Genomic DNA, 286,427 nt, shown 5'->3' on the forward strand with positions numbered 1-286,427 from the left:
GAGAACAGGGTCCCTGTTCCACAGGGTGTGCGGGGCAAGTATTTCGAGATGAGGTTGCCGTCGCCGCGTTCTGGCCCCTGGGTCGGATCCGGTCGGCGTCCGGGTTAGGGCTCCCAGGGCCTCCCGTGCGCCCCTCCCCCATTACGCTGTCCAGCCCTCGGGAGTCTCCGGCCCTCCCTGGACTCAGACCTCCCCTCGGCCCCGCCCAGTCCCAGGGCCCCGCCCCCACGAGGGTCCGCCCCCACGGCCCGCCCCGTTGCTCGCCCATTCAGATGTGGGTCAGGGGTGAGCGGGTGGAGCTGACGTCACAAGCTTCCAAGATGGCGCGGGGCGGGCGTCTGTGAGCGGCGCTCTGGGCGCGCTGGGCGGGGAGCCGAGCGGGGCCGGCGGCGGGCGGACAGGGCGGGCGCGTGCGGCGCAGGCCGGGCGCCGAAGACCAGGGGCCAGAACGCGGCGACGGCAGGCGCGTGAGGTAAGCGGCGTCCTCGAGTGAGGGGGGCGCGGGCCGGGCGCGCTCCCGGAGAGGGGGGCGTGGGCGCGCGTGGGACGAGGCGCGCGCACGGCCCCTAGTCCCGAACCGAGGCGCACGCGGGACCCCGGACGGCCGGGGCTTTGTGGCCCAGGTGCCCGGCGGGTTGCGGCCAGCATGGGACTCCGGGCACAAAGCCCCCAGGGCCGCGCCAGTCTTGGGGCGCGAGTCTGTGGTGCGGGGTCGACGGGGTAGCGGGCGCCGGCTCTTTGTGCCTTTTCATTAGCAATCTAATCCGAGCGGCGTCGGGCGAGCTGTGCTGCCTGACAGGCGGGCGGACTCCCATTATGCAAACGGCTGTGCGCCTGCGGCTGCCCCTGGCTGGAACGTTTGACGATTTCCAGAACTGCGCTTGTGTATGGTCTGCTGTCCTTTCCCTCTGAGTCCCCTTCCTGGCTTGGAGACTGGCCGTGGCAGGGACACGGACGGGCTTGGAGGGCCCGGCTCCGTGGCTGGGTGGGCTTTCTGCCCTGCCCCCAGACCTTTGCTGTAGGCAGCCGCCTGGCAGGAAGAGAGATGGGCTTGGGGGAGGGGGTCGGGTGGCAAGAGGAAGGGACTGGCCGTCTCAGGGAGTGAGCTGAGGGGCCCTAGCTTGTCATTCTCTGTTTATCTTCCAGAATGGTTCGTATGCACACAGGTCTGGGTGTGTGTGCTGGGAGAAATGCCTCTCCCAGGGGGGCACTGACTTAACGTACTTGGAGGATTGAGGCCAGATAATACTCCCAACAGCCCCACCCAGCACAGTTTTGGACTGCCTCGAGACGAGAGTCCAGTGCTGATCTCGGCTGGCCGGAGAGATTTAGAAGTTATTTACTTACGTCTTCTGCCTCCCTCTTCACAGTGTCTTTTCTAGTTATAATTGTCAGGCGCATTTGGAAAGCTGTGTTACAGGCCCCTCAACTCCCAAACAGCAGGAGGGGTGTAACACGGAGAGGCCACCCCCACTGACATATGTGGTAGTGGGGGAGGGGCGGTTCCTTGCCTATAGGAATCCTGTGGCTGTGGATTGTTTCTGGGGCTTGTTAGCTATGTCTTTTGCTCCTAGGGCAGGGAGATCGGGCAGGTAGTGGAGGGGTTCACCTTCTAGGCTGAGCTTGGGATTTCCCGTCTGGGACACAGGATGGAGAGGTGGAGCCAAATCCTAGAGGGATGCCGAATTTATTATTGCTTCTGATTCTTCCTGGCCTTGCCTCTCCCCTGTTCTTATCTGCCTGTATCTGGAATCCGTGGCTTTCAAACAGACATTTTTAGGATTGTAGGCTCTGTGACCACTTTGTAGTTCTGGTTCAAGGAGAAAAAGTGTGCTGGGTGGAGCAGAGCTTCTGGAGTGGTCTGAAATAAAGCAGATGGGCCAGCCTGGTCTCTAGAGACAAATGTGTGGCAGCAGAGTCCTTCAGACTAGGGTTTTTGCAGGAAGTCATGTTGCCTGCAGGTGATCTTTCTGCCCTGTGCAGCTAAGGTTCTAATGAAAACCTACAAGCTTTTTCCGGAAAAGCTGAGAAGAGTCTTTGCATTTGCCTACCTGCTTGCAGTGAGTGGGGTCAGTGCTATTTGCTCAGCTTTCTGCTTGGCTCCTGGCTTTCTACAGGGTAGGTGTAAGGTGTTGGAGAGTGCTTGTTGACCAGCTTCTGGATGTTTGAAGCTGCTGTGTGCCCAGAATCCCTTCCTGCTGTGTTTTCCTGCCAGTTGTTGGGACTTGTATATTAGTCACTGAGCTTTTATGAGCAATTCCTGAAAAGAAAAATCTTCTCTGATTGACGGCTTCACATAGAGGAAAAAGCAGCTCGAGGGAGCCCTGCCTTGACTTAAAGGAGAGCCAAAGTGATTTGCTGTAATTGCTGGAAGGAGGAGATGAGGTGCAGGCGGACAGAGGTGATGTATTCCATTCTGCTACGGAGTGCCTGCTCTGAGGACAGGTAGGCAGGATGCCTTCCTCACTTCCTGGTCTTGGCCAATAGCCTAGCCTCTTCCACAAGCTGCAATCCTAGATTAATCCTCACATAGTGTTTTCTTTCCACAGATCAGATTTCTCATTTTGTTAATAAGCACAGCCTCTGATCCACTTGAAGTCAGCTGTTGTGGACAGAGAGCAACAGGGTTTTGCATTATTGAGCTGCAGGGAATGCTGTACAATCTTCCTATGAGTCTTTATTGCCTATCAAGGTCAGGCTTGAGGGGGTGGGGTTAGGACATGAAATACCCTTTTCCTTTTAACTGGAGTTGGAGTTTGTTAAGAGATGTTATTATTTTATTCATTTCCCCCGTATGTATACTCTTACTCCACCATATGGGTCCTGGGGATCAAAGTTAAGTCAGAAGGCTAGTCAGCAAGCACTTTAACCCACTGAGCCATCTCTCTGACCCAAGAAATTATTGTTTTGAGAGAGAGAGAGTCTCACTATGTAGACCAAGCTTGCCTAGAACCCAGAGATTTACCTGCCTCTGCCTCCAGAGTGCTGGGATTAATGACATGTGCCACTATGACCATTTTTTTTAAATAAAAAACAAAGGGTTGAAAAGCTGGGCAGTGGTGGCACACCTGAAGAGGCAGAGGTGGGCAGATCTTTGTGGGTTCAAGGCCAGCCTGGTCTACAAAGTGAGTTCCAGGACAGCCAGGGATGCAGAAAGTAACCATGTCTCGAAAAACAAACAAAAAAAACCCCCCAAAACCAACAAACAAGCCCAATAAACCCAAAGGATTGGAGAGATGAGTGCTGCTCTTTCAGAGGACCCAGGTGGCTCACAACCACCTATATAACCTCAGTTTCAGGGAACGTGGCATGGGCCTCCAAAGACACTAAACACTAATGAGTTCCTTGCACATAAAGTTAAAGCAACAACAAAAACATGGAAACAAGGTCTTTATAGCACAAACTGGCCTGGAAGTCACAGATATCCATCTGCTTCTCCTGTAAATTTTTTCTTTCCCGAAACTCACTAGGTAGATCAGGAATTCAGAGATTCACCTGCCTCCAAATCCTGAGTGCTGGGATTAAAAGTTTGTGACAGTGAACTGAACTTCTGAGAAATTTTAATGCAGAATTAAACCCTAGGATTAAGAGAAAGACAGACACCGGGTGGTGGTGTCGCATGCCTTTAATCCCAGCACAAGAGGGCAGAGCCAGGCATATCTCTGAGTTCAAGGCCAGCCTGGTCTACAGAGCGAGATCCAGGACAGGCACCAAAACTACACAGAGAAACCCTGTCTCGAAAAAGACATTCAGGAAGAAAGTAAGACACTCGTGAATGTGAGCTTCTTCGAGCCAAAAGATGATACCCTTTTGATCAGAAGCTCCTGAAAAGGGCCTGTTTTTGGAAACTTAGAGGAGTGAGAAGGAATAAAGTTCAGTTTACCTAGGGGATTCATGTCTCTGCTCTTTTTAGTTGGTCTGTTGACCTTGAGGTGTCAGTTTCGCCCATCCCTGCTCTTGTGCACTGGGATTGAAGGCTGCTGCCTCCTGAGCCTGATCACTAGGAGGGCGTGGGCTAGAAGGAAGTGCTGCTTCTTTGAAGAGGCTCCTTGGAGCCTGGCTAAGCAGGGCATCTGCAGGTCAGTTTGGGGGTGGTGGTGACTGGACTTGCTTAGAAGGTCTCAGTGTGCCTGGTTCTGCAGTTCACGCTGCTGCATGCAACCTTGGGTAGTGATGACTCTCCTCTTACCACCCCATGTCTAAGATAGAGACAGCTTGAATGTCCACTTGTGATTATAAGAGGGTTGGCCCCAGGCACAGTGTGGCGTGGCAGACATAGTGGGAGGAGCCATTTGTAGACTGAAGGAGGGCTCTGGATGCCATGCTAGGGTTTTGTTTTGTTTTGTGTTTTCATGACAGGGTCTCTCAGTGTAATAACCTTGGCTATCTTGGAACTCACAGAGATCCACCTACCGCTTCCTCCCGAGTGCTGGGATTAAAGTGTGGGCTACCACAGCCTACATCATGCTAGGTTCTTATTGGCAGAGCCCAGGGATTTTATTTTTTCTTTTGCATTTGTTGTGTGTGTTTGCCACTGTGGGAGCTGTTGATGCTATCCTTCCACTTTGTGCGTCCCAGAGATTGAACTTAAATTGTCAGGCTGGGCAGCGGGCTCCTTTACCTGTCTTGCTAGCCCTGTTTTTGTTTGAGATAAGGTCTTACTGTGTACTCAGACTGGCCTCAGACTTGTGCTCCTGCCTCAGCCTTCCAGAGTGTTGCAGTTATAGTGTGCCTCTTCTTAGGTAGCTGAGATGAGGGTGTTTTTCTTTTTTCTTTTATTTTTCTTTCTTTTTTGTTTTTAGAGAGAGGGTTTCTCTGTGTATCTTTGGTGCCTTTCCTGGAACCCACTCTGTAGCCCAGGCTGGCCTGGAACTCACAGAGATCCGCCTATCTCTGCCCCCTGAGTGCTGGGATTAAAGTTGTGTGCTACCACCACCTGGCTGGGGTTTTTTTTGTTTGTTTGTTTTTTTGTTCTGTTTTGTTTTTTCTTTTAAAAGCAGTGGTGCTGTGAAGGGTGGGCTAGGGTAATGGTCAGGAGACCCTGGAAAATATGATCTTGTAGGTGCTTGTTGAAGCTTAGGAGCACCACTGCCCACCAGATGTGTGAGACTCTTGCAGACTTTGTATTTACTCAGCCACATTTTCTAAACATTATTAGTCCTTAGCCCACAATGTCTAAATTGTGCTGGCTTTTCTGTCCTCTGGTGCTCACAGACTTGTGTACCACCACTCTGCTTTTTTTTTTTTTTTTTTTGGTTTTTCGAGACAGGGTTTCTCTGTGTAGCTTTGCGCCTTTCCTGGGACTCACTTGGTAGCCCAGGCTGGCCTCGAACTCACAGAGATCCGCCTGGCTCTGCCTCCCGAGTGCTGGGATTAAAGGCGTGCGCCCGGCGGTGGTGGCGCACGCCTTTAATACTTGTGTACCACCACTCTGCTTTTAAGGCCTCGTGATAGGGGCATCATTCCAGTTCAGTGGGAGTCTCCTGAGACTGAGGTTGATAACTTTCTTGGGTTGGAGTTGAGAGCCTGAGAGCATTTATTACATGATGTCTGTAGATACTTGAGTTCAGACCAGGGAGGGATGGTAGAGAGCCTTTTTTCCCAGAAAGACTGGATTTCTGTTAGAAGCTTTCAAACAAGCCTGTCCAATTTGTGTGTGTATGAACTGGTGGTGGTGGGGAGGGGGGGCGTCAAGCAAACTTGTAAGGGTTAGGGAACTGAATTAGGGAAGGGCCCTGAGGAACAGCTGCTTTCTTGAGCCTGCTGGGAGATGGGTGTGGGGACCCCTAGTCAGCTTCATTCCTTGAAGGCCAGACACCACCACAGCCCAGGAGGCTAAGGAAAGGCAGGCCCTTGGACAGGCATGATTGAGTGAGTGGGAAGAAGGATCCCATGACACAATCTGGGACCTTCAGGAAGGCCACCATAACTGATGAAACAGAAGCATGGTTTGGGGCTTGAAGTAGGGGGATTGAGGATCTTCTAACCTTTAAGGTGAGAAAGGATGAGTCAGCCACTTGCATCTAGGCCAAAAGTCCCTCCTGTTTCTTGTGAGGTGGAAATAGTGTAGGCCCTTGTTTCCTGATTGACTGGGAGCTACCTCAGGAGAACATTGTGGGTAAAGAGGGAGCTATGGGGTATGGAAAGGCAGGCTGTTCTATGGGAATTCCCAGAGTGACAAGGATGAAGGGTCCAGGTGAGAGTGAGCCCACTGTGTGGGCAGAAGGGCTGTTGGCTCTGTGTGAGTACAGCTGCTAGGCGAGTTGCTCTGTGTGGGTCTGGGGCCTCAGACCTCGTTCCTAGCAGCACCTATGGGTGGGCAGGTGCTTTGGCTGGTAGGAGGGGCCACTGCCCTTTCCATATAGGGGTCTGAGCCCCATTGGAGTTTTCATCAACCCAGTGTAGACTCTTCCAGGTGAAGGACCCCATGATTTGAACCTTGTTCATGGTCTTTGCAGCTCCGCTATCCTGCTGCTTGGAAGCAGGTGACTTCTTGGTGAGTTCTCGTGCAAAAAGTAAATGAAAAGGGAGAGTGGGACCTGAGATGTCAGGGTCCTATCCTTATGTGGACAAGGTGTCCATACTGTGTGGGATGGTGGACTTCGGCTGCATATGAGACTGGCACTGTTGCCTGTGTTATGCTTGACTTCAAGTTAGGGGAGCTCAGTTTATCCCTAGGTAGGTCCTGTGTTTCCTACAGTGAAGCTGGTCTGGTCAAGTTTGGGAACCACTGCCTCATCAAGTGGTGTATCTTTGTTTTTTTTTTTTTTTTGAGATAAGGTTTCTCTATGTAGGTTTGGAGTCTGTCATGGATGTCATGGAACCACTCTGTAGGCCAGGCTAGCCAAGAACTCAGATCCACCTGCCTCTGCCTCCCGAGTGCTGGGATTAAAGGCATGAGCCACCACCACCCAGCAAGTGGTGTACCTTTGTTTATAACAGAATCAGGCAGAAGATTAAGTAGTAAGGTTGAGTAGGCTATGCTGCTGCTGCTTTGGGAGGGCACAGCAGGGTTAGCAGTTACCCAGTGATTGAGTGGAACTAGCAGATTCTCAGGAGGAACACTGAACGAAGGGTGAACAGCAGGGCCTGAGCATGCCCTGAGGGGCCTCATAGAATGTTCTCTGTGGAGCCACCTCCTTCCCTGTGCCCTAAGACTCAGTCTCACCAGCCCTGTAGCCTGTGCTTCCATAGTTGTTTGGCCTTGGCTTGGTTGCATTCTTGGGTTCCCATTGGCCTCCTTTGTAACCTGGCTTTGCCTGACATGATGGCTTTCTGACAAGCCCACCTTGGCCCCAGCTGAGATAGAACTCTAGATAGATAGGCGCCCCTGGGAGAGACATTGGTCCTGGAGGTTTTTTCTGGGCTGCATTATATAGGCAAGGTGTGTGAAACTGCTACTAAGGGATTGGAAAGAAGGGTGTGGGTGCTGTGAAAGGATGTCAGAAGCAGGGTTTCAGGCTCTGCCTCTGTGTAGGAACAACAGTGGGAAGTCCTTGCGTCGTTTGTTTACTGAGGTTAGTGCAGTAATCGTGTGGCAGGAGTGTTAGGGAAGACCCCTGGGTAGGAAGTGTGGTCCTTCAGAGGAGGCAGCCTAGGTAGAGGCGGTGAAGGAATGGGCTAGTGGCTGAAGAGGAAGATGGTGGTAGGGACACACACACACAGGCAGCGACATTTCTGCTTTGTGCTTCTTGGTAGACTAGCCTGAACAAACTGTTTTGCAAGTAGAACCTGCTAATTTTGGGGGTGGTTTACACACAAGGTGCACACACACACATCCTTTGTATGCTTGTGCGGCACATGCCTGAGTTTTTTCTAGGCTAGGAATCAGGACTTTCATGCTTGCTAGACAGACATTCTGTTCCCTGAACTACAGTCCCAACCCCACCTTTTTTTTCTGCAGGTGCTCTGGGAGCTTTACAGAGTTCTTGATAGAATATCAGGAAGGAAGAAGGGTGGCCACTTATTTTGGGCCCTTACCCTTGCTCGGACTTGTTTAATTAGGCCTGAGTTTAATCCTTAGAACATACCTGTGCGGTCCTAATCATTTTATTAGTTCGTTGTACAAACGATAGAGAGAGGGTACAGTCACACAGATAGGAAATGGGCAGGGAAGTTCTAACAGTGAGCTCTGTGTGGGAGCTTTGCACACAGTCTGAGGGCACCTTTTTCTGCGGGGTGCTTGGGCTGGAATGCCTCTTTTTCTTTTTTGAGATAGGATCCTACTGTGTAGCTCTGGCAGTTCTGGAATTCCTTATGTAGACCAGGCTGGCCTCAAACTCACAGAGATGTCAGAAGTCTACCACAAGTCTGAGCAAGGGTAAGGGCCCAAAATAAGTGGCCACACCTCTGCCTCCTGAGAGCTAGGACTAAAGGCATGCACCACCTCTGCCTGGCTCTTTAATTTTTAAAATTAAAATATTTTGCTCTTCCCCTTCCTCCCTCCAATACGGTCCATGTATACCCCCTCCCCCTTGTTCTCTCTTAAATTCATGGTCTCATTTTCTTTGTGACTGTTGCATATATGTATGTGTGTAAATATATAAATACTAAGTCCATTTAGTGCTTTTACATATATGAGTTCAGGGCTCACTACTTGGAATTAGATAATCAACTGATGGGGCTGGAGGTGGTTAAGAGCACCGGCTGCTCTTCCAGAGGTCCTGAGTCCAATTCCCAGCAGCCACATGGTGGCTCACAATTATCTATAGTGGAATCTAATGCCCTCTTCCGGCATAAAGTTTTCCATGCAGATAGAGCACTCATGTACATAAAATAAACACATCTTTATTAAATCATCAGCTGGGGGAGTGGCTTATCTCCAGGGACTAGTTCTCTCACCAGCCCTAAGTTGCCTGTAGCTTTTGGCTGTCAGTGGACCCCCTGTGATTTCTCCCTTCCACAACATCATGTCTGGTGGTGGTGTTATTCAGGTCCTGTTTAGCAGTCATATTGTTGAGGCATCTTGGAGACACTATCTCAAATAGCAGATTTCCTGGTCCTCTGGCTCTTAACAGTTTTTGCACAATATTCCCTGAGCCTCAGATGCAGGAGTTGTTATAGATGTGTGTATCTGTTGTGTCTGGGTGTCTCTGCATTTGACCACTTGGTTGTGATCTTCCCTTTTTTGGGGGGTGGGTGGGCAGGGTCTCACCTGGAACTCAGAGATGTGTCTGCTTCTGCCTCCTGGAGTGCTGGGCTACCACACATGGCTCTGAGGCTTTCTTTGGTATTTTTGTTTTGTTTTAAATTTTATTTTGTGCTGGGTGGAGGTGGTGACTTATGCCTTTAATCCCAGCACCTTGGAGGCAGAAGCAGGTGAATCTCTGTGAGTTCAAGGCTATCCTGGTCTACAAAGTGAGTTCTAGGACAGCCAGGACTGTTTCATAGAGAAACCCTGTTTCAAAAAAAATAAAATAAAATAAAAATTTATCTTTACCCAGTGGTGGTGGCGCACACCTTTAATCTTAACATTTGGGAAACAGAGGCAGGTGGATCTCTGAGTTCAGGGCCAGCCTGGTCTACTGGGGGAGGAGTTCCAGGACAGCCAAAGCTACACAGAGAAACACTGTCTCAAAAAAAAAAGAAAACAAAACAAAAAATTGTTTTTTGTATTGGGGCGGGGCAAGTGGAAGTCAGAAGGCAACTTACAGAAGCAAGGTCTCCCCAGGGTTGCACTCAGGTTGTCAGGCTGCCTGGTCCTGCCAGCCTCTTCTTTTTCTCTTAAATTAGTTTGTGTGTGCTAATGTATGATGTGTGTGTCTAAAAGTCAGGACCACCTATAGGAGTCAGCTCTCTACTTCTTCCCTGTGGATTCTGGGAATCAAACTCAGGTTTGGTACAAGCATGTGCCTTTACCTGGTGAGTGAGTCAGCCATCTTGCTGGCCCACAAATGAGGTTCTCTTTTTCCGCTGGGCAGTGGTGGTGCATGCCTTTTTTTTTTTTTTTTGGTTTTTGTTTTGGTTTTTCGAGACAGGGTTTCTCTGTGTAGCTTTGCGCCTTTCCTGGAACTCACTTGGTAGCCCAGGCTGGCCTTGAACTCACAGAGATCCTCCTGGCTCTGCCTCCCGAGTGCTGGGATTAAAGGCGTGCGCCACCACCACCCGGCTCCTTTTTTTTTTTTTTTAAGAGGAAAGGTGCTGCACATGTAGAGGTCAGAGCAATTTGAGGGAGTAGGCTCTCTCCCTATATGGGCTTCAGGATCTAACTAACTCAGGTATCTAGGTTTGGCAACAAGCACCTTTATCGCAAGTACTATCTTACTGGCCCTGGCTAAGTTTTTCAGTTCAAGTGTAATGGATGATGGCTCTCAAAGCTGAATGGTTCCCCCACCCCAGGGACTAGAAGGCAGAGAAGGGCTCCCTGGACCATCTTTAACTTTAGTAACAGCCCCTTCTGGGATTTCTAGTCTCTGTGGCATGGTGCCTTTGCTGAACAACTCTAAGAAAGGGCTCTAGCGACAGCCTGGGTATTGTACCTCAGACCCGACAGCTTTCCCGTCTAGTATTTGTTTCAGTGTGGGCAAATGAGAGGTGCTCGGTCACTACCTTTGGTGTTGGGAGCAGGGGCTGGAGCAAGCATGGGGGAAACTGAGCTACACAGCCTTCTGAAAATGCCTCCAGGTAATCCGGCGCTGGGCTTGGACTGCTGTGATAAGTGAACCTAAACTCCAGAAGGCCAGGTGTGAGCCTAAGGCAGCCCCGTACTGGCTGAGGGGAAAGAATTGTTTCCAAAGTCCCACATTCCATGCATGTATGGACGCTGATAAGAGTGCACTGCTTGCTTAGCCTTCTTTGGGTAGAAGGGGACTTTGACTTCATGCCCCCAGCAGGCAGCATGCTCATCCACATCCTGCTTCCTGGTAGCACCCTTCCCCCACTGATCTCTGTTCCTTGTACCCACAGCCCCAGAGCCTGAGATGCCATTTCAAACAGCCCTTTCATTCATTTATTTAAAATTGTTACTCTATCTCAGTAGTTCTTAACCCTCCTAATGCTGTGACCCTTTAATACAGTTCCTCATGTTGTGGTGACCACAACCATAAAATTATTTTGTTATAATTATGTCATAATTGTTATTTTTCTACTATTATTAATTGTAATGAATATCTGATATGCAGGATATCTGATATTTGACCCCTAAAGGGGTTGTGACCCATAGGTTGAAAACTACTGCTCTAGCTGGATGCTTGCCTTGATCCTAGCACTTGGGAGACAGAGTTAGGTAGAGCTCTGAGTTCAGGCTATCCAAGGCTACAATAGTCTCAAAGTAAAAAAAAAAAAGTTGTTACACTTTAAAGTTTGCTAGGAAGCCCCTTTACCTAGGATTTTGGCATTTTCATGGAAAAAAAATGTTGCAATGTCAACCTGGAGGTGGTAGTGCACACCTTTAATCCCAGCACTTTGGAGGCAGGCAGGCAGATCTCTGAGTTTGATGCCAGCCTTGTCTAGACTGAGTTCCAGGACAGCCAGGGCTACAGAGAGGAACCAAACCCTGACTTGAAAAACCACCACCATCACCAACAAAAAAGGCAAGAGCTGGGCATGGCACATTCCTGTAATCCCAGTACTCAGGAGGTGGAGGCAGGAGGATCAGGAATTTGTGGCTAGCCTGGGCTATGTGAGACTATGTCTCAAAAAAAACAAAACAACATCCCAAAGGAAATGGTGACAGGGTTTTTAACCTCAAGTGCTGGTCAATGGGGCTAGCTAGGGTGGGCAGGAGGGGAGGTATACAAGAGGATGTGCTTCAGCTAATGCTGATATTAGATGAGCAGAAAGAGAGGAAGAGGAAGGAAGGGACTTAGGGGGAAGGGCCATCCATTGGAGGGCATGGCCTGTGGGCTTCTCAAGACATTTTGGAAGGATGAGGTAGGCTCAGCACCCCTCAGGTAAGAGCTGAATCTAAGGTAATGGGGAAGTGACGATGTATATTTGAAAAAGATAACAGGATGAATTGTACTCAACCAGAGGGAAAGGGATTCAATACTCTATGTGGACATTTGGAGAGGGCGTTTCTGGATAGACATAGGTTAATTTTATTCTTTTTGAAATGAAAAATAGAATTATTATTTATGTGTGTGAGCATGTGTGTGCTCTCTGGCTGGAAGTCAGAGGACAACTTGTGGAGTTGGTTCTTTCCTACCGCTCTGTTCCATTGAAGTCAGCAAGCACCTTTAGCTGCTGACGTAATTTTGCTGTCCCCTTTGCTTGCTGTACTTGGGATGAAACCTTGCATCTTGTACGTGCTGGGCAGAGCCCTCAGACTGTCTCTGACTCTGCCTTTCCTCCCCATCTGGTCCTTAGGAAGAGAATACCTGTAAAGTTAGGCGTGCTTGCTCTTCTGCACACGACAGCCTGTCTGGCTTCACATTAGGACTGGGGGGTGCTTTATGTGTGGTCTCCTGGGACCTGAGTCTTCCAAAGCCCTGTCCCCAACTCTGCATTGTTAATAGAGTTGTGCGATATTGGGATCCCTGGACTGGGGTCTTTGAATCAGGTGACTCTTCGGGATTCCTCCTTCCCCCATACAGGGTCTCTCTGTGTAGCCCTGGCTGTCCTGGAACTCACTTTGTAAACCAGGCTGGCCTCAAACTCAGAAAGATCCTCTTGCCTCTGCCTCCTGAGTGCTGGGATTAAAGGTGTGTGTCACCACTGCCTGGCTTGCTTTGGAAGTTTTATACAGAGCAGACTCAGTTTCCCTAGTAGGTTTTGAGGTTAACTGTAGGAAATCAGAATATTATTACAACCATTGTGACCAGATGGTCTGAGTTGTGTATTACATATAAGTATATATACATCTTAAAGAATGTAGAGAGTAATGGTGTAAAGCCTACTGTGATTGAAGTCAGTATCCTACTGATCACAGTCTTAGCTCTTCCAGTGTCATGTAAAAAGCAACTCTTCCCCTAACTTCTGGACACCCCTCATTCCTGTGTGGCTCATTTCTGTCCTGTAGGAGTCGAGCAGCCTCTCATCTGAGTTGTGGGTTGACCTTTGCTGCATCTGTTTGTACCCTGAAACACAGAGTGGCTTGTTTGAGTTGGGTCTGTATTCTACATACACAGAGCTGGCAGTGCCGGTCGAAATCTAGAGACTGGAGTTCTGTGGCGTTGCAATTTCGCACATCGTTATGTGTCTTGTCTTCCTAGTAGCCCATCTTTCACCCTTGAGCTGTGTTGCTCCAGGAAGAGAAAGTCCTTATTCATTTCATCTTCTGTCCCTAAATCCTCTTCCTCAAAGCTAAAGAACCTTTTAAAAATGTATGTGTGTGTGTGTGTGTGTGTGTGTGTGTGTGTGTGTACTGGGAATTGCAACCTAAGTAAGTATTCTATCACAGACCCACAGCCTCAGCCCTCTTTGTATTTTCTTCTAAGGCTTGTGTTACCAAGCCCAGTCCCCTTTTTTATTTATGTATTTTATTATGTGTATTTTTATTTATGTATATATATCATATATCTATTACATATTATGTGATTTATATATACATATACATATATACATACACACACACACACACACACACACACACACACACACACACACACACACACATAAAATAGATGGGTTTTTCCAGACAGGGTTTCTCTGTGTAACAACCCCGGCTGTCCTGGAACTCGCTCTGTAGACCAGGCTGGCCTCAAACTCGCAGAGATCTGCCTTCCTCTGCTTGCCTCCTGAGTGCTGGGATCAAATGCGTGTGCCACCACTGCCAGGCTATTTCTTTTATTTTTAATGGGTGTTTTTCCTTCGTGTATGTGTGCACACTGTGTTGTACCTGTGCCTGTAGAGGTCAGAAAGGAGGTATTGGATTGCCTGCAGCTGGGAATGGTTGTTAGTCTGTTGACATGGGTTCTGAGAGTCGAAACTGGGTTCTTATAAGAGCGAGTGCTCTTGACCCCTGCGTCATCTCTCCAGCCCCTAGATTAACTTATTTTTATCTTTTATTTTACGTTTGTGTGTATGTGCGAATGAACACAGGTGCCTTCAGGGAACAGAGCTGTTGGGGCTCCATGGTTGGGAGTTTGGGCATTTGTGAGCTGCCTGAAATGGGTGCTGGGAATAGAACCTAGGGATCTTCAGGAAGAGCAACAGCAACTCTTAACTGCTGAGGCATCTCTCTAGGCGCCCCCCCCTTTTTTTTTTTTTTTTGTTTGGAGACAAAGTCTTTCACTGAGTTCCTAGGCAGGCCTTAAACTTGTGATCCTCTTGCCTCAATTTCCTGAGTGGCTTGGATCTCTGCGTTCAAGGCCAGCCTGGCCTTCGGAGTGAGTTCCAGGACAGTCAGGGCTACACAGAGAAACCCTGTCTCAGAAACCAAAAATAAATAAATATTAAATGAACAAACTGCCTACTTACCATCCATCCATCCACCCACCCACCCATCTATCTGAAACAAGGACTCCCTTATTATCCCTGAGTGTCCTGGAACTCACTATTTTGACCAGACTGGCCTTGAAATCACAGGGACACACCTCCCTCTGTTGGTATAAAGGGGTGTGCCACCATGCCCAGCTAAAATGATTTTAAAAGTGCATCATTACAGCGGACAGTGGTGGCTCATGCCTTTAATCCCAGCACTCAGGAGGCAGAGCCAGGCAGATCTCTGTGAGTTCGAGGCCAGCTTGGTCTACAGAGCGAGATCCAGGACAGACACCAAAACTACACAGAGAACCCTGTCTTGAAAACAAAACAAAACAAAAAAATTCATCATTACTTCCTGACATGGAATTTTTAGGCTTACGTTTTTGCTAATTCTCATGAAGCATACCATCTTAAAGTTTGTCCCATTCAGAGGTCATACTATCATGGGCAGAGTGGGTTTTGGGTGCCTGTTTGCTTTGGTGTCTTTGAGACAGGCTCTTACTCTGTAGTATATATAGGCTTACCTCAGATTTGTGGTGATCTTTATAGGCCTCAGACACTCAGTGCTAGAGCTGTAGGCATGCTTGATCTTACCTCAGCTTTTACAAGTGAGTGAAGGAGCTCTTTCTTGGGAAGATGACTACATTGATTTTGTTTTATGAAGTGCAAGAGACCTCATAGGTTTTTTTGTTTTACTTGTGTAGAGTTCCTACTTGATTTAATACTTGGTTGGCTGCTAGAGTTGGTTTTAGGGAAGTTGGAGTCTTGTCTCCCACAGCCTTGGGCTAGGTGGCTGCCTAGTGACTCAGCTGTGACATACACCTCCCTCTGGGGTTCAGTTATCTCATTTGAAGGATGTCCCCAGGCAGAGGAGATGGTTGTGATAGTCCTTCCAGCTGGGTGGCCCAGGCTTCCTGGTGCCCTTTCAACTCCTTGCCTGTGGAATTCTACCTACTTGCCTCTGCTGTCACTGCTCTCCTTCCTTGCACATTTACTTTAGCTTTTTTTTCTTTTTTAGTGTTGGAGTTTGAACCCACAGCTTCTTTTATGCTAGGAATGTCCTGTACCAGACCTTCCTCTCTTTCTCTTTTTAAAAATATGTATTTATTGCTGGGCAGTAGTGGCCCATCCCTTTAATCCCAACACTTGAAGGCAGAGACAGGCAGATCTCTGAGTTCGAGGCCAGTCTGGTCTACAGAGGTAAGCCAGGGCTGTTAGAGAAACCCTATCCAAAAAAAAAAAAAAAAGTATTTAACCAATGGTGGTGGTGGTGACATTAATCTCAGCACTTGGGAATCAGAAGCAGGCGGAAGTTTGAGGCCAGCCAGGTTTCTGTAGTTCCAGGACAGCAGGGCCACACCGTGAGACATGGTGTGCACATGTGCGTAAGTGCACACAGTGCCTTTGGAGACGAGAGCACAGTTTCTATAGGAGTCGTTCTGGTTGACCGCCATGTGGGTCCCTGGTGTTAAATTTAGCTTGTTGAGCTTGGTGGCAATGTGCTGAACCATCCCACCAGCCCAGAGCCTCTTCTCTCTCCCCTCTCTCCCTCTCTCCCTCTCTCCCTCTCTCCCTCTCTCCCCCTCTCTCTCCCTCTCTCCCTCTCTCCCTCTCTCCCCCTCTCTCTCCCCCCCCCCTCTCTCCCCCTCTCTCCCCCCTCTCTCTCCCTCTCTCTCCCTCTCCCCCCCCCCCCATCAGTCCTGGGCCTCAACTATCTCTAGTTGTAGGTATACCATTTATAGTCACCATCTGTTGGACTTGTTGGCTTAGGAAATGTTTTTTCCTTTGGGGACTTCGTTTACTTGACATTACTGTTGTGTCCTTAGTTAGTGTGAATGTAGTTCCTTGGGCTTTTCTGGATGTGGCAAGCTCATGCCCCTGACAGTGTATGTCTCATACCTAAATGTGTTACATCTCCAGGGGTTAAGATGTAGGCTCTTGGGTTGGCGATAGGATTCACTGGTGAAGGTGCTTGTCAACAAGCCTCATGACTTAAGTTTGATCCCAGGTAAGCACGTGTTTGAAGGAGAGAACCAGCTTCCACAAGTTGCCACAAGTTTTACATCCATACATATGCTGTGTTCTGTTCACGCACCCCCTCCTTAATAATGAGTGAATGAATCTAAGAAAATGACGCAGATTCTTACTGGAGTCTAGCGTGGGGCCTGAGACAAACAGTGCTTCTACTGCTCCTCCTTGAGCTATATCCACTAGTAAGAAGAGGGGGGCTAAGACTGGAGAGGCCTGGGGGGGAACCCTCACCTTGTCCTGTCTTGCCTCCTGAATTCTCACACATTCATACATACATACATGTAGTTTGGTTTTTTTTTTTTGAGATAAGGTTTCTCTTTTTAGCCCTGGTTGTCCTAGAACTCTCTGTAGCCCAGGCTGGCCTCAAACTCCACCTGCCCCTGCCTCCCAAGTGCTGGGATTAAAGGTGTGCACCACCACCGCCCAGCCTTTTCTTTAAACAAGGTCTCACCCTGTAGCCCTGATTGTCCTGGACTTTACAAGAGATCTGCTTGCTTTTGCTTTCCAAATGCTGATATTAAAGCTGTGCACCTCCACATCTGGCTTGAATTTTCACTTTCCCATTGCCTAGGAGGGTGTTTTTGTTTTGTTTTTTACTTGCTTTTTAAAGATTTATTTATTTATGCATATGAGTGGTCTGTTTGTATGTGTGCCTGTATGACAGGAGATCCTAGTACAGATGGTTGGGAGCACCATGTGGGTGCTGGGATTTGAACTCAAGGACCTCTGGAAGAGCAGGCAGTGCTCTTAACTGCTAAGCCCCTGTTTTGTTTTTTTGTTTTATTTATTAAGTACATTGGGGTTTTGTCTACATGTATGTCTGTGAGGATGGCATATTCCCTGGGATTGGAGTTACAGACCATTAGCTGCCATGTGGGTGCTGGGAATTGAACCGGGGTCCTCTGGAAGAGCAGCCAGTGCTCTTAACCTCTGAGCCATCTCTCCAGCTCCGCCCCTGTTTGTTTTTAAGCTCCTGTTGTGTTGCAAGTAATCTGGTTTTTGTAATAATTCATTACAATCTCAAATTATTATTCCACTTTGTCAGTGAGGACTCAACTGCTCTCCTCAACTAGAGTGGCCTAGAGCTGGGGCTCACCAGGGCAGATGTAGCAGGCAGATGTACCCTTGCCCTAGCCCTTGTTGGCTCTAAAGTTAAGCAGGCTAGGAGGATGAACAGATGAGGCTGTGCCTTTGAGGGCACAGGGCCTGGTGTGATGTGGCGCTGCATAGTGCCTCTCTTCAGGCCTTCCTTGTAGCACCAGCCTGCTCTGGGCTTTCTTAATAGTGAGGGTTTCGCCGGGCGGTGGTGGCGCACGCCTTTAATCCCAGCACTCGGGAGGCAGAGCCAGGCGGATCTCTGTGAGTTCGAGGCCAGCCTGGGCTACCAAGTGAGTTCCAGGAAAGGCGCAAAGCTACACAGGGAAACCCTGTCTCGAAAAAAAAAAAAAAAAAAAATAGTGAGGGTTTCTGGGAGCAGCATGCTTGGTAAGATTGTCAGGGTCCATGCAGATCTTAGCTTTGAGTAGGCAGCATTCTCTAATAGGGTTCTGGAACATTTCAGGATAGACTTGGAAAAGGGCATAGGCTGCAGTGGGTGTCCTTCTCCCTTCTGCAACAGAGCTGGTCTTAGTGTTGGAGTAGGAGGCCAGTCCAGTCCTGGTGTCTGATACCATATCACCTCTGTTCTTAGAACCCGATAGTTACATTTCATAGAAGCTGTGGCAAGAGGAGGGCTGAGCTCTTGGCATTTGAAGTGCCTATTGCTTTCCAGGAGGATGGCTTGGGAGAGAGCCAGGAGTGGCTGGCTAGTATCCAGGTCTGGGCCAAATTATTTGGCTGCGCTTGCCCAGAAAATGAGCCCCGCTCACTACCAAGCCCAAACCTAAAGGGCAGGAGGTTACCACACCTGGCTGGGGTATTGTAAGAGAGGCAGCAAGCCCCATAGCCCTAGTTCATACTGGATGGTAGCTTCACTTTGTTTCTTCTGGTAGAGGAGCTAGACCTATGCCCTCGACGTGAGTTAGTTCATGAGACAAGGCCGAGGGGTGGGGGGGTTGTTTATTTTTTGTGACGCTGGATTTGAACCGAAGGCCAATGAGCTAGGCTTCCAGGCCTCCAGAGGTGGGAGGGGAAGGAGCCTGAGTTCCCCCAAGCAGCTCTGTAGTTAGAGGCCCTTCCTGGGAGTGTAGAAAATTGACCACAGCTCCCTTCTAAGTCAGGTTTTAGATCCTTACTCTGCTCCCTATGTACTCTTTCTGTGGGCAAATTGCTTAACCCCCATGAACTTTATCTGCAGCCTGGAGGTAGAGATAATGGTCCTCCACTGAGACCAGACCTGCTCAGACCTGTCCAGTCACTGCACAGCCCCCCACCCCTAGAAAACCTATCTCACTTGGGCAGAAGTGGTGGAAGACCAGGATGAATAGAGTTTCATGGAGGAGTCCAGCACAGGGACAGGGTTAAATGGAATCTTCAGTTTGACTGTGCCCATAGTTAGGTTCTGGCCTAGGCTTTGGGAATCTTCTAGATTCTCAGTTGCTTAGTCTCTTTCAGACAGCCCAGGCTTGGGGTGAGCCACATGTGGAATATGAGATTACCGTAATGGTAATGGAGAGTGAACCGACTGCTCTCACATTGAGGTTATGGATGGTGGTAACATGTCTGGGGCCCTCTTTGAAGCTAGTCAGATGTGCTTAGATCTCTGGGGTATAGAAGCTGCCTATTGGCCATGCTTTGTTCATCCGTGCTCCTGGTCTCATAGCTTATCCCCGCCTGGTAGTGGCACTCAGGAAGATTGATGGTGGAAGAAACTCCTTGGGATACATCAGGCAGGAGCATCCCCCAGGACTTCATCAGAAACACACTTCTGGGGAAGTATAGCTGCCAGGGAAAAAGTAGGATGAGAAGGTTCTCTAGAGGGCTGAGTGGGATGGCCCCCTTTCCTTGCCTTTTCCCTTTTCACCAGGCCTCCTGGCTGGGTGTGAAGCAGAGGAATTCCAGTCCAGGTGCCCTCGGATGCCTCCAGGAGGGTTCATTCCTGCCTGAGGGGATCAGGCATTGAGTAGAAGGGTGAGGAGTGTCATGTGGCTTGAAACCACACCCTGAGTCTGGGCCTCACCGTGGGCCTGCAGTCCTCTTGTCCTAGAAGCTGAGCTACCAGCCTGGTGTCCAGAGGGAGTTACAGGAGGCACAGAACACCACTGAGTGTTCGGCCTCTTGAGACTAGGCAAGGTGGGTGTTTAGGCTGATTCGGGGCAGCACTTTTTGGAAGGGATAGAGTGGAGTCTTTCTCCAAGAATCACTTTCGTCTTAAAATCTTTCTCAAGTCTTTAAAGTCTGGGCCATAGCAATGCTTTCCTGTCCCGTTGTTGGGTACAGGGCAGAGGAAACCTCCTTCACTAGTCCTTAAGATAAGCTGAATGGACACTGTAACTGTTTCCTCAGGGTGGGTCATTCCCCCAATGGAGTTCCACTCTGAGGGGCAGGAGGCAGCAGGTGAGGGCGGGAAACCCAGGCTCTGTCGTCGTTTTCATTGGCTCTTTAAATGCTGTGTTCATTTGGGCAAGTGGGGTGAATGAACACTGAGATAGTGGGTGTGTCGGGAAGAGAGGGAAGCAGAGTTGTGCTGGGCTGGGACTTTCACTGATTGGAGACACCAATAGTGCCCGAGTCAGAGGAGCCAGGAGTGACAGGGACCTATACTGCTCTGGCTACTCTGCCCGTGCAAGCCTGCACTAAATTTGTGTCAGTTTTGCCTTTTGTAGAGCTTGATGTAAATGGAATTTATCTGTCCGTGCTTTCATTGTATGTTATGTGTGTGTGGTGGTCAGAGGACAACCAGTCAGTTCTTTTTACATAGCCCTGGCTGTCCTGGAACTCACTGTGTGTAGATTAGGCTGGCTTTGAACTCTGGGATTAAAGGAGTGTGCCACCGCACCAGGCTGGCCCTTGTTTTTAAGACAGGTCTTACTCTGAAGTCCATGATGGTTTAGAACATGTGCTTCAGCCTTCCAAGTATTGAGATTACAGGTCTGAGCCATTACACCTGGTTTAAAATGTAAAGAATAATGTAGTTTGACTTGTTTTTCCTAAAATGGTATGGCACAAAATCAGTAAGCTAGTAGAAATTGTTCAAGTGTCAAATATTGAGGCGATTTTGTGTTGCTTGTAATCCCAGCTCTTGGGAGATAGAGGTGAGTGAAGGTCATCTTGGTGCCTGTAGCAAGTTGGAAGCCAGCCTGGGATATACGCAACCCTGTCAGAAAGACAGCAAAATATTAGAATTTTGATCCCATGGGTCAGTGATTATTTGGTCCTGAGACTAAAGGGTAAAATTACTAGTGTCCTATAGTGTGGAGTATTACTAGGCTGTGGTATCCTGGATTGAATGCATTTTAAACAAATCTTGGAGGGAGTTGTGTGGTATTTGCTGTGCTGTGGTATATGTGTACTATGCTAGCCCCCTTTTGGACTCACAGGCTACCCTCAGGGAGGGGCACATGCTTCTGACTTTTCTGTGATGAGAAGGAGTGAAAAAGGATAAATGGGTGCATACTATTCCATCCAGGCCATATGCTGATATCTAATGTGGGGGCCAGGGAGGTCACACAGAATTGCATTATTTCTTCTATTCGTGTTTACAGTAGAGCTAGCTGGACCTTGTCTTCAGAGGTCAGGCTTGCTGCTCCCCCCCCCCCCCCCCCAAATCGGGGAGGCCTGGAGCTGGAGGTTCCTCGACAATAGGAGGTTTCTGTGCTGACTTTCTCTTCCCTTCCCTTGTCCTCTGAGATCAGTGGTCAGCCCCATTGTCCCAGGTGGCTATAGGTGCCATTGTTACAGGTTGGCAGTCCTGGGCCAGGCTTGTTACCCTTAGTTAATAGGCACTGCTATTTGTTAGAAGCTGTTGGATGTTAGCCCGCATGTGCACCCTATTTTAGTTAAGTCTGTATCTGGCTTTTCATGGGCTGGTGTATCTAGCCATGTTCTCAGTCTTCAGTCTCCCAGGCACTGGCCTCTCCAAGGAAAGTAGGTGGGATCGATAGTCATCATCATTCAGGTTGGGAAGAAAAGAGCAATGATTTGTAGGCTACAGGGCCCTCCCATGGAAGGACCTGAGTGGGGACAGACTGCCAGCTCCCAGTAGGGCTGGCATCACCCACCCACCCCACCCCCGGCGGCGGCGGCGGCGGCGGCGGCGGCGGCGGCGGGCACCAAAAGGATCATGCAGGCGCTCCCTGCATGCTGTCGGCTGGTAGCTGTCCTGGTCTCTACCGAGGGCCCCATAATTTCTGAATTTGGAAAGTGCTGTGGCAGAAGGCTAACAGGGCCAGGTTTAGGCTGCTTGGTAGGAGTCTGTCTGGCTAAGATGGGTTTCCTGGATCTGTGGCTGTTCACCCATCTCGCCAGTTTTGTCGGCTTCTCTTCTGTCCCTTGTCCTCTTGGGTGACCAGCTCATTAAACTCCAGAGCTGGTTCTTTGTTTTGTGGCCTTTGGGATAATGAGCCCACTCTGAAATGGGAGCTGCTAGGAGGGCAGGAGAGACAGCTGACAGCCTGAAGCCAATGACTGAGGCCCCAGCCTAAGGCCTGCACCCCAGGTCTGGTCACATTCCTGAGGGACCTGCCCTCATGGTCCAAGGGATGGTGTGGGGGAAGGGCTGGCAGAGATGGGTTCCTGGCTGCTGCAGGCTCCTTCTACTGACTTCCAGGGGAGACCAGGCTGTTCTGTATGGAGAACAGGGACCCAGAATCTCAAGATTCCTCATCCCGTAGGACCCAGAGTGGTGGTGGTGGGAACACCCCTCACCTGGGGCTGCTGTTGACTGTTTTGTAGGGGTGAGCCACTAGACAGATGAACTGAGTTGCCAAGAGGAGAAGGAAAAGGCGGCAGATTGGTTCTTAGAAATAGCCCTTCCACTAGGTTCCAGTTTGACCTTTTGTTATGTAAATATGGCCAACCTTGCTTTAGCCTCCCAGGATGGCCTCCAGGGTTTTCTTTTCTTTTTTTTTTCTGTCTCTGTCTGTCTGTCTGTCTCTCTGAGACAGGGTCTCTCCATGGCTGCCCTGGAACCTTCTTATGTAGAGTAGACTGACCTGGAACTTACTTGCAGATACCTGCCTGCCTCTGGGAGTACTAGTATTACTAGTCCTAGTACTAGGATTAGAGGCTCTGGGATTAAAGGCATGGGGCGTCTACAGTGTACTTTAGGGGTTAGGTAGTACCCCCCAGCTGCTCATACCTGGTACTAAGTCCCCCATTCTTTTTTTTTCTCCTCTTGCTTTGTTGCCCCAGGTGCTCGTGGGAGTAGAATATGTGACCCTTCCTTCATGCTCCTCTCCTTTCCTCCCTCACTGATGCCTGCCTTCTTCTTCCCAGGTAACCAGGCTTTGATGCTCCCTCAGGAAGTCTGCGTACTCAAGGAGGCCACCCCCCGCCGGCTGCTGCTCACATGGTTTCTGGGCCCCTGGCACTCCGGTAGGCCTGGGAGAGGAAGACTCACCATGGTTTCTAGTCCTTGGGGCTTTCTGGGTTTCTCAGACAGCCTTGGAGTATAGATTCTGTGCTGGTCTACATTCCGTTACATGTGCACAGTGCAGGCAGGCAGTGGGTGGGGTGTCTGAGACTGGTGGCCCAGGCCTTAGGCACACAGCCTTTCTTTTGTCTCTCCTGCTAGGCCTGAAGCACCAGGTACTTTTGCTAGCAGAACTGGCACAGCCATTGCCCTGGGGCTGATATCTAGGGCCTGCTGGGTAACTGTACCTGAGGCTCTTTGTTTCTACCCAGCTGTAGAGAGGTTTGGTTCTCATTGCCTCAGCCACTAATTCAGCTGACTTGCTTTAGCTGCTATACGCAAGGAGCAGGCCGAGCCCTCTGTCAAGTGCTTTCTGTAAGGCTGAGCGGTAGCATTTTTGTACATCGGTGTTCTCTGGAACTTTGGGGTAAGTGGGATTTCCTTCTCTGAACAAGGGCAGGTGTTGGACTGAAGAGAACCTTTTGTCAGGTGTTGAGGGACATAACAGGCCCACCCCAGTGGCGGACAGGACTGAGAGCCTTTCGAGGAAAGGGCAGACAGACATGGGTGGTAGAGAGCTTCAGAGGAATTCAGATTGGACCCAGAAGCCAGGCATGGTGGTGTACAGCACATTCCTTTAGTACTGGTGCTCCAAGAGGCAGAGAAGGGTTAATTTGTTTGTTTGTTTGTTTTTGTTTTTTTTGGAGACAGGATTTCTCTGTGTAGTTTTGATTCCTGTCCTGGATCTCGCTTTGTAGATCAGTTTGGCCTTGAACTCACAGAGATCCACCTGGCTCTGCCTCCCGAGTGCTGGGATCAAAGGCGTGCACCACCACCATCTGGTGAGAGGGGTCAATTTTTGTGAGTCCAGGCCAGCCTGCTCTGCATAACAAGTTCCAGGCCTGGTGGGGGGAGACCCTGTCTTGAAAAAAGAAAGAATTTGCTCCCTGAGTGGGAGATGTAGAACTATCTGTGTAAGCTGTTGGAGCCCCAGACTCTTCTTGCTGTGGTTCTGGATGCTGCATTGCTGGCAGCTGCGTCTCCATGGCTGTGGTCTCAGGGAGCTTTGAGGTGGGCTCAGGCAGCCACTTGGGCACTGGAGTCCCCATTGTGTAGAAGACAAGGCTGGCCATGTGGAGTTGAGTGCAGCTGAGATCTACCTGGAGTACTTCTGACCTCCTGGGGCCTTTGGTACACTTTGCCACCTGTGCTCTCCTGGAGCATTCTCCGTGGAGTGTCCTGCTTGGCTGAGGCACTTCTCTCTGCACAGGTAGACAGTATGCCTGAACCCCACCTGCACACACTGCTGCTCTGCTAACAGGTTCCTTTGGAGACACACTTGTGTGTTTATTATTATTTGTGACTACAACGAGAGTTTATACAGCCTGTCTGGAAAGGCCAGCTTGCTGCCTTTCCCAGGCCCCAGATGGCAAACTACCTTTCCTAGAAAGGGCGTAGAGTCTGTGAGGTTCACAGGCTCAGACAGTGTCCAGTGTCTCCTGACTCCCGCATCGTAGAGAGCTTTGTAAGGACCAGCAGTTATGGGAGAGAGGATGCAGAATCTGAGTCAGGAGCCAGCAGATGAGGACCACTTGGCTGCCTGGAGGGGTGTTTGAGAGTTATCCCAGGATAGAACAAAGTTTGCAGGCCAAGGCACTTGGTTTGGTTCATAGGATTTTTTGTTTATTTGCCTTTTTATCTTTTAAAATTTAACCTTTCAACATAAGGAAATTACCACCACCAACAAAAATCTGTAAATCTGGGAAGACCAGTCCTGTGGGTTTGCATGCCTAGGCAGGACTAGCCAGTGTACTCTGTGGCCCCTAGAAGGGTATTTGTTGTGGTTTCTGTAGCCACCTGCTGGCCACTTTGTAGGTTCTCTGCATGTCCCTCAGCCTGTGACTGACCTCTAGAATTGAAGTGGTGACAAAGTACAATTCAAATTGACATTTGTTTTAGCATCATTACTTATGTGTGTGAATGTTTTGCCTGCATGATTATGTGTGCACCACTTGAGTGTGTGCTCCTGTGGAGGTCATAAGGGATTAGATCTCCGGGAACAGGAATTATGGATGGCTGTGAAGAGCAGCAAGTGCTCTTAACCAATAAGCCATCTCTCCAGTCTAAACCCAGTTTGCTTGGCACCTTTACTTTTCATAACCTCTTTTTTTTCATGTGAGTGAATGGCAGGGGATGGGCAGACACACTCTCCTTTCTCATGGGTTGAGACCCATCCTCCCTGTGCCTGAGGAGGGTGGAATTGGGTGGGCTCAGTGCATAATCTGTACCAGGCCATCATGCAGGTTGCAGGTTAACTATCCTGCCTGTTCTTGCCCACAGGTGGTGCCCGTGGGCAGGGCGCAGGGACATGGGGCCAGACATGGAACTGCCCAGCCATTCAAAACAGCTCCTGCTGCAGCTGAACCAGCAGAGGACCAAGGGCTTCCTGTGTGATGTCATCATCATGGTGGAGAATTCTATCTTCCGGGCCCATAAGAACGTCCTGGCTGCTAGCAGCATCTACTTCAAGTCCCTGGTCCTGCATGATAACCTCATCAACCTAGATACAGACATGGTCAGTTCCACCGTGTTCCAGCAGATACTGGACTTCATCTACACGGGCAAGCTGCTGCCCAGTGACCAGCCATCTGAGCCCAACTTCAGCACTCTCCTCACTGCCGCCAGCTACCTCCAGCTGCCTGAGTTGGCAGCCCTCTGCCGCCGCAAACTGAAGCGAGCTGGCAAGCCCTTTGGCCCTGGACGAGTAGGTGCTGCTGGCGTGGGGCGACCAACCCGTAGTCAGCGGCTGTCCACAGCCTCTGTCATCCAGGCTCGGTATCCAGGACTTGTAGATGGGCGCAAAGGACACCCCGTTCCCCAAGAGCTCCCTCAGGCCAAAGGATCAGATGATGAGCTTTTTCTGGGCAGCTCCACCCAGGAAAGCACACATGGCCTGGGCCTGGGGGGCTGCCCAGCTGGTGGGGAGGTGGGCCTGGGGGGTTGTAGCAACAGCACCAACGGGAGCAGTGGGGGCTGTGAGCAGGAGCTGGGTCTGGACCTGTCCAAGAAGAGCCCTCCCCTGCCTCCTACAGCCCCTGGCCCCCACCTCACTCCTGAAGACCCAGCCCAGCTGAGCGACAGCCAGCGCGACTCACCTGCACCCACTTCAACCTCCGCCCTGCCTGTTGGCAACAGTGCCTCATACGCTGAGCTGGGGCCCACTCCTGAGGAGCCCATGGATCTGGAAGGGGCCGAGGACAACCATGTGAGTCTGCTGGAAGGGCAGGGCGGGCAGCCTCGCAAGAGCCTCCGGCATTCAGCCCGCAAAAAGGATTGGAACAAAAAGGAACCTGTGGCTGGGTCCCCCTTTGATCGGAGAGAAACGGCGGCGACTAAGGGTCCCAACCCAGGGGAAGAAGGGGAGGGGCTTGGGGACAGGGTTCCCAATGGCATTCTGGCCAGCAGTGTTGGTGGGAGTGGCCCCAGTGGGTCATATGGGGAGCCGCCGTACCCCTGCAAGGAGGAGGAGGAGAACGGCAAGGATGGGAGCGAGGACAGTGGGCAGAGTGGGAGCGAGGGGGGCAGTGGGCACGCTGGTGCCCAGTACGTGTACCGGCAGGAAGGCTATGAGACGGTGTCCTACGGTGACAACCTCTACGTGTGCATCCCTTGTGCCAAGGGCTTCCCCAGCTCTGAGCAGCTCAATGCTCATGTGGAGACACACACAGAGGAGGAGTTATTCATCAAGGAAGAGGGGGCTTATGAGACCGGCAGTGGGGGTGCAGAGGAGGAGGCTGAGGACCTGTCAACACCTAGTGCCGCCTATGCAGCCGAGCCTCGTCCTTTCAAGTGCTCAGTCTGTGAGAAGACCTACAAGGACCCGGCCACACTTCGGCAACACGAGAAGACACACTGGTTGACCCGGCCCTTCCCCTGCAACATTTGTGGCAAGATGTTCACACAGCGAGGCACTATGACGCGCCACATGCGGAGCCACCTGGGCCTGAAGCCCTTTGCCTGCGACGAGTGTGGCATGCGCTTCACCCGCCAGTACCGCCTCACAGAGCACATGCGTGTACACTCAGGTGAGAAGCCCTATGAGTGCCAGCTCTGTGGGGGCAAGTTCACCCAGCAGCGCAACCTCATCAGCCACCTGCGCATGCACACTTCCCCTTCCTAGAAGCCAAAGACCCGAGGGAGCCCTCTGCAGACTTGCCACTTGGGAGCCCACGGAAGGAGGATGAGGAAGTACGGAAGGAGGATGAGGAAGTACGGTGGGAGGGCTGAGCCCCGAAGTCTGCACGAGGCTCCCGGCAGCTCCTCTGGCCCCGCCTCCCCATACCCAGAGCTTTAATCAACAGTGTACCAAGGGAAGCCAGGAGAAGAGCTGCCCGGGCCAGCCCTGCGCGTGTGGTGCTGGTGACTATTCTACCTCCCGTCCCAGTTGGCTCCCAGCTCCCTGAAGGGGCTGCTGAAGAGCCGGTGGGAGTCCATCATGTGGGTGTCAGTGGGACTTGGTCCCTTACCTGCAGTCTGGGCTAGAGGAGGCACAGGGCTTCCCCTCCCTGGCCAAGAGTGGTGCCTGGAGCAGGCCCTCGGCTGTCAGGGCCTCGACTGTGTGTGTGCGCGCGCGTGTGTCTTTGCGGTGCAGTGTGACTCTACTGTTGGGAAGCTGGTGTTGGGTGGCAGTTCCTTTCTCTCTGAGCTCGCACTGGGACAGTCAGGGTGACCCCACTGCCTACCTCTCTACAACTAAAGAGCCCTCTGGGCCTGTGTTACTGTTATTCCTACTGAGCTGTTCCTATTTCTTTTTTACAGTTTAAAAAAATTTTTTTAAAACCAAAATGAACAATATTTTCCTCCTGCCTCTTTGGGGATGAGCCTGGGTTTGCAGACTGAATGTAACTGGGGCAGCTGCTCCTCCCTGTCATTTCCCCTGGTCCTGGTGCTGTGGGCATAGTTGAACTTGCCTCTCCAAGGCCCCAGAAGCCCTTCTTGCCCAAAGGCTTCCCTGATCCCGAGCCCTGCCTGCCTGGGCTTCCTCAGGAGAACATGCTTTTCCCATAATTTCCAAGGAATGTCACTAGTTAGAGGTACTTACTTTTATTGGGAACCCCCACACACACCATACGTTTTTTGAGATGTTGGAACTTAAAGATCGGAAGTTTCAGAGGGGGAGGGGGAGGCTAGACTTGGTGCCAGGGCCATTGGCACTCTTGTTCGTGTGTGTGTGTGTGTGTGTGTGTGTGTGTGTGTGTGTGTGTGTGAGAGAGAGAGAGAGAGAGAGAGAGAGAGAGAGAGAGAGAGTGTATGTGTGTTGCTTATGCACAGATGCTTTGCTTCCTTGCTCACGGAACAAGGTGGAGAGCCTTCTGACCTTTTGCTACCTCTTGAATTCAATACCACAGTACAGTTGAGGCTATAGTTGTTTCCTATAGTGGGAGTATGCTGGGTTGGGCTGGCCCGAGCCCTTTGTGGGCCTCAGTGTTCTCTGAAGGGATGATTGCTGCTCAGGGGATGCTGTTTGTGGGGCAGGTGCTGGGCACCTGAGTAACAGAAGCCATGAGGAGGGAGCAGCTCCCTGCATGGGCCAGGGTGAGGTGGAAGTGAGCCCATCCGGTCTCCTCCTGAGCTCTTGTGTGTCTAAGAACCTACTGAAGAGCCAGAGGTACAGGTTGGCCTCCACCTCCATCCAGACTTAGCAAATATAGGGGTGGGTGTGTCAGCCAGCTTCAGATGCTTCCATGGGCTCCAGGAAGGGGCAAAGCCAGACCAAGATTGTCTGTGCTCTGCCCCAGATGAGCCACAGATCTGGGCCCGTAGGCCTTATCATGTTGCTTGATAGCTTTTCATGTTCCTTTTGATTTTTTACTAAAGACCAAAAAATTCCAGAGTCATCCCCTGCTCCCACCTCTCCATAGACCCTCTAGCCTGAGTTCAGGGACCCTGTGAGTGGCAGGTGGGAGTGAGGGCACCTGGCCAGGCTCCCGTGGTGCCCTTGCTCTGAGCCAGTACTTTACCCTTTGCCTGTAATCTCTTTTCAGTTCTTGCAAGTCAGACTGAGCAGCTGAGTGAAGACCCATTCCACCCAGGGAAGAAGCAGGGCGTGCTAGCCTCTGCTCTCCACCCCACCCCACCCCACCTCACCCCACCCCACCCCACCCCACCCCACCAGCACTTAAGCCACAGGACACAAAGTCTGTACAGCGTGGGGACCCCGTGTGGCCTCCCAGGCTGTGGGCAGCCTCATCTGTTGTGCAGAAATTCAGGGACTGGGAGCAGAGCCCCTCAGCACGTCTTGTGCGACAGAGTATTGTAGCCACCTTAGTATTGTACCAAGCTTTTCTGTATTTTAATGAGAAAGCAAAACACTAGTTTCCTATTTAAGATTTTAAGGGTCGTTGGGCTGGGCGGGATCGACACTTGGTTTGTTTTCTTTTTTCTTTGTTTTCATTGGTGCATGCTTACGACTGTCCGTGTGCGCGTCTGTGTGTGTGTGTGTGTGTGTGATGTCAAGAGCCTCAAGGAAATCAGGCCATAGGAGGCCAAGGTGGCTGACAGTTCTCTTTTAGTCATTTAATTCCTGAATGTTTTGGAGGAACAGGAAACAGAAAATAGCAGATGTCATGTAGGAAAAAAAGATAAAAAAAAAATCAAAAGAAAAAAAAAAAGCTCATACCCAAATTCACAAAACCTATTTTTTAAACCAAAGCACATTTTGAATGAGTATGGAACCTCAGTGGGCTCAGAAAAAAAGATACTAATATATTTATCTCATTGTTTACATAAACTTTTACAGTTTCAGACCTCAGCAGCTATAAGGCCAGTCCCAGGGAACTCTCCCCTCCCTCCTGGGTCTTTCTAAGCTTCTAAGTCGACCCTTGAGCAGCTTAAGGGCAGAGGCAGCCCTGGGTGCTGGGTGAGAACTAGAAGCCCTCCCTTTAGCTTCACCTGAGCCCTAGTCCCCACTTTTGGGGCCTCTTCAAGCTCAGCTGCCACCAAAGAGCATGCACCAAGCTGACCAGCCCCCAGGCCTCCTGGCTGGACCCAAGGGGTGGATGTCAGCCCTGCCCGTGAGCCTTGTGTTACTGTGAGAGTCACTCAAGCCAAAAAGCAGGGAGCTTTAGGAAGCTCAGCCGACTCCATCATGTGCACACCCCACCCCGGGCAGCAGAAGGGTCTGGCTTGAGTCTGGTCCTCACCAACAGATGGTGCGAACACTCTCAACAGTGTTGTTTTGTATCAATGTTTGTGCAGTGATGAATGTATTTATTTCTCAGACTTAGGGCAAGCTGGTGGAAGCAGGCCCGGCTCTGCCAGTGCCCACTCCCACTGGACCGAGCTACTGCAAGGGCTCTTCCAAGATTGCAAAAAGGAAAAGATGAACTTGTGAACACTTAAGAATCTCAGACTTGCAGTATAGCCATACACCTCAGCCTGTGACCCCTGACCTCACATGGCCCAGGAAGTGTGTTTCCGTCCATCAGCACTGAGGGGACCCAGATCCCCACATGCTTCCCACACTGTCAGTATTCACTGGACCTAAGGGTCCTTGTGCAGGAGTACGATCTGCTGAGCTGTCAGCAGGCAGAGCCTTCCTGAGGAGGGGGAATCCTGGGCAGCCAGGAGGGCAGGGCTCAGGGGGTAAGTGCTAGGAACAGAGGCAGAAGCCAAGCGGCTGGGCCTGAAAGAATGGACAGGCCCCAAGCCTTGCTGTGCTTCACCAAAGGGACCAAGGTCTTCCTTTCCCCAGTCACTATGGGGCCAATGTTACTGAACCTATGAAATGGATGCCAGGAATGAGGGATAGAGAGGGACCCGACCTCAGTCTGACATTCCAACCCGGGAAGGGTGGAAGCTGTGGAAACGTGCTGCCCTGGACCCCCTTCCTAGGATGCCTGCAGCTTCAGTCACCTTACTTTAACTTTCTACCAGGGACCCCTCCCCCTACCTCACCTTGCTATTTATTGCTGTAATTTATTGACCTCAAAAATGCTGCATAACAGACCTCACTTGGGTCAGGGAGAGTTCCCAGGGTCCTCCCCTCCATTTGGTGGGGCCCCATGGGGCCAGGTGCTTAAGGAACCTCCCTGTACCTAACCCATCACTTGTTTCCTCCAGGGGCCCCAGTCTGGGCTCCATCCATCCCATTTGCAAATACCTCAGGAGGGATGGGGTATATCTGTTTCGTTTAATTGGAACTGGAAGAGGGATCACATCCTCTGTACCCTTCCCGGAGCAGGGGAGGGGTGCGGGGGTCGTACTCCTGTACTGGTCACCGCTGTTGCCACTCATCACATTGAGTTTACTTCCCTAGAGTCTGGATGGATGCATTCAGGTCAGAGCTGCAGCTGTGCAGCCCTCCAATGTCAGAGTGATTTATCCATGACTGATCTCTCCATTCAAAAGTGTGCAGTCTTAATGTACAGTGATGAGAAACTGTTATTTTATGATCTTTTCATTAAAAGCTTGATTGAAAACTGTGGTGTCTGTCTTGTGGCTGTACCCTCCAGCAGAGTGACAAGGTCTTAGGAGAGAGCAGGATCTGGGGTGAGAAGATGGCGGGGGATTGCCTTTAGATGTGAGCATGGTCAGAACAACAATGGCTCAAGTTAATTGAGGCTGTCCAGAAAGCAGATCTGGTGGAGTGGCTGGGATGAGGTGTGACCAGTACCCTGGAGCACAGTTTGTAACTAAGGGCTGGGACAAGATGAGAGCCCTCTTAGTGGGTAGTCTCCAGAATGAGGGCTGCCGCCTTGAGTCTTGGTAGGCTAAAGACTTGATTCTAAGGGCTGGGGTTGTAGCAGGGCAGTTTTCCCAGCATGTGCCAGGACACTAGATTCAAACTCCCCTATGTGCACTTGCAAGATAGGGTGACTCAAAAAATAGGTTCATGAACATTTAAAAAGCCCGACTCGGCCAGGCGGTGGTGTTGCATGCCTTTAATCCCAGCACAAGAGGCAGAGGCAGGTGGATCTCTGAGTTTGAGGCCTGCCTGGTTTACAGAATGAGTTCCAGGACTACACAGAAACTTTTTTAATTACGGGGCTGGAGAGATGGCTCAGCAGTTAAGAGCACTGGCTGCTCTTCCAAGGACAAGGTTCAATTCCCAGTACCCACCTGACAGCTAAAAACTGTAATTGCAGTTCCAGGGGATGCAACACCTTCACACAGACATATATGCAGACAAAACACCAATGCACATAAAATAAGAATAAATCATTTAAAAATTTTAAAAAAAGAAAAGAAAAAGTCTTAATTTCTTCTGTGTGTTTTCCTGGTGCTTCTGTGAGTGCCACGGTGTGTGTAGAGTCTGGGGCTTTGTGTATGATAGTTAAGCACTCTGCTGGATGAATTATATCCTAATCCTCCCCCCCCCCCTCCGAGACAGGGTTTCTCTGTGTAGTTGTGGTGCCTGTCCTGGATCTTGCTCTGTAGACCAGGCTGACCTCAAACTCACAGAGATCTGCCTGGCTTTGCCTCCGGAGTGCTGATATTAAAGGCGTGTGCTGCCACCACCCGCCTGGCATATCCTAATTTCTAACTGATCCTTCATCTCCCAAGCACTGGTGCCTATATCTGGTTTATTTTAAATTCCCGTGGAAGTGTTCTCTCCTCTCTCCTATCCCCCTCTGTTCTTGAGGTACCATCTCACCATGTAGCCATCTCTCCTGTGTAGTGATATTGTGTTCCCCAATATATTGTGCACCCTAATTTATCTGGGGTCAGAGAACAGAACAGCCACTAGATATAGAGGTCAGAAAATGGTGGCACTCACACCTTTAATCCTAGCATTCCAGAGGCAGAGATCCGCTTGGATCTCTGTGAGTTCAAAGCCACACTGGAAACAGCCAGGCATGGTGACTCTTGCCTTTAATCCCAGGAAGTGATGTCAGGAAGCAGAAAGGTATTTAAGGCGTGAGGATGAGGTACTAGGCTGGTTAAGCTTTTAGGTTTTTTTTTTTTTTTTTTTTTGGGTTTTTCAAGACAGGGTTTCTCCGTGTTGTTTTGGTGCCTGTCCTGGAACTCGCTTTGGAGACCAGGCTGGCCTCGAACTCACAGAGATCCGCCTGGCTCTGCCTCCCGAGTGCTGGGATTAAAGGCGTGCGCCACCACCGCCCGGCACTTTTAGGTTTTGGAGCAGCACAGTTCAGCTGAGATTCATTCTAGATGAGGACTCAGAGGCTTCCAGTCTGAGGAAACAGGACCAGCTGAGGAATTGTCGAGGTGAGGAAGCGGTGGCTTGTTCTGCTTCTCTGATCTTCCAGCATTCACCCCAATACCTGGCATCAGGTTTGATTTTATTAATAAGAACTTTTAAGATTCTTGCTACACTCCTGCCTCTTGCTCCCCATTGTGATTAAATGACCAGTCCCAATGTCTATATTTAAAGATTTATTTGTGTATTTTATGTATATGAGTGCTCCGTTCTGTCATATACATATACTCCTGCATGCCAGAAGAAGGAGTCAAAGCCCATTACAGGTAGTTGTGAGCCACCATGTGGTTGCTGGGAATTGAACTCAGAACCTCCGGAAGAACAGCCATCGCTCAAACCAAAAAATTAAAATTTGATGACCAGCTCAACTATCTTGCATGGCTTAAAGGCATTACCACCACCCAAGCCCCTGGTCTTAGCTGGTTTCTTTCTAGGTTCCCTTTACAATTTCCTTTGGCAGTGCTGGGGATGAATGTACAGCATGGTACTGTGCACAGTCCCCAGGCTCTGAGTTTAAGGCACCTCTTTCCCAGAGCTGTTTGAAGAGGCTTTTGACAGGTCTGGCTCCGGCACCCCTAAGGGGACTATTGAGTGGTGAGGATGGTTCAAGTCTTCAGGACAGGCTGGTTTCCATTTACAGTGTCAGTACCCACAGGGTCCGCACCTAATCTGCAGTAAAGGACCTGCCATGGTATCACCTGGTAACAGGAAGTTCCTCCTGGGTCGGACTGCACTGGTGTCGGAGAATCCCTTTTTTTTTTTTTTTTTGGTTTTTCGAGACAGAGTTTCTCTGTGTAGCTTTGCGCCTTTCCTGGATCTCACTCTCTAGACCAGGCTGGCCTTGAACTCACAAAGTTCTGCCTGCCTCTGCCTCCCGAGTGCTGGGATTAAAGGCGTGCGCCACCACCGCCCGGCACCTTTTTTTTTTTTTTTTTTTAATTGAGACTCACTGTATAACCTGGCTGTCCTCGAAGAGAACTGACTGCTCCTGTCTCCTGAGTGCTGGGATTAAAGGTTTGTGCCAACATACCTGGCGAGGATCACTCTACTTCTCAGGATCCCATATCACTCAGGCTAGTCTCTTACTCCAGAGTTTAGGACAGCAGAATTCTGATCCTAACTCCTCTCCACCTCCTGAGTGCTGGTGTGTGTGTGTGTGTGTGTGTGTGTGTGTGTGTGTGTGTGTGTGTGTGTGTGTGTGTGTGTGTGTGTACCACACCTGGCTTAGAGCATCGCCTTAGCTCCCTCCACTCTGGAAAGGAGGAATAGTCAGGGTCTTCTGCAGGAGCAGCAAGTGTTCTGAACCACTGAGTCATTTCTCCAGCCCCTGAAACTTGATTTATTTTATTTTTTTTTTTTATTTCTTTGTTTAGTTTGGTTTGGTTTTTCAAGACAGGGTTTCTCTGTGTAGCCCTGGCTGTCCTGGAACTCGCTTTGTAGACCAGTTCCATGAACTCAGAAATTTGCCTGCCTCTGCCTCCTGAGCACTGAGATTAAAGGTGTGCGCCACTACGTCCAGCTTTGAAGCTTGCTTTTAATTGTGTGTGTGTGCCACCATATGTGTGTGTGTGACTGTGGAGGTCAGAGGACAGCCTTGGGTGTTAGCCCTCACCTTCCATGTTGTTTGAGACTTGGTGTGTGTGTGTGTCTGTCTGCTGTGTACACTAGACTGGCTTCTATTCTATTCCTCCTGATTTCCCATAGAAATCCTGGGACTTGAGACAAATGCTACAATGTCTGGCTTTATGTGGGTTCTGGGGATTTGGACTTGAATCCTCACACTTCTGTACTTCCTATTTCCCTAACCCCGAAAGGGAACTTTTGATGTCTTGTTCCCAGTGTCCAGTGGAAACCAGGTGGTGTTGCCACCATCTTGGACTGTTAAAATTGACAGTAATGGTTGCTTCCTCTTCACAGGCTGTTAGGTCATGTGTGGTGGTCTGTACTGATTATTTTCCAGACTCTGAGTAGGAATGTGTGGGCACTTGTGAGACTTTAACTCCTGGCCTGGGCAACTGCAGGTCTTTGAACCTCTTTCCAACTGTGGCCTGAGGGAGGCAGGAGCCCCTGGAGCCAGGGGGTGGAGCTTGGGTGTGTGGTCAGGCTGAGTGAGGGCAGATGTACGCAAGGACAGCATTCAGGCTCAGGACAGATGAATGATGACCTATGGAAACCAAACGAGTTGGGTGTAGGGGAGGGAGCCTGGTTCTTCTGGATAGGGTAGGAATCCAGAAGGCACTGTTCTGTGCATGAACCTGGCCTGGTCCCTGAAAATACAGAAAGGCTTGTGAGGAAACCCTGAGTGATACTGAGAGTTCTACCCTGGCAATGGCTCAGCGCCTGGCCAGCAAATTGAGAACAATAGCATTCAGGCCAGCACCAAGGAGCCGTCATTGCTGGCTTCCGTCAGGAAATAGTACATGTATGTAAGCTAGCCCAGAGGAGCCCAGGACACTTGCTCCTTCTCTGCTTGGGCTTCGCTTCTGGACGGGCAGCCCAGCAGAGAGATCAAAGCAGCTCTGGAGTACACAAGCTGCCACCCACCTCCTGTACTGAGGCTCTGTGTATACTCTTCACAGTGAATTCACTACCTTAGCCAGTGCTATTGAGTCAGCAAGTATCTCAGAGACACTATGACCCCAGCAACTCTTAGAAAGGAAAACAGTTATTTGGGTCTGGCTTACGGTTCAGAGGTTAGTCTGTCATCATTATGGCAGAAGCATGGGGGTGCTGGAGAGGTACCTGAGAGTTCTACATCTTGATCCACAGGCGTAGTGAACTCTTCCTTCGTGGGCATAGCTAGAGGATAGGATTCCTCAAAGCCCTCCCTTCAAGGACACACTTCCTCCAACAAGGCCACACCTACTCCAACAAAGCCACACCTCCAAATAGTGTCACTCCCTATAGGCCAAGCACTCAAACACATGTGTCTGTGTTTTAAAACCACCACAGCAAGCAGTGTGGGGCTGCAGTGTTTTGAGCTCTCTTAGACTGCACTTGGCAGCCTGGACGATTTTCCTGCATGTAGAATGTACACATATCTCTGAACAATGCACCTAGCAAGCTGGTAGCGACCTAGCACCCTCCAATGATGGGTTTCTCCTTATAAGGCTATGAAACGTAGATTCTGTGCAGTCATACTCAAGGTGTTTTGTTGTTGAGACAGGCTGGCCTGGAACTCACTGTGTAGTCCTGCCTACTTGCAGGGTTCAAGGCATGCCTGGCCCATACTCCAGTTACATTCAGGCACAAAAGTAGTAGGGAGGTCACTTGGCCTGAGCCAGTTTTGAGTTCATGTACAATATGGCAAATTGTGTCCTTAAAGTGAACTTTTAGAGGAAAGTACCTTATTTAACATCTTAGGCCTAAGTACAGTTGTGTATTTGTGATTAAAATTAAAATAAGATGCATTATGGGAAGGTACATGTACAACAAAGAAATGATTATATAACTTAACCTGTCAGTCAAAATAGAGAACCCCCCAAACTGTACCCCTTAGCAACTAGCCCCACTATGCAGACCCCATAAGCATCCCAGGTTCTTGTCCTTGAAACTTTCCCCTCATCTAGCTGACCGTGAACCTCACATTCCTCTCCACTCTGCCACTTCACTGTGAATGGTGTTTGTGTCATTTTCTTAAATTCATTCTGAGTAGGACGCTAAGACTCTGACCACCCATAACAGGGTGGAGTCTCACGTGTCACTCTGCAGCCCAGGCTGGCCTTGAACTCACGACATCAGCCTGGCTCCGCCTCCCGAGTGCTGGGATTAAAGGCGTGCGCTGCCACCACCACCGCCCGGCTCTTTTTTTCTGGTGTCACTATAGTATTAAGGTTTCTCAGCGTTCCCCTTAGACTGACGTAGGAACAGTTGGGTTGGTGACCTGGGGAAAGGACATTGTGTGCAGAGTGGGGGTAGTTATCTGGCACTTGCTAGAATTTAGGGTGGTGTATGGGGCAGTGACCAGGCGCCAGCTGGCTCATGAAGAAACTTAAAAGCCAAATCACAGACTGGTGAGATGGCTCAGTGCATGTAGGGGCTTGTCACAACCTTAGCTTGATCATTGGGCCTGATGGAAGGAGAGAACTGATTTCCTGCAAGTTCTTTGATCGTGCATATCACACACACTGAAACACACGAATGATGTCAGGCTTGACTTTGGTAATCAAAGTGCCAAGTGTACCCCCCTGCCATCATCATGATGTCCTCAAATACCCTGCCCACAGATGATGGCAAATGAGGCCACCACATGGCTGAAGTGGCCACTATAGGGCAGGTCTGGGATTCAGTGTGAACAGATGTGACCCAGGATCCAGTGCACAAGAACATGCATCCAGGCATACGGCAGGCACCAAGTGCTGGCCTCCTGGCCTACAGTGGGATTCTTTAGGTGCGGTGTGGGTGCTGAAGAAGCAGGTCAGAGGAGTCCAGACCCCTCCCTCTCTCTCTTCAACAATCCCTGTCTCAGCTCCATGGGGTGAGGGCCAGGCCATGTCAGTCAGCCCCAGGGGGAAGGCTGTAACCGGCCTCTGGCCCCCTTGGCAGGAATGGGAGGGTGTGCAGTGGAGAAGAGCCACAACGGCTTGAGGGACCTCACCTGCCTTTTAGCAGTGGCCTTACAGATGCCAGGATAGATCAGTTGGGGCAGCAAAAGGAGTCGAGGAACACCAGTGAATTGGTAGAGTTGGCTCTGGAACCCTGAGGCCGCATCTGCCTGGCTTTGGAATACCAGCTTCTCCCTACAGGAGCCTGTGTCCTCCTTGGTCACCATGCCAGGTTTCTGTAGCAGAAGCTTTCTGTACAAACAATGCCTTCTTATGTCCTGGACACAGTTCTAAGTGCCAGTAGATGCCTAGGGCTGAGCCCCAAGGACACGGTGAACACATTGGGCAGGATGGGTTGTATTTGGGGTGCCGGGAGAGGGAGGAGCAGGTGCCTCTGGCAGGTAATGTCTGAGGAGCAACAGGTGGCAGCTTTGTGTGCTTTGCAGCCAGCGAGGACTGATTTGAACTTGTGTTTTGTGAAGTCAGCCATGGAGGGTTTAAGGACGTTTAGTAGGGAGATGGGCAGGGGAAGTGGACCTTGGGGAGTTTGGAGTGATCCAGTCTGAAGCTGTGGCAGTGAAGGTGGTAAGAGTGGGTGGCACAAGGCAGCCTTTCCCCCCAGTGTACAGTGGGTGGCACTGTCTTCAAGACCATGTCCCTCAAACTTCTCCTTGTTCATGGGGGCAAGTGGATCTCTCAGTGTTGGGCAAACAGTAGCCAAGTCACACTGGGCTGAGGCAGGGCACTTCCCAGTCATAATTGACAAGTCCGGGAGATAGGTCTATAGTTTGGAATTGGAATTGGGGACAGGCTAGTGTAAAGGCTGTGCATGAAGCTTGGAGGCATCAGAACAGGACCAGCAAAGGGAGGCCTGGGGGCTGTGTAGGATCTGCAGAAGCTGTCCCGGGGCATCCTCGTGGAACTGAACAGTGAGATGGACAGGTCAAAATGTTTGTCATGGTGGAGAGAGAATTTTGGACCTTTGGTGAGGGGTAGAGAAGGCATGAGAGAGCCCCGAGGAAATGTCCAGAGAGCAAATAGGTGAGTGTCCCGTTAGGATGGTAAACATTGACTATTTCCCTGGCAACTATAGCCTCGTACATAGTACTCACTGGGGCACTGACCCCACCCCCCTCCCAGGCAGGAGATGGTCCCCAGGTAGCATGGAGAAACCCTTAGATCATCATAACTGCCGAGCCATCTCCCCAGCCCCCAAAATGTTTAGTAAAACTTCAAGTCCGCTTTACACTGAGCTTGGTTGGATTCCCAGCACTCACAGCTCAAAACAATCTGTAACTCATTTTAGGAGATCTGATGCCCTTTTCTGGCCATCCTTCACCCTCTCCAGGTGAGCCTAGGACCAGGAGCTCTGGCCAGCAAAGAGCAGTATTTTACAACCCGTTTCTGTCCCTGTGTATAAAGTGTCTGTGTCCTGAGTCTGCAGCCAGGGAGAAGCCAAGATTTCCTAAGTTGTGGGCAAAGGTCAGCCAGCCAAGCCCTTAGGTAGCTGCTGTCATTTTGTATAGCTTTTGTCAAGGGAGGTGAGGACGAGGACCGCTTCTCTCTGTCACAGCAGTCTCAGGAGTCACCATTCAGCTTTTAGGGACCTCAGGCCATAGACTCTGGACTTTGACACAGAAAAGTATTGCAAGATTGCTCAGTGTAAAGCCGACTTGAGGTTTCACTAAACATTTTGGGGGCTGGGGAGATGGCTCAGCAGTTATGAGCCCTTTCCCAGAGGAGTTGGTTGGATTCCCAGCACCCACAGCTCAAAACAGTATGTAACTCATTTTAAGAGATCTGATGCCCTCTTCTGGCCTCCACAGGTACTGCATAGACATGGTGCATGGACTTGCTGGTAAAACACCCAGACACATTAAAATGAAACTATTTTTGTGTGTGTGATGTTGAGAGTAGCACACTTGTGCCATGACCTCCCTGTGTAGAGGTCAGAGGACAACTCCAGCACTCTTTCCTTTCACTGGGGGTCTGTAGATTGAACTCAGTTTACTGGGCTTGTCTGATGATGAGCATGTCACCAGCCTAAGATAATTCAGACTTGAAACATGAGGGGTAAGAGATGACGAGATGCTGAGAAGAAGTGGCTCACCCCAGAGCGTGGATGTGGACTCCTCGAAGGAGCAAGACATAACCAAGTGTGGATGTGGGCGTCTCTGGTGGGACTTGTTCCTTCGGAGATGAGAACAAACAAAGTCTTCTGACCCCAGATAGGAAAACTGATGACCAACTAAAGTATGGATACACACCACCAAGGCCCAGGGCGCTGAAGCAGTTGTTGAACCAGTGCTTTTATTTGGGTTCCCTGCCCTCAGGGAGCTGAAAACCTGCGCACAGCCTGCAGGCAGCTTGGCAGGGGAGGGGGTCTAGGAAGCCCAGTTAGTCAGAACCTCTCCAGGTAGCTGGCTGGTCTCTGTCTCCCAGGAAGAAGGGTCTCGAGCATCTGATAGTCAGCCTCGGGGACTTCCTGAGGCTTTTGTTGGTTTGTTTTTCGAGCCCGGGTTTCTCTGTGTAGCTTTGGAGCCTGTTCTGGAACTCGCTCTGTAGACCAAGCTGGCCTCAAACTCACAGAGATCCGCATTTCTCTGCCTCCTGAGCGCTGGGATTAAAGGCGTGCGCCACCACTGCCTTGGCTCTTTAAAGTGGAGTTCTTCAAAGGCTGGCCCAGGAACCTGAGACTGGAGATCCCAGGGAGGTCTCAGAGGGGACCCATTCGGATTACTGCTAAAACAGGGGTGCAAAGTTAATAGTCACGTTTGAGTTTCAGAAGTGCATGCACGCCTCTCTCTCTCTCTCTCTCTCTCTCTCTCTCTCTCTCTCTCTCTCTCTCTCTGTGTGTGTGTGTATGTGTGTTAATACCCTATGCAAGGTCACATACATTCAGGCCTTAAGCCTATTCATTGCCATGTTAGCATCCAGTGTCTGTAAACAACATCCTCCACAGCAAATGTTGACGCTGGTATGAGACTCCAGGATGGGGGTGGAGGCTCCTCTCCTTTCCCATGTCCTAATTTTGTTTCTCTATCTTGCCTCGACTTTCACCTTTTTAACATAGTACAGTGCTTTTCTTCTGCCAATTTTTAGCCAGGGATGGTGGTACAAGTCTTTGGATACAAAAACAAGGTTGCCACAGTTTGGAGGTCAACTAGGGCTACAGATGAGCCAAGGTTACTTAGCAAGAAATTATTATTATTATAAAAGCAACAAATACTGACCACAAGAAAAGGCCAGGCACAGGGGTTCAGTCTGTGGTCTCAGCACTTGGGCAGTGAGATGGGGGAGGGTAAGGAGGCCCGGCTCACGCTTGGCTACAGCTGAGTTTCCGGTCAGTCTGAACTGTATGGCACCCTGTCTCAGAGAATAAGAGAGAACAAAATCGAACACAAGAGCTAGTCCGAGATTAGTAAAACCGAGCAGCTGCCGAAGCTGCAGGTGTGCCTGCTGAGTGACTGATGATCAGGGGCTGGTCAAAGGCTAAGAGGAAGGAGAGGCCTTGCGGAGTGGGCGATGGCTGAGGAGGAGTCTCACGGGAGCACTGAAGACCTAGGGTCTCAGAGGGAGAAGGCACATCACAGTCTGCCAGGCTCTGTCTCCATCCCCAACACAGCAAATACAAAAACCAAGTGTTCAAACACTCTCTCCCAAATGCCTAGGGCCATGGGTTTCAGAGACTTGGAGTTTTGAACTATTTGTATAGACATGACACACAGCACCCTATCCTGGAAATCTGAAATGTGCTGATGGTACCTGAAGGTTTTGGGTTTCTAGGCCAGGCACATTGCAGACAGCAAGGGAGTTTCAGGTTAGCCAGAGCTATCAAATAGCACAGCCCTTCCTTTAAATAAATAATTGATTTGTGTGTGTGTGTGTGTGTGTGTGTGTGTGTGTGTGTGTGTGTGTATGTGTGTGTATGATACTGGGGATTGAACCTAACACCTTGTGTATGCAAAGATTCTACCAACCAAGCAGTATCCCCAGCCCACTTTAAAAAAAGAGAAAGAAAAAGAAAGAAAGAAATCTATTCATTGTTATGTTTTGTTTGAGCCTTTGTAGTCGAAGTCCAGGTGGCTTCGAATTTTCAGCAAAATCCCTCCCTCAGCCTCCCTAATGAGGCTATGATGCTTCATTAAATATTCATTACAGCATCGGGAATGTCTACCTCCAAATTATTAAAGAAATTAGCTTCTTAAAATCTCTGTAGAGAACTAGATCACTGTAGAATGTGAAAAGCCACAGTGTTCAGTTAAGAGCACTTTGCTGCTCTTCCAGAGGCCCTAAATTTAGTTCCTAGCACCCAACTGGGCTCACAACTACCTCAAACTCTAGCTCCAAAGGATCAGAGGTCCTTCTGAGGCACCTGCACACGTGGCACATAACAACACACAACATCAACATAAGGAAAAACAAATTGTAGGAAAAATTTATTGAACTGAGTGTAAACCAGTACCAGGGAGATGGAGGCAGGGGGATAGGCTTGAGTTCAAGACCAGGCTGGCTACAGTGTGAGACCCAGTACTCTCAGAACCTCCCAGATCACAAAACTCGATCATCTTCTTCTACCCAGACCACTCAACAAGCCCGATCAATAAGGGTTTTCTAGAGCTAAAAACATGGAGAAAAGAGAATGCCTTGGCATTCTAGCATCTCAGACCTGTCCTGTCACCCCTCACTCGGCAAGGTGCCGTGCTAACCAAAGTCCAATCACTGAGACCACATCAAAGTCATCATTGTTCCAACACAGGGGGCAGAAAATGAAAGGAACTTAATTTTAAACGTTTTTCTCAAAATTCTAGTATTCCCTTGCGTGGTCACTCAGAATCTAAGGGGAGGTATACCTGATTTATCCCGTAGTTACAGTTACTGTGGTGGTTCAGTTTCATTTTTCTTCAGTCAGGATCTTCTTGCTATGTAGCTATGCTGTCCTTCAACTCTAGGTGATGATCCTGTTGCCTCAGCCTCTGGACTTCAGGGATTACAGGCATGAACTGTCAAGTCTGGTCTTACCTTAGAATTTTATTAACTTGTTATCAATCCGATCGTGATTTGATACTTTTGTGTGTATTTTGAGACAGGTCCACATGTAGCCTTCTGATCTCTATGTCTCCCACACCCCAGGAGATAGGATGATAGACGTGGGCCACTAAGTCCCGCATTGATAAAATGTATATACCTGAATTGATTGGGCGTGACCCCTTTCGGGTCGGGCTCTGGCGCCCCCTGCTGCCCATTGTGACGCGGGCCACCGGATCGCCCCGGCGGCGGAGGTCCGGCAGAGTGCTGGAGCTATGGCTGAGCCGCAGGAGCAGCTGCTGCAGCTGCAGAAGGACAACCGCGATGGCCGATTGCGGAAGCAGGAGCTGGAGGAGCTGGTGCGTGGGCTGGAAGCCGAGAGCGAGAGCCTCACCGGGCGCCTGGACGAGCTGCGCGAGCGTGAGCGCAGGTACGAGGGCACCGAGGCCCCAGGGCAGGCTTGTTGGCAGTCTCGGCTCGGGCGGTGGGAGCTCAGCCTGGAACTCTCAGGCTGGCGGTGGGCCTTCCCAGAGGATCCTGCGCCCTAGTTTCATCATTGGCCAATTTGCCCCGCCCGGCAGCCTGCAGCGGAGACGAAGCCAAGCGTCGCGGGCTATGCGAGGGGAGGCGCGCGAGGCGGCGCGGGAGCGCGCGGAGCGGGCTCGTGGGCTGCTGGAGGCCGCGGAGCAGCACCGGCTGGACCTGGTGCGGGCAAGAGCAGGAGGCGGGACCCGGGGTGGCGAGGCGGGCGGAGAGGCATAGACAGCCTGGACCCTGTCCGCAGGAGCAACACAATCGGAAGCTGCAGGAACAGTGGGAGGAGCTGTCCAGCCAGGTACGTACAGAGGGGCTCAGGTCACGTCCTCGCCCCCAAGTCCCATAAGCCAGGCACTCACAAGCTCGGTTCCCAGCTTTTCTACTATGGAGGAGAACAGCTGAGTCAACAGCGAGCGGATCAGCAACTGGGGACTCAGCTTATGGCACTGCAGGTACTTGGGCGGGGCTGTGGGCGGGGTCTGACTGTGGGCGGGGCCGCGCGCTTGCGTGGGTGGAGCATCGGACCGAAGGCTAGGGACCAAGCCTCCGGGCACAGCGGTGTGCGAGGCTTGCAGGTTCTTGACTTCACTTGGATCCTCCCGAAGAAACACCTGGAGCTGGCAGAGGCCAAATTCACCATGCAGGCCGAGGGCCTGCGACAGGTGCGAACGGCGCTGGCCTCTGAGGGGAGGGCTCGGGGGAGGGCATGTCCCGGTGATGCTTATCCAAGGTGTCCCCCCCGTCCCGTCCCCCCCCCCCCCCCCCCCCCCCCGGCTTCTAGAGCGCGCAGCGTACGGAAGAGGCCTGGGCCAGTTTCCAGGAGCAGAGTGGAGTCCTGCAGGTGCGGCCCCCGCGGTTCTGAAAGCCGGTCACTTCCGAATGCCCCGCGGCCTCATCCACGGCCGACCGGCCGACCGTATCCTCCGCCCTGAGTCCCTGTTGCCACCCTCCAGGAGCTGCAGGGAAAGGTGATGGAGGCAGCGGCTGCGCTGGATGCCACGCGAGGTGGCTCGGAACCGTAAGGGCTGAGAGATTAGGGAGGACGGCAGGGCAGCGCTGAGCCGGGCCTGGTGGCCCATCTCCGTGCCTGTCCTGCAGGTGGAACTTGCAGCCTCGTCGGGTGCAGGACTGCGCGGGCTCACTCATGGAGGAGGTGGCCAGGGCTGACAGTGTGAGCACGGGCCGGGGCGCGGGCTGGAGCTGGGACCCTCCCGCTACGGGGGACCCGCTCTCTTGCGGAGAGACTAGACTTGGCTAGAGCCTGGCCGCTGCCCTGGCGCAGAGCTGGATGCGGCCCTTTCTCTGCAGGAAAAGCGGCTGTTCCGCGGTGCGGGCGCGGGGAGCATCAGGTGAGTGGCTAGCAGGGGTCCGGCGGTCCGGGTTCGGGGTCTGGGAGCCACCACCCATGCGTTCGTTGGTGGTTCCTAGGCTATGGGCGCTGAGTGCACTGCAGACGCTGTTGCTGCTCCCGCTGGGCTTCCTGGCGCTGCCGCTGCTCTACGTGGCGCTGGCAAAGCCCGACCCCGTCGGCCCGGGGCTCTCGAGTAGTCTTGGCTCGGACGCGGTCTTCCGGCGGCTGCGCTACACGCTGTCGCCTTTGCTTGAATTGCGCCCGCGCGGACTGCTGCCAGCCTAGATCAAGCATCACGCCGGCTTCGGCCGCCTACACCTCTGTCTCCTTTGTGGTTTCTGGGGTGCCTGCCTGTGTGAATAGGGCGGGGGTGGAGCTCGTGTGTTCCTATGGGCCCAGCGACCCCTTGTCACCTGTCCGCAGTGGGGCTGCTCCGGTGCCCAGGCTGTCCTTTCTACAGCCCTCGCTGCCGAGCGCCAGCCTGATCCCCTAGGGAGTCGTTTGCTATTGTGAGCCTGAACTTTGGGCAGGATGGATGGTGGCCTGTCAGGTCCCCTCCGTGGTGTGTGGATTATTTTCCCGGGATGCGCAGTTATCCCAAATCTCCCGCAACATTGGTGTTCCCTCTGGGCAGGTTCGAGTTCGCCAAACCCAAACTTCCTCACGGCATCTAAGCTCACTGATAGTGCTAGTAGTATACGAGGGATGTCCTGCTTAGTGGAAATGAATCTGGGTTGAATTTTGACCCTACGCATATAAGCTTCAAACTACTTATTTGGAGGTGGGGTCTCACAGTAGGCCGTCCCGGCTTTGAACTCAATATAGCTGAGTGACCTTGAACCGCTCATCTTCCTGCCTCCCCCTCGTGAGTGTTTGGATTGCAGGCATGAGCCATCCACCAGGTGTCGTTTATTCCGTCCTGGGGACTGGACTAAACATTTGTGAGTGCTGAGCTATCACCACGGCGTTTAAATAAACAGCTTTTCTGATACGTTTTTTGGTGACTCGCTTAATGGCCGACAAAATAGTCTATAAAGATGAACACAGAGAAAGCACCTGCTGTAGTTAAGGTTAATCGCGTCCAGCAGCCTATTAGTTCTATCCATTGGAGTCTTCAGCTCCTTGGCTGGGGCAACGGCTGTCTTGATCCCAAGAACCCACGTAAAAAAAAGCTGGATGTGGTGGTGGTGTCAGTGACCTCAGTGCTGGGGAGGTAGAGATGGGCATGTTAGTGAGCTCCGGAAAATGGGAGACTGTCTCAGGAAACTAAACGGGGTGGCTGGAGAGATGGTTAATGGTTAAGGGCATTTTGCTGCTCTTTTTTTCTTTAAATTTTTATTTATTTTATGTGCATTGGTGTTCTGCCTGCATGTGTGTCTGTGTGAGGGTGTCAGATCTTGTATATAAGACTGCCATATGGGTGATGGGAATTGAACCCAGGTCCTCTGGAAGAACAGTCAGTGCTCTAACCACTGAGCCATCTCTCCAGCCCCCATTTGCTGCACTTAAAGAGGACCTGGGTTCAGTTTCCAGTATTCAGGAAAAAAAACAGTTGTTTGACAACATCCTGTAACTGTCCCGGGGATCTGATGCCTTCTTCTGGCCCCCTCACCGAGCACCAGGTGTGGTCAGGGTGCACAAACTACATGCAGATACTCATACACATAAATAATCTTACAAAAAAACAAAACCAGCAGGTGGTGGCGCACGCCTTTAATCCCAGCGCTCAGGAGGCAGAGCCAGGCAGATCTCTGTGAGTTCGAGGCCAGCCTGGGCTACAGAGTGAGTTCTATGAACACAGAGAAACTTTGTCTAGAAAAACAACAAAACCAAAACCAAACCAAAAGCAGGGCTGGGAGTAGCGCGAGGTCACAGGTCTGGGCTACTCCTCTTCATTTTGAAGATTGATTTATTGTGTACAGGCTTCTGTCTGCATGTCTGCCTGCAGGCCAGAAGAGGGCGCCAGCTCTCATTACAGATGGTTGTGAGCCTCCATGTGGTTGCTGGGAATTGAACTCAGGACCTCTGCAAGAACAGCCAGTGCTCTTAACCTCTGAGCATCTCTCCAGCCCTGGGCTACTACTCTTAGACTCACTCCCCCCCCACCCCCCCCAGAGCTGAGGACCGAACCCAGGGCCTTGCGCTTGCTAGGCAAGTGCTCTACCACTGAGCGAAATCCCCAACCCCTAGGCTCACTTTTATTTCTGTTTCATTCTTGCCCTACAAAGTCCGTTCCCATCTACTGATTGACACTTTCATGTTGGGAGCTGTTGGAGATGGGCCTTGTGCATGCCAGGCAAGAACTTTAACCACCAAACTACAGAGATGTGGAGACACAGGCCAGCCTGGTTGAGTCTCCCCTTGGAGATGCCTGAGGCATTAATCCTGGTGGTCACAGCCTGGGGCTGCACAGCAAGGGTGGGTGTTGCCTATGCACAGGCCCTGGGGTTGATCCCCAGCACCAAAACCAGACTCCTTAAGCTAGGTGTGACTTGAAGGATCAGGAATTCAAGAGCAGCTTCAACCACAGGCCAGACTTGAGGCTAGCTAACAAAGCAAATGCAGCACATTTTGGGATTTTTATTTTTTCCAAGTTTACACAAGAAAATACTTCATGTACCTACGTAGTAAGACAGGTGAACAAGTAGGGAATGTGTCCAGTGCAAACAGACTCACACCTGTGCACACAGCACCACCACACGCTTGTCAGTCCCTGGAACCCAAGTTGCAGGTGGCTGTCCCAGCTCCATGCCCAGGCTATGCTAACAGTATGAGCTGCTCGGGGGCAGCCGAGGCGTCAGCTGCCTGCCCATCAGTAGGGGATGTCGTTCTGGTAGTACTGGATCATGTCATAGGTCCGGCTCCTGAAAGGCCAAGTGAGGGAGTGAAGACCACCTCCTGGGAGCCCTCCCACATGCTCGCCCTTGGGAAGGTTCAGGAATGGCGGGTGACTTGCCTGTTGCTGAGGAAACAGCTCTGGATGACCTTCATGATAAAGTTTGCCGCTTCTCGCTCTGTCATGTTAGGGCTGAACCTGTGTCTGGGAGAGATGAAAGGGCATTTGTGGCAATCTGTTCCAGCCAGGTCCCTTTTGGTGTGGCCTAGTGTGGCCCCTGACCCTTTCTAGAAACTGCTAGGCCACTCAGGGAGCTCAAGGCCATCTTGCTATTCCAGGAACCCTGTCTGCTTTGTGGTTCTAAGGGTACATAAAAGGTTTCTAGGTGGAGCCCCTTCCCCAAAAGGCACCTACTTCAAAAGCTTGATTGTCTGGCCTCGGAAACAGGGCAAGCCTGTATCCAACATGAGTGTGACTAGGGAGACGACTGCATCCATGTAAGGCCTGTGGAGACAGCAAGGGTGGGGATAAGGCCAGCTTGAACAGGCACTGGCTCAGCCTTGTGACCCATCTGCCACTTTCCCACGGTCTGCCCGCCTCCCTCAGCCGAGCTCATGTAATCCTTCCCTGTCCCCAGCACGCCAGGCTTCCAGCTGTGGTTTCGAGGATGCCCTGTTTGGTGTTAACCACAGTAGCATGTGGGATGTGGCAAAGTAATACTCCATGTGACATCGAGTTGATGCGGATCTCTGCCGTGTAGCTTTGGAGGTGCTGGGGCTACGGTGAAGGGGTGGCCAGGAAGTCCAGAGGGGAGCCCAAGGCTGAAAGGTGCTGGTAGATGAGGATGTCAGCCATGGGAGACTACAGAATGGAGCTGGCAGGTCAGAGTTGGAAGTTGCTCACAAATGTAGGTGACTAGAAGGCACCTTTTAAAGATTTATCACCAGGCAGTGGTGGCGTGCGCCTTTAGTCCTAGCACTCAGGAGGCAAAGGCAGGTGGATTTCTGTGAGTTTGAGGCCAGCCTGGTCTACAAGTGAGTTCCAGGACAACCAGTGCTGTTACACAGAGAAACCCTGCCTTGAAAAACAAACAAAAAGTTTTGGGTTGTGAATCTTGTCTTATTAAAGAGATGGCTAAGCCATCTCTACAGCCAGAGCCACACAGTGAGACCATGTCTCCAAAGACAATTCATGTGTGTCCGCGTGTTTGAGTGTATGCATGGATGTGTGCAGGTGCCTCAAGAAGCCAGAGTGGGCAGCGGATCCCGGAGCTGGAGTTCCAGGTGTCTGTCAGTGATTCCCTCCAGGGGGCATGGATATTCTTTCCCACCTTGATAGCCCTTCTACATTGCCCACGGGCTCACCGCACAGCCAGATAACCTCGGACACACATCTCCATGAACCACTTGAAGGGTGTGGCCTCCATCTTGCCCCCCATAATCATCACCATCTCATCTGTCAGCTTGATGTCAGGTTCCCAGCCAAGGTTTCCGCCCGGTGAGCTTTCAAACATGAAGCCAAAGTCTGCAAAATCCCAAAAGGCTGCCTGGAACTGGGGCAGGAGTGAGGTCAGGGTGGCTTATTTCCTGCAGAGAAGGACTCGGCTACACATGGCCAGAAGTGGGGGAGGAAGCAGAGCCACCCCACCAGCTTCCCTGTCTACCAACAGTGTGGGCTGCCACTCTAGTTCCCGCTCCCGAGGGCTGGCCGCTCTACAGCAGTCTACCCGGGGCTTTGGGCACACTTGCTCTCTACAGAGGGAAAGGGGGAGTGGTGTGGCACAGCCTGGCTGACCGATGTGGATGATGTGGCCCTTCTTGTCCAGCATGATGTTGCCGTTGTGCCTGTCCTTGATCTGCAGCAGGAAGAGCAGGAGGCTGTAGGCGGCCATGCTTCGGATGAAGTTGTAGCGTGCCTGTGTGGAGAGGGCTGTGGTCTCACTCTGCGCCCCACCTCAGCGGCAGAGCTCCCAGCAGGGAGTGCAGCTGTGTGGAGTGCAGCAGCAGTCCTTTCTGCACCCTGTGGCTCCAGTTCTGTAACACTAAGAGAGAGCTGTGGGGCACTGACTGGGCTCCTAACAGGAAGACAGAGGTGGACAGCGAGCTGAGGCCCAGGGGCCAGCTACCTGCTGGAAGGCCAGGGTAGACTCGTCCCCATACTGACGTGTGAAGTAGTCATACATGCCGAAGTCAGTTTGGCGGCCCAGCTGGTCTCGGGAGGTACAGTCCGGTATGCACTCAATCACCCCACACTAGGAAGGGGAGGAGGGACAGTTAGGTGGGAACTGGGGTGTGGTTGGTGATTCCTTTGCCTGTCATGCTCCGGGAACTCACCCCAGGGGCGGTGGCTACCACCCGGTAGGGAAAAACAAAGAGGTCCAGGCCAACCAGCTGGAAGATGTTCTTGAAGAGGTCGATGATCTGCAGGGCTAACATGTCCTGGACCGGAGAAGGCACAGGATGCAGTCAGGGTCCTCCCCTCAGCCCCTGGACCACGCAGGAACTAGTGGCCTTGAGGCTCACACAGCAAGGGAAGGGGCAGGCTGCAGCCTCACTGCCCACCCAGGTTGGGGGTCACAGAACCGCCCAGAGGATGTGTGGGTGAGGCTGTCCTTCTTGAGCGCTAATGGCGCAGGTGGGGCTGGGAGGAGGGTTCTGGGTTTGCTCTAATGGCGCCACAGCACCTGAGTCAGAAAGTGAAGAAAAGGGTCACGTTTCCCAGCAAGAGGGGCTCTTGGTGTCACTCGGGGAGAGTGCCTTGCCCTGACAGCCTAAATAAGGCCAGTCTGTCACCTGTCGGCAGTCGTCCCCCACTTTGAAGATGGCTGCCTGCCAGCAGATCTTCTTGCCATCAGCCTCCTGCCCACGGCACTCGTCCTCAGCATCTGAGCGGCACTGCAGACCTGTGGTGGGGGAGGGGTGCTGTCTGTGAGCCTGAGGGCAAGGATACTAGGAGGATCTTGAGAATCGCTTCTGCAAAGCACCAAGGGGTTCCAAGAAACATGGTTGTCACATAGAATCACAGGGCCAGGAGTTTTCCTAAGAACATAAAGTTTACAAGAAACTGAAACAGAGCCCCCTGCAGGCCAAGCTGAGTACTCAGGGCTGAAACACAGGCAGGCCACTGAAGACATATCCACATTGGCCTGTGTCCCCAGAGTTCATACCCCAAATCACAACTGTGATCTTATTTGGAATAAGGTATCTGAAGATGCAATCATATTAAAAGAGTCATATTAGATGACAAGTGTCCCTTTTTTTGGTTTTTCGAGACAGGGTTTCTCTGTAGTTTTGGTGCCTGTCCTGGATCTGGCTCTGCCTCCCAAGTGCTGGGATTAAAGGCATGCGCCACCGCCGCCCGGCGACAAGTGTCCTTTTAAGACAGACTTGTAAGACCACATGAGACAGGCAGAGATTAAGTAGCATCACCCCCATGGATTGCTACAACCACAGGAGGGACGAGCCGGAGAACACCCCGCCCAGAACTTCCCTCACTGGAGCATGCCCTTTACATGCTGATGTCAGCCTCCGATCTGTGAGGCTGCACACTTCTGTGTGTGTCACTCAGAATATGCTCTTCTGTACGAGCCTGGAGCAACTAGTGGGCCCTACAAAGCTCAGTGACTGGGCTCAGGATGGGATTTCTGGGCTCCAGTGACGGGCAGCAGATTCTAGGGCCATTTCCAGAGGAGGGGTGAGCCCACAGGTAGGTGCATGGCAGACATCTTTTATAGGGTGTTTGCGACAAACCAGCACTAGTGAGGAGAGACACCCTATACTGCAAGGAGCTCCTTACTGACCTTCTTTTTCAAGCTCGCTCACTCCACATCGCTTCACCTTAAACTTGGCCAGATACGGTGCTTTCGCAGCACTGAAAGAGAATGCAGACATGCAGACATGCAGAGCCGGCGGCTGCGGCGGCGGCTTCCTAGTGAGGGTGGTTCAGAGTGTGGGGCGGGCACTCACCTCTGCATCGGTGTTCCCGACTTATAGTCAATGTCTAACACAATTGCTTCAGGGTTGCTGGGCAGGTAGCAGCCTGGGTAGGCACAGAAGAGAGGTACAGGGAGCTACATGTCACCACAGGGAGCCACAAACAGTCCCGACACAGGCTTCACATGCACAGCAGCCTTATGAGGACCCTGACGTGTCCTGTGCTCACTGCAGGTCTGTCAAGTCTCAATGGAGACTCCCAGAATGCTCTCAACACACTCCTCCTTCTTTGTGTTCCATGCCCAGTCAGGTACTCCCTTTTCTCGGTGTGGTGAATAGGAATGGCCCCCATAGACTCATATGTTTGAATGCTTGGTCACTGGGAGTGGCATGTTAGGAGGTGTGGCCTTGTTGGAGGAAGTGTGTCACTGTGGGGTGGGCTTTGAGGTCTCAGAAGCTCAAGCCAGGCCTAGCGGCTCACGGTTCTCTTTCTGCTGCCTGTGGATCAAGATATAGAATTCTCTGCTACCTCTCCAGCACCATGTCTGCCTGCATGCCGCCATGCTTCCCACTGTAAGGACAATGGACTGAACCTCTGAACTGTAAGCCAGCCCCAATTAAATGTTTTCTTTATAAGAGTTGCTGTGGTCATGGTCTCTCTTCACAGCACTCAGACACTCAGTAAATGTGTCCATTAAGCAGACAAGAGGAAGTTCATCCCTCCGGTGTCCGATGGTGGAGGCCCTAAGTGTGTGATGTGGCTGGCCAAGGCCTGTTTCCACACCAGCCCCACCCAGGGAGGACAGCAGCGCCCTCTTGCCTCACTGGCCCCCACTGCCAGCTTACCAGGCTGCACCTTCACCTCAGACAGAGCTGACAGACAAGCCTTTTTTCTTTCGTCGCCTTTAGGGTAGGGCCTGAGAAACAAGACAGACAGACTCTGGACATGGTGGCACATAGCTGTGACCCCAGGCACTCAGACGTGGGGCCAGAGAGCCAGGAGGACAAAGGTATCCTCTGCACAAACTGTCCCGACAGACACACACACGGGTCTGCTCTGTCTGCACAAACGGCCTCCAGGGACGGAGAGCTCAGGGTGTGCTGCTGCTTCTTCACGGACGCCCACCACATCTGGCTCCACCAGTAACCGTCCATAGCAACGCCTGCCCTGCATTCCTTGGAGAAGCCCCACGGCCCCGAGGGTGGTGGGGCTGGAGTGGAGCTGCTTCTTGACCTCTGCCCCCAGGTTTTGGGGGTGTGTGCTGCTGCTGCGGCACTGAGAGAACAGGTGGCCGTGGGCGCCCTACCCAGTACTGGGCTGAAATGCCATTTTTCTTCTTCTTCTTCTTTTTTTTTTTTTTTTTTTGGTTTTTCGAGACAGGGTTTCTCTGTGTAGCTTTGCGCCTTTCCTGGAACTTACTCTGTAGACCAGGCTGGCCTCGAACTCACAGAGATCCGCCTGGCTCTGCCTCCCGAGTGCTGGGATTAAAGGCGTGCGCCACCACCGCCCGGCTGAAAAGCCATTTCTATAACTTACTGTATGACCTTTGCTGGTAAGCCCCTGCAACCTGGCTCAGCTAGGGTGAGGTTGAGGGTAACTGCAACTTTGTTATCAGGTCATGACTGCCCTGGAAATGCACCTCTCTGCAGAGTTGAATCTGGGAGTGTCCCAAAGGCCCACATGCTAAGGACAGTTCCTCACCTTTAACTCCCCAGTGATGGCAGGCATGGTGGTGCACGCCCTTAGTCCCAGCACCCGGGAGGCAGAGGCAGGAGGATCTCTGTGAATTTGAGGCCAGCCTGGTCTACAGAGTGAGATCCAGGACAGTCAGGACTACATAGAAAGACCCTGTCTCACCGCCCACCCCAAGGGAAAAAAAAACTCTCCAGTGAGTTTTAGGTCCCTGGGGCTGTAGCCTTGCAGAGGCTTATGGGACACGGTTCTCTTTCTCTGCTACAGCTGTCACGTGTGCTTAGCACACTAAGAAGACATCACATTGTTCCCCACCTCCCCGTGTGTGTGTGTGTGTGTGTGTGTGTGTGTGTGTGTGTGTGTGTGTGTGTGTGTTGGTGTTTTGTTTTTTTGTTTTTATGTTGCTCTGGCTGTCTGGGAAATCACCACGTAGGTCAGGCTGGCCCCAAACTCACAGAGGTCCACCTGCCTATCTCCCAGGTGCTGGCATTAGAAGTGTGTACCACCCCCGCCCGGCTACATTGGTCCTCTTCAGCTGACCGTCTCAGGTGTTGTAAGTGACCTGCTTCCTCACCCTTCTGGGTGTGTGGTCAGGGACCTCAGGGAATGCAGCAGGAGCAGCCTGCACACACTGAGGGCAGGTGAGGGAGTGGAGGAAGCTGGGAAGAACTGTGCCCAGTGCTCTTTTCCCTAGGTCACCTTGGGCAAATGTCAAATGCCAATGATAGTCTGCCTGTTCATGCTAATAGGTAATGCCCTGAAAGCCCCAGAGTGGAGAACCTCGGCTAACACAGACTGGGGTAGGTGGGATGAAGACAGACATCTTAGAAGGCTGTCTCTCTTACTTGATGATAGCTGAGACGTTGGTGATCTTGTTGAAGAAATCAAATTCCCGTTGATAGAAATCTTTGGCTGGGCCTGAGAGGGACCCTGTGATCTCTTCTACTAACTGCTCCAGAAGGTCACCGATGTCAGCTGAGGAGACAGAGATGGTGAGTTTTATGGCTGCCACAGAGACCCTTAAAAGAAAACCCTCAGCCAGGTAGTGGTGGCACACAGTTTTAATCCCAGCACTCAGGTGGATATCTGAGTTCGAGGCCAGCCTGGTCTACAGAGTTCTAGGACAGAGAAACCCTGTCTTGAAAAACCAAACCAAATAAACAAAAGCCCTTAAGTATTAAAGATGTTTGCTAGACAGTCCGGCTGGGGCTCTCCAGCACCTGCCTGCATGTGGAATGGATTCTGTAGACTTGGTAAAGGCCACAACATGCCATCCTTTCCCCTCACCGTTGACACTGGTCATGCTAGCCCCTCGGCAAAGCTCAAGGTAGGGCCTGTGTGACTAGTTACCTAAGCCCCAGGTAAAACCATACCAATTGTTTGTTTTGAAACAGGGCTGGGCTGAAAGTAGGTTGGCCTTGTACTTGTGACCCGTGCCTCCACGTCTCAGGTGCTGTCTACAGACGTGTGCCGCACTCTTAACATGCTTGGTGCTGGGCTTTGTTCCTGCTGGGCAAGCATTCCATCAACCAGAACACACTCCCAGCCTGAATTACTTGTTCTTGTTTCCAGACAGGGTCTAGCTACAGCACTCAAGCTGCCCAGGAAGTCACGATCCTCTTGCCCTTGCACTGGGTGCTGGGATTACAGGCGTGCACCACATCTGGTTATAGTTATTGCTTTATTATACTCTACCTTGAAAACATGCCTTTTCAGTATTGTGTGTGAGCAAACAGAACGTTCATGCAGGGCCACCGGCACATGTGAAGACCCCACGGTTCTGAGAAGCACCTGGCCTTCTGTGAGATGATCCTTTGTATGTGGGTTATATATGCACGCACATGGAGGCAGAGGTCAGCCTTAGCCTTGTCTGTTTTGGTTTCTGAGTCTCACTTAAGGTTTGGAGAAGAATCTAGGCTGGATGGCTAGCAGCCCCAGGAACCTGAGTGTCTTAGCATTCTCAGCTCAGGGAATGTAAATCTCTGTACCACTCCTGGTGTTCATTGGCACACAGGGGTGGCACTTGTGTGGAGGTCAGAGGACAGTTTGCAGGTCTGCAGGAGCTGGCTTTCTCCTTCATCCTGGGAATCAAATTGAGGTCAGGTTTACTGACTTTACCCACTGGGTCATCTGGATGGACTGGTTAATTATTGATGTACTTGAGACACAGTCTCATTTTTCTAGGTTGGAGCTGAGGGTGACCTTGAACCCTTGATCTACCTGCTTCTACCTCCTGAGTGAGAATGCTGTGATTACATGTATGTCCCTCCATGTTTGGCTTCATGGCTCTCTATTTTGTACTTTATATTTTTCTTTCCTTTAAAAAAAAACGAACAAAGCCGGGCGGTGGTGGCGCATGCCTGTAATCCCAGCACTCGGGAGGCAGAGGCAGGTGGATCTCTGTGAGTTCGAGGCCAGCCTGGTCTACAGAGCTAGTCCAGGACAGGCTCCAAAGCTACAGAGAATCCCTGTCTCAAAAAAACAAAACAAAACAAAAAAACAAAAAAGTGAACAACAACAACTATGGAGCCCAGACTACACCACCTGCTACGCAGCTTGAGACTCCCGAATGTTAGGTGACAGGCACATCCACACCTGGCTTTTTGGAGGCAGGGTCTCAGCTATCCCAAGGTGACTTTGAAGCTCTGCTCCTTCAGTCTCTACCTCTTAAGTGCCAGGATTACAGATGCGCACCGCCACATCTGGCTTGGGTTAGGTGTTGAGTATTGACGCTCAGGCCTTGTGCATGTTAGGCAGACATTCTATCCTAAGTCCCTTCTTAAAAGGCAGGGTGTCATGTAGTTAAGGCTGGCCTAACTACTGATCTTCCTGCTTCTGCCTCTCAGATGCTGGGATTACAGGCATGTAATCAGCTTTTTTTTTTTTTTTTTCAAGACAGGGATTTACTATATAGTTCCTGCTGGCCTGGAACTCACTGGGATCAGTTTGCCTCTGGCTTCTGAATGCTGGTATTAAAGGCATGCACCACCACACCCAGCTTTCTTTCTTTTCTTTTTTCAAGACAGGCTTTAATCCCAGCACTTGGGAGGCAGAGGAATGCAGATCCCTGAGTTCAAGTCCACCCTGGTCTACAGAGCAAGTTCTAAGACAGCCAGGGCTACACAGAGGACCCTGCTGAGGAGGGTGGTGTCAGTCTCCTACTGTTCAGGCTGGCCTCGAACTTGCCTTAGTATTGGGATTAAAGGGCTGTGCCATAAGCTGGCTAGAGCGATAGGAATTCAAACAAACAAACAAAACAACTATAGGCCCAGACTGAACTTGAGCTGGAAGAGGCTAGTCTAGTCTCAAAATAGGTGTGGCTCTGGCCACTAGGAGGATGGACAGAGGCAGGCCATGATCCAAAGGAATTAGAGCCATTGAGGAAGCTGTTACCGGTAGCCTGAGCTTTGAACCCACAGATGACAGTTTAAGAGCATAACCTGAGAAATGACAGACTGTGTGGAATGAGAGACCTCAACAAAAAGCCCAGGGTTTTAGTTTAGAGACTTAAAAATAATCTTGTGTTGCAGAGGAGGATGTGGCAATGTGTGCTCACTACACCAGCTTGGTGGGTGTGCAATGGAGCCAAAGAAAGGTCTATCCAGAGAGGCCTGTAAAGCCTGGTGCCCACTTAACAGGGAACAAAGTGTTGTTGGTAGCCTTGAAGGAGACACAGAAGGACGTAATCTGAGAGGCTACTTTGAAAAGTGTGGCAATTCATTCATCAGAGGCAGGCAGATCTCTGAGTTCAAAGCCAGCCTGGTCTACACAGCGAGTTCTGGGACACAGAGAAAGCCTGTCTTGAAAAACAAACAAAAATAAAAGTTGTCAAGATGGAAACCACAGAAGTTATGGAAGACAGGCAGAGTGGAAAAACTTTTGATGATCACAATCCAGTTGATGAAATTGTTCAGAATACTTTACTATTAATGGGCATAATTGTGAAGTGCAGAAAGGCCCTTTCTAAACAAGAGATGCAGTCGTCTGTGGGATGCAGTCTGAGATCTGGTCATTTTATGTGTCACAGAGGGAACTCCGGGTATGCTGGAAATTTCGGTGGAAGAGGAGGGTGTGGTGGTGTCCTGGTTATGACAGCAGAGGAGGCTATGGTGGACCGGTGGACCTGGATATAGAAACTAAGGTGGAGGAGGAGGAGATGGTTACAGGAAAGAAAGGGGGACATTTTGGTGGCAGTAACTGTAGTGGTGATGGTAACCATTACAGTGACAGCAGCAATCGTTATGGTCCAATGAAAGGGGGCAGTGCTGGCCGATGATGCTCGGTGGCCCTGTGCTGGTGCTCACGGACCTGGTGCTCTAAGTGGTGGATGGAGAAGGTTTTGTTTTGAGACAGGGTCTGTGTGTAGCCTTAGCTGGCCTGAACTTGCTTCTTAGACAAGGCTGGCCTCGAACTCACCGAGATTCACCTGCCTCTGCCTCCTGAGTGCGGTGATTAAAGGCGTGCGCCAGCGTGTTCAGCTCTTTATTTATGTGTGTGTGTGGATAGACACACACTATGGCACACATGTGGAGGCCAGAGGACAACTTGCAGGAGTCTGTTATCTCCTTCCTCCAGGTGTGTTCCAGGAATTCAGTTCATTTTGCAGTTTTAATGGCAAGTGCCTTTATCTACTTAGCCAGGTCTGGGAGCAGAGGCAGGAGAATCAGAGTAAGTTCTAGGGCTACAGCAAAGTCCTGTCACAGATGAGCAAGTGCGTGAGCAAACCAAAGAGCAGACGTGTGAGGGGCTTACAGGTTCTTCTGTTTGAGCACGGCTGCCCCTGAGTTGGCCACTCTTTATTCAGTCCCAGCCTGAGACAGGACAGGTGCCTGGCCAGCAGGGAGTCCTCACACACCCCAGGAGCTTCAAATACCATCTTACTTGTAGCAAGGGCTCTACGAAGGAAGTCCCGCTCTGTATGTTAAGTGGGGAGAGGTGCCAGGACAGGACATGGGGTAGTCCCCAGGCTGGGGCAGCACACACACAGGGCCTAAGAAAGCCGGTGGTGATGGGGAGAGGCCAAAGTACTCACGGTCTTTCTGGTGCCCTTCTTCATCGAGGTAGATGTTAGTTTTCATATTCCAGATAAACTGGTGTGCCAGAAGCTGGGATTTGGCTGCTGCCCAAAGAATGTATTCACGCACATAGCCCATCTGTAGGAAGGCAAGACCACAGTCAGCCTTTGCTCCTGGAAGAAACTCTTCCTAGCCTAGTGCGAGAGGTAACTCCCACCACGTGGCTGTGTGCTGCTGGGTTATGTAGATGTACCCGTTAGGGTCAGAGCTAAGTCTAGCCGAGGGGCCAGGCCAGTAGCCAGGGGCTGGCCACTCATGGGCCAGGGCTCAAGGCATGAAGTCCACAATACAGGCCTGGGTCTCCTGTGTGGTTCCCTTGGTATTAAGAACAATGACTCTCAATTTCTACTGCTGTCAAATACAAGAAACACAGAGGCTAACTCTGAGATACCCCCTTACACCTGTCAGAATGGCTAAGATCAAAAACACTAATGACAGTCTATGTTGGAGAGGATGCGGAGCAAAGGGAACACTCCTCCACTGTTGGTGGGAGTGCAAACTTGTACAATCACTGTGGAAATCAGTATGGTGGTTTCTCAGAAAATTGGAAATCGATCTACCTCAAGACCCAGCCATACCACCCTTGGGCATATACCCAAGGAATGTTCAATCACACCACAAAGATATATGCTCAACTATGTTCACAGCAGCATTATTCTTAATAGCCAGACCCTGGAAACAACCTAGATGCCCGTCAACTGAAGAATGGATTAAGAAAATGTGGTACATATACACAATGGAGTACTACTCAGCAGAGAAAAACAATGACAACATGAAATTTGCAGGCAAATGGATGGAACTGGAAAATATCATCCTGAGTGAGGTAACCCAGACTCAGAAGAACAAACATGGTATGTACTCACTCATAAGTGGATGCTAGATATAAAGCAAAGGACAATCAAACTGCAACCCACAGTTCCAGGGAGGCTATCTAGCAGAGGGGACCCTAGGATAACTGTGGCTTATAATAAGTTTTGGTTTTAAAGCACGTGGTGGCCACCTGCCCAGGACAGGTGGTCTGCATGTGGCAGTCCTAGGAAGTCACAACATGGAGCTAAGCTGAGGGCACTTCTGGCTGGTGCTGAGGGCACTGGGAAAGCCAGGCCTCTGGTCCCCATGTCCTTTTTCCAAAGTGCCGGCTGTACAGGCCCGGACCCTCGGCTGTGTGGCCAAATAAATAACATACTAAAATATTAAAAAAAAAGTTTTGGTTTTACCCAATCACTGGGCAAGCTTTAGTGAAACATTTCACTGTTAGGATAAGAATTTATACTGTATCAAGCTGATGAAAGAAAAAGCTGACCGTGGGGCTGGTGAGGTGGCTCAGAGGTTAAGAGCACTAACTGCTCTTCCAGAGGACCTGAATTCAATTCCCAGCAACCACATGGTGGCTCCCAACCATTGATAATGAGATCTGGTGCCCTCTTCTGGCCTGCAGGCAACATGCAGGAGGAATATTGTATACATAATAAATAAATAAATTAAAAAAAAAAAAGAAAAGAAAAAGAAAAAGCTGACCGTACTTTCAGGAGGGTAGGCTAAAATCTTTTTAGATTATGGATTAGCCTATAGAAAAATGTCTGCTGTAAATCAATCAGTGAAGGGGAAGATGAATAGGAATCTCACCTACACAACTTAAGTAAAACATAGCTCTCTGAACAGATGAAGATAGGTCTCTTCTGTATCCCAGAATCTAATCAATATTTATATGCATAATTCAGCTATCACTTGGCTTAAAAGGGCTTATTAGAGCCGGGCGATGGTGGTGCACGCCTTTAATCCCAGCACTTGGGAGGCAGAGGCAGGTGGATCTCTGTGAGTTCGAGGCCAGCCTGGCCTCCAAAGCGAGTTCCAGGAAAGGCACAAAGCTACACAGAGAAACCCTGTCTCGAAAAACCAAAAAAAAAAAAAAAAAAAAAAAAGGGCTTATTGGGAAATGTTATCATTTATACCATTTTCTACAGAGAAAATATTTTACTATTTAAAAAAAAAGAAAGAAAAAAATTCCAAAACAACAACAACAAAAACACAGAGGCAGGCCGGGCGGTGGTGGCGCACGCCTTTAATCCCAGCACTCGGGAGGCAGAGCCAGGTGGATCTCTGTGAGTTCGAGGCCATCCTGGGCTACCAAGCGAGTCCCAGGAAAGGCGCAAAGCTGCACAGAGAAACCCTGTCTCGAAAAAAAAAAAACAAAAAAAAAAACACAGAGGCTAGGTTCCAAAAGCTGTCAGCATTTTATAAGGCTGTCAGCATTCCACAGTGACGGGATCCAGAAAGCTGAGGGGGCACAGAGTAGCATGTAGCCAGCATACTGATGGCTACTGTCTTATGGATCTCCTCTCTCTTTCCATGTCAGTGTTCCCTACCTCAATCCCCTCCACCTTAGTGTTGGAGATATGGTCTCTTAGCAACCAAAAGCTTGCTGATTTGGCTGGACTGGCTGGCTGGTCCCAGGAAGCCTCGCACTTCTGCCTCCCCAGCTCCAGGTCTACAGGGGATGCTATGCCTGGCTTTTACATGGATGCCAAGGTTTGAATTTGGGTCCTGTGCATCCATGGTCATTGTTTAACTCAGCCCTCCCCACATGCCTAGTAACTCTAGTTTTAATGACCATGTCTTAGGTTAAAGAGTGACCTGGGACTAGAGAGATGGCTCATCAGATAAGAACAGAGGTGCTCTTGGAGAGGACTGGAGTTCAGCCCTTAGCACCACAGCAGGCTGCTCATAACGCCTGCAACTCCAGGTCTAGGGGATCCAAGATCTCTGGACTCCACAAGTACCCGAACACATGCACATGATTGAAAAGAACAATAATAAAAATAAAACTTTAAAAATTGTAAACTGAAGTAGGCGTAGTAGCTCATATCTATAATCTCAGCACTTGTAAAGCAGGATGCACATTTGAAGCCACCCTGGGCTACAGAGTGAGAGATGATATCAAACAAAACCAGAAGGAAAGGCTGGAGAGAGGGCTTAGCAGGTAAAGGCGTTTGCTGCCATGCCTGGTGACCTGGCTACAATCCCAGGTACACACACACACACACACACACACACACACACAGAGAAAGAGAGAGAAAGAGAAAGAGAGAGAGAGAGAGAGAGAGAGAGAGAGAGAGAGAGAGAGAGAAATCTCCCAAACTTTAAAAAAAAAAGGAAAGGAAAAGAGAGCAATAACAGCATTAATATGAGAAATGGCAGAACTTTCTTCGGAACTACCCTGCCCTTTATAGCCATTCATCCTTCTCACTACCGTAGCTCTTTGCCCTAGCCTTCTACAGTAGCCTAGTTCTGGTTCAGCATCTTAAAAACCTCACAGTCTAAACTGTTAAGGCCCCTTACCTGGTGGTGAGTGGGCAGACATAAGCCTGTAGGTGTTACTGACCCTGGCTAATTAATGCGAGGGACAGTCTCCATGAACATCCTGCTTTGAAAGGACTTAAGAGAACCAGTCTGTTGTCTTGGGCCTGAAGACCCGGTCGAGGGAACAGAAAAGTGGAGAGCCAGAGTATATTAGGCCACTATACAGCCTAGCCTGGCTGTCTTAGAACTGTCTCTGTAGACTGTTGTAGAATATTATTTTAAGGTGTGTTACTTTTGTTTATGTTGCATTTGTTTAACTCTGTGAAGCTGTGTTACTGTGCTTGTCTAAAACACCTGATGCTCTAATAAAGAGCTGAATGGCCAATAGCCAGGCAGGAGAAAGGATAGGTGGGACTGGCAGGCAGAGAGAAGAAATAGAAGAAGTCTGGGGGAGAAGAGGAGAGATGGAGAGTTGAAAAGGAGAGGAGCCAGCCACCCAGCTACACAGCAAGCTGTAGAGTAAGAAACAAAGAAAGGTACACAGGAATAGAAAAGGAAAAGCCCAGAGGCTAAAGGTAGATGGGATAATCTAAAGTATGGAAAAGCTGGCTAGAAACAAAGCCAAGCTAAGGCCGTGCATTCATAATTAAGAAAAAGCCTCCATGTGTGGATTTATTTGGGAGCTGGGTGGTGGGCCTCCTAAAAGAGCAAAAATAACCAACAGCAGTAGACCAGACTGGCCTCTAACTCAGAGATTCACCTGCCTCTCTCCCAAGAACTGGGACTACAGGTGTACACCACCAGGCCCGGCTCTGTGAGAATCTTGGCTGTGGAGGTGGAAATGAGAGGTTCTACATTAGAGGCTCTCAAACTTCATAATACAACCTTTTAGTACAGTTCCTTATACTGTGGGGACCCCAACCACAAAATCATGTTTGTTGCTACTTCATAACTGTAATTTTGCTACTGTTATGAATTGTAATGTAAATATCTGTGTTTTCTGATGGTCTTAAGTGACCTCTCTGAAAGGGTCATTGAACCCCCAAAGGGGTCTCAATCCACAGGTTAAGAACAGCTGATCTAGGAATTTAAGTCCAGTCTTGGCTCACGGTTCAAGGCCAAGTTTGAGCTACAAAACACCTTGTCTCAATAAACAAAAACAAAAATGTAATAGAACAAATTAAGTTGTCCAAATTCACAAGTTTGTTGGTTTTTTTTTTTGAGACAGGGTTTCTCTGTGTGGCCCTGGCTGTCCTGGAACTCACTCTGTAGACCAGACTGGCTTCAAACTCAGAGATCCGCCTGCCTCTGCCTCCTGAGTGTTGGGATAAAAGGTGTACGCCACCACCGTCCAGCAGTAAACAGAATTGTAAAGCTGGGTATGGGTCACATTTATAATTCCAACACTTGGGAGGCAGGTAGACGGTCATGAGCTTGAGGCTAGTCTGGATTACATGGCGAGACTGTTTCAACAGTAACCCCTCCAAACACAAGACAACAACAGAACACACGCAGCCCACTTGTATGTCCTGGCGCTGACAGCGCCCCACTCACAGCTTACTGTAGCTGCCCGAGTCCCCACAGGCATAGGAAGTGTGGTTACTGTGCAGGTCACTACCCAGAACACACGGGTGCCTGGGCAGTGGCTCCTGCTCCCCTGCCCCCTTCCTTAGCTCAGGCCCTTCCTTCTGCTAGACCCACATGGAGTAGGAGTGCTAACCAGGCAGTAAAGGGGAAAGTAAACAAGCTTCTGGAGAAAGGAGTCCTCACAGTAGTTCCATAAACAACAGCATCAACGCTAAGTGCTGGCTTGCTGGCTGTGGCTAGAGCACGTAGACGTGCTACCGACGTGGTATCTATATGGTCCCACCACTCAAGAGTCGGGAGGTTGCGAGGTGTCTAGTTAGGACTCAGTTTTCAAGACAGGTTGGCCGCTGTTCCCGAAGCACCTATCTGAAGACTACAGATGTAGCATCCTGGCAGTCTGTGGGGAAGAAGGCACCCGGACATACAGCCACAGGGATAATGGGAGCACAGAGGCCGAGTCAGGACTCAGATCATCTAGAGTCCAGGATAACATGGGAATGTGTCATGTTGCACTCATTGTGGCTGTAAGTGGCTGAACTGTCTCCCAAATTCACGTATGGAAGCACCTCAGCATGTGATATAAAGAGGTCATCAGGGTAGGTCCTGATCTAGACTAAGGGAAGAATGGGCGAAGACAGGGCAGAGATACCGCATACCCACTGAGGGAGAAGGCTCAGTGCTGGAGTGCTAGCCTCCAGATTTAGTTACAACAACTATGCATACGGGTGTTTTGCCTACACGTATGTCTGTGCACCATGTGTATGCCTGGTGTCCACGGAGGTCAGAGGTGGGGGTTGACTCCCCTGGGGCTGGAGCTCCATATGGATAGTTGCCAGCCATCATGTGGGTGGTGGGAACTGAACCTGGTTCTCTGCAAGAGCAGCAACAGGTCTTAACCACTGAGCCATCTCTTCAGTCCCAGGATTTACTTATTTATTTTTTGTATTATTGAGATAGAATCTCTCTATGTAGTCCTGGTTCCTGGAACTTGTTTTGTAGACCAGGCTGGCCTCAAACTCAAAGGTCCACCTGCCTCTGCCTCCCAAGTACTGGGATTAAAGGCGTGTACCACCACAGCTGGTAAAATGTACTTTTTAAAATTTTTATTTATTATTTTGTGTTTGTGTGAGGGTGTGAGTGCCACAGTGTGCATGTGGAGACCAGAGGACAACTCTACAGTTGGTCCTCTCTTCCCATCATGGGATCCGGGATTGGACTCTGGGGTGAGGTTTCTGTGGCAAGCACTTTTATCCTGGGCACCATCTGGCCTCCCAAATTTATGTGAAAGTAAATGTCTTTTTTTTTTTTTTTTTTTTTTTTTTGAGATAGGGTTTGTCTGTGTAGCTTTGGAGCCTGTCCTGGATCTCGCTCTGTAGACCAGGCTGGACTCAAAATCACAGAGATCAGCCTGGCTCTGCCTCCCAAGTGCTGGGATTAAAGGTGTGCATCACCAATGCCTGGTGTAAATGTCTTGTTTAAGTCACCTGGTTGTTGCCACTTTTCTGGTCATGTGATTTCCTGCAACCTGATCCAAAAAAGAGGATCGTAGAACAGGCTGCCCACCCACAGGAAACAGCTGGATAATGCACCAAACCCGGCCTCTCTGCAGCACACGAGTGGTCAGTCTGAGGGAGCCCAGAGGGCGCCTGTTTGAACTGTGGACTAGGGGCTAAGGGCGGCAATACGTACAGCTCTTGGAGGAAGTGGAAAGCTGTGCCAATACGTACCTTGTCATATCTGAGGGCCTGCACAATCTGGGGGATGTAGAACAGAATGGCATCCTGTAGGAGGAGGAAGGACTGTGACTTCAGAGGTCTAACAGTTAAAACAGTAATGAGCGCTGGACCTGCACATAGGATGCTGCCTCCTGCTGGAGAACTGGGGAAGGTGCAGAGGATCACAAGGAAAGTATCCAAGGCTTTGTGACACACACTGGTGAAAATAAACAGGCAGAGGAGCCTGCCCGAGGTAAACAGGCTGAAGTTACTACAGACTTGCTGGTGCTGGTGCTGTAGCAAGCGGAGCCCTAGAATAGAACATTCTACAGACCCTCCATCATGGCTACAACATAGGATCTCCCCAAGAGTTTGCTGTTGGGGTAAGAGGCATGGGTACACTGCTCACCTCTCATAGGAGGGACCAAACTCAAGTAAACTTTCTTTTTAACCAAAAGATCCAATTAAAGCTTAAAAAAAAAAGCCTCAAACTAGGTAACACATATGAATTACAACTTTTTTTTTTTTTTTGAGAAAGGGTCTCACTGTGTAGCCCTAGCTGGCCTAGAGCTCAGAGATGTGCCTGCCTCTGCTTCCCTGGTGTTGCTATTAAAGGCGTAGGCATGAGCCTCCACAGCCCAAATTCATCCTCTGCAACTACTGGAAGCCAGTAAGACATATTCTAGACGAAGCCACACAGTTGGGTGCATCCCAGGTTGATCTGTCTTACATCTGCCCACTTAACCACACTGGGAAGCTACACCCTAGGCTGGCCCAGCAGGGCTCTGCACTCACCGGAGGGAAGGACCGCAGGACTTTCACTCCATACTGTGCAGTGAGAGGGTGTGGCGGGGTACATGCTGGAGAAGTAGGAGAGGCCTGTGGGTGGGTCCGTGGGTGCCCAGCACAGGACGTGGCTGAGCTCCGGGGCATCGGCATCAATGGTATGCCAGGTGACCAGGAACTAGGAGAGAGGTGGAGACAGGGTTGCAGTGGTCCTTTCAGCCACGGCCTGTTCAAGAACGGCCAGAGCAAAGGGCAATAGGCTGGGTGTGGTATGCATGTCTTTAATCCTAGCATGCAGGAGGCAGAGAGAGGCAGATCTGTGAGTTTGAGGCCAGCCTGGTCTACATGGCAAGGTCTAGGCCAGAAAAAGAAAAGAAAAAGAAAAAAGTGACAGTAAAAAACACCTTATGATAAAATGGAAAATGTTTCTGACATGTGATACAAAGTATCATCATCATCAGCATCATCATCATCATCATCATCATCATCATCATTTGGTTTTTCGAGACAGGGTTTCTCTGTAGCTTTGGAGCCTGTCCTGGATCTTGCTCTGTAGACCAGGCTGACCTCGAACTCACAGAGATCCACCTGCCTCTGCCTCCTCAGTGCTGGGATTAAAGGCTGCCGCCTGGCTGATATTTTATTTATTTTTATGTGTAGGAGTCACAGACAGGTGTGAGCTGCCGTGTGGGTGCTGGGAACTGAACCCCGGCCTTCTGAAGAACAGCCAGTGCTTAACCCCTGAGCCATCTCTCCAGCCCCACTTCTTCCTCCTTCTCTTTGAGACACAGTTCTACTCTGTAGACCAGGCAGGGCTGGAACTTTGATCTTCCTGCTTCAGTCTCCAAGTAGCCAGGATTACAGACCTGTACTGGTGACCAGGCTCAACAGTGATGGTTAAAAACCAACTTCATTGGTTTGAGAAATACCTAGGTTAATAAAGTACACCTTTGAGTATGTCTGTGAGGGTCCAAAGAGGACTGGATCCTGAGGGCTCTGACCTGATGAATAGAGGAATAGATTAATCTCTCTTTCTTTCTTTCTTTCAAGACAAGGTTTCTCTGTGTCCTGGAACTAGCTCTGTAGACCTCTGTAGCCTCTGCCCTCCAAGTGCTGGGATTACAGGAGTGCACCTGTGTGCTCCGCCAAGCTTAGATTAATTTTTTGATGAATTCATACTCTGATGGCATTATTTTGCGGTGGGGCCTAGTGGAGGAAATGCATCATTGGAACCACGTGTCTGGATCTGTATTCTCAGGATGGGAACAGCGTCCTGCACCTGGCCCTGCTGCCATGGTGCTCTGCTCAACCATATGAGGCCGATCCCTCTGAAACTGAGTCAGAATAACCCTTTCCTCTCCTGAGTGTTCTGTGAGGTGTTTGGCCATAGTCATGAGAGTAACCAGGCCTTTCTGGAAGACGTTCTAGATGTAGTTGAACTTGAACTGGTGTGTGGGGGCTGTACTACCTTGATGGCTTCAGGGACATCACTAACAGCTCCTGGGTCCAATCGAACGAGACGGGTCACTTCATTTCCAATGGCTTCTGTATTCTTGAACCTACAGTGCACAAAGGGTTTGGGTGGGGTAGGAGCATTCCTTCACTGCCACAGAAGCGGCAGCAGAAAACACTCAGTGGGAGGTATTTAGTTATCAGCACTATATGACAGATGTCTAAATGTTGTAGGCAAGTAATAATAAATACATTACAAAGTCTGAAAGGGACCCTTTGAAAAATCACATCCTTACAGCACTCATGAGGAGGTGACGGGTGAATGCCACAACCCTGGTTACACAGAAACCCTTTCTATGTAAGATGGCTTAGTGACAAAGGCTGATGCCAACCTTGATGATCTAAGCTCACTTCCTAGTGCCACACAGTGGAAAAGAGGACCGAGTGTGGCAAGCTGGCTTCCAATCACACACACAGACAGAGACAGACAGACAGAAACAGACACACAGACACACAGAGACAGACAGACACACACACACACACACAAAAATTCCTCCAAAACAAAAAAAAACCAACCAACCAAAACTCAAGGGAAGGACAAGAGAAAAACCATAGATTACTATGCTGTGAGGAAATGGCTGAACTCTCTTCAGAACTGCCCCTCTATAGCCATCCATCCTTCTCCCGTAGCTCTGAGCCTAGCCCTCTGCAGTGGCCTGTTTCTGGTTCAGCACCTTAGTCACAGTCTAAACCGTTAAGGCCCCTTACCTGGTGGTGAGTGGGCAGACAAGCCTGTAGGTGTTACTGACCCTGGCTAATGCAAGGGACAGTCTCCATGAACATCCTGCTTTGAAGGGACTTAAGAGCACCAGAATGTTGTCTTGGGCCTGAGGACCAGGTAGAGGGAACAGGAAAGTGGCCAAGCTTGGCTCGGAAGAAGGCTGAGGGGCCATGTCGGCCACGGGGGCTCTGCAGCTCACCTCACCCACTGCCGTCAGTCTGAGACTCACCTGGAGAGGCTGACGGTATGCTAGGCAGACAGCCACAGCGAGAATGTCTGCTCTTAGCTTGAGCTCAATGATGACATCATTCAAACAGAAACACAATCCAAACTCTCCCAAATTGTTTTTGTGGACTCCCTCCCAGGAAGGAAGCCTTTACAGATTACACTGTGACTGTCATTTTTTTTTAAAACAGTGCCAGGGATTGAACCAGGGTCTTGTGTAGTGCTAACTAAGAGTTCTGCCACTGGGCTACACTCCCTAGTCATACATGGTGATGCCGAATTCATCCAGACATTCCTTTCCTGGGCTCTGGGTGTTGTGGCACCTAGGTAGGAGCTGACACAGTCACAAGGGTCACTGTGTGACCTCTGCACAGACCAGGTGAGAATCCCGAGTGTCCCTACAGGACCCATGTTATAGTCTGGGGCTCTCATGGTCCAGTTGGCAGGTCACCACCCTGGGCCTCCGATGAAGGAAGCTGGGGTGACTAGAGGCCTACCTGGCTGGCAGCTGCACAGCAAGATAGGGAGAGATGCTCCAGGCAAGGTTCACGTTGTCCTTCCACTGCTTCTCACTCAGGCTGATGTATTTGGACCTCCAGTTAGCCACACTGTTCTCTCCTGCCTGGTCCAGCTCTAGTTCTGGGGCTGACAGCGGGTTATACCAAGTGATGAGACGCTCAATTTCAGTGGCCTGGTGAGACCGAACAATGTCCAGTGTATCTTCTGCAGGTGTCCACATGCGGCTCCCACCCTCCAGCGCCCCACTGTTACACCGGGGCATGGCGTGCCCTGAGTCTCACCAGCAGTGACAGCAGCAGCGTCCTGCGCTTCATGTAGTACTTGTGCAGCTGGGAACCCCGGTTGGTTTTCTTAGACATGCCTAGGGAGCAAAGACAAAACACGGTCACTGTCCTTTGAGGCCACTTATCTGCCCTGTCTGTTCCTTTGGTGGTGTGCTGGTGACTGAACCAAAAACCTGGGCCATGTTTTAGAACCTAGAAGCAGCTGCCTTCTGATGTTCTGTTCTGCCACTGAAGTGAGTGTCCATCACACCACCAGGAAGGGAACTCAAGACTGGACAGCAGATGTAGGAGCCACTCCCTGCCCTGACCAACCTGACTTTTTGGAGATAGTGGACATGCCGCTGGAGAGGGGGTAAGTGTTGATCCAGCCCTGTGTAGCCTGTTGCCGAGAGCCCACCGTTATATCCAGGTTGCTCCGGGTGTCTTGGTTATCTGCGGATAAACACATTGTAGACTCTGGCATGAGGTGGCTCAGGACATCCCAAGGAAGAGAGCTCGATAAGTCTTGCTTTGCAAGCACAGATACCTAAGGCTGACCTCCCTAGAACCTACATTAAATAACTTGGGTGTGGTGGCGCATCTTCCTAGTCCTGATGCTGGATAGTGGCCAGCAAACCCAGCTTACTTGGCAAGTTCCAGGCCAGTGAAAGACCTTGTCCAGAAAAAAAGAAAGACAATATAGACCTGGGTGTGGTGGTGCACACCTTTTAATCCCAACTCAGGAGGCAGACAGAGGCAGGTGGATCTCTGTGAGTTTGAGACCAGCCTGGTCTATAGAATGAGTTCCAGGACAGCCAGGGCTACACAGAGAAACCAAACCCTGTCTTGAAAAGCCAAAAAATAGAATAAAATAAATATCATCAGTTTTTAAAAAATATCTTAGGTGTAAGAGTGTTTTGCCTGTATGTGTGTACAGGTGCTTGTGGAGAACGGAGAACAGTGTTGCATCTCCTGTTACAGATGCTGGGAGCCACCATATGGATGCTAAGAACTAAACCCGGGTCCTCTGGAAGAACAGAGCGCTCTAACCACTGAACAGCTTCTCCAGCCTGTCACTGGTTTTTTTTTTTTTTTTTTTTTTTTTTTTTTTTTTTTTTTTTGGTTTTTCGAGACAGGGTTTCTCTGTGTAGCTTTGCGCCTTTCCTGGAACTCGCTTTGGAGACCAGGCTGGCCTCGAACTCACAAAGATCCGCCTGGCTCTGCCTCCCAAGTGCTGGGATTAAAGGCGTGCGCCACCACCGCCCGGCATGTCACTGGTTTTTTGATAAGCAAAGGCAGATACCTGCTTACTGGCCCTGTAGAGCAGGAACCTGAGCATCCAGGGGACAAACTACACAGTTTGTCGGCCCTGCTCTCTGTGGAAGCGGAAGGAAATCCAGCTTTAATGCTTCTTTCCTCTTCCTGGAGAGACTTTCTGCTACAGGACAAACCCTCACCTCTCATTGTGCATGTCTGCTGCTGCTGACACGTCTGTGTTCTCGTGGAGTATTCTCCTCTTTGCCTTGGAAAGCTATTGGTTCCAGCATACGATGGCCGGCTGCATGTATGTCTGCATGCATGTTATGTATATATATATGCACACCCACATGCATATATTCTCTGCTTCCTGGACTCAGCTCAGAGGTTTCCAGAAAACTTTCTTCAATGTCAATCTACCCTGGTTGGGCCATGTGCCAGTCCTGGAGGAATCCTTGAATCCCTCTATTGAAGTGATTTGACTGCCCTTATCAGATGACAATGGGTTATGATGAATTCATCTGGGTGTACTGGCCTTCCCCTACTCAGTGGGCATCTGGGAAGTGAGCCGGTCCAGGCAGAAGTTGTAAGGAAGAGTGCCCTGCGCTTGCCATATGCATCAGCGAGGTTGGAGGAGAGGCAGCAGGTAGGCAAGTACTGGGCTTTCAACACTGTAAGGCAGAGCCAAGGTCAGGGCTCACCTGGGCCCTAACTCTTCTTGTCCTGCCTTCCCAGAACCATTCACAAAGCACCCCCCACCCCCGTGTCTGCTCTCCACCCCTCCCTCCCGTGTGCGTCCGTTCGTCTGTCTGCTCCCCACCCCTCTCCTCCCCTCCGCTCCCCCTTCCCGTGTGCATCCATCCGTCTGCTCTCCACCCCTCCCCTCCTGTGTGCGTCTGTCCGTCTGCTCTCCACACCCAGCAGCTGCTGTGCTGCTGAGAGCAGTGCTTACCTGGGGGTACAAGCTGGCTGGCGGTCAAGTACTTCTTATCCGAGAACATGGCAGTCCAAAATTTAATCATTATGCTTATGTCTTCACGAAGTCTCTTTTCTCCTTGAGTAGGGAACTTTGGTGGACAACTACAAACGTTCACAAGACAGAAAGAGCTGAGTGTCTGCAGTCAGAGGCTAGGAAGCTTTCATAAGGCAGCAAGAGCAGACATAAAAGTTCACTTTCCTCTTTGGAGGTTAGCCTAATCAGCAGCAAGGATGACCCACTAACTCCCATGGGAAGTGTGGGTGTCCCGATAGCCTATGCACTCTGTTCAGCTTTACCACCGAGGTATCATTACATAGCTCAGACTGCCTGTAACTCCAGAAACACACACGCATATACATATATATCCCTATATATTGCAAGGTGGCCTTGATCATGATTTCCTAGATCCATCAGCCTGTAGGCATGTGCCACCATGCCTGGCTCATATTGACAGCCTCTGTTGAGTAGTGCGCTGTGGCAGATGGTAATTTAGCTATCTGCATACAAACACACAGCCTACATTTGCAAAGACTCATGCAGCTGATATTTGCAGGATTTTGTGTAGCAATCATTTATATTACAGAAAGAGTAAATATATGCAATTTAATCTTCCTCTCTTTTATTATTTTTTTTCTTCGGACAGGGTTTCTCTGTGTAACCCTGGCTGTCCCAGAACTTGATCTGTAGACCAGTCTGGCCTTGAACTCAGAGATCTGATTGCTTCTGCCTCCCGAGTGCTGGGATTAAAGGTGCGTGCCACTACCCCGGCTTAAGTGCATTTTTATAGACTTTTTATTCTTTGAAAACCCCAGACATGTATGCAGTGTGTCTTGATCACACGCACCTTTCCTCTCTCCAACCTGCTCCTTTAACACTTCTTCCTAGCATCCACTATGCCCCCTTTAGACAAGGTCTCTCTATGTAGGCTTGGAACATGCTACGCAGACCAGGCTGGTCTAGACCGCAGAGATCCTCCTGAGTGCTGGAGTAAAGGTGTGTGCCGCCACACCTAGCTCCTCTTCCCTTTTCTATTACCCACTGAGTTCAATTAGTGCTGTCCGCATATGCGTAGGTGTGGAGGGTCATTCATGGTTTTGTCTTTGATTCTCAAGTGCTCCTCTTGCATCCAGCTTCACAAATGGACTGTAGGTGTATGCCACTGTGCCTGGATGCTCTTAATTTAGACAAATAAAAATTAGACTAAAACCTAGAGTTAGAGATTGTTGTCACCTGAAATGGGTGGTGGGAACTAAACTCAGAACCTTTGGGAAAGTAGCAGGTGTTCTTAACTACCGAGCCAGGTTTGCTCCCAGATCCTGCTTTGTACTGTTAAATCTTTTCTTTTGACACAGTGAGTTTAGTTACAAACCACTAGAGAAAATATCTCGCCGGGCAGTGGTGGCGCACGCCTTTAATCCCAGCACTTGGGAGGCAGAGGCAGGTGGATCTCTGTGAGTTCGAGGCCAGCCTGGTCTACAGAGTTCCAGGACAGGCTCCAAAGCTACAGAGAAACCCTGTCTCGAAGAAACAAAACAACAACAACAACAAAAACAAAAAAAGAAAATATCTCTGTGTCTTCCAGAACTATTAACTACCTGTAGAGCCCAGGATCAGGCCCTGTGAGCCCCTGCCCCCAATCAAATTAACTGAACTTAAGGGATAATCTGCAAGTATTCCATTGGGCGCCTGGCTCTGAGCACACACGGCTGAGGAGACTCCAGTCTAGTCATGCAAGACTAATGAATGAGGCTGGTGAGCATGAACCAGGCAAAGTACGTCCTATGTAAGCTGCTTCCTGGGGAACAAGGGCGCTCTAGGCTGGACTGCAGCTATGTCCAGGCATGTGCACAACATGTTAGAAGTAATACCTGAAATAGTCAAAGGCCGTTGAGTAGATCTTCTCTCGAAGCACGTTTCGAATGGTTGCATTTGGAACCACATCCGCATGCAGAAGGGACAGCCCCAGGGTCAGCAGTCTGGGAGAAAGCCACAGGTTGAAATCCTAGCCAAGGGCTGAGCCCCAAGGGGTGTCTAAGCAAATAGACCAGAGCCTCTGAATATAGAGCCCAGAAACATTACCAGTAGGGGTTTCATCACTTAGTTGTGTGTTTTCTCTCTCTCTCTCTCTCTCTCTGACAAAGTCTCAGATCTTCCAAGCTGGCCTTCAGTTCCATTTTGGAGTGTGAAGATAAACCTGAATTTCTGATCTCCTTACCCACATCTTTTAGGTGCCAAGATTAGTGTTAAAAATTAAACAAATAAAAATGATGATGGCGCATGCCTTTAGTCCCAGCACTCAGGATCTCTTGAGTTCCAGGCCAGCTTAGTCTACAGAGCTAGTTCTAGGACAGCCAAGGCTACACAGAGAAGCCCTGTCTCAAAAAAAACCAAACAAAACTAAACAAAAATCTTTCCATGGATGGGTAAAGGTTAATACAGTAAGGCCCTACAGTTAAAATAATGAATTTAGTTGACTAAAGTAAAAGTTTTCCTCCACTAAGATACAGCTCATCAGTCTAACACTTGTGTAGCAGAGTGAGGCCTTGTACCACACAAAACCTGACACATTCCAGGTAAGAGACCTCCAGGTGAGTGGGTTGGGGATGTAGCTCAGCTTGCAGAGTGCATGCCTTATGCGGAGGTCCATCCCTAACACTGCATAAAGTGGGTATGGAAAGACTTTTTTTTTTCTTCCTGAGACAGGGTTTCTTTATATAGCCCTGGTTGTCCTGGAACTCACAGAAATTTGCCTGCCTCTGCCTCCCAAGTGCTAGGACTAAAGGTGTGTACCACTGCCACCACCACCTGGCTGAAAGACTAACAAAAATGAAAAACTTCTTCATTTTTGTTGAGGGAAAAGCAAATCATCTCTATGCTATTCTGACGGGGCTAAAAAAGTTCCAGTCTTATAAACAATCTGTAGCTTAGTCCTTGCTGGGACAGTGCTATGAAGGGGGACACTCAATTCAATCCAGAGGGGTGGAGGGTTTGTTTCCCTAGTGTGTGGTGTCTGCTGACCAAGCTCTGAGCGGGGTGCTGTGAGGCACAGGTGGGGCACTATTCTGCCTGTCTGCCGGGAGCTTAGAACCCTGGGGTGGGGAGCAGGAGTTAAGTTGGTGGGTAAGACACAAGATCTCTGCACAGCGAAAAGCCACAAAATCCCACAAGCTGGATCAGGTTGCAGTAGGGTTCTTCTCGAGGGATAGACCCCAGCTACAGCCTGACAGTGATATGGGCCCTTTGGAGCAAGCATCTTCACATGTAGCAACCAGGGGGACCTGGGTCCGGGGGTAAGAGGCTCTAGAGGCCCAGCTAGGGGGGCAGGGGCATTATGGACAGTTAGGCTGGGCCTAAGGGGTGCTGCAAGATGAGCAGAGTGTAGCACAGCCACCCCAGAGGCACGGACACTACCCTATGCTGCCAAGGAGCCCTAGGGGCTGGCCTTGGTGGGGAAGAGAGAAGCAGACAGGCCTTTATCTACTCCAAGGAGATAGAGAGGTCAGACCCACCATCCGAGGGAACCAGAGTCTCTGTATGTGGCTACGGGGATGGCAGAAGAAAGAAGGACAAACTGCCAGCGGCGACTTTTCTGAGTGCATCTATGAGGCCGGTGATCCTGTGGGTGAAGGCTGCTCCAGTGAGGTGCTGCAGACAGACAGGGCGTCTGCTCGTTTCTATGACAGCCACCCACCACTGGAAAGGCCCTGGGGACCACTTTCTAGTGTAGGCCAGTGGCAGACTGGACACTAGCAAGAGGACTGGCTCTTCATTGTATCTGGTTTGAGGAGTGAGTTCTAATGGGTGGTCAGTGGTGATGGGGTCATGGTCTGGAGTTCAGGGAAGAGGAAGACACAGAGCCTCTACCATGCCTGGGAAGACAAACAGATGGGTACTAGCCACAAGCCCCTCACAGCAGAGTCCATGTCCTAGTGAGAAAGACTGGACTAGGGGAACAGGGGTTAGAGAGGCTTTTAGCCAGCCAGAGGCTCATGGTCTCATGTCTTCTGCACGTTCTTCCTGATAACAGTACCATAGGATTTACTCTACATTGCACAGAAGCATCACAGGACACACTCACCCATACCACGATTCACATGTTACACACATGCCCCACATGTCAGTAACAGGACACCCAGATGCTCCCAGAGGGAGAGAGCCCTCACTTGAAACGTGGTCCGATGGCTGCCACATGCCTGTTCATGCTCCCCTTAGCTCCACCGATGTTCAGCGACATGGAGCGCTGCAGCAGACTTGAGAAGATCTCCACCTGGTCAGAGCTGCAGTACTTGGCGATCTCAAACCGCTGTACCAGGAACTGGGTAAGAAGGGAAGCAAGCTGTGTAAGTTGGGGTGGGCCAGTCTCATCCCAGTGCTGGTGAGCACAGCTCGTAAGAGTTGGTCTGGGTGACAGGAAGGCAGGGAGAACCAGAGAGGAGTCTATGGGGCACCCATTCTCTCAGGCCAGGGCCCCTAGGCTGGCTGGTATGCCAGCCCACCGCAGGTGCCCCGAGGCTGACCGTACAAAGCACAGCAGAGCTTGGTAGGCACGCACATCGATCCAGATGTAGTGGGGTGTCACTTCAGGAGGACAGGGTCTGGGCTGACTTGCTTCTGACGCTGCCAGGGGGTCTGCTTCCCTGGTTTCAGCAGAAAAGAGGCCGGACTTCTGCTCCACTGTCATGTGCCAGGCGCCCGCCATCTCCCGCATGAACTGCAGGCAGAAAGGAAGTGTCAGCACCTCCAGGAAGCACAAGGATGGCTCCGTGTGGTGGATCCTTTCCAGCACCGTTATTTACCATCTTGCAAAATGCAGTTCAGAGGATGCGGATACTGCAACAGAATGCTTGCCTCATATTTGCAAGGCCATGGATTCAAGCTCCAGTTCCAACACACACACACACACACACACACACACACACACACACACACACACACACACACAAACACGCGCGCACGCGCACACGCACGCGATGTGGTGCTCAGGATGGCCCAGCAGCTAGTCACTATTGTGGAATATTTGTTTACACTGAAAAGACATGTCTCTGCCTAAGGTGTCTTCTGATTGGTTTAATAAAGAGCTAAATAGCCAATAGCTAGGCAGGAAAGAATAGGTGGGACTTCCGGGGAGAGAGAGAACTGGAAAGGAGAGGTGGGGTGCAGTAAGACATACCTTACAGAGGACAGGTAGCTGAGCCTCGTGGTAGAACATAGATTAATAGAAGCATGTTAATTAGTTATCAGAGCTAGTAGGGAAAAAGTCTAAGCTGAGGCCAAGCTTTCATAATTAAGTCTTCATGTCATTATTTGTGAGCTGGTGGTCCCAACGAGAAAGTACTACTACCAGTCACAGGGATTTTCACTTAGACTCCTGTGCCTTGGGCTGACTGCTGGGTTCTCATGAGCACCGAAGAGCAAGATGGGAGCCAACCAGGCAAGGAAAAGCCCAGGCATGCTTTCTAAAATGGCATCTCAGTTCTCTTCCCTCCTGCTGCCCGAAGCACAGATGCCATGAGGGTGGAGACGACAAAGGCCACTTGTGCTGTGGACAGCACTGTCACAGGTGGGACAAGAGCGCCAAGAAACTACACCTGCCAGTGGCTTCTCCTGGAGTCTGGCCTCTGGCCTACTGTTAGTACAGGGGATCCAGGGCTGATGGGGCCAAGGAGCCACACAGAGGCCAGACCCGCTCATCTAAGATCCACTTCTGTGCCAGGGCCTCCCAGAAGTACACAAGAGACAGAGGATGCTAAGCTTGAGAAAGAAGCAGTGTGGAGTGTGGAGGGAGGATGGCTGGGAACACGGAACACAAATCCTGGAGATGGCCAGCAGTGACATAGTCATCCAAGGAAAGGAAACGACAGGCAGCCAGGCAGGGACCTAGCACTCTGCCGCAGAGCAGGGGAGAAGACAGAGTCTGTCATTCTAGATGAGCTGGTGGAGAGCAGCAAGGGGTCTGGGAACCAGAGACTCAACCCGGTGCGGGCTTTCCTGGCGCTCCTGCAGCACACAGGGGAGGACGGGGCAGGGAGCTCACTGGTGGTTTGAAGGAGATGTCCCCAGAAGTCTTGGGCACTTGAACACTTGGCCCCAGTTAGCAGCTGTTTGGGAAGGTACAGGAGGTGTGGCCTTGCTAGAGGAAGCCTATCACCGCAGGAAGAGGCCTTGAGGTTTCAGGACCCTGCTTTAGGGCTATCTGTTTCCTGCCTGTGGTTTGAGATGTGAGCTCTCAGCTACTGCTCCAGCGACCTGCTGCCTACTACCCACACTCTGCCATCATGAACTCTAACCCTATGGAACCATGAGCCCCAAATAAACTCTTTCTTTTATATGTTGCCTTAGCCATGGTGTTTTATCACAGCGACAGAAAAGTAACTAAGTCACTGGGTATGGTGGTTTAATGAGAGTGTCCCCCAGTCTCAGGTATTTGAACACTTTGTCTCCAGTGGGTAGCACTGTTCAGGGATGTTATGGAACCGTTACGGGGTGTGGCCTTGCTGGAGGAAGCACAGCACTGGGGGGAGGGGTGGGGGGCGGGGCTTGAGTTTACAGCCTCGGTCCACTTCTGGTTCACTCACTGCCTTGTGTTTGAGAAGTCAGCCCTGAGCTCTCAGGTGCCTGCTCGGACGCCCAGCTGCCGTGACCGCCATTTACAGACTCACCCTCCGGAAGCACAGCCAAAATAAAGCCCTTCTTCCATAAGTTGCTTTGTCACAGCCTGAGAAAAATAACACACTGGGGCTGCCTGAAGGTCAGGGGAGAGACAAAGGAGGCCGGGCCACAAGGGTAGCTGGAATGCTGGGTTGTGACCAAATTCTGGATCTATGTAAAGCTAGCAGGACATGTGGTGGGCCATTTGTAGAAGTGTGGAAAGGAACTCTAAGATGTCTGTGAGGAGTCTGTCTACACAGAGATAAGGTAGGTATGCTATTGACCGTAATGAGGTGTCCAAAACAGGAAGCAACTGGGACTGCAGCCCAGGCTTTTTGTGCTACTGGAGGTTGAACCCAAGACCTCACATATACCAGGTAAGTGCCCTTCCACTGAGCTATATACATAAAGCTGTTTTTTTTTCGACTAAATAAAAAAAAAATTGTGTGTATGACTGCTTTGCCTACGTGTGTGTATGGGTGCCATGTGCATGTGGGTCCTGGAAACTGAATGCAAATCCTCTGTAAGAACAGCAAGTGCTCTTAACTGCTGAGCCATCTCTCCAGCCCCCTTTCTCTAACTTTTGAGACAGGGTATCAGTAAATTTGTCAGGTGGGGCTTGAATTTTGGATATTCCTGATTCAGCTTCTTGAACAGCTAGCTGGATTATGAACTTAGGCCCCAGGTCCAGCTGTAGCTGACCCTGACTCTGTCAGTTGGGGTGCTCATCCGCTAACCTCGTGGCTCTTGGTGGCAGGTGACTGGCATACACGGAAGCCTGTGGTGCCAGGAATGGAGCGGCTGGCAGTTCTGAAGGCGACATTGTGCTGGCAGGGAAAGGATGGTGGGTGTGCATGCTGAGTGGTCCCTGCGAGCCCCCCTCACCTGCCCCCATCTCCTTCTTTCTCTTTTTAAAGACATGATTTCACTGTGTAGCCCTGGCTGGCCTGGAACTTGTTATGTAGACCAGGCTGGCCTTGAACTCACAGACATCCACCTGCCTCTGCCTCTGCCTCTGCCTACCAAGTGCTGGGAACAAGGGTGTGCACCCCCTCCTCCCCAGCCGTGAAGCTTCTCTGGGAAGAACAGTTAGAATCCCACCATGGGTGCTGTCAGGACTCACGGCCTGGGACAGTAGTCTGTGAGGTCTGCGCTCTGCCATGTGGGACACTAAGGCTCCTTAGGCGCTCAAATAAGCCACCCTTAAGACAAACTGCAGGTTCAGACATTCCAGGGCCCCTGGAATCCAAGGTGCACGTTGAGGGCTGACAACAGGGGTCACGAGCACTGCTCTACTCTGTGACGCTGAATCAGTTCAGTTCTCTGCCTTCAGAGTCTGCGTGAGGGGTGTGGTTCCACAAACCAGGGCCGGGGGAGCCAGACACAGCAGGGAAGAGACCATGCCTCAAAATCAAGTAGGTACATTAAAGAGGACCCGGGTTCTGTTCCATGCACCCACATGTTAGTTCCCAGCCATCTCTAACTTCAGTCCCTAGGGATCTGATGCCCTCTTCTGAACTCCTCGGGTACTAGGCATACATGAGGTGCACAGACACACATGCAGACAAAATAATTATACATGCAAAATAAACAAATTTATAAAAATAATGTATAAAAATTTCTTCAGGCTACATAAGATGTACATGATATATACATGAACATGTATCTTGCATATGGGACTTGTGTTTCACAAAATATATTTTATTATCCACATGCAAATATTCTGAAATCTGAAGAAAAAAAATCCAATATCTGAAATAGCTTCTGTAGCAAGTGTAAGGTTTTGGTCGGCATAACCAACAGCAAGCATTTCAGAAAAGGCATACTCAACATGTATAATCTTGCCTGGAGGCTTCATGAAGTAGAAAATCTAGAAATACAGACCTATGTTGTAGAATGTTATTTCAAGGTGTGTTATTTTTGTTTATGCTCTGGAACGTTTGTTTAATGATGCAAAGATGTGTTTGATTAAACAAAACAAAATTCACTTGCGGTCAGGAGGCTGAGTCAGCAGCTAGCTGACAGGAAGTGGTGGGGCGGAGCCAGGTGAGAAAGGGTTTATGAGGAGGGTGAGGAGAAGCATGAGGGCTTTTTAGAGGATGGGAGCAAGGACAGAAGGTGAGCTGCTTGCTATTCAGCCTCTGAAGAGCAGAATTCCACCTTAACCTTTAAATCCTGAGTTCTTTAGAGGGAGAGAGGTTTAGTTAAGTTCCCTTCGTAGCTTTAAAGAGTCAGAGCCTGAGGGAACAGAATCCCTGGGCTACGGCTCTTGCAGAGCTGCAGTTGCTGTAGGACAGCTGGGACAGCTGTGGCGTGAAAGGGACAACAGACCCAGGGAAAGGTGTCCGATCCCACAGTTAGGAAGTCAAGAAAGCAACTGCTCCCAGTTAGATCTGGCATCAATGGGCATGCAACAGACAACCTGCTGGTCTCACCACAGACTGCTTTCCATCCTGAGCCTTCCACCACTCCATCATCATACCTTTTACCGCACACAACATTCTTTCTGGAGACCAGGGATTAAGAAAGCGGAGGGCTTGTCCTGGTGGCAGAGCCCTCTCCACCCCTCACCCACCCACCCACAGAGCTACGCTGGGCTCAGTCTCTTACAGGCACTTCAATTCCACTCTTGCCAGCCAGCAGCCACTCCCAGCAGGCCAGCGCGGTCTCCATGCCATGCTCATTGAACATCCGGAGGGGACCCCAACACAGATGATGGAGGAGCTGTGGGTCACAATCTGGAACCAAACACAAATTAGTCAAAGGCTCCTGATTCTGGCTGGGCCTGAATATGACTTCCCTAGGCTGACATGAGAGCCAGCATTAGCCGGGGCCAACAGGACCTTTTATTCATTGCTGGCTCATGAGAGATGAAACAGATTTCTACTAGCAGAGCTCCAGCTCTTTCTTGGACAGGATTCCAGGTTATCAAGGATTTCTAAGCAAACACTCACTTAGAAACAAACCCAGAATCCCATGGAACTTCTGTGTGTTACCTTTGCTGCTAATGATCATTGCAGTCAGCTTGAACATGGCCTGTGTGTAGTGCTGAGGATTACTGTGGTCCAAAGCTGTAATCAGATCCTGAACCATCATTTTGTTCAGGTCAGATATCTGGCCTGTGGCTCCCGAGAACCGGATCATCCCATGTACCTGTGAAGAAGTGTGTTTGTTAGCAGCCATGCCCGTGAGCCAGGCACACAAGTGAGGCCCTGGGCCCCGCTGACCAAGCTCACAACAGGACTCACTGTCCCAGCTAAAGCTCACTTCAGTGATGACCGAGCACCTCTTCTAGGAAGTGGAGACATGTGCTCATCACTGCACACAGTGCTAACCTTGGCGAGCACATAGGACATAAGCTAGATAAATAAAGTTCCTTCAGATTCAATATGACTCAAACTACAAAGCCAGATACACCATTTTTTCTTAAATAGTTTTTCCCCAGAAAGTGTTACTTTATTATTCCTATACCAGGCTATGTAGGAGATAGGACTCTTTCCAAAAAATAAACCTATGCCCTAAAGACAAACTTCCTGCTGCCACAACAGCACTCAAAAGGACCTGGACTAAGCTCTCTCAGGAATTATCAGCATGTGCTGATCATGAGTATAACATGGGACTCTCTGCCAGGGCTCACTGGAGAAGAGCAGCCACTGGGTTAAGCAAGAAACAGAGTATTCAGGGGAGGTGGGCCAACTCTCAGAGACTACTCTGGTAAAGTCTGTGAGATGCCAGTCTCCACCTTCAGCGTTACCCTGGGAAACTCTGGTGTGAGTGGAGGCCATCAGTGGAGTCAGCAGATACGGTTCCCGAGCCTGTTTTTGGCAAGTTATTTAATCTCAGGAGCCTCTATTTCTTTACCTGTAGGACTAGAATATTGGTACATACATCTTAGCGTGTGTCCAGGAGAATGCATGACACTCGGCACATGTTTGCTACCACTTAACAGAATGCCTTGGTGTGCCTGAGAGTGTCCACATGACATCACTTTCTACAGAGGTGCTAAGTAACTGTCATAAATGCACCAGAATGTGCCACTGATTTTGCTCATACCCAGGTTCCTCAAGTCGCCTGAAATAAGTAAATTCCATATCATACAGATGCCTCATTCATGTTCCACTGTGGAATAGCCAAATGGCATAAAGCCAAGATGCTCAGAACAGCCTCGGACATAGGGAAGAGAGGTACCTCGCCTGCATAGCGGTTGCGCAAATTCAAGGATGCCATGAAGTTGGAGTAATCTTTCTTCACACAAGCTGGCCGTTCAGTTAGCTGAGTTGCCTACAGATAAGTATAGAGAATTACTTTAGAAGGCAAAGCATCATCTTTTTCTTATATTTAACTTGGTAAACCAAAGTCTAAGTAGGAAGTCAAGTTCTAACTCAAAGACATTTAGTTTTCAGCGCTGGAAAGCTAACATAACAAAACATTCAAGAGCACTCTCTAGAGACTATATGCCTCATGGAAAACCTAAAAAAACAAACAAAAATTTTTTTCTTTTGGTTTTTCGAGACAGAGTTTCTCTGGGTAGCCTTGGTTGTCCTTGCACTTGCTCTGTAGACCAGGCTGGCCTTGAACTCAGAGATCTGTCTGCCTCTGCCTCCAGAGTGCTGGGATTAAAGGTGTGTGCCACCACCGGCCGGCACATAAATAAGGTGAAGAGTGATTAAGTGAAACAACCTATGTTGGCCTCTCCACACGTGTGTGAGAGATGTCACTGAGAACGTGGAGTTGGGGACTACAGTCTGCTTTCACAAGACACAGGCACCTTAGTTAGCACAACTAACCACACACACAGAGCAGAAGCATCTTTTTCTATTTATCTGGGGTCCACTCAGCTGGACATGGTGGTGTTTGCCTTTAATCCCAGAACTCGAGAGTCAGAGACAGGTGGATCTCTTTAAGGCCAGCCTGGTCTACATAGCAAGTTCCTGACCCAGCTTCATGAGACAGTCTACAAAACAAAGCCACCACCACCACCACCACCACCAAAATCCCAAGGGTCTTCTTACTTGTAACCTATAACTTTCTGAGCACAAAAATGAAGCTCTTTCCAGCAAAACAGATCCATTGCAAGCTGGCTGGCTAGTGCCTAGAAAAGAACACTCAGCTTGTTAAGTCCTGCCCTCTGCTCACATGTGTTCTCCAAGTGCCACGTGGAGAGCCCAAGATAGAGAGACTCTTGGGAACGTGAGAAGGGGAAGAAGCCCTTACCCCGGGAACTGGATGAAGTCAACAGAGCAAGGACTCCAGCGCCGTGTGTAAACAACCGCTTGAGGCTCTTCTTTCCCAGCCATGAACCTGTAACTTCCCAAGAGTCCCACCAGAGACCACCAGCCCTAGCAGCTCCCGGCTGACTTTACCACATAATCCCACTCAAGGCATCTCCGGAGCCATCTCACCCGTCCCACTTAACCAGTGAGAGAGAAAAGGAGAAAAGGAATGTTGAGATGTAGCCAGTGAGTGAGTCACCGGGATGCTCGCGCCTGTGGAGCCTGTGCCCACACCTGGCTCTGCCTTGCTTTCTTCTGAGAGCCGCTCTTAGCCCATCTTTTAATACCCAGAGCTACATAGTGAGACGCTCCTTTCTTCCTGGGGGATGAAGACCTTTCCTTCCTTGGGTGCCTCACCTCTGTACCTCCACATAGCACATTCCACAGCCCAGCAGAGGGCTGAGCATCAACAGCACATCTGTCAATATTCCGGGTTCATAGTGACTGAGTGTCGGGGAGGGCTAGAGTGAAACAGCCACATCCCTAGGACAAGACCATCATCACCAGGGACAACTATCTGTCTGATCCTGATTTAACTCTGAAACGACGGCTTCTGAATCTAAATTAATCTTAAAAAAAAAAAAAAAAAAAAAAAAAACCAACAAAGTGAAGCTGGGAGACATGTGTATTTGAGCACCTGCAGGAAACCAAGGAAGTCCAGCGAATGGTCCAGATAAACAGTTCTCAACCTGTGAGTCACAACCCCTCTAGGGGCCACACACATATCAAATATCCTGTGCATCAGATAGTTACATTATGATTCATAATAGTAGCAAAGCTACAGTTATGAAGTAGTAGCAATGAGATAATTTTGTAGCTGGGGGTCACCACAACATGAGAAAGTGTTTTAAAAGGTTGCAGCATTAGGAAGGCTGAGAACCACTGCTCCAGACAAATATGACTATGATACAATGCTGTGCGTGTCTTAGAGGCCAGTTTCTCTCCTCTTTCTGGACACTAGAAAGTCAGATTTCATCAATGTATCAAGTTTTACCTTCAAAATCATATATATTTCAAGCTAGGTGGTGGTGGTGATGCATGCCTTTTTTTTGTTTGTTTGTTTGTTTGTTTGTTTTTTCGAGAAAGGCTTTCTTTGTGTAGTTTTGGTGCCTGTCCTGGATCTCACTCTGCAGACCAGGCTGGCCTTGAACTCACCGAGATCCACCTGGCTCTGCCTCTCGAGTGCTGGAATTAAAAGAGTACGCCACCACTACCTAGCATGATACACGTCTTTAATCCCAGCACTTGGGAGGCAGAGGCAGGCTGATCTCGGTGAGTTTGAGGCCAGCCTGGTCTACAGAGCGAGTTCTAGGACAGCCAGGGCTACACAGAGAAACCCTGTCTCAACTCTCCTCCTACTCCGCCCCCGGCTCCAAATATATATATATTTTAAAACTTAACCATGATAGGGAAATGTCTGTATGGATGGCTCCCCCTCTTGGACCCTCATTAAGCTCCCATCCATCAACAGATACCCTATGTACCCCACAAATGTGTGGGATATGAGTGCCGGGGTCTTTCAGGAGAGTCCATACAGGCTGAGTCCTTCACCCTGGGATACTGCTCTCCAGTTCATAGGCTGTTTGCACGTACCCCAAGAGTCGTGTTCTGCTTGTTATAGCCGGCAAAGTGAAGGATGCTCTCCGTGGCCATGGCCAAGCCTGTGTGCTGGGACAGTCCCGACACCCAGTTCTGATGTTTGCTCAGATACTCCTGAAATGGAGAAAACAAGTTACTTCACTTAACAGAAAGTAAAACTCTAAAGCATAAAGCGGTGGGTCAGACTCCTGGCTTCAGTGCCGATTCTGCCCTGCCCTGCTGGCTGTGGGACCCGGCGTCAGTAAGTCGAGCCCTGTTCTGACTGAGGATGAGGCCCTGATCTGAGTGGCTGTCACATGGTTGGCAGGGTATGTCATTATCTACATGAAATCTGTCAGCTGCTAGAGAAGAAGCTGCATGGCCTCCACTGCTGTGAACATGCAGGCTGCATGGAGGCCACGTGCAGATCTTGGTTCTGCTACTGTAGTACTCTGCTACTGAGCAATGTGTGTAACAGACACTGGGATCCCAGAACAAGTATGTGAGCATGTCTGCTGGTGAGCAGGAGGGCATTGGGCAAAGAGATCCAAGACAGAGCAAGAGCTAAAAGGAAGGTTTTCACTCTTGGGACAGCATGGTCTTGTAACTACAGGGGCAGGAACAGAAGCATGCATATTAACACACACAATACTGTCAATTGTGGTGGGGATTTCTGCAGCTGGGGAAATCCATCTGGACCAGACTCTATGGTGATGGGGACTGAGTAATGGTTAAGTTTAAAGACAAAATCAGGTTTGCCACTAAGACTGGACCACTGTGGCGGACACTGAGGGAAGACTTGAGAGGCTGAGGCTGAGGACGGGAGGGGCAGGCTGTGAAGCTGGCCAATGAGCATTGCATGAAGTCAGGGGCTCAGAAGGGATGGATTTCTGGGGATGCGGAAGAAGAGACTGGGTGGTACTGCTGCTGGCTTCCGGCACTTCCCTGCTCCCCATATCGCCCCAACTCACCTTATAAGTAGCCACAAGTCCTCCCACAGCATTAACACCTTACCTAGTGTAGTGGTCAGACCAAGTCCACTAACTTGACAAGCACACTCAGCCCACAAGTTGTGTCCAACAGAATGATCCCTGAGCACCAACTATTCTCAGGCTTTACACTGATGTTCTTGGTCTCTGTTTATTCACACTAGTGTTGTTTATATTTTGACTATTTTTTGATATTTGGAGAAAAGTACCTGTAGGTGGGACTTAGTGACCGTGGGTGCCCACTTCATGGCTTCCTGCAGGATCATCCCACAACGTGCAGCAAAGTCCTTCACGATGCTCTAGAAGTTGAACAACTTGAAGTCAGCCTATCTAGGTTGTTGTGACTGTCACAGGCTGAACTGAGTCCTCTCCAAAGTCTTATGTTGAAGCCCTGATCCTCAGAATCTCAGAATGAGACTGCACTTGGAGACAGGCTTTGAGAGGCAATTACAATTAAAAGGCCTAATGCAGCTAGTGTACTTAGAAGAAATGTGGAGATATGAGGGATACCCCCTCAGAGGGAGGGCCAAGGACAGTGACCTCAGAACACTCTCCTGTTAACACTTCATTCTTAGACTTTTTATCCTTATAACTGTAAGGAAATAAATCTTTCTTTAAGCCACGCAGTATATGGCAATGGATACAGATGCTCTATCAGAGAGCTTGCACTAACATGAGAGCTCCCCGAACAGAAATTGTGACTAGACTATGGTCCATAGTTCTTGCATAAGGCCGTGTGGCAGAACCTACAACATAAACAGTGTATCTCAGGGCCACTGTGCAACATGTCCCAAGTCAGTGACTAAAGGGAAAGACACGCTCCAGGTGGAAAAAAATCTCCACAGGTGCTATATCACTATGTCTGGGTTCTCACGACAGACAGCTTGTCCAGCAGGGGAGGCCCAAGTTAGGGCAGGAACCTGCTAGGCTGGAGGAGTGCTGAGTCTGGCCCCTGTTCAGTCCTCTGCAGCAGGGGCTCCAAGTCAGACTCAGTGGGGAGAGGAGCATCTTCCGGGACAGCTTCCTCATCTGGGGCTATTTATTCTACCCATTTGCAAGGCCAAGGCAAAGCGAGAGTCTGACATTCAATTCTACAGTGAAAGAGTTGGCATGCCTCCGAGGGCTGAGCTCTGCAAACCATGCCTGCTCAACCCACTTCTGAGGGGCTAGTAGCTGACTCGTAGCTGGAAATGCCTTTGGCAGCTAAAGCAGGAATGAATGTTACAGAGTCTGGATGGCCAAGTAGGAAGCACAGGCCTGGAACACAGACAGGCATGGGAATTCAGGTGCTCTTCCTGCAGTGGACAGCGCCAGAAACCATCATACCACTAAATGCTGGGGACTTGGGGACCTAAGGTATGTTGAGCACCTGTCTTGACATTCCCAGGGAACCCCTCGTTCTAGAAGACGAGGTGGGACTTACCTCTCGGGCTTCATATGTGTCAGGAACTGTGATCCGATATGGGGCATCAGGAATGTCGTAGTAAGGTTGGTCCTTATGAATATCCTGGAAACACACAGACCCCTAAGCCGCTGAGGCTGCTTCTGCCAAGTATGGGACATAGGCAACAGTGTGTCTGCTACCCCTTCCCATCACATGCCCCACATGGACTCAAAATGTGCTGCAGCCTAGTGGGAGACATCAGGGAGCAACTTGGGTACCCACTCCATTTACCACTGTAGCCCGAGTGAGGCTCGGGTATTACTGGAGGAACACATCAGTACAACATGTAGTGGACAGCTCATGTGTTAGGTAGATCCAAGTCACTGGAACACTCACAGCACTTAGTGATAGTGACAGGGTCTGCAGGATGTCCAACATGGTCTTCAGCACAGTCCCACTCCAGAGCAAGTGTGGAAACCTACAACAAGAGAAGGTTCTCAGGGCTAAGGAAATGAACTTTCTAGGAATGTCCACTGTCCATCTCTGTGCCTCCCCTGCACCAACATGAGTCCACTGAGACATGGCACCTATCTACCTCAGGTTTTTCACAGTGAGGTGTATGGAGACTGGTCAGAAATGTTCTCAAGCCCAGTCCGTTCTACTCCTGAGGCCAAATACAGGCTACACATTCTCCTTTCCAAAGCAGTTCTAGTTTTCGATGCTAGCTGCCCAGTATTTCTCACATTATGGCACCAACAGAAAACAAGAACACTGGAAAGAAGTACAGCAGTTGCCTGGTCCTAAAAGGACTAGGTCATGGGCTGATGGCCCTAGGATTGGAAGGGCACTACCTGTGTGCGGTGCTCATCTTGTATGTGGCTCACTGTCCAAGAGGCCTGACTGAGATGCATGCTGTATGTGCAAGGCCTGTTCTCATAGTCCCTGCCTGGCTCTTGCCCTATCCTCAGAATCTGCAACTGATTAGACCAGGCATATAGCCCCTGTGACAGGCTCGAGAAGCCCTGGGCATTCTTGGGAAGCTGAAGGCAGGCTCTGTGTGTGTGTGTGTGTGTGTGTGTGAGTGTGTGTGTGTGTGTGTGTGTGTGTGTGTGTCTGTCTGTGTGTGTGTGTGTGTGTGTGTGTGTGTGTGTGTGTGTGTGTGTCTGTGTGTCTGTGTGTCTGTGTGTCTGTGTGCTGATTTGGCATTTACACCTCAGATGCTATCCCAGCTTACCTTGTAAAGGTCTCAGTACACTGTCATGTTCTAAGCCTGTGTTGTCTCTCCGCATGAGCAGTGGGGAAATGCTCATGTTCTGAGAAGCCCATAGGATCCTTATTCTACCTGGGACTTCTAGCTAGACCCCGGATTAGGAGATGGTAAGTTCAGTCTTATCTAATTATTTTAGGTAATACCAATGGCCCAGAATGAGTATGCTAACTCACTGACATTCTTGGAGAGGCTGCATCAGCATTGAGGTTTTTTCTGGCTTTGTTATTTTCTGGGCTGATGTAACAATGTTTTTTTCTGTGCTCCAAACTACTAACATTTACATAGGAAGCCTTAGAGGGAAATCAGACTCACTTATCCACCAGACCAGACAGGTATTTATCAGCCACTCTCCTTATCCTCTTGTGAATGTGGTTGAAGTTCACCAGCAGAAACTGGGCATGGCGCTCCAGCTCCTCTTCATTCTCCTTGGTCTTAGCCTAGACAGAGAAGACAGGTACTGTAGGCTTTCCCGTGCACCTCAGCAGGCACACATGGCACTCTGGTGAGGCTTACTTTATCTGCCATCATGTTCAGGAAGGCATCAAACACTTTGTCAGCAACAGCAATGACACACTGCATCATCCCTGAAATGAGACGGTGGTTCCCAGGGGTTAGGTACAGTCACAAAAATTACCAATAACCTCAAACTCACAGAATTGCAGAGTAGTACAGTTCTTTTGTACTTTCCTTGGCTTCCTGGGATACTAACATCTGTCATAACAAGTCTGCATTTGTCAAAACTTGGAAATGGACACTGGTTCAACATCACCAGCATCTCCAAGGGTTTCCCAACTCTCTACTCATGTCCCTTTCTGTCCCTGGAGCTAATCCTGGGCACCACACAGAATTTTCTCACATCTCTTGGTTTCAATCTATTCCTGGACTTCATGACCTTGGTATATTAAGGATACAGGTAATTTTTAGATGGTCCCTCAATTTAGCTATCAGACGCTTGTTCATTAGGGTAGGATTTGGGAGACTGAGAAGGAATACCAGAGGTAATATGCTTTCCTTTTTTTTCTTCTCTGGGTTTCTTTTCTTTTTTAAAAATAACTTATTTATTTTTATTTTATGTGCATTGGTGTTCTGCCTGTATGCATGTCTGTGTGAGGGGTCAGATCTTGTAGTTACAGACAGTTGTGAGCTGCCATGTGGGTGCTGGGAATTGAACTCATGACCTCTGGAAGAGCAGTCAGTGCTCTTAACCACTGAGCCATCTCTCCAGTCTCTCTTCTGGGTTTCTTGAGACATGGTTTGACTGGCTTGCTACTCAGTCTGTAGCCCAGGCTAGACTTGAACTCATGGCAATAAATACTCTTACCTCAGACTTCTGGGGCTGGGATTACAGGTACGTGCCACCGTGCCGGGCTATGTGTTTTTCTTATCTCATCCTATCAGGAGACTGTGGTATCTCTTATCATTTCTGAAGTGAATTGTCATCACATGATCGGAGTGACTTCTTCCCCCTTTCTACATTTATAAAACTTACACTCTGACCCGAGGAACTAAGTGACACTCTGGAAGAGGAGTGGTCAGCGACTCAGGCTGTCCCCACAGATAACGTATCTTTGGGGAGATGCTTGCAATTATGCAGCCATCTAATTTCTCTTTGAAGTTTTGCTAGTTTTGGCATCTTCAACGATTCTGCCTGCAGTAAGTACTGTGGCTGCCCATGAGGGTTTTCTACCATCTCCGTTTCTTCTACTTTGCTTTCATTAATGGAGTTCTTTAAGAAAGAGTTGCATCTCTTTCCCTATTTTGTATTTATTCAATAATTAGTATGGACTCATGTCTTAAATATATATATATATATATATATATATATATATATATATATATATTTACAGGGCTGGAGAGATGGCTTAGAAGTCAAGGGCACTGGCTGCCCTTTCAGAGGACCCGGGTTCAATTCCCAGCACCCACAGGCAGCTCACAACTGTCTGTAACTCCAGTTTCAGGGGACCTGACATCTTCACATCAAAGCACATGAAATTGAATAAATTATTTAAAATATATTTAAATATATATTTAAAAATATATATGAAATGCAAGCTGAGGATAGTATCTCTGTGGTAGAATATTTGCCTAGTATGTGTGAGGCTTTGGGTTTGATCCTCAGCACCATCAAAAAAAAGTCAAAATGTGAAATGCTCCAAAACTAGAAACTTAAAGTTGTTTTTGTAAAAATGATTTACTTACAGGCATGTCTCTGTGTTTACTGCACGTGTATGCACAGGTGCACACAGAGGCCAGAGGGGCCCTGGACTCGTTGGAGTGCTGTTACATAGATTTGCCTGGTGTGGGTGCTGGGATCTGAACTCCAGCTCTTTAATAGAGCAGTAGGTTCTCCTAACTGCTGAGCCGTCACTGGAGCTCCCAAACTGAAAGCCTTTTAAGGGCTGACCTGACGTTCAAGGACGTTGGGGAATTAGAACGGTCAGGCAAACCCCGCCTAGGCAGGGTCACAAGCTGAAACTCAGCCTGAGCTGTATGACATGGCAGTTCACCACCGTCCGTAATTTCAGTTCCAGGGATCTGACACCTTCACACAACCATACATGCAGGCAAAACAGCAATGCATGTAAAATAAAATTAATTAATTATTAAAAAAAAAAAAAAAAAAGAAGGCCTGGCCATGGTGGTACACGCCTTTGATCCCAGCCCTTGGGAGGCAGAGGCAGGTAGATCTCTGTGAGTTCCAGAATAGCCAGGGCTACAAAGAAAAACCCTGTCTTGAAAACCAAAAATAAATCATTAGAGTTAAAAAAAAAGCTTTCTGCTCCCACCACATAGGTCCAGTGACGGAGCTCATGCGGTCAGCTTGGAAGCAAGTGCTTTTAACCTGCCGAGTCACCTTTTCTTCTTCTCTATTTTTTGGTTTTTTGAGATAGGGTTTCTCTGTGTCACCCCTGACAGGCTGGCCTTGAACTCAGAGATCTGCCTGTCTCTCTCTGCCTGAGTGCTGGGATTAGAGGCGTATGCCGCCATCACCCAGCTACTGAGCCATCTTGATGGTCCTACCTTGCAGTATTTTTTTTTTACTTTAGCAAAATATGTGTTTGATTTTTTTTAACAGTTCAAATTTTTCTTTTTATTTTTTTAAATTAATTTATTTATTTTTCTATTATCAGCTTGATACAGTATAAGTTCTTATCTTAATAGTGAAATGTTTCATTGAGGCTTGCTCAGTAATTGAGTAAAACCAAAACTTATTATAAGCCATAGTCATCCTAGGGTCCCCCATGCTATATATATATAGCCTCCCTGGTTCTGTGGGTACCTTGCAGTATTTTTTAAGGTTATATATTTTATGAAGATGTTTCCAATGGAGAATGTAATTTCATAAAACTGTTTTCTCTATGTGAATAGAAAATATGAAATATTCTTTCTTTTTCCTACTCAATTTATCATAAGAGTACCATAATAATAAGCTTACCAGATTTGTCTTTCTGAATAGCTTTATCCTCAAAGTAGCAGAACATTACCTGGAAGCGATCAGGATCTGTGGAGCGCAGCACCCTACGAGAAGAACAGCTGTGAACACAGTTCAGAACCCGACCCTCCCAGCAGAGACCTGGCACTATCCTGGTCTGGCTCAGGACAGCACCTCTGTCTTGTACAGGAGCACGACTCCTGGACTTTCTACAGGGTGATCTGCATCACATTTCATCTTCTTCAATCCAGCAGTTACATCACTAGGGGCACATCTTGAGGTCACAAGAATCAAGACCCTTAATAAACGCTGCATTACTCCAGACAGAGCTAATCTGAACTCCTCATCACCAGGAGGCTGGGGAAGTCAACTGAAACACACCGACTGAAGGACACAGCATCACTGCCAAAAGCAGAGGCAGCTTCACACACACCGTACAGAAACATGCCCACGATCTACTGTTAAGTGAGAAGAATAACATGTGTGGAACGGGGCAGTACAACCCCACCGACAGGTTTCTTAAAGGCTGTTTGTGCACATGTGTGTGTACACGTGTGTCTGTGCAGGGGACACTGAGGGAAGTGAGCAAGTTAACATGGGCATCTCTGAGCAGCAGGAATGAGGGGATTGGGGCTAAGAAAGTAAGACCTGAATTCTTTTTCTAAAAGACTGTGTCTCACTATGTAGCCCTGGGTTGTCCAGAAATTACTATGGCTGGCCTCGAACTCACAGAGATCCAACTACTTCTGCCGCCTGAGTGCTGGGATTAGTCATGTGCCACCATGCCCAACCTGCATTCTCTTTTTCTTTACCTTTGGTACACTCTGTCATTTTGGGGTTGGCTTTTTTTTTCTTTTAAAAAAAGTTTCATTTACATTTATATGCATCTGTATGCCGTGTGTGCAGGTGCCTGCAAGGCCAGAAGAGGGCTTTGGGTCACCTGAGCTACAGGAGATTGTAAGCTACCTGATGTGGGTGCTGGGAATTGAACCCGGGTCCTCTGGAAGAGCAGCCAGTACTCTGAACAGCTGAGCCATCTCTCCGGCTCCTGTTTCATTTTTTTGAGACAGGGTCTCCAAAGTAGTGCAGGCTGGTCTAAACTCATACCAACCCTCTGCCTTAGCTCCACAAGTACTGGGATTTTACTTTTATGATAAAGAAACCTGTCTGGGCCAGCCAGATGGTTCAGTGGGTAAAAGGGACCCGCTTCATCGTCTGACAACCTAAGTTTGGTTCCTGGGATCTGATGGTAGAAGAAGAGGACTGTTTTGTATGATACTTTATTTATTTATTTATTTTGGTTTTTCGAGACAGGGTTTCTCTGTAGTTTTGCGCCTTTCCTGGAACTCACTCTGTAGCCCAGGCTGGCCTCGAACTCACAGAGATCCGCTGGCTCTGCCTCCCGAGTGCTGGGATTAAAGGCGTGCGCCACCACTGCCCGGCTCTTTCTTTTTTTAAAGGCGGAGACGTCTCACACATGTGTGCCGAGAACTCGGCTGGCTTGTTTTTCTGGAGGAAGGGAGGTGCTACAGTAACACACTATGGGAGACGGTAGTGGGTCACGAGTTGATCGTTTTCTTTACACTAACCATCCAGTTTTATTTTATTTTTTTAGATCTATCGGCGTGTATGTGGAGGTGAGAGGATAGTTTTCAGGGACGTTTTTCCCTTTCCTCCTCATGTAGTCCAGGGACTGAACTCACAGTACAGCACTCCTTTTACCCACTGAGCCATCTTGCTAGTCTTGTTGGTTTTTAATTCTTATTTATTTATTTTTGAGACAGGGGTTCTCTATTACACAGCTCTAGCTGTCCTTGGATTCACTCTGTAGACCAGGCTGTCCTGGAACTCACAAAGATCCGCCTGTTTCTACCTCCCGAGTGCTGGGATTAAAGCCGTGTGCTCTTCCCAGCAGCTGCTTGTTTCTTAAATGCTTGTAGGTCTTGAAAGGAGTTGCAAAAGCCCCATGTCTATCAAGACACAAAAGTAAAAAATGTGCTTCAATGTGTGTGTGAAGGTGAAGGCTCGTGTACCTCATGTATTCCAGCCGATACACAGACAAGAGATAGGTAGACATGGCAAAGTCCAGCTTGTTGATGAGGGCAGAGACCTCAGGAGGGGGATCCAGCAAGTTGATGATGGTGCTCCGGAGCTCACTCAGCTCAGCCTGGAGGGAAGGAAACACTTGGAGGCTCATGAGGGCGCCCTCCCAGAAGGAAGCCCAATGGTTAGTAAGGATGGGAAAGGATCTGCTCTACTTTCTTTCAGACAGTCTAACGAGTGAGAAAAGCGTCCTCACAGGAGTGACTGTGTCGTTTTTCATGGCTGAGTTGTACTGGAGGACCGATCGAAGAGGCTCCTTGCTGGGGAAGGTGAGCAGCGGTGACTTGGTGGCTATTTCACAGACCCCCTCATACCATTCTTCCGGCCAAAGTCCTGTAAGGGAGTGGGCAGAAGTGAGATAAGGGCAGGTACAGACCAGGCGGCCACATGGGGTAGGTGGGGTGAGAGAGAAGAGAGAGAGAGGAAAATATGAGGCGACTGGGTACCTAGTCGAGAAGTCTCACATCAGCACTGACTCTGGTAACTTCTGGAGTCCCGGGTCCCCTGAGACAATCATCCCCACAATGAGACACAGAAACAAGTCTGCTCCCCAGCTTTCTACGGTCCCGTGGCACACTCAGTAGAAGTGTAATGTTTCGAAGCACAAGTGGGAATAAGCAGCTACATTTGGGCTCAGACTCTGGGGTGGATGAGTCTGACCGTAGCTTCTCCCACTGCGCACTCAGCCCTTCCCTGGGGAGAAACCGCTCCCACCTGAGCCCTCCACAGCGAATCCCATCAGTACAGAGTAGAGCCAGAAGTCCCGGAAAAGCTTCTGTAGCCGAGGTTTAGCTTCTTTGATGGGCGGCAACCGCCGGGTGAGCTGACCGGGAAGGAAGGGAGAAAGGTTAATTTATTTTATTTTAGACAAGGTTTCTCTGTGTAGCTTTGGAGCCTATCCTGGAACTCACTGTAGATCAGGCTGGCCTGGAACTCACAGAGATCCACCTGGCTCTGCCTCCCGAGTGCTGGGATTAAAGGCGTGCGCCACCCTTCCCGGCCTGAGGAAGGTTATTTGTTAGTAAAACTCTAAGTGTAAAATCAAGCACATATTCTCCAAGAGTCCCATCCCAGACTTAGCCCGTCAGATGGGTGCAAACTGAGCAGTGGCTGACACTTCCCAATTATTTTACTAGTCAGCAGGTTCCTCTCTCACGGGTACCAGGCACTGTGCTTGGAGCTCACTCAGGGCGATCTGTCTGACTGGGAGGAAACAACTGCAGTGGAACAGAGTTCCTGGAAGTGTGTCCTGGGTCTTCACAGAAAGCTTGGCCAGACAGAGAACAGAGAGCAAGCCCTGTAAGAAGCCTCAGACCCCAAGGCTGGGCCTGGGAGGGCCCTCAAGAGAAGGTAACACAGTTGGAGTGGCAGACTGAGCAATCTTATGGACAGAGTACAAGAAGTAGCTTTCAAATCCTTTTCAGCACACGACTCTTTCAAACGGTAATCTTGGGCAGAATCTTGACACGCAGTAAAAGCAAACGGTTTGAGTGCAGGTATGGGAAGTCAAATCCCCGAACCCTTGCTGAGAAAGCAGCCTGCTGCTCTAAGGCACACGGTTGCATGGCGGTTATAGAAAATGGCTCACTCTGTACAAACCACTCCACTGAGCATACTGGTCCTCACAGAACCCTTGAGGACACAGCTCCTGTACGGTGATGAGATCTGGTCCTGTATACCTGGAGTGTGGGGCTTTGCCACCCAAACACTAGCGGTTTGTGGGCACTGGTCCTGAGCTAGGAGTAGAGCAGGGAGATGACACCAAATGCTAGGACGCGTTCATACGCATCTCGCAGGAGGGTAGACTGGTGTAACACTTACAGGGGAGGGGAAGGCAGTGTGCATCAAAAGGCTAAATATCCGGGTAGCCTCCCTGGTGATGTGAGTAGCAGACAATTCATCCTTGTTTCATGTCTAGTATCCTGCTATGAGTGAGTACATACCATGTTTGTCTTTCTGAGTCTGGGTTACCTCACTCAGGATGATTTTTTCTAGATCCATCCATTTGTCTGCAAACCTCATGATGCCATTGTTTTTTTCTGCTGAGTAATATTCCATTGTGTATATGTACCACATTTTGTTTATCCATTCTTCAGTTGAAGGGCATCTGGGTTGTTTCCATGTTCTGGCTATTACAAACAATGCTGAGTTGGCTGTTTGAAACCTGGGGCCTATGCAGGATTGTTTGGCTTGGCCTGGGAGGAGGGTACTAGACCTACCTGGACTGAGTCTACCAGGTTGACCTCAGTCTGTGGGGAAGGCTTTGCCCTGGAGGAGATGGGAATGGGGGGGGGGGCGTTGGGGGGATGGTGAGGGGGACGGGAGGGGGGAGAACAAGGGAATCCGTGACTGATATGTAGAACTGAATTGTATTGCAAAATAAATTAAAATAAATTAAAAAAAAAGTTAAACAAAATGAAAATGTAAATAAAGTAAATAAAAGTAAAAAAAAAAAAAAAAAAAAAAAGGCTAAATATCAAGGTGAGTGTGAGGAAGCACACCTGTAATCCCAGCACACAGGAGGTGGAGGCAGGAGGATCAGGAATTCAAAGTCATCCTTGGCTACACAGTGAGTTTAAAGCCAACATGAACTACATAAGATCTATCTTGAAAAAATATTTTCAGTGATCATCTGTTAGTATAGGTAGAACTCATAATGTCAAATAAAATACGCAAAATATACAAATGCAGATTTCAATATACATTTTATATATGTTATACATTTTCAATATACATATATTTCAAATATATTTCCATGTAAATGTATAAGTACAGAACAAAGATAGGAAAAAACCCCAGGTGCCTAATAGCAATTACTTCTGAGCAGTTGAGTAGTCAAGGACTTCTCCTTGAGACTGTATTTCCTGGAATTCTGTTGGAAACATCTCTTGACAGGTACAGGGAGGGCACAGGTGCCGGTCTGGAGCTTAGCAGCTGGTGTGGCAGGTGGTCTGGCCTCCCCTTTAGAACTACCAGGGTACTGTGGCCTGGGGAGGGTTGGTCTGGGCAGACTTTGGAGGTGGAAAGGAGACAGGGTGCAGTAGTGGATGGAGGAGTGCAGCGCAGGAAGCCAAGCTGCTACACCACCAGCCACCAAGGACAAGTGACAAAGCACTTCCAGTCTGACCAGTGGCCAAGGGGGGGGGGGGACACGGACGACAAGGGTGGTAGGCTGAAGTGCTGTGAGGTGGGGGGACACGGACGACAAGGGTGGTAGGCTGAAGTGCTGTGAGGTGAGGGGGCAAAGGGGACGGCAGACTTCAAGGTGAATGTTGCTAAGAGGGTCTGGTGACAGGTGGATCTCTGTGAGTTTGAGGCCAGCCTGGTCTACACAGTGAGTTCTGGACCAGCCAGAGCTACACAGAGAAACCCTGTCTTCAAACCAACCAACCAACCAACCAACCAACCAACCAACCAACCAATCAACCTTTAAGTGGCAGAGAAGTGCAACACAGTTCTGACAGGCAAGAGAAAGTAGTTAAACCTTCTGTGGTTTGGGATCCTCCTCTTCACCCTGGACCCCCTGGCTCCCTCCTGAGGGCTGGGCTATCCCTGTCCCCTCACTGCTCCTGCCCACTGTTATCCTCTCAGCTAGGATGCTCTAGTGCCTAGGAAGGGAAGATGGGGGCAGCTTCAGGAAAGGAAGCAGCAGTTCTTTGATATGTCCTAAGATAAAGACAAGGCATCATGGCAGGTTAGGGCAGAGCAATACTCCATTCTTCAAGAAAGATGGGGAGTAGCTGGGACATCCCAGAGAAGGGCCCCAACACAGGACAGGCAAAGGCTACTAGGTAGAAGACCTGCTTATGCTTAAAAAGAAATCAAGATCCTAGGACAAGTGGGAGAGACAGATCAAGGAGTCTAGAGTCACGACAGACAAATGCAAAAATGGTTGGATCACTTTCGGGTGCTTCTACTCTCCCTGTTTCCCACCTCCACAGGAGTGCTGGGATTACAGATGTGTGAGCCAGTTCCAGAGCCTGAAACTGGAGGCACAGGCTGGAGGAGATTGTGCTGCTCACTGAGACATCCTCTCCCCACTCTCTAAACTAAAGCTTTGGGGGCTGGAGAGAGTCCTTCAGTTAGGAGCACTTGCTGCTCTTCCAAAGGAGCTGGACTTGATTTCCAGCACCTATCTGGCAGCACAGGTCAGTAACTCTAGTCCAGAGGAAATCTGATGCCCTCTTCTGGTCTCCATGGACATTGCATGCATGTGGTACACAAGCAAAACACTCACACATACAAAAAATATTTTTTTAAAAAATGAAGAAGCCGGGCGGTGGTGGTGCACGCCTTTGATCCCAGCACTTGGGAGGCAGAGCCAGGGGGATCTCTGTGAGTTCGAGGCCAGTCTGGTCTATAGAGTGAGATCCAGGACAAGCACCAAAACTACACAGAGAAGCCCTGTCATGAAAAACCAAAAAAAAAACAAAAAAACAAAAAAAACAAAAAAACAAAAAACCCCCAAAAAAAGAAAGAAAAAAGAAAAGCTTTAAGAGTCATTTCAAAAGATTTATTTATATTTATGTATGGACCTGCATTAGTTTAAATGCACCATGTGCATGCACGTACCTGTGGAGGCCACAGGGTATTGTACCCCCAAGCAACCCTGCTCCCAGATACACTGAAGAGCTGCAGACAAGCTGACAGTAACATCTAAAACCTCAGCAACAGAGGATCTGTAGTTTGGAAGCAGCTTGTCACCATGCAGTGATCAAAGACATAGTTGAAAGGTTTTCTGCTGACAAAGCTAGTTGAGTGGCGTTTGAATTGGGACATATTTGCTTTGGAAGGTACAAACAGCCCAGCACCAAAGTTCACACTGAAACCCTGCTCGTGGCCCTTTCTGATTTCATCTCTGTAACGCCACTGCTCAGAGGCACACAGGTAAGTTTGGTTTCTAACATTTTTTGTCAATTGTAAGTTTTTGTTTTTAATGTTTTGAGGTAGGCAATTGATTCCTTTATTGAAGTACAAATTGAGAAAAAGAAAATGCTATTCCTTTAAGTCCAGTGTACAACTCTACCAGCTGCACTAGTAGACAGCTGACAGGACTGGAGTTAGAAGAGACAGAGCATTGAATCTTTGATACTTTAGCTGGAAATCCAGCACTGGAGGGGCTGAGACCAGAGGATGGGCTTGTAGCCCCTGTGTACCTATCACTCAAGGGCAAAAAAACATTTTCTTTTCAAATTAGATAACTGTCTAATGTCTGAGAATAACCTTGTTCTTAGGAAGTTTTCCCCAAGCATTATTATTAAAGGTTAGAGGAATGTAAGAGATCTAATCTCAAAAGGCTTAGAAAGTATTTGTACATGTTGATATATATACAGGCACACACACCACATACCATCCCCCCACCCACACACCCCTCACACACACCACAAACACACACATACCCCACACCCTCTACCACATACTACCCCCCCACAACCTCCCCCACATCACATCTCCCCCACACTACCCCCCACAAACACACTCACAGTCCACACACACCCCCTACCACAAACACACACACACTCCACACACACGCACACCACAAACACACACATATCCCACACCCTCTACCACATACCCCCCCACAACCTCCCCCACACATCTCCCCCACACCACCCCCCACCACAAATACACACACAGTCCACACACACTCCCCACACCACAAACACACACACACACTCCACATACCTGCACACACAGAAATGTAAAATCCAATGACAGTAAAAGAGGCACATCAGCTGCTCCACTGTTCTGTAAGTTTGAAGTTATTTCAACATAAAAAGGTTTTCCAGCACTTGGGAGGCAGAGGCAGATGGATCCTGTGAGTTTAAGCCCAGCCTGGTCTACAGAGCAAGTTCCAGGACAGCCCTCAGAGCTGTTACACAGAGAAACTCTGTCTCGAACTCCCCCCCCCCCAAAAAAAAGTTTCCATATTATTGGCAACTACTTCTCTCCCTTCCTGCTCTGGTCTGGCTCGATCTAGAGACATCAAGGCAGGAGAGGGTGTTCTCTATGACACATGACCAAAAAGGCCAATTCTACTCTATGTAACCCATAAGAACATGTTAGATGATGTTCCCATGAAAACAAAGTTTTGATGATTTATCTTAAAATTATAGTACTTCAATTTAAAGATAGCAACTTGAATGTACATACAACTTAGAGGTGTTTTAAAATGCCTTAATGAAGATGACCAGAAAAATAGAAAGATTTACCTGTTAGAGCTCTCATTTTTCATTTGGGTTTTTTTTTTCTTTTTTTCGAGACAGGGTTTTTCTGTGTAGTTTTGGTGCCTGTCCTGGATCTCACTCTGTAGACCAGGTTGGCCTCACAGAGATCCACCTGATCTGCCTCCCAAGTGCTGGGATTAAAGGCGTGTGCCACCACCGCCCGGCTAGAGCTCCAATTTTTTAATGCATTGAAGATACCTTTACATTTTCTCCTTTCTCCAGTAAGAGAATAACGAAATTTATGGCTTACAGCTTTTGAACATACAACGCAGGAACAGGGTATATGATGTTTAACCCCCCTAAACCAAACCGGCTTCCAAGAATACTCTGAGTGCCAGGAGAGGATGAAGAAGATCTTTACTGTGTGGCTCAGCCTTGTCTCCTGAGCCGCATGAGTTGAAGTTGCCTTCTGTTTTGTTCTTTAACATTATTATTACTAATTACTGTGTTAGCTGAGGATAGTTTTAAGTGTGATCATACAAAAACACTTCCATTAAGTTGCTTCTGCTTGTTGCATCAAGGTGTGTGTGTGTGTGTGTGTGTGTGTGTGTGTGTGTGTTTGCATTTGTCTGTGTATGAGCACTTGTGTGTGCCACATGTGTGCAGACGCCCAGAGGATGTCAAAATTCCTTGGAGCTGGAGTTAGAGATGGGTGTGAATCACCTGACTGGAGGGCTGGGACCTGAATCTCTTGTTCCTATGAAAAGCAGGAAATACACCGCTGAGTCACCTCTCCAGCCCTGTTCTTTTCTTTAATTGTAACATCAATGAAACTAGGTCCAGTTCTACTTGCAGCTACATACATTAGACACCATTTCTAGAAATTATTCCACATGGGAAGACCACATGGCCACCAATCTCAGCAAAATGCTGAAGAGGGTCGGAAAAGACAACAGACATATTCGAAATCAGAAACCATGTGACTCTTTCTCCAAAATAAGCAATTCAGAAGTCTCTCAGTGAGCTGAGATGTCGTTCAGTTGGTAGAGTGTTGGACTAACATTGCCAAGCCCTGTTCATCCCCAGCACTATACAGAATAGGTATGGTGGTACAGGCCTGTAACTAAGGAGGCAGAGGCAAAAGGATCAGAAACTGAAGGTCACCCTTGGCTAAACAGGGGTTTCGGCTAGCCTGAGATACACAATGCCTTTTTAAAAAGCTCCTCAGTTATGACAAAAAATGTTGGAAATGCTAATTTTAACCACATTCTAGGGGAGAGGCCCTAAGGACAAAGGCTGGCAGCAGCTATTTCCAAGCGTGGGTAGTTTTGAGTGTCCTGGCACTCTAAGGCAAGCAAGGCAGAACACTTGACATCAGGGAGCTGGGGGCTTAACCAGCTCAAGTCTAGTCATTCATATCTAGTTGTCATTACCTACCATCCATCAGTCCCTACATTTTGGTGCTAGGGACTGAGCCCTGGTCCCATGCAGTGTGGGTGAGAGTAGTTAATATTTAGCTATATCCCTAACTCAAACCACTGCCATCTCTCAGTAGCAGCGAAGGAAGGCTCCATCTCATGACAGGCTGAAATGGCAGGAGTATTTCAAGGTGGGCATCCACACAGCTAGTCCCTAACTGTCTAAAGACCTTTATAAAGGGTGAGCCTCTGACCCCCCACAGACCCTGTCTGCACAGTGAGATTGGAAGCAGGAAGTAGAAAGATTTCTTCTGACAGCGAAGTTCTCCCACAGCAAGTCACATAACCCGTCAGCCTCTGAGAGCGTCAGGGGACACAGGCCCCCAGCCACACTCCTTCAGTAGGTCCTAAGGGAGTCTTGCTAGGTTCCAAATCTTAAACAGATTAACCCCAAAGGACTGCACAGAGCACAGCCATCCAAGACACGTTTCTAGAAGTCTGGCTCCTGTATGTTCAGAACTCCTCCCCTCCTCCCAGCTGAGCAGTGATCTGGGCTTACAGGTAGGGCTCACCCCTTCCACTGGAAACTCCTCTCCTGTCTCAGGTACTCACTCAAGCTCACTTCTTACGAAACCTCTTTAACTTTCTGGGTTCCTCTACTCTCACCCTAACAGGTACAGCCTTACCCTCCTTTCCCGCCCCACACTGGGCAGTACTGTTTTGAAAACACGTTGAATTCACTTCCTGTCTGTCCTATGAGTTCTTCAGTAGGAAAACCTAGCGCCTTTAGTGCCAGATATGTTTTCTGGAGACAGATGATGGTGTTTGGTGAATAAATGAAAAAGAAACTCTAAGAATCTCCCAAGTTCCCTCTTTTTTCACTCCATTAAAGAAGGGATTCTCACCAGGCAGTGATGGCGCACACCTTTAATCCCAGCACTCAGGAGGCAGAGGCAGGTGATCTCTGTGAGTCTGAGGCCAGCCTGGGCTACAGAGTGAGTTCCAAGAAAGGCTCCAAAGCTACACAGAGAAACCCTGTCTTCAAAAACAAAACAAACAAACAAACAAAACCAAAAAAAAATCCCCCCCCCCCCCAAAAAAGAAGGGATTCTCAGGTCAGCTCAGCAGGTAAAGGTGCTTGTTGTACAAGCATGGCTACCAGCTTGATTTCCAGAACTCACATAAAGGTGGAAGGAGAGAACTATCTCCACCCAAACATCGGACTGTAGCGTGTGTGTGTGTGTGTGTGTGTGTGTGTGTGTGTGTGTGTGTGTGTGTGTGTGTGTAGACACATACAAATAATAAAAAAAACTGGGCTGATGAGATGGTTCATCAGGTAAAGGTGCCTGTTGCCAAAGCTGACTACCTGAGTTCAATCCCTGGGACCCACATGGTGGAAGGAGTGACTCTTACAAGTTGTCCTATGACCTCCACACATGTAACATGGCAAACCTGTCCACCCATACAAACAAACAAACAAACAAACAAATACATAAATAAATACAAAAACAATCTAAAAAAATTTAAAGAAGAAAAAAAATTATCTAGGGCAATGATTCTCAACCTGTAGGTTGCAAATCCCCTTGAGGTTGTATATTAGAGATTCTGCATATCAGATATTTATGATTCATAGCAAAATTACAGTTAGGAAGTATCAATGAAATAATGTTATGGTTGAGTCACCACAACCTGAGGAACTCTATTAAAGGGTTGCAGCATTAGGAAGGTTGAGAACCACTGGTCTAGGGGCTCACAGATCCCAGGAGATGTATGAAACACACAGAACACTAACACTAGCTGTATGTTTATTTCTTATCAGATTCTCTTCAAGGTTGGCATCCTAAGCTGGTGTAAGAGCTGGTGCTGTAACAAGTCTCTTTCTGTGTTTAGAAGATCTGTTGCCAGTCTAGATCAAATAAGAGTTCCTGGCTCCTGTCTAAGTATTTGTACTTGTTAAGCCTGTAGACAGTTAGGGACTAGCTGTGTGGATGCCCACCTTGAAATACTCCTGCCATTTCAGCCTGTCATGAGATGGAGCCTTCCTTCGCTGCTACTGAGAGATGGCAGTGGTTTGAGTTAGGGATATAGCTAAATATTAACTACTCTCACCCACACTGCATGGGACCAGGGCTCAGTCCCTAGCACCAAAATGTAGGGACTGACGGATGGTAGGTAATGACAACTAGATATGAATGACTAGACTTGAGCTGGTTAAGCCCCCAGCTCCCTGATGTCAAGTGTTCTGCCTTGCTTGCCTTAGAGTGCCAGGACACTCAAAACTACCCACGCTTGGAAATAGCTGCTGCCAGCCTTTGTCCTTAGGGCCTATCCCTTAGAATATGGAGAACCCATTGTCTGGATGTTTCAGCAGGATGGAGCCAGGCTGCCTCTCACTGGTGTCTGTTTCTGTACCAGCTTTAGCTCTGCAAACATGAAGCATCCCTTCCACCCTCTTCTTCTTCCTGTCCTCATGTCTGTGTGTGTTGGGAGCAATGGCCTTGCTGAGCAGCCAGCTAATGAAAACTTGAGCATGTCCTTCCTGCCTGCTAACTTCCACAAAGAAAACACAGTCACCAATGACTGGATTCCAGAGGGGGAGGAGGAGGAGGACTATCTGGACTTGGAGAAGCTATTCAGTGAAGATGACGACTACATTTACATCATTGATGCAGTTTCCCCGATAGACGCAGAATCAAGTGCTGGGAACATCCTGCAGCTTTTCCAAGGCAAGAGCCGGATCCAGCGTCTTAATATCCTCAATGCAAAGTTTGCCTTCAACCTTTACCGAGTCCTGAAGGACCAGGCCCCCACTTCCGATAACATCTTCCTAGCACCTGTTGGCATTTCTACTGCCATGGGGATGATTTCCTTAGGCTTGAGAGGAGAGACCCATGAGGAAGTACACTCAGTTCTACACTTTAAAGACTTTGTCAATGCTAGCAGCAAGTATGAGATTACCACCATTCATAATCTCTTTCGAAAGTTGACCCATCGCCTATTCAGGAGGAACTTTGGGTACACGCTCCAGTCAGTTAACAACCTTTATATTCAGAAGCAGTTTCCCATCCGGGAGGACTTCAAAGCTGATATGAGGGAGTTTTACTTTGCTGAGGCCCAGGTAGGTGACTTCTCAGATCCTGCCTTCATATCGAAGGCAAACAACCGCATTTTGAAGCTCACCAAGGGCCTCATAAAAGAAGCTCTGGAAAATATAGATCCTGCTACTCAGATGATGATCCTGAACTGCATCTACTTCAAAGGTAAGAATTGGTTTCAAAGGAAACTCACAATGCAGCCGTCTGGTATACAAAAAGACAATGCTAAGAGCTGTATTGTAGCTGTAATTTATGAAGGAAAATAAGACACTAGGTCGACTCTGGGACATGGAAGAACACGATGAGATGGTAGCTACTAAACCTATCATTTTACACTCACTGGATTTCCATGTAGTAGGTATCATGGTGTAGAGCTATCAGGATCCTTGTTTTACAAATTCACCAAAGCATAGAGGCAAGATGCCCTAAGGGAGCTCACACCTTTAATCCCAGCACTCAGGAAGCAGAGGCAGATCTCTGTGAGTTTGAGACCAGCCTGGTCTACAAAGTGAGTTCCAGGATAGCCAGAGCCACACAGAGAAACCCTGTCTTAAAAATCCAACCCCCCCCCCAAAAAAAAAGATGCCCCAACGGTAAAGACTAGTGTTCAGGATGGATCTCTCTAACCTATCTCCAACTTTTTTGTTTTTGTTTTTATTTTTTCAAGACAGGGTTTCTCTGTATAATTTTGGTGCCTGTCCTGGATCTCACTCTGTAGATCAGGCTGGCCTCAAACTCACAGAGATCCACTTGCTGGGATTAAAGGCATGCACCACCACTGCCTGGCCCTCTAATGGTTTATTAATTGGAAGAAATAATATAAGCTCTTTTTTTTAAGTGTTTGGCCAGTGTGGATTAAGATTTCATTTATCTTCCCAATTATCAGTGAGTAGAAATGTGGACAAAAAGCTAAAGAAGTTCTTCTGGAAACTGCACAGCTACAGTGACTGTTAGAAACACAACTTCTCAGGGTACTTCTTGCTTTTGAGACAGGGTTCCCCTATGTAGCCTTGGCTAGTCTAGAGCTTGCTATGCAGAGACCTGAAGAGACTGCGCTGTAAACAGTGAGCACAGGAACCTGAAGAAGCGTATATAATACAGTTCAATAGGACAAGAAGTATGTGTGGTATTGCAGGTAACATTCACTGTAAGCAGGGAGCACAGGAACCTGAAGAAGCATATATAATACAGTTCAATAGGACAAGAAGTATGTATGGTATTGCAGGTAACATTCACTGTAAACAGTGAGCACAGGAACCCGAAGAAGCGTATATAATACAGTTCAATAGGACAAGAAGTATGTATGGTATTGCAGGTAACATTCACTTTCATAAGCAATCAGGCTACGCTTGGGAATGGCTTCAGAACAGGCTGGTGGAGTACCACCAAAGCCCTCAGTGTTCAGTTTGCTGGTTGCCCACAGCCTCTACATTAGTCATACTTGAAATTCTGAACCAAGAGGCTATTCTGTCAGCACTGGAGCAAGAGGGAACATAGAACAGACTAGACATGCTCACACTGTCTCTTGAATGCAGTAACCCACGTTACACTGAGGTGTCGGAGTGCCTTTCCCTACTGTGTTGGAACACTGCCTGGACTCAGTGCTGGGAATCAGAAGGGGGCATCTTCTTGTTCGTTTGTTTTCTGAGACAGGATCTCACTATGTAGCTCTGGCTGTCCTAGAACTCACTATGTAGACCAGGCTGGCCTTGAACTCACAGAAATCTGCTTGCCTCTGCCTCTGGAGTGCTGGAATTAAAGGCATGTGCCACCATCGCCTGGCTGAGAAGGATGTACCTTAAAGGTTAGAAAATTTTTTAAGTATAATTTTAGTTTCTAATTCCCAAATCTCTGTTATTAACTTAACTCTATGAGTTATAACTGCTTTGTTAGAGCCTCTTCCCATCATTGCTGGAAGAGCAGGGATTTCCAAAGCGTCTGAAGCAGATATCTGTAGGCACTAGCAACTATTACAGCTTAAGCTGGTGTCAAGCTGGGAGGGCCTAAGAATGCTGTTAAAGCCTCACAGAGCACAGACAGTCCCCACACTACAGTGAATTGTCTGGTTTAGAAACTCTGGGTGTGGCTGACTTAGAGGCGGCAGCTGAGCTGCAGCCACGAGGAGGCCAGAGCTGTCTGGTGTTTAACCGTCCTCCAAAGATGCCCGCTCTTCTCATCTCAGCTGCTCTATGTACCAGATGGAAACCTTGAACAAGTCACCTTACTTCATTGTGTCTCTGTTACTTTATCCAAAAAGTATGGATGAAAATTAAAAGCATCTATTTCATATAGCTTCTAGGAGCTGAACATGAGATAATACAAGAAAGGTGCAACAGGCATGTGGCCTGTTGGCAACTAGCTACCAACATTATAATGAGTATCTTAGAGCTAAGATTTATTCCTGAATAATAGCTCTATACCCAACCAACACGGAAGGTTCTGAGGATACCATTATACAGATATGTGTCCTGCCAAATGCTAGAGAACCACAGTGTGAAGGCTCAAAGGGTTACTTGCTTTACAAATAATTAGAGGCCCAGGCAAAATAGGTATCTGTCAGGGACAAATGAGCAGTGTCAGAATCTAATCCATAATGCCGTGTGGTCTTTTACATTTCTCTTGTTAAGACCCTGGGAACTAGTCCTAGAGAGTCCTCCAAGGGCAGATGTTCAAAAGCAAAGGTCACATTCTAAAGGACTTTCTACCAACTGCCTGCTTCTTTTGACTTTACAGGAACTTGGGTGAATAAATTCCCAGTAGAAATGACACACAACCACAACTTCCGGCTCAACGAGCGAGAGGTAGTTAAAGTCTCCATGATGCAGACTAAAGGGAATTTCCTTGCAGCAAGTGACCAGGAGCTGGACTGTGACATTCTGCAGCTGGAGTATGTAGGGGGCATCAGCATGTTAATTGTGATCCCACGCAAGCTGTCGGGAATGAAGACTCTTGAGGCGCAGCTGACGCCCCAGGTAGTAGAGAGATGGCAAAAAAGCATGACGAACAGGTACCTCAGGACATCGCTTCTTCTCGTTCTTGGGCTGGGGTATCTAACAGTACTGAAGCCATGGCTGATTTCTGCCCCTTCCTCCCTCCCGAGTCAGGGTCTCACTCTGTAGCCCAGACTGGCCTGGAACGTGTTATGTAGTGCAGATAGTGACCCTCCTCCCTCGTCAGCCTGACAAGGGCCAGGATAGGTGTGAGCCATCTGACTCAGTTCCACCAGCTTGTGTTTGTTTTTTTAAAAGGGGGATGTATGCAAAAGAACCCAAGAATTGCCACATAGGCCACACTTGTTTATTTCAGCCTGGATTTCTTGTTCAGCGGGAGCACTGATGAGCAAGCCATCCCCTCCACAAAGAAGGCAGGGACAGGTAGCTTCAGTCATCTTAGGAATAACCTCCATCTACTTCCTGTACCACACTTTGTGGCTCTTAGCCCCATTCAATCGACTAATTATGTTACTTATCAGAACTCAAGGTGAGAATAAATAGAACAGGTGGGCTGACTGTTCCCATCCCCAGCTCCCCTACTCCCAGTGCCTAGAATATAAGAGGCTCCCAGAAAGATAGCTCTCCTTCCCTGCCAGGAAACCCCAAGTTCTTTTTTTAACTCACTCATGATTTTCCTTGATGATGACTTATAGTTGAAACTGTTGATGTTAAATATTTGCGAAGTAGCCGGGTGGTGGTGGCGCATGCCTTTAATCCCAGCACTTGGGAGGCAGAGCCAGGCGGATCTCTGTGAGTTTGAGGCCAGCCTGGACTACCAAGTGAGTTCCAGGAAAGGCGCAAAGCTACACAGAGAAACCCTGTCTCGAAAAATCAAAAAAAAAAAAAAAAAAAAAAATTTGCGAAGTTATTACTGGACCACAGCAGAAAGAGCAGAGAACTGGGTTATATTTCTGTGTCACGAGATAATTACTGGTTAGGCTCATAATGAGAGGGGAATCTGTTGGACAAGAGAGACAAAAAAATGCAACAAAACAAGATACTGCTGGGCAGAGTAGTGCACTGGGGAAACTGAGGCAGGAAATCCTGAGTACAGGGTCAGTCTAGGAAGGGTGAGACCCTGTTTCCAAAAACACAAAACACAGGCCAGCAAGATGGCTCAACAGGTACCATGCTTCTGCAAGCCTATGTACCTGAGTTCAATCCCCGGGACCCACGTGGTGGAGGAGAGAAGACTCCTGAAAGTCGTCCTTTATCTGACCTCTATACACATACCACATACCCTGGGCAATATGCATGCATGCATACAATACATAAATTAATAAATAATAATAGTAAAAATTAAAGCAAAATAAAAACCCTAAATATGAAATCTCAGAAGCAGATTTTTAGAGGAAGGTGGATTTCCCAGGTATGATGGTATTAAGGCCTGTGGATTTGTTCAAAAACATCCCTTCTGTACTTACTTCCTGTGTCATCCCCTCATTGGTGCTGGAGTCAGTGAGGCCAAATCAACCCTGAGTTCTCTCCTAGTCCAGCACTCACTCCATCCCCTCACCCTCCTCCTCCCTGTGGACTCCCAACATGAGGAGCCTGGCCAGCTTCTAGCTGGCTCTGAGTTTGCCTGGTTGGCTCTGTTTAGCATCTTTCCTTTTTCCTCCCTTGGTCCTTTCCTTCACGCTCTAGTCAGACCCAAGGCCTTCCTGTTCCTTGTGTATAAAGCAGCCTAACACTATGTCTATCCTATGCACATTCCCCCACAGACCGTAAGTCAAACACTGAATACTTGGGGAACAGTTGTTCTACTACACCACTTACAGAATGACGAGAACAAAGAGGCCGTACACGTGCAGATGCACTCTTCCCTGCACCTGGACTCTGTGGCTGATGACACTCATTGATATAAGGGCTGTGACTGGACTTACGGTGGATGGCTTTTCCAAAACCCTCAAGCGACAGTGCCAATACACACATTTTAAATGTCAGCTCCACGGTAAATGCAACCCACTGCAGACCGTGTAAATTTAGCAGGGGAAATGTAACTGTTTTGTCATTTGTATCCATAAAATTGGCTTCCTTCTTCTCCAACTAGAACTCGAGAGGTACTTCTGCCCAAATTTAAGCTTGAGAAGAACTACAACCTGGTGGAGGTCCTCAAGTCCATGGGAATCACAAAGCTGTTCAACAAAAACGGCAACATGTCAGGCATCTCAGAGCAATGGATCACTGTTGACCTGGTAATGGCTCCCTTTGTGTGTTGGTCCCCAGATCCTGCCTTGCACTGCTGCTGCCTCTTCCCAGCCTCCTGGTGGGCCTGGGACCAGTTTTAAGGATACGGGGTTGGGTGGCTATTTTGGCTCCCAAGGCCTCTCAGACTATGGACATGGTCAACAGTGAATGTAGTTCTAGTGTTTAAGAGTGAGTGTATGAGATATGACAGAGACTCTAATCACAGCCACCAAGTGGTCAAAGGTCATTTAAGGGCCATTTTGACTAGGTGTGACTTTTGTCTTATGTAAGGTCTCTGGAACTTTCCTCTGATGATGAGTCTTAACCAGGTGCTCCCCCCTCCTGCCCCATGATAGCCGACACAACTGCCACCTTCCCTTTCTGCTTTAAACAGTTTAAGCACCGAAGCACCATCACGGTGGATGAAGAGGGCACACAAGCCGCAGCTGTGACCACGGTGGGGTTCATGCCGCTGTCTACCCAAGTCCGCTTCACAGTTGACCGACCTTTCCTGTTTCTAGTGTATGAGCACCGAACCAGCTGCCTGCTCTTCATGGGGAGAGTGGCCAACCCCACCAGGTCTTAACGGTGGCAGTCTGGGCACCTGCTGTAGTTTGGGGACACTGTAATTCTGTTCTCAGTCTAACAAAGAGGGCAGAGATATTTTGATATGATAACTTACGTGGTTTATGATAATATCTGAATTTAAGGCCCACATAGGAGAAAAAAGTTACCAAGGACTAAGAAGTTGGCACAGTAAACAAGGCCACAAGACCACAGAAGTTAATGTACTAACTCTAGTGCTAGCCATTCCCCAGAATGTCCTGGCAACATACAGACTGCCTCAGCCCCGACTCCTGTGCCCCTAAGAGCTAACCACTGGAGTGCATGTGACCCTCTCTCTGCGGGTGGCCTCATCAGCTTTATTATTCAAGGCTTCTTCTCAAACAGTCCCCATCTGAAGGCTGTTCAGGCTTCCCCCTCCCAGGGAGGATGCCCAAGCAGCACAGTTCCCGCCAGTGGAAAAGTAACCTCAACACACCTGAGATGCTGGGACCATCTCCTCCTCTCCTGCTGCCTCACAGGTTACCTAGGTGTGTACACAAGGCTACAGATCCTATTCTAGAAATAAATAAACAACTATATTTACTGTGTATCTGTTATAATTCTTTTTTTTTTTTTTTTAAAAAAAGGGGGTTTCACTATGTAGCTTTGGTTGGACTGGAAGTTGCTAGGTAGACCAACTGGCCTTGAAATCAGAGTTCTGCCTACTTCTGACTCCTGAGTGTTGGGATCCCTAAAGGCATGTACCACAACACCCAGCATAATTCTATTTTTTTTCAGCTCAAATAACAAAGGGCAAGTTGAAAAACACCCTTAAGAAAGAAAAGATGACAGGAAGTCACTCAAGTGCTGTGCGGTGACTAACACACTAAACAAGGCAGACTCAGGACAAAGACAAGGTGTGAGTCCTGGGTACCAGTCTGATGTGACGGAATGCCTGAGACAAGTGCTCTAGTGTCATGAGCCAGAAACTCAGTCTTTTGTGAGCTGTACGCTTTAACTTCCATCTCTCAGACGTGGCCCTGTAGGAGGTCTAGTCCGATAAAGCTGGCAACATCCAATGAATACGATTTGGGATCATTCACAAGGCTCCAAAGGCTGCTCAGAAGGCATGGATCAAGATGTGCCTTTAGTGGGGACCAGCGGCGGCTGTAATAGGAGCAGCAGCCACAAGCTCTGTGCATACAGGCTAACTCACTGTAATCCCCACACCTTAGAGGAAGAAGTTTTATTTCCCAACAATGCAAGAGCTGGAAGGGTTCTAAAACATGCACAAAATACAGCTGCAAGGTGGGGCTGGGGACCAAGGCCAGGCTTGCTGGACTTGAGGGTCTTGTAGGGAGTTTCAGTCACAGATGACTCCGACCACTTGAAGCAATGCCAGTAATGGGAACAGTGAGAAGGGCACGCTATCTCCAGTGCGGGGAACACAGCACACGGACACTGCTATACGCATGATGCTGCTGGCTTTGGAGCTCACACTCATCACCTCCTCTTGACAGCTGAGGAAGCAAGGGCAACTTACAGAAGGGGGTAATCTGACAGGCCTAGACCCCAGGTAGGTAGGCTCCAGGACCCGCAACCTCGCTAACTGTCTTCTACCAGCACTCTATTGAGAAAAGACAGTAAGGGACTGAGGAAAGTCTCCCCATTACATCGTTTCCGCTTCTTAGAAAGCCTGAGTAATGATGGCCCGTCACTTCCTTCCTTCAATTTGTTTTAACACTGTTCTTTTCTGGTGTTTGTTGGCAATTTTTCTTGCTCCTTACATTTCTAAGATTTATTTATTTTTATTATGTATACAGTGTTCTGCCTGCAGGCCAGAGAGGGCGCCAGATCACATTACGGATGGTTGTGAGCTACCATGTGGTTGCTGGGAATTGAACTCAGAACCTCTGGGAGAACAGCCAGTGCTCTTAACCCCTGAGCCATCTCTCCAGCCCGCTCCTTACATTTCTAAATGTAGTCATCTCAAACTTGTGTCCTAAAAAGCTGGATGGATATGTCCCTGTAATCCCAGTTATTTCAGAGGCTGAGGTTAGGATTAGTTGAGCCTAAAAGTTAGAGCCTGGACTAGAAGGTAAAGTCCTGTCTCTAAACAAAGACCTCCCCTGCCCCGTCCTCAGCCCTTTGTCATGTCACTTCCAATCCCCAGCCCAGCCACAGCAGCCTAGGCTGCTCCAGACTCCTGCACAGGGCAGGCCCCTCTCGTCTCCATGATCCCTACTTACTTACATCTACTTGGAATCCCTGGGACCCTCTTAAAGAGACTAGCTACCATTTCTCAAAGCAGTAGAGGATTAACTCACAGTGCAGGCTCCGGGCCAAGCTTCCTGGACTCAAATCCGATGCCTAGTAGCTATGAGATGTTGAGCAGGTTTTATACCTCACTATGCTTATCTGTAAAATGGAAATAAAAGCAGCAGTGGTCTCGCAGGGCTGTTGTGAGGTGGTAATACCTGGACAAGGTCTAGACCAGGGGTAAGCACTTCGTGTTCTAATCTAAGAAAGCACTTTACCAAGGAGCTCCTAACTTAGAGGCCCTGGACAGTTTTTTCATGAGACACATTGTGAACAAAGATGTATTTTTTTCCTTTTCTTTCTTTTTTTTTTTTTTTTTTTTTGGTTTTTTGAGACAGGGTTTCTCCGTGGTAGCTTTGGAGTCTGTCCTGGAACTTGCTTTGTAGACCAGGGTGGCCTCAAATTTACAGAGATCCGCCTGCCTCAGCCTCCCGAGTGCTGGGATTAAAGGCTGCACCACCACCACCGCCTGGCTCAAAGATGTACTTCTGTGGAACGGAAGTATAAAGATTGCAAAAGTGTCTCTGATCTAGAAAAGGATATAACCCGTCTAAGTCCATGAAACTACCTGGGGTGAAGATGAACTTGCTCTCAGTGGGACATCTCCATCAGCCACCATGTTCTAACTGAGTAGACCAGGTGTCCAAGTGTCAGATGCCTTAAGTGGAGCTCAATAGCAGCAAAGCAATGAAGAAATAAGTTTGCAAAGTCAGAAGCTAGGGATCCCTAACTAAGCAGGAGGAGTCCCACAACCACATGACCCAGCTTCACAGCAATTCCAGCACTCCAGTTTCCAGAGGTAACTGGGTGTTGAAGATGCATTAGGAGCAAGAGCCAAGCGTTTGGCTCCAAATCCACCAGCCCTTTTGAATCATTAAAAGTCCAAAACTCTTTTCTCTTTGAAAAAGAAATGAACAAACAACAACGACAAATAGTACAAAAGACTAAATATTAAAACCCACACAACAAACAACAGCCCCACACCACCTTTGGAAAGCAATCTCTCAGAAGGTACACGAGGTCACTAAGAAGCAAATGCAAAAACCCATGACCCTTTTCGGCTCTCTGTTGAGCAATTAAATCAAATATTTGTTTCCTCCCCCATCATATAACCATTAACTTTTGTTAAAAATACAATACTCCCGGGAAGTCCACACCCACGCTGGGGCGTGTATAACTGTTCTTTTGCAGTTAAGTGTGTGCCTGGCTGCCTGGCAATGTGCCCCTGTCTCCTCTTTCAACACCATGCTTAAATCTACATCAAAATCTTTTTCTTGACCCCAATTAAAAATGATAGTACTCATGTCTTTAATCCCAGCACTTGGGAGGCAGAGGCAGGCGGATCTCTGTGAGTTTAAAGCCAGCCTGGTCTACAGAGCAAGTTCCAGGGCAGGCTCCAAAGCTACACAGAGAAACTCTGTCTTGAAAAACCAAAAAAAAAAAAAAAAAAAAAAAAAAAAAAGATAGTACTCGACTGGGCAGTGGTGGCCCACGCCTTTAATCCCAGCACTTGGGAAGCAGAGGCAGTTAGATCTCCGTGAGTTCCAGGACAGGCCAGGGCTACACAGAGAAACCCTGTCTTGAAAAACAAAAAAACAAACAAGATAATATTCATTCTACTCATACAAAGTACAAAGGTTGGGGGTATTTAGGAGTGTTTGTTCTGAGATGTCCTTCATCACAGTAATGCCTGTACTGACCCTGTACAGAGAGCCTCAGACACTCAGAACCCCACAAACACAAACAACTACAAGTTCAACCTTGGCCTTTATGACCCTGAAACCTGGGTGCTCCCAAGAAACTTCACTCATCATTGCTACCCTCAAAGAGCAAAACGTCCTTTGAAGATTTCTTGAATGAACTGATTACACTCTAGATGAGCATTACTAGACAGACTTGAAAGTTTACAGGAGGGGAGGCCAACAGGGCAAAGGCGACAAAGAGAATAGCACATGACACACACATGAAGGTGCAGCGGTCAAAGCTATTATCTTGTATGCTAACCTACAGTTACTCTTACTACTTTATATTTTGAGACAGAATCTCACTGTGTAGCCCTGGATGTCCTGGGACACTCTCTGTAGACCAGACTGCCTCCTAAGTGCGGGGTGTGCACCACCACAAAAAACTGAATGGAGGGCTAGAGATGGTTTGGCAGTTAAGAGCACTGACTGGTCCCCTAGAGTTGATTCCCTGCACACACTTGGCAGCTCACAACAGCTTGTAACTTCAGTTCCAGGGGACCTGGCCTCTGTGGGCACTAGTGATTCGTGTGGTGCACAGGCATACATGCAGGCAAAATGCCCTTACACATAAAACAAAAACAAAAACAAAACAACAACAACAACAACAAAAAACCTGTATTGGGCCAGGCATGGTGGTACACACCTTTAATCCCATTACTCAGGAGATAGGCAGGTGGGTCTCCATGAGTTTGAGATTGGGCTGTTACCTAATAAATAAGGTATGTAGTGAGACCTCTCTCTCTCTTTCAAAAAAAAAAAGGAAATGTTTTCCAACCATTAAAAAAAAACTGAGTGTTGCCGGGCAGCAGTGGTGCACGTCTTTAATCCCAGCACTCAGAAGGCAGAGCCAGGCGGATCTCTGTGAGTTCGAGGCCAGTCTGGTCTACAGAGTGAGATCCAGGACAGGCATCAAAACTACACAGAGAAACCCTGTCTCGAAAAACCAAAAACAAAAAAACTGAGTGTTACTGGTGCATGCCTTTAATCCCAGTACCCAGGAGGCAGAGGCAGACAGATCTCTGTGAGTTCGAGGCCAGCCTGGTCCACAGAGAGAGTTCCAGGACAGCTAGGGCTACACAGTGAAACCCTGTCTTAAAAAACAACAACATACAACCCAACCCCATCTCCTCTCTGTTTTTGCTGGGAGTGGAGGAGAGCAAGTTCCCAAGAATATGGGTCATAGGATGTTCAAAGCCTTTGAAGCTCGGGATGGAGTGCTGTCTCAAGCATCTACCCTGTCTACCTATGCTTTTCCATGAGCCTTGCTGACTCTTTTCCAACAGGCTGAGAAAGCATCTACCGGGGTTTCATGCCCCTCACCTTTCTCTCTAGGCCAAACAGAAGGCTTACATATGAGAGCACTTACAGAGCCAAAGCTCAGCTTCTGCTGCTGCAACCTGACACTCAGCCTCGCATGTACTAGCTAAGCTCTATTATTAAGTAAGCCTTCAGTCCGCAAAGACACTCCAAAACATAATCGTATATTGGATGACATTAATGCAAAGTGGAAGAATTTGTTTTAAAAAACAGTCCATAGGAGAAAATACCATTATAGAAAGGATCTTACAATCCTGAAAATCTGAGTTCTTTTGTTTTTGTTTTAAATGTGTATGGGTGTTTTGCCTACATATAGATTTTTGCACCATGTGTGTGCCTAGTGCCACAGAGGTCAGAAGAGGTTGTCAGCTCTCCTAGAACTAACTGGAGTTACAGATGGTTGTGAGCCTCCATATGGTTTTAGGAATCAAACCCAGGTCCTCTGGAAGAGTAACAAGTGCTCTTAACCACTGAGTATCTCTCCATCCCTGTGGAAATGTGTAAGAGCAGTGAGAACCAGGGATGGCAAGGCCCAAGGTATTAAGGTCCTCGGGAGGAACATTCACTGTTCCTCAAACATCCTCAGGAAGACAAAATGTCCTAGTACACAGCATTCACTCGGCATCAACATAAACTCACAGGAGGCACAGGTCAGAAAATGAGTGCCTAGGCAAAAAGACGGCCAACAGTATGTGGGATACTACACAAAATGTATGCATTTTTACGATTAGAGAGCAATAAAAATAACCTGCCTAGAAATCCCAAGGTTTGAAGAACACTCAAGAGGAGTATGAGGAGAGGTGAATCTGATATGGTGTTGTATGCCTGCAATCTGAGTATGTGGAAGGCAGAGAAAGGTGGAGGCAGGATGACTGCCAAGTTCAAGGCCAGCCTGGGGTACACGGAGTTCTGCACTACTCCAGGCTACACAGCAAGTCTCTCTCTCTCCCTCTCTCTCTGTCTCTCTGTCTCCCTCCCTCCCTCCCTCCCTCCCTCCCTCTCTCCCCCTCCCTCCCTCCCTCCCTCCCTCCCTCTCTCCCTCTCCCTCTCCCTGTCCCTCTCCCTGTCCCTCTCCCTCTCCCTCTCCCTCTCCCTCTCCCTCTCTCTCTCACACACACAGGACTCCACTTGGCTGTCCAACTCTCTTGTCCTTAGCACCCCCAGTGCTCAGCTAGGTGGACTCTGCTGATGGACAAAACTTTCAAGACCTGAACTATGGCACAGGGTGAGGCGAGAACAAGAGAGGCAAGAGAGGGATGTGACTGTGTCGCTCAGGACTGCTGCTGGGAATGACCAAGAGTGGGGAAAAACCTTCACAGAAGTTATTTGCAGAAACTAAGTGTGGTGACCTACATCTTTAATCCCAGCACTCAGGAGACAGAGGCAGGCAGATCTCTGTGAGTTCCAGGACAGCTTCTTCTACAGAATGAGTTCTAGGACAGCCAGGGCTACACAATGAGACTTTATCTCTATTACTTTATATATCTATTGGCTCTCCAGCACAGCTGTGCTGCATCAGGAAGCAGGCCCTGCACCCACTGTACCCCAGGTTTCCAGAAGTGACAGGGCTGCAGCCCCACTGTCTGCAGGAGAACAAGAAGTTACACGAGAGAAAGCCGAAGGAAGGAGGCAACGCAGCGGTGGAGGACACTAATCCAGGGCATGATGCACAGCGTGAGCAGGGCCAGACCTCGGCGCCATGCAAGAGGAACTTCCCTGCCAGACCTCGGAGGAAGTCTTTGGCAGAGGAAGAGTTGCCCCTGTGGGCTGTCACCCAGAGTTGGCGGTGGTGACTGAAACGACTGTATCTACAGAGTCACTGGATTTCATTCATTCATTTAGTTGTTTTTGTTGTTTGTTGATATATAGCCCTGGCTGTCCTGGATCTCGCTCTGTAGACCAGGCTGGCCTCAAACTCACAGAGATCAACCTGCCTCTGCCTCCTGGGATTAAAGGTGTGAGCCATTCTGCCTGGCTGAATTACTGAGATTTTAGAAAGCATTTTTTAAGGAATTTGCTCAAACATGAGTAGCTGGAACTTAAATCATTTGACAAGTGAATACTCACCACAGCAATTACAGGAATGAGCACCCCCAAATTCCCCGCACTGCTGGAAGCCTAGAAAAATGGCAGAAACATTTCTTTTACAAACAAACAAAACCTCAACAGTATTGTACAGACTAGAATTCCCTAATCGAAGAAGAACAATGGGACACACACATGAGTCTAGACGCCCACCTGTGCACTATTGGGTTCTCGCACCTTTTCTGTGTTGTCATTTAGACTATGAACCCTAGTCCCATGCTGCGTAACTCAACTTTGTGCACGTGGCGCCGAGGACTGACCCTGGAGTTTGTGCACGTTGCACGAGTACCCTACGAGGATAGTTGTGATGGGGATGGGCAGAGACAACTTAAATGTCAAACACAGACCATTAGTTAATGACTGCATAAATAGTGGCAACTACAGAACTGTGACACAGTCATTAAGAAAACAACTTTCTGAAAAAAGTTTAGTTACCTTGGAAGAGTGCCGATAGAAATGTTAAATGAAAACAAATCAGGGTTTACAAGGACCCTCTGATTCAATTATAGGTAGGTAATATATACATGCAGAGAAAATATGCCCAAGCATTATCAATGATTTCACCTAAGTAGAGGGATTATGGCTTTTTACTTAGTAAGTTTCTCTATCTTTTCAATAAGTCAGGAAATCCCAGAAAATTTAATAATTAAATGGTTAAGTTCTCTAGACAGGCCCCAAAATATGGCTAAACTGTAACAAACACTCGTGGGGAGCTGCGGGAGCCCTGAGTGAATGTGTGTTGTTCCCCTGGGTAAGGCTAAGAGGGATCAAAGCCTCTCTCTAGTCTCAGTGCAAATGGTGACAGTGTGCGACTGTTCACTGTGACAACTGACTTGCAACAGCAGCTTCCTCCTCCTCAATGACTGCAGCCTGCGATGGCCCTACAGAGACCTCCGCTGTGCTGCACACCATAAACACAGGTTCTGGGTGCTGCGTAGGAGGCGCGCCACTGGGCAACACAGCCCACCTCATCTCAGCCTGTCTGCATGATGTGTCCTGCTTTACTCCCTCATTGGTCCAGTCAGGTTCCAGGACCAGATCACACTGGACTTGGCAGACAATGATGTCAAACTAGAAGAATGCACTTAGAATCTGTATTTATAATAGTGATGGTAGATATGGGTGCTGAGGACCCACTCTGACCAGGAACTGTTCTGAACGCTTCTCTTGCATTAACTTCTGGCAAGATTCACCGAAGATCGGAGCATCCTGCCAAAGCCACATGGTCCCTTGGGGAGGTGCAGAATCCCACTCTGGTTTTCCTGGGCCATAGCAGGTGAGCAGTGGTCCTCTTTGCTCTAAACTGGAGAACTCAAAGCCTCAGGGCTGCACAATGAAATGGAACCCCCCTCCATGGGTCTTAGATTAACTTTTTTTTTTTTTTTTTTTTGGAGACAGGGTCTCACTGTGTAGCCCTGACTGGCCTAGAACTTGCTATGAAGATTAGGCCAGTCTTGAACTAATAGAGATCCACTCTACCTCTTGAGGCTGGGATTAAAGGCATGGGCCATCACATCTGGCAGTTATAGACAGTTATGAGCCAGTATCTTCCTCTCGCTTCTACAGGCTCCCCTTACCCAAGAAGGCCCTATTTCAGTAAACACTTGGCAAACAGTAACTACTCTACAAAGAACTTAAGAGAAGATGGAATTCTGGCGCTGCTCTTCTAGCCTGTGAAAGCATTACATTCTAGGAGTCTTGAGAAAGTGTGGCAAGAGGAAGCAAACAGGAGTGACCACAGGTCCCAGTAGGTCAGTGGGGCCCGGGGCCCACTTCCTGTGGGAAAGAAGGTTCCTGAAACATCAACACACCTCCTCAAGTGTCCAGTGCATCACCAGCTCTCCTCTCCCACCAGCCTAACACTTAGTCTCTCCTGAGAACCGAGAAAGTCACCATCCTGGGAGTCTTGATAAATTGGTCAGAAGAACAAGGCTGAATTATGGACAAGGTCTTTTATTTATTTATTTATTTTTATTTCATGTGCATTGGTGTTTTAACCTGCATGTATGTTTGTGTGAGGGTATTGGATCCCCTGGAACTGGAGTTACAGACAGTTGTGAGCTGCCATGTGGGTGCTGGGAATTGAACCTGGGTCCTCTGGAAGAGCAGCCGGTGCTCTTAACCATTAAACCATCTCTTCATCTCTCCAGCCCCTATGGACAAGGCCTTAAACAGGTTCTTTTCTTTTCTTCTCTTTTTTTTTGCATCACCTTGACCAAGACTTTCACAGGAAGGATTCCATGGAGATGTCAACTCAGATATTCCCTCCACAAGGCATTTGTGACCAGCCTAGTCTGAAGTGCTCCTTGCTGGACTGCCTTGTTCTACACTCCTACAAAGCCTCTCAAGTAGGGGTACTGGTGCGATCTTACTTACTTGACCCTCACCTGGAACAGCAGCCAGGACTCGGCAGCACCGGGCCACATCCTAACCATTACTGTCTCTTGCATGTGCGCACAGCTGCTGAGTAGAGAGCTGCTGCAACAGAAGCTGTCTGGACCCTGCAAAGCCTACAGTATCGACGGCCTCACTCTGTCTAGTAAGTGGGCTGACCCTGACTGGTAACAGTCCCTGGCACACACTGTGTGAACAGTGACCGGGAAAGAGGAAGAGGAGAGAACAGTGTGAGAGCATGAAAAGGGAAGCCTGGGAGAAGGCTGGCTATTAATGGGGAGATGATGTGGTAAGAGTCTCCTCCCGTCTTGAACACCCCCAAATACTCTACGTGAGCATTTAAAAGGTGGCATTCTGTCTGTCCACGTGGGCCTGCCTTTCTAGAACAGTCTGACAGCAGATGAAAGATGGCACCCTTATGTTCCAGTGACAGCAGGCAAGGTCCTCCTCAGCACAGGTTCAGGCCCAGAGCACAGGGGGAGAGCTGCCCGGGAAGAAGCCCATGCTGCTGTTGTCCCCGGGGCTGACACAAGCCGATGCAGCCAGGTGCGGAGGCCGCACGCCTCCCTAACCCACCAGCATTCTGAGTGAGAGCCCACTCTCCCTTTTCTTAGTTTCTCCAGATGTTCTTAAACCATCTAACAGATGACAGGTGCAACTCAGTGGTGGGCTTGGGCCCCAGAACAAAAAATAGACTACATTTAAAAATTAAATAATTTAACACAGAAAACATCACATTTCAACCAAGACTGCCTCAAAACCCAGCACCCTTTCTTCCTACCTTCAGGGCGGGCCCCTTCTCACTTGCCCTCTCACTGGCCCGTTTCCCCTCCAGGCCCAGCTGCACAAACAGTTCCAACAGGTTCATCAACAACTCGTCCACAAGATGCTCTTCCTGAATGTTGGCGGCAATGTTGGCCAGGGCATTGATCACTGCTAGGGAACAGTGCCTAAAAAAAAAAGGAACCAAGTCAAACCCACTGCTGAACCCTCAGCTGTGCTGGGGCCTGCCTCACCATGCACAAGGGACTCCATGTCACCTTCAAGACAAACAGACCCTGAAAGTGAATGGCTGAATAAATGACTACGGACCTCTTGACCAAGGATCTGGTTCAAGGAGCTGGATATGGGGGACCCTGATTTTCCTCTGAACGTTAAAGGCTCACTGAACATCCAGAATTACTCAGTTCTAGGCTTTTCTGCTTGAGTTCTGTTTTTCTCCTTCAAATCACAGAGAACCTAAACATCATTTCTCTTGATGACCAGCTTCTCGCCAATGTTCCCCACCTGAGCTCCCCACCAGTGCTCCCCACCACCCTGGGACTGATGTTACTATCAGCAGAAGTGAACAGAAAGGAGTCCCGGGACCACCTGTCTCTGGATTATGGACGTCCTACAATAAACCCTAGGAGTGAAACTGATGCTGCCCCTTCAGCCAGAGGCAGTGGGCCAGGCCTCTGCAGTTCTGCAATCAGCAGCTCTGATACTTCCACAGTATGTTACTGACTGAGGCACGCAAGCCTTTGCACCTTGGTTTCTTCCTGTGTGAAACAAGGATAACAATTCTCTCTTCCTAAGTGGGAGGAGTTAAGCGCTGAGCAGAGTCTGGTCCCTAGCAAATGCTAGTCACAGCCAAAGACACTCCTTTCCCAGCTAGGTAAAGCCTGGCAGGGCAAGGGGAAACAAAAGCGATCAAATGTTCCCACTAGTAAGAAGACAAGTTTTGGAGCTGTGTGTGTGTGTGCGCGCGTGCGCGTGCACACGCGTGGTGTGTAGGGGCTGGAACTCAAGGCCTCATGCATGCCAGGCAAGTGCTCTAACACTGAGCTATATCCTCAGATTGACAAATCATTTCGATGGCAATAAGAGGCTTTATGGGGAAAAAAGGCAATTTCAATCAGAAGCTGAAGAAACCGCAGCATGAGATTAGTAGGAACTATATACACCGAGGGAGGGGAGAAATCAGAAGACCGCCAAAGGGCAGAGAGGGGCCAGCAGGGAGCAGGAGAGAGCAGGAGGTGCCTAGGGACAAGGATTCCTGACCCAAGTGTCAGCTCCATGCAGACCAGGACAGACAGAGGTAGAGGCCAGTTTGGCTGGGACCCCAATCTAGTCCTCAGATTGTTTACAGACTGGTCACACAACAGTGGCAGTGAGGAAACACTGAGGATCAACTGCTCCTCACTACCCACGAGAAACTGGCTGCAAAACTCCCAAGGGCAGAAAAAAATCCTTTCATTAAAATGGTGTGGTAGCTGGGTGTAATGGCAACCAGCATTCACTTGTAATCTCAGCACTCAGATGGTGGAGGCAGGAGCATCATGGGTTTGAGGCCAGCCTGAGCTACCACATTAAGATTGTATCTTAATAAACAAAACAAAAAGTAAACGAACTAGGATAGTATTTGCATATAACTATCTATGCACACATTCTTGCATATTTTAAATCATTTCAAAATTACCCATAGTACTTAACACAATGTAAATATCACAAAAAGTGCTTTTTGTTTGTTTATTTGGTTTTTTTTTTTAAAGATAAGATTTCACTATGTAGCACAGGGTAGTTTGGAACTTGCTATGTGGCTCAGGCTAGCCTTTAACTCTCAGCCCTCTTGCCTCAACTCCCTAAGTGGTGGTATTTCAGTATGTATTACCTCTTCCAGCCTAGAAGATGTTTGATTATTTGGAGACTGTTGATGAGGAAATCTGAACATGGACAAAATTAGACACACGTCTTTGTTCCAACACTTACTACATGTTGGAGGAGGTCAACTGTGTAACAATGCCAAGAGCTCATACTAGTCAAGAACTTTCATGTATACATTCTCCCACCAAAGAACCAACCAGACCATGCCTGCCTAGCTTCCGGGATCAACTGAGATAGGGTGCATTCAAGGTGGTCTGGCTGCCGACAGATCCACATGTACAGTTCTCTTCACTCACACAACTGTAGATGTGCTCTTTGGCAGGTGAAGTAACTGAGGCACAGGTAAGTTTTCACTGAGGCAAGGCAGCTGCACTGCTGCCCACTAAACTGACATGGGGAGGATCTTAGAGGAAACTTGTATTTAATAATCAAAAACAGAGGAGCCTGGTGACCAGGAACAGTGATGCCAACACAGGGGCTCTCTTCTCTCCACTGTCTCACGTCTTTGACCTTTCTTCTTACCTTCTCTCTCTTCTGATCTGACAAACTCTTGTGAGATCCTTCAAACAGGAAGAGACATGGCTCTTCCTCGTGACATTCTAGGTAAAGTCAAGAAGCATCTCTCAAGTCTGCCAAGGAAAACTGGCCAGGCTTTGCACAAATACAGAATGCTCAAGGATTTAAATGTCTGTTCTCTTGGGCCCTCCAAATTCCGATGCATCTCTACCTCCGCCCATGCTTTTTTTTTCTTGGTGCTAAGAACCAAACCTAGGACCTTATACTTGCTGGCCAATTGCTTTCATTAAATCTCCAACCCCCAAATTCTTCTTTTAAAAATCTAACCTAAGAAAAGCATACTCACAGGCTGCTGGTGGTGGTGTACGCCTTTAATCCCAGCACTCAGGAGGCAGAGTCAGGCGGATCTCTGTGAGTTCGAGGCCAGCCTGGTCTACAGAGCAAGATCCAGGACAGCCAGGGCTACACAGAGAAACCCTGTCTTGAAAACAAATAAACAAACAAACAAAAAACAGCAAACAAACAGAAAAGCATACTCACACAGCTTTTACACAGCTATTACACTGTTATTCAATGTAGCCCTTCTGGTATGGAAGCTAGAAAACTATCTAATATCCAGACCAGGGCCTGGTTAAAGCCTTGGCACAATATACAATGTGGTACTACACAGCTATTTAAAGCAACACACAGGGCAACATTTCAGGTGTCGCTGGCATGTTGCTTATGTATAGGAAGCAGGTCACTTAGATGTGCATTATGGGCCTATGTGGCAGAGAAGGGAGCAGAGCAGAGGGCCACAGGTGTAGTTCAGCAATGAGCTGCTGCCATGTGTGGGTTTTCACACGCTGCCTTGCATGTGCACTGATTTATAGCATACAGTTAGTAAGAAGACTAACACCCACAAGTAAATCCTCAAACAGAGTTAAATGCTGTCAGGATCTAAAGCAGCGCGGTACAGAAGAATACCTGTAGCCATGGTCTTTGTAGTCTTTGGTGGCCGAATACACAACTGAACTGGCCTTCACACTGATTTGCTGGAAGAGGTTCCACACTTCCTGATAGATGTATTGCTGGAAGAGAGCAAGAGGTACTGTCACCATGCCTTGATTCCCGGGGCCACTCCAGACACGGGAGCCCCTGCCATCACCCAGGGAGAGAGGACCACGCAGGGCATATTTTTTCATGCATGTGTGCATTTGAGTGTCCAGGCGTGCATACAAGGTCAGAGGAAAACTTGTGGGGTTGGTTTTCTCCTCCCACCACTCAGGTTCCAGGGACTGAATGCACGTCAGCAGCTCTCAGCAAGTCTCTTCCCACCGGGCCATCTTTGCCCGCTGTGTCTACTGATTTATATACAGGGTCTCATGATGAAGCCCTGGCCGGCCTAGAACTCACTATATAGAGCAAGCTGCCTTTGAACTCACAGAAATCCTCCTGCCTCTGGATTTAATCCCACGTGCTGGGATTAAAGGTGGACACATCATGCCTGGCCTATTTTTTCTTTTAATATATGTGTGGGTGTCTGCATGGGAGTATATGCACGTGACGCAGGTACCCTCAGAGGCCAGGAGTGAGCATCAGACCTCCCAGAGCTGAATCTTGGGAGGCCCTGAGCCACCTGACTGGGAGCCTAGGACTGAACTCGGGTCTTCTACACGGGTAGTATGCAGTTCTAGCCACTGAACAATCTTTCCAACTCTGTTGTTTTTTGAGACAAGGTCTTCTATACAGCAAAAAATGAGTTTGAACTCCTAATTCTTTTGTCTCTACTTCTCAAATGCTGGGACTAGAGATGATTATCATGGTGTTGGCCTGAGGAGATTCATTTCTAGAACTGTAAGAAAACCAAAATCAAAAGTAAAAGAGAAGCAGCTTTCATTTAGACCTCATTTTATGCTAGCTACATTGTAAGAAATGGGTTTACACTTCTTTTCCTGAGAGCCGTGCAACCACCGTTACACTGTTCTCACCTCCTGAGAGCCGTACAACCACCGTTACACTGTTCTCACCTCCTGAGAGCCGTGCAACCACTGTTACACTGTTCTCACCTCCTGAGAGCCGTACAACCACCGTTACACTGTTCTCACCTCCTGAGAGCCGTGCAACCACTGTTACACTGTTCTCACCTCCTGAGAGCCGTACAACCACCGTTACACTGTTCTCACCTCCTGTTACACTGTTCTCACCTCCTGAGAGCCGTGCAACCACTGTTACACTGTTCTCACCTCCTGAGAGCCGTACAACCACTGTTACACTGTTCTCACCCCCTGAGAGCCGTGCAACCACCGTTACACTGTTCTCACCTCCCGAGAGCCGTGCAACCACCGTTACACTGTTCTCACCTCCCGAGAGCCGTGCAACCACCGTTACACTGTTCTCACCTCCCGAGAGCCGTGCAACCACCGTTACACTGTTCTCACCTCCCGAGAGCCGTGCAACCACTGTTACACTGTTCTCACCATGCAGTGTTGAGACCATTGTGAGAATTTAGCTCAGTTTCAAGCACATTAACAGTGCAATCTTACACTCCTTACAATCAAAGGTTTCCAGCTCTGGCCTTACTGCAGGGTTTCCTTACATTTCCAGTGATAACCAGGCAGCCCAGCTGATCGATGATGAGCACGTCCAGGGGCGAGGGAGGCTGGCAGAATTTCTGCTGCAGGATCTGCAGAATTGGCTCCATGACCTTTGGGGTGTCCCTCAGAGCCACTGCGATGTGTCCCAAGGCACGGATGGTATGGTCAGGAATCAAGTGAGCATCCCTATGGTGGGGAGGAAGAGAGGTATTTGAAAAGCTCGGAGAGCCAGGCATGGTAGAGCAGGTCTTTAATCCCAGCACTCAGGAGGCAGAGGAAGGCAAATGTTTGGGTTCAAGGCCAGCCTGGTTTATAGAGTGACAGCCAGGACAGTCATGACTCCACAAAAAAAACCCTGTTTAAAAACAAACAAACAAAAACCACCAAAAAACAATCAAACAAAAAAGCCTCCAAAAACATCTCACCATTGCAGCTTTAATCCTTATTGTGTACTGTTTACAGAACCTAATAATCCAGGATAGCTGGGTGTGCCAGGACAGTCTTGTGACTGAAGCCATGAAATGGCTGTAAAGCTCCTTCAGCAAGACTAAAGGTAACAGAAAGCTGTGGTGATATTTTGTTTGTACTCTAACAAATACAATTTGCCTGAAGATCAAAAAAAAAACAAAACACGAAACAAAACCAAACCCTCCAAAAGTTAAAAGAAGCTGAGGCATGCAGGGGTGAAACAAAACCAAGAGACCCTAGCCTAGACCTTGATTTCCCCGTGGCCTTGAAGCAGCTTCTTCTGAAGGAACTGCTGTGCTCCCTCACCACGTTCAGAGACAGAGACCCGGACTCTAACTCTAGCACTGTGGTCCAGAATGTACATTTGTGGGTAGGACTGACCTCGGCCCTTCAGCAGACCCAAGGCATGGCTAGGCTGTGAGCAGGGAAGAGGCACAGACACACAGTGGCATGCACTGTGACTGAGCCCGCAAAGCACATCTGTGCTTCCAAATGACAGACACATACTTGTCACTCTCCTGGGAGATGTAGAGCCGGTTGGAGAGGCTAGCCAGGAAGGCCTCCACTATCACCGGGTCCACAGTCAGGCCAGCCTTCAGGCACCTGTGCAGCAAAGAAGTCCAAGTGACATCAGGTGTTAAGACGACAGATTGGTTTTGTTTGTTTTCTGCTTGGTCTGCTCCTTGCTGAGTTGTACAACATTTTACAAAGCAGCTCTGAAGTCTCTACTTCAGAAATCTAAATGAAAAGCCATGCCATAGCATGAATTTAAGGAATTATAACGGATTTCGCCCACTTGGTAGTATCTATTCTAGAAACAATAACTTAAATCATTTTGCCTGTGCTGATGGGATAGATCAGCTTCCTTCAGAATAATGTGCCCATGCTAATTTCAATTTCACACTTCCCTTACCATTTATAGCAACTGACTCAAAAGACAGATGTTCCCAGATAGCTGAAGGAACATCAGTACTGAGCCCCTCACCCCCCCCACCCCCCCCCCACCTCCCCACCTCCTGCTGATTAACTCCAGGGCTTTACAAATGCAAAGCACATGTCCTGCCACTAAGCTGCACCCTTGATCCCCACCAAGGGTCTTTTATTAAGGAGAGATGCTTATGCTATAAAGAAAACAGAAACCTTTAAAAGCCTCTGAGAACATGAAACCTTCTTTCTCAGGTGTGTCCTGCTCGCCTCATCTGTCTGGCTCTTAAGGCATACTGAGAATGAGGAGCCAGAATTCAAAGGGAGGCACACACACATTCATATCAATTAGAAAGCATTTGACTTTCGGACTGGGAGAGAAAGAGCACGCGGCAAGTCTCCACAGCAAAGAACACTTAATCTCATTGAAAACAACAGCAAAAACTGTCGCGGGATATTTGATCACACTGTATGAAGATGTGTCTCTGCCAAGGCACCTTCTGATTGGTTTAATAACGAGCTGAATGGCCAATAGCTAGGCAGGAGAGGATAGGCGGGACTTCTGGGGAGAGAGAGGAACTGGGGGTGGGGGTGGGGGAAGACTCTGGGAGGCGGGGATTTGCCAGTCAGCCAAAGAAGTGGGGCACACTATACTGAGGAGAGGTAACGAGCCACGTGGCAGAAGGTAGATTAATATAAATGGGTCAATTTAAGTTTTAAGAGCTAGTTGGGAACAAGCCTACGCTAAGGCCAAGCTTTCATAATTAGTAAGAAGTTTGTGTGTCATTATTTGGGAGCTGGCAGTCCAAAGAGAGACCTGTAGCAAAAAGCCTCTGACTTAATTGAATATTATAAAGAAAAAATATAATTACATGTTACTTTGGAAAATGAGCCAATGGATCAATCCTTTTTTAATATATTACAAATTTTATCTAATAAGCATTTCTATTTTTCTGACAAAGAAAAGGCAGCTTTTTAAAAAAAAACAAACAACTCTTTTTATACATATACAATATGCAGAAACAAGCTGTAAATGAAAAAGATTACCTCACTCCTTTGCATCAAGCCTCTGCCCACTTGCTGTCCCCTCCCTCAAAGCTTCCTTCAGCTAGAGCCCTCACCTGCAGATGTTGTCAATGGCGATGTCCCGGAGCTGCTCATACATGGATGGCTGGTTCTTCTTACCCGGCAAGACATTCAGGGTTGACTCAGAATGCTCATTGGTGACACTGATTTTTATATCATTGCCAGCAACTAAAAGTGAAAATTCAAACTGGTGTCTGACTCAGATTCACTTCCATCCCCTTTGTCTCAAGCTTTAGCTTGTAAAAACAAGCACCCAAACATCCAACCACATCTCACTGCTGGCTTTCTTTCTTCTTCTTTTTTTTTTTTTTTTGTTGAGACCACAGGATCTCACCATGTAGCACTGGCCTGCTTGGAACTCACTATGTAGATCATGCTTGCGTCCTTAAAGGCACGCACCACCATGCTGTGGGATGTCTTTCTGTATGCTATGAATATGTGTTGCTACCACTGGTTAATAAAGAAGTGCTCTGGCCTGTGGCAAGACAGGTTATAGCCAGGTGGGAGATCCAAGTAGAGATACAAGAAGAGAGGCGGAGTTGGGGGAGATGCTGCGAGGTGCCAGGGGAGCAAGATATAACAGAACACAGGTAAAGCCACGAGACACGTGGTAATACACAGATTAATAGAAATGGGTTAGTTTAAGATGTAATAGCTAGCTAGCAATAAGCCTGAGCCATTAATTAAAACCAAAACAGTTTTAATTAATATTGAGTCTCTGAGTGATTATTTTATAAGCTGCTGCAGGACCAAGTGGGCCACAGACAAGCTTCTGGTTACAACTGGCGCCCAGACTTTGGCAAGAATTTCCACATAAAACCTGAGAGCTTAAAAAAATGGTTCTAGCCGGGCGGTGGTGGCGCACGCCTTTAATCCCAGCACTCGGGAGGCAGAGCCAGGCGGATCTCTGAGTTCGAGGCCAGCCTGGACTACCAAGTGAGTCCCAGGAAAGGCGCAAAGCTACACAGAGAAACCCTGTCTCGAAAAACCAAAAAAAAAAAAAAAATGGTTCTAAAACAGAATCAAGAACAGCTTACTAGTCCAGGTCTCATTATGGGCCATGGTACAGAGACGTGTCCCCTGGCCATGGCTGGCTTCTGTGACAACATGGAGGACTCCCAGTTTCTCATGGGCAGAGACACAAAGAGGCTTCTCCCAGCCGCTGTATGACAGTTTGGGAGCACAGCCACAGCCTTAAAAAACACAGGCATGCTACTTAATATTGCTTCCTAGAATTGGGGAGTTAAGCATGACTCATTGGTACCTGTGCCATGTTGAAAAGCAGAGTGGACCGGGTGGCAGTGGCACACGCCTTTAATCCCAGCACTCGGGAGGCAGAGGTAGGCGGACCTCTGTGAGTTTGAGGCCAGCCTGGTCTACAGAGCAAGATCTAGGACAGGCACCAAAACTACACAGAGAAACCCTGTCTTGAAAAACAAAACAACAACAACAAAAAACAAAACAACAAAAAAAAGAAATGCAGAGTGGGGTGAAGCCAGCAGCCAAGGCTGCCACTTGGGTCCTAGCCACACAGCTTAGCAGTTTAAAAACTCTCCTGGTCAGAAAAGGATTAAAGATATACAATAAAACATTCACATGGAAAAAAACCTCTAAATGGGTTACAGTGTGTTTAAAAATATACATAGGCTTGGGAGAGAAAAGAAAAAGGATAGACAAAGTCCTTAAAAAGTAAATAGAATAATAAAAAAAAAGTCACGTAAAGATAGAAAATACAGAGGGTCTGGATACTATATATTATTCTGTTGTCTTAGGGATTTTTCAACTGCAGAGAGGCATTTGATTGTAGGGGCTGCTAAGTTAAACCAACATATATATTTTAAAGGTCTCTTGACTTCAAAATTTGGGTCTAAGGATATGTTGCTTTGGAAAAGAGGTTCTGCTTTTCTTTCCACAGAAGACGAGAAGCTGTGGATTCCTTCCACGTTAATATGGTTCCATCAAGGAAGACCCTGAGAGGTCTCCAGTGGGATCTATGGACCAGATGATCCAACATCCACAACAGCTTCAAGGCAGCTGGCTAAGACGATCCAGCTTCACAGACTACTACAATCAATATTAGACAATAATTCTAAATTTTCTCAGGATCCCTATAAGATTGCCAGCGCCCCAAATCAGCAAGAAGTAGTCTAGAAACTACACCCACATTCCCAAAAATAAATTATGGATGTTTGTCTTTGTTTAGGGGTTAGTCACAAATTATTATTGGTCATAGTCAATCACTTTCTAAAAGAAGAAAGGGGGATATGATATAGAAATGATAGGATAAAACGATAGATAATTAACTCCACTTTAATCCAAAAAAAACCCCAAAAAACTGTTAATCTCAAAATACTTTACATTGGTATGGATTTTGGTTTATTAATACAAATTTAAGGTCAGTTTTGCTATACTGTATATATATTCCTACTCTTTTTTTTTTGTTTTGTTTTTCGAGACAGGGTTTCTCTGTGTAGCTTTGCGCCTTTCCTGGGACTCACTTGGTAGTCCAGGCTGGCCTCGAACTCACAGAGATCCGCCTGGCTCTGCCTCCCGAGTGCTGGGATTAAAGGCGTGCGCCACCACCGCCTGGCTATATTCCTACTCTTGTTTAAGATATTATGTTTATGCAGTTCATTTAAAATTATAATGTATAATTAAGAAATACAGATTAATAATTAGTCATCTATGATAATCAAACTTATAGTCATGTTAGTTAAGCTTTCTAGATATACAAAGACATATTTCAATTAGGTAAGTAATCTTTAACACTTCAAAGACCTACAGAATATGGCATTTAAAATATTTTAAGAACTTCGACTTTTCTGGATAGTGAGACATATCTGTACCCGGCAGCACCAATTACTTCAAAGAGGATGATGGGCATCAAAGTTTGCTTACAATATAGAAAAGGCTAGCCATATGGGTAAGAAACTGCTCTTGCCTGGACTGCTTGACAGTATGCAGTACAATCTGGACATCCAGGACCCATGTGAAAATGACCACTCAGCTTGCCAAAACAAGGCAGGATGGTCCTTTAGGTTCCTGCTTTGCAGAAGAAACTTCCAGACATTCTGCAGGACACAGAGGAAAGCCACTGACAAACTTTGCCATTAGGCAGAACAGTCCTTCAAATTTCCTGCTTCTCTGAAAAGTCTGCCAGAGACTCTAGGCCTGTAGGCCAAAGATGGATGCCCCAACATTACAGAGGAACTTTGGATGACTGTCCAGGCAGCCAGATGTCTCTGTCATTTCTAGAATTATGGACGTTGCTTACAATGCACTTCCTGTTTACTCAAGTAATATTATATACTTCTGGGGTCTTTGATAGAGTTGAAGACTAGATAGTTATAATTACAGTTTTCCTTGGTTATGATAAAAGGTTAATTTGATATGAAACTTTAGACTCATAAATATAGAATGAATGATAGAGTATTTTCTCTAATTTTACCAAATACAAATAGACTAGATATTGTAACTGTAATTCTTGCTTGATAACTGTTTTGTTATATATAATTTTACTATGTTAAAGTTAAAACCATCCTTTTTGATTAGACAGAAAAGGGAAGTGCTGTGGGATGTCTTTCTGTACACTGTGAATATATGTTGCTCCCATTCGTTAATAAAGAAGCTGCTCTGGCCTAGACAGGTTACAGCCAGACAGGAAATCCAAGCAGAGATACAGGGAGAAGAGGGTGGAGTCAGGGGAGATACTGTAATAGAACACAGGTAAAGCCACGAGACATGTGGCGATACATAGATTAATAGAAATGGGGTAATTTAAGATGTAATAGCTAGCTTGCAATAATCTTGAGCCATAGACCAAACAGTTTGTAATTAATATAAGTCTGTGTTTATTTGGGACCAAGCAGCTGTGGGACACAGGAAAACTTCAATCTACACCACCACGCCTAGCTTACTGACCAGACCAAACATTTTAGAAGCAAGAATCTGAGACCAACAGAAAAGGTGAAGGAACATGTTTAAATCAAAAGGACAGGTGGCTTATAAAGTTTACAAACTTGCTTAAAAAGTAAGCTCAACAATTTCTTAATGAACCATTTTTTAAAAAATGTCAAAGTCAGGCATGGTGGCACACACCTTTAATCCTAGCACTCCAGAGACAGAGGCAGGCAGATCTCTGTAAATCCAAGGCCAGCCTGGGGCAAATAGTGAGTTCCAGGACAGCCAGGGTTATATAGAGAGACCCTATCTCAAACAGCAACAACAACAAAATAAATAAATGAATGGCAAATATCCACATGAATGCAGCTTTGATGCTCAGTGAGGCATAGTCCTGTTCTGGGACTCCAAGCAGGTCAAAGTGTGTGTGTTTGGGTGGTGGTGCATGTGACAGAAGCCTGGAAGATCCTAAGCACAAACCTAAACATTTACACCATTCCTTAACAAAGTTACAATGCTAGAAAACATCACAATTATAAATCAAGGATTGCTTTTCTTCTGTTTGAGTGTCTTTAAGGACTGGGGGAGTCTTCTGACAGCTAGGTTTGGGTTTCTTTATCTGAAGGGAAAAAGATAGCAGTGTAACTATGCATGACATTAACTACATTAGTGCCTCACATCCACGAAGGCTGGACTAATTAATTAGTTAATTAATCAATCTGTACTAATTACTATTACATGAGAAGATCTGCTCTGAGCCTGCATCCTCTTATGAGGCAGTGGGGAGCATGTAAGGCAGTGTACATGAGACTCCTAGCCCAGCTGTGAGGCATGGAGGGCTCCCACTTACTTCCTCAAGAGAAAATGCAAAACAACAAAACAAAAACCAAAGCCAAGATTACAAGAGGTCTCCAGTGGGAGGCAGAGAAAGGCCTGAAACCTAGGGAATAGGGATCTGTAGAGAAAGAGAGAAGGAAAGATACAGAGGAGAGGAATGGTCCACAAAAGTACGGTCAGAACTCAAATAATTACACAGCCCCCCCTCCCAAGGATCCAGAAGCCCTGAATGCTGAAGATGAGAATTTGTGGACTATTAGTTGAAGATGTGTTACATTTGTTTATGCTGTGGAATATTTGTTTAATGATGCAAAGGTGTGTTGCATTCTTTGTTTTTTGGTGTTTTGAGACAGGGTTTCTCTGTGTAGCTTTGGCACCTTTCCTGGAACTCACTCTGTAGCCCAGGCTGGCCTCGAACTCACAGAGATCTGCTTGGTTCTGCCTCCCGAGTGCTGGGATTAAAGGCGAGCGCCACCACCGCCTGGTGTTGCATTCATTTATGTTGCATTTGCTTAATTCTGTGAAACTGTGTTACTTTGCCTGCCTAAAACACATGATTGGTCTAATAAAGAGCTGAATGGCCAATAGCTAGACAGGCGGGGCTGGCAGGCAGAGAGAATAAATCTAGGGAAAGAAGATTGAGGAGTGAGAGAAAAGGAGGAGAGGAGGAGGCCAAGGGCCAGCAACCCAGCCACACAGCCAGACGTGGAATAAGAAGGAAAGAAAAGACATACAGAAATAGAAAAAGGTAAAAGCTCAGAGGCAAAAGGTAGATGGGATAATTTAAGTTAAGAAAAGCTGGGCTGGAGAGATGGCTTAGCGGTTAAGAGCACTGGCTGTTCTTCGAGGGTTCCTGAGTTCAATTCGCTGCGACCACATGGTGGCTCACAGCCATCTGTAGTGAGATCTGGTACCTTCTTCTGGCCTGCAGGCAGATGTGCAGACAGAGTACTGTATACATAATATGTAAATAAAATATAAAAAAAAAGAAAAAAGAAAAGTTGGCTAGCAACAAGCCAAGCTATGGCCGGGCATTCATAAGTAAAAGTAAGTCTCCATGCATTTATTTGGGAGCTGGAGGGCAGGCCCCCAAAGAGCAAAGAGTAAAGAATAAAAGCAAACAACTATAAGAACGATTACCTGTGTGGTACTGACTGTGGTACTTATAGAGCTTCACCAGCACCGGGGATGGAATCACCAGAAAGTCTCTCAAAGATGGTGTCACCGAGTGTACCACCACTGGGAACCTTTCACACAGGCGGCCCAGACCCTGCAACACAACATCAGTCCATCATGCTGTCTGGAAAGGATCATCCAAAAGGCCTTAAGCCTTCTGATATCAGACCCAAACTTCCAAAATCAAAGTTCCCAGAGACTGCCTGCTCACGAGTTAAGAAAGGGAAATGGTACTGATTCTTCACCAATCAAGGCACATATATTTCTAAGACTGTTTGTTTCTTTTAAGTAAACAAATTAAGGTACAGAGTAGGCTGTTAAGCAATGGTAGGTAAGCATTCAATGGGGTCTCTATCAAGGGGAGCCTTAGCTAAGCAAAACTGAGCGTTATAACCAGATCATCTCTCTGCGAGGCCCTGTGGTCGATGTCTACAGCTCACCTGCTGGCCTTGATTACACGTGAGGCAGTGTCACCTCAGGGAGGACCACAGGTCCTCTTTAAGGCAAGCAGCTCTTGCAGAAATACATGGTCCTATATGGAGCAACCTGCCCTCAGTTCATAGCAGGCTCTAATCAGACGCTTTAAAGGACAACTTTGTTGCCTTTGTTTGACACTAGAGAATCAGCTTCAGCCTGAGCCACAGTAAGGACACCTGTGAATGGGAGTCTATGGAAACTGACCTGTAGACAGCAGATTAGCAAGGGCAAATGGGCAATGATGACCTTGCTGGATGTCTTGGATTGCAGCTTTTCAGACAGCTTGATGCAAAGGTTTTCTGCACCTTAATTTAAAATCAGAAACAGATACAAATGACCACCAAAGCCCAACATTCAGAAAATGTTCTTTTTTTTGTCTTTTTTCTCACCCTCGGAGATGAGGACTGAACCCAGGGTCTACCACTGAGCTAAATCCCCAACCCCAGAAAATATGTTCTTACTGATTAATCACAGGACTTAGTAAACCTTATAGAAATATCTGTTACAGGTATCAGCTCTAAGAGCAACATTGGGAGTCTTGAAGCAGGCACCCACATGATGTGAGCCTACACTATCTTCTCTGTGGTGGGACCCCTCTTGTCTCACAGTGTTCTACTCTGCAAGAATGTTTCTCAGACTCCCCCACCTATTAGACCAGACTCTTACCCTTCAGCTATGAACCTACACCTCTCAGAGCAAAGTCTAAAGAACCTTCAGAAAAGCAGCAGGGAGAACGTACAGGCTTGGAGCCGTGGGCTTCCCCCCCTCCCAGGTCCAGGGAGAACGCACAGGCTTGGAGCCTTGGGCTTCCCCTCCTCCCAGGTCCAGGGAGAATGCACAGGCTTGGAGCCGTGGGCTTCCCCTCCCCCCAGGTCTACTGCCTCACACTGTAGGACAGGACAGCAAATGCCTGGGCCAAGTATTCTAGAAGTCACTTTGGGAAACACATAGGGGGATCCTTGGGTAGGCCCAGAGCTTACAGGATACAGGGAGGTAGCTTGGGGCTCACCCTGCTCGTCCTTCACAGCCCACACCATGAGGTCCACACAGGCAGCATTTGCTTGGCATCGCAGTTTGAGGGGGCTCATCTCACTGTGGACCCTGTCTGCGTCATGTAGAATCTTCTGGAGCTCCCCTTGGCTCATGTTGAACTGCTCCAACACAAAATCATGGATCTCTTTCACAAAGGAGGTGGGGAGGTCTGTGGGAAAGAGAGTTTGGGGTGGGGTGGGGGTAGTCACAGAGGGAAATAGCCACAGCACAAGACAGGTAGCGGGTGCCGACAGCTAAGGCTGCTCCCTCTCCATGGAAACAAGGGTGGTATACAGTTGACAGAAGTAAACTAAGGTGGTAAACAGTTGACAGAAGTAAACTAAGGTGGTATACAGTTGACAAAGGTAAACTAAGGTGGTATACAGTTGACAAAGGTAAACTAAGGTGGTATACAGTTGACAGAAGTAAACTAAGGTGGTATACAGCTGACAGAAGTAAACTAAGGTGGTATACATTTGACAAAGGTAAACTAAGGTGGTATACAGTTGACAAAGGTAAACTAAGGTGGTATACAGTTGACAGAAGTAAACTAAGGTGGTATACAGTTGACAGAAGTAAACTAAGGTGGTATACAGTTGACAGAAGTAAACTAAGGTGGTATACAGTTGACAGAAGTAAACTAAGGTGGTATACAGTTGACAGAAGTAAACTAAGGTGGTATACAGCTGACAGAAGTAAACTAAGGTGGTATACAGTTGACAAAGGTAAACTAAGGTGGTATACAGTTGACAGAAGTAAACTAAGGTGGTATACAGTTGACTAAAGTAAACTAAGGTGGTATACAGTTGACTAAAGTAAACTAAGGTGGTATACAGTTGACAAAGGTAAACTAAGGTGGTATACAGTTGACAGAAATAAACTAAGGTGGCCTCTGAGGCGCTGCTGTGGTTCTGAGAGTGCCTGCAGGGCCGAGCATGAACAGTCTGCCACCGCCCTTCAAAAGCATACAGTCTGTCGGTCACAGAAGTCAGACCCGGGCTTTGGTTTGGCTTTGGCTTATTCTGAATCTGTTTTGGGGATCAGTCCAGTGCTTATTTCTGCAGACAAGTGCTCTACACTGAGCTATACTCTAAGCCCATAGCACTGTCTTTTAAGCAGTCAAAAACTAGAACTCGGACATACGAAATACCAATAAAGGGTTGTATTATCAATGAGTTAGTTCAGGTGAAAGATTAGAGACTTTCCAAATTCTCATCCTTGGGGCCTGAAAATTCCAGAACTACTGTGATAGGCAGAGGTCAGATCAGTAACAGATAGCCAAGGCAAGAGGACTCTAGGATGTCAGGCCGGGTTCGCTATCCCTAATGTACTCCTGAGGGAATGCAAACCTTCGATGCTATGGTCCACATAAAACTGTTTCTCAGGGGGCCTCTTAATTAGATTAGGAATAGTTAAGTAAATTATAGTGTATCTATATCTTAGAAATCTATAGAGTCACCAAAACATATATAAGAGGAACATTTAATGTTATGAAGAAATAGAATGGGAAAAACACATGAGAAATTGGGAGGAAACGCTAAACCTTTTATTTTCTAAAATGTCTAAATATGATATGTAAAGCTATATGCACAGGACAAAGATACAATGTGTGCAGAAAAACATATTAGGAAATAAATCATCTCTTTAGCCATCATTGGCAGGATTAGCATCAGGGACAGATTTTTTTAAAAATTTCCTTATTTCTACTAAAGTTCAGTCATGTGATCATGCTGCTCACATGTGATCTTTTACTTTTGGAGATAGAGGGATCTTGCTATACTGTCTCAACTGGTCTCAAACTCTTGGGCTCAGCCCACCTTCCAAGCAGCTAGGACTACACCCATAAGCTACATCTGCTTTTATGTGTGATTTCTAAGTTGGCACCAAGAGAAAGCAAGTACCAGACTGTGACAAAGGCCTGGGACCCCACCCCTGTACTCACACCCACACCCCAACACCCTTACCTTTCATGTGGTGCAGAGTGTCTCGAAGCACTTTGAACATGGTCAGGTAGAGGGCATCACTGAAGGTTGTATAGTAGAGGTCGGCGCTGGGATTGGCCTGCAGAGGAGACAGACACAGGGCCACAGGGCAGAGACCCCCTGAACTGCCTTTGGTCCTGCAGATGGCCCAGCAAGCAGCTACACTGTATCAGTGTCTTAGCAATCTAAACTGAGCAGCCACTGACTGTAACTCACAGCAGACATCTTCATCATATTCAGTACAAGGCAAAAGTAAATGTGAGGCCCACGCCCTGCCTGCTGTCTACCAGGCAGGAGTTATATGACCCACAGAAACAACACCAAAACCACTAACATTTCACAGTCTTTGGTGACATAGAAATAAAGGAGGTGGAAGACCACCAAAGTGGCCACCAGACCAGAGGGAACCCAACATTACCCATCATTCTGAAGGAAGACACTATAGCTTGGACACTTCCAATTTTGAATTATCCCCTCCCCGCCAGATAGGGTTTCTCTATGTAGTCCTGGAACTCAATCTGTAGACTAGACTGACCTCAAACTCAGAGATCTGACAGCCTCTGCCTCCCAAGTGCTGGGATTAAAGGCATGTGCCACTACCACCTGGCTTGAACTATTCTTTACCAATCTAATATGAAATGTAGTACTTGGGGAAGAAAAACCTCAAGACAAGGTCTAGTGAGTTAAGATGCAGTCCTTAGTGTCTGGATATTAGCAACTAGGAGAGGACGGAGGAAGCATGGGGTGGAGAGGGGCATGCGATGTTAGGTTGCTCAGTGGCAAGAGTCATAACAGTAGCAAAATTACAGCTATGAAGTAGCAATGAAATAATTTTATGGTTGAGGGTCACCACAACATGAGGAACTGTATTAAAGGGTCACTGCATGAAAACCACTGGTATAGATTTTAGACTGTCCAAGGCCAGTTTTCAGGCCTCAGCTTCCCAGCATGCCCTCAGTCATTTATGACCATAGACTGATAAAAGAAACCAGGGCTGGAGAGATGGCTTAGTGGTTAAGAGCACTGACTGTTACTCCAGAAGACCCAGGTTCAATTCCCAGCACCACATGGCAGCTCACAACAATCTGTAACTTTAATTTTAAGGGGAGCTTAAAATTTTGGTCTCTGTGGACACTGAACGAACATGGTTATACAGACATACATGTAAGCAAAACATCTATACATATAAAAAATAAAATTAAACCTCAACAAAAAAGAAAGAAAGAAAGAAAGAAAGAGAGAGAGAAGAAAGAAAGAAAGAAAGAAAGGGAAGAAAAGACAGAAAGAAACTGAGAAGCCTCTGAGACCACAAACTCAACCCACAGTGAGAGTCACAGGGAAGACGCCACTTGCAAACGGTGAAGATCTGTAGCAAAGTAGCAGGCTGCAACTCAGAATTATGACAATGTAGCCCTTAGTCAGGGCCAAGCAAGGGCAAACTACACACGCCACAAAGGCTAGCGTCAAAGTCTGCCGGTGGCAAATGCAGAGCAAACCTTGGCTCCAAATACATTTTAAAAAGTCCCTCAGATACATAGCACATACACTTAAAGTCCAGGGGTTGCAAATCCCTGTAAGTACACCTTGCAGCTCTGGAAGCAAGAAAGGAGCAAGGAAAGGACCCAGTCTGACCGCAAGCTCCCTGAGTGTGTGACACGGGCACACTAGTTAACCCTCCTTAACCTTCCAGGTGTGAAATGGAGACACTGACCACCAGCCAGAGGTACCGTGTGGTGGTGTGGTGAAAGGAGCCAGGGTAGGCAGGCAGCAGGGAGGTGTGCTGAGACTGGGGCTGCACTCACTGCAAGCAAGCCTGCACGCCAACCCTCCTACCAACAGCTGTGCTTCGTTAGGCTAACTTCATGGTAATGTCCTCAGAAGGTACGTACTTCCATCACGCTGGCTACAACTGCATCTAAGGACTTTAGAACAGGCTCCTCAACGATCTTCTTCACCTGTTAGAGAGACAAAAATCACATGAGGCAGCTTACAGAGAGACAGGAGTGCTAGCTTCTTCTACCTAAGGACAAATGTGTTGATAGACAAAACCCATAAGAAGGCTGAGGTGGAGCTCAATAGTAAGGAACATGCTTAGCATACCCAAGATGCCGGGGTCAATCCTCAAAATTTTTAAAAAGAAGAAAGCCAGGGACCGAAGAGTTAGTTCAGTGATTAAGAGCATTTGTTGTTCCTGTAGAGGATCCAGGTTCGGTTCCCAAGCCACACGGGACTCACAACTCTGTAACTCTAGTTTGAGGGGATCTGATGTCATCTTTTGACTTGCACTATACATGCACATGATGCACATATATATGCAGGCAAAACATTTACATGCATAAAATAAAGTAAGTAACTTTAAACATTTAAAAGAAAAATGGAAAGAACCAAATAAATTTGTAGTGACAAATGTAATGGAAAGTAGCTCAACAATATATCAACTGAACAATGATCAAGCCATATGCAGAAAACGCCCTTACTATTCCAGCATCACTTGAGACTTTTCTTATCCTGAATATGAATGACGATAAAAGTAAAGGCAGTGACTGACCAACTCCCTCAAAGTTGCCAATGTTAGATTTCCTTTCCTTTCTTTCCTTTTTTTTTTTTTTTTTCTTGGTTTTTCGAGACAGGGTTTCTCTGTGAAGCTTTGCGCCTGTCCTGGAACTCACTTGGTAGCCCAGGCTGGCCTCGAACTCACAGAGATCCGCCTGGCTCTGCCTCCCGAGTGCTGGGATTAAAGGCGTGCGCCACCACCGCCCGGCCCTTTTTTTTGTGTGTGTGTGTGTGTGCGCGCGCGCGCGTGCGGTTTTTCGAGACAAGGTTTCTCTGTGTAGTTTTAGTGCCTGTTCTGGATCTCACTCTGTAGACCAGGCTGGCTTCAAACTCAGAGATTAGCCTGCCTCTGCCTCCCAAGTGCTGGGAATAAAGATGTGCACCACCACCAGCCAGCGGCCAATGTTAGATTTCTGTTTTCAAGATGTCAGAGTGTTCAAACTGCTCAGTTACCAAGCACAGCTATGAGGAAGATTCCTGCAATGAAACCATCTCCTGGACATCAGGAACTTTAGACACTGATGGCTCCTAGTGGCCTGGGACAGTAGCTCACTGGTTCTTCTCTAAGCTTGAGCACACATCATACATCCTCTTCATTCGCTGGGGACCACATTTGTGTACCATCACCAAGTTTCTCTCTCTCTCTCTTTTTTGGGGGGTTGGATTTTTTTTTTTCTCTTAGAGATAGGGTTTTACTATGTAGCCCTGGCTGGCCTCAAACTCACAGAAATTCCCCTACATCTACCTCCCTAGTGCTGAGATTAAAGGCGTGCACCACATCCTACTTTAATTTAATTTTTGTTTTTGAGACAGGGTCTCTCTCACTCTATGGCCCCAGTTGGCCTTGAACTCACTGCACTCTTCTTCTAAAGATCCACCTATTTCAGCATGTAAACAATGGCACCAAAGCCTTCTGTGACATCACCCTGTCAGAGGCTACCCAAAGAAACTCAAATTAGAAACTCAGGTTTTATATTAACACAACTCCTCTTCCGAGTAAATCAAATATAAAGGAAAAGCACTGTTTTTAGTGGAGTCTGAATGCTTGGACTGAGCCTGCCCCTGCCCTGGATCTGCATATTCTTGGCAGACTTGACAATGGTCTCTTCTGAATGGACATGTAGGATGCCTCTCCCACACACTCAGGCACTACAGAATGTGTCCTGAGTGAATGTGTTCAAAGCCAAAGCAACCATCATCTCGCAGAGTCCAGCTGAGGTCCACGGTGAACCCGCACCCAGGCTTGGAGCAGGGCGCTCTTCTCCCCTAGGGAAGGGCTAGGGCACGTAGAGACTGGGAAAGACGGGGGGGGGGGGGGGGGGGGGGGGGGGGGGGGGGGGGGAGCAGGGAGCCCTCACTGGCATTGGGTAAGGCTTTCCAGGTGTGGCGAGTTGGGGGAGGGGTGCCCATACTGTAAGGAGCCCCTAACCTCCTACCTAGGCTCTATAGGGACCCAATAATTTCACTGGAGGAGTTCTGCCTCAGTTCCTCCTTGGGACCTGGGGAGGGGTAGACACTGCTTACATCCCCTTAGGGAAGGAATTTTACTCTCCTCTCTGTAATTGTCAGTTTATTATGTCGATTGTACCTGGAAATAATGGTACAGGCTGAATACCCTAGGCCAAAAATCTGAAATCCCAAATGTTCCCAAATCCAAACTATTTTTACATCAGTATGTTGTCCCAAGAGGAAAATTCCACATCTGACAAAATTATTCAAGACACTGCATAAGCCAGGCACAGTAGGCAGGCCTGTGGTCCCAGACAATCAGAAGGCCAGGATAGGAGGAGCTCTTGAGCTCAGAAGTTTGAGTTTGGCCTGGGCAACAGAGCAAGAGATTTTCAAATAAAATAAAAATATAAAATAACTTTCTCTATGTGTAAGGTACATAGAAATGAAGAACAAATGAGGACTGGAGAGATGGTCAGAGGTTAAGAGCACTGGATGCTCTTCCAGATGTCATCCTGAGCTCAATTCCTAGCACCCACGTGGTGGCTCACAACCATCTATAGTGATATCTGGCGCCCTCTTCTGGCATAAAGTCATACATGCAGATACAGCACTCATGCACAAAATAGATCTAAAAAAAGAACAAATGAATTTCATGTTTAGATTTGGGTTTCATTCTATGATATCTCATTATGCATAGGAAAAAATTAATCTGTAAATGACCCCAAATCCTAACTATTTCTGGTACCAATCATTCTGGATGAGAGATAGTCAACATATATCCTAAGCTTTCCTGTTAAAAACAAACAGCCAGGCAGTGGTGGGTGGAGCACGTCTTTAATCCCAGCACTAGGGAGCCAGAGGCAGGCGGATCTCTGAGTTCGAGGCCAGCCTGGTCTACAGAGGGAGTTCCACGACAGCCAGGGCTACACAGAGAAACCCTGTCTTGAAAAACCAAAATAAATAAAAATTAGAGGCTTCTGATGGGCCCTAGTGGCACAAATCTGTAACCCCAGCTACTTGGGAGGCTGAAACGGGATGAACTAATGAAGCTCAAGGCCTGCCTGGGTAAAACGGCTAAGCCCTGTTTCAAAATTAAAAGTATGTGTTTTCTGTTTTTGTTTTAAGCCTAGGAATATAGCTCACTGACAGAGAGGCCTGAGCTTCAACCCTAGTACCATGTTAGCCAGGCACAGTGATGCATGCTGTCTCGGCACTCGGGAGGCAGAGGCAGAGGGACTGGGAGGCCAGCCAGAGCTCACAGCTCTCAAAAACCAACCGCAGCCTTTTGCTGCCTGCTCTCCCCATGGTCTACTTACCACCAGAGCTTGCTTACCAAGTTCAAGAGTTCCCGAAGCATTTCCAGTGGAATACTGAACTCCTTATAGGTGATGCCATTGAAGAGCGGGGAGACAGAAAAGCTGGAACTGATGGTGGAGAAGTAGTACTCGGGCTCCAGAGCAGTTCCATCAGGCAGGCAAGAGGCTGCCAGGAGAGAACAAAGTAAAATAAAAAGACATGACCAACTGAGATCATCCCCATAACCAACACAGCTGCACATGTCTCTGCTGATACTACAATTCCTTTTACCCCAGGCTTCTCTGAACTCAGTCATTCTCTTGCTTCAGCCGCCCAAGTGTTGAGACTACAGGAGTGTGCCCACAGCTCTCCTTTTTTTTTTTTTTTTTTTTTAAGGGAGGGAGGGCTTATTCTGGCTCATATTTTGAGGGAACATTGCAGTGAGGAAAGTGTGGAAGTGGAAGTTATGGGGGCAGAAAGCTTGACGCTGCTTGATCACATCTGGGTGAATCAGGATGCCAAGAGCCCTCCTTATACTTCTATTTTTAAAGATTTGTGAGTGTGAGAGTGTGTGTGTGTGTGTATGTGTGTGCACTCAAGCGCACAGGAGCCCATGGAGGCCATAAGAGAGCATCTGCCCCCTTAGAGCTGGAGTTACAGGTGTTGTGAACCACCCAATCAGGATGATGAGAACTTAACTGAGGTCTCTCTTTCTTTCTACCTTTTCGGATCAGGATGTGAGCTCTCAGCTACTATTCCAGCATAATGCCTGCCTGCCTACCTGTTGCCATCTTCCTGACATGATATGGTCATGAACTCACCCTCTGAAACTGTAAGCAAGCCCTCAATCAAATGCTTTCTTTTTTTTCTTTTTAAAACTTTTAAAAGATTTGTTTTATTTTATTTGTTTGGTTGTTTTGCAAGCATGCACACATGTGCACCACATGTGTGCCTGCTGGATCCCCTGAAACTGGGATTACAAATGGCGGTGAGCTACCATGTGGATGCTGGGAAGTGAACACAGATTCTCTGCAAGAGCAACAAGTGCTCTTACCTGCTGAGCCCCCTCTCCAGCCCCTAAATGCTTTCTTGTATAAGTTGCTTGGTCATGGTATCTCTTTACAGCAATAGAACAGTGACCATGACAGATGTTAACTTTACACCTCTCTGAAAAAGTCATGTAAGAATAAATATGGACCCCAAAGCAAACGATGGATCAAAAGTCATTGTTTTTCTTTATCTTTATTATTTCAACTATGTGTATGTGTATGTGTGTGGTGGGGAGGGGTATATGCACATAAATGCAAATGCCCACAGAGGTCCCAGGTGTCAGATCCCCCTGGAGCTGGAGTTACAGGCAGTTGTGAGCAACCTAATGTGAGTGCTAGGAATTGAACTCAGGTCCTTGGGAAGAACAGTATGTGCTCTCAACCACTGAGCCATTTCTCCAGCCCCTAGAAAATCATTATTAGAACATTTTATCAGAAAAGTATCATTAGAAAATAAGTAAGTCTAATATTGTCATATTAAATAATGATAGACAGCCCAGAGTGGTGGCTTATGTTTATCATTCTAGCTATTTGGGAGGGTGAGACAGAAGAAGTGCAAGTTCCAGGCCAGCACGGTCTATACTATAAGACCACACCTCTTAATAAACAAAGGGCCTTAGAAGCAGCTCAGTGGTAGAGCACGCAGGCTCAATCCCCAATACCACAAAAAATAAGTCATGGCAGACAATGTCAATCTATGAAGAACCTGGTAATCTGTTTGAGTTCTCCAGTACGAGAGGGTTAGATAAAATCTAGTGCTCCAACCCTGGTGGTACACTACTAGCTCTAAGGAGGGATGCCAGCCAGCCACAGAAGGGGAATTTGAACCTTGAACTGAGAAGCTAGAGAGCTAACATAAGAACCTGGTGACAAGTGAGGAGGGAGGAGGAGGAGGAGGAGGAGGAGAGAGCAGTGGTTAGGTAAAGAGGCTGTGACCTGAAGGCAGACACCATAACAGAAAAGAAGAGGGCTCTATGAGTGAACGGGGTGTACGACGGTCAGACGGAGGCAAAAGCCAAGGACAGCGGGAACCAAGGACCCCAAACTGGGATTTACATGATTTACAGAGCTGGGGGTGCTGGTAAAAGTTGTTGTTGTTGTTCTGAGAGAAGGCACACTTTGCAGTCCAGGCTAGACTTGAGTCAGAGTCCTTCTACCTCTGATTCCTGAGCACTGGGAGAACAGTTCAATCCCCCAGATCCCATGTAAACAAACAACAGAGCCAGATGTAGTGGTGCACATCTGTAACCCCAGCATTCCTACTACAAAACACAACTCCCAGCATACACACTCTGTCTGCCTCTCTCTCCTCATCTCTCTCACGCACAAAGAAAGAAAGAAAGAAATTCACATCACTCAAAAATGGAGGGGCTGCAGAATGGAGCCCCTGGTTTCCTGACCTATCCTGATTTAATCTGATCTAATTTTTCTCAAGAGCCAGACGGAGGTAATTGTTTTTGATTGTGTGTATATGTGTGAGTTCATTTCACCTGTCTGGCTAGCCAGCTTGTTTCTGCCTCCACTACCACTGGGATTGCAGGGGACAACCATACGCAGCCGGCACTGATGTGGGCTCTGGGGGTCTCAACTCTGGTCCTCACACTCTTGGGGCAAGCCTGCTGGGTCATCTCTCCAGCTGAGGAAAAGGTAGTTTCAATGTGTCCAATATACAGGACAGTCACATGAATCAAAATCAGTAAATTATGGGAAAGCATTTAGCAAGTAGCAAAGCTTCAAAGAAAGTAGTATTACTACATTCTTACTTTGTTTGTTACTGTGTGTTTTGAGATAGACGCTGGCTATGTAGTCCATGCTGGCCCCACATATGATCTTCTTCCTTTAGTCTCTGAAGTTCTGGGATTTGCAGGCATGGTCCTGCCACCATAACAAACTACTGCATTTTTAAACATCTATATATTTAATTGCCTTTAAAAAAGATAGGCCTTCTACTAGAAAACCCATGCTTTAACAAGTTAAAATCCACACGGTAGCATTTGGGAGTCTGTGACTTATTTTTTGTATTTTTCTCTAGAGATATTTTAAAACTAAACTCAAACAAATTTCTGGGGGCTAGGGAGATGTTTCAGCAGTTAAGAGTGCACTTGCAGAGGACCTGCATTTAAGTCCTGGTACGTATGGTCAGACAACTCATAAACGCCTGTAACTCCAGCTCCAGGGGATCTGATGCCCTCTTCTGGACTTCACAGGCGTCTGCACTCACGTGCATATCCCCATACACGATACACATACATACACATAATTAAAATGATAGAAATAAATAAAACTCTGGCTGAGAATGTAGCAAGATTAGAGCACTTGCCTAGCTAGCACAAAGTCATGGGTTTTATCTGGGCAGTGGTGGCACATGCCTTTAATCCCAGCACTGGGGAGGCAGAGGGCAGGTGAATCTCTGTAAGTTCAAGACTAGTGTGGTGACTCGCCCCCACCTTTTTTTCCCCAGGGTACTCTTGAGGAGTGAGGGATAAGATATTTAGATAGAAATGTAGATGGGAGAGAGACAGACAGAAACACAGGATAGCTTGGGAGGGCCTGGATCCTAATCCACCGGACCCCTCTGTTTCTTCTAAAGGGCTTTTTAAAGGAATGCCAAGGGGTGGAGCAAAAGACCTCCCCCTAGCATAACCAGGTGCAGACCCTTCCAAACACCTGGTAACCACACACGTGGTCAATCCATTCCCTTATGCAGCCCTGCTGGGTAAAGCAAGTTCAGATCTCACTAGGAAACCTCTGTGGGCTCCCATAGATTAGCCTCACCTACAATCAAATTCCAGGACAGCCAGGGCTACACAGAGAAACCCCGTCTCAAAAAACCAAAATCAACAAACCAAAGTCCTGGGTTTCATTTGTAGTATGTGGAGTGTGTGGGGAATGGGGGGGAAGAGTGTGGTGTTTTCAATGAGAAGGGCCCCCACAGATTCATGTATTTGAATGTTTGGCTCCCAGTTGGTAGAACTGTTTAGAAAGGATTAGGATATGCAGCCTTGTTGAAGGTGGTGTGTTACTGGGAATGGGATTTGAGGTTTCAAAAGTCCAAGCCAAGTCGGGCGGTGGTGGTGCATGCCTTTAATCCCAGCACTCGGGAGGCCAGCCTGGTCTACAAAGTGAGTTCCAGGATAGGCTCCAAAGCTACACAGAGAAACCCTGTCTCAAAAAAAACCAGAAAAAAAAAAAAAAGGCCATGCTAGGCCCAATTTTACTCCCTCCCCCCCCCCTTCTTGGCCTTTGGATCAAGATGTAATCGCTTAACTACTGCTCCAGTGCCATGCCTGCCCACCTTCTACCACACTTCCTGCTATGATCATCATAGACTAACCCTCTGAAACCACAGGAAAGGCCCAATTAAATGTTTTTTTCTATAAGTTACCTTGGTCTCACAGCCAACAGAACAGACCCACATACACACACACACACACACACACACACACACACACACACATACAGGGTAGGATCGGTGGGGAGAAATTACAATGGAAACAGAAATGAAAGCTCACCACTCTGAATGCCAGTCCAGCATCCTCAGTGTCACAGAAGTTACTGTGACGCTGTTCCGATACTAGATTCACACTTATGTACCGAGGGGAAACCTACCTTCGAAGTAGTGAAAGGCAGATCCTCCAGGGGAGCTGGGAGGGGGCATGCCACGCTCTGGGCTAACCTGAAAGCCATAAGGTAAGATCAAAAAAGGCTCCAGAGAACCAATTACTCATCTCAGAGGGTCTCTGCCAACCTGCTGTCCACACTTGAGTCCAGCCTTAGCTCCTCGCTGAGGTCTGCTGCTATAGCAGCACTTTTTGCTGTATATTGTAATACCAGTAACTATATATTTTGTTTTTGTTTACTAAGCTGAATCTGCCTCTCACTTTCTTTTGGGGACAAAGTTTTGCTACCTAGCAATAGCCAGACTGGAACTTGCCATGCAGACCAGGTTGGCCTCTGCTTCCTGAGTGCTGGGTTAACAGGTATGCAGCCCCACATCCAGATTGAGCTGAATTTTTCTTAATATTTTGTGTTATCTTTTTTCCACGAGTCACACATACATACATACATGCACACATCCATGTATGGGAGGTTTCTGAGGAGAATGGTGTTAGCTACAGAATGGCAGGGTCTTATGTGTATGAAGTTACACCTCACTCCTCAAAATGATATACTACTTTCTTAAAAAATGAAATAGCAGCCGGGTGGACAGGTGGTGGCACACATCTTTAATCCCAGCACTTGGGAGGCAGAGCCAGGCAGATCTCTGTGAGTTTGAGGCCAGCCTGGTCTACAGAATGAGTTCCAGGACAGCCAGGGCTACACAGAAACCCTATCTTGAAAAACCAAAAAAAAAAAAAAAAAAAAAAAAAAGCATCTTGCTATGTAGCCCAATCTAGCCTCAAACTCATGATTCTCTGCTTCAGCTTGATGAGTATTGGGACTGCAGGTATGTGCTACCAAGCCTAGTACCATTACACACTTCTTTATTTTCAAAAGATAACAATTTTTAACATGTTCATTCATTATTTCCATGTCTGACTTTAGCTGCACCGTATGTGCAGAGGAGCTCCTGGACTCCAAAGAGGAGATCAGATCCCAGGAATTGGGAGTTACAGGGGTTGTGAGCTGCCTGACACAGTGCTAGAGACTGAACCCAGGTCTTAGGGAAGAACAGTGAGCACTCTTAACCGCTGAACCCCAATTATGCATTTTTTGCTGGGGGGGGGGTGCGCGCACACATGTATGTGTATGTGCATGTTTCATACAAGTGTGTATGTGGAGGTTGGAGGACAACTTTGGGGGGTTATCTGCTGGAAAGACATCCATTTTCTTTGAGACAAGGTCTTTGTCATTGGCCTAAAGCTGGCCAGCTAGCACAGGGATCCCAATCCCCATGCTAGGATTACAAGCATACTCCACAAACACTCAGCATTTTTTTGAGTTCTGGGGACTGAACTTAGGTTCTAATACTTGCAAAGCAAGCACTTTACAAACCAGCCATCATCCCTGCCATCAATTACATACTATTCTTTTAATTTAAATTTTTATTCCATTTTTTATGTATGTAGGTATTTTGTCTGCATGTATGTCTGTCTGTACCACATAAGTGCCTAGTGTCCCCAGAGGCTGGAAGAGGATGTAAAATCCCCGGGAATTGGGTTAAAGATGGTTGTGAGCTACAATGTGGGTGCTGGGAGCCCCTCAATTACATACTTCTTACAGGCACGAACTATCTCAGAGTAAAGTCTGGGGGATGGTGATGTAGCTCAGCTGGTAAAGTACTGGCCTACCATGTAGGAAGCCCCGAGTTCGAGTCTCTGGTGGCTATTCTTGGTTGTCAACTTGATGACACCTGGAACTAACTACAACCCAAGAGGCTGGGTTATCTAGAAGGGATTTTATTTTCTTGAGACAGGGTTTCTCTGTGAAGTCCTGGCTGTCCTAGAACTCACTCTGTAGCCCAGGCTGGCCTCAAACTCAGAGATCCGCCTGCTTCTGCCTCCCAAGTGCTGGTATTAAAGGCATGTACCACCACCGCCCATGGGGATTTTTTTTTCCTAATTAAACCATTTGAAATGGGAAGATCCACTTTTAATCCAGATCTTTTTAAGTGGGAAGATCCACTTTTAATCTGGGTCACACCTTCTGGTGGCAGCCTATATGAAGGACATGGAAGAAGGAAGCTTGTTCTCTTTGCTTGCTTGCTCTCACTCTTGCAGGCAAGGCCATTCCTTCTCTGGCATTAGAGCCTACTTCTTCAGGGTTCTGGTGTATCCTGAAGCCCAGCTGAGACACTTAGCCTTATAGACTGAAAAACTACTGGATTCTTGGACCTTCTGTTGGTAAACAGCCACTGCTGGACTAGCTGGACCACAGCCTGAAAACTATTCTAATAAATCCCCTTCCTATATATAAACATAGAATCATCCTATCAGTTCTGTTCCTTCGGAGAACCCTAATACAAATCCCTAGTACTGCATATGGCGGCACATGCGTAATCCTAGCACTAGGGTGATAAAAACAAGTGGATCAAGTTCAAGATCATTCTCAGCTCAAGAGCAACTTTGAGGCCAGCCTGGGCTACATGTCTCAAAAACAAAACAAAACAAACAAAAACCCCACCATCCCACAACTATGAAATCACTGACAATGGTAAAAAGAAGCCTGGCTCGGCAGCATTTTCCTATGTTCTCAGCACTTGGGAGGCAGAGACAGAAATGGGAGTTTGAGGCCAGCACGTATGTAGCAAGATCCTCTTAAAAACAAATTGTCTGCATGTGTAAAACCCTAGGTATGCTGGTGCATCCTTGGAATCCCAGCACAAAGGAGGCTGAGGCAGGAGGATCAGTGCAAGTTTGAGGCCATTCTAGTCTGCAGAGTAAGTTCCTATACAAGTCCATACAAATGGAGGCTGGGCAGTGGTGGTGCATACCTTTAATCCCAGCACTTGGTTGGCGAGGAGGGGTAGAGGCAGACAGATCTCTGTGAGTTCAGAGCCTGGTCTACAGGGCAAGTTCCAGGACAGCCAGGGCTACACAGAGAAACCCTGTCTGGAAAAACCAAAACAAACAAACAAATAAAACAAACAAACAAACAAAAAAACCCACCTCTTAAAAGGATCAGTCCTAAACAAGTATAGTGGCCCACATCTATAATTTCAGCACCAAGGGGTAAGGAGGGCCATGTATTCTAGTCCATCTGGGTCATATAGTGAGTTCTAGCAAGACCATCTCAAATACAGAAAAAAAGGGACAGGTTTTTCTTATCTAACAAGAGAATCCTAACGAGAACCCCAAACCACACACAAGTGCTCCTTTGCATGAACACTTACTAAAGTTCTCCTCCCTGAGTGCTCCCCTGGGAACCCAGCCTGACCTGAGCCTGACCTGAGAAATGCTGGACACACTGCTGGTTTTCCTCTTCAGTGTGCCCTCCTGACACACAGTCAGCAGATTGCTGGGTAGGATGGAGCGGAAGTCATTAAAGGAACGCCTTCGGACACCTTCTAGCTCCTCGGGGATTCTCAGGGAATGAGGAGGGGCTTTGGGAAAGAGCTTTGAGAGGAGAGACTCTTCGGATGTGCTGTAACGACCGAAGGATCTGGAGATTCCGATCAGGCATGGGATTGCATACTTGCAAAGGTATTCTAGAGGAGCAAGCGGAGTTACAAGAGTTACTTAAGACAGCCACACTGTAGCCACCCGCACCATTGGTTAACATTTTACAACCCACTCCTGGTAACTGTGAATGAGGCTGAGAACAAGCCAGTTACAGGGGCAACTGGTGACATTTTCAATCTCATTACCAGTTACGTCAGACTGTATCTCTATCACATTTGCTTCCTTGCAAGGTCTTGATCTATTCATGGCACATCCCAATCAGTAATATAGTTGAGTCATGCTTATGTACTGTGACCACCTCAGATCACACTGATGGCCCTGTTTACACTATGGGAAAAGTGACCTCTAGAAAGCAGTCAGCTAAACTACCCCCATACTATACTGGGCAAAACAGAGACTCAGAAGAGTAAAGTTACTTGTCAAAGACACCTGGCATTTGTATACACAGCTATGCTCATAGTCCCATGTGGCCTCTCAGTATACAAGCACACAAATGTAACCTAATAGAAAAGTTTCTACTCATCTGGTATATACAAAGTACAAACAAACAAAACAAAGAAACAAAGGAAAAGGAGAAACAGAAAACAGCTTTGAGGGGCCAACCAGATGACTCAGTGGGTAAAAGCCCTACCCTTGCAACCTGAGGAGCCGAGTTTGACTCCTGGATCCATCGCACGGTGGAGGGGAGAACTGACTCCCACAAGTTAGTTTTCCTTTGACCACATATATGCACACCTTTGAGCTTGAGTACACACACACACACACACACACACACACCCCACATTATACACAGACACAAATAACAAATAAAAATTTGAAAAATTGAAGATAAAATAGTATGGAAGATTTAGAATCATACCTTTTTCTTGAATCTCCACGGCCTGGCACATTCCCAGAAGGACATGCATAACCTGCAGGAGTGCCTCTAAAATCTGTGACAGTCAAGGGCACAAACAGTTAACAAAACTAGGTGAGTATTACAAAACTCATTCAAACTTCGCAGGAGCTTTAGACATTATCTTGACCAACCCTATCCATTCCCCCACAATAGCTGTGCCAGGAGCTAGCTGCTAACATCACAGTCAACCTTCTCCTAACCCTGGACCAGTGACGTCTTCCTGGGGCTTGTACCCACTGCTCTGGACCATTTTTCCTTCATTTTCTCTAAAGAGGTCTTCAAATCATCTCTTTTCCTGGCCAAAAGGGCTTAGTTCTTTTCAGTTTTACTGTATGATCATAATTTCTTCATGATACTATGTTATCTGCTTACCATTGTACAACAGACTAATTTTTCTACATTTTACATGAAGTGTGGGATTCAGAATACACACATGAATATTTTGGGGGATGCAGGAACTCACATTCATGGGAGTCTAGACTTCGTTGTGTGAGCCATTAGGTTTTCTTTTTTCTTTTTTTTTTTTCCCCCGTTTTTCCAGACCAGGATTCTCCGTGTAGTTTTGGTGCCTGTCCTGGATCTCTTTCTGTAGACCAGGCTGGCCTCAAACTCACAGAGATTCGCCTGGCTCTGCCTCCCTAGTGCTGGGGTTAAAGGCGTGCGCCACCGACATCTAGCTGAGACATTAGTTTTCAGTTTGTCTTTTGTGAACACGTCACATAGTTGGTTATGTAAGACATTTAAATTCTCTTCACACATGTTGGTGCTTTTTTTTTCTTTCTACATGTTGTTCTTAAGCTATGAAACTTATACTTATGCAGTTGGTATTTTAACTTTTTGTTTGTAGTTCACTGGACTGGGATGCAAAGCCCAGGCAAACAAAAAAAGAAACAGATGTGACAAGATTTGTTCATAAGTAGTCAACATTCCTATATTTTCCTAATATTAATAATACTACTAAAAATGGTGGGGTAAGAAATAGCTCAGCAATTAAGAGCATTTTCTGTTCTTGCAGAGGAGTTTGGTTTGGCTCCCAGCATCCACATGGCAGTTCACAACTGTATGTAACTCCAGTTCTAGGGGATCCAAGATCCTCTTTTGGCCTCCAATGGCACCAGGTAGAGGCATGTGGTAAACATGCACAGATCCAGATAAAACACTAATACACATAAGATAAAAATAAATGAATCCAGTGGGCATGAAAGTCATCTATGTTTTATATACTTTATAGACATTGCCTGACACAGTTTAATTCATTTGTGCTTTATACACTTTATACTCATAGCCTAGCATAGTTTTATTCAATGTTTTAAGCGAGTCTGCATTTTGAATGCAACCCATCACATACAGTGAGACATAGAATTTTCTACTTGTAGAGTGACATTAGTGATCAAAATTTCAGATTATGGATTCTTTGTTTTGTGTTGTTTGTTTACTTATTATTTCTGTTTGTTTGTTTTGGGACAGGGTTTCTCTGTGTATCCCTGGCTGTCCTGGAACTTAATCTGTAGACCAGGGTAGCCTCCAACTCAGAGATCACCTGCCTCTGTCTCCTGAGTGCTGGGATTAAAGGTGTGCACCACCACCATGCGGCTTTAGATTTTGTCTTTTTTTTTTTTTTTTTTTTCCGTTTTTCGAGACAGGGTTTTTCTGTGTAGCTTTGCGCCTGTCCTGGATCTCGCACTGTAGACCAGGCCGGCCTCAAACTCACAGAGAACCGCCTGCCTCTGCCTCCCGAGAGCTGGGATTAAAGGCACGCGCCACCACCACCTGGCTAGATTTTGGATTCTTTACTAGAGACACTCAATCTGTACTTTTTCTAATTTCATTGTTGATCACATTATTTTGGCAAACATTATTCATAGATAAGGCCTTATTGTTTAATACCTTTAATCCCAGCAACCAGAAAAGAGGCTGGCAGTTACCTGTGAATTCCAGGCCAGTCCAGTCTACATAGTGAGATCCAGACCGGCCAGAGCTACCTAGAGAGACCCTGCTTAAAACAAAACAAAACAAAAACAATAACAACAAAACCAACCAAACAAACAAACAAACCACCACAGGGGTGGCTATTCTTGGTTGTCAACTTGACTACACTTAGAATTAACTAAAATCCAAGCAGCTGGATACACCTGTGAGGGATTATTCATAAACCATTTGAAATAGTAAGATCCACCTTGGATCTGGGCCACACCTTCTGCCGGCAGCCTATATAAAGGACAAGGAAGAAGGAAGCTCTTGCTCTTTGCCCGCTGCCCTCCCTTACTCTCTGGCAAGTTCATTCCTTCATGGCATTAGAACCTACTTCTTTGAGATTCGTGGACCTTCTGTTGGAAAACAGCCATTGTTGGACTAGCTGGACCACAGCCTGAAGGCCACTCTAATAGATGCCCACTATATATCTATTCATTCTATCAGCTCTGTTCCTTTAGACCAGTGGGTCTCTGTTGTTTTTGCTCTTTGGGGGGGGGGGGGGTCCACCACCCAGCTCCTAAATAAATCATGTATATGAAGGCTTATTCTTTATTACAAATGCTTAGCTTGGCTTGTTTCTTGCCAGCTTTACCTAACTTAATTATCCCATCTAGCTTTTGCCTTTGGGCTTTTACCTTTCACTATTTTTGTATAGTTTTCATTATTTCTTACTCTGTTGCTGGTTGTGTAGCTGGGTGGCTGACTCCTTGTGTCCTCCTCCTCCTCCTCTCGCTTCCTTCTTCCTCCTCCCAGATTTTCCTTCTATTTATCCTCTCTGCCTGCCAGCCCCGCCTATTTCTCTCGCCTGCCTCATTATTGGCCATTTAGCTCTTTATTAGACCATCAGGTGTTTCAGACAGGCACAGTAACACAGCTTCACAGAGTTAAATAAGCATAACATAAACAAAAGTAACACACCTTAAAATAATATTTCCCAACAGTTCTCAACCTTCCTAATGTGCGACCCTTTAATAAGTTCCTCATGTTGTGGTGACTCGATCATAAAATTATCTTTATTGCACTTCATAACTATAATCTTACTACTGTTATGAATTGTAATATAAATATCTATTTTCTCATGGTCTTAGGTGACCCCTGTGAAAGGTCATTCTACTCCCAAGGCAGTCATAACTCACAGGTCCAGAACCACTGCTTTAGAGAACCCTAATACAGACTTTGGTACCAGGAGTGGTTCTAGAACAACAGAAGTATAATGGTGAATTTTTTAAGTATCTGGAATAGGCATTCCAATTTGCTGCCACCCATAGTTACTGAAGTCTTTCCTAGAAGCTTGGAGTATTGAAAGCCTAAGATGTGAATTATATTACAAACTGAAGGAGACAAATGCATCTGATTATCCTGATTCACCAACTGTGAGAGGTAATGGACTTGGTGACTCTGTATATAAAACTTTGGACAGTTTGTGGGAAAATAAGGAAACTGAAACCAACTGGTTGCTTCTAGCATCTCTGGATAAACTGGCAAAGGAAAAGAAGCTTTGAGGTAAAATTAACCAACTTCTAGCATCTCAGAATAGTGAAGGACAACAATGAATGCAGTGATAAAATTGACCAGCTCCAGATGTGCATTTAACAATCCAAAGCAGTGGTTCTCAACCTGTGAGTCATGACCTCTGGTATGAAATGACCCTTCTGCACAGGAGTTGCAATTGGATATCCTGCATATCAGATATTTACATTTACAATTCATAACAATAGCAAAATTACAGTTATGAAGTAACAATGAAAATAATTTTATGGTTGGAGGGCACCACAACACGAGGAACTGTATTAAAGGGTCATAGCACTGGGAATGTTGAGAATTGGTCTAAAGGTTTCTAAGCGTGCCCTGGAAGAGAATCTTCTCTCCAGCAGTCACAGAGCTCAAGTTGCTCTGTGGAAAATCAAACTGAAGCCCTCATGATAAGGTTGGCATAATTACAACTAAATTAAAGTCCCAACCTCAGAAGGTGCTGGCAGTTAAAGTAAAGGCATTAATTAGAAAAGAATGGGACCCTGTATCTTGGAATGGAGATGTATAGAAGAACCCTATTGAAACTGAGAACTTGAACCCTCAGACTCTCAAGGGTTTATCTCACCCGAGGAAGAAGTCTCTCCACCCTCAGCAGATGTACTCCCACCCCCAACCCCTGAAATATTGCCTTTTCCAACTTTGACTGAGGAAATTAATCCTTCAATGTCTGCTAAACCAGCAGTGACTTTCTCTGAAGGAAATGCCAGACAAGGCAAGGCAAGACTGATGTCCCTCAGGGCCTACCTACAGTTGCCTCTAGATCTATAACCAGAATAAAGGCTAAGGGGCTCCTTGAGGGGAGATAAAATGTAGTCCACAAAGAAGTGAGCTATACTACTACTACTAGAGAGCTTAATGAGTTTGCTAATTCATTCAAGCAGAAGTCTGGGTAATGTTAGGTCTCAGGTAGTCCAACAGCCAGTCCAAATATCCAGAAATGAGTATAAATTGGACTATAGGAGGATTTCTGGAGGTTAGATAAAAGCTAGCATTTCTCAAGAACTGGTGAAATTGGTTCCCATCTCCAAAAGGAGTCATTTCCTTTACCTCTGGTAAAGGGACATATGGCTGCCTGTGGTGCCTATTAGCATATCCAAGTCCATTCTTGCTCCAGGCTTCCTCAGTACCAAGAGTGCCTGTTATACACTTCAAAGTCCACGCTAGCATCCTTCTCACCTCCTCTTCTACCCCAATTCCCTACAGCTCAAGGGCTTCTCACCCCATAGCTACTCATCCTTCCTATAACCCTGCAATTCTCACCATGCTTTTTCCATTCCCTGTTACTCTCCATTTTCTCAGAGTCCTGGATGAATACGCCTGCTCTCTATTCTCTCTCTCTCTCTCTCTCTCTCTCTCTCTCTCTCTCTCTCTCTCTTTCTCTCCCCGCTTCTCTAATAGGGCACATGTGTGAGAATGGATCTTTTTTTTTCTTTAGGAGAAGGAAGAGGGGAGAAGGGAGGAGAAAGGACAGGAGAGGGGAGAGGGGAGGGGGAGGGGGAGAGGGGAGGAAGAAGAATTGAGGAGGGAGGGAGAGGAGAGAGAGAGAGAGAGAGAGAGAGAGAGAGAGAGAGAGAGAGAGAGTGCGAGAGCGTGAGAATGGATCTTAGGGGTGAGGGATAATGATGGAAGGAACATAAAACTGGACCAGGCCGAGTTTATTGATATGGACCCACTGAGGGAGATTCTAGGTTTAACATGGAAGCTCACACAGCTAAAAAAGAAATCAAAAGTTTGTTTGAATGGTTGGCTGAAGCATTTGTCAGAAGACAGCCTCCTGAAAATGAGTGGAGATGCCTGATATCTCTTGGCTTACTGTTGGCAAAGGGATCTGAAGGCTCAGGGAAGTTGCAGAGCAAGAGTGGGCACCGAAGGTTGACCTCTGACCTACACATGCACACACATATGCTATGGAAGGAAATATGATTATATATGTTGGCAACTGAAACCAGAAAAGCCTCAAAGATAAAAGGTTCAAATGAAAAAAAAACTTTTCTTCTATGAAGGCTGGGGAGATTGTCCAGTGGTTAGCTGAGTACAATTCCAGTGTGAGGACTGAAGTTTTAGTTCCCAGAAACCCATCTAAATGCCTGGTGGGTATGGCTGCCCATCTGTAACTTCAGCCTTGGAAGGTAATAAGGGACTGAATCACCAGAACAAGATAGCTAGCAAGACCAGCCATACCTGTGGGCTCTAAACCTGAGGACGAATGAGGTGGAAGAGCAAGCCAGCGCACACCTTTAATCCCAGAGGCAGGCGGATCTCTGTGAGTTCGAGGCCAGCCTGGGCTACAAAGTGAGTTCCAGGAAAGGAGCAAAGCTACACAGAGAAACCCTGTCTCGAAAAGCCAAAAAACACCCCCCCCCCAAAAAAAAGGTGCTGGGGAGCAATGGAGGATGATTCTTCACACCAACCTCAGGCCTCCACGTGCAAGTGCACACAGGAGAGCACACGTGCACCTACATCACATCCACACATACACAAACAGAAAAATAAAAAGGGAAAATTCTCTTCTACAAGCAACTTCAATCAAGAACCTCAAGGAGGAAAATGGCCACCTCTGCTGTTTTCTGCCCACTTCACACGTGATACACTGAATGAGGCAAGGCTCGTGAGATCCTAAAAAACACCCAAGACATCACAGTTGAAAAGTACTGCTATTAGTTGCATCAAATAAAGGGGCCAGGGAGATGGCCGAGTGGGTAAAAGCAATAAGATAGGAGTTGAAATTGCCAGCACCCATAGAAAAGCCAGGGAGTACGGTGTACTGCTTGCAAGCCAGCTTTGGGGTGTGCAAACGGTTCACTCACTGGCACTTCACTGGCCAGTCTAGCTCAAACAGTGAGCTTCAGGCTCAGTGAGAGACCCTGTTGTGGAATGTTAGTTTAAGATGTGTCACATGTGTTTATGCTGTGGAACATTTGTTTTATGATGCAAAGATGTGTTGCATTCTTTTATGTTGCGTTTGTTTAACTCTGTGAAGCTGTGTTACTGTGCCTGTCTAAAACATCTGATGGTCTAATGAAGAGCTGAACGGCCAATAGCGAGGCAGGAGAAAGGATAGTGGGGCTGGCAGGCAGAGAGGATATAGAGAAGGAGAAATCTGGGAGGAGAGAGAGGAGCAAGAACAAGGAGAGGAGGACGCTAGGGGTCAGCCGGCCAGCCACCCAGCCGCCCAGCCACCCAGCCACCCAGCCGGCCAGCCACCCAGCCACCCAGCCACCCAGCTACTCAGCCACACAGCCAGCCAGCCACCCAGCCACCCAGCCACCAGCTACTCAGCCACACAGCCAGCCAGCCACCCAGCCACCCAGCCACCCAGCCACACAGCCACACAGCCACCCAACCAGCCAGCCGGCCAGCCACCCAGCCACCCAGCCGGCCAGCCACCCAGCCACACAGCCACCCAGCCACCCAGCCGGCCAGCCGGCCAGCCACCCAGCCACCCAGCCAGCCAGCCAGCCACCCAGCCAGCCAGCCACCCAGCCGGCCAGCCACCCAGCCAGCCAGCCAGCCAGCCAGCCAGCCAGCCACCCAGCCACCCAGCCAGCCAGCCAGCCAGCCACCCAGCCACCCAGCCAGCCAGCCACCCAGCCAGCCAGCCAGCCAGCCAGCCAGCCACCCAGCCACCCAGCCAGTCAGCCATGGAATAAGAGTGAAAGGAAGATTTACAGAACTAAGTTAGCCGGAAGTTTCTCCCATCCTGCTGGGCCCGCAGTTGGAAAGAATCTCTGCCACCCCTGTCCCACAGCCACTTGGTCCCAAGTAAACACAGAGGCTTATATTATTTACAAACTATATGGCCTATGGGTCAGGTTATATTAGCTAGCTCTTTCATTTTGAATTAACCTATTTCTGTAAATCTATATGTTGCCACGTGGCTGTGGTGTTACTGGTCTGCTGACGGCTTGTTGCTCCTTTGGTGGTAGGCTCTCATCTCTCCGACTCTACCCTTCCTCATCTTGTCTTTAGTTTGAATGTACCACCTAACCTTATCCTGTGCTGCCATAGGCCAATGCAGCTTTATTTATCAACCAATCAGAGCACCACATACTCACAGTGTACAGAAAGACATCCCCTAGCAAGTAAGAGAAAGGTAAAAGCCCAGAGGCAAAAGGTAGACAGGATAATTTAAGTTAAGGAAAGTTGGCTAAAAATAAGCCAAGCTAAGGCCGGGCTTCAATAATAAAGACTAAGACTCTGTGTGTATTTTTCTGGGAGCTGTGTGGCAGACCCCCAAAGAGTAAAGAGTAATAAAACAACCAACAAGACCCTGTTTCAAAAAGGTGGAAAGGGCTGGAGATTCAGCTCAGTGGTAAAGTGACTGGGAAGTACCAGGCCTTGGGTTAAGTCCGCAGCATCAGAATAGACAGAAAGAAACAGACAGGTAGGTAGATACATAAGGGATTTTACACACACGGTTGAAGAGCTCAAGAGGGACACCTGATGTCCTCCTCTGGCCTCTGCATGAATATACACGTGTGTAACAATACATATACATGCACACACAAATAGTACCAAATAAAATCAACACAACCCAATCATGCTCCACATCCTCTTTCTATCATTCTGGGGTTCTTTTCTTTCTTTCTTTCTTTCTTCCTTCCTTCCTTCCTTCCTTCCTTCCTTCCCTCCTCCTCCTCCTCCTCCTCCTCCTCCTCCTCCTCCTCCTCCTCCTCCTCCTCCTTCTTCTTCTTCTTCTTCTTCTTCTTCTTTTTTGTTTTTGTTTTTTTTGAGACAGGGTTTCTCCATGTTTCTTTGGTGCCTGTACTGGATCTCACTCTATAGCCCAGGCTGGCTTCGAACTCAGAGAGATCCACCTGCCTCTGCCTCCCAAGTGCTGGGATTAAAGGTGTGTGCCATCACCCAGCTCTGGGGTTCTTGTCAATTAGCATCCAGGCACCACAGTCATCAGACACTTACCTCATCCCTCAGGGAGGGGTCCCTGTAAGCCACATCAGACAGCAAAGTGACCAGACAGAAGCTAAAGCTCTCCGCAACTGGGAGGTTACCTGGAAGACACAAGGCCCGAACAGGTCAAACCCAGACACCTGGCTCAGCAGGCTCCTTTCCTCACACAGCCTGCCAAAGGACCCGCTTCAGTGAGGTAAGAAAGCAGAGGTGGAGGCTCAAGCCTGGACCCCAACATTTAGGCAGCAGATAAGAAAATCAGAAGCTCAAAGTTATTCTCACCACATAGGGAATTTGAGGCCTGGCTGGGACACATGAGACTCCAATTCCAAAACAAACACACAACAAAAAAGAGCCAAAAGAAGGAAAGGCTGGGTCTGCCGAGCTTCTCTCCTATCCATCTTCACAGACTTCTGCATTAATTTTTAGTTGTGGGTTTTTGTTTATTTGTTTTTGTTTTTTTGTTTTTTTCAAGACAGGGTTTCTCTGTGTATCCCTGACTGTCCTGGAACGCATTCTGTAGACCAGGCTGGCCTCGAACTCACAGAGATCCACCTGCCTCTGCCTCCCAAGTGCTGGGTTTAAAGGCGTGCGCCACCACTGCCCAGTTAATTTTTAGTTGTTTTTAATTACATTTACTTTGTCTGTGTATGGTGTGTGAGAGAGAGAGACACACACACATAAGTGAGTGACAGCATGTGTGTGGAGGCCAGGGGACAACTGCAGTCAGCTCTTTCCTTCCGTCATGTGGGTCCCAGGGACTGAACTCTTGTGTTTTGTGGTGTGTGTGTGAGGCTGCACGTGCCACAGCATCTGTGTGGAGGTTGGGAGATGATCTCAGGTGCGGGTCTTTACCTTTCAGCTTGCTTACGTTCTTTTCTGTCATGTTGTGCTGCGTACTCCAGCGGAGCTGGCCTGCAAGCTTCCCAGGATCCCTCTCCAGCTCCTGCCGTGCTGTAGAAGTGCTGAGATCTCTGGGACCTGACTGACCAAATCCAGCTTCCACACTGATTCTATGGTCTGAACTCAGGACATTGGGCTTGTGTGGCCACCTCCCTGGCCCAACCTTGAACTTACGATCTTCCTGCCTCTACCTCCTAAGTATTGGGATTACAAATTTGGTAATGGGATTATTGGTAATGGATTCTTAGTTCCATGCCTCGTTCATGTGGTGCTGGAGACCAAACCCAGGGCTTCAAGCATACTAGAGGCAAGCATTCTAACAAGTGAGCTATATCTTCAACCCAAGAAGTAAATCTAAATGGAGTATAAGCAACAGCACGTGAACACTGTCAAATACATGTTCGTATCACTTTACCGGAATGAGACAGACAGACAGACAGACAGAGCATGCGTCCATGTTGTGCTGGAGACAGCACCCAGAGTTTCAGAGCTGGGGACTGCACTCTGGACTACTGAACCATGCACCCCAGGCCTGGACTTTTAAGTCCTTCTCAAACAGCCTAACAGCAGGGAAATTCTTCAAAGCAACTAAGGCTGGAAAGAGTACCTCATCTAAAGCACCCAAAGCTACACATATGAAGCTTTTCTGTCGAGTATACCTTCAAATGTTAGAGCTGCCACTGCTGCTCCAATCATGATGGTCATGAATCATGTGATCAATCCTAATACTGAATCAGAGACATGAGTGCCCACTTTTGCTAAGCCAGGCAGTGGTGGCACACACTTTTAATTCCAGGTACAAGGGAGGCAGAGCAGGCAGATACCTGTGTTGGAGGCCAGCTTGGTCTATACGAGCAAGTTCCAGGACAGCCAGGGCTGCTACACAGAGAAACCTTGTCTTGAAAAACAAAAATAAAACAAAAAAAAAAAGTACCCAATTTTCACGGATATTCTTAGTATATGGCAGTATACAGTATTTGGCAGAAGATTATTAGAATTTTAAAATGCCACCCAGGTAGCTCTGAAACTTGTGTGTGCATCAAAATCACTTTGGCGTTTATTACAATTTAGACGGCCCCTTTGGGAACCACTACTCTAGATTTAGCAGCCTAAGTTCTACTGCCTTTCAAAAAAAGGGGAAGGGGAGCAGTTTGGGACATGGGTCGCTGAGTACCGTGCCAAGCACGAGGACCTAAGTTTGATCCCTAGCAACCACATGAAAAGCCAGGCATGGCGGCACACACTTGCAGTCTCGGTGCCAGCGAGGCAGAGGCAGGGGACAGAAGGGTCCCTAGGGCTTGCTAGCCAGCCAGCCTGGTCTACTTGTTGAGTTCCAGGATGGTGAGAGCCCACCTATCAACACACACTCACTCACTCACACACACACACACACACACCACCAACACATAGACAGACACACACACCCAGTGGTGGAGCACATATTTAGCATGCATGAGGCCCTGGGTTCAGTCCCCAGTTCACACACAAATTCTATAAATTTATATATTTTTAACACTATTTCAAACATGTCAAAACTTTCATTCTAACATGAATCTTTTATATATATATAAAAGTGATTTTTGTTTAGAAGTTTTATTTATTAGCCCTAAATTATACGTTTATGTGTGCACATTAGAGCAGCTACTGAGGAATTCAGGGGAGGAGGAGATAATGATGATTGTTAGGTCTCAGAGACCCGGGGCTAGGGAGAGTGCATCCTGCCTTTGCAGGGGACCCAAGTGTGCATCCACCATCCACCCAGCTCACAACAGCTTCAGGAGATCTGACACCCTCTTGTGGACTCTGCGGGCACTGCACTTCCATTTATATACCCACACAGACACAGTCATATATAGATAATTAAAAATAAAAAATTTAAAAAAGAGCCGGGCGGTGGTGGCGCACGCCTTTAATCCCAGCACTCGGGAGGCAGAGGCAGGTGGATCTCTGTGAGTTCGAGGCCAGCCTGGGCTACCAAGTGAGTTCCAGGAGAGGCGCAAAGCTACACAGAGAAACCCTGTCTCGAAAAACAAAACAAAACAAAACAAAAAAAAAAAAAAAAAAAAAAAAGAACACCAAACCCGGTGGTGGCAGCGGCGGCGGCGGCGGCGGCGCACGCCTTTAATCCCAGTTTGTACTACAGAGTGAGTTCCAGGAAAGGTGCCAAAGCTACATAGAGAAACCCTGTCTCGAAAAACAAAAACAAACAAACAAAAAACAAACAAACAAACAAAAAAGAACACCAATGGCTTCAGTTATTAGGTAACAGTTGCAGATATAGACTTCTGTTAATTATGGTCCTTTGAATTGTGGAAACACTCATAACTTAAGGAGTCAGTTCTAGGCAAGGTGGGTAACCAAAAGGGCTGAAAACCCACAGATCAGGAGGTGTACAGGCACAGTCGGGATGTTTGTGACAGCAGCAAAATGGCTTTAGCAGAGTGAGCCCCCTTAACAAGTTAGGCAGCATCACCTATTGAGAAAAAAAGTCTTCATTACAGATACCAACCCACCATGATACATCCAAAGGTTTTATATAAAGCACTGCAGAGCTAGATTCCAAAGAAACTTCAGTTTTATGGATCAGGAATCCTAAAATGCTGGAGGTGTTCCAAGCCGACTTGGGAGTTTCAGGGTATCAGTACACACAAACATCAGTGTGGTAGCTAACACAAACGTGGTGGACGGTGGGTCTAGAGGACTATTTCACAAAGGAGGAGGAAAGCAGGTAAAGGAGGCAGCAGGTACATGTGGGACAAACGCTGTAACTCCCTCTGATACCTCCTAGCCCTCAAAATTTAAAATACCAGTTAAAAAAGAAATGCGTATGAATTAATTCCATTTCTTTCTTTCCTTTTTTTATTTGTTTGTTATTTATTTATTACGTATACAGTGTTCTACCTGCATGTACACCTGCATGCCAGAGGGCACCAAATCTCATTATAGATGGTTCTGAGCCACCATGTGTTGCTTGGAATTGAACTCAGGACCTCTGGAAGAACAGCCAGTGCCCTTAACCTCTGAGCCATCTCTCCAGCCCCCTCCCCCCGTTGCTGGAGTTATGTCCAGTCCCACTCAGGCCCACAGCCACTCAGACCCAAGTAAACACACAGAGACTTATATTACTCATAAACTGTATGGCCGTGGCAGGCTTCTTGTTTATATATATATATATATATATATATATATATATATATATATATATATATAATAATCTTAAATTAACCCATTTCTACTAATCTATAAGTTGCCACGTGGCTTGTGGCTTACTGGTACTTTATATCTTGCTTCTCATGGTGGCGGCTGGCAGCATCTCCTGACTCAGGCTTCAACTTCCCAGAATTCTCCTCTCTGCTTATCCCACCTATACTATACTTCCTGCCGGGCTACTGGCCAATCAGGGTTTTATTTATCAATCAGACCAACACATTCACAGCATACAGAAAGACATCCCCAGCATCCCCCCCCTTTCTTTTTTTGAGACAAGATTTCTCACTGTACCTCTGGCTGTCCTAGAACTAGCTCTGTAGACCAGGCTGGCCTCAAACTCAGAGATCTGCCTGCCTCTGCTGGGATTAAAGGTGTGCATCATCATGCCCAGCATAATGTTTTAAAGTAGGAGTTTAATTGAAATTTAACAGCAACGAACTCGATAAAACTATTTCTAGTAAACAATTATGGTTATGTTCCCAATGTCCATTCACCCTTTGGAATAGCAGCAGCATCCTGTGGAGAACTGACCTTTCTCTAGGAAAGAATTTATAAGCTCAAGGGCAAATGGTTGGTTTGGGGATGGACAATGCGGATGACCTAACTGTAACCAATGACATACAAGAATGGAAGTTTCTGAAAGTCCCAAAAGAACTGACTCAATTCCAGAAGAGTGCAGTGGAAAGTTGTAGGCTGAGCATCCTTCCGCTTCACCATGGGTTCTGGAGAGCAGTGAGTCAGGTCAGTCACACTGCTCCAGGAACTTAAGTTGTTCCACACCTAGTGGGACCAGCCAGAAGCAGCCTAATTTCCACATTTGCTTGGTTTCTTTGTTTCTTTTTCTTTTTTCTTTTTTTTCATTCAGGATAAACATATGAAATTACCTCTGCCTTTCCGAGCTGTGCTTTCTTCAACCCAATACACTTTTGGAAGACCTCTGAGAAGTCGAAGAAGATAAGGAACAACACAGTCTTTGTGCTAAAAAACAAACAAAAAATTTTATTTAGTAAGTGACTAGTAGGCGTTTTCACATAGACTAAGCTACTTAGATCTAAGAAGCTCAGATTCTCCAGGGACAGCATAAAGCAGAAGTTCCCATGGTATCACCCTTCCTATCTCTATACGTCACAGTCCAGAAGATGTCACAGTGTTCCACAGGACACAAACACACCCTACCGAGTGTAATGTGCAGCCTAGTGGACTTCTCTGAGGGAAAGGCCCCTAGAAGTCCCTCCCCAGAAGATACTCACAAGGAAGTACTTAACTGCCTTCAATGGCAGGGGTACAAATTGCCCAAAGCCACCCATGGATCCTAAACTGAGGTTTTTGGGATCAAAGTGACTTTCACAGCACGAACTTCTGATCTCAATACTCTTCACTTTTTATTCCTTGTTTTCCTTCTCCTTCTGTTAAATTCTATGCTTATTTTCCCTTAGTCCTTGAAAGCAGAGCATCGGACTTAAGTGAAACTGCTTTCATTTCTTTTATTCTATCTATCTATCTATCTATCTATCTATCTATCTATCTATCTATCTATCTATCTTTAAGGACAGGTGTCACTGTGTAGTCCTGGATAGCCTGGAATGCTATGTAGACCAGGCTAGGCTTGAACTAAGGGAGATTCCCTTGCCTCTGCCTCCCAAGTGCTGCGATTACAGATGTGAACCACCACCCTAGAGTGGTACTCAGCTTTCAAGCCTCTCCATTTGATGCCCAATGAAATAGAGACAGTGATCATTCTAAGCTGGGTCTAAATGAAGATTTATAAGAACAAAGGAAAACATCTGTAAATGATAAAAGGCAGTGGCTTTTTATCTGTCTAGGATTCTAAAACTCCCAAGGGCTGCACTGTATTGCCTTCTGAAGAAGAGCCTAGGCTCCTCCCTACATAACGTAGAGGCTTTAGTAGTACATAGGAAATAAACCACCTCCACTACTATGGACGCAACTGTTGCAATGACAGCTCAGGAGAGATCTGAAGGCAGCCAGTGCATCCTGGACGGAGTCATGCAATACAAACGGGAAGTGAACCATGATAAAGACATGATCCCTTGGCCTTCTCTGGGTCTACTAAAGCACGCTGGGTTCCATCTGTATCCAAAATTCCAAAGGTGGAACCAGCAGTTCAGCTAAGTTGTCATGTGCCATCTGACCCCTGGTCAATCCTTATGTAGAATCCAAAATGCATGAAACGTAGTTTGTACTTATTTCTTCCTTCCAGTCTTAGAAAAGTCAGGTGTATGTTTGGGATTTACAAGCAACACATATGTCAAAGGTATTTTAAAGTAATACATATTTAAATAGCAGCAGTTTAGAAATTCTTTTCTGCCCTCTATAACTCATTTTATACTTATGGCAAACAGAAAACTAGAATGGCTGAGGGTGCAGGTGAATGGTACAATGCTTGCCTAGCATGTGCAAGGCCCAGAGTTCAGGGACAAATACTGTGAAAAAAGTCAAATACTCTGTGAAAAATGTGGCTCTGCTTTCTCCTCAGGATCGTTGGCTGCACTGGCCCACAAGGGTGGAGGGAGCAGAATCAGGGACAGGATTAGGATGACTGTGGGTACAACAGAGACAGACCTCTGGGAGATAGACTTCAGCGAATCAGCGCAACTTTACTCTAGAATATAAGGAATATACAGGCTTGGGGAGCTTGGGGACAAACCCTAATTTGCATTAAGTGGCAGGTCCTGTCACAAGGCTCCATATGTGGCAGTAGGGTCCTATGGCAGAGCTCCTAGCACAAGTCTTCTTAGCCAGGATCTGTGCCAAGGGTCAAGTTAAAGGTAAATCAGGCATCTGGCTTAGAAACAGCTTTCGGATAAGGTCATTCCTCTTGGACCAGGGACATTCTCCAGATAAGGGCAGGTAGAGGCAGGAAGTTTTGCTGGGGAGGGAGGGAGTTTCCATGTTGCTGAACTTTTGGGAAAAGCTGCCAGGCCATGAGAGACTGCAACTTCGACCAGCCAGCAAGGCCTTCCAACAGAAAGATATAAAAGAGTGCATGAGCATGCCTGAAATCTCAGCAGTGGAGAAACAGGCAGGAGGACCCTACCATGTTCAAGGCCAGCCTAGTCTACATAGCTAGTTCTAGGCAAGTCTTTACTAACAAACTAAGCCAGGGATATACAAGAAGACGGTTTCATAAAACAAAATAAATAATAAGTAGTGCTTATTGGAATATAATTTCTAGGAAGTACAGGCTAATGGTTTTAGATGAATATTCAAATACATAATGTTATTTTCCTGACAGAACAATTAAACTTAGAATTCAAAAATAGTATCTAAAGATGATAAACAATATATAAATGAATTAGAATTGATATCTAATGATCAAGAATTTGCTTCAATTAGCACTGGCAATTATTAAAAAAATGAAACACAGTACACAAATTTGCATTGTAGCAGAAGGCTGGGTTTTAATCCCCATCAAAATACTACTAGTATGTACTCAAGTTTTATTTCTAATCAGTTTTGATAAAGATGGTCTCATATGACTGATAAACTGTATGACTGATGAACATTTTACCTGCTACTAAAAAGCAAGCCTACTTTGTAAAATATGCAATTATATTTCAAAAGAATTTTATCTTACTTAGACTGCAAAATTTAAAAAAATTAAAAACCTTTATTATTTATTTTACAACACTTTATTTATTTATTTATTATGTATATAGTGTTCTGTTTGCATGTATCCCTGCAGGCTAGAAGAGGGCACCAGATCTCATTATAGATGGTTGTGAGCCACCATGTGGTTGCTGGGAATTGAACTCAGGACCTCTGGAAGAACAGGCAGTGTTCTTAACCTCTGAGCCATCTCTCCAGCCCTATTTTACAACACATTTTTAAAGAATCAGTAATTTGGCTGGGCATGGTGACATATGCCTTTATTCTCAGTACTGAGAGGCAGAGGCAGGCAGATCTCTGTGAGTTTGAGGCAGCCTGGGCTACACAGTTAATCCCAGGACCACCAAGCTATGGAGAGAGTTTCTGCCTCAAACTAAAAGAACAAACAATTCGGTAAGTTCCTAGGTGCTCCATGCCACCGTTCGATTTACCTTGTCCCACTCCTCCTCTTACTGCTTTGATTAGGTTGGAAGTACACTCCTAGTACTGTACCACGAGGTAAATAGACACAACACCAACGCAGACTCTCATTACACCCCCTTCACACTAAAGAATTATAAACGTAGTGAAGACTCACCTGAAGATCAGATTCAATGAGAAAAATGCCCAGTGCAATCACTGCGTCTCGCCGTCTTTCATCCAGTTGGAAGATTCCATGGAAATCTACTGGGCACATGCAAAGCAGCTTCTGGACCTAGAAAATAAGATTTAAAAACAAAACACAAAGGGCTGAAGGGACAGCTCGGCAGTTAAGAGCACATACTGCTCTTTTAGAGGACCTGAGTCTGCCTGTAACTCTGGTTCCACGGGATCCAACTCCTCTAGCTTTTGCAGACACCTGCATATACCTACACATATACATACAGAAACTTAAAAATAATAAAAATAAGTCTTTAACAAAACACAAGGCTGGAGAAATAGCTCAGTAGTAAAGAGCACTTATTGCTCTTGCAGAGGACCTGAATTAGGTTTCTCAGTGCCCACATGGTGGCTCAGAACTGTCTGTTGATATAGAAATGTATTATATAGAAATGATAGGATAAAAATATAGATTATTATATCCACTCTGAAAAGAAAAAAGAGAGACTATGGATATAATAAGGCAAAAAGGAAGATTACTGACTACTAAAAAAAAAGAGATAAAAAATAGCAGAATAAAAGGGTAGATTATTGAATCTACTCTGAAAAGAAAAAAGGATCATATGAACATGATAAGATTAAAAAGGTAGATTACTGAATCTACTTTTAAAAAGCAACTACTAGTTTTAAATATTTTACATTGGATTGGATTTTTGTATATTGCATACAAATTTTGTATATTGATACAAATTTGAGATTGATTTTGTTAGAACATACTGTACATATACTTCTAATCTTGTTCAAGGTATTATACCTATACAGTTCATTTAACAATGTAATGCAAATTGCTAATCCTGGAAAGTTATTATTAACAACTATTTAGGATAATAAAGAAATGCAGGTTAGTAGTTAGTCACCTATTACAATCAAACTTGTAGTCAGGTTAGGTATGTTTTCAAGGTCAAACAGATATATTTTAGATAGATAGGTCATCTTCAAACACTTCAGAGATCTGCAGAATATGGTATTTAAGATGTTTTAAAAACATAGATTTTATCTTTTTTATGACAATGAGACATGTCTGCTTCTGGCAGCACCAATCTACTTCAGAGAAGATGATGGGCATTGAAGAGACTCCATATGGGCTTTGTGGCAAGTTAGCCACTGGGCAAGAAAGTGCCCTTGCCTCGACTGCTGACTGTATGCTGTCCAAAATGGACAAGCAGGACACAAAAGAAAGGACTGTCGAACCTTGCCAAGACAAAGTAGGAAGGCCTTTCAGAAAATCCTGCTTCACAGATGAGTCTGTCAGATATGCTAGGCCTGTAGGCTGAAGATGGATACCCAACATTGCCGAGAAATCTCAAATGACTGTCCAGGCAGCCAGCTGTTTCTGTCATTTCTCACATTTTTGGAAGTTGCTTGCCTGCACTTCCTGTTTACTCAGATAATATTATTTCTATCTCAGGTCGTTGAGGGAGTTGAAGATTAGATAGTTATAGTTTTCCTTGTTAAGAAATTTAGAAACCGGGTGGTGGTGGCGCACGCCTTTAATCCCAGCACTCGGGAGGCAGAGCCAGGCGGATCTCTGTGAGTTCGAGGCCAGCCTGGTCTACAAAGCGAGTTCCAGGAAAGGCGCAAAGCTACACAGAGAAACCCTGTCTCAAAAAACCAAAAACCAAAAACCAAAAACCAAAAGCAAAAAAAGAAAGAAATTTAGAAAAGAAACTCACTAAAGAAGTGTAAAGCGTATAAGTTTGAAAGACATCAAAAGATAGTTTTGGGTTGGTAATATAAGTTAGGATAGAAAGTGAATTAGGTACATTTTGGACTCACCAAAATAGGATAAATAATGGAGTATTTTCTCTGAATCTGTCAAATGTTAATGGACTGGACACTGTTAATGTAATTCTTTTTTTTTTTCTTTCTTTCTTTCTTTTTTTTTTTTTTTTTTTTTTTTTGGAGACAGGATTTCACTGTGTAACAATCCTGGCTGTCCTGGAACTCACTCTGTAGACCAGGCTGGCCTCAACTCACAGAGATCCACCTGCCTCTGCCTCCCGAGTGCTGGGATTAAAGGCTCGCGCCACCACCGCCTGACTGCTAATGTAATTCTTGACTGTATATATTATTTGTACTTATTGTATATAGTTTTTCTTATATTAGTTATAACTTTCTTTTATTATTTTAGACAAAAAAAGGGAAATATGGTGATATATTGTGCACCCTAATAAAATTTGCCTGAAGATCAGAGGGCAGAACAAACCACTAGATTAAACACAGCTGTCAGGCAGTGGTGGCACACACCTTTAATCCCAGCACTTGGGAGGCACAGGTCCATCTGGATCTCTGTGAGTTCAAAGCCACCCTGGACTACATGAGATTGACTCAGTCTAGGAGAGAAACAGAACCAGGCAGTGGTGGCCACACCTTTAATCCTAGCACTTGGGAATCACATGCCTTTAATCCCAGCACTAAGAAGGAAGTGACATGGCTGGGCGGAGAAAGGTATATAAGCCGTGAGGAGACAGGACTAAGGGTTTTTCAGCTGGAGCCTTTCAGGTGAGGACTCAGAGGATTTCAGTCAGAGGATTTGTGGACTTGGTGAGGTGAGACGTGGAAGTGGCTTGTTCCTCTGTCTCTCTGATCTTTCAGCATTTACCCCAATATCTGGCTCCATGTTTTTTATTAAAAGACCTTTTAACATTTGAGCTACAGTCTGTAGCTCCGGTTCCAGGAGATCTGATGCCTCCTCTGATCTCCTCAGGTTCTTCGTGCACATGGTACACACACACACACACACACACACACACACACACACACACACACACACACACAACCAGATTAACAAACAAGCAGACACACAGCCTCCATAAACAGAAGGCCACATTCAGAAAAATCCATCCTGCATAAGTCCACATAACCAGTAATACTGGTATGCATCTGATAGAGGATTAGTATCTAAAATATACAAAGAACTAAAAAAAAATTTAAACATCAAGAAAATAAATTACCCAATTAAAAATTGGGACAATGAATTAAAGAATTCTCAAAAGAAAAAACACAAATGTTTGATAAGTATTCAACATGCTTTTTTTTTTCTTTTTGGTTTTTTGAAACCTGAGCTGGCTAGTGTCTCAACTAGACAAAACCCAGAATCATCTGGTAGGAAAAAACTTCACCTGTGAGAATGTCTCTATCGGATATTAGAATGGCTTGTAGGCAAGTCTGAGGGGCATTCCTTGATTGTTTATTGATGTGTGAGGGCCCAGCTCCTCCCATATCAATATCAACACTACCCTGGGTGAGTGTTGACACCCACGGTAGGTGGTTTTGGGAGGTGTAAGAATTGAAACTGACCTTGCTTGTTGTTTTTTTTTTTTTAATATCTGTAGTGGTACTGACTTTGCTTGCTTTGAAGTAGCTTTTATTTTTTGAAGTAACTGTTAGTTTTAAGTCTCGTAGTGCTATGTTCTAGTGAACCTGCTATAGCAATTTCTGATCTCTAAGAACTGAGTAATGGTGTAGAACACTAATTCATAATCACGCTAATCGTAATCTGGAGACGTATAACATTGTGTGGCCTTTTGTATAAATAGACAGATAGAAATGGTCCGATTAGTTTCCTTTTTAATATGCTTAAAATAAGCAGGTGGATCTATTTCATGTTTTTGAACAAAAACTTTATTGGGGATACATGCGGTAGGGTAAATCAGTAAGAGGTGTTATTTGAGCCTTGTTTTGGACACTTTACCAGTTGCCTTTTATCCCAAAGTTGTTGTAACCTGCTGTGATACAACACTTCAAGAGAAAATAGTTATAAAAATGGTTCAGAATTAAACTTTTTTTAAAAAAAAAAGAAGAATCGTAATTGAGCAGATTTAATCCCAGCACTCAGGAGGCAGAGGAGTTACAGGACAGTCGGGCTACACAGAGAAACCCTGTCTCAAAACACAAACAAAGAAGAGAAGGTGAGCGTGAGCCTGAGAGCCAGCCAGTAAGCAGCACCTTCCCAAGGCTCCTGTGTTTGACCTCATTTCCCTCAATGTTGGACGGAGACACAGAAGTGTAAGCCAAATAAACCTTTCCCTCCATAAATTGCTTTTGGTCACAATTCATCAGAAATAGAAAGCAAACAAACAAACCAGTCACTGTGGTAATCAGTGTGGAAGCTCTTCAAAAAGCCAGAAAGTAGGTCTATCCTAAGATCCAGAATACTACATCCTACTACAGAGGTACTTGTTCATACACTGTATTCATAATAACTAGGAAATTAAAACAGTCTGGATATTATTCAGCTGTTAAGAAAAAATAAATTATGAACTGCAGGTAAATGGATGCAGTTGGAAATAATCATTCTGTGGTAACTCAGAATGAGAAAGACAAATGTCGTCATGTTCTCCTTCATATGTCGATGCTATATCTATCCTTTGAATCTTTACACATATGTGTTAAAATTGGAGTACCCATACTAAATCAGTAACTAGTAAGGGTCGTGAGGGTGGGCTTTCAAAGGAGAGGAAATGGAATGCAGGCTGTGGTATAAAGTAGGGTAGGGATGGGAAGTAGTGGAAAGGGTATGAGGAAGGATAATAACTCTAAAGAGCTTTGAAAAAGTCATGGAAGCTGGGTAATGGTAGTGCACACCTTTGATCACAGCACTCGGGAGGCAGAAGCAGGCAAATCTCTGAGTTGAGACCAGCCTGGTCTACAGAGTCAGTTCAAGGACAGGCACGGCTACACAGAGAAACCCTGTCTTGAAAAAAGAAAAAGGAAAAGGAAAAGAAAAAGGAAAGGGGGGGGAGAGAGAGAGAGAGAGAGAGAGAGAGAGAGAGAGAGAGAGAGAGACAGTCATATGGGAACATTAATACAGAAGCTTCCTAAAATACACACACGCACACACAAATGTGCACACACTAAGAGTTTAAATGTCCTCCTGTAACAGGACAATGCCTCTCCCAGACACCAAAAACTATCAAATAAAAAGCTCAGTACCAGGAATGGGCTCCCTCCGTTGGAGTTGTTGGTCTTTGGGGTTCCATAGAACTCTCCAAGAATTATAGGCTACAGCCATTTTTCTTGGTTACCTTCCAGAACTTGATGTTAAGACCCTACTGCACACACACACACACACACACACACACACACACACACACACACACACACATACACACACCCTACTGCTGAAGACACACATAAGTGAGAAATCCAACTGGCACCAACCTAAAAGTTTCATCCCTCCTGGCTAGCTTTCACAGTGCTGGAAGATGCTATGCACACTACTGGGGGAGAAAAATAATCATCAATTTTATCTAGCCATCAGCACTTTGAGCTACAACAAATGACGTGGCAAGATATGGTCACTGGTGCAATAATGGCACAAATATTAGGTGAATAACCAACTACTTTCTTATTGGACTTAAGGTCCACATTCCACAAGAAAGAACCCATGCCTCACACTGTTATCAGGGCCAAGAATATGTAGCTGGAGAGGCCACAGGCTCTAGGGGAGAACCGACTACTATCATTCTGTAAATGGACATAGTATTAAAAATGACTCCTAAGGACTTATCATTGTACACATAAAAAAGTACATTTTTCAATCAAAATCAGAGAGGCTTCTTTTTGCAGTAGTGATAAACAGAGAGACCCACAACTGGTCAAGGAACAGAGAATAAGGGACAGCAGAGTGCTCAGCCCTAAATCTACATCATATGCCCTCCTCACACGGTTCAGAGATCACTGCAGGAGGGAGGGCGGAAGGGCGGTAAGAGCCAGAGGCAGTGGCCAACTACAACGAGACTAGGATTCGCAGCAGCTGTGTGGGACGCATAAGGCCTGTGGGGATGGAGCCAGACAGAACTCCCCACATGGGTGGGAGCACTCACAAAGTCCCACCCCTTTAACAGGGGTTACTGGCAACGGTAGCTGTGGGGGGAGGGAGGGGGAGGTTCTCTTTAGGAGTGCAGTCCCTGAGAGGCTACTCAGTGCTCTCACAGATGACACCTAAGAACACAGAGCCAGCACTAAGTGAACTCAGTGGATTTAAACAAACAAACTAAACTCCCCAATAACAGGAAGTAGTCTAGAGAACTACACCCAAATTCCCAAAATACTGTTTATGAATATTTGTTTTCATTTAAGGGGGGGTTGGTTATAAATTGTTAATGGTCATAGTTAATCTCTTTCTAAAAAAGAAAGGGGGATATGATATAGAAATGATGGGGAAAAGGGTAGATTATTATAATGGAAAAAAAGAGTAGATTATCGAATCTACTTTAATCTAAAAACCAACTGTTAATCTCAAAATATTTTACATTGGTATGGAATTTTAGTTTATTGATACAAATTTAAAGTCAATTTTATTATACTGTATGTATATTTCTACTCTTGTTTAAGGTATTATGTTAATGCAGTTCATTTAAAAATGTAATGTCTAATTAAAAACTATAGATTGTCATCTATAATAGTCAAACTTATAGCCTTATTAGTTAAGTTTTCTAGGTATACAAAGATATATTTCAACTAGATAGGTAATCTTCAAACACTTCAAAGACCTACAGAATATGGCATTTAAAATGTTTTAAGAACTTAGACTTTTCTCAACAGTGAGACACATCTGCTCCTGGCAGCACCACTTACTTCAAAGAGGAAGATGGGCATTGAAGAAACTCCTTATGGAGTTTACTTTCAATGAGGCAAGGATAGTCACTCGGGCAAGAAATTGCCTGGTCTGCTTGACAGTATGTTGTATAAACTGGACATGCAGGACCCACAAGAAAGTGACTGCTAAACTTTGTCAAAACAAGGTGGGATGGTCCCTCAGTGTTCTGCTTCACAGAAGCAACTGCCAGACATTCTGCAGGACACAAAGGAAGGTGACTGCCAAACTCTGCACAGGTTAGGACAGTCCTTCAAATTTTCCTGCTTCTAAAAAAGGTCTGGCAGGGCAGTGGTGGCGCACACCTTTAATCCCAGCACTTGGGAGACAGAGACATGCGTATCTCTGTGAGTTTGAGGCCAGCCTGGTCCACAGAGCAAGATCCAGGCCAGGCACCAAAATTACACAGAGAAACCCTGTCTTGAAAAAAACAAAACAAAACTAAGAAAAAAAAAGGTCTGTCAGATATTCTAGGCCTGTAGGCCAAAGACAGATGCCCCAATGTTGCAGAGAAACTTTGGGTGACTGTTCAGATAGCCTGATGTCCCTGTTATTAGGTAACATTTCATCTTTCTAAAGTCTTTGATGGAGTTCTAGATAGTCATAGTCATAATTTTTCTTAGTTATGATAAAAGGGTAAGTTAGATATAAAACTTTAGACTTACCAAGACAGGATAGACAATTGAATGTTTTCTCTGATTTTGCCAAATACAAATAGACTAGATATTATAACTGTAATTCTTGCTTGATAACTATTTTGTTATTTGTAATTTTACTATGTTAAGGTTAAACCTTCCTTTTTGATTAGACAGAAAGGGGGAAATGCTGTGGGATGGTCTTTCTGCATGCTGTGAATGTGTGTTGCTCTCACTGATTGATAATAAAACAGATTTGGCCTATAGCCAGGCAGAATAAGGCTGGTCAGAAAAGCCAAATGGAGATACAGGAAGAGGAAGGGCAGAGTCAAGAGTCACCAGCCAGACACAGAGGAGGCAAAATGAGAATTCTGTCCTGAGAAAAGGTACCAAGCTACATGGCTAAACATAGATAAGAATTACGGGTTAATTTAAGTGTAAGAGCTAGTTAGTAATAAGCCTGAGCTACTGGTTGAGCATTTATAAGTAATATTAAGTCTACAAGTCAATTATTTGGGAAGCAGCTGCTGGGTATTTGGGAGTTGCTGGCAGGACAGAAACCTCCAATTACAACTTCATAAAAGGATGATGGGCATCAAAGAACCTCCATATGGAGTTTGCTTTCATTGTGGCAAAGCTAGCCATTTGGTCAAGAAACTGCTCTTGCCTTAACTCCTGACAGTATGCTGTACTAACTGGACAAGCAGGACATGAAGGAAAGCAACTGCCAAACTTTTCCAAAACAAGGCAGGACAGCCCTTCAAAATTCCTACTTCATAGAAAAGTCTGCCAGATATTCTAGGCCTGTAGGCCAAAGATGGATGCTGCAATGTTGCAGAGGAACCTTGGGTGACTGCCTAGGTACTGGAGGATATTCAATCACACTATGAATCCTGAATTTGCACTTACATTAATTAAATAAAATTAATCATGGGTCAGGAGGCTATGTTAACAACTATTTGACAGAAAGTAATCATAGTGCCTCAGAGGGTATGTGGGAGAGAGAGAGACACATAGAAAGTAGGAGGGTGGGGTTTTGAGTGGCACAGATTTTTCTGGTTTGGCAAAGAAGCAGCATGGGTCTTCCATGGACACCAGCAAGGAGGGTTAGCCAGTAGCTACTCAGCAGTTAAGAGCATATACTGGTCTTGCAGAAGACCTAGGTTTGGTTCCTAGCACTCAAATCAGGCAGTTCACAACTGCCTGTAACTCCAGCTCCAGAAGATCCCACACCTCTGGCCTGCATGGGCATTCACATTCATGTCCACATACACATACACATGATTAAAAAGAGACCTATCTCTCACCCTAGAGAAATGAGACACTATCACAGAGCTCAGTTAAATGACATACGAATTAGAAGAGATTTACTTCTTCCTGTTGGAAATTAGTAGCTGAGCATACCAGGACTTTCAGTACACGGGAAGTGAAGGCAGGACTTCTGTGGCCAGCCTGGCCACAAAGGAGCCCAGGAGGTGAGAATGGGCAGGGGAGGAAAAAGACACAAAGGTATTTCTCTCCATCTTTTGGTAAGATTGCCATTTTTACTATGTTAATAAACTCCTTCAGTAAAGTGGCAGGATACAAGATCAACTCAAAAAAAATCAGTAGCCCTCTTATACACAAATGATAAAAGGGCTGAGAAAGAAGTGAAACATCACCCTTTACAACAGCCACAAATAATATAAAATACCTTGGGATAACACCAACTAAACAAGTGAAGGACCTGTTTGATAAGAACTTTAAATCTCTAAAGAAAGAAATTGAAGAAGATATCAGAAAATGGAAGGATCTCCCATGCTCACAAATAGGCAGGATTAACATAGTAAAAATGGCAATCTTACCAAAAGCAATCTACAGATTCAATGCAATCCCCATCAAAATCCCAACACAATTCTTCACAGACCTGGAAAGAAAAATGCTCAACTTCATATGGAAAAACAAAAGACCCAGGATAGCTAAAAGAATCCTGTATAATAAAGCAGCCTCTGGAGGCATCACCATCCCTGACCTCAAGCTCTACTATAGAGCTATAGTAACAAAAACAGCTTGGTACTGGTATAAAAACCAACAAAGAGACCAACGGAATCGAATTGAAGACCCTGATATTAATCCATGCACATATGAACACCTGATTTTTGACAAAGAAGTCAAAACTATACAATGGAAAAAAGAAAGTATCTTCAACAAATGGTGCTGGCATAACTGGATGTCAATATGTAAAAGATTACAAATAGATCCATATCTGTCACCATGCACAAAACTCAAGTCCAAGTGGATCAAAGACCAGTTACACTAAACTTAGTAGATGAGAAAACAGGAAGTACTCTTGAATGCACTGGCACAGGAGATCCCTTCCTAAATATAACACCAGCAGCACAGACACTGAGCACAACAATTAATAAATGGGACCTCTTGAAACTGAGAAGCTTTTGTAGGGCAAAAGACACGGTCAATAAGACAAAAAGACAGCCTACAGAATGGGAAAAGACCTTCACCCACCCCACATCTGACAGAGGACTGATTCCTAAAGTATATAAAGAACTCAAGAAACTAGACATCAAAATACTGAACAATCCAATTAAAAAATGGGCTAAAGAGCTAAACAGAGAATTCTCAAAAGAAGAATCACAAATGGCTGAAAGACGTTTAAAGAAATGCTCAACATCCTTAATCATCAGAGAAATACAAATCAAAACAACTCTGAGATATCATCTTACACCTGTCAGAATGGCTAAGATCAAAAACACTAATGACAGTCAATGTTGGAGAGGATGAGGAGCAAAGGGAACACTCCTCCACTGTTGGTGGGAATGCAAACTTGCACAACCACTGTGGAAACCAGTATGGCGGTTCCTCAGAAAATTGGAAATCGATCTACCTCAAGACCCAGCCATACCACTCTTGGGCATATACCCAAGGAATGCTCAATCATACCACAAAGATACAGTCTCACTATGTTCATAGCAGCATTATTCATAATAGCCATAACCTGGAAACAACCTAGATGCCCGTCAACTGAAGAATAGATTAAGAAAATGTGGTACATATACACAATGGAGTACTACTCAGCAGAGAAAAACAATGACAGCATGAAATTTGCAGGCAAATGAATGGAAATAGAAAATATCATCCTGAGTGAGGTAACCCAAACCCAGAAGAACAAACATGGTATGTACTCACTCATAAGTGGATTCTAGATATAAAGCAAAGGACAATCAGACTGCAACCCACAGAAGCAGGGAGGCTATATAGCAGGGGGACCCTAGGATGACTGTGGCTTATAAGTTTTGGTTTTACTCAATTACTGGGCAAGCCTCAATCAAACATTTCACTATTAGGATAAGAATTTGTATTGTATCAAGCTGATAATAGAAAAATAAATAAATAATTAAAAATGGGGGAAAAAAGATAGGGAGAATTCTGTTCATTGCTCTGGACAGAGCCAACTAGGCAACACAGATGGTCTACCCCCACACCCTCCACTGTTACCAGGCAAAGCACAAGGTGCCTGTGAAAGTCCTCTTACTTAAGGAACATGTATATACGTCTGGTTACACCTGTACAGCCAGAAGAAATGTGAGCCTTGTCTTTGCAATCTCTTAGCATTGTACCTGTGAAGCAGCTCACACTTTGATTTAATGAATAATCAGTTAACAAGGGAAGGGCTGTGCTGTAGTCAGTGGTCAAGCACACGCCTAACATGCATCAAGTCTTGGCTTCAATCTCCATCATGAAGGAAACAGGAGTTTTCTGCCTCTACTACCTTTGTAGGTGTTCATGATTTGGAAGATTCTAATTTTTTTTTCCAAGACAGAGTTTCTCTGTGTAGCCCTGGCTGTCTTGGATCTCGCTCTATAGACAAGGCTGACCTCAAACTCACAGAGATCTGCCTCCTGAGTGCTGGAATTAAAGGCGTGTGCCACCACTGCCTGGTAGAAGATTCTACTTTTATATTTCCCCTCAAAGGTGCTGGAAATCAAGCTGGAAGATTGGCTCAACAAAGGGTACATAATGCTCTTGCAGATGACCTGAGTTCTGTTCTCAACACATGTCAGCCAGCTCACAACCAACTGAAACTCCAGCTCCAGGGGATCAGATGCCCTCTCCTGGTCTCCATAGAGACTACACACACACACTCTCCCTCCCCTCCAATTCACACATACACAATTAAAAATAAAATCATTTTTTTAAAAGTGCCTGAAAGGCCAGACATGGTGATTCACACATGTAATTCCAGCACTGGGAAAGGCAAATACAGAAGAATCAGCCATGAGTTAGGGGCTAACCTCAGATACACAGTGAGTTCTAGACTAGCCAAGGCTATAATAGTAACACTGTATCTCCAAAAAAAAGGAAGTAGTTCTAGAGCAGTGGTTCTCAACCCTTGGGTTGCAACCCCTTTGGGGGTCACATATCAGATATCCTACATATCAGATATTTACAATTCATAACAGTAGCAAAATTACAGTTATGAAGTAGCAACGAAATAATTTTATGGTCCGAGGTCAGCACAACATGAAGAACTGTATTAAAAGGTTGCGGCATTGGGAAGGTTGAAAACCAATGGTCTATAGAGATGGCTCAGTGATTAGGAGTACTTGTAGTTCTTTTAGAGGGCCCAGATTTAATTCCTAGCACCTACACGGTAGTTTACAACCAGTTTCAGGGGACTGAATGCCCTCTTATCTCCAAAGGCACCAGGCACACATGTGGCACATATACATACATGTAGACAAAGCACACACATACATAAAATAATTAGGAAAAAAATACTTTTTTGTTTGTTTGGTTTTGGTTTTTTTTTTTTTTTTTTTTTTTTTTTTTTTTTTTTGAGACAGAGTTTCTCTGTGTAGCTTTGCGCCTTTCCTGGATCTCACTCTGTAGACCAGGCTGGCCTCAAACTCACAAAGATCTGCCTGCCTCTGCCTCCCGAGTGCTGGGATTAAAGGCGTGCACCACCACCGACCGGCTAGAAAAAAATACTTTAAAGGGAAAAAATAAAGTGTCTTAAAGAAGGAGGGGTACTGAGGATTCAAACCAGAGCCTCAGACATGCCACACAAGAACCCCACCACACTGAACTATGTCCCCTAACCCTCAGACATGCCACACAAGAACCCCACCACACTGAACTATGTCCATAACACTCAGACATGCCACACAAGAACCCCACCACACTGAACTATGTCCATAACACTCAGACATGCCACACAAGAACCCCACCACACTGAACTATGTCCATAACACTCAGACATGCCACACAAGAACCCCACCACACTGAACTATGCTCCTAACCCTTTTTATACTTTTTTTTTTTAGAGACAGAGTCTCACTAAATTGTCCAGGCTGTCCTTGAACTCTCTCTAATCCAGGCAGACCTTTGACTTGAGGTCCTCCTGATTTTGGCACCAAGCGGCTGGGATTATATATCAGCACACAAGGTCTGATCTGAAAGAAAGAACCCCACCCCTGAAAGAGAGGGTTTCTCTGATCTGCCTCTCTGCCTCCCCAGGCTGGGATCAAAGGCATGCACCGCCGATGCTACCACCTGGCTTCTGAAAGGCAACTTCTGGTAGGGTGATCAGGGAGGGCCTGCAAAGGTGCCCACTAAACTGTGATATGAAAAACAAAGAAGCAAACGGAGGAAATTGGGAAAGAGAATTTCCAGTGGGAAAGAGAGCAGATTTGCCTAAAATTCACATCCTGGCAAAGACAGTGACCACAGAGCTACCAGCCAACTGGTACCTGGCTGTAGGTTATCAGCAGTGGAGGGCAGAGGCCTCTGAGTTTAGAACAGAAGTCTAGAAGAGCCCCTCTGGACGCTGCATAAAGAATGGACTTTGGAGGACAGGAGACCCCAATGGAAACTAACTAGCTCAGGAGTTGTTTGGGAGGATTTGATGACAGATGGGATGGGGAGAGAAAGATTACTCCTGTTGCTTCTTTGCCACACTAGAAAAATATCCAAGGACCAACACCCAAGGCAGGCAAGCTCTAGAAATATTCCATGCAAGAACTGAGTAAAGGGACATTTAACCTGGAAACGCTAAAGCTAAAGGTAAATCAACTCAGGTATTTGAAGAACCCCAGTGGCCCAATCGGCCAGCTGCTCCCCTCTCAGGGCTGTAACTGCTATGCATTCCCTGTCTCCCCTGCCACCCTCTTCCCATCAAGGACGGCACCCTCACCCTCCCACCGTCACTTAGTTTTGTTCAGACTTTACCCACAACAGTGCAGCAGTCCTCCTCCGGATCAGCAGTGCCAAGAGCCTCTCTGGCTACTGTGCTCTAAAGGGAAGTGCTGAACTGAAGTCCTCCTCCCTATAATCAAGGGTCAGGATGGATTCCCTCACACAGGACAGCTGCTTTCGGTTGGGTTAGGTTGGGTTTTGCTTGCTTGTTCCTTTGTTTCTTAGGTGTTAGCCTTCATCACTAATACCCAGAATGGGGACCTGAGCTCTAAAATATTGTGGCATAAAAATCAGCAGTATCAGGGCTGGAGAGATGGCTCAGAGGTTAAGAGCACTGGCTGCTCTTCCAGAGGTCCTGAGTTCAATTCCCAGCAACCATATAGTGGCTCACAACCATCTATAATGAAATCTAGTGCCCTCTTCTGGCCTGCAGGCATACATGCAGACAGAACACTGTTATACACAATAAATTAATAATTAAATCTTAAAAAAAAAAATCAGCAGTATCAACATGTCCCGACTTTATGGCCTGTGCAGTTATCACCTTACTGGGAGAGTCCTAAAGGCAGCAGTCCTCACAACCTTGTCTCCCCCGGGCTGCCAGGGCCTATGTTGACTTCAAACTACCATGCTTGCTCAACTAAAAACATTTAAATAGAAATAATTTGTAATGAGTCTTTTTGTGTCCCACAAGCCAGCTTCCAAGTAATGACATGGAGACTTCTTATTAATTATGAAAACTTGGCCTATAGCTTAGGCTTGTTCCTAACTAGCTCTTATAACTTAAGTCAACCCATATTTTTATTAATCTGTGTTCTACTGTTGTGAAATATTATTTTAACTGGGCAAAGATGTGTTGCATTTGTTTATGCTGAGGAGTATTTAACTGTGTAAAGGTGTGTTACTTTTGTTTATGCTGCATTTGTTTATGTAAAGATGTGTTGTATCTGTTTCACCTTGCCTGCCTAAGGCACCTGATTGGTCTAATGAAGAGCAGAATGGTCAATAGCTGGGCAGAGAATAAAAACAGGAGGAGAAATCTAGGTGAGGGGCACGCCAGGCACCCCCCAGCCAGACGTGAGGAGCAGTGAAAGCTTTTACCTCTCTCCCACTCTGTGTCTGAATCTTCCCGTGTCTCCACTGTCTTTAGCACACCTAGATTTATCTCCTGCTTCTTCTCTCTATGTTCAGAAGTCGCTCTTTATTAAACCAATCACAACAACATATCTTCACACAGTGTACAAATATCCCACAAGAGTAATCTGTGACCATTCAGAAACGGCACTGAAAGCTGGGCCTACAATGTTAGGATGTAAAGGGAAGATATCAGAAGAACTGATAAGTAAGTCAGACACATGTGAAAATGATTCAGTGATTATACACTGGTAAGGAAGGAAGTAGAACGACCTTCCCAAATATGTCTGTGTTCCAATCCCTCAACCTCTGACTCTGACACGGAGAAGGAATCCCTCTGGTTACTCTGAGTATCCCATGGCAATCACAAAGGGCCTTAGAAAAGATAGAGAAAGCTAAGAAAACAAAGAACACTGCATACAGTTTCAATAAACAGAATCTAGACAATACAGTGACAAGGAAGAGGCAGGAAACCGACAGCATCTGGGCAGTGACTCAGGCCTGCAATCCCCATTCAAGAGGCCAAGGCAGGACTGCTACAAGTTCAAGGCCAGCCTGGGCTATCAGCCCTTGTCTCTAAATATGTAAGTGAGTAATAGAGGGCACTAGGGAGAACTTTTTCAGCAGAATGCTTGATATGCAAGCCTAGGAACTGAGCTCTTGTCCCCACCTCCCACACAACCTGAGGAGCTCTGCGACTGCAGCCAAGTTTGAGTCCTAAGGATTCAAACCCGGGCTCCTCATACTGACAGCAAGTGCTTCTCCCACTGAACAGACCCCCCAGCCTTGCTCTTCTCCTTCTCTATTTCTCACTTTGGTTTGGTTTCTCAAGACAGGGTTTTCGAGACATTTACGTTACTCACTTAAGTCCCAGGGAGCACTGCACAAGAAGGGGGGGACAGAAGGTCAGAGGATGGGGAGGAGGCTACGTTTTTCTTTTTAAGGCTGGCCTTGAACTCACAGAGATCCGCCTGCCTCTGCCTCCTGAGTATTAGGATTAAAGGCGTGCGCCAGACCCTGAATTAAGAATAAAGAAAGAGAGGCTGGAGAGATGGTTCAATGGTTAATAGCACTTGTTGCTCTTGCAGAGGACCCAAGTTCAGTTCCCAGCACCCACAACCATCTGTAACTCCACACATAGTACGCATACATACATTCAAGCAAAACACTTATACATATAAACAAACAAATAAATAAATCTTTAAAAGTGAAAGTTTCTAAAAATAAAGAAAATGGCTAAGCACGGTGACAAATCCCAGCACTCTAGGGAGCAGAGGCAGGTGGTTCTCTGTGAGTGTGAGGCCAGCCTGGTCTACAGAGTGAGACCCTATCTTAAAAACACAGGGTGGGCTAGAGAGATAGTTCAGTAGTTAAGGCCACATACTGCTCTTCCAGAAGACCCACTTTTAATTCCCAGCACATGTATCGGGTGGCTCACAACAGCATGTAACTCTAGTTCCAGGGGATCTGACACCCTTAGGCATCTTTAGACTACATTCACAAGCACAACCAGATCCCCCCCCCCCCCCGCACCCCCATACACATAATCAAAAGTAAATATGCAGTGTGGCAATGCTTTTACCTGCTCACTTACGGAAACACCAAAGCAAGAGAAAGTAAGCAGCCCTCCCTCCTTAGCAGGACACGGAGAGGAAACACCTGATGAGGATCAACCCTAACAAGCTGTGGCAAGCTATGTAGGTCAAAAGAAAGCTACTATAATCGTGCTGCCAAAGATGGCAAACTACTTTTTTTTGTTACTGGAAACCTGAGAGAGTCCTTCCAGAGACACAAATTCTCTGGGAACTAAAAGCTAAGTTTAAAGAATCAGCGGTATGAGTTTCATTGTTAAACTTTTTTTAAATTTTATTTACTTTTATTTTATGTGCATTGGTGTTTTGCCTTCAGGTCAGATCTTTGAGTTACAGACAATTGTGAGCTGCCATGTGGGTGCTGGGATATGAACCCGGGTCCTTTGGGAGAGCAGTCAGTGCCCTTAACCACTGAGCCATCTTTCCAGCCCAAACATTTTTCCAGCCCAAACATTTTTTTTTTTTTTTTAAAGACAGGGTCTAGGGCTGGAGAGATAGCTCAGAGGTTAAGAGCACTGGCTGTTCTCCCAAAGGTCCTGAGTTCAATTCCCAGCAACCACATGGTGGCTCCCAACCATCTGTAATAAGATTTGGTGCCCTCTTCTGGCCTGCAGGGATACGTGCAGACAGAACACTTCGAAAGAGAGAGAGAGAGAGAGAGAGAGAGAGAGAGAGAGAGAGAGAGAGAGAGAAAGACAGGGTCTAGCCAGGCGGTGGTGGCACACACCTTTGATCCCAGCACTCAAGAGGCAGAGGCAGACAGATCTCTCTCTCTCTGAGTTTAAAGCCAGCCTGATCTACAGAGCAAGTTTCAGAACAGTCAGGGCTACACAGAGATACCTTATCTCTGAAAAACATAAAAAAACAAAAAGCCTAAAACATATTCTTAAAATATTTTAGAGTTCTGAACTAAGTATTAGCTCAGTTGGTACAGGGCTTGCTTGCCTAGTATGGACGAAACTGTGTTCAACCCTGAACACTGGTTATACATGCCTGTTATCCTACCTGGAGACAACCTAGCACACACATCTGAAGTCTCATGGTTAGTATCCAGATGTGGCAGGAGTCTGAGTGACAGACTTAGGATTCCTCAGTAGATGGGGGACTTGCTGCTGCTTAGACAAATCACCAAATCAGAGCTGTTTCTTCTTTTCTTGGACCCTCACATCACCAGTGAACAGTAGCAGCTCAATAAATGCTTTCTGAATGAAAGCATGAATTAAATAATTAGAAAAAAATAAAATCTAATGAGAAGTCATAGTTTGGTCTCGTAGTTTGGGATTAGAGGAAATGAACACAACTGTGGTGTGTGGAGGGACAAATGTAGGGAGTGTATGTCATTAAGGTGCCTCAGGTGCCAACCACGTCAGAGTGGCCTGCCTGCATTACCAACAGCTAAACTCAGCTGTCAGGTCTAGTCCATCATACCAAAGCACTGAGCCTTTCTCAGGTCCATATGACCTGTACTAAGTCCCCTGACACCTCTCTGAAAGAAAAGAGGAGAGAAAAATAGAAAAAAATGGGCCAGAGAGAGGGCTCTTTAGTGAAGAGCACCAGCTGCTCTCCCAGAGGACCTGGGCTCAATTCCCAGCCCCCACATGGCAGCTCACAACCATCTGCAACTCCAGTTCAAGGAGAACTGATGCCCTTTTCTGGCCTCTGAGGGGCACCAGGCGCACACATAGTACACAGGCAAAACACCCGTACACATAAGCGTTAGAAAGAAAGAAGAGTGTGTGTTGGTTTTTCAGCACTCATCTATCTACTACACACATCTCCATTTTTGCTGCCTAGGAAAGCACACAGGAACCTCAGGGATTTTCTTGCCCCTAGAAGTGCTGAAGGCATCTTTTCATCCGTTTTAAGTCAGCAGTGAATATGCTAAAGAGGCTGCTGGGAAACAGTCAACAGTACCACTCGTGTTCCAACCAGGAAAAGAAACTCAGGCTGCACGGAAGCTGGAGAGGCAGCTCAGTGGTTAGAGCGCTGGCTGCTCTTCCAGAGGACCAGGTTCAATTCCCAGCACCCACATTTCCAGGAGATATGAAGGCCTCTTCTGGCCTCCACAGGACCAGGCATGAGTGTAGTGCACAGACATGCATGCAGGGAAAATATCCACACACTTAAGCTACTTTTTTATAAAATTAAAAAATATATACCTAGACACAGAAAAATTTAAATGCTATGAAAAAAATTCAAAAATGTAAAATAAGAAACTTTGAGCCTTACATACCAAGGAAACACCAGTTTTACAAAGCAATCTGAGTAATAGCTCATTTGATTTAAAACAAACCAAAACCAAAGCAAAACAGCAACAACAAAACCCAGCAAAATTTAAAACCAAATTAATGCTTTATAGACCCTGAGTAAAATAATTTTCATTGAAGCACAAAAAGTTAAAACATTCTTTTTAATTTTTGTAATTCTTTACTGTGAAATAACTTAGGAGGTATGTTTGGAGCAAACTGACACCTGATCAAGGAGTTATAATTTGGGTTACAAAACTCTTACTTTGAAAAATTGGGGTTTTGTTTTGGTTTTTCTTTAGACAAGGTTTCTCTGTGTAGCCCTGGCTGTCTTGGAATTCACTCTGTAGACCAGGCTGGCCTCGAACTCACAGAGATTTGCCTGCTTCTGCCTCCTGAGTGCTGGGATTAAAGGAGTGAGCCACCATTAATTTTACAATATTTGTGTGTGTGTGTGTGTGTGTGTGTGTGTGTGTGTGTGTGTGTAGCTACAACTTGTGGGAGTTGGTTCTCTCTTTCCACAATGTGGGTCCCAGGAATCAAACTCAAACTCAGGTTGTAGGCTTGGTAGCTGCATTAGTAAGGGTTCTCTAGAGGAACGGAAGTAACAGAATGAATCTATATCAAACGGAATCTATATTGAAAGGCCATTTATTTGAGTGGCTTACAAGCTGTGGTCCAACTAGTCCAACAACTGCTGTCTCCTGACAGAAAGGCCAAGACTCTGGAGTCGTTCACTTCACAAGGCTCAGGTCTCAGGTGGGCTTCAGTCCAAGTAGGTTCTAATACCATTGAGGAAATGTCTTGACAGCAGGACAGATCTCCCAGCAAGAGAATGGGCAGGCAGGCTAAAAGCAGTGTTTTTCTTTTATGTAGGCTGCCACCAGAAGGTGTGGCCCAGATTTAGGGTGGGTCTTCCCACCTCAAAGGAGCCAGTCAAGAAAAATACCCGACAGGTGTGCCCAGCTGCTTGGGTTTTAGTTGATTCCAGATGTGATCAAGTTGACAACCCAGATTAGCACCCCAGTGGAACAGCATTTATCTACTAAGCCATCTTACCAAACCATAACACTCTTGCTTTAATGAAAATTCCTAGGCTGAAGAGATGGACCAGTGGTTAAGAATATTTGCTGCTCTTGCAGAAGACCTGGGGTCCAGTTCCCAGCACCCCCCCATAACTCTAGTTTGAGGGGCTCTAACACCTCCATCTAACCTCTGGAGGGCAGCAGGAACACGTGCTGCACATATATACAGGCAGATAAAACATTTATACACATTAAATAGAAATGTCTTTAAAAAGAACAAAAACTTAAACAGTGTGTGTGTGTGTGTGTGTGTGTGTGTGTGTGTGTGTGTGTGTGTGTGATCATATACCATACACAGAGTTTAGGCACAATGGATCACACTCACCAAATAGGAAATAGAGGGAACAGTTCAAATGCCAAATTCTCAGATGCCTGCCATGGGCCAATCTCACAAGCAAGCCCTGCAAAGGCAGAAGCTATGGATCTGCTCTGTTAACTCTTTTGCACAGAAGTGATTGCTAAATATGGTCAGTGTTTCTAAGTGCTTTCCAAAACAAGTAGTTTTATGGACTTTAAATTATACTGTGGTCTTGAGAACTCAAGCAATTATGACAAGAAACAAAACTAACAAGGTTACAATTAAGGAATTTGAAGGTCTTGTTTTGTATTGATTTGGTTACTGGCAACCAAAGCCAGGGCCTTGTTCATGATAAGCAAGCATTCTGTCAAACACACACACACACACACTCTACCATCCACCTATATCCAGGGCTCCCACAATGTTCTTTTAAATGTTATTTGTTTGTTTTTATGTTTATAGAGTGTGTCTGTGTCCATCATCTTACCTATCTTCCATGTTTTTGTGACTAATGAACTAATGAACAGGAAACAAGTTGAGCTCGAAGTGCACTTTCCAGTTTGCTGAATGAGAAAGAAAGCTGTTACTGTTAAAGATGAAGGACAATCTTAAGAATCACCCAGTTTAGGAACTGGCGAGATGGTTCAGTCATTAAGGGGGGAACTGCTCTTCCAGAAGACCTGGGTTTGATTACCAGCACCCATATAGTGGCTCATAAGCATCTACAACTCTAGCCCTAAGGGTTCTGATGCCTTCCTCTGGTCTCCACGGGCACACCATCCAAGTGGTGCGTAGATATACATGCAGGCAAAACACTCACACATAAAATAAGATAACTTTAAGAAGTGACCCAGTTCAGGCTGGCAAGATTAACATGTGGACAGAGACTCTTGCCACCACGCCTGACAACCTGAGCCCAGAACCCACATGGTGAAGGGGAACCAGCTCCCACAAGTTCTGACTTCCTTCTTCCCTCTCTACTTCTCTAAACAAATGTAAACATGATTTTTTTTGGAGGGGGTGTTAAGGTTTATTTATTTTTATTTCATTAGTGCATTAGTGTTTTCCTTTGTGTAGCTCTGTGTACCATAAGCATGCAGTGCCCATGGAGAACAGAAGAGGCTATCAGAACCCCTGGAACTGGAGTTATAGACAGCTGTGAGCATCATGTGGGTGCTGGAACTTGAACCTGGGTCCTCCAGAACAGCAGCCAGTGCTCTTAACTGCTAAGCCATCTCTCCAGCCCTTCATAGGCTGGTTTTTATTCATGTCTTTTTATTGACCTTCCTAACACCCCCACCAATTATTGTTCTGCATTTTGGGTTTTGGGATTTTTTTTTTTTTTCAGACAGGGTTTCTCTGTGTAGCTTTGCGCCTTTCCTGGATCTTGTGCTGTAGACCAGGCTGGCCTCGAACTCACAGAGATCCGCCTGCCTCTGCCTCCCGAGTGCTGGGATTAAAGGCGTGCGCCACCACCGCCCGGCGGGTTTTGGGATTTTACAAAAGAGAACCAGCATGTGGATTGACCTGTCAATCATACTTACGTAATGGCACACGCTGTCAACTCCAGCACTTGGGAAGCTGAAGCAGGTGGAGCTCTGCTTGGTATCCTTCAGGAGTTCAGGAAAGCCAGAGCTTTGTGAGATCCTGTCTCCACCAAAGGGGGCAAGGTGGGGTGGGGGAGTTTGTTCAGTTCATAAAGACCCATGCAGCCAAGCCTGGCAACCTGTCCATCTCTAGCACCCACATGGTGGAGAGAGAAAACTGACTCCTGCAAGGTGTCCAGTCATCTACCTCCACATGCCCACAATAGCACATAACTAAAAAGAAAATAAAGTGAGGGTTTGAACAGATGCTCTTCCAGAGGACTCCTGTTTGGTTCCCTGCACTCATGTGGTAGCCCACATGATTCCAGTTCTAAAGAAATGCCCTCTTTGAACCTCTGTAAATAGCAAGCACATACATGGTGTACAGAACATATATGCAGGCAAACACTCATACACATAAAATAAAAATAAAATAGTTTTTAAAAAGCAAGTAATAAGAGATAAAAATTTATTTAATGGTTGTACCACTCAAACTCATATTCTTACACTTACACATACACCTTTTTCCTTTTGAGTCAGGGTCCTGATATGTTGTACCAGAATTCCTAGACCATCTAATTTTTTTCACTTAAAGATGTTATTTTTATTATTTATTTGTGTGTGTGTGTGTGTGTGTGTGTGTGTGTGTGTGTGTGCGCAAGTGCACATGGAGGCCAGAAGAGGTCTTTTGTAATCCCCTGAAGCTGGAGTTATGAGCAATTGTAAACTGACAGACACGGGTAATGAGAACCCAACTCTTGTCCTCTAAAAGAGCAGCTACCACTCAGCCATCTGTCCGGACACTGGGCTGTTTCTGAGTAGCGTGGACTGCAGGTGCATGCCACCATGTCCAGTTTATACTCTCTCTTTAGCCAGAAGTCAGGTTGGTATTAGATCTTCCAGAACCTGTTCACCTTGTAGGTAAGTGATAAAATCAAGTTTGAGAATGTACAAGGTCAAAGACCAGTTCACTCTGCCTTTCAGCATCTCCCACTAGCAGGCAGCTGTGTAGGTCATCCTGGTTCTTATCCTGATCAGGAAATATTCTCTTTCCACCTTTCAGAAAGTTGGATGGACAAACACCCCCCTCCCTTCAGTGCTAACGTCTCTTCACACATTCCTGGGAGAAAAGAAGCTGACTTTTATCGTTAATCCATTCAGTGCCTAGCCCTGAGCAAAACGCTTCCTATGTGAGCTCATTAAATCTTCGCTTGTTTTGGATAATCAAACAGGCTATGAGCACTGGAGCTTTTTTCCTAAAGACTACACAGTAGGTAACTGTAAAGGACGAAACTCAGGTCTGACTAAAACCTGTCTTCTTCCCACCATGCTTAGTTGCTGTAACAGAAGCTGGTTGGCCTCCTTAATCCTGGGATTATATCCTCCAACCCCCCCATCCCAGCTCCAAGCGTATCTTTCATCTTCCGAGATAAGGGTTGGTATGTCTTCTGACACATCTTTCTCTGCTGAAGCAATCCTGAATTTAGTTCTCAGCCCACTAACAGTTCACTGCCCATTCCTGCCACTGCACCTTCTCGAAACACACCACCTTTTGATGCAGTCTGATGCTACCATCTCTTAAATACGCAGTCGATGTGCAGATCAGAAAACACTTTCAGACACAGTGCTCTATCTGTCCTCCCCCACAATCTGATGAGGAGGGCAAAAAGCGGGGCGCGGTGCGGGGAGGACTATCCCATTTTAAGAGAAAGACACCTCTCCAAGGTCACGGAATGAAAAATGAGAAATTCAGGACCGAAGGCCCAGATTGGACCCTTGTCCTTGGCTCATCTCGCCACGCCTCGCAGGCGCTCACGGTCCAGCCACAGCCTCCGCCGCGGAGATGTCACAGGCGCAGTCCGCCCGCCCACAGCCTCCCACTCCCACCGGTACCGGACCTCCCTCCGTCCTGCCGACCGCTCGACTCCTCTCTTCACCAGTCCCCTCTCCCCCCGAGCCCCCCGCCTCGCTGCCTCCTCTCCTAAGGAGCCCCCTCTAGTCGCAAGTGGCCTTCTCAGACCCCAGCAGCGTCCCCCCGCTTCACCACCTCCTCCTGTCAGTCCGCTGCGTTACCTTCTCCAAGGATGCAGGTCTCTGCACAGCCAGGGAACGGGCCAGTGAAAGCACTGTGTTGAAATAAAAGCCTCGGGAGGTGCTGGAGCCAGAGCCGGACCCCGAGCCGCCTCCGCCGCCTCCCCGGGCCCCAGCAGCCGCCATCACAGCGCGCGCCCCGGCGCAGGCGGCTGGGTTCGCAACTCCGGGCCTGCCACCGCCGGACCTCAGCGCGCAGGCGCGGAGGCACCCGGCTTCCCGGCCACGTGACCGCCGTGTCGGCCGCACCGGGCGGCGCCCGGCGTGCTCCCCTCCGCCGCTCGGTGCGGTGGTTGGCTCCGGAGGCGGGGCCGCCGGCGCAGAACTGGCGGAAGCTGCGCTCGCGGCGGCCCCGGTGAGTCCGCCCGCCGGCCCTGGGCTACCGACTCCGGCCCCGGTCGCCCCTCCTGCTTCCCAGGTCCAGGCCGTCGCAGGCACCATGTCCGGCTACCCCAAAAGCTATAATCCTTTCGACGACGACGTGGAGGACGAGGACACCCGGTCGTCGCCGTGGAAGGACGCCCGCGACCCTCCCGACGGGCCCGACGCGCCCATGGACCGTCAGCAGTACCTGCGACAGGAGGTGCTGCGCAGGGCCGAGGCCACGGCCGCCAGCACCAGCAGGTCCTTGTCCCTCATGTATGAATCGGAGAAGGTCGGAGTCGCCTCTTGCGAGGTGAGTCTGGGGCAGAACTGAGCTGAACTGCTGGCCAGTCCTTGCATTAGAAAACGTGAGAAGGGAATGTTTTGTTGACGGTCTTTGGGATTTTTCTAAGAGGGTGTTTACCTCGGGAAGCTACCTTACCTATTATTCTGCATGGTTGATTCCTCCCCCGCTCTCCGGCCTACATGTCTAGTTAAAAGGTAAACTCCAAATTATGTTCTGTCTGAGGGTCAGAACTGAGTAAAACGGCCCAAGTGCGGGCCTGTATTAGGGAAATAGTGTCTGTTTCGTTTGTATGTAACTTCTTGGGTAGAAGTCTTAGGCTGTTCCTCTCTAGTGACCCAGTTAAAACGTAGACTGTGTATGCCCCGGGTGCCAGGTGATGCCTGTTCTTCTCACATCCTCGACCACTTTACACCTTATTAATGGGAGTATTTGAGCCCCTTTGCCTGGACTCCTGCTCAGGAAGCCAGATCTTGACTTGTATCTAGCCCCTTATTATAGATAACGTGTTGATGTGACAAGCTGTTGTTCCAGTCAGCTCTTTCCGTCCATAGAAATTTTCAGGAACTGCCGGGGGCGGCGGGGCGCACGCCTTTGATCCCCGCACTCGGGAGGCAGAGCCAGAGTTCGAGGCCAGCCTGGTCTACAGAGCGAGATCCAGGACAGGCACCAAAACAGAGAAACCCTGTCTCGAAAAACAACAACAACAAGAGAGAGAGAGAGAGAGAGAGAGAGAGAGAGAGAGAGAGAGAGAGAGAGAGAGAGAGAGAGAGAGAGAGAGAGAGAGAGAGAATTTCAGGAACTAAGAACTTTGCTTTGTCTTTCTTTAATATATGTGTCTGTGTGTGTATGCCCACATGTGGAGGTGTCTCCTGAAGCCAGAAGAGGGCACCAGGGGATCCCTTGGAGCTGGAGTTAATAGTTGTGACTGGGAACTGAGCTGGTCTTCTGAAATCTCTTAAGACCTTTTCTGGGGGGAGGTTTGGTTTGGTGGGCAGTCTACCTATGAAGCCCAGGCTGGCCTGGGACTTAGAATCCTCTGGCCTCAGTCTCTCTAGTGCTGGGATTACAGGCATGCACCATCATGGAATAAGGATTATTCCAAGACTCCAGGTTGACCCCTAAATCTGCTAATAAAACAGTTGTTTGGGCAGAAGAAAATTAAGAAATTACTGATACATCAGCTAAGAATAATCTTAAGCATTTTGCAGTTTTGAAAAGTAATATAGTTGAAACAAAATGTTGTCTTCCTCTCCCAGCCTTCCTCCTCTGACAACAGGGACGGGGGCCAATCTGCAGGGTATTAATTACCTCCTCATACGTCATTGCTACTGTCTCACCTGCTCTCTACCCATCCCTGCTCGGGCTCCCTGGATGCAGGTGTATCGGCTGCCTCTAAGAAGTTGTGAATATGATTCTTAATCCGTGTACTGGATGCTTAATGTTCCAGTCCAGATCAGTTGGGGGCCTCGGGGCCTTGGTGAACAGGTCACTTTGTTTTGAGATAAGGTCTTGTAGTGTAGCCCAGACTGACCTTGAACTCAAGATCCTCCTGCCTCGGCCTCCATAGTGCTGAGGTCATAGACATGCTTCAAATGCTCACTGTGAAGAGGTAGGTCCTCTGGAAGAGCCGGAAGCACTCTGACCTGCCCAGGTCTCCAGCACCAAAGAGAACCTTTCTCAATAGTATCATGTAATCCTGACTGTCCTGGAACTTAGGTAGAGCAGGCTGGCTCAGTCTTAGAGAGATACCTGACTTTGTTCCTGGGAGTGCTAAGATTCAGGGTATGTGCCACCACACCCAGCATTTTCACTCTTTTTAACTTTAAAGTGAGGTATTCTGTATCTTATTTAGAAGTAATGAAGATTATTTCATACATAGTTAAATACAGTGAGGATTTTTTGGGGGGGAGGGAGAGGCAGGCTAATGGCCATATTGTATTCCACTAAATAGATGACTTCTGTTTATGAGCCATCCTCCTAATAGTGGATGTTACAATACCACTTCCTACATGGACATTGTCAGAGCTGTTCATCTTCCCAGGACGCGCTGCCTCTCCTGTAGCAGTATAGCATTCTACAGTGATTTTTTTTTTCCCGGAGCCTGGTGTCTCAATTCGGCAGAGCTCCACAACAAACCTACTGTTGATGGGCACTGTGCCGGCACCAGTGGAAAAGGACTGGTGTTTGGTGAAGTTGACACATAATGTGCTCAGCCGCCTTGGCTAGCACATGCTTCTCAGAGGCCTGCTCATCTTTAAATCTTCCCAGTGCCTGGGACCGAAGCCACACTGGGCATTCAATTCAGAGAGGTGGAGAGACAGAGAGATAGCATCCCTCTTAACCCGGAGCAGAGTGGCAAGACAAACTAAAGGTTTTCCCCAGTTAGAGTAAATCTGTTGCCATAGGGATATTCCTGTTTTCTAGAAAGCTAGTGGGGAGCGTCATTCCCTGTGAGGGCTTCCTAACTAGACCTGCCCCTCTACGGTCGTTCATGGTGACTCTAATGAAGCCTATTTCTCAGCAAAGGCTGATAAGGACAGAAAGACAGCTCCTAGATCAATTCCTCTCCAGTCCTCAGTGATTTGTTGATTTATTGATTCAGGGGTTTTTTTGAGACAGGATTTCTCTGTGAAACAGTCCTGGCTATCTTTACTCACTCTGTAGACCAGGCTGGCCTCAAACTCACAAAGGTCCGCCTGCCTCTGCTTCCTGAGTGCTGGGATTAAAGGCATGCACCATCACCACCTGGCGATTTTTTTTTTTTTTTAATGTAACCTAATAACCAATTTGTTTTTCTGAATCCACTCCATGCCAAGGAAATCTCTGGCTCATACAGAACCCAGCAAGTTCCACGTTTGCTCAGCCATACCAGCTAGAATCTGTTAGTGTGGGTGTTTATTACCTTGGTAGAGGAGAAAAATGATAGGAAAAGTTTCTTTTTCTTTTTCTTTTTCTTTTTTTCCCCTTTCTGAAATAGAATTTTATATTGCCTGGGTTCAGTGCACTGACCCCAGATTGACATTCATGTACTTATCAGTTAATAGCTAAATTTAATTTCAAACTCATTATGAGGCCTACCTGATGTTACAGGGCGCCCTAGCTGTAGATTGTGGTGTGACCCAGTGGTTATTGCTGTCCTGGGGGAGTGGGGGCCTCAACATCATTTGCTGTGTGTTTCCTACTGGGTCTCGATGGGTCCCACCCACACTCTTCTGTGCTCATCACACAGTTCCACTTCCCCTCAGTTACTCCAGCTGCCTAGACTAACTGCTTTCTTCAGCATTTACTCCACCCCACCCTTGGGACTCTGATACAATCCTTAAACCAGGCCAAGAATCCTTACTGGGCCTTGGTTCCCTGTGACAAAGAAACAACCATGTGTGTAATGACCTTTTTGTTGTTTTTCCCATGTAACTGAGCTCAATGAAGCAAGGATGTGCATGCCTTCCTCAGTTCTCAGCACCACGGTGTGGTTAGCTAGGGTCAGACTGAACTTGTTCTTACCCTGCAGGAGTGATATGCACCCTCAGGGTGGGGTTCAGACTCTTTAGTCCCATAGATCACTAGCACTGGAAGAACCCTTGGCAGAGAGTGAGTTCTCTTGAGTATCTTGGAGAAAGTCCCACAGACCGTTCCATGCTCAGCCAGCAAGAACTGCTGATCCCCTGAAACTTCACAGTGCCCTGGAACATAACCTCACTTCAGGCAGTCTGTGCTCTTGCATGGTCTTTGTCTCACTGACTTTGGCTTCCTCTTGCTCTCAGGAATCAATCACAGAAAAGAGAAATGGAGGAACTTTGTCTGTGGTTGCTTGGCAACCCAAGCATATCCCCTCTCTTCTTTTTCCTGTTTAAATTTAGAAAACTCCTGGGGCTTAAAGAAGTTGGGGGATCACCTGTAATCTCTCATAGTCACTTGGCCTGTCCATTCTTCACATGGAAGGCATCTTGTGCTTCCTTGTCCTTTGTTTTTGAGACTGAGGATGACCTGTAGGCAGAAGTTTCTTCCCTGCCTATTCCCAAATACCCGGCAGCCACTTCTTAAATAATTGACTCCGAGGCTTAATATTACTTATAAATTATACTTATGTTCAGCCAGTAGCTCAGGCTTATTATAAACTAGCTCTTACACTTAAATTAACCCATATTTCTTATCTATGTTTAGCCACATGGCTTGATACCTTTTCTCAAAATCACATTCTCATCTTGCTTCCTCTGCGTCTGGCTGGAGACTCCTGACTCCGCCTCCTTCTTTCCATCATTCTCAGTTTGACTTTCCTGCCTAACTTCCTACCCAGCAACCAGCCAATCAGCGTTTTATTAAACCAATTCAAGTGACAAATCTTTACAGTGTACAAGAGGTTTATTCCACAGCAATGACCCTGGACTCCTGATTTTCTGGTTTCTCATTCCAAGAGCTGGGATTACAGGCATGTCCCACCACCCCAGTTTACAGAGTGCTGGAGCACATCGTGTGTGCTAGGCAAGCGTCCTTACCAGCTGAGCCACATTCCTTGTCCAGGAGTTCACACCCCCCACCTCCCAGCCACCCTGGGCCTGTGTTGGCCTCATTCTCACAGAGGCAGATGGAAAAGTCAACACAGTCCACTTCTGAGCTATGGAGTATTTGAGTTCTGTCTTCAGCATAGCTGGAGTATGGAGTCTTGGCTAGCCCCTCCTCACAGGGAACACTGAGGGAGCACCTCCAGTTCACCCACCTCGTGCCCTGCCACACCCCTTCCTCAGTCAAAGCATGTTAGGTCCAGTCATTTCCTATCCCTTTTAGGGAGGAGTCTAACCAAAGAAGCTCTTTGCTTGGCTGGTCTCATGTTCTCCAGGGAGCACAGGTTCTGATCCATGGAAACTTCCAGAAGCCAAAGCAGCCCTCCGTCCTCTGGTCTTCTGCCTCTCAGAGGAGAAGCCATCTTTACATATTTCCCTGTGTTCCCGTTGTAACATCTGCATCAGGTGTCTGGGTTCCTCTGCAGCTGAGACTCTGTCACTGTGACATGTGACGTGTGACACGTGAGCTTCCTGCAGTCCCGGGGACAGTTGTGTCACGCTCTTTGTCTCCCCTGCCGCCTTCTAAGTGGAAAGGAGAAGTGGCTTTTGAGGAAATCCTGCCATGACAGGAAGAACTGGATGCTAGAGTAGCCAAAGGCCTCCGGCCCACCAGAGCTTTGCCCATCTGCAGCGCCATCTGTTGCCCTGTACAATCCTCCAGAACTGTGGATGTAGCTCAGGGTTGAGCACTGTATGTAAGGACTGAGTTTGAGCTGCAGTATGCAAAATGGTACTAATAATAAAGAAAAGAAAAGGAAGAGGAAGGACGATAGGAAAAATACACGGGTGCTACAGAAATCATATTTATCCAAATTCATAGCTCTAGCTTGTTCCACAACAGTCTATGAAGACTCTGAAGATAAATTATCAGGTCCTTTCTCTCTGAAAACGAGCTCTTGCAAGTTTGTTTGACACAGTCCAAAATGTTTTCCTTTTCAGTTAAAAATTCCTAAGCTGTTCAGTGGTGGTGGAGCACGCCTTTAATCCCAACACTCAGGAGGCAGAGGCAGATGGATCTCTGTGAGTTCCAGGACAGCTAAGGCTGTTACACAGAGAAACCTTGTCTCGAAAAAAAACAAAACAAAACAACAAAAATCCCAAAGCTGGGAATAATGGTACATGCCTTAAGTCCCAGCAGAGGCAGGTGGATCTCTGTTGTTGTTTGTTTTTGCTCTTTGGGGGGCCTGCCAAAAGAGTAAAAGAAAATGCAACAACATTTTGGCCTACCAACATAGTGCTTGAATTTCCTTAGTGCCTGAGAAAAAGCTCCTTTTAGATAAAATTTCTGCCAGACAGTGGGCCCTTGAATAACTAGTATGTTAAATAGAAACAAAAAACTAAGTAAAAATGCCTGCCATAGCACAAGCATTGGCATTCTAGAACTCTAGGAAGGTTGAATGCAGTTCCTAGTCACCTACCTCTGACCAGGCTGTGAGCTTAGGCTTGGCTTTCACAACCTGAGAAGTGAGCAGAGCCAGCCAAGAGCCTTGCTTGGAGGACCCAGGTATAGCTTAACAGTCTAAAGTTTGCTTGTAGAGTCAAAAAAGATCTACAGTAAAAGAGGTCCAAGTGGAACAAAGGTCTAAACAGGTTCCAGTGTGTTTTACAATGTGCATAGGTTTAAGAAAGAAAGAAAATAGCCATGGACAATCATAGAAAGAAAGAAATAGTTTAAAAATAATAAAGTCTTTAAAGAGAGAAGTAAAGTAATATAAAAAGAGTAAGCCACGTAGAGATGGGAAATACACAGGGAATCTGGATCCTGTATGTTTTTGTGTTCATTTTGAATTTTGTGAATGTTGATAAGAAAATAACAGCTGCTAAGAGGCATGGGATTGTGACCTGGACTGTTAAATTGAACCAATCTAGGTACTTTAGGAATGCTTTAACTTTAAAAAAGAAGTAAAAAAAATATATTTGTCAAATGGAAATCAAAAATGCTTTGGAGTGTTGTTCCCACAAGAGATGAGAAGTTGTGGAATCCTTCAGGAATATATGAATCAGGTGTGATCAAGGGAGAGCTCCTGAATCCTGACCGGTGATATCTATCAGCAAAGGTTACTGCTGGTCTTCCCAGGACTTGGCCATTATCCCAAATTTTTCTCAGGGACCCCTAAAAAAGATGCCTTCACCCACAGACAGCAAGAAGCAGTGTAGAGAAAACTTTGCTCACATTCCCAAGAGTTGGGGGCTATGGGTGGTTTTTGGTTATTTGGTGGGGTTATGGATGTATGTTATAATTTAGAGGGATAGGATAGAAAGACAACTATTTGATATGTTTTAGGCCTCCTGAAGGCCTCTCTGCCAACACAGCAAACTGAATCAGACTGAATATAGAAAGCTCAGGTTTAATGGGTAAAGCACTCCCGGGCGATTCCCCAGCCCCACAGAGAGGAGACAGGGATGAGAGACCAGAAAAACCATGTGTCTGTTTTCTGGAATGCCGCTTATATACCCTGTGAGAGTGGTCTTGAGCCTCTTTGGGGGAGGAGCTGTGTTTGGCGGGCTTTGAAGGGGCTGGTTTAGGGAAAGAGATAGGGAGGGGAGTTGAGGTGGATCTTCTACCAGACTCCTTCCAAACATTCCAGACTCTTGGGTGTAGGGACACCAGTTCAAGTCTGACTACTTCATGCAGGCATGGGGCGACATAGGGAAGAGGAGTCGGGAATTGGTGAGCTCACATTCAGCAGGAGGTGTGAGTGGAGGAGCATTTGATTAATTGTCATCCTGGGGACCTCAGGCATCTGTTTCTTGAGGAAGCAAAGAGGGCAAGTTTCTAGGAAAAAGACAGATCATTAACATCTGCCCTATTTGTATTGTAAAGATGAATGCACAGAGCAGAAGAGCAGATAGGCCCTTTAGTGGGACATCTTGGAAAACCGGAGGGTGGAGGGTCCCAGCTGCTGGACAGACCATGTATCCTGAATAGGTGCCCGCTTGAGCCTGGAGAGATGGTACCAGCATGGATGGTCCCAGTAGCTTGGCAGCCGAGGGGGTGGTGAGGATCACAGTATGAACGGAGAAGGGACCTCAGAAGAGAGAGGTAGGGGAAGCACCCGGCCAGTGGGAGAGTTTGGGCAGGGAGGTGGTGATTGAGGAGGAAGGGCCTCTGTAAAGGAGCTCAAAAGGGCTCAAACCTGTAGGAGAGCGTGGGGTGGCCTGGAGGCAGGTAAGGGCAATAGGGAGAAGGGAAGGCCAAGTTCATTAACCTGAGTTTAGTGGAGAGCTTGGTGAGCTGTTGTTTGATGAGTCCTTTGGCCTTCTCAACCTTTCCTGAGGATAAAGGTGTCAACCATAGTTGGGAGGTAATGGAGTTCTTTAAATTTGTCAGACACAAATGAATTGGAGGCCGGGCGGTGGTGGCGCACGCCTTTAATCCCAGCACTCGGGAGGCAGAGCCAGGCGGATCTCTGTGAGTTCGAGGCCAGCCTGGGCTACCAAGTGAGTTCCAGGACAGGCGCCAAGCTACACAGAGAAACCCTGTCTCGAAAAACCAAAAAAAAAAAAAAAAAACAAATGGAATTCAGTACATTGTGAATGTAATCTTTACTTGATAATTGTTCTTATTGTATACAGTCTTACTATGTTAAAGTAAAAACCTTTCATTTTTGTTTAGAAAATACGGGGGGAAATGTTGTAGAATATTATTTTAAGGTGTGTTACTTTTGTTTATGTTGCATTTGTTTAACTCTGTGAAGCTGTTTTACTGTACCGGTCTAAAACACCTGATTGGTCTAATAAAGAACTGAATGGCCAATAGTGAGGCAGGCGAGAGAAATAGGTGGGGCTGGCAGGCAGATAGGATAAATAGAAGGAGAAATCTGGGAGGAGGAAGAAGAAAGCAGTGGCTAACTAACTCAACATGGTGTACCTAATGAGCAAAGTACAACTCTTGAGAACAGGCTGCAACCTTGAGCACATTTTCATTTCAGGAAGTGCTGACTGGGCTGGAACTTCAATTTTTACCAGATGGTTTCTTTACAGTTGTTTCTTCAAATGTTGTTTTGCCTTATTTAACCCTTTGATAGAAAAGGCAGTACATTTTGTTTACCGTTCTACAGTCTCTAAACTAGTGGTTTCAGCCTTCCTAATGCCACGACCCTTTAATACAGTTCCTCATGCTGTGGTGACCCAACTATAAAATTGTTTGCATTGCTACTTCATAACTGTAATTTTGCAACTATTATGACTTGTAATTGTAAGTATCTGTATAGCAAGTCTTTCTTTGTATGGCTAGCTCTCTAATAATGACACAGAGACTTTTATTAATTATAAAAGCTTAGCCTTAGCTTAGGCTTTTCCCAACTAGCTCTTAAAACTTAAACTAACCCATTTATATTAATTTACATTCTGCCACATGGCTCGTTACCTCTCCTCAGTACCATATGTCTGACTTCCTCTGAGTCTAGCTGCAAGTCTCCCAACTCAAGATTGTTTCCCAGAGTTCTTATCTCTCCCCAGAAGTCTCAACTGTCCTCTCCTGCCTAGCTATTGGCCATTCAGCTCTTTATTAACCCAATCAGAAGGTGCCTTAGGCAGGTGAGGTTAAACAGAGACACATCTTCACACAGTGTACAAAAGGATTATCCCAACATCTCCTCCTTAAACTATATACAATAAGAACAATTATTAGGTAAGAATTGCATTCACTGTGTCCAGTCCATTTGGCAACTTTGGAGAAAGTACTATATTATCTATCCTATCTTGGTGAGTCCAAAGTTTTGTACCTATATCACTTTCTGTCATAACTTGTATTACCAACATAACAATATCTTTTTAGACCTTAAAACATTTTCTTAGGTAAACAACTTAAACTTTTGTCTCTCAACTTTTATAAACTTTCTATCTCTTTTGTGAGTTTTTTTTCTGAATTTGGTAACAAGGAAAACTATAAAACTGTAACTATTTAGCCCGGCAGTAGTGGCACATGCCTTTAATCCCAGCACTCGGGAGGCAGAGCCAGACAGATCTCTGTGAGTTCGAGGCCAGCCTGGGCTACAGAGTGAGATCTAGGACAGGCACCAAAACTACACAGAGAAACCCTGTCTTGAAAAACCAAAAATAATAATATATATATAATTATATAAAAAAATTATCTAGTCTTCAACACCATCAGAGACCTGAGAAGGATAAATATTACTTGAGTAACAGGAAATGCAGAGCAAGCAACTTCTAAAACTATAGAAATGACAGACAGCTGACTGCCTGGACAGTCACCCAAGGTTCCTCTGTAATGTTGGGGCATTCATCTTTAGCCTACAGGCCTAGAATATCTGACAGAGTTTCTGAGAAGCAGGAATTTTGGAGGACTGTCCTACTTTGTCTTGGCAAAGTTCAGCAGTCAACTTCCTTTGTGTCCTGGTTGTCCAATTTGTACAGCATTCTGTCAGCAGTCAAAGGAAGGGTAGTTTTTTGCCCAGTGACTAACTTTACCACATTTGAAGCAAACTCCATACAGAGTTTCTCTAATGCCCATCATCTTCTTTGAAGTAGATTGGTGCTGCCAGGAACAGAGGTGTCTCACAGTCATGAAAGCCTTATGTTATTAAAACATCTTGATTGCCATATTCTGTATATCTCTGAAGTGTTTGAAGACTACCTATCTATCTAAAATATATCTCTGTTTAACCTTGAAAACATACCTAACATGACTACAAGTTTGATTGTTATAGATGACTAATTACTAACCTGCATTTCTTAATTATCCTAAACAGTTTGTAATAGTAGCTTTCAAGGACTAGAACTTTACATTACATTTTAAGTGAGATACATAGGGCCGACAGTGGTGGCACACGCCTTTAATCCCAGCACATGGGAGGCAGAGGCAGGTGGATGTCTGTGAGTTTGAGGCCAGCCTGGTCTACAAAATGAGTTCCAGGACAGGCTCCAGAGCTACCCTATCTCAAAAAAAAAAAAAAAAAAAAAAAGAAAAGTTACATAGGTACAATACCTTAAACAAGAGTAGAAACATACATTCTGTATGTTGTAACAAAAATAACCTTAAATTATATCATTATACAAAATCCATACTGTATTTGAGACTAGTAGTTGCTTTTTAGTTGAAAAGTAGATTCAAGCTGGGCGGTGGTGGTACACACCTTTAATCCCAGCACTCAGGAGGCAGAGGCCAGCCTGGTCTACAGAGCGAGTTCCAGGACAGCCAGAGCTAGACAGTGAAACCCTGTCTCAAAAAAAAAAAAAGTAGATTCAATAATCTACCCTTTTATACTATCATTCCTATAGCCCCTCCCTTTTTTCATCCCTTATCCCCTTATTTTTCCTTCAACACTAGATAAGAGAGAAGGAAGGATAGAACAAAGAAAAAGAAAAAGATCCCCGAATCTAACCTTCTTTGCTTAGTTTTCTCCCTGACCATGCAATAACAACTTGTAACCAAATCCCCTAAACAACAGCAAACATCCATAACCCACTGAATAACCAAAAACGACCTCTTGGGAATGGGGGTGCTGTGTTATTAAAATTGCTTTCTGCTATCTGGAGGTGACAGCATCTTTAGGGGATCCTAAGAAATTGGGATAATAGTCAAGTCCTGGGAGAGATAGCTGTATCGTTTGTTGTCCAGTCTCTGTGTCATGGGAAAGTGCAGGACTTATCTGAAGTCCTGGCTGGAGTAGTCTGTGAGGCTGGACCCTCTCAGCTAGCTGCTTTGAAGTTGTCCTGGATGCAGATTGTTGAGGAAATGGCAACAGAGGCATTCTTTGAGGCTGAATCACCTGGGCTGCTTGTTTTCATGGGTGTCTGGTCCTTTTGTTCTGAAAACACACAAACTTTTAAAGGTAACATACACATCTGTATTTACACAGTATGAAATGTGCATTGTTCACAAATAAGCTAAAGATGATTTTTGTTCTATAGTTCAGCTGGTAAAAGGCATCTGTCATCTTTTTAAGATGGTTTAGACTGCATAACCAAACTGTAATATAAATCTCCATCCATGCCATATGAAAGGATGGCTTGTAATAATAAGTCGTGAAGACTCTATAGCCAACAAAACTTATCATATCTCATCCCATCTCAGAGCTGTTCCCACGTCACCTGTCATGTAGTTTTTCTTGGTTTCTTTCTTCATGTCTGTAGCCAAGATTTTCAGGAGGTCTCCCCCAGTCAAATCTGATCTTTATTAATTTTGAAGGAATCCATAGCTTTTCATTTTCTGTGGATACAAAAGCAAAGCCTCTCCCCCAACACAACACATTTCCTGACTTCCATTCTGAAGTTAAGACATAAACAGTGGGACAAAGGGTGGAAAGACCAGAGGACACATCTACTCCAGCAGATGTACATACAGAACACCCAAAGAAACAAAAAACAAGACAACACTCCACTACAACATCTCACACACTGACAACTTCTCAACACTGGGAAGTGATGATGGGATAGCGTCTTAGTTAGGGTTTCTATTGTTGAGATAAAACTCCACAACTAAAAGCAACTTGGGGAGGAAAGAGTTTGTTTCATCTTACAGCTTGTAAGTCCATCATTGAGGGAAGCCAGGGCAGGAACCTGGAAGGAGGAATTGATGTAGAGACCATGGAGGAAGCTGATAACAGGTATGCTCCCCATGGCTAGCTCAGCCTACTTTCTTATACACTCCAAAACCACCTGCCAGGGGGTGGCACCACCCACAATGGGCTGGCCCCTCCCACATCAATCACTAATTAAGAAAATGCCCTACAGACTTGTTAGTCTTACAAAGGCAGTTTCTTAATTAAGAGTCCTTCTCCCCACATATATGTATGTTTGTGTCAACCTGACAAAAACTAACCAGCACAAATAGAAATGAAAGAAAACAAAGCTAAAATTCCTTCTTTGTAAGCAGATCAATGATCAAGGCCCAGCATGGTGGTGTACTCCTTTGATCCCAGCCTCAGGAGGTAGAGGCAGGTGGATCTCTGAGAGTTTAAGGTCATCTTGATTGATACAATGAAGTCCATGCCAGCCAGGGCTACATAGCAAGAGCCTGTCTCAACAACAAAAAAGATCAGTGATCACATAGAAGACTCAAATAGATTCATTCCTAAACAAGAAAATTATAAAATCAACTCAAGACGTAGATAAGAAAGTTACCAAAGTCAGGGAAAGAATCAATAACTTAGAATAAAATTTTATAAATGTAGAGGAAAAGTTCACAGGGAAGTTGATACCCTAAAAACCAAACAAAATTCTGGAAATGAAAGAATCAACTAATGAAAATGAAAACAAAAAACCAGCATCACCAGCAGACAAGACCAATTAGAAGAACAAATCTCAGGTGTGGAAGGCAAATTTGAGACAGTAAAATGGAGACATGTATAAAAACAAAACACTAGTGAATGTAACCAAAACAACCAAGAACTCTGCATTCATTCAGGAAGCCAAACCTAAGAACTGTAAGAGCTAAGATAAATTCAAATGACTTAAGACAACTTACTCAACGAATATGGCCAAGAATTTCTCAGATCTAGAAAAAGAAGCAGATATCCAAACACAGGAAGCATTTAACACCTCATAGACATGACATATCATAGTCCAGTCAAAAATACAAAGCAAAGAAATAATACTCTAAGAAAAATAATCTATGGCAAGATAACCCCTAACATCCAGAGGCAGAAACTTCAGAACGCCGGGTCTGTTGTCAGCAACCCCAAAGGCCAAGAAACATGGAATGATAGAATTTGAGTCCTGAAAGTCAGTGACCATCCACCAAGATGCAATATCTAGCAAAATTATCTATTAAAATAGACAGAGGAATATTTCAGAACATGCACAAGATAAGGCAATTTATGACAACTAAGTCAATACTCCAGAAAATTCTTAATGTCATACAATGAGGAAGAAGAAAGGCAGTTTCACACACAAGAACGTAGGGAGAAGGACATTTCATGAAAGGAACACACAGAGAACTGAGAAGAAATCAATCATGTCCAGTACAGCAAACCAGAAAACATTTAACACCACTAGAGGAAGAAGAAAAGAACTTTCAATAAACTGAGCAACCAGAACAGCAAAAAACAGTTGTGCCAGGCTGTGGAGGCAGTTTAATCCCAGCACTCAGGTGGCAGAGGCAGGCGGATCTCTGTGAGTTCGAGGTGGACGGTCAGGGCTACACAGTAAAACCCTGTCTCAAAAAGCCACAAAAACAAAAAAAACAACAACAACAACAAAAATGTTGGAAGTAATACAAACTCCTTCTCAATTATAACCTTGAAATAGTCCAACTTACAGTCATGTTAGGTATGTTTTCAAGGTCATACACAGATATATTTAGATAGATGGTCTTTAAACACTTCAAGACCGATAGAATATTGCATTTAAGATGTTTAAATAACCTAAGGCTTTTCATAACAGTGAAACACATCTGCTCCAGGCAACACTAATCTACTTCAGAGAAGATGATGGGCATCAAAGAAATTCCATATGGAGTCTGCTTTCTTTATGGCAAAAGCTAGTCATATGAGCAAAGAAACTGCCCTCAGTTGCTGACAATATACTGTCCAAACCGGACCAGCAGGATGCAAGTAAGGTGACTGCAGAACTTTGCCAAGACAGGGTAGGACTGTCCTTCAGAATTCCTGCTTCACAGCAAAGTCTGTCAGATATGCTAGGCCTGTAGGCCAGAGTTGGATGTCCCAATGTTACAGAGGAACTTTGGGTGACTGTCCAGGCAGCAAGATGTCCCTGTCATTGGGTAATGTTTCACTCTTCTGGGGTCTTTGCTAGAGTTGAAGACTAGATAGTTATAGTTTTCCTTAGTTATGATAAAAGGTAAATTAGATATAAAACTTTAAACTCACCAAGATAAGATAGATAATTGAGTTTTTCTCTAAATTTGCCAAATACAAATGGACTGGATGTTATAACTGTAATTCTTACTTAATAACCATTTTGTTTTTTTGTTTTGTTTTGAGACAGGGTTTCTCTGTGTACCTTTGGAGTCTATCCTAGAACTCACTCTGTAGACAAGGCTGTCCTTGAACTCACAGAAATCCACCTACCTCTGCCTCCCAAGTGCTGGGATTAAAATGCGTGCACTACCACTGCCCAGCTTAATAACTTTTTATATATAGTTTCACTTAAAGTTAAAGTTAAAACCTTTTTTAATTAGACAGAAAGGGAGAAATGCTGTGGAATAATCTTTCTGTATACTTTAAATATGTATTACTCTTATTGGTTAATAAAAAGCTGGCAGGCCAGTAGCCAGGCAGGAAGTATAGGTGGGACAGCCAGACATAGAGGATTCTGGGAGGAGGAAGGGTGGAGTCAGCAGAGGTGCCAGCCAGCTGCCTAGGAAACAGAACGTATAGAAAATGAGGTAACAAACCATAAGCCACATGGCAAAGCATAGATAAGAAATATGGCTTAATTGAAGTGTAAGAGTTAACTAGTAACAAGCCTGAGCTATTGGCCCAGCATTTATAAGTAATATTTTTTTTTAAAGATTTATTTATTTATTATGTATACAGGATGGGGTGCCAGATCTCATTACAGATGGTTGTGAGCCACCATGTGGGTGCTGGGAATTGAACTCAGGACCTCTGGAAGAGCAGTCAGTGCTCTTAACCTCTAAGCCATCTCTCCAGCCCTATAAGTAATATATTAAACCTCTGTGTTGGTTATTTGGGAGCAGGCAATCTGGACAGGAACTTCTGCCAACACACTCTGTAGACCAGGCTGACCTCAAACTCAGAGATCTGCCTACTCTGCCTCCTGAGTGCTGAGGTTAAAGGTGTACGCCACCATGCTGGATTTGAATCCTAGTTTCTAACTGTAAAACATGTCTGTTTAAGTGGGAACAAGTATAGGCAGAGTCCTTGAAACTTGAAAGGCCCATAGGTTGTGGGAGGAGGTCTTTAAAATAAGTGGGGAGGGTCCTGGAACATTGGATGTGTAAGTGGAAGGAAGAGTGGGGGTGGGGCTGCAGGGTACAGCAGGGACAGAGGAGAATAGGGAAGTAAATCAAAAGTATGTGTGAAAATGGCATAAGAATGGGCCAGTGGGCTGGATCAGTTCATAAAGATGCCTGCTGCCAAGCCTGAGAACTTAGGTTCCATCCTCAGGACCAACACTGTAAAAGGTGAGAAGTGAGTGACCTCTCTCAGGTCATCATCTGACCTTCACGTGTGACCCTCACTCCTCAGCCAAAATAATAAGTAAATAATATTAAACTTTTTTTTTTGAAACAGGTCTTTCTATGTAGCCTTGTCTGACCTAGAAGTCTGGGGTGGGGAACATTACAAGGAAGCCTGTTACTTTGTACACTAATACTCTAGAAAAGGATGGAAGCCGCAGCAGCCCTATGGGAAACCAGACAAAGCGTGAACCTGCCTAGAAGTCACACCAGCCCACCTGTCTCTTTTCCCCAAGTTCCTGAGTGCTGGGATTAAAAGCATGGGCTACCATTCCTGGATAGACTTTTTTTGAGACTGGATCTCACCTGGCCCAAGTTTGCCTCAAAGTCACTCTATAGCCAAATATAACATTAAGTTAATCCTCCTGCCTCTGCCTCCCAATTTGTGAGATTACAGGTGTGTGTGACCGTGCCTGGTTGATAGAGTGCTAAGGATCCAACACAGGATTTTTTGCATGCCAGATAAGCACTCTACCAGCTGAACTACATTCCCAGCCCCAGACTTTAATATACTGTGGTTTTTTTTGTGGGGGAATGGCATGATGCTACTACCTCTTGCCTTCTTCAGGAGCTGGTCCGGCAACGAGGAGTCCTAGAACACACTGAGAAGATGGTGGACAAGATGGATCAGGATTTGAAGATAAGCCAGAAACATATCAACAGCATTAAGAGTGTGTTTGGAGGATTTATCAACTACTTCAAATCCAAATCAGTAGAGACTCCACCTGAACAGAATGGCAGCATCACCCCGCAGCCCAACAGCAGGTGAGTGTAGCGTCTGCAGTCTGAACATAGAAAACAGTAGAAACAGGTTGTGTGGAAGGAGCCAAGGCTCTCAGGCTTTGTAGTGCCTTCCAGGTATCCTGGAGCCCTGTGGTCACTCGTGGAAAGGGACTTACTCACCTTTGGCCATGCTGAAAGAGAAGCCACTCCCCTTCCCTACTGTGCTCATCTGATTGATGAAATCCTACCTAGTCATTGTGACTCCAGTCTTAGAAAGTTTCATCAATATAAATGTGACTCCTTTTACAGAATGTTTCTTTACCAAGTCACCCCAAAAGGTGGACATAGTAGGGCCTGTGTGTAATCTCAGCTGTTGAAGAGGCTGAGGCAGGTGGATAGCAAGTTCAAGCCAGATGTAATGGTGCATACTTGTGATCAAAACAACTTAGGAAGCTATGGCAGGAAGACCTAGATTTCAACACCAGCCATGAGACCAGTTTTAAAAAACAAAACAAAAGAAAAGAAATAAATATATATGGTTAGGCTGGTGAGGTGGCTCACCAGGTGAAGGCGCTTGCTGCGAGCCTGATGACCTGAGTGCAATCCCTGGGGTCCACATTGTGGAAAGAGAGAACAAACTTCAGCAGATTTTCCTCTGATCGCTAGAGTTACGTACACACACAATAAATAAATGTAACTCAATATCACATATATATAGCTATAGATATGCAAACATATGCATATATGGATGTAGGCTATGGTAGATTGGTAGAAGACTTGTCTAGCATGGGTAAAGTCCTAGATTCCATCCCCACCACCACAAAAAAAATGGATCATACATATGAGTAATATAAAAAAAACTTATTATTCTTCTCTGTATCTAACCTAATCTGTCTATTGATTTCCACTTTAAAATTACAGATTGTTTACCTCAAAAATTTTGGGCAGATATACAGTGCTATCGTATGTAAGGACTTGTCAGGACCACATGTTCAAAGACAAGGCAGGACTAGAGGGATGGCTCAGTGGTTAAGAGCACTGTGCTCTTGCAGAGGGTCTGGGTTCAGTTGCCAGCACCCATGTGGTGGCTCACAAGCATCCATAAAACAATTCCAGGGAATTCAATGTCCTTTCTTGACCTCTGAGCACCAGGCACAGACGTGATGCACAGACATGCATGCAGGCAAACACTCATGCACATAAAACCATCTTTAAAAAAAAGACGAAAGAATTGGCTGTTTGTTAAAACTAGTGACCATTATTCATACCTCGGGTCATTCTTGTTTTATGTTTTTTTTGTTTGTTTGTTTTTGATTTTGTGTGTGTTTGAGGGGAATGCAAGCCACAGCCACGATCAGGACACTTGCAGGAGTTTATTGTCTTCTTCCTTCATGTGGGTCCTAAAGGTTGGACTAGGGTTGTTTCATTTAGTGACAAATCCTTACCTGATGAGGCATCTCTCACAGGCTCTTGTTTTGTCTTATTTTTTGAGAAACAAGTAATATGTAACCAAGGCTGGTGGTCTTGAATTCACATTTAGCTGAAGATGACTCTGAACTCCTGATCCTCCTGCTGTCATCTCCCAAATTCTGGGATAATAGCCTCGAATCTCCGCACACAGTTTGAATACTGTTTTACTAGTAAATCGTGGATATAGGGGTTGGGGATGTAGCTCCTTCAGCAGAGTGCTTGCCTAGCGTTCTGGAAGCCCTGGGCTAAGCCTCCACTTCGCTGGGCTCCAGAGACAGACTCGTGGGATAACCCTGTGCTGGGCATTGCTCTCTTCCCTTGGTGGTCCTCAGCCAGTCTCTGAGCACTTGCAGCTCCCTGACCAGTGGATGCTTACTCAGAAGCTCCTGCAGCACTGGTGACGGAGGGCCTGCTGGGACATTTGCACCAAGTGCATTTGCCAAGTGGTCCACACCCATCTCATAGTTGTTTCGAGCTAGTAACTCTCTCCACAGAAGAATTCCTGATGGGCTTCAGATAATTTGGAAAGCCAGCTCTAGGCCTTTGACAAGCTTCTGCCCTTCATTCCCAAAGCTGTTCTCGCTGTTGAGGTCACTTATCCTCTTTTGGGAGAAGTCCAAGAGTCACCCATGCCACAGTGATGGCATTGATCCAGCATGGACTGCCAAAATTCATATTCTCTCTCTCTCTCTCTCTCTCTCTCTCTCTCTCTCTCTCTCTCTCTCTCTCTCTCTCTGACTCTCTGTCTCTCTGTGACGAACTCTTCCAAAGAAATTCTTTTGAGGGCTGGGTGAGTTAGAGTCTCATGTAGCCCCAGGTCGCCTCAAACTGACAAAGTAGCCAAGACCAGCTTTGAATTCCTGACCTTTCTACCTCCATCTCCTAAGTGTCAGGAATACAAGCCTGTACCACCACTACAACAACAAATTAGACATGGTTGTGAGCCACCATGTGGGTGCTGAGAACCAAACTCAGGTCCTCTGCAAGAGTAACAAATGCTCTTAACCAGTGAGCCATTTCTCCAGCCCCACACAAATAAAAGTAAACAAATAAAGAAACAGGAGAGAGGGAGGGAAATACTAGCTAAGCTGGGTGGTGCATGCCTGCAATCAGAGTAGGTAGTTTGGTATCAGTATTTTAAGGGGAGCCTAGGATATATAAGACCCTGTTTTGGGGGCTGGAGAGATGGCTCAGCAGTTAAGAGCACTGACTGCTCTTCCAGAGGACCTGGGTTCAATTCCCAGCACCCACAGTTCACAACTGTATGTAACTCCAGTTCCAGAGGATCTGACATGTTGTTTGAATCTTAGATGGTCTTTTAATAAAAAACCCAAAGCCAGATATTGGGGTGAAAGCTGAAAGATCAGAGAAGCAGAGTAAGCCACAGCCACCACCTGTTACCTCACCAACTCCACAAATCCTCTGACTGAAATCCTCTAAGTCTTGAACTGCTTTAGTTCCTATTTCCTCAAACCTTATATACCTTTCACCCAGCCATGTCACTTTCTGGGATTAAAGGCGTGTGTGCTTCCCAGTACTGGGATTAAAGGTGTGTGCCACCACTGCCTGGCTCAGTTTCCAGTGTGGCCTTGAACTCACAGAGATCGGTCTGGTGGTAGGATCCTGAGTGGTAGGATTAAGGGTATGTGCCACCAACTGTCTGGCCTTTATGTCTAATCTAGTGGCTGATTCTGTCCTCCAGTCTCCAGGCAAGTTTATTAGGGTACACAATATATCACTACATTTTCCCTTTTTTGTCTAAAATAATAAAAGAAGATTATAACTAATATAAGAAAAACTATATACAATAAGTATATACAATATATAAAGTCAAGAATTACATTAACAATGTCCAGTCCATTAACATTTGACAGATTCAGAGAAAAAACTCCATTATTTATCCTATTTTGGTGAGTCCAAAATGTACCTAATTCACTTTCTATTGTAACTTGTATTACCAACCCAAAACTGTCTTTTGATGTCTTTCAAACTTATACACTTTTCCACCTCTTTAGTGAGTTTCTTCTCTGAATTTGTTAACAAGGAAAACTATAACTATCTAATCTTCAACTCCCTCAGAGACCTGAGAAGGACGTGATATTACCTATGTAAGCAGGAAGTGCAAATAAGTGACTTCCAAAAAATGTGAGAAATGACAGAAACAGCTGGCTGTCTGGACAGTCATTTGAGATTTCTCTGCAATGTTGGGGCATCCATCTTCAGCCTACAGGCCTAGCATATCTGATAGACTCATCTATGAAGCAGGATTTTCTGAAGGGCTGTCATACTTTGTCTTTGCAAGGTTTGACAGTCCTTTCTTTTGTGTCTTGCTTGTCCATTTTGTACAGCATACTGTCAGCAGTCAAGGCAAGGGCATTTTCTTGCTCAGTGGCTAATTTGCCACAAAGAAAGTAAACTCCATGTGGAGTCTCCTCGATGCCCATCATCTTCTCTGACATAGATTGATGTTGCCAGGAGCAGACATGTCTCATTGTCATTAAAAAAAAAGAATATGTTTTCAAAACATCTTAAATGCCATATTCTGTAGGTCTCTGAAGTGTTTGAAGGTGACCTGTCTATCTAAAATATACTTCTTTTTGACTTGAGAACATACCTAATGTGACTACAAGTTTGATTGTAATGAGTATTAACTCGCATTTCTCATATCCTAATTAGTTGGTAATCATAACTTTCAAGGACTAGCAATTTGCATTACATTGTTAAATGAGCTGTATAGGTACAATACCTTGAACAAGATGAGAAATATATGTACAATGTTTTCTAACAAAATCAATCTCAAATTTGTATCAATATACATAATTTTTATGCAATACACAAAAATCCAATCCAATGAAAAATATTTAAAACTAGTAGTTGCTTTCTAAAAGTAGATTCAATAATTTACCTTTTTATCGTATCATATCTATATTCTCTCTTTTTTCAGAGTATATTCAATAATCTGCCTTTTATATCTGTATCTTTTTTCTTTTCAGAGTAGATTCAATAATATACCTTTTATCTTATATTCTCTTTCTTTTTTCAAACAAGAACTGTAAGTCTAATCTCCTTTGTTTAGCCTTTTTCCTGACCATTAACAATAACAACTTGTAACCAACCATCCTAAACAATGACAATTATCCATAACCCACTGAATGACCAAAAACCACCCACCCCACTTCTTGGGAACGTGAGCCTTGTGTTCTTAAAATTACTTCCTGCTGTCTGGGGGCAAAGGCATATTTAGAGGATCCTGAAAAGAAAATATTTGGGTTAATTGTCAAGGCCTGGGAGAGGTAGCTGTGTCATTTGTTGTCCAGCCTCTGCAGAATGGGAAAGTGCAGGGTACACTGACACACTCAACAACGCACATATGATACAATTCTAAAAAGACCTATTCTGTGTGTATGTGTTTAATTAAGTGTTTTGTTTTGTTGTGAATTTGTGCCTCTGTGTGTGTCTCTCAAATGTATGTGGATACCCCCAGAGGTCAGAACAGTGTCAGATCCCATGGAGCTAGAGTTACAGGTGGTTGTAGGTTTCCCAATGTGAGTGCTTAGATCTGAGCTTGTGTCCTCTGGAAGAGAAGCAGGTGCTTTGAACTGCTGAGCCATCTCTCCAGCCCTGAGACTCTAGGTGGGTTAGTGTGTTGTTTTTTAAAGACTTTGAGTTTCTCAGTTGACATTACCTACCATTCAGGGCAAGTGTTCATATGTAAAAGCCATTCTTTGCTGTGGCTATAAGTAATTGATGGATTTTTATGATATGTGTATATTATCACAATAAAAGAAGGGTGGGGCCAGGTGAGGTGTAATCCCAGCACTTGAGAGGTGGAGGCAGGAACATCAGGAATTTAAGGTGATCTTCAACAGCTACATGTAGAGGTTGAAGCCAGCCAGCCTGGACTACGTTAAAAAAAAAAAAATAGGGGAAATAGATAGTAGGTCATAGTTTGCTGATCCTTCATCACAGGCATCCGCTTGGTCAGTTCATGCACTTTCACCCGCCTGGCCCAGGACTCCTGTCCTGAGTAAGGTCTTCGTCAACCCACTGTGTGGCCAGCACTACTGCCAGGATGGTTGCAGTGAGGTCAGCAAAGGAAGCATTGGATATGCAGCAATGGCGTCCTGGAAGACAAGTGATGCCGCCGTGCACACACCAGCACAGAGGTGACGCTGTCATATATGCTTTTCTTTAATGTTTTCTTTTCATCTAAAGATTGAAAGAAGCCATAAATACAAGTAAGGATCAGGAAAGCAAGTACCAAGCCAGCCACCCAAACCTCAGAAGGCTGCATGATGAAGGTGAGTGGCAGTGTGTGTGAAAACTCGGGTTTGGATCCGTGTGGGGTGGGTCTCAGGGTTGAACCCTCAAGTACCAGTACAGGCACAGCTGTCTCTCTAAAACGATGTGCATGGACTCCCAATACCTTGCATCCCACATGCCAAGTGATGACATCAGGGACAAAAGGTGTTCTTAGGGAACCAGAGGTATGTGTTACAGTGGGGTTCCGCCCTACCTCACTCCCCCACGGAGTATGATTAAGGAAGTGGGAACCTGTACCCCATTGAACATGAACCCTCTACTGGTGTAGCTCTGAGAAACTGTAGTAGCAAAAAAGCTAACTGTAAAGCTGGGTATGATAGAACACATGTATAATCCCAGCACTTGGGAAGTGGAGGTGGGCCAGTCAGGGTGGAAGTCTGGTCTCAGCTGCACGTTGGGCTTGAGGCCAGCCTGGGATATATGAGACTCTACCTCAACAAAGAAAACAAAAGCAACCACTCCCCACCCCCCAAAAAAAACAAGCAAAAAAATTAATCCCTGTTGTAAGTAAAATGGCCCTTAGAGGTGTTTTCCTCCACCCAGGGTTCATGAGTATTTTAAAGGCAGAAGAATGTGGTTTTGTATATAAGTAGAGTGGCATATCAGCTGACCTCTTGAGATAAGAGCATTTATTCTGGGGTATCACATTGGGCCTGTTTTCAGCATGTGGGTCTTTCACAGTTGGAAGATAAGCCGGGTATGGTGGCACATGCTTGTCATCCCAGCACTCAGGAAGCTAAGGCAGGAGGATTGTGAGTTTGAGTTTGGGGTCATTCTAGATTATATAGCCAGACTCTCAAAAAAACAAACAAACAAAAATACTAGGTGTTTTAGTCAGAGTTCTCTAGAAGAACAAAACTAGAGGGATGAGTGTGTGTGTGTGGTTGTGTGGGTGGGTGTGTGTCAGAATTTAATGAGTCAGCTTAAAATAGTAACAGCAGGGTCACACCTGGGAGCTGAGAACCTGAGAGTTGCTCAGTCCCTGTGGCTGACACCTTCAGCAGTGGGAGGAGTCCTACCACAGATATCTCTTGCTGGGCGTGACCACCAGTACGTATTCAATGCACAGGCCAGGGCCTCAGTAATCCCAGTCTAGTGACAAAAGCCTGGAAGGTTCCTGCAGAGCCTCTGGTCCCTCATCCCAAATGAAAGCTTGAAAACGCTGGATCTGCTCTCAGTGAGGTCAACAGCCCAGCAACAGGGCAGATCAACTTCATCTGGGCTACCAGAGGGTGCCCCAGAGTCTGCCCTTGTCAGTCAAGGCAGTCAGGACAGTTCTTCAAGTGAGGCTTCCTACTCAGGTGGTTCTAATTTGTGGCAAGTTGACATTAAAACCAACCGTCATACCAGGCATGTTGGTATACATGAGAGATACAGGCACAATGATCAGGCGCTCAAGGCCATCTTTGATTACCTAGAAAGTTCAAGGCCAGCTTTAGATACATGAGACCATCTCAGAGAAGACAAGGCTAAAAAATAAAATTTAAAAATAAAGAGAGGGGCTAGGGAGCTGGCTCAGTGGATAAGAGAATTGCTGTGAAAGCTAGAAGAACAGGGTTCAAATCTCCAGCCCTCATTTAAATGCCAGTCTGTGTTGTGTGTACCTGTAATCCCAGCACTGCAGGGCAGAGACAGGTGGATCTGAGCAGCTGGCTGGCTGGCTGGCTGGTTGAGCCAAAGTGATGAATTTCAGGCTTTATGAGCGACTCAGCTTAGACACTAAGTTAGATGCCCTGGTGACCTTTTCTGTTGCTATGATACAGCACCAAGACAAGGGCAGCTTAGAAAGAAAGCATTTGGTTGGGCTTACAATTCCAGAGGGTTGGAGTCTATAATGGCAGCAGGAGGAGTTGGGACCTCACATTTGAACACAAGCAGGAGGCAAAGAGAGCACTGGGGATGGTGGGAGGCTTTTGAAGCCTCAAAACCCACCCCACATGACACACCTCCTCCAAAAGGCCACACCTCCTAATCCTTCTCAAACAGTTCCATCAACTACAGGAACCTATGGAGGCCATTTTCATTCAAACCACCATGGAGAACAGTAGAGGAAGACTCTGTTCTCTGGCTTCCACATGACTGTGCAAGGGCACTTGCACACATAAGTATGCATATACACCACACATTGACAAAAATAGAAGAGAGAACCTAGTGTCCGAGCATGGTGGACACACCTATAATCCCAGCCCTCAGGAGACAAAAGTAGGAGGATTGGTGAAACCTTGAGTACAATCTGGACTACATAGTGAGTGCCAGGTTCATCTAGGAAAACATGGGGAGACTTTGTCTCAAACAGAGGGGGGCGGAGGCCTGAAGGAGGAAGAGTCAAGTCAGGACAGACTGACCTAGACACAGTTTATTCTGGAAAGGCACAAACCATGGGAGAAAGAGAAGACTGACTGTACAGGGCCCGTGGAAAACCACTTCAATGTCACACCCTGAAGAGGTGGAGAGAAACCCTGCATCTAAAGACACAATTTGAGGGCGTTAAAGGCAGTTTTCATTTGTGCAAATCACCACACCAGGCAAAGATTTTGATCTTTGCTTTGTTTCATGTTTGTTTTGTTTCTTTTGAGACTGAGTCTCGTTTAGCCCAGTCCCCAAATCCATTAGTAGAGGGTGACCTCAAAATTTGACCTTCTTGCTCCATGTGCCAGAGTACAGGCATGCACACATAGTTCAACAACTTTGGTGTTTAGACCTGCCTGTGCCAGCTCTGCCAGGTGAAGTAGCGTGCACCTGTAGTTCTAGCTCTTACAGGAATAGCTTGAGGTCTATATAACAAGAGTTTGAGGTCAGCTTGTGCAACATAGGCCCTGTCTCAAAAGCGCATGTGCACACCTGCCACACATACACAACTAAGAGGTAGAAGGGTTCGTGGGATACCTCTATAGTAGAGTGCTTGTCTAGCATGCACAAGGCCTTGGTTTCAATCCTCAGCAAAAAAATCAAACTTAACAAAACAACCTGTCTCCCAGAGCTTGCCTGTGAGCCTGTGGCTTTGCATTGGCAGTTCCCTGTTGTATTGTTACATACATGTCTTTTTCCATATCTCACCTGGTGACTTGTAAGTTGAGAGTCCTCAATCTGCTAATGTTGAGGGACCAGCTGGAGCTCAGACTTGACTGCTCCAGCCTATAAACATGTCCCATTCCCACCCCTGTAGTTCTTTCCTAGTAGAAGAGATTCCTGGGGACAGATTCCTAGGACTTCGTAAAAGAATGGGCCAATTTCATGGAGCAGTGACCTCCAGTGAACTGTCCCTCTGGTTTTTCTTTCTGAACTAGACCCGATCCCCAAAGGGCCTGCTTCTGCTGAGACTACTGAGGTTTACCCAAAGAACTCGAGCCTTCGAGCCTATCACCAGAAGATTGACAGCAACTTAGGTAAGTGTGGAAGCCGCAGCAGCCTCCAGACTGAGCACAGCCGCTTCCTCGCTTCCTCACCATGTCACACGCCACAGTCATGCCCGTCTCACTGCCTCACTCTCAGGAACTTGTCCACTGGTCTCCATCTCCTGCATCAGTCCAGCCATCCTCACTGCTTACTTGACTTCTGACCAGACCTAGGCATCCCTGGGGCTCAAGCGCACCCAGGATAAAGCCACACACATGGCTTATGTGGGTGCGAAGGATCTGAACTCAGATCCTCATACTAGCTGAGCAAGTGCTCCTACCCACTGAGGCATGTCCCTACCAGGCTGTTTTATTTCAGCCATGTTTTCCTATGTTTATGTCCTCAAACCCAAGAAGTTTCATGAGGCCTGGGTGAGTGACCACTAAACGTTTGCTTTCCAGGAAACCCAAGGCCACAGGTTTCAAAGACCTCAGGAAGCGTACATGGTCTGCCAGGCTGAGTGGCAGACACCTGTAATCCCAGCTAGACAAGGAGGATTGCAAATCCAGGGCCAGCCTGGAAAATTAGTGAGATCCTGTCTCAACATGAAAAATACAAAGAGACTGGGGATGTGACTCAGTGTCAGAGTGCTTGCCTAGCACATGAAGGCCCTAGGTTTGATTCTCCAGGACTAAGGGGGGAAATGCTGTATGTGGTAGTGACCCTATACTCTTCTCAGCCAGCAGAAGCGGGGGTGGGGGTGGGGGGGATCACTGTGACTTCAAGGCCAACCTGGATTACATAGTGGGTCTCAGGGTGGCCAGAGCTGTCTATCAAGACTATGCTCAAACAAACAAACAAACGTATTAACCATGGTTATCTGGAGGAGATGCAATGGCTTCTGCCTACATTAACCACATATTACTATGGAGTAAGTGGATTTCTCTTCACTTCTGTGTATTTTGAGAACATATGCTACAAGCTGTGGCACTCAGTCTCTTAGACAGGACTGCGATCCAGATGCCAATCCAGATGCCGCTGAGCATCCAGAAGGGCAGGAAGCACCTGTGGATACTGTGACTGCCTATCACTTCCTTCTCACAGATGAGCTCTCCATGGGATTGGGCCGACTCAAGGACATAGCCTTAGGAATGCAGACGGAAATTGAGGAGCAGGACGACATTCTTGACCGGCTAACAACCAAAGTGGACAAGTTAGATATCAATATAAAAAGCACAGAAAAAAAAGTTCGGCAACTATAAAGAAACTGAAAAGGAATTCTCCTCCGTTGTGATGAAAAGATTCAAAAGCCTCTTTTAAACTCCTAAGAAATGTCATTGATTACACAGTATGTAATTAACATGTGTGTTCAGATGTGGGTCTTAAGAAATTTTAGTTTCAATGGGGAAAAAAATGTGTGTGTTCCACATTTTGGTGAGATCAGCATCGCTACAGTTCTGTGAGCTGTCTGCTGAGTTGTAATCTAAACATGGCAGACCAATTGTGAGCGCCTTGAGCCTTTGATTACTGTGCTGGACAGAGAAGAGAACATGGCATTTTTTTCTTCCATGAGTGTCTGCAAAGATGTGGGCAGGTGTCAGTCTCGTAACTACTGCCTTCTGCTTGCTCATTTGCTGAGTCTCTCACTCCAAGGCCTTACTGTGAATTCAGATGTGAAGGGACCCTGGGTTTGTGGCAGAAGGAAGGCTCCTTCCACATCCTCATATGTCAGTCATTGTTGACATGCCTGCACACACACTGAGTACATTGTAGCTCTCTCCCCTGAAAAGGACCCATGAGATCCAGAAGTGGAATGTATTGCCTTCATTACTCCAACCCCCTCCACCCCACCCCCCTCCTGTCTTCTCTTCTTTTCCTTATTTCAGTAGACGGATTCAGACCAGGACTGTTGGACATGACACCTGCAAGTGTGTGGAAACTGGATGAGCCCTCCTTCCCCACCTTCTGTCATCTCATACTTCCTGCTGGGGACAGCTTTTCTCCACTGGCTCAAGGCCAACCAGTTGGCCCCTGTGGAGTTTGTGGGCCTTGAGTGTCACACAAACATGAATCTCTCCACTGAGCCCTCTGCCTTGGGAATAGTACCAAGGCAGTGTTTATTTGGTGCCTGGGGTCCCCTCACCCACCTGGGACCCCACCTATTTGTTACCACAGAGTGCCCACCTGGTTTGAGGACTAAGATCCCCAAATGATGCTGATCTTCTATGAGACAACTTGACCAAGAAAAAGCCCAGGTACCATTTTAGCTAGCTAGTTCATTCCCTTCATCTTCCAAAAGAAAATATCTAGAAGCATTAATTAAAATTGATTCTATAACAATTTTTCCTTGTGTTGGTACTTCCAGTAAAATCATTGACGCCATAGAGCACTTGACTATCTTAAAACCAAATTCACATTTTGAAGATGGTAAAGGGAACTGTTTTTTACTGGTAAGGTAAAAACTTAAATGCTAGTGCCTTTTTGCCTTGAAACGTGGCTTATGTGCCATTTTGGGATCCTTTCTTTAGCATCTGGAGTCTATAGATCATAAGCAAAGCGTGCATGGGGCTGTGGGCATGGCTCAGTGGTCAAGTCCCTGCTCTTCTCTCTCGGGGCCCTGGGTTGATCTCCACCACTGGGGAGAGAAACTGAAAATGGTAACAGCATGATTACTGTTCCTGTAGCAACTTGTACACACTCCTGTCACAAAATACCCAACCTTCCTGGAAATACAGCCACCATAGGCAAAAAGGGGTGCCAATGTCCATCTGTTCCTAGATCTGAAGATCTGACTATGGTGGACCTCTGTGAGTTCAAGGACAGCCAGGACTGTATACCAAGACTCTGTCTCAAAACAATATAGAGACCAACCCATCTGTATTTCCATGTGTAATTGTTTTCAGCTTTTCTATAACTGTTGCTTTTTATCAGAATCGGGCCTTGTGGAATTAATCATTATACCTCAGTCCCAAGAAATTAACATCTGAGAATGCCTTCCATTGGCAGCCGAGTGTCAGTGATTCAGCTGACTTGAAGCATAAGAACATTTTATGCACCTTCCTTTGTTTTGTTAAATTAATGAAGCCAATCTCTCTCCTTTCCCAATCTTTTTTTTTTTTTTTTTTTTTTTTGGTTTTTTTTTTTTTTGGTTTTTCGAGACAGGGTTTCTCTGTGTAGCTTTGCGCCTTTCCTGGAACTCGCTTTGTAGACCAGGCTGGCCTCGAACTCACAGAGATCCTCCTGGCTCTGCCTCCCGAGTGCTGGGATTAAAGGCGTGCGCCACCACCGCCCGGCTAAAAATCTTTTTTTTTTTTTTGGTTTTTGGAGAAGGGTTTCTCTGTGTAACTTTGCGCCTTTCCTGGAACTCACTTGGCAGTCCAGGCTGGCCTCGAACTCACAGAGATCCACCTGCCTCTGCCTCCCGAGTGCTGGGATTAAAGGCGTGAGCCACCACCGCCCGGCTCCTTTCCCAATCTTTAACTCCATGAATGTGAAACCTGTCTTCCTTCTATTGTTTAGCATCCAAACCATCGGAGGGCCTCGACCATTTTGTTGTGTTCTTCAGCCTGGGGCTCTGCTCTGCTGAAATGGTCCCTGGGCTGGCCGGAGACCTGCTGGTGCCAGTGCCGCCTTAGGGAGCAGGGTTGTTTTTGCATCGCAGAAAGTAAAGGACCCAAGGAAGGTCCACAGTCCTTACCACGTGATAATTGTGACCAGATCTGCTGGCTGACACCTGCAATCACAGCACTTAGGAGGCAGGAGGATTGCCATGAGCTCGAGGTTTAGGATGAGATCTTTTCTCAAAAGAATCAATGGCTGTGGTGGGAAGAGGAAGAGATCACCCCTACACTCTGGCCTGGGAAGGGAGGTGGCAGGGAGGTGGCAGGGAGGTGGCAGGGGAGTGGAATGGCTTCCAGTGTCACAGAGCAGACCAGTGAACATGTCCTTGACATGTGAGGTCTGCAAGACAGACAGAAACAAGCTGCCTTCAGGAGGGGCCATTTGTAACATTAGGTCAGCTATATGCTAAGCGTGCTACTAAAATAAGTGCACTCTCCTCCCTTCTAACATGTCCTGACTTGTAACTTAGCAGCACTAGAGTGACCTCAGGAATTGTTTTTCCTCATTCTGTAGGAGAGGCCTGAAGTTCATTCACGTAACAAGTAAAAAAAGATAGCAGTGCATTTTAATTTCCCTTTCTCCTCAAAAATGTGTAATTTTAAGTGTATAATGTGTCACTTTAGTAAAAATTTTCTACTTTGCCTGAATAAGCCTTTTTCTTCAGGGGTGTGTGTGTGTGTGTGAGAGAGGGGGTGGGGGAGAGGGAAAGAGGGAGAGAGGTGGGGGTGGTTGTCCACCTTGTCTCTCATTGGCCTGGAATTCAACAGCAAACCCCAAGCTACCTTTTTTTCCTTCCCCTGTGCTGGGATTTGAAGCACATGCCACCATACTCAGCTTTCTGACATGGTTCATAAGATCTATGGATTAGGTAGTTCTGGTTCCCATGCTTTCTTTGCAAAGACTTTACCAACGGAGCATCTCCCGGAGCTATCCATCTCCCAGCCCTCAGTACGATTTTTTGTTTTTTGGTTTTTTTTGTTTTTCGAGACAGTGTTTCTCTGTGTAACCCTGACTGTCTTGGAACTCACAGAGATCCACCTGCCTCTGTCTCCTGAGTGCTGGGATTAAAGGCGCCCCCATACCCAGCTGTACGGTATTTTTTGAAGTGTAGTAGTGTTGTTAAGCACCATCAACTCCAGTGAATGACTGTGTTATGAGCAAAGTGGCAAACTACCAGGGAACGTGATGGCACATTCCTGTTGTCCCAGCTTGTGAGGAACAGAGGCCGGAAGTTAGGAGTCAAGGTTCTCCAACTACCATCAAGTTAAAGGCCAAACTGAGCTTCATGGGACCAAGTCTCAGTAAAAGGAAGAGAGGTGAAGCCATAGGAGCTGAGCAGCGTCTTTGACCACCAGATCAGCTCTGTCCTCTACCCTTCAGCTTAGAAGATGAGCAGCGTCCTTGAACCTACGCCCTAGGTGTTCCTGTCAAGTCATGGGTGGAAGGAACCGTTCTTGGTAAATCTTAGCGTGTTTAGTCCTTGAGGCCCCATTTAGGAACCCTCAAAGTTGAGGACAGCCAAGTGGTAAACCATGTGTTTAGCACATATAAGGCCATGGGTTCCATCGCCAACACCACGACAACCAAAAGATAAAAGTAGGTCAGAAGCCTAAGGTCATTAGAGCTTGTCCGTCTGTTATCTCACCCCTCTGCAGTAAGATCAAAGCCCAGCAAGCATCTGAATTTGGGAGCTGGAGAGATGATAGAGTCATTAAAAGAACTGGCTGCTCTTCCAAGGGACCCAGGTTCAATTTCCAGCACCCATGTGGCAGTTTACAACCATCCATAATTCCAGTTTGAGGAGATCTAATACTCTTCTGGCCTCCACAGGCACCAGACAGACATGGTACACAGACATACATCCAAGCAAAACATACACATAATTTTTTTTAAAACTTGAATTTGTACCCAGGCATGGTGATAAACACTTTAGTCCCAGCACTCGAGAAGCAGAGGCAGGAAGATCTCTGTGAGTTCGAGGCCAGCCTGATCTGCAAAGTGAGTTCCAGGACAGCCAGCCAGGCTGTTACACAGAGAAACTCTCTTGAAAAACAAAAATTAAAAACCCTGAATTGTTTATTCCCTAGCTGTCTGTCTCAGTAACTGCTGCCACCTCTCAGCTAGTGCAGTAGCTCAGGATGGCGTCTCTAGGGTCACCAGTTCGACTGCACTAAACACTGCAGATGAGGTGATTGGTAGAGCTCATGGCTCTGGAGGCTGCGGGTGGGGGGTCTAAGTTTGAAGGGGTCATACCATCAGGGCCTTTAAAAAAGAAAACAACTGCATGGGTGCGTGCGTGCATGTGTGTGTGTGTGTGTGTGTGTGTGTGTGTGTGTGTGTTCTTGTGCCCCAGCACACAGGTGGAGGGGTAAGGACAACTTTCAGGAGTTGGTTCTCTCCATCATGTGGGTCCCAGAGATCAAACTCAGGTAGTCAGGCTTGGAGGCAGGTGCCCTTACCCATTGAGCCTGCTCTCACCAACCTGAGTGATTCAAACCCATCGGCCAGATGGTCTCTGTAGCACAGTTCAACTCTAATAGTAGCACAACCTCCCCCCCCCAAAAAAAAAATACACAAATGAGAGTGCCTGTGTTCCAATGGTCAGTGTTACAGCTCTGAGGAAGACAGTTTCCTCAATGCAAGTGTTACAGCTCTGAAGGGAAAGGTATCCTGGCAATTGGGAGCCAAGGAATACCACAAAGTCACTCCACACAACAATCCTCACACGGAGATTGGGAGGGAAAAATCCAGGAGAGTGGCTGCCTCTGTTCAGGTGAGAAGCAGCAGAGAACTGAGCAGAACACAGGGTTTATATAGGGTTTCTTGTGGGGCATGGATTTCCAGGGTGGGGATTGGTGGGTTTTCAGGTCCTGAGCCTGGGGTTTTTTCTCTGTAGGGCAGAGCTTGGCTGCCTGTGTCTGGAGGGGTGGGGCCTGGCCACTCACGTGCCTCCAGGCAGGGCCTTACAATGATCAAACATTTATGAACATCGAACATCGGGATTTTTTTTTTTAAAGATATATTTATTTATTATGTACACAGTATTCTGCCTACACACCAGAAGAGGGGACCAGATCAAATTACAGATGGTTGTGAGCCACCATGTGGTTGCTGAGAATTGAACTCAGGACCTCGGGAAGAGCTGCCAGTGCTCTTAACCTCTGAGCCATCTCTCCAGCCCGAACATCGGGATTTTATGTCATCAACCATTGTTTGTTTTCCATCCACTTAAAAGTATCAAAATCGCCGGGCGGTGGTGGCGCACGCCTTTAATCCCAGCACTCGGGAGGCAGAGCCAGGCGGATCTCTGTGAGTTCGAGGCCAGCCTGGGCTACCAAGCGAGTCCCAGGAAAGGCGCAAAGCTACAAGAAAAACCCTGTCTCGAAAAACCAAAAAAAAAAAAAAAAAAAAAAAAAAAAAAAAAAAAAAAGTATCAAAATCTTAGCCAGGCAGTGGTGGCCCACACCTTTAATCCCAGCACTCAGGAGGCAGAGGCAGGCGAATCTCTTGAGTTTGAGGCCAGCCTGGTCTACAGAGAGAAACCCTGTCTCGGAAAAACAAAAACAAAAGAACTAAAAAGTAACTGTTTGATACTACTTGGATCATCTAAGCCAAGCTTGATGGTGCATGCTTTCAACTCCAGCACTGGGGAGGCAGAGGCAGGTGGATCTCTGAATCAGGCCAGCTTGATCTATAGAGTGAGTTTCAGGATAGCCAGGGTTACACAAAGAAACCCTGTCTCAAAAACAAACCAACCAACAAACAAAACAGCAAAATGAAAAAGGAGGAGGAAAGAGAGAGAGAGAGAGAGAGAGGGAGGGAGGGAGGGAGGGAGGGAGGGAGGGAGGGAGGGAGGGAGGAAGGAAGGGAGAAAGGAAGAAAGGAATCTCACAGGTATGCCCAGTCATTTGGGTTTTAGTTAATTCCAGATGTCAGGTTAACAATCAAGAATAGCCAGCACATCCTGTCCCAAAAAGGCAGGGAGTCATCTAGAGAACCCTCTTCAAGGCTCAGGGAACATTCAGAAGAGGAGGTGGAAAGAATGGAGGAGCTAGAGGATGGGGAAGTGTGTTGCAAAAAGGTACCTTCTGGATGTGACATGACTTGCCCTTATTGCATCATGGAAGGGGGAAGAGCTCATGAGACCTCATCCCTCCCTGATGGACCACTGATGACTAGGGAAGGGGTGTCGCTCTCCATTGCTGTAGCTACTGAAAAGTTGTGTGTTGACTTTTGTCAACTTGACACAAACTAGAATCAGCTGGGAAGAGAAAAGCCCAATTGAGGTTTTGCCTGCACAGACTGACCTCTGGACCTGTCTGTGGGGTATTTTCTTGATTAATGGTTAATGCAGGAGAGCCCAGCCAAATGTGGGCAGTGCCACGCCTGGGAAGCTGGTCCTGGGTGGTATAAGAAAGTAAGCTGAGCAAGCCATGAAAGCAATCCAGTAAGCAGAATCAGTGTGGGGTCTCTGCTTTGGTTCCTGCCTCCCGGTTCCTGTCATGGCTTCCCTTGATGATGGACTGTGACATGGAAATGTAAGCCAAATAAACTCCTTCATCCCCTAAATTGGCTTTGCCCAATGCTTTTATCACAGCAACAGACACCAAACTAGGACAGTTGCCCATGTTCCAGTAAATAGCCTCCCATCCATGCTCATTAATTAAATCCAGCCCTAATTAAAGTCAGTGGGTCACACACTAAAAGAACACAAAGTGGGGGCTTTGAGAGAAGAAAGGATTTCAGCAGGAGTAGGAAGGGGAATGAGGGGGAATAATGATGAAAAATTACTAAAATTTATTATGCATGTATGAAATTTTCAAATAATAAAAAAAAAGTTTGTTTAAAAAAAGAAAAAAGAACTGAAGAGGGTCCTGCTGTGGAATAATCGCATACACTGTAAAATGTGTAGCTCTCATTGTTAATAAAAAGCTGATTGGCCCATATCCAGGCAGGAAGTACAAGCCAGACAATCAAACTAAGGACTGGGAAGAAAGAGGGGCGGAGTTTCAGAGGAGACACCAGCAGATGCACAGGAAGCAGGATGTGTAGAAAATGAGGTTACAAGCTATGAGCCATGTGGCAAAGCATAGATAAGAAATATGGGTTAATTGAAAATGTATCGTTAGCTAGTAACAAGCCTGAGCTGTTGGCCCAGCATTCATAGATCTCTGTGAATTTTAGGCTGCCTACTCTTAATATAGCCAATTCCAGGCCAGGCAGGACTACATAGAGAGAACCTGTGTCAAAACAACAAAAAAACTATAGCTCAGGGTTGGTAACTCAAGGCCTTGGGTTCAAGCCCCAGTACACTCTTAGAAAGGAATGAGGAGATGTGGTGGTCTTAGATACTGCATCTGAAGGCAGTCATCAGAACAGCACAACAGAAGAGGTAGCTTACACTATAGGAATGCACATCACAGTTCTGCAGTCTGATACCAGCAGGCTGGTTTCCTCTGAGAGCAGAAGGATCCCGCCCCACACACACCTCTCTGCTTTGGATTTTCTTTGCCCCTGTGGTGAACTTGTTTTTCCTATTTATACATCTTAAAAACCCAGTTTACATGCTGGGCTAACTCATCCAGGTCTGCTAAGGTCCCTCACTTTATAAAGGTCATGTGAACCATGGGACTTGCCAAAGCCACTAAAGCTACATCCCAGCCCTACCATCCTTGATAAATGGACATTTTTTTTAACCTCTTGTATGAAGAGTTCCATCTGGCCTCCTGAGCTGGGTATCAAATGCCACTTTTCCTATCTTTAGGGTTCCTTTTGTTGTTGTTTGATCTTTTAAAATCAAAATGTTTTATTTCAATTTTATTATTATTATTTATTGTGGGTGTATGGGTGTTTTGCCTGCATGTATGTCTGTGTACCACTTGCATGCCTGATGACTACAGAGGCCAGAAGTGGGTGTCAGAGCTCCTGGAGCTGAAGTTACAGATGGTTGTAAGTTGCCCTGCAGGTGCTGAGAATAGAACCCAGGTCCTCTGGAAGAGCAACCAGTGATCTTAGCCGTTAACCCATCTCTCTAGCCCCTAAGAGTTATTTTATTTTTTTTAATTATTTTTATCTCATTTTCCCCCAGGGAAGGGCTCTTTTTGCACAGACCTAAATTATACTCTTTTCCTTGTATCATGCTCACACAAGCAAATTCCCAGTGAGTAACTCCCACCTCAGCCTAAAGCACTTTCTACTATACCTAGCAGTGGCTATGCAAGGCAGAGGCACTCTGCCAACACATGACCCCTTACGTGTTTCTCTCTCAGACCGAAAATTTTGTTTTAAACCTCTAACTCTTTTTTAGAGCATCTCTATACTCATGTGCCAGACCTCATTCACCAAGCAGGTATACCATCCCCTACCACAGACAGGACTCCAGCCTCATTGGGATTTGTCCATGGGCTTCCTACCCAGGTCTTCCCTCTAGGTAGAACACTCAGCCTTGGTTACACATCTCAGCTCTCATTGTTGGGTGGGGGGCGGGGGGATGCCGCTGCTGACACAGCAAGAATGATGCCAGTGAGGGGTGTGGGACCAGGCTGGTTTTGTTTGTCTTCCCTGCCAATTAAAGAATTAAACGGCAGGAAAGTATTGTTATCAGGGTCGTGGGGTTCCCGTTTTGGAATTCTTAGTCATATTGATAAAATAAGAAGCTGCAGAGGTAGCCCAATGGTTCATAGCACTGGCTACTCTTCCAGAAGACCCAGCTTCAATTCTCAGCACCCACACAGCAGGCCACCACCCCCTGTAACTCCAGCTCCAGGGTATCTGACACCCTCCTCTGGCAAACATGCAGTCAGAATATCCATATGCATAAAAGAATATAAAGGGTTTTTTTTTTTTTTTTTTTTTTTTTTTTTTTTTTTTTTTTGGTTTTTCGAGACAGGGTTTCTCTGTGTAGCTTTGTTCCTTTCCTGGGACTCACTTGGTAGCCCAGGCTGGCCTCGAACTCACAGAGATCCACCTGCCTCTGCCTCCCGAGTAAAGGTTTTTTTTTAAATGTAAAATAAAAGCATACTTAGCTCTGGCCAGCATCTGAAAGAATAGTTACACCTTCCAAGTCAGGCTGCAGAAAGGTGGGCAAACCCAGTTGAACCCCTTGGTAACTCATTTGACTGTCCTAGGAGGCAGAAATTCTTGGAAGGAAAAGCACATTGTCTTAAGGTGAACCATCTCTTAGGGGTGGTCCCCAGCCAAGTCCTGGACATGCCCCACTGGGTTAACCATTAAGGTAGGAGACAGGGCATTTCGCCACCTAGAGGTAGATCCATCCTTTACAAAGGAACCTGTCCCATGTCATTTAGGGGAAAGCAGCGGTATCCAGATCCCCCAGTTGGATGTCTGGCTACCCCTAACCAGGACCGCGTAGTCCTCCCAGTCTCGTCTTTGCTTTCGTTGGTTCCTGTTCTCAGTTCTGTTGTGTGACAATATTGCTAGGAAGACACGAATAAATGTCTACCCCCCAGTAAGGAACCAATAACAGCAAAGTAAGGAGGCCACCAAAGTCCAACTTGGTGAACCAATAAGTTTATTACAGGAGCAGAAATGACTCAAAAAGAGCTAAATCACCAAAAGCCCACCCCAGCATAGGTCAGGGTTCACTACACAACTTGCAGGCAACTCAACAGGTTGGAGAGTGTCTTTCCAGGTGGTTCAATTGCTCTGACCCTCTTCTAGGCAGATCCACTGATCTCTGCTCCTTCCAGGCAGTTTGGCTTGTCTGAGAGTGTCTTGGCAGTCCTTCTTGTTTTTATAAGTTTGGGGAGGGAGGGGCCTAATGAATCTGCTCAGTTTCAGGGACTTCTTAGTGCTATTAAATTGTTTACTTTCTGAATTTTAATGAGCTTTCCTGTAGGATGGAATGTTATACCTTCTGTTAGGATATCAGGAGTCTTAAAAGAGTCGCCCTCCAAGACTGACTGGGATTTTTTTTCAATCTTTTTAAGATTTATTTTATTTTCTGTGTGTATGGGTGTTTTGCCCGCATGTATGTCTGTGCACCAATGTGTGCAGTACCTGTGGAGGCCAATGAAGACATCAGATCCCCTGGAATTGGAGCTACAGATGATTGTAAGCCACCACTTGGGTGCTGAGAACCAAATTCAGGTCTTCTGCAAGAGCAGCAAGTGTTCATAACTGCTGAGCCATCTCTCCAGCTCCCAAGATGCAATGTTTTTCTTATTGGAAATTGTTCCACAACAGAAGTGGAGAACCTACTTGTCTTAGTTACTTGTCTATTGCTGTGAAAATACCAAGGCAGCTTATAGAAGACTTCATCTGGGGCTTACAATTTCAAAGGGTTAGAGTCCATGTCTTAGTTACAGTTTCCATTGCTGTGAAGAAACATCATGACCATAGCAATTCTTATAAGGAAAACACTTAGTTGGGGTGTCTTACAGTTTAAGAGGTTCAGTCTATTGTCATCATGGCAAGGATCAGGGCAGCATGCAGTCAGACATAGTGCTGGCTACATCTTGATCAGAAGGCAACAGGAAGTTGACTGAGACACTGGGCAGTATCCTGAGCCCAGGAAACCTCAAAGCCTGCCCCCACAGTGATACACTTCCTCTAACAAGGCCATACCCACTCCAACAAAACCACACCTCCTAATAGTGCCACTCTATGAGATTATGGGGCCAATTACATCAAGTTACCCCAGTCCACTCCTGGCCCCCATAAACTTGTAATATCATAATGCAAAATACATTTTAGTCTAACTTCAAAAGTCCCCATAGTCTATCACAGTTTCAACAATGTTTTAAAGTCAAAAGTTCAAAGTCTCTTCTGAGATTCATGCAATCTCTTAACTGTAATCCCCTGTAAAATCAAAATAAAAAAATAGATCATGTCCAGGTGGTGGTGGCGCATACCTTTAGTCTCAGCATTCAAGAGGCAGAGGCAGGTAGATCTCTGAGTTCGAGATCAGCATGGTGAGTTCCAAGGCAGCAAGGACTAAACATCGAGACCATGTCTTGAAAAAACAAAAACAAAACAGATCACATACTTCCAACATATAATGGCCCAGGGTATACATTACCATTCCAAAATGTAGGGAAGAGAGCATAGTGAAGAAATACTGGACCCAAAGCAAGACAGAAAACCAGCTGGGCCAACTCCAAACTTTGCATCTCTATGTCTGATGTCAAGATGCTCTTCAGATCTCCAACTCCATTCAGCTTTGTTGACTGCAGCACACTCTTTCTCTTGGGCTGGGTCCACTCCGTTAGCCGCTTTCCTCAGCAGGTATCCCATGGTTCTGGCATCTCTAATATCTTGGCATCTCTAAGGCAATCCAGACTTCAATTTCACATCCTCACACATTGGCCTCTCAACTAGGTCTCCATTCAGGGACACCCCTGACACATGCCTGGCCTCAGCAGCTTTCTTTAGGCACTGAGGCAAATTCCATAACCTGTTTCTTCTATCTTTAACTCTAAAGCCAGAACCATGTGGCCAAAGCTGCCAAGTTCTACTGCTTACTAGGGCTGGAACATGGCCCCTGCATTCAATTACATCTTCACCAGCTTTCTGTTTTTCACTGCCTAAGCTTGACTATCCTGAAACTGAATCTCTAGACCAGGATGGGCTCAAACTCAGAGATCTGCTAGCCTCTGCCTTCTGAGTGCTGGGATTAAAAGTGTGCACCATCACACCCAGCTCTAAGCTTTTTTTAAATTTCCTTTCACAAGTTGGAAACTTAGCTGGGTAGGATCTTGCCCTGAAGTCACCACTCCCTTTATTCCATTTCTTAATCCATTTATCTCCATGAACACAGAACTTAGCTCCATTCCACTTTCCAGGCTCTTTTTCTCATCAAATATTTTTTCCTTGCTCAGCTTGCTCCTTTTCATTATAAATCTTCATCAGAGTTAACACTAAACCACACAACAGAATCTATACTAGACTGCTTTGAGATTTCCTCTGCCAATGGAATTAATCCAAAACTCTTCACTTTAGCCTCAGGCAGACTCTTCAGACAAGGGCAAAAAGCAGCCACGTTCTTCACCAAAAAATCACAAGAATGATCTCTAGGCAAAATACTAAAATAATTATCCTCTGTAAAATTATCCTCCTCTATAACCTCTTGAGTGAGCCCCGACAGTTCAAATAGCTCTTAGCACCACTGTCTTCCATGCTCCTACTAGTATGGTTCATTAAGCAGTGCTGAAAGCATTCCACTGCTTTTAACCCAAAGTACCAAAGTACAAATTCCTCCAAACAAAAACATGACCCATAGCATGGATCTATCTATCACAGCAATACCCCAGTCCTGGAACCAACTTCTGTCTTAGTTAGGGTTTCTATTGCTGTGAAAAGACACTGTGAACATGGCAACTGTTATAAGGAAAACATTTAACTGGGGTGACTTGCTTACAGTATTAGAGATTCAGTCCATTATCATCATGGCAGAGAGCAGGGCAACATGCAGTCAGACATAGTGCTGGCTACATCTTGATCAGAAGGCAACAGGAAGTCGACTGAAACACTGGGCAGTATCCTGAGCATAGGAAACCTCAAAGTCTGCCCCCACAGTGATACACTTCCTCTAACAAGGCCATACCCACTCCAACAAGGCCACACCTCCTAGTAGTGCCACTCCCTATGATCTTACGGGGGCTAATTACATTCAAACTACTAAAATCTATAACCATCATGTCAGGGAGCATGGTAGCAGGCAGGTAGACATGGCACTGGAACAGCATCTAAGAGCTTACATCTTGGTTCATAAGCATGAGGCAGAAAGCTAACTGGGAATGGTATGAACTTTTGAAACCTTAAAGTCCACTGCCAGCAATACCTCCTCCAACAAGGCCACACCTCCTAATCCTTCCCAAACAGTTCCACCAACTAGGGACCAAGCATTCAAACATATGAGCAAAAGGGGGCTAATTCTCATTCAAAGCACCACACTACCCCTCCAAATTGTTCTTTGACCTCCACAAGCTCTGTGGCACATACACATCCCCACTTGTGTATGCACATACACACAAAGTAAATTAAAATGTAATTAAAAATAATTTTATTGATGGAAAAGCAATACAGAATTAGAATATTTATCTGATTTGATAAAATTTTTTTTTTTTTTTTTTTTTTGGTTTTTCGAGACAGGGTTTCTCTGTGTAGCTTTGCGCCTTTCCTGGAACTCGCTTTGGAGACCAGGCTGGCCTCGAACTCACAGAGATCCGCCTGGCTCTGCCTCCCAAGTGCTGGGATTAAAGGCGTGCGCCACCACCGCCCGGCCCTGATTTGATAAAAATTTTATACATCACAAAATTTTTAAGTAGCAAGCTAAATGATAAATCGTATAGTTGGCTGATATTATCCCTTTAAAAATGTGCTTGAACACACAAAATTACCTATTTATATGGTGCCCATTTCGATAATGTGTAATTGGTGCAGTGAGATAGATTTTACCAGCCACAGTTTCACTACATTTTAGTCAAAGCTAGATTTCTTCTTAGTCTTTAGTAATGGAAATCATAACGTATGTAAAGGGCCAAACCACAGTGTCCAGGGCGCAGGGTGAGCCCTCTGACATGCGACGATAACACATAATGTTATATTTTCTTTAAAATAACTAAACACAAAGGCAAGTCTCAAACATGGCTTGCTGCTAACATACACAATATTACATGGAAAGGTATAGTTTTACTTCCCTAATACTGTTACTGACTTTTTAAATCATTATTTTATTGTTTTAGTTATGTGCCCGTGGTGAGAGGGGTATGTATGTGCACATGAGTGCAGGTGCCTGCAGAGGCCAGAGGTGTCAGATTCCCCTGGGAGCTAGAGTTCTAGGTGGGTGTAAGCTGCATAACATGGGTTTTGGGAACCGAACTCAGGTCTTCTGCAAGAGCTATCTCCACTCTTACTCATTGAACCATCTGTCCAGCACCCTCCTTGTTGTGGAATATTTAACTGTGTAAAGGTGTGCTACATTTTTTATTCTGTGGAATATTACTTTAACTGTGTGAAGGTGTGTTACATTTTTTCCTGCTGCTTATGTTTTTTTAATTAATTTTTTTTTCATTTATTTTACATACCAACTGCAGATTCCCCTCCCTCCTCTGCTCCCGTTCCCTCCCCCTGCCTCCTATCTGTCCCCTCCCCATTCACTCCTCATCTCCATTCAGAAAGGGGCAGGCTTCCCATGGGTGTGAACAAAGCATGGCACATCAAGTTAAGGCAGGACCAAGTTCCTCCCCTTGCATCAAGGCTGGGAGAGGTAATCAATTTAGGATAGGGAACAACTTCCCAAAAGCCTCTGCTGCCTTTGTTAATGATGTAAAGATGTGTTATATTGGTTTATGATGCATTTGTTTAGTTATGTAAAGATGTGTTGCTGTTTCACCTTGCCTGCCTAAGGCACCCGATTGGTCTAATAAAAAACTGAATGGCCAATAGCCGGGCAGGCGAGGGACAGTGGGGCTGGCGGGCAGAGAGGATACACAGAGGACAAATCTAGAGAAGAAAGAAGAGAATGAGGGAGGAAGAGAGCCAGAGCTGCCAGCCAACCAGACACAAGCAGCAGTGAAAGGAAGACACACAAAAGGAAAGAAAGGGCAAAAGCCCTGAAGCCAAACGTAGATGAGGAGAAACAGGTTCAGTTATAAGAGCCAGCAAGAAACAAGCCTAAGCTGAGACCAAGCATTCATAACTAGTAAGTCTTTGTGTCATGCTTGGGAGCTGAGTGGCAGCCTAAAAGGAAAAACCTGGTACCCCCTTGTTTCTAGAGTGACTATATTTTGTTTATGTTTCTATTTTGATTTTTTTGTTTTTGTTTTTTCGAGATAAGGTTTCTCTGTGTAGTCTTGGCTGTCCTGGAACTCGCTCTGTAGACGAGGCTGGCCTCAGACTCACAGAGATCCACCTGCCTCTGCCTCTTGAGTGCTGGGATCAAAGGCATGAGCCACCACCACCTAGCTTGAGTGAGCATTTTTTAAAACCTGATTTAATAAACATGTTAATTTTGGGGTGGGAAAGAGAGAATAATTTTAGTAATAGGATTCTTGGTCACCTGCTTGGCAGCACATTGGCAAGGACCCACAGTATAACTGCAGTTCAAGACCAAAGGCAGGAGGAACACTGAGAATGTGAACTCTGACCCTAGGGCCCAGGAAAAAGTGTCCACCTCCAGAGCCATTGGACAGAAGGCCGGGTGCCAGAACTGGAACTCATATCAGAGGGTTTGAATGCCTAACTGACTCTTGGTTGATCTCTGCTCATCGGTACCCTAAGTTCTTCCAGGAGGGTTCCTCATGACAAGGCAGAACTTGACTTCCTGGGACTGAACTGAGAGAAAAGATCGGAGAGAACCATTATAGATTTGAAAGAAACCTCTCACCCCAAAAATCTGCATTAACAGGATAGCAGCCACCAAGATCAGATGTGAACCTGGGGACCAAGAGCCTCCATGTCTGGGTAGTAGCATTCGTTTACTTATGTGTTTATTTATTTTCAGTGCTGAAACTCAAACCCAGGTGTGATGGTTTAAATGAGATTGCCCCCAATAGGCCATGTATTTGAAAACTTGGTCCCCAGTTGGTGATGCTGTTGGGAGAAGTTTAGGAGGTGTGGTCTTTTTTTTTTTTAATTAATTTATTATTATTTTTTTTGAGACAGGGTTTCTCTGTGTAGCTTTGTACCTTTCCTGGAACTTGCTCTGTAGCCCAGGCTGGCCTCAAACTCACAGAGATCCACCTGCCTCTGCCTCCCAAGTGCTGAGATTAAAGGTGTGCACCACCACCGCCCAGAGGTGTGGTCTTATTGGAGAAGATAGATCATTAAGTATACAAAGCCTCATACCATTCCCAGTGCTCTGTCTGTCAGCTTTGTGCTGTCAATCCAGGAATTGGCTCCCATCATCCTGCTCCAGCCACCATGATGCCTGCTGTTTGCTGCCATGCTTCCCCACCATGATGAACTCTTATCCCTCTGGAACTATGACAAATGAACTCCTTATTCTATAACTTCATTTATTGCCTTGATCACGGTGAATTATCACAGCAGTAAGGCAGTCGCTGATACACAGGGACCTTATTCTTGCTGGCCAAGTACTCCACCAGTGAGGTGAATCCAAGCTATTTTGTTTGTCTTGTTTTTGTTTTTGAGACTGGATCTCATATATCCCAGGCCTCGAATTTACCATAGCCAAGGATGGTCTCCAACAACTTCTCCTTCCTTCCTTCCTTCCTTCCTTCCTTCCTCCTTCCTTCCTTCCTTCCTTCCTTCCTTCTCCCTCCCTTCCTCCTCCTCTTTCTCTTCCTCCTCCTCCTCCTCCTCTTCCTTCTCTTCTATTAAGACAGTCTCACTATGTAGCATTGGTTGGTCTGGAACTTGCTATGTAGACTAGGGTGGCTCAAACTCAGATCCCCTTGCTTCTCCCATCTGAGTGCTGGGATTAAAGGAAGGCATGAAGCAACGTGCCCAGCTAGCCCTGAACTTCTTTTTTAAATAATTTATTTAACTTTATTTTATGTGCATTGGTGTAAGAGTGTCGGATCCCTTGAACTGGAGTTACAGACAGTTGTGAGCTGCCATGTGGGTGCTGGGAATTGAACCTGGGTCCTCTGGAAGAGAAGCCAGTGCTCTTAACTGCTAAGCCATCTCTCCAGCCCAGCTTTGAACTTCTTATCCTCCTGCCTCAACTTGCTCAGTGCTGAGATCATAGGCATATGCCACTGGGTCCCTGCAAGTGTCACAGGAGGTAGGAAAATGAACCATGAAGGGGTGAGAATGAAGCTTGGTTCAGGTTGACTTATTCAAACTGGATCAAACAAGATTCTAGAGAGTCTAATGCCGGGTGTTTATTGCCAGCACATTGCCACAGTAGAAATGGTGGGGTGGGGTGGGGTGGGGGTGGTGGTTTCCAGGCAGCAATCATTCCAAGTCTAGGTGCACAATAAGCTAAAGGGGTGACTACATAGAACTTCTTTGCAAAGTACATGTGACCTAGAAGATGGGTTCTATAGCTTAAGGGCCTAGGATCTGGTGTGATCCGACAGAGATAGCATAGAGGTCAGCAGGCTATAAAGTACATGTGACATCCCCTCTAAGGACGGGTTCTATTATCTTAGAGCTAAAGATAAAGGTCTAGGGAAAGAGAGTCTGGGACAGACATTCTGGGGTTATAGGTTCAACAGACCTTTGCGCCCCCATGTGCCACCACGCCTGGTTTATATGGTGCTGGGGACAGAACCCAGAGCTGTCTGGGAGACATTTTGCCTACTGAACCACATTCCCAGTGTTGTTTTTGTTTTGTTCATTTGTTTTGCTTAAAGTTTCCATCCTCCCAGGGCGGTAGCAGCGCACACCTTCAATCCCAGCACTCTGTGAGTTTGAGGCCAGCCTGGTCTACAGAGTGAGATCCAGGACAGGAACGAAAACTACACAGAGAAACTCTGTCTTGAAAAACCAGAAAAAAAAGTTTCCATCCTCTGAGATGGACTTACACCTATATTAATACCATGTCATTCTGCCACTTTAAAAGTTCTGGTCCCAGCTGGGCGGTGGTGGTGATACACTCCTTTAATGCCAGCACTTGGGAGGCAGAGGAAGGTGAGTCTCTTGAGTTTGAGGCCAGCCTGGTCTACAGAGTGAGCTCTAGGACAGCCAGGACTACACAGAGAAACTCTGTCTCAAAAAACCAAGTTCTGGCCCCAAATGTGGTTATGACAGGAGTTCCATTTAAGGATGCCAGCCAACATCAGCATCACATGTCACAGTCTCTCTGGATGATTTTGAACTATTAGTTCTATAGACCCAGGCATAGCTAGTTTCCTACAAAGGATAACCAACATCACAGGAAATTTTAAGTTGAGAAGGACACAAATACCCCTCTGCAACTGTCGGGCAATTTAAGATGGAATGCAAAATCTCTGAAGAGAGGGTTTCAGAACATCATGCCTGGCACAGATCAGCATTCGGGAACTTTTGATGAATGAAAAGAGAAAGAGAGAATGCCAGATTATTATTATTATTATTATTATTACTATTATTATTATTACTATTATTATTATTATAACTTATTCTTTCTGGTTAAGGTGGCCATTTGAAGAGCCAAGTTAAAATCAGAAAACTAGGCTACACAGGGAACCGGTCTCTAAGAGCAAAAAAAAAGAAAAAAAAAATCAGCAAACTAGGTCAGCTGTAGGAGCACAAGCTTAAAGTCCCAGCAATGAGGAAGCCAAGGCAGGATTGCAAGCTGAGGTCACCTTGGCCTTAGTTAAGAGTTTCAATTGCCATGATGAAAAAATATGACCAAAGCAATTTGAGGAAGAAAGAGTGTATGTATTTGGCTTACACTTCCACACTGTAGTCCATCACTGAAGGAAGTCAGGACAGGAACGCAAGCAGGGCTGGATCCTAGAGGCAGGAGTTGATGCAGAGGCCGTGGAGGGTGCTGCTTACAGGCTTGCCACCCCATGGCTTGCTCAGACTGCTTTCTTATAGACCTCAGGACCACCGGCCCAAGGGCAGCATAACCTATAATGGGGCTGGGCCCTCATCCATCAATCACTAATTAAGAAAAAGCCCTAGAGGCTTGCTTACAGCTTGATCTTATGAAGGCATTTTCTTAATTGAGGTTCCTTCCCCTTAATTTAGCTTGTGTCAAGTTGACATAAGACTAGACAGCACCTGTAGTTACATAGCGAGACTGTTAGCATCTCAACAGTAACAACAAAGCAGATTGAGCTGGGGTTTTAGCTCAGTACTAATCACTTTTGTAGCATGCACAAAGCACTGGATTTGAGTTCTAGCATTCAAAAAGTATCATTAATAACAACAAAAAAATACCCAGAAGATTCCTTAGTGTTTTTTGTTTTGTTTTGTTTTCCCCAGAGACAGGGTTTCTCTGTGTACCCCTGGCTGTCCTGGAACTTGCTTTGTAGACCAGGCTGGCCTCAAAGAGATCCTTCTGCCTCTGCCTCCCGAGTGCTGGGATTAAAGGGGTGTGCCACCACTGTCGGGCACTTAGTGCTCATTCAATTCCTAGATTGAGCAGGGCAGTGCCAACATTCCACCTTTGCACCTAACTGCCTGAAGATGCTCAGTACAGCTGTGGGAGTGTATGCACATAAATGATCATTATCTCAGGATCATAGAAAAGGCTGCTTTCCCTGAAACTGAGTGAGGGAAATCTTAGTCCACACTGGCTTGATAGTCTAACACAAACAGTCATTTTTTTTTTCTTTCTTGATGACAACATACATTTCATTTGGTCTAAATGAAGCACATGGAGAAAGATCTCCCAGAAAGATTTCTCAAGAAAATACTCTTTGTGCTCTTAAAAAGGGACAAGGACCATCGGGATGGCACAGTGGGTAACAGCAATTGCTGGGAAGCCTGGCAACCTGAGTTCAACCCCAGAGCCCACATAAAAATCAGAGGCAAGAACTGACCTTACACAGCAGATCCCTGAGCTCCATGTATGTGCCATGGTGTGCATGCTCTCTACAACCAGTAATAAAACAACTAAAAATATTTACTTAGTTTATGTGTTGAGCGTTTCGCCTGTGCATATGTATTTCCACCATGAGTATGCCCAGCACCCCAGAAAATCAGGACAGATGGTTGGGAGCCACCATGTGGGCACTGTGAACCCGAGCACAGGTCCTTTATAAAAGCAATTATCTAGCCCTGATAATACGTTTTAAAGAAGAGCAGGGGGCAGGGGTGCTTAGGACCAGATGTGATGGTCCATTTCTAATCCCAGTACTCTGAGGCGAAGGTAGAAGAATCAAAATTCTGAAGCCAGCCAGGACAACATAGGGAATTCTGGGTGGGAAAAAAGCAGGACTGGAGTGTTATATGATATTTTATGTTCTGACAAATAAAGTTTGACTGGTGTGTTCTGATAAATAAAGCTTGCCTGGAGAGCAGAAGGCAGAGCTAGCTACTAGTTAACCGTAGAGGCCAGGCAGTGGTGGTACACACCTTTTTTGTTTTGTTTTTTGGTTTTTGGAGACAGGGTTTCTGTCTGTAGCTTTGGTGCCTGTCCTGGATCTCGCACTACAGACCAGGCTGGCTCTGCCTCCCCAGTGCTGGGATTAAAGGCATTCGCCACAGCCACCGCCACCTGGTGGGGGTACACACCTTTAATCCCAGCACTTGGGAGGAGGAAGCAGGAAGATCGGGAGTCCAAGGCTACCCTGAGCTACATGAGATTGAACCAGTCTAAAAGAGAAACACAGCCAGGCAGTGATGGCACATGCCTTCAATCCCAGCACTAGGGAGGTAGAGACAGGAATATAAGGTGGGTGGAGACAGAATCTTGACCAATTCAGTCTAAGGATTTGTAGAGACAGGATTGCCCCATTAGGTCTGAGATTTTGTAGAGGTGAGAAGTTTCTAGCTGCTCTGCTTCTCTGATCTTTCAGCCTTCACCCTAACATCTGACTCTGGGTTTATATTAAGACTAGTTAGGTTCGTGCTTCACTGGGGATGTAGTTCAGTGCTAGAGCATGGGCTGAGCACAAACAAGTTCTGGGTTTGATCCATAACATTGAAAAAAAGAAAAGAAAGGAAAAGAAAAAAAGGTGTGGAGTGAACAAGAAAATACAGTTCTCCCACAGAATCAACTAACCTGGGCTCTTAGGAGCTCAGAGACTGAACCGGCAACCAGGGAGGCTGCAAGGGACTGACCTAGGCCCTCTGCATATGTTACAGTTGTGTAGCTTGATCTTCTTGAGGGACTCCTCACAGTGGGAACAGGGGCTGTCTCTGACTCTGTTACCTGTTTTTGGGACTCTGCTCCTACTGGGTTGCCTCATCCAGTCTTAACAGAAGAGGAGGTGCCTAGTTTCCCTGCAACTTGATAGGCCATGGCTAGTTGACATCCATGGGAGGCCTGCCCTTTTCTGCAGAGAAAAGGAAGAGGAGTGGAAAAAGAGGAGGTTGAGGGGAGAGACTGGGAGGAGAGGAGGGAGGGAGGGGAAACTTTAATTGGGCTAGAAAAAAATTAATGTATTAAAGAGTAGATACAGTTCTTTGAGCAGGCATTGTCGTGACTGGATGTGAAGATTGGGATGACTGGAACCCTTTCTCACTTCTCCATTACTCTGCAGAATAAAGTCAAAATCCTAAGAAAGTTAGAGCAAGGAAAATCACACAGAAGCAGCTCCAGAGACTAGATATTCTTCTGCCTCAGCAGGCCTTTCCCGGACAGCGTGTTCTGAGAAGTGACACTCTTACTGCTCCGACACCACTCTTGAAATGGTGTTTATATTGTTTCAGCCACAAGGATGCTGACTTACCATGGCTGCAGCAGGTGGCTGGATCTTCACTCCTCGAAGATTAACCCTCTGTAGAGCCTGAGTCACGCCATTGCAGGTATAGACTGGTCTGACTGCCTTACCTGAAGGGTTAGACTCTGACCTCAGTCATCACTACTCTTCAAGTAGGCTTGGTGCTAGGAACTGAGTGGGAGGATCTTGGATGGCCCAAGGACTTAATCATGAACTAAGTTTTGTGACCTTTCCTGTGGAGATGTAAGCCAATGTCTATCCATTTCAAATAATCACTAACAACAGACCAAAGGTCATTCCAGCAAGTCCAGCTTAGTGATGCAGAGTTTATTGGGTTATTTACAGTGTAGGTCGGGTGTTTCTTAGAGGAGCATGGATGACTGGAGAGCAGCTGCATCCTCTCAAAGCCTCTCCAGCACAGGTGACTCCAGCCACATCCTCTCAAAGCCACTCCAGCACAGGTGACTCCAGCCACATCTTTGAAGCTCGCTGTACACATTCTAGCAGCCTCCCTGATTCCAGAGCCTTCTCCCGAGCAAATGCTGACTACTTCTACATCTTTAGGGAGGGGAGAGCTCGTAAATCTCAGGAAGTTCAGGACCTTCCTAAGCCTTGTTAAGTTTCATTTATTTTCTGAGTCTGTATGTTTCCTTTACTTACTAAATCTTGTGTGCTCTGGCTTCTCTCCTCCCTCCATAGAGAACAGCTAGCTACATAACAAGTCCTCAGTTCCAGAAGAAGAAAAATAATGTTTTTTGATTTTTTTGTTTTGTTTTGTTTTTTTGAGACAGGGTTTTTCTGTGTAGCCCTGGCTTTCCTGGAACTTGCTTTGTAGACCGGGCTAGTCTTGAACTCAGAGATCCACCTGCCTCTGCCTCCTGAGTGCTAGAATCAAAGGCGTGTACCACCATCATCTGGTGTAAGAGTTTTAACAAGAGATTGTCTAGATCATGTTGGTCTATGGAGGATTGTCTCAACGATATTAATTATGGATGACACTATCCCTTGGGTCTTGGTTCTGGACTATACAAGTGTAGAGAGTGGGCTGAGCAGTAGTAGGCATGAATGCATTGATTCTTTCTCTGCTTTTTTGTTGTCATTATTTTTATTATTTTGTGTGTACCACATGAGCGCAGTCCCCCTGGAGACCAGAAGAGGGTATTGGATTTCCCGAGCCTTGAGCTCCAAAGAGTTGTGAACAGCCATTAGTACACTGGGAATCACACCCTGTCTCCCTGGAAAACAAACCAGTGCTCTTGACCACTGAGCCACTGTTCCAGCCCCTCTTCTACTCTGGTCTGTTACTTTGGCTGGCTGCTTCAAGTTCCTGCCTTGATTTCCTAGAGTGATAGAGTCCAACCTGAACTGTGAGCCACATGAGTCCTTTCTCCCTTAAAGTGTTTTTGTGAGGGTGTTTTATCACGTCAACAGGGATGAAACCAGGACACCAACACAACATAACTCCTCAAAAATTATTAACCCCACAGTAATGGCATCTAATGAGAGTGAATTAAATGAAATCCCAGAGAAAGAACTTAAAATAAGGATAAAATAATTATCATACTAAAAACACAAACAGCTGAGACAAATAAGAAAGGCAATCACCTGGGCAGTGGTAGCATTCATCTTTAATCCCAGCACTTGGGAGGTAGAGGCAGGATCTCTGAGTTCTAGGCCAGCCTGGTTTACAAAGCTAGTTCTAGGACGGCCAAAGATACACAGAGAAACCCTGTCTCAAAAAACCAAAACAAAGGGCAATGGTTAATATAAAGGAGGAATTCAACAGATAGAAAAATCAAAGAAGGGGGCTGGAGAGATGACTCAATGGTTAAGAGCACTGACTGCTCTTCCAGGTTCAACTCCTAGCATCCACATGGTAGCTAACAACTGTCTGTAATTCCAAGATCTGACAACCTCACACAGACATATATGTATGCAGGCAAAACACCAATGCACATTAAATAAAATAATAAGTTATAAAAAATAAGTATCAAAGAAAATTGTTTCTTGGCCTTTTGACTAAGTTTGAGTTTAGAAATATGAAGAAAAAAGTCTGAAATAATAGAAGTTAAAAACATAGTAAGTCAAATAACAAACTCTGGGGGAAATCTCAGCAATATAAGATGAAAAGGAGGAAAACATAGCTGAGCTTGAAAAGAAGGTAGAACAATTGGAACCATCCAACCAGGACAAAGACGAAATAATAGTAAGTACCAGCAGGGATTTCAAGGTATGCATGATACTTTGAAGACCACATCTGTAGACAATGGGCAAGAGCAGGAAGAGGAGAAGCAGCAGCCACAGCAGTGGGGTGTGGTGGCCTACCCTTTTAATCCCAGAACTCGGGAGGAAGAGGCAGGTTGCTCTCTGTGAGTTCCAGGACAGCCAAGGGCTACAAAGTGAGACTTGGTCTCAAAAAGAAAAAAAAAAAAAAAAAAAAAAGACATGAAATTGGGAAGGGAACATAATATTTAGGGATTCCAAGAGGGGAGGATTGGTGGAAGGAGGGGGTGGGTAGTGGATATGCTCAAAATTTATTGTATATATGAATTAAATTCTCAAAGAATAAATAATAAATATTTTTTAAAAACCAATCAAACAAACCAGAGGATGGAGTGACAGCTCTTTGGATAAAATGTTTGCTTTGTAAGCTTGAGAACCTGAATCCAGTCTTCAGAACTCACATAAAAAAAGCTAGGGGTGGTGGTATGTGTTTGTGATCTCAATGTTGAAAGCAGAGACAGTTGGATCTTTGCAATTCACTGCTTAGCTAGCCTAGTCTACTTGGCGAGCTCTAGGCCAATGAGAAACCCTGTCTCAAAAAAATGATGTTTTCCAGAAGGACAAACATGGTATGTACTCACTCATAAGTGGATACTAGATATAAAGCAAAGAACAACCAGACTGCAACCCACAGAACCAGGGAGACTACATAGCAGGGGGGACCCTAGGATGACTGTGGCTTATAATAAGTTTTGGTTTTACTCAATCACTGGGCAAGCTTCAGTGAAACATTTCACTATTAGGATAAGAATTTGTACTGTATCAAGCTGATGATAGAAAAAAAATAATAAAAATGATGTTTTGTAGGCTAGCTCTCTCTCCTGCTCAACCTCTGGAGTAGCTGAGAATATAGTTGTTTCTTGTGTGTGTATGTGTGTGTTGTTGTTGTTTTTCTGCTTTTTTAAAAAATTTATTTTTTAATTACACTAATGATATTCATTAATTATACTCATGATTTTAATTACATTTGTGGTATTCATTGATTACATTCGAAGTATTCATTCAATAATTATATCTATGATATTCATTAATTACATTAATTGTATTGATTTATTACATCCATGATATTATGTCCTGATACTACTGTCCATTTGTGGGGGTTTTCCATCACACAAAACAGAGATTCTGTACTTAGGAAATCATTGCTCTATATTTCTTTCTTCTCTATCTTGAGATAATGTCTAATCTTTCTATCTCTATGAATTTGTGTATTCTATATATTTCATGTAATACAATTCTATAGTATTTGTCCTTTTTTTTAATGTAAAAACATTTTATGTACAACTGCAGGAGAAATAATACACAGATAGCCTGAACATAAAAACAGGTTATAATTCAAATGTCCAAGGTTGTTTTAAACAGTAAAATGTTTGTTGTTTTTTTTTTCTGCTTTTTGAGATAGGGTATTGTTATGTATCCCTGGCTTGTCTGGAAGCCAATATATAGACCAGGGTGGCCACAAACTTGGACTAATTGAATCCTCCAGCCTCTGCCTCTGGAGAGCTGGGATTAAAGGCATGCATCGCCATAGCAGGCTAGTACATTTATTAGGAGATAAATGCTAGTAGTCTCAGGGGGAGGCAAAGAATGATTAAGTAGCCCAACTGATTTGAACTTCAACTATGATTTAAACTTGGTCAAATTCAAAATCTCAGCTATACAAATTTCAGCTGATACTGAAACAACATAAACATAAAGCATGTTTTTTGTGTGTATTTGTGTATGATGTGCGAGTGTGTACCACCACCCTACACAGAAGTCAGAGGACAACTTTCTTGATTTTTTTTTCTGAGACAGGGTTTCTCTGTGTAGCCCTAGCTGTCCTGGAACTCACTCTGTAGACCAGGCTGGCCTTAAACTCACGGAGATCTGCCCGCCTCTGCCTCCTGAGTGCTGGGATTAAAGGCGTGTGCCACCACTGCCCAGCTTGAGGACAACTCTCTTATGTTGGTTCTCCTTCCATCCTCAGACCCTGGGATCCAATCAGATGGTTAAGCTTGGCTGGGGAGACCTTACTCTCCGAGCAATCTTCCTGCCAATGCTCCATGAAAGCATCTTTGGGGAAGGCAAAAACATGCTTCTGATGAGTTACAGATAGGCAAAAGACCTTGACATTTGCTTACTTACCACCGGGAAGAAACCACCTATTACCCTACAATCTAAGATTTGCTGAACATGGGAAATACAAATGGCCAGAATGAAATGTCACTGACAGAAACCTAAGTAGGGTTTGCTTCTCCTGTCTTTCTCACTTTTGAGACCTCCCCCTCCTCTAACTTTCAGTTTTAGGTCGGTTCTTATATAGCTCAGCTGGCCTTGAACTCATGATCCTCCTGCCTCCACTTCCCCAGTGTTGGGATTACTGGTGTGCCACCACCCCCGGCTTGGGACATGCCTTTCTGTTCATCCAATTTGGAAACGTTATGATAACGCAGCATCAGTCTGTTGGTGATTTTTTACAATAGTCATTTAACAAATGTCTAATCATTCAAGACATTCATGGTGTTAAGGCTAGCAAATTAAAGGTGAATAAGGCAGTATCCCTGTTGTATTCAAATTTGATCCTAGCCTGGCAGTGGTGGCGCACACCTTTAATCCCAGGAGGCAGAGGGAGGCGGATCTCTGAGAGTTCGAGGCCAGCCTGGTCTACAGAGTGAGTTTCAGAACAGCCAGGGCTACATAGAGAAACTCTGTCTTGAATGCCCCACCCTCAAACAAAAGAAAAAATATTGATCCTAGTGGGGATGGAGGGAGAAAATATGTTGGGAGGGCATGGCTGGAGCTGAGCAACGTGGAATGGCAGGAAATGAAGTGTGGAGAGCAACGAGCTAGAGCAGGCAAGACCTTCAAGCCAGATACAGGTACTGCGTACCTGTGGTGGCCTGGTTGTCACCTGACTGCAGTCTTCCTAAAGCTGATCTTCACCATCATTCCACGTGTGCCAAGTTGGATCACCTAGGGCAGGCGTTATTCAGTAACCTATTGGACAGTCACCTCACCCTGTGATAGATCAGGGCCCTCTGGCTCGCAGTCACCTGAGGGCCACGCCTCCCTGGCCAGACCTTCTGCCAGCGCGTTACGCTTTGTTCCCAGAAACGGGTTTTCAAATCGCCGTTCCCTCCCGGCTCCAGCTGTTTTCTTGCCAAGGGCAGGCGTCCCGACGGCGGCGGCGGCGGCGGCCCGGCTGCCACTCTGCGGCCCAGGAAGGGCCTGACCCACCGCCTCCTCGGCCTCCTCCCGGAACGCGGGAGCCAGCACGAGCGGCTCACGGCGGGACCCCCGCGAGCGCACTCCTGATTGGCTGCGCCCAGAGACGTCCACGGGAGGGCCCCCGCGGTGGGGGCCGCGCCCGGCTCCGCGCGTGCGCAGGCCGAGGGCGCTGGACCAAGGGGGAGGTGCCCGGCCGCTTCTCCCGCGTCCGCCATTTTGTTGCTGTGGCTATTGGGAGCGGGCTGGGTAGAAGGGCCCGGGAGGCGCGACTCTTGGTGGAGTAGGCGGCTTCGTGGGACGGCGAGGGCCGGTGCGGGCTCGTGAGGCTGCGGAGCCGGCGGGGTCCAGGACAGAAGTCACCGGAGCCACCCCTGGACGCCGGGCAGCCGAGAAGCCCGAGGCGGCCTCCGCCACTGCTCGGCTTCGCCCACCTCGACCCCCGGGCTTTGCCCCGTGTTCCCGGGCCGCAAAAACCGGCCCGGTGCAGGCGGGCGGTGGCGGAGGATGCTGCGGGGCCCGGAGCCGAGAGGAACGTCCTGACCCAGCCCTCTGATTGCGCCTCGAGGTGTTCCGAGAGGCCCTTCCTCGGCCCCAAAGCCGACAGCGGGTAAAGGCTGCAAGAGCAGGCGAGAGCAGCAGACGCCGCCCATCCCTGGACCCAACACCATGTCGTCCGCCAGGTTTGATTCTGCAGACCGCTCTGCCTGGTACATGGGACCAGTGTCTCGCCAGGAGGCGCAGACCCGTCTCCAGGGCCAGCGCCATGGCATGTTCCTAGTCCGGGACTCCTCTACCTGCCCCGGGGACTATGTACTGTCCGTGTCCGAGAACTCGCGTGTCTCGCACTACATCATCAACTCCCTGCCCAACCGCCGCTTTAAGATCGGGGACCAGGAGTTTGATCATTTGCCGGCCTTGCTGGAGTTCTACAAGATCCACTACCTGGATACTACCACCTTAATCGAACCAGCGCCCAGGTACGCGAGCTCCTGCCCTTCTCAGGCTCGGAACCTGACCCGATGCGGAGGGTCGGTGGGAGATTGAATTTTGAGGGTGGGGAAAATGGAACTGCTTTTCCTCATTTTAAACCAGAAGACATTCGGGTTGGAAGGCCAGTGTCAGGATCTGGGTCACTGGATGAAAGGATGTATTTTATTTAGACACTTAGCGGTGATTGTATAGTTCAGATGCACCCACCGACACACATACACAGTTTTGTCACTCCAGCTGACTATAATACTAACGCAGAATTTTTTTTAACGACATTAAGAAAATATATAGACTTCCTTGAGATTCTGAAGATAGCTATGGCTCTCCCTCGAAAATGCACATGAAGTTTGCACACCATTTAAGTTTTTTTGGAACCCCTGCACCTCAACAGCTAGCTGCAGGTTAAGAATTGGTCTGCTGCCTTTGGAAAAAATCGTTAAAATGAGTCGAAAACGTAGAAATTTCAGATCCAATGCCGAATTTGAAGTAGCCCCCCTCCCCTTTTTTTTAAAACTAGAATTACAAAAGAAAGAGTGAGATTATATTTGAGGAAATTTGGATTATCAGTCTCCCTCTCCCAGGGTGGGAAGTATATTTACCTTAATTCTACTTTAATTCAGTTTTAGATTTTTTTTTTTTTTGGTAATTAAATTTAGTGGTTTAACATACTTTAAAGAAACCGAAGTGGCGCTGGATGAGAGAGGTGCATACACACCCTAAGGAAGAGAGGACCTTGAGTTCCAAGCCAAATTGGGCTATAGCAAGACCCTGTCTTAAAGGAAAAGAAAAGAAAGATGCTGATCACCAAGTGTTTAAAGTAAAATGCATTATTTCATAATTTGCTTTAATTTCCTCTGATGAATATCATATCAAGTTATAGGAAGTGATACCAAATGTGAGTGAAAAAGTAGAGCTTTAAGATGTATTTCACTGCTTGGTTTATTTCTAAGCTGTCTTCTAAAAAGGATTAAGTACTGATTGAGACCTTTCAGGGTGAGGTGAATTCATGGAATTGCTAATGAGGTAATTTGCTCAGAACTTGAAGATGAAAAGGTACTATACTTAATTTAGGACACCGACTAAAAGTCAAAGAATTTCTTTTTTAGGATAGAAGAAATAAAGCTGTGGTGGTACAAAGAGTGTCAGGTTAACTGCCAAAATCAATGGAGTTTAAAAAGTGTAGAGAAGGGGCTAGGCTTGATGGCTAGTGAGTGAAAGTGTTTGCAGCAAAAGCTGGGTGACCTGAGTTTGGTCCCCTAAACCCATGTGGATGTGGGAGGAGAACAACTCTACAGGGTTGTCCGTTATCCTCAGCACGAGCACCCGGAAAGTGAGTATCCACACACACACATCCATAATTTAAAAAATGTAAGACAGAAAGTGACTGAATCTGTGTTATAGAGATGAGGATGCTAAGAACTCAGTGAAACATGAAGGCCCTAGTAGATGCTGGCAGGTGCTATCACCTTTAATCATTTCAGTGTAGGAGCTTGTATAAACTTAGGAAGTATAATGTTTGGTAATATATTTAAGTAAATTACTTATCTAATTTGTGAAAGTGGATTATATTATTGACTTCAGGCCTTTATTAAAATATGCTTGCAACAGTGTAACAGGTGTTGGAGAAAACCTGAGTTAATTATTAGATTCCCCTGAGGAGGGAAAATGTGTACTGCAGTGGCTTCCTCTTGTTTACAAAATGTAATTTGACTTCATATGTCTTCTCAGGTACCAGTTTTCTGTATTACCAATGTAATTTTCTGAAATTTTCCTTAGCTCTACTTGACACACATTTGTATCTTTTCTGTTATGCTAAATTTCCAAATGAAAATAATAACCAAGTCATAATTATTTCTAACATAACCATTCTTCGTATAACTGCAAAGGCATTACAAATTTTAGAATAGATGGCAATGTCCCGTGAGAGATACTCTTAATATCTCAGAACTTAAATATGATAACTACTGATATTTTCTTGATGTTACATTACATGATAAATTGAGGGAAAACCACAAGTATCTGTACAAACACATACTTAACAAAATATGACAGAAATACTCATGTAAGTTTTAATTTGTCTCTGCAAATGGTCACGTGGCCTTAGCTGGTATTTCTAACCACCTTCCTCCACTACCCATTCTGCATTTCCTCCATCCTCAGCAGGTCTTGACTTTTCCTGGAGGAAACCATACCTTCATTCCTGAAGGGTCTGTGCCCTTTGTCATCCTTCCTGGATCAGGCTGTTGTAGTTTCCCATTCACTTTAGTCACGGGACACGGTAGCATCAAGAGACCCTAAAGGATCTCTTGCACTGCAAACATAATCTATCCTCCTCCATTGGGGGAAGCAATCCAATTTCCCCTTGGTAATCTGGATCAGTAACCCCTCTTAATATTGGTGTGTCTTTCTTAGCCTGTTGGCTTAAGGGCATCAGAAGCCCACAGTGGCCAGGGGAAGTCAGCTTCCAATCCAATGGAATGTTTGCTGTGTCTCCTGACAGGAGAGCTTCTCCATCTAGAACTAAAACTTCTAGGCCAGCAGAACTTAAGGTTTCAGGAACAGGAAGCAAAAAATGTTCCTAGTGGGTCACTAAGGGTGATAGTGAGTGGAACCATTTCCTCTTCCACCCCTTGATTCCTGGACCTGTGGATCTTGGCTAGGGGAGAAACTGTACCATATATTGGATGCTGATTCAAAGCATATAGTGCCTTAAGGAGAGCCTGCCCCAGCTCTCCAGGCTGCTGCCACCTAATTGGTGCTGTAGTTATGTCTTCAAAAGGCCCTTCCAGCTTTCTGTCAGGCCAGAGGCTTCAGGATGGTGAAGACTAGTGGATTCCTTGATTGTGGGCCAACTGTTGGATGTCTCTGGCGTGAAGTGAGTTCTTTGGTCAGAAGCAATACTGTGTGGAATACCATGTTGGTGGATCAGGCATTCTGTCAGTCCACAGATGGTGGTTTTGGCTGAAGCATTAAGTGTTGGAAAGGGAAATCCATAACCAGAATAAGGATCTACTGGAACTTATTACAACGCTTTGTCCTTTCCACAGAGGAAGTGGCCAGTGTAGTCAACCTGCCACCAGGTTGCTTAGCTGGTCACTCCAGGGAATGGTGCTGTATCTAGGGCTCAGTGTTGGTCTCTGCTGTTGGCAGATCTGGCACTGTAGCCAGGTCGGCCTTGGTGAGTGGAAGTCCATGTTGTTGGGCCCATGCATAACCACCACCTCTACCACCATGACCACTTTCTTTGTGGGCCAGTGACAGGATGGCTGGGGGAAAAGACTGTCTACAGAACGGGTCATCTTACCTACTTGATTATTGAACTCCTCCACTGTAGAAGTCACCTTCTGATGAGCATTTACATGGGAAACAAATATCTTCACATCCTTTGCCCATTTGGAGAGATCTGTCCACATCTTCCCCAGATGTCTTTCTCACCAATTTCCCGATCACTCTTTCCAAGCCCCTGATCATCCAGCCGGTCTGTTGGCTAAAACCCATGAATCAGTGAACAGTCACACATCTGGCCATTTCTCTTTCCAAACAAAATGTATGACCATGTGTTCTGCCTGAAGTTGTGCCCACAGTGAAGATTTGTGTCTTTCAGGGTTGTCTCAGAAAGGGGCTGTAATGCTGCAGCTGTCAACTTCTGGGTGGTGCCTAGTGCCTTCATGATGTACAGAACCGTCAGTAAACCAGGCCCTAGTCTTCTCTTCCTCAGTCAACTAATCATAGGGCACACCCCATGAGGCTGCAGGTGCATGCTTGGAAGCAGATGGCATTATAATGGGAGTAGTAAACCATAGACATTTGGGCAACTTTGTCAAGTAACTTGCTTGTGTCTTCAGAACCTGCTTGCGACCGATCATGTATATACCAATTCCATTTGCTAATAGATTGCTGCTGTGCACATCCTTCTTTATAGCTTGATGGATCAGATAATACCCAGGTCATGATGGGCACCTCATGTCACATGGTAACCTGGTAGCCCATTGTAAAACTTTCAGTTTCCACTTAGGTACAATAGCAGGCCAAGAACTATCTTTCAGAGGGAGAATAGTTGTCTGCAGATGATGATAGAGCCTTGCTCAAAATCTCAAAGGTCTCTTCTGTGATTCACCTATAGGGGCCTGCCAAAGGCTCCAAACAGCATCCCTATCTGCCACTGACACCTCAAGTACCATTGGGTCTCCTGGATCGTATGATACAAGTGATAGAGCACCCTGTACAGCAGCCTGGACATGTTGAGAGACTTCTTCTGTTCCAGGCCCCACACAAAACTAGCAGCTTTCTGAGTCACTTAGTATATGGGCCGGCATGACACACCCAAATGAGGAATGTGCTGTCTCCAGAATTCAAATGGGCCCACTAAATATTGTGGTTTTTTTTTCTTGGTGGTGGGAGGGGCCAGATGCAATACCTTGTCCTTCACCTTACAAGGAATATCTCTGCATGTCTCACACCACTGAACTCCTAAGAATTTCACTCAGGTAGTTTGGTTGGATTTATTTCTTATCTGATGTGCATGTGTTAACAAGAAGTCTAAACCTCTTGCTCACATGGTCCAGTCCGCATAGTGTCATCAATATAGTGAACCAATGTGATATTTTGTTGAAGAGATCCCTTCAAATGAAATGATGACACAAGGCTGCAAAGTTAATATATCCTATTAAAGTAAAATGTAAATGTATACTGCTGGCCTTGTCAACTGAAATCAAGTTGCTTCTCATGGTCCTTATAGACAGGTACCAAGAAAAGGCATTTGCTAGATCAGTAACTGCATGCCATGTACCAGGAAATGTATTAAATTGCTTTAGTAAGGACACCACATCTGGAACCGCAGTTGCAATTGGAGTCACAACTTGATTGAGTTTTTCATAGTCAATTGTCATTCTCCACAGTCCATCCGTCTTCTACACTGGCCAGATAGAGTTACAGGGAGATGTGGGGAACCACAATGCCTGCCTGCATCTTCAAATCCTTGACAGTGGCACTAATTTCTTCAATTCCTCTAGGGATGTGATACTGGTTTTTGTTTGTTTGTTTGTTTTGTTTTGTTTTTCGAGACAGGGTTTCTCTATGTAGCTTTGGAACCTTTCCTGGAACTCACTCTGTAGCCCATGCTGGCCTCGAACTCACAGAGATCCACCTGCCTCTGCCTCCCAAGTGTTGGGATTAAAGGTGTGCGCCACCACCGCCCAGTTGTGATACTGTTTTTGATTCACTATTTTCCCTGGCAGAGGCAACTCCAGATGTTTCATGTAGCCTTTCCAATCATAATAGCCCTCATTTCACAGGTCAGGGAGCCAGTGTGAGAATTCTGCCAACAACTTCTAAGTGTATCGATCCCAATTATACATTTTGTGACTGGGTTAATAGCCATAGGATGAGTTCTGTGAGACAGACTTGAGCCAAAACTCCATTTATCCCCTGATCTCCATAAGCTCCTACTTTAAATGAAGGACCACAGTGTTTCTTGGGGTTTCCCAGAATCAGTGTTAATTCAGAACCAGTATACAGTAGACACCGGAAAAGTCTGATTTTTTTCCCAGGGTAGATCCTTTTTGGGAAGGACTGGGGAAAGGCTAACAGTAAAACTTTTAAGTATTTTATCAAAGTCCTTCCGCAAGGGAACCTGGTTGTCCCTTCATTCGTTTTGGGTCTGCAAACCAACTCATCTGGAAATTGGTTCATGGACTGAGATTCCCTTTTTCAGTGATCAGATCTAACATTCATTTGTTTAAGGATTTTTTTCTGCTTAATACAGACCAAACAAACATGCAGTAGACCAAACAAACATGCAGTAGACTTCTGTTTTAGGGTTTCAATTGCTGTGAAGAGACACCATGGCAACTCTTACAAAGGAAAACATTTAATTGGGGCAGCCTCACGGGTACAGAGGTTTAGCCCATTATCATTATGGTGGGAAGCACGGTAGCATGCAGTCAGATATGGTGCTGGAGAAGGAGCTGAGAGTTCTACATCTGGATCGGCAGGCAGCAGGAAGAAACTGAGTGATATTTGGCCTGGTTAGAGCTTCTGAGACCTCAGAGCCCACCCTCAGTGACATACTTCTTCCAACACAGCCACACCTACTCCAGCAAGACCATACCTCCTAATAATGCCACTCCCTGTGAGCCTATGGGGACTATTTTATTTCAAACCACTACATTCCACTCCCTGGCCCCCATAGGCTTGTAGACATATCATAATATAGAAATGCATGAAGTCCAACTTTAAAAGTCTGTATAGTCAGGCCGGGCGGTGGTGGCGCACGCCTTTAATCCCAGCACTCGGGAGGCAGAGCCAGGCGAATCTCTGTGAGTTCGAGGCCAGCCTGGGCTACCAAGTGAGTTCCAGGACAGGCGCAAAGCTACACAGAGAAACCCTGTCTCGAAAAACCAAAAAAAAAAAAAAAAAAAAAAAAAAAAAAAAAAAAAAAAGTCTGTATAGTCTATGAAAGTCCAAAGTCTCTTCTGAGACTCATGCAATCTCTTAACTGTAATCCCCTATAAAATCAAAATAAAAAAGCAAATCACATATTTCTAGCATATAATGGCACAGATACACATTGCTGTTCCAAAATGGAGGAAAGGGAGGATAGTGAGGAAATACTGGATCAAAGCAAGACTGAAAAGCAGTTGGGCAAACTCTAAACTCCATGTCTGATGTCAGAGTGCTCTTCACATCACCTTCTTTCAGCTTTATTAACTGCAACACACTTCTTTCTCTTGGGCTGGTTCTACTCCCTGTTAGCAGCTCTCTTTGGCAGGTATCCCACAGCTCTGTCATTTCCAGCATTTTGGGGTCTCCCAGGCAATCCAGGCTTCACCTTCACAGCTTCGTGAAATGATCTCTCTAGGCCTCCATACAGGGACACCCCTGACACATGCCTGGCCTTAGAGGCTTTCCTTAGTCATGGAGGGAGATTGCATAATGCCTTTCTTATTTCCTTGACTCTAAGGCCAGAACCATGTGGCTGAAGCAGCCAAGTTCTACTGCTTGCTGGGGCTGGAACATGGCCCCCTCATTCAATTACATCTTCACCAGCTTTCTGTTTTTAGTGATTTCCTTCACTGCCTAAGCTTGACTGTCCACAGCTTCTTATTTCAATGCCGGGAAACACCATGATTGATTAACCAGTACCAAAGGTTGATAGGAGTCATGACATCATAAGAATAACTTTGCCTGTGCTGCCCATTATGGTTCAGGCCATTGTGGACATGGCTTTGTCTATGCTGTCTATTATTGTGACTGTGACTACCTCGCCTTTAGTGATTCAGTGCTGCTGCTACCTGGCCCTGCTACTTTGAGGCCCCGTTAAACACATTGCATTTAATTCATCCTACTGAGCAGCAGCGCATCTGACCGTAAGGTGTGGCACAAGGACAAGGGTGTGACGACAACAGCTCTTGAGATGTGCTGCTGCCCCCTCACCATTTTGTGTCTTACAGGATCAGTGAAGGGCACGTCTTCTGGACCTGCCCATTGTGGAGGATCAGGTTTTACACAGAGTACTCACACTAGCATTGCAGTTTCCCTGAGCCTTCAGATCCCTTTGCCGACGTAAGCCAAGAGATATCAGGCATCTCCACTCATTTTCAGGAGGCCATCTTCTGACAAATGCTTCAGCCAACCATTCAAACAAACTTTTGATTCAGTTTTTAGCTGTGTGAGCTTCCATGTTAAACCTAGAATCTCCCTCAGTGGGTCCATATCAATAAACTCGGCCTGGTCCAGTTTTATGTTCCTTCCATCATTATCCCTCACCCCTAAGATCCATTCCTGCACATTCCTCAGACTTCTGCTTGAATGAATTAGCAAACTCATTACGCTGTTAGTAGTATAGCATACCTACTCATGGACTACACTTTATCCCTCCCCTTGAGGAGCCTGCTTAGCCTTTATTCTGGTTATAGATCTAGAGGCAACTGTAGGTGGGCCCTGAGGGACATCAGTCTTGCCTTGCCTTGCCTGACATTTCCTTCAGAGAAAGTCACTGCTGGTTTAGCAGACATTGAAGGATTAATTTCCTCAGTCAAGGTTGGAAAAGGCAATATTTCAGGGGTAGGGGGTGGGAGTACATCTGCTGAGGGTGGAGAGACTTCTTCCTCGGGTGAGATAAACCCTTGAGAGTCTGAGGGTTCAGGTTCTCAGTTTCAATAGGGTTCTTCTATACATCTCCATTCCAAGATACAGGGTCCCATTCTTTTCTAATTAATGCCTTTACTTTAACTGCCAGCACCTTCTGAGGTTGGGACTTTAATTTAGTTGTAATTATGCCAACCTTATCATGAGGGCTTCAGTTTGATTTTCCACAGAGCAACTTGAGCTCTGTGACTGCTGGAGAGAAGATTCTCTTCCAGGGCACGCTTTGAAACCTTTAGACCAATTCTCAACATTCCCAGTGCTATGACCCTTTAATACAGTTCCTCGTGTTGTGGTGCCCTCCAACCATAAAATTATTTTCATTGTTACTTCATAACTATAATTTTGCTACTGTTATGAATTGTAAATGTAAATATCTGATATGCAGGATATCCAATTGCAACTCCTGTGCAGAAGGGTCATTTCATACCAGAGGTCATGACTCACAGGTTGAGAACCACTGCTTTGGATTGTTAAATGCACATCTGGAGCTGGTCAATTTTATCACTGCATTCATTGTTGTCCTTCACTATTCTGAGATGCTAGAAGTTGGTTAATTTTACCTCAAAGCTTCTTTTCCTTTGCCAGTTTATCCAGAGATGCTAGAAGCAACCAGTTGGTTTCAGTTTCCTTATTTTCCCACAAACTGTCCAAAGTTTTATATACAGAGTCACCAAGTCCATTACCTCTCACAGTTGGTGAATCAGGATAATCAGATGCATTTGTCTCCTTCAGTTTGTAATATAATTCACATCTTAGGCTTTCAATACTCCAAGCTTCTAGGAAAGACTTCAGTAACTATGGGTGGCAGCAAATTGGAATGCCTATTCCAGATACTTAAAAAATTCACCATTATACTTCTGTTGTTCTAGAACCACTCCTGGTACCAAAGTCTGTATTAGGGTTCTCTAAAGGAACAGAACTGATAGGATGAATATATATACTATATATATATATATGTACTATGGTCCAGCTAGTCCAACAACTGGCTCTGAATGGAATGTCCAATAATCCAGTAGTTGAGTCCACGAAGCTGGATGTCTCAACTGGTCTTCAAGATACACCAGAATCCCAAAGTATCAGGCTCTAATGCCAGAGAAGGAATGGCCTTGCCTGCAAGAGTGAGAGCAAGCAGGCAAAGAGAACAAGCTTCCTTCTTCCACATCCTTCATATAGGCTGCCACCAGAAGGTGTGGCCCAGATTAAAAGTGGATCTTCCCACCTAAAAAAAAATCTGGATTAAAGATATATCTTCCCACCTCAAAAGATCCAGATTAAAGTAGTAAAGTGGGTCTTTCCACTTCAAGTGATTTTAAAAATCATTTGAAAAAAATTTTTACAGATGTACCCAGCCACTTGGGTTGTAAATTCCAGATGTAGTCAAGCTGACAACCAAGAATAGACATTTTACCTTGCTTTAAAAATTAGAATCTGCCGGGCGGTGGTGGCGCACCCCTTTAATCCCAGCACTCGGGAGGCAGAGCCAGGCGGATCTCTGTGAGTTCGAGGCCAGCCTGGACTACCAAGTGAGTTCCAGGAAAGGCGTAAAGCTACACACAGAAACCCTGTCTTGGAAAAAAAAAAAAAAAGAAAGAAAGAAAAAAAAAATTAGAATCTATTTTATAACAATTTAATCTATGTAAACAATGAATCTTGATCATGTCCACCCCTAACCCTCCCCATCCCCAGAGTTGCTCCCCCCTTCCCTCCTCAGTCCTCTCTTGTTTTTGTGTTTGTGACATGGATGGAGTGCAGTCGTGCTGCATTGGCACACTGACTGGTTTTGTTGAGTTGATGTGTGCAGGTGACCACAGCTGCTGTGAGATCCTGAGTGCATCGCTCATGTTGTGCCCAGAAGACAGCACTTCATAGCCCTCCCCATTGTCCAGCTCTTGTAATCTTCTCTGACCCTCCTCCGTGCTGTTCCCTGAGTCTTACTGGGGAGGGGTTGATTTGATGTCCTATTTAGGGCTGTTCACTCAGTAGTCACTCTTTCTCTGTGCTTTGGCCAGTTTTGAATCTGCATTAACTGCTGCCCATTGCAGAGAGAAACTTCTCTGGCCAGCATTAAGGCAACACTAATCTGTATGTATAAACATAAAATACTTAGGAAGCAGTTTGACAGCACGCCCTTTTAGCAGAATAGCAAGTAGTAGGGTCTCCCTAGGCCTATGACCTCCCTAGCCATGACCGTTTGACTATATTCACAGTACCAGGCATAAATTCCCTTCTGGGTGCAACCCTTAATCCAGCTGACCAGTTTTTGATTACCCCCATAACCTTCATGCCACAATTTCACCAGTGGGCACATTCTACCTAGAATGTAGGTATTGTACTTACAGAGTTCACTACTGTAGCATCCAGGAGGGAAATTTGCAGATCAGTTTCAGCTTGATTTTTCTATTTACTACAATGAAAATGTACCTTCAGCAATAGGGTGTTATCTTCTAGCTGTGGAAGGTAATGGTGAACAATGGTAATAGCCTATGTCTTTTGGGGTGCCTCCTAGGCCTCCTAGACCAGTAACTCACAAGGAATCCAGCTCTGGCACTGAGGTTCTCATTTAATAACTCAATGTCTTCTTGGAGCAGCATTGTCCTCACATGCATGGTATATGTTCAGGTTCCTTTTAAAACTTAGTATTTTTGTTTTGAGGCAGGGTCTCAATATGTAGCCCTGCCTGGGCTCAAACTCACTGGGATCTGTCTGCCTCCTTCTCTGAAGTGCAGGGATTAATGACATGTACCATCATGCCAGCCAAAACTCCTTTCAAAAAATTATATATTTATTAATTTAAAAATGATTTTATGTGTATGGGTATTTTGTCTGCATGTATTACCAGTGCATCATGTTGATGGAGTGCCTGTGGCAGCCAGCAGAGGATGTGAAATCCCTAGAACTGGAGTTACAGACAGTTAGAAGCCACCATGTGGGCGCTAGGAATCTCTGAAGAGCAGCCAGTGCTCTAAGCTCAGACCCATCTGTAATTGCAGTTCCAGGGCATCTGATACCCTTCTCTGGCCTCTGCAGACACTACATGCATGTGGTACATGGACATGTATGCAGGCAAAACACACATGCACATAAAGTAAAAATAAATGAATCTTTTATTGTTTTTAATTATGCTCATACTTATGTGGGTATGTGCTGTGGGACTGCAAACTGAAACAAACCCTTTTCTCCCCAAGTTACTCTTGGTCATAGTGTTTTATCACAGCAACAGAACTCCTAAGCTATATGGGAACTGGAGTTTCAGGTAGTTTTTAGCCTCTGGGTGGGTGCTGGCTATCAAACCTGGACCCTTTGCAAAAGCAGCAAATGCGTTTAAGCTGACTCATTTCTCCAGCCCCCAAGAATCTATTAGTGTCCATGTGATGTGTCTGTGTGAGTGTGTCATGGTATGTGCAGAGGTCAGAGGACAATTATAGGGAATTCATTCTTTTCACCATGGGATCAGATTCCAGTGATCAGGGTTGGACACAAGTACTTTTACCCACTTAGCATATCACCTGACCAAAAGGAACATGTGTTTCTGTTGTTGAACTTGCGAAGAGTGAAGTATTGTTGGTGTGGTGGCTTTATTGAGAAGGAAGTCAGGGACTGAATAATAGATTTAAGAACCTTAAACTTAATAGGATTGCTCAGATAACCAGGCAGAGCAGGGATATACATAACAAGAGGAGCTATGCAAGGATGTGGAGTGCTATATTATTGGCCTGAATAAAATCCAATATATAGAAGAGAAGAAGACTTAATGAATGCCACTGAGTGGAGAGAGACTGGGTGTATATCTGTGTGTACATGTGATTAGAAAGAGAGGCCATGGGTCCAGTTTTTGGCCCAGCAGTAAAATGGGTAATTTTTTTTTTTTTAATGATAAGTGGACATGTGTTTCAGTAGTAGAGCAGTTGCTGCCTAGCATGAGTGAGGTCCTAGGTTCAATCTTCAGCTTAGAATTGGAAGATGAATACTACTAAGAGGTAGTTACCTAGAGCGGGCATAATAGACACATGCCTGTAATCCCAGTTCTTTGAAGGCTGAGCCAGGAGAATCCTCCACTAATTTGAGGCCAGCTTGTCTCAAGAAAGGGGGAAAAAAGATGGTTACTATTGTGGTTTAAGTGAGGAATGTACTCCACAGGCTCAAGGATTTGAATACTCAGTCCCCAGTTGGTAGTGATAGTTCGGGAGATCGCCCTGTAAGTTGCTCTTGGTCCTGGTGTAGTATTACACAACAGAAAAGTCACTAACAGTTTCTTAGGGAGGTACCAGCTTAATAAAGGAAGTAGGGGGCTGGAGAGATGGCTCAGAGGTTAAGAGCACTGGCTGTTCTTCCAAAGGTTCTGAGTTCAATTCCCAGCACCCACATGGTGGCTTACAACCATCTGTAATGAGATCTGGTGCCCTCTTCTGGCCTGCAGGCAGAACACTGTATACATAATAAATAAATTTAAAAAAAAAATAAAGGAAGTAGGTCAATAGGGTTGGACTTGGATAGTTTGTAGCCCTGCCCTGCTTTCTGTCTCCTGTCTCTGCTTCCTGTGTGCTATTGAGGTATAATTTCTCACTTTCTTTCTGTGGCCACCTGATACTCTGCCTCTTCTGCCATTATGGACTCTTAACTCTATGAAATACCTCAAATAAACTATAAGTTGCTCTTTTTATTTTAATTTTTTAAGATTTATATGTATGAAAGTTTTACCTGTATGTATGTATGTATGTATGTATGTATGTATGTGCATTATATGTATGCCTAGTACTCAGGGAGGCCAGCAGAGGGGGATGGATCCCTTGGAACTGGACTTAAACACAGTTGTGAGCTGCCATTTGAGTGCTGGGAACTGGAGTCAAGTCCTGAAAGACCAGCTTCTCTTGATCTGAGCCATCTTTCTAGCACCTGTAAATTGTTCTTGATCATGGTGTTTTATCACACAACAGAAAGTAATTAATACAAATACTAGGAGTTCACTAGAGCACTTGCTCTGAAAACATAAGGACTTTATTTCAAGTCCCTAGAACTCATAAAAAATCTGGGCATGGCCACGCCTGGCAGTGCACACCATTAATCCCAGTACTTGGGAAGCGGAGGCTGGTCCACATAGCAAGTTCCACAGCAGCCAAAAACTTCATAAGAAAATAGTAAGACCTTCTCAGAGAAAGGGGGGGCATGGCTGTATGTGCCTATAACCCCAGCATTTGGGTGGCAGAGGACAGTTGGGTCCTTGAAAGCTTCCTATCTATCCTGCTATCCTAGCCAAAAAATGGTGAGCTTCTAGTTCACTGAGAGACCCTGTCTCAAGGTGGAGATATCTAATGTATATCTAATTGGTTGCTCTGGCTTGTTCATGTGTACACATGGGTGCATGTACCCACATACTCACATGTATACACCATACATAAAAGATACATGCATACAAAATAAAAAGCAGTAATTTTAAGACTAGTGAGTGCCACTATGCCTAGCATTAAAACATAAAAACCATTTGTAGCCTGTATCACCTGGTACTTCACAGAAGTTTACTCTCTTCTGGGAGGCCTGCAGCAGAGCTTCTGTTCTTTGGGAGCCAATGCCATGCTTTTGGGGGGCTGTGGTCTACTAAGCCCATCTCAAGCACAGTCTTGGAGGGCCGGTGTTGGTTTGTTTGTTGTCTTTTTGGCATCACTTCTGTGTGCATTGCTTTTCCATTGCTGTGACTAGAAACCCGACAAGGAACAGCTTAGGGGGAGCAGGTCATTGCAGCTCGCAGTCTGAGAAGGGAGGAGACTCAGTCACCACGGCCGGGGAAGCCTGGTACCAGAGGCTTGCGGCAGGGAGTAGACAGGATGTGGAGCCAGGCTGTCAAACTTGAGGATGTGCTGCTGGCAACCCTTCCTCCTCTTACAGTTCCAAAAAAGTGCTGTCACCTGGGGACCAAGTGTTGAAACACGTGAGCCTGTGGGGGACATGTCACATTTAAAAGACTATATTACTTTTCAAAATTCACTCTTTCTGTAGAACGCTCCTGAATTCTGTCAACTCCTGCCCCGACACACAATAATTATGCTTTGTGCTAAGTTTTATTCCAGCTCTGTCTCTAAATTAGGATCTTTCAAAAACAAAAGGTTGGTGTTAAAATGCTTAGTACATACTAGGGTTAGTGGCTATCTGGTACATGGATTTATTGTTTTGGGTCCACAATGAAAGTGTAATGGTGCCCTCTTGATCTGTGGTGTTTAACTGTTTGGAGTTATGTTGTTTATTTTTTCATTTATTTTTGAGACGGGCTCTCTCTCAGTAGCCTTGGCTATCAAACACCCTTGAATGAGAGCTGAAATAGGACTTACTGTGCTGTAAAGTAAAATCCGTATGGTACACACCAAACTTGGAATAGAATCTCTGTGGTTCTTGAAATAGGAGCAGGGATATGCTTTTAAGGTGTGTGTGCATACCACACAAGAGAGTTTGCCTATCAGGAGTTGTTGTGGATGTCTCAATTGCATTGACATAAATTCTTTACCTAAAAGATACAGTTTGTTCTGAAGCTAATTATCTCAGAGGCAGTGAGTGAGGACTTACGTAGATTTTCTGGATGGAAATCTATACCCTGTTGTGTATATCGCTCTTAATGTAGGTGTCAGAATCTGTGCCTCTGGATTGTTGTCGTTCTGGGTTCTCTCCCCAGCACCAGTTAAGGAAAACAAACGGGTTTGAGAAGCATAATATCTGCTCTTCAGTAACAGCTTATGAAAAACTAGTACAGAAGTCTGTCACCAAGACTACAAACCACAAGCTTGGTGGTTTATGCCTGCAGTTCCAGCATATGGGAACTGGAAGCAGGAGAATGGTAAGTTAAAGGCCATCTTTAAAAAGAAAGTTCTTGGGGCTAGGGAGATGGCTCAGCTTTTTAGAGCACTTGTTACTCTTGGAGAGGGTCTGGGTTCAATTCCCAACACCCGCATGGTGGCTCATAATCATCCATAACTTGAGTTCCAGGGGATCAGACTCTGACCTCTGAAGTACAGGTATGCAAGTGCACATGTATACATGCAGGCAAAATATTCATACATATAAAATAAAATAAATATTTAAAAAAACCGAAAAGCGCCGGGCGGTGGTGGCGCACGCCTTTAATCCCAGCACTCGGGAGGCAGAGGCAGGCGGATCTCTGTGAGTTCGAGGCCAGCCTGGTCTACAGCGCGAGATCCAGGAAAGGCGCAAAGCTACACAGAGAAACCCTGTCTCGAAAAACCAAAAAAAAAAAAAAAAAAAAAAAAAAAACGAAAAGCTTGAGGCTTCAGAAATGGTTCCTCAGTTAAAAGCGCCTGCTGTTCCTTCAGAAGCCCCAAGTTTGGTTCCCAAGACACACGAGGCAGCTCACAACTGACTTAAGCCCCAGGGCATCTGTCCTCTTCTAGCCTCCCCAGACACTTAACATTCATGTGCACATGCCCATACACATATGTACATAATTAAACATGAGAGATAAACCTTTAAAATAAACAAAAGGCTTGCTAAACTTTTCCATGAATAAATATTAACTTTTTCTTATGCTTACTGCTCCCATTGTCCATTTTTAGGTGGATTGATATTAAGTAAGAAACAAGGTTTTTTTTAGGTTTTTAAATTTAAGTAGTTATTTGTATTAGAAAGGTATAAGTTTGCCAATTATGTAAGATGCCTTTTGAAAAACAGTGTAATAGCCTGTACCAAGGACCATAAAAAAAGTTCAGTTCTGGCCGGGTGGTGGTGGCTCACACCTTTAATCCCAGCGCTTGGGAGGCAAAGTCAGGCAGATCTCTGAGTTCGAGACCAGCCTGGTCTACAAAAGAGTTCCAGGACAGCCAGGGCTGTTACACAGGGAAATGCTGTCTCAAAAAACAAAACAAGTTCAGTTCTTCAATTTCGGGCATTTATAGAAAGTCTAATGTTGAGAAAATATACCTAATGGAAGAGTGTGTGTCTAGCACTCTCAAGATCACAGGTTCAGATCCTAGCACCAAGAAAAAGCGAAAAGAAACCAAAACTATACTCAAAGGGGTCCACAGCACTGAGGAAGCTTGGAGCCAGAGAGACAGCTCAACAGTGTAGAGTACATGTTGCTCTTGCAGAAGATCTGGGGAAAATTAGAAAAACACTTAATATCCAGGGTTGCTCCGTTGAGTAGCCTTATAGAATAAAATATCCTGCCAGAAAGGTAATCATGAAGCATACAGAAACACCCTTGCTAACATTAAGTATAGAAATTCTCATAGGTATGTATATACAGGACTTGAAGAAAGCCATAAACTGTCTGGGCATGGTGGCATACTTTTAATCCCAGCACTTGGTAAGGCAGAAGCAGGTGGATCTCTGTGAGTTTGAGGCCAGCCTGGTCTACATAGTGAGTTCCGGATAGTCAGATAGAGAGAATCTGTCTCAAAAACAAAACAAAAAGCTTCAAAGGCCAGCAAGATGTCTCAGTGGGTAAAGGTGCTTGTCATCAAACCTGACAAGCTGAGTTGAATCTACTGGTAGAATGGGGAGAACTGACTCCTGCAAGTTGTCCTTTGACCTCCATGTGCACTTCCAGGAATGTGTGAGCACAGCAAAATACACTCTAAGTAAACAACATAAAACATGTCAGGGTAGCTCTAGGGAATATTACTTAGGTCACTAATCAGAGGAAAGAAAGAAAATGAGCATTAGATAAGTGAAGATAAAATAAATTAGAATAATATGAATGATTAAACCAGTAAATGCCATATCCTAAGGAGGTGTAGACCCTGATTAAAACTGAGATTCTTTTCAATCGGGTAGATTCTGTGCTTGAGGAAAAATTGGGAAAGGTAGTGAGTGGTAAGCGGTTTCTCCCCAGATTTGGCACATTGGCATGTTTTCGGAATGTTTCCTGGGTGAAGAGAGACTTCTGTACTAGTTTTTCATAAGCTGTTACTGAAGAGCAGATATTATGCTTCTCAAACCCGTTTGTTTTCCCTAACTGGTGCTGGGGAGAGAACCCAGAGCTTTGTGTTGCCACGTGACTGAGCTACACTCCCAGCTGGGACTCTGGATGTGCATTCTCCATGGCAAATACATGTTGACTCTGTAAGCAAAGTGGTAGTGAGCTGATGGTTGTGAATTTTGCAGTACAACTTTTATTTTAATGGTTAGATGATAATTCTTGTTGAAGATAGAATTTGGGATTCTTTAAAAATTTGGCAAGTGCTGAGTGATGGTGGCACATGCCTTTAATCCCAGCACTCGGGAGGCAGAGGCAGGCGGATCTCTGTGAGTTCAAGGCCAGCCTGGTCTACAGAGCAAGATCCAGGACAGGCACCAAAACAACACAGAGAAACCCTATCTCGAAAAACCAAACCAACCAAACAAACAAAAAATTGGCAAGCATGTAAGCCCTTTGCTTGGGTATGTGTTCATATGTGTGCATGTGGATGGGTGCAAGTATGTGTGTATGCTTGCATGTGAGGGCGAAAGGTTGACAGTGAGTGTGTTCCTCAGACATTGCTCTTCAGGGCTGAAGAGGTGGCTGTCTTGGTTAATTTTCTATGCAGTGATAAGACACTTGGCAAAGGGAACTTAGAGAAGAAAATGTGTATTGGGGCTCGTGGTTTCACAGGACTAAAGTCCATGGCCATTGTGGCGGGAGCATGGCAGCAGCTTATATTCTGAATCACAGGCACAAGCCAGAGGGAGAGAGAGATGACTGGAATGGCATGGGTCTTTGGAAATACCAAAGCCCTCCCCCAGCGACAAATCTTTCCTAGCAAGGCCACACCTCCTGATCCTTCCCAAAAGGTTCCACCAACTGGAGTATTCAAACACATGAGCCTGTAGGGGCCATTCTCATTTAAATCACTACAGTGTCTCAGCAGTTATGAGGACCCAGGTTTGAGTCTCAGCACCCACATAGTGTCTCAAAACAGTCTGTAACTCCAGTTTCGGGGAATCTGACGTCTGTGTCACAACACAGCACACACATGGTATACAGACATACATGCAGACAAAAACACCCATGCAAATGATGAAATGTTTTTTAAAAAATCACTTTCCACCTTTTGTTTTAACTTACTTATTTTGCAAGGGTTGGGGCACATTGCCACAGCACACATGTGAAGTCAATGGTAGCCTTCAGGATTCACTCAGGATCTCTTGTTTCTGCTGTTTCAGAGAATATTCCAGACTAGCTAGCCCTCAAGCTTCTAGGTGACTCTTGCCTTGGCTCTCATCTCATTCTAGGAGTGCTGGGGTTACAGGTGCCACCACATCCAGGTTTTCACAAGGCTCTTGCAGATTAAACTCAGAGCGGCAAGCTTGCAGAGCCAACACCTTTCCCCATTGGGTAACTTCCCTGGGCCCTCTACCTTCCTTTTTGAGAGAGGGTCTCTTCCCAAGCCTGCTGGCTGGCCACGGAACTTCCCTGCCTTTGCCTCCCCTGTGCCGGCCGACCCTACAGGTACTTCAGGCCATGCGTGACCTTTCACTTAGGCACTAGAGGTTTGAACTCAGGTATTTGTGTCATAATCACTGTAATGACCATCTCTCCACCCCATTTTTCTTTCTTTTTATTGTTGTTCTTTGTTTTGTTCTTCCAGTGAAACTTCTTAAAACGGTAAAAACAAAAGAACTGTGGAGGACTGTTTGGAGAGTAGTCCAACTTGAATTTTTTTTTTTGTTTTTCGAGACAGGGTTTCTCTGTGTAGCTTTGCGCCTTTCCTGGATCTCGCTCTGTAGACCAGGCTGGCCTCGAACTCACAGAGATCCGCCTGCCTCTGCCTCCCGAGTGCTGGGATTAAAGGCGTGCGCCACCCAACTTGAATTTTTAAAACTTGGATTAAAATAGAATGTATCTGGTTTGATTTTGGTTTCGTTTGTTAGAGACAGCTCAGATCCAGGCCTTGTACACAGTAGGCAAGCACTGCCCTTCCCTCCCTCTCACCCCTCTCCCTTCTGAGCCAGGACTCGTGTTCAGCTCTGGCTGGATGACCTGGAACTTGCTCTATAGGTCACACTGGCCCGGAACTTAGAGATCTGTCTGCCTCTGCCTTCCTGGGCATGGGTTAAAGGCGTGTGCCACCACAGTCAGTCACACACACACACACACACACACACACACACACACACACACACACACACACAATCTTACTACACACTTGACTTCTTTTTCTGTTTTTTGTTTTGTTTGTTTGTTTTTTAGTTTTATCAGCTGGGGAGGAGGGTACAGACATGTCTGTGGTCAGAAGATAACTGTATGGAGTTGGTTCTCTAGCATTTACATTGATTTGGAGATCAAGCTTGGGTTATAAGGTTTGCACAGTAAACATACTGCTGAGCCAGTTAACTGGCCATGGTTTTCATAGTTTGCATCTGTTGTAACTATGCAGGATGTGAGCCATAGATGAAGAGTGTGAGAAAATGTGTCTGTGATGGTTGTAACAAAAGATGGCTTCAACAGAACCCAGAGTTAAATAAATTCAGATCCGTTATCTGAAAACAAAACCTTCTTGAAACACATTGGGGGTGATGGTGCATGTGTCCATGTGCACACATGACACAAAGTCTATTTAAAGTACAGAAAGTACAACCAGAGTGTACAGTGACCAAACATTCTTAATTATTGAGAGTACAGTGAAGGTGGATAGAGAAGGGTGGTTAGTAGAGTTTGGGCAGATACCAATATAGAATAAGATAAGATTTTTCTTCAGAATAATTCTGTTTCTCTCTTAAGGTATCCAAGTCCACCCATGGGTTCTGTCTCAGCGCCCAACTTGTCTGCAGCAGAAGAAAATGTGGAGTATGTGCGGACTCTGTATGACTTTCCTGGGAACGATGCTGAAGACCTACCCTTTAAAAAGGGTGAGATTCTAGTGATAATAGAAAAGCCTGAAGAACAGTGGTGGAGTGCCCGGAACAAGGATGGCCGGGTTGGAATGATTCCTGTCCCTTACGTTGAAAAGCTTGTGAGGTCCTCACCGCATGGAAAACATGGAAATAGGAATTCTAACAGTTATGGCATCCCAGAACCTGCTCACGCATACGCTCAACCTCAGACCACAACTCCTCTACCTACAGTTGCCAGTACTCCTGGGGCAGCGATCAACCCTTTGCCATCCACACAGAATGGACCTGTCTTTGCAAAAGCAATCCAGAAGAGAGTACCGTGTGCTTATGACAAGACCGCATTGGCATTGGAGGTAAACCTTATCAAGACTGGCCTTTGAGCATGGGTTTTCGTTTTTAATTTGAAGTTAACGATCCATTTAAAGTTACTTATGTTCTTGGGAATTAGACAGGGGTTTCAGAGGATGCACTATTAATGTCCTGTCCTTTCCTAGTCATCATTTCAGTCCAGGTGCCCAGCCTGCTTGTTCTCTTTTCTGCTCCCAAAGCCTCATAGGTAGTTGGTTTTCTTTCCAGCAGGGAAAATGATAATTAGAAAGACCCATTGCCTATGAGCAAAATTAGCATTCACAGGTACAGTAATACTTTTATAAATCCATATCTCCCACATTGTAATTAAGGAGCAATACAAATAAAATGTCTTAAAATTTAGCTAGGTAGAGAAATGAGTTTAAAATATATTGGCCCTTGATTGTTACAGATTCTGTAAATCATAATAGTATGAAGTAGAACTTGAACTGTCACTGTCACTGTCATTTGTTTTTTGGGGGACAGGGTTTCTCTGTGTAGTCCTGGCAGTCCTGGAACTTGCTCTGTAGACCAGGCTGGCCTCAAACTCAGGAGATCTGCCTGCCTCTGTCTCCCAAGCGCTGGGATTAAAGGTGTGTGCCACCACTGTCTGACTTAGAAATGGAATTTCGAGGAACATTTCTTGGGCAAACATATATTGCTTAGTATTTCTTTTTTGCTTGTTTAAGTGCTGGGATTAAAGGCATACACTACCACGCCTGGCTTGTTCTATTTTGTTTTAAGATAGTCTTACATAGCTGAGGCTAAGCAATACCCCAGATCTTCCCATCTCTGCTTTCCAAGTGCTGGATTACAAGCATGCCACCTCTCTTAGGAAAAAAATAGATGGGCTTAGGGGTCTTTTGCCTTTGCACATACGTGTAAGGGTGTACATGTATGTGTGTACACAGGTGTGAAGACAGCTTCGTTTGCTGTCCTCAGCCATCTTGTTTTTTGAGAAAAAGTCTCTCACTGGCTGAACCCCCCAATTAGGCTAGACTGGCTGGCCAGTGAGACCGGAATTTACCTGTTTTCTGCCTCCTCTGTGCTAGAATTCAGTGCGTCATCACCATACCCAGCTTTTTTATGTGGGTTCTGGAAATCAAACTCAGATCCTCATGCTTGCAAGACAAGTAAGCACTTTACCAGCTGAGCCGCTGTCCTAGCCTTGGGTAGCCTGTAGTTATGTAGACCAGGTTATCCTCAAACATTGGACAGTCCTCCTACCTCTGAACACTAATCCCATGGTGAGCCTAGGCTAGAATATATTTTGGTTAATTTTTTTTTTACTAAGATATAAAGTGCATACAGTGAGGTAATTTCTGAATAGGATTTGATAATGTGGAATTGTGTACCACAAACCTCTACTCTTTCAGCTCTGTCCTCTGTAAAATGCAAATAGCTCTGTTATACCATCCTCAGTACGCTGTTTTGAAACCCAGTAACATGGTATTTGTGAAAACGCTTTGCAAACCACAAAGTGCTGTGTCAGTGTCACTGGGATTATAGTTGTTTCTTGTCTCGTGTTACCACATTGCATGTGTTAGAAAAACTAACGTGAAGGTCATTGCCTATTTTTGTGTATTTACCCAGAATAAGAGAGAGTTGAGAGAAAGCCCAGGTGTCCTACAGGAAATGGAGTAATGGAATGGAACTGACTGCTTTGAGAACAGTGTAACCCACAGTGCCTAGAGTTGAGGCTGGCCTTCAGTTCTTTTGTTGTTGTTTTTCCTAAGAAATTTTCTATTCACTTTACATACCAACCACAGATCCCCCCTCTTCCCTCTTCCCAATCCCCTGTTGTTTTTCAAGACAGTTTCTTTGTATAGCCCTGGCTGTCTTGGAACTGGCTGTGGGAGACCAGGCTGGTCTTGAACTCACTGAGATCTAATTAATACCTGCCTCTGCCTCCCAAGTGCTGGGATTAAAGATGTGCACCACCACTGCCTGGGGTAGCTTCAGTCCTTGTTTCTCCTATATCTGCATATAGATAGCACATATATTGTGAATACAAATAAAAATTAGCTATAGGGTTAGAGAGATTGTTCAGCACTTAAAAGCCCATATTGGTCTTGTAGGGTACTGGAATTAAGTTCTTAGCATCCACATTGGGCAGCTCACAGTGGTTTGTAATTCCAGCTTCAGGGGGATCCAGTGTCTCTGGCTTCTTCAGGTACCTACATATACACATCCATAAGTAAAATAAATGTTAAATTATTTTTTAATTAACTATAATTTATATGTAACTTTCTACTAATTATCCAGTTGTCTTTGGACCAGGAATAATATCTAAGTGAGTTACACTTGAAAATGTGTTTCAGGGTCAGTGACTTATGTATCTCTTCTTTTGGCCGGAAGGAAGAGTGAGTACCTGCAGCTTACATCAGGGACCAGGATTGAGGAGGGATCCAGTTGGAAAGAAACCAGAGTAAGGGCCAGGCAAGGTGGCACTTGCTTGTAATCCCAGCACTCACTCAAGAGGCTGAGGCAGGAGGAATGGGGGGTTTGAAGTCTAATTGGCTGATCAGACTTCTACTACCATGAAACAAGTGTGCTTTCTCCCTTTTCCCTCCCTCTCCCTTTTTTCTCTCTCTTCTCTTCTCTTCTCTCTTCTCTTCTCTTCTCTTCTCTTCTCTCTCACTCACTTCACTCACTCACTCACTCACTCACTCACACATGCACACCTCACCTCTTACTTATTAGAGATGGGATCTCATTATGTAGCTCTGCCTGTCCTGGAACTTGTTACATAGACCAGACTGAACTCCAAGATATCCCCCCTGCCTTTGCTGCCCAAGTGCTGAGTGAGATTAAAGATGTGTGCTACCACACCTGGCTCTATTTATATTATTTTAGTATTTTATATGTATGCTATTTTGCCTATATGTCTCCTTTACATATGTCTGTGCACCATGTAAGTGCCCTCAGAAGCCAGAAGAAGGTGTTGAATCCCCTGGAATTAGAGTTATAGGTGATTGTGAGCCACCATGTAGGCGCTAAGAACTCAACGCTGGTCCTCTAGAAGAGTGCCATCTCTCCATCCTCCATATACTCCTCTTGACTGGTTCACACCTCACCCGTGGATGCTTTGGGCTGTTAATACCTTCCAACTTGGTTCTGGGTGTGGTAGCACATACTTGCGATCCCAGTACTGGAGAGGTAGAGGCAGGGTTAGGAGCCAGGCTAAAAACAATAGGAGACCCTGACTAAGAGAAACAAAACAAAATGAAATACCATCCTGTTTGCCTTGGGGTTTCAGCCTGTTGAGAGAGTTGTCATCTCAGATGTAGGACTCAGGATACGTTAGGATGAAAGCTTTCAGGCACTCATTTATTGAACTCTGATTCTGGTTCTCTCTCTCTCTCTCTCTCTCTCTCTCTCTCTCTCTCTCTCTCTCTCTGTGTTTTCTAGACAGGATTTCACTGTGTGTGTGTGTGTGTGTGTGTGTGTGTGTGTGTGTGTTCTAGACAGGATTTCACTGTGCATCTCAGGCTGGCCTCGAACTCTGTTGACTGTCCTTCTGCCTCAGCATCCTTTAATGCTAAGATTATGAGAATACACTAGCCATGCCTAGCTTGATCTTTGATTTTTAGAGACTGTTTTAGATGATGTCTGCTGTGTGGGTGCATTCCTTGGCATGTGCAGAGTAGGTTCGTGGTGTTGTAGAAGGATGGCCTAGAGCTTTGTGAGTGGGAGAACCAGACTACTGCTGTGTATTTTAAGATGACACGTATTTGGTGTTACACAGCTCCCCTAGCCTCTCAAACCCCATTTCTCACAACGCTGACCCAACTGTCATCAAACCTTCATCATTACAGGCTTTATTTGGCGCTTCCCGGCAAGAGCATGTTAGCAGAACCCCGGAAGTCCTTTACTGCTCCACTGAGGATGCTTCCTGTCAAACTGTTCCTCTGCTTGTGCTGTATACTAAAACTATTAGGATAGTAATGCCTGTCTGATCTTGTTAAAAACCAGTTCTCTTGGGACTGTTGCAACTAGGTTATTAGTGAAAGTGTTAAAATTAAGTTGAGGAACACTGAGAAAAGTAGGGCAACATGTGCCCATAACTGGAACTTCCTTATTCCCTTAGGTAGTATCAAGGAGAAGAATGATGCCGTTGGTGAGCAGTATTCCCTGAACTATTTCATAAATTTTTGTTTTGTTTTCCCCCATAAAAATAATATATGATGAGTGTGGGAATGTAGATCAGCCCTCAGTTTGATTTCCAGCACTACAAAGTTTAAATAAAGAAGTTGACTTTTGAAAGATTCCCTGCAGTTTAAAAAATGTTAGCTATTTTCCTCTTCTCAAGTAGTGATTTGATTTGTGGCATGTGTAAGAGAAATGTAGATGTGTGTCCTCACTCTTTGACGGCAGAGCTAGCCAGGTCTGTTGATGCAGGCCTGTAATCCAGCTATATGAGGGGCTGAAGCAGGATGATAAAAAGGTTAAGGCCATCCTGAGCAACTCGGTGAGACCTTGTCCCAAAAAGTTTAAAACAAGAAACAAGGTTGGGATGTCATCGAGTGGTGGTTTGAGTCTCCGGTATGAAAGAAAGGAAAGGGAAGACGACAACGGGGTTCTCTGTCTATCTCCTGAGTGGGGCCACAGAGGGTGCTGTGAAGCCATCATATGCCACAGCAAAGTTCTCCCACTGACGCACACAATCTAGCCTGCCCTTTCCAAAAGGTCTTGTATGTGGGTTTGTGCGTATGAGTGTAGTATGCCCAAAGGCCAGAAGAGGGTGTCAGATCCCCTGGCACTGGAGTTTCAGGCAGTTGTGAGCAGCCTGACATGATAGCGTTCTGCTGAGCCCTCTAAAAGATCTCTAAGCAGAAGATAATAGTTGGAGCAAGAGTGCTGTTGTTACAGAGTGCTTGTCCAAGTTCCTTAGCTGAGAAACAAGACGGGGAAGTAGTGTGGGCCTGTTTTACATCCTGGTTTTTATAGGTATAGTTGTGGGCAAATTACTTAAGTTCTCTAAGCAACATGCATGCAAGAGTTGAGGTCATGTGGTTGGGCTTCCAACCAATGAAAAGACAAAACAGAAAGTCTGTATAAAAACAAAAACACAAAAAGTAGGTCTCTTTCGGAGAGGTAGGACCACCGCGACAGTGAAGGGTAAGGTTTTTAGCTCTTAGCTATTGCTCTGACCTCTTGGCTTTTGTCTCTGTATTGGCTCTGTGTTTCTTATTTAATAAGACGATTGGTTACTTCTACAAGTTGGCATTTGTCCATCAGCTGTCCATTATATAACCAACTAGGGTGGCGATGCCGCACCAAGGAGCTCACCAGTGTGAAGACAGGGAGACTAGGGCAGAAGGCATAGGCATAGGTGGTCTGGAAAGGCTTCCTGGAGGAGGTAGCCCTTGATTGAAAGATGAAGACAGCTAGCTGCTTAAACCAGGGAAGGCAGAGGAGGGCCTTGAAACACAGAGCAGCTGCCAGTAGATGAACTTAGAGAGCAGGTTGGGTGAAGGGCCAGAGTGGCAAAAGAAAGCAGGGGGCAGGTGTTCACATATTGTAAAGACCTGATGAGAGTGACATTTTTCTTGGCATGGCTTTAATTTGAAACAACCAGTTTCTCAGAACTGGTTTTAGGGATTGTCTCCTTAGTGATTTTATTTTATTTATTTATTTATTTATTTATTTATTTATTTATTTATTTATTTATTTATTTATTTATTTATTTATTTGGTTTTTCGAGACAGGGTTTCTCTGTGTAGCTTTGCGCCTTTCCTGGAACTCACTTGGTAGCCCAGGCTGGCCTCGAACTCACAGAGATCCGCCGGCCTCTGCCTCCCGAGTGCTGGGATTAAAGGCGTGCGCCACCACCGCCCGGCTCCTTAGTGATTTTAAATTGCACAGAAAATGCTTTATTTCCTTCTAAAGAGACTCTCACTCATATTCTAGTATGCCTTTATTACTAAAAAGAAAGGGAAGAGCCAGGTGTACACCTGCCGTCCCAGCGCTTGGAGGTGGAGACAGGAGCATCAAGAGTTCAAGATCATCTGGGTTATATGAATAGACCCTACCTTAGAAAGTGGTCGGAGACAGTGGGCAGAGAATTTCTTAGCACTGTGAATATTACTTGTCTTGAGTACACACACTTAATTAGTGGGTGTTTTCTGTGTTGAGTTTGTATCTAAATGGAGTTTCAGTCACAGTTTCCTGTATGACAGAGGTTAAGAAACAGGGTTGAGGCCGGGTGGTGGTGGCAGCGGCGGCGGCGCACGCCTTTAATCCCAGCACTTTTTGAGTTTGAGGTCAGCCTGGTCTACAGAGTGAGATCCAGGAAAGGCGCAAAGTTACACAGAGAAACCCTGTTTCGGAAAAAAAAAAAGAAGGAAGGAAGGAAGAAAGAAAGAAAAGAAAAGAAACAGGGTTGAAGCCGGGTAGTGGTGGTGCACACACCTTTAATACCAGCACTCAGGAAGCAGAGGCTGGTGGATTTCTGTGAGTTCCAGGTCAGCCACAGCTGCTGCACAGAGAAACTGTATCTTGAAAAATAAAAATAAAAGAAAGAGAAGAAACAGGGTTGAAGTGATAGTGAAATGCTTGCTTTGCAGTGGTAAAGCCTGAGTCTGATCCCTAGAGTCCGCATCAAAAGCTGGAGTGGAGTGTGTGCCTGTAGTCCTAGTGATGGAAGACAAGAGGCAAAGACAGAAGGATCCTTGGGAGCTCACGAGCTAGCTAGTCTAGCCCATGAGAGACCCTGTCTCACATAAAGGTGAAAATGCCTGAAGAATGGTACCCAGGATTGTCCCCTGACATCCCCCTCCCACTCAACACGCACAACAGATTGTTACTTCTGGTGTTCTACAGGAATCAGTCAGGAGAAAACAATCTGTAATGTGTTCCATGTATCCAAGTCACAAACTTCAAGTAAGACCTAAAGTGATTCAGAGCAGATTTGGTAAAAATCAAGGAGAAATTGAGTTGTGATGATTGCTTAGCGCTAAGTCCAGCCTTCTCCAGGGTATTCTGACCTTGTACATTGTCTTGACTTGGATACTATAAACATGTCCACTCCTTCAGCAGATTAACTCTTTCAATGATAACAGACAGGAACTTGGGATACTGTAGTGAACAAAACCAAAGGCTTCTTTCTTTGTAGAACTTACAGAACAGTTTACAGGGTGAGTTAGTTCTAGGCTGTTAGTTAACAAGTTCTTGCATTCTGACTGTCAGAACCATTCATTTTATCTGTCCCCTTCCTGTGCTTATGTAGCCTCATGTTTTGTTTTGTTTGGGAGATGGGTCCTCATGCTGCCCAGTCTGGTCTTGAAATCCTGGGTTTGGACTGGAGAGACGGCTCAGTGGTTAAGAGCACTGGCTGCTCTTCGAGAGGACCCAGGTTTAATTCTCAGCATCCACATGGCCACTGACAACTGTCTGTAACTCCTGTTCCAGGGGATCTGACACCCTTACACAGACATACATGAAGGCAGAACACCACTGCATGTAAAATAAGAAAAGAAGAAGAAAATCCTGAGCTCAAGCTATCCTTTGTCTTAACCTCCAAGTCATTAGGACTACAGGTGCACACCACACCCAGCTCCAGGGACTCTACTTGTTCCTCTTGAATTTTTTGTTTTATCTTGTTAAAGCTGTCTTCTGAATCCTTGGTAACTGATTAGGCATCCAGCACCTTGATTACTCTCCTGTTTCTGGCTAACCATTTCACAGAAAGATTGGTCTATTTTGTTTTGTTAATGCAGGACCTCTGTGACCTTGAACTTGCTATACAGTTGAGGATGTCTCTGAACTTCTGATCCTCCTGCTTCCACTTCCCACATGCTGGGACTCCAGGCATTGACCTTTGTCTCTTGCTAAGATGAAACACCATGATGAAAAGCAGCGTGGATGGGTGGTCATTTGACTTACACATCACTGTTGGTCGTTGAAAGCAGTCAGGGCAGGAACTTGTGGGAGGAACCTGGAGGTACAAGAGCTGATTCAGAGACCATGGAAGAGTGCTGCTTACCTGCTTGCTCCACGTGGCTTGCTTTCTTACAGAATCCAAGACCTCTAGCTTAGGCATAGCACTACCCACAATGGGCTAGGCCCTCCCATATCAGTCAATCACTAATTAAGAAAATGTCCTACAGGCTGGCCCACAGCCCAGTCTTTTGGAGACATTTTCTTAATTGAGGCTCCTTCTCTGATGACTCTAGCTTTTGTCAAGTTGACATAAAAACTAGCCAGCACACCTGGTGTATATGGTACTAAGAATCAAACCCAGGGCTTTGTGCATGCCACACAAACACCCTGTACCATCCTCACAAAAACGATTTGAGAAAGAAACGTTTCGATCTTTTTACTAAAGTCTTCTGTGCAACGTCTTGCCTGCTATCTTCTGTTTGCTGATCTTTTCTGGCACTTTGTCCAGGTTTGGTTTCCAGCTCACCTATAGAATTCACCATCTTCCCTGTTTTACACATACCAAGTGACTGGACCGTACTTAGTATACCACTGTCTTCTGGTGTGCGTTCTCTGTGACAGAACAGTCTTGAACTCTTACTCAGCTTGCCACGTGCTTGGCCAGTACTTAAGTCTTCAGTCCACCCTTACTAGCTTAAGAACACCTTTTATCTTTGATGCCTGTTCTCTTTAAAATTTTTACTTGTTTTATGTGTATTTGTGTTTTGCCTGCATGTATGTCCGTGCACCACATGTGTACCTGGTACCTGAGGAAGCCAGAAGGTGTCAGATCTGGAACTGGCGTTACAGATGGTTGTAAAGTGCATGTGGTTGCTGAGAATCGAACCCGGGTCCTCTGGAACAGCAGTCAATGCTCTTAACCACTGATCTATGTCTCCAGCTCACTTTTTTTTTTATTACTGTTTTATTTATTTTTGAGACAGGATCTCATGTAGCCCAGCTGGCCTTGCATTCATTGTATAACTGTGGTGTAGACCTGGAATTTTTGATGCTTCTGCCTCTACCTACCAAGTGATGGGATTATAGGAATCCACCGATATTCCAGGTGTATGACTCTGGTGATCTTTGAGCTCACTAGCATCCTTAAGATAAAATAAAAATTGTTCTTTATTCCCACTAGCGGTCATACATGATTATATTGGAATTTCTTTTTGAATTCCTTTGCCACCACCATCCCCTTGAAGGTTTAATAATTTATTTTATGTGTATGTGTATATGCTTGAGTGTGTATTTGAACCATATGTGTGCAGGTGTCCTCAGAAGAGAGTGTCAGATCCCCTAGAAGTGGAGCTCCAGGCAGTTGGAGCTGCCCAGTGGTGTGAACTGAGCTCAGTCCTCTGGAGAGCAGCACATGCTCTTAACCGCTGAGCCCTCTCTTTGGTTTCTTTCTGACCCTACTGTTCAGGTTATGCCTCTTCTCTGAGCCGTTTGAATTAGCTTCCTCAGTGACTGGTGGGATTCTCAGAATTCTGTTTCATCGGTTGGTTTTCTTTCATTGGTTAGAATTAAACTCACAATAACAGTGTTCTGGCTTTGTTTTGTTTTGTTTGTTCTAGACAGGATATTGCTATATAGCTAGGAAACCCTGAGTTCACTAAGCGTGTGTTTGTGTGTCCTTCCCTTCCAGTAGTGCCTTACACTTGGAGGGGTTCCCCTGCTTCACAGCACTGTGCACCATGTGTAGCTTACAATAACAGTCTCTTCACTGCTTTTGCTTGCTGAGATGAAGCAGCGTGCCAAGCATAATGAAGTTTCAGTGTCCTGGAATAATCTCAGTGTCCCACAAAGGAACACACACAAAGCAGAAGCCGCTCAGCACGGCAGCTCTTTTTGTATATAGGGTGGGCTAGAACCCAGTCCTGGCTAGCACGCAGCTGGGGCAGGACGTTCACTTGGTTTTTATTTAACACAGATGGTAACTGTTTTCCCCATTGGCTGGGGTCTGTCATGGTCTTTTGCACTTGGCTACTTTAAAAAGAACCGGACAGAGGAGAGGGGGAAGGAGTCAGCTACGATAGGCCACGTTCTGGGAGGAGGTGTTACCAGATTGGGGAAGGGTTGAGATTCAAAGATGTGCATACAAATTATACAAGGTGGCGAGATTATTGGCCCTTGGTGGCCAACGATCTGATGAAAGAAAACCATTTCTCACAGTAGCACTGGTTATATTTTCAGTCTCAGAGCATCATCCAATGGGGAGTGACCTGTAGTTTATAGCCACATTGTATTGGTCCTCCATTGTGTTCGTCATGAAGCACCTGACTCAGCCCTGGAGAGCCACATGAGGTCACAACTTACTGATACAAGGCTGCTTTCCCTCCTCCCATCACATTCCAGGAGCGGGAAGCTTTTCCCTACTGCAGTACCCGCAGGCTAGTGCTCACCTTCTTAAGAGCCTGAGAGTCCAGGGCCGGTGGAATCCCCTTTGGATTTTCCATGGGGACTGAGCAGACTCGAACTCTTACTTGTTCTTGAAGTAGGTCTTGCTGTGTTGCCCAGGCTGGTTTTGAGCCCTAGTATAGAAGCTATTCGCACAGGTACCTGTCTTACACTTCTGTCTTGAGTGTTAATTTTTAGAAATTTTCATTTTTTTCTATTTCTTTACTGCCAAAGATGCTTTTTCCCCCCCATGATCACAACACCATGTCCAAGGCAAGAATGTTCTCTGGACATTGATATACACCTATAGTCACTTTCTTCTGGAGGCTGAAGCAGGAGGATTAAGTTCAAGGCTAGCCTGGGTTACATGGTAAATTCCAGACCACTCTGGGCTACATAAATATTGTGATACCCAGCTGCCAAAAGAATAGATGTGTCTGTCAGTACAGGCTCATGCTAGAGCCCAGGATGGTCTCAAGATAAACAATCCTCCTGCTGCATTAGCTTCTCAGGGGCTAGAATTCTAGGGATGGATCAGCATACTCATTACTCCGCTAAAAGATAGCTTTAGGAAATCCTTCAGATGCTAAAGTCAGGGAATCGTTCAGGGGGAAGTGCTTCGCTCTTTTTATTACATGTATTGATTTGTGTGCCTAAGAACAACTTGAGGGAGTCCGTGTTCTTCCTTATACCAAGTGGGTCCTGGGGATGGGGCTCAACTGTCAGGCAAGCACCTTTATCTGCTGAGCCATCTTGCTGTCCCAGGTTCTCAACAGGGGCTCACCATGCAGCCCTGGTTAGCCTGGAATTCTTAGAGATCTGCCTGCCTCTGCTTCTCACATTTTTTATAAAAACATTTTTTCTTTTGGCAAATCATAGTGTCATTGCTTATAAATCAGAATGCACTGTTCTTCAGAGGACTTTGTTTGCCTAGGGAGATAGCTCATCCATAAAGCACTTGCCACACTAGCATGAGGACTTGGGTTTGCTCCTCAGAGCCCATGGGAACAGCCGGGAATGGTGCATACATTTATAATCACAGTGCTAGGGAGAAGGAAATACTTGGTACCCGTGGCTCACCTACCAGCTGGCCTAGCCTCATTGGTGACCTTAGGTCCCAAGGAGAAACACCATCCCAAAAATGAAAGTAGATGGCTCCTGAGGAATGACACCCAAGGTTGGCCTCAGGCCTCCATGCGTATATACGTGTAACACACATGTACCTTGACATATATGCCAAAAGGGGGAGGTGGTTTTTCTTAGTATATAAATAGGATGAGAATACTCTGAAATTGATTTGGTAATTTTCAGACGGTCTTACAGTCTTACAGCAGAGCCCTGAGACTTCTTTTTTTTTAAAGGTAGTCTCACATTCATTCATAGCCCAGGCTGACATTAGACTGGACTATCCTTCTACCTTGGCCTCCTGTGTGCTGGGGTAGTGCTCGAAGACCACCATACCTGGCTTTATTGTGGTCGGTATGTGCGTGCGTGATGAATGGTAGGCACATACATGCCACCATGTACTTGTGGCAGTCGGGACAACTTTGTAGAGTCAGTTCTCTCCTTCTACCTTTTCGTGGGTTCTGAAGGTTGAATCAGGCCCCCAGGCTTGCACCGGCAGTACCTTACCCACCAAGTCACTTGCTAGCCCCTCGTGGCTTTGATATTTTCCTTACTGAGCATATTTTCATTACATACTGACTCTTTGTATTTTCTGTGGAGTAGTATCTATTCAAGTCTTTGTGGTTAAGAGTGCTTACTGCTTTTGTAGAGGACCCCATGTCAGGTGCTTGTCATCTCCAGGAGGATCTGACACCCCTGAGCGAGCTCTGTAAGCACCCATATTCACATGCACACACCCACATATACACACAATTAAAACAATAAAAATTAATATTAGTACAGTAAGGGTGATGTGTCTCTAGCTCTGTAATAGAGTGCCTGCTTGGCAGGGCGGATGGCGCTGCTTGTAGTCACAGGAAGGACGAGGTCGGTGCTGCTCCCAGACTCCGTCTAGCCTGCGCTGACCGTCTGAGTAGGTCCACACTCCTTCAGCAGAAGCAGTGGCTTGTTTTCGTTCTGTGTTGTTGACTCAGTACTTTGTGTGTGTGTGTGTGTGTGTGTGTGTGTGTGTGTGTGTGTGTGTGTGTGTGTGAACTGTTGTTAGGTTGGTTTTTTAATATTTATTTACTTATGTATGCAATATTCTGTCTACCTGCAGGCCAGAAGAGGGCATCAGATCTCATTACAGATGGTTGTGAGCCTCCATATGGTTGCCGGGAATTGAACTCAGGGCCTCTGGAAGAGCAGCCAGTGCTCCTAACCCTCTGAGCCATCTCTCCAGCCCCTGTTGTTATATTGTTATCTGACATATTCAACAGGCATTGGCCAAATCGGGACTGCTGAATGTGTACTGTTTAACTGCAGCAAAGATAGGGAAGTTGCTTAAAAGTGAGAGACTGCCTTAAATCGAGTGGGTAGAAAGAGTCCTGGTGGGAAGTGAATGCTTTTCAGTGCGTTCACTTGCATCCTCTGTTCTCGTCTTCCTGTTGTCTTTAACCTGCTGTATCCGTTAGAATGATTTGTTTAGACACTGTCTTCAGGTCTTCTTCATCCATCATTCTATTTGCTTTTAAGGGAGTTGCTTGGTTGGTTAGTTGGTTTTGACTTTTTGAGACAGAACTTGATGGAGCCAAGGCTAACCCTGAATTCCTGGTCCTCCTTTCTTCACCTTCCAAGTGCTGATTACAGACACATACACCATGACATGTAACTCTGAAGTGGCATTTTTCCTGTGCGTTGTCTCCTCCCCTACCCTTTGCTGAGACTCAAACACTGGGACTCAGACTGCTAGACAAGCGTTGTACTCCTACCCCTGGCTCCCCTTTATCAACTTTGATAGGACTCTGTTACTGACTAAGTTGAAAATTTTGGCTTTTACCAAATTTACCCCGTGGCTCAGTGCATAGAGGTACTTGCTGCCCAGCCTGGGGACCTGAGTTATCACTAGGACCCAATTGGTGGAAAGAACTGACTCCTAAAACTGCCCGTTCCACACATAAGCCCTCCACCCACACTCATACATATGTGCACACAATACACACAAGTATATACATGCAACAAACATTTCTTTTAGTTTTATGGGTATGAATGTTTTGTCTACATGTGTATCTGTGTACCACCTGCATGTCTGGTGCCAGAGGTAAGCACCACCTTGCAAAGTGGAGTTACAGACAGTTGTGAGCTACCCTGTGGTGCTGGGAATTGAGCCTGGGTCCTCTGGAAAAGCAAGTTTGGTTAATGGCTGAGCTGTCTTTGCAGACCCAGTGAGACGTAGTCTTAGACCCTGTCTTTATAGAAATTACAATGGGCAGAAGAGATTGGGAGCAGCACGAACAACATGCACTCTCGGCAACACGCACTCTTGCACCAGCTCAGTGTCCCGTGGTTTCTAGCTTTATTTTGTTGCAAGCCGTAGTGGATTGTCTGTCTTTTAAGCCAGCCTCCTAAAGAGCACCAGAAGCAGATTGTCAGAACATGGAAGTATGTCAGTGGGACCACAGCTTTGGATATACTTTTTGTGATGAGTATATAAGTACAATTTTGAAAATCCTGATCAGACATTTGTTGGGCCCTGAAAGGACCTCCCCAGAGCTCTCTGGGTCCCCAAAATGCTTTGAAAACCTGTTTTGTTTTGTTTTGTTTATCTATCTATACTTATTTTTGGGCTGCTCACTCTGTACCTCGAACTCAGAGATCCACCTGCCTCTGCCTCCCGAGTACTGGGATTAAAGGTGTGCGTCATCACCGCCTGGCAAAGAACTCTTTGACGATAAAATTCCCAGCTTTTACTAGGTGAGCAAACTAATCTCTGAACTCTGGGTGCCTGTCCTCCAGCAGTAGATGGAGTTCTGCAGCCTGCATTTTTGTTTGTGTTTAATTGCATTTGGAGTGTGTGTGTGTGTGTGTGTGTGTGTGTGCGCGCGCGCGCGCGTGTGTGCGCGCGCGCTCATGTCAGGGTGGTGTGTAGCGGTCAGGACAATGTTGCTAGAGTTTTCCTGCCTGGCCCACAGTCAGGACAAATCTCTCTCACCCGCCAGTCCCAAGCCGCTTAAACCCGATCAAGTAAACACAGAGACTTATATTGGTTACAAACTGTATGGCTGTGGCAGGCTTCTTGCTAACTGTTCTTACAGCTTAAATTAATCCATTTCTATTAATCTATACCTTGCCACGTGGCTTGTGGCTTACCGGTACTTTACATCTTCCTTATCCTGATGGCGGCTGGCAGTGTCTCCCCCACCCAGCTTCCTGTTCTCTCAATTCTCCTCTCTGTTAGTCCCGCCTATACTTCCTGCCTAGCCACTGCCAATCAGTGATTTATTCATTGACCAATCAGCAACACATTTGACATACAGACCATCCCACAGCAGGACAACATACAGGAGTCAGTTTTCTCCTTGCATCACCTAAGTCCTGGAACTGAACTCATGGGTCAGGCTTGGTGATAGGTGCCTTTGTCCTCAGAGCTGTCTCTGGCTTGTGCTCTGGATTGCAGAAGCTCAGAGCTAAGCCTCGTGTTGTGATTTACACCTGTAAGCTCAGCACTTGGGACTGAAGGCAGGCCAGCCTGAGTTATGAATGTAGTAAGACCCTGTCCCCCACCTGCACCCCACCCTACAGTGACTGTCCCATAGAAAGTCAGGGACAGCTCAGGGTGGTGTCATGGATGCTTAGGGACCATGGTGAGTGAGGTGATGTTGCTGATAGAATTTCCACCCCTGTGAATTGAAGTGAGCGGATTCCCTCCTTTCTTCCTCCCTTCCCTCATGCACACTTAACTTTTGTCATTGTGTTTTGTGTATTAGGAGGTCAGAGGTCAACATCAGGTGCTGTTCTCTATGCACTGTCCACCTTGTATTTTGAGACAGGGTTTCTCGGTGACCCTGGAACTAGACTGCCAGGGATTTACCTTTCTCTGCTCTGCCAGCTCTATTTACAGCTCCATGCCACCGTGGTTAGCCTTTTTTCATGTATTCTGGGGATGAAACTCAGAGCCTTATGTTTGCATGGCAAGTTCTTTGGTGCCTTTGCCCACTAAACCATCTCGCTAGCCCTGGTTTGTTTGGTGGTGGTGGTGGTGGTGGTGGTGGTGGTGGTGGTGGTGGTGGTGGTGGTGGTGGTGGTCTTTTAGTATGAAATACTTCACAGATGTGTGTTATTGCTTGTGCGGAGTCCATGCTGATCATCTCTGTATCATTCCAGTCTTTGATAAAGACACCGTCACAGCAATGTGGTTTCTTACTTTGAGACAGCGTCTCAGTGAGCCCAGGCTGTGTGCTGGGACTGAGTGCCAGGCCTGGCTGCTTTCCACCCCTCTGTGCAGCTTACCATGTCCATGTGTGTCCATTTACGAGTAACCACTGGGGTGACGGTGCTTCGTGCTCAGAAGCTGCTTCACAAATGCTTGCCACCTGAGAGGTGTCCTGGGTGCGCTGGTGGTGTCCTGTGTCTTTGTAGTACTTGATTTTTCAGGTCCAAACACTGAAGAAGTAAAGGTTAGTCTTAGTCTTTGGGTAGATACTATTTGTGATTTAACGTAAACTGTCTTTTTGTTGTTTGCACAGTGATGCTGATTTTGTCTTCTTTATCCCTACAGGTTGGTGACATTGTGAAAGTCACAAGGATGAATATAAATGGCCAGTGGGAAGGCGAGGTGAATGGGCGCAAAGGGCTTTTCCCTTTCACACATGTTAAAATCTTTGACCCTCAAAACCCCGATGACAACGAGTGATTGCTGTTGCCGCCCCTGCTGCTGCCTTGTTGTGCCTGTCGTAGTCTCCGTTGAAGTGGGAGGCACTCTCACATGCAAGTCACACTGAGCTGCTGGTGGCCGGCTTTCCATCCACTGGGTCTCCTGCACATTTGGAATGCCTCCAGCAGCTGCCTCTTGGCATTTGTATCATAGTCATGCTGTCAAAGAGTAGCGGTCTTAGCCTTCTTCTGGATTGTAAACTGGAACCCTGGTGGAAGCACACAGTAGAACTGAGCACAGAAGGGTCTTCCTTCTCATCACTGCCTCGTTTGTATTGGAGACGGACTCTTGTGTGAGCCTGCTGACGGTCCACATGGAGAGGGCTAGCCTCGGCAAGCTCTTGCTGTTGCTGGTCCACAGAGCAGTGGCTTTGCTACCGACTTGTTTTTCTTTGGACGACAGAGGAAGTAAACTCCAGACAGTTCTGTCCAAACTCCTGCAGTCTGGCTTGTTTCCACTTTCTTTTGTTTAGTTTTGGTTTTGGAAGACTAATTCATTAGAGTTGTGTGTTCTGAACAGATTTTTAAATAGTAGGTTGGATTTTTGTGATAGTCTAAGGAACAATTTGTGTCCCTGAGCTTCCAAACTGAAGCTGCTGTACGTAACTAAAGAATATGAAAAAGACACCCTGAAGTAGAGGCCTTTATCTTTTGGTTGCCACGATACCTTGTGTGCCGTGTGGCAAACATTGCACACACACAGCGGTCATGGTGTGCCGTGCTGGGTGCAGCCTGGAAGCACCAGGGTGAACTACTGGTGGTCTGGGGACCCTGTGGCTGTCTGTCACTGTTGCTACCGACAGAAGCAGAAAGGGTGGAGCGCTTGGTCAGTTCTGTCTCGCGTTTGAGTAAGTACACCCCCTTTAAGAACTCAAGTGAGTCATCACAGAGTCCTGTCAGCTCTTCCTGTCCAGACCCAGCCTGTCCAGGCAGCTTGAAAGTGGTAGTCCTGTCTGGTTCCACAGCCTAAGTGGAACAGAACACAGTGCTCCTAAACCAAGAAAATGCAGCCTCTGGAACCCTTAACCCATATACCATGAGCCAACAACATGCAAGCCAGCTGGTACAAATGTGTGGGCCCCTCATCTGCACGTGGCAACCCTGAGTTCTAGAACCTTTCTGTAGTATGCTCTGTTTCAGCTGGACCCTGATGAGGACACGCCTCCACACAGAACTCCAAGCAGACCGAGAAATGTAGCAGTGACTTAGTGAGCAGCTCCATCGTTTACAGACAGCTGTAACTGTGGCCCTGGCTCTGGAGGCTCTTAGGCTGTGAGAACTAATGAATACACTCAGCAGACAAAAACTAACACAAGCATTTGTCCACTATATTTATTTCTCTTCAAGACTTTTTTTTTAATTTTGTGTATATTGGGCATGGTGGCACACACCTTTAATCCCAGCGCTCAGAAAGGCAGAGGCAAGCAGATCTCAGAGTTCAAGGCTAGCCTGAGTTCAAGGCTAGCCTGGTCTGTGTAGTGTGTTACAGGACAACCAGGCCTACAAAGAGAGACTGTTTCAGAAACACCCCCTGTAAAGGTGTGTGGGTGTTTTGCCTGCATGTATGAATGTGCATCACATGGGTGCGGTGTCTTAAGGAGGCAGGAAGAGAGGGTTGGATCCTCTGGAACTGGAGTTACTGTGTGGGTGCTAAGAGTCGAACCTGGGTCCTCTGTAAGCGCAGCAAGTGCTCTTAGCTGCTGAGCCAATCCTTGAGCCCCACCAGCTTCTCTTTAAATCAGGCTGAGAAAGTGCCATATTTAAGAATGTTCATGTGACAAAATGGTCATTTGGGCTTTGGGGTATTATCATGTCTCCCTGTCTGTGGCTTTCCAGAAAAAAGTGGTAAAGGTCAACTTTTTCCATCTCTGAAAGCTACCGTTTTTTAGCCAGATCTGTTGAGTGGGCCCCAAACTCTGCCTACAACAATACTTGCCTTCTGGCTAGTGACCCAGTTCAGCCCTAGGCCTTTTGATACCTGTGCTGAATACATGCCTTGTTCACAGAGGACAACCCCTGAGGAATCATTACTGGGGCTTGAACCTCTTGCCTTACACATGCTAGAGAAGCCCTCTACCACTGAGCTCTTTCTTAAATTTTGAGATGGGATCTCCATAAAATGCCCATGCGGGCTTTGACTTTTTCATCCCAGCCTCGGCTGAAATTTGAGTCACCACACCCAGCTTTTAAGGTCTTTTAAAAACTACGTTTAACTGAAGGGCTTGGTGCCTTTTGATGA

The 286,427-nt window shown here is 46.4% G+C and overlaps 6 protein-coding genes and 1 long non-coding RNA gene across 14 annotated transcripts in view; 5 read left to right on the plus strand and 2 right to left on the minus strand.

Moving 5' to 3' along the window:
- The first annotated feature begins 362 nt into the window (after positions 1–362).
- Hic2 (HIC ZBTB transcriptional repressor 2) lies at positions 363–31,389 on the plus strand. Of its 3 annotated transcripts, none has more exons than XM_052740018.1 (3): positions 363–472; positions 22,771–22,869; positions 25,247–31,389. In XM_052740018.1, the coding sequence occupies exons 2-3, from the start codon at positions 22,844–22,846 to the stop codon at positions 27,084–27,086; spliced, it is 1,866 nt and encodes a 621-aa protein (XP_052595978.1). In that variant the 5' UTR covers positions 363–472; positions 22,771–22,843; the 3' UTR covers positions 27,087–31,389. The 3 variants fall into 3 exon arrangements, with proteins under 3 accessions (XP_052595978.1, XP_052595980.1, XP_052595979.1); XM_052740020.1 differs by lacking the exon at positions 363–472 and adding an exon at positions 566–2,445; XM_052740019.1 differs by lacking the exon at positions 363–472 and having other exon boundaries at positions 21,610–22,869.
- Positions 31,390–39,961: 8,572 nt separating this feature from the next.
- On the minus strand, positions 39,962–42,621 carry LOC128111750 (uncharacterized). The gene is made up of 2 exons (XR_008218686.1): positions 42,523–42,621; positions 39,962–40,408 (listed from the first exon to the last, which is right to left on the minus strand). It is a non-coding gene; the product is annotated as an uncharacterized LOC128111750 (long non-coding RNA).
- A 228-nt stretch (positions 42,622–42,849) lies between these two features.
- Positions 42,850–45,576, plus strand: Tmem191c (transmembrane protein 191C). Of its 2 annotated transcripts, XM_052740023.1 has the most exons (10): positions 42,850–43,127; positions 43,279–43,402; positions 43,482–43,532; positions 43,609–43,686; positions 43,840–43,896; positions 44,016–44,075; positions 44,188–44,252; positions 44,333–44,405; positions 44,543–44,583; positions 44,663–45,576. In XM_052740023.1, the coding sequence occupies exons 1-10, from the start codon at positions 42,973–42,975 to the stop codon at positions 44,868–44,870; spliced, it is 912 nt and encodes a 303-aa protein (XP_052595983.1). In that variant the 5' UTR covers positions 42,850–42,972; the 3' UTR covers positions 44,871–45,576. The 2 variants fall into 2 exon arrangements, with proteins under 2 accessions (XP_052595983.1, XP_052595984.1); XM_052740024.1 differs by lacking the exon at positions 43,609–43,686.
- Positions 45,577–47,145: 1,569 nt separating this feature from the next.
- Positions 47,146–192,374, minus strand: Pi4ka (phosphatidylinositol 4-kinase alpha). The gene is given in 56 exon segments (XM_052740031.1): positions 47,146–47,449; positions 47,542–47,625; positions 47,836–47,925; positions 48,786–48,945; positions 49,216–49,336; positions 49,547–49,672; positions 49,755–49,859; positions 50,214–50,323; positions 51,221–51,291; positions 51,387–51,459; positions 52,200–52,270; positions 53,892–54,021; positions 58,079–58,199; positions 64,736–64,789; positions 65,519–65,575; positions 65,577–65,687; positions 66,978–67,068; positions 68,465–68,658; positions 68,768–68,847; positions 69,083–69,202; positions 70,959–71,086; positions 72,854–72,961; positions 75,149–75,300; positions 75,538–75,696; positions 80,244–80,371; positions 80,630–80,786; positions 81,822–81,914; positions 84,500–84,619; positions 85,683–85,772; positions 86,897–86,980; positions 87,254–87,335; positions 88,440–88,564; positions 88,641–88,711; positions 91,564–91,646; positions 93,594–93,727; positions 93,860–93,996; positions 94,378–94,486; positions 117,518–117,568; positions 120,711–120,879; positions 124,058–124,161; positions 125,670–125,853; positions 126,643–126,738; positions 128,181–128,313; positions 134,023–134,152; positions 134,740–134,840; positions 135,545–135,736; positions 137,532–137,628; positions 139,439–139,504; positions 142,888–143,036; positions 147,509–147,575; positions 150,787–151,046; positions 151,880–151,952; positions 160,346–160,434; positions 165,331–165,424; positions 168,654–168,770; positions 192,158–192,374. Coding segments are annotated over 56 exon segments (6,297 nt in total). The 5' UTR covers positions 192,302–192,374; the 3' UTR covers positions 47,146–47,397.
- On the plus strand, positions 96,145–112,638 carry Serpind1 (serpin family D member 1). Of its 2 annotated transcripts, XM_052740022.1 has the most exons (5): positions 96,145–98,550; positions 103,664–104,508; positions 107,077–107,350; positions 109,387–109,531; positions 109,918–112,638. In XM_052740022.1, exons 2-5 carry the CDS (start codon positions 103,680–103,682, stop codon positions 110,107–110,109), a joined length of 1,440 nt encoding a protein of 479 aa, XP_052595982.1. In that variant the 5' UTR covers positions 96,145–98,550; positions 103,664–103,679; the 3' UTR covers positions 110,110–112,638. The 2 variants fall into 2 exon arrangements, with proteins under 2 accessions (XP_052595982.1, XP_052595981.1); XM_052740021.1 differs by lacking the exon at positions 96,145–98,550 and having other exon boundaries at positions 103,596–104,508.
- A 126-nt stretch (positions 192,375–192,500) lies between the features above and the next one.
- Snap29 (synaptosome associated protein 29) lies at positions 192,501–222,649 on the plus strand. 4 transcript variants are annotated; one of them, XM_052740028.1, is made up of 5 exons: positions 192,501–192,851; positions 209,104–209,300; positions 214,944–215,029; positions 218,339–218,437; positions 220,274–222,649. In XM_052740028.1, exons 1-5 carry the CDS (start codon positions 192,615–192,617, stop codon positions 220,438–220,440), a joined length of 786 nt encoding a protein of 261 aa, XP_052595988.1. In that variant the 5' UTR covers positions 192,501–192,614; the 3' UTR covers positions 220,441–222,649. The 4 variants fall into 4 exon arrangements, with proteins under 4 accessions (XP_052595988.1, XP_052595989.1, XP_052595990.1 ...); XM_052740029.1 differs by having other exon boundaries at positions 219,492–220,283; XM_052740030.1 differs by lacking the exon at positions 220,274–222,649 and adding an exon at positions 218,849–219,609.
- Positions 222,650–246,980: 24,331 nt separating this feature from the next.
- Positions 246,981–286,427, plus strand: part of Crkl (CRK like proto-oncogene, adaptor protein) — a 40,784-nt gene continuing 1,337 nt past the window's right edge. The window contains exons 1-3 of the mRNA XM_052740025.1: positions 246,981–247,728; positions 267,588–268,053; positions 284,034–286,427. The exon at positions 284,034–286,427 is cut by the window's right edge and continues 1,337 nt beyond it. Coding sequence (XP_052595985.1) covers positions 247,418–247,728; positions 267,588–268,053; positions 284,034–284,168 — 912 coding nt within the window. The 5' untranslated portion in view covers positions 246,981–247,417 and the 3' untranslated portion in view covers positions 284,169–286,427. The remainder of the gene's footprint in view (positions 247,729–267,587; positions 268,054–284,033) is intronic.

This window comes from Peromyscus californicus, unplaced genomic scaffold, assembly GCF_007827085.1.
Source record: "Peromyscus californicus insignis strain IS unplaced genomic scaffold, ASM782708v3 Scaffold_16__1_contigs__length_79575227, whole genome shotgun sequence".
NCBI lineage: Eukaryota > Metazoa > Chordata > Mammalia > Rodentia > Cricetidae > Peromyscus > Peromyscus californicus.

Coding starts and splice junctions, on each gene's coding strand:
- Hic2 (XM_052740018.1), top strand. CDS start 22,844: ATGGTTTCTGGGCCCCTGGCACTCCG. Junction 22,870..25,246: donor TCTGGGCCCCTGGCACTCCG/GTAGGCCTGGGA, acceptor TCTTGCCCACAG/GTGGTGCCCGTGGGCAGGGC.
- Tmem191c (XM_052740023.1), top strand. CDS start 42,973: ATGGCTGAGCCGCAGGAGCAGCTGCTGCAGCTGCAGAAGGACAACCGC. Junction 44,253..44,332: donor ACGCGAGGTGGCTCGGAACC/GTAAGGGCTGAG, acceptor CCTGTCCTGCAG/GTGGAACTTGCAGCCTCGTC. Junction 44,406..44,542: donor AGGTGGCCAGGGCTGACAGT/GTGAGCACGGGC, acceptor CTTTCTCTGCAG/GAAAAGCGGCTGTTCCGCGG.
- Serpind1 (XM_052740021.1), top strand. CDS start 103,608: ATGTTTCAGCAGGATGGAGCCAGGCTGCCTCTCACTGGTGTCTGTTTC. Junction 107,351..109,386: donor CAAAAAAGCATGACGAACAG/GTACCTCAGGAC, acceptor TTCTCCAACTAG/AACTCGAGAGGTACTTCTGC. Junction 109,532..109,917: donor AATGGATCACTGTTGACCTG/GTAATGGCTCCC, acceptor TGCTTTAAACAG/TTTAAGCACCGAAGCACCAT.
- Snap29 (XM_052740027.1), top strand. CDS start 192,615: ATGTCCGGCTACCCCAAAAGCTATAATCCTTTCGACGACGACGTGGAG. Junction 192,852..209,103: donor TCGGAGTCGCCTCTTGCGAG/GTGAGTCTGGGG, acceptor TGCCTTCTTCAG/GAGCTGGTCCGGCAACGAGG. Junction 215,030..218,338: donor CAGAAGGCTGCATGATGAAG/GTGAGTGGCAGT, acceptor TTTCTGAACTAG/ACCCGATCCCCAAAGGGCCT.